We start from the raw sequence: 288,358 nt of genomic DNA, 5'->3' as shown, positions 1-288,358 counted from the left end.
GGATCCAGGGAGCAAGCTTTTAGGAACCTGGCCTTTGTCCAAGGGCCTGAGGACCTGATAGTCATTCATCTGAACTTGGCCCAGGCTGGTTTTAAGGGACAATTGTCACGAGGAAACCTTACTGAAGGCTGGAATATTTCATGTCCTCAGTAAGGATAATCTCGTGAAAGACTGACATAGGAGAAAAACGAGACAGCTAAACTGAATGTGTTTGGGTTTTGTTTCCCTGTTGAGACACATACCTCACACTATAATGCTATTTTAATATAACTCTGACGTGTGTTTATACGAAATGAGAAAAACACTGAAAACTGTAGCGGCACCATGGTGTCTGTATCACCTGACCCAGAGTATTAAATACTAATAGATAAGAAAGGGCAGGAATTGTAACGTCTGTTCCCTAGAGGAGCATCTGGACTTGGGTAGGCACTGGATAATTATCTGTTGATTACTGATTTTTTTTTCCCTTGGTCCTAATAATTCCATTTTTAGTTAAGGAAGAGAACCCACATGTCATAAATAATGCAGTTTTCACATTCTTTTCATGTAAAGAGAATAAATGACCAGACCCCTTTTGAACTACAAAATGCAAATTCGTTTTGTGTTTTGTTTAGAATTCCTCAGCCTCTTCCAGCCATCACTCCGGAGATGCAGGATCCCCCATCTTTAATGATCTGCTGACCGAAGCCAGGGGCGTAGATGCTAGTGGGCAACTTCCCAGCACGCTGGTTGTTAATAGTAACAGCAGATACACTGCTTCCTGGCTGGGAAATCAATAGTTCTTTGTTGATTAGTAACTGATTTCTCCACTGATCAGAACGCACAGATCAGTGCACTGCCCCACCTCCCCTTCCTTCCATGGAGCCAAACTACAGCAGGGGTCCCTGCCATCCTACTCAGGTTTCATCCGGAGGATGACCGAGACCCTCCACAAGGATCAGGAGGGTCGGACCACACCCGGAATCCCGCTTCCAAATTTTAGAGCCAGGTATGTGTGCACTGCCCCCCACTTCCTGTCCACTAGATGGCGCCGCAGACCCGTGTTTGTAACAGTTCACTGGGCTGAAAGAGTGAAAAATACGGTCAGGTGAAACGATGTGGAAGGCTTAAAATTTATGAAAGTCAATCCTTTCAACATTCTGGCCTTGCATGTGTCTTGGCAGGCCCTTAAATAAAAGGTCCGTCCAAATGAATGGAAGTATACAACATGCCCATTTATTTATTACACCGGCAGCCTGGGCTTCCCGTGTCTTCAGAACGTACCTCCTGGCACCTCTGTGTATAAAATAAAGCAGCTGTTTACGCAGTGCATAACAGTAAATGCGCTCCCTAAAGAGTATAATTTATGACACCGAATATGGAAGAGAAAGTCTGTGATCCCCTGAGATGCTGCTCAGTAAAACCAACGGGTTGTCAGACCTCACACTCATTAGCTGCACTTAGTATCCTAACACCCAGGAGAAAATTGGTAGGAACTTAGTCAGAGGTGAGCCTCTGTGTTTCCAGTCACCACCTTCCCCTTAGGACTGAAGATCAAATTCATGTTAGAATCCCGGTTATTCAAGGAAATCTTGGCATTTCTTTGGACTAGGAAAGAACTTCCCCTCTGGTTATTGGTACCCACATTTTGCTGGGGAACTAGGGAAGGTTAGCTGGTAAATGCGGCTTATTTGGAGAGCAATCTGAGTCCTCTTCTGTAAAAAGGCAAACTGTGTCGCTCTTTCGCATGCTTTCCCTTTGCAGCCCTGAGGCCCCCTCTCTGCAGTAACGTAATCAAGCAGACTTGGCTGGGACGCAGCTACCAGCTTCCTGTCCACTGGACAGAATGGGGTTAACCTCGTTTGCAATTGACCACCCCCTTCTCACCGATTTTGAACTGTTTGGTGAACTCGCTTTGGGAAGGAGTATCAACAACTCAGCATTAGCGGGCTGGCGTGTCACCCTGACAGATGGGAACAGCGGCAGGGCCATCGATTCCAGGGCAGGAGAGAAATCCCCTCTGCACCCCGTCTGCGACCGTGGAATCGGTGGGAAGAGACGGTTCCAGCACAGTCAGGAAAGCCTGTCCCAATCCAGATGGCCGCCAAACATGCACACGTGCCGGGATGTGAGCAGCCCAACGTGCACATTGACGCACCTGAGGGGAGATCTGAGGGCCGGCCAGGGGCGCCCCCAAAAGCCCTGAGCCTGGACCACCCTCTGCCTCTGATCAGCTTCTCGTTGGCACCTGAGCAGTGACCAAGGGGGTAAAGGGGCGTGTGAGAGAGAGAGGAGAGATGGGAAAATTGTAGCGCTAAGTGGGAGACCCTGTCTGTTGTGGGCTTGTCATCCTCTCCCCGGTTTGTCCCTGCTTGGGGAGGCGAGGGACCAGCAGTGCCATCGGCCTGGCACGCCTCACCAGTGGCTGAAGGCCTCGGTCCAAAGATGGGCAGCGCAAATGTTGGGTGGCCAATATGGTTGAAATGAACCTGTCCCCGTGTTTGCTTTATGTTTCAGCCGTCTTTGAATTCACACAAATGAACAACTCCATAAAGGCTTTGATCATACCACCTAAGGTTTCTCTTCTTCGTCCTCCAAAATAGTGTCTTTGAAAGTGATTAGAAACAGGTAAGAGTGTGAATATATTTCTGTAAAGAAAAAAAAAAAAGCTGTTGTTTGACCAAAGCATTGTCCGTTTCTGGGCACCTGGAAACACTTTGGTTGGCTTCTCTAGGTGTCTTTGCTGGGTCCCGCTGAGTCCCCACCCCCACCCCCCCGCTCCGGTGCCTGGACTCCAGAAGCACATCTGTTTCCGTTCCTGCTGGTCTGTCCCGCAGCACCCTGTCAGTGGGCAGCATTGACAGGATGGTCCCACCTTGATTCCACACGTCTCTCAGGGCCCCCTCTCCAGTCTACCCCTCCCCCCGGCTCTCCCTGCTGATTTGGGAACCCCCTGCCCCCCTGCCCCCCGCAGCGTAACTCCACTACCTGATGTCCTTTGTCTCAGTGAATGGTCCCTGGAGACTTTACAGGTGGCGCTCATGAAATTGCTAAAGATGTTAAAAACAAGTGCATCCATGTCTTGGAAGTGAGAACAAGAGGGAATAATGAGCGTTTAGCCGTTTCATTTCCTCTCAGCTAGAAACATTGCCTAGCCTCCCAAATGACATGACCAATCTTACTGATGATTTGCTCTGACAATAGACTTACTAAACAGTCTTCTGCTCAATCCTAATAACCCGTGTTTGCATCAAGTTTTTAAATTTGCAAAAACTCCTTGGTGTTAATCATTTAATTGTCGCAAAACCCTTTGATAACACATTGCTTCTTAAAATCACGAACACTGGGGTTCAGTGGAATTAGTGATTGAGCTAGAGTTTTGTGGCTGACCAATGGCAGGGCCAGGTCATTTGAGTCTAAATCCCGTATTCTTTTTCCTGCCTCTGTCTTAATAATGGAATTCACTGGCTCACTATTGCCAAGTTAATTAACTGACTGTGTTGGAATAACATTGGAAATAAATTACAAAAATGTTGCAAAAATATTGTTTAACTCGCAAATCTATGGAGGCTCAACGGTGATAAAGTGGGATCGTAACAGAGTGGAAATAGCGTGAGATTTAGGGTCTGACAAGCCTGCTCCAGTTCTCACTACTACGTGCAAAGTGTTCAGCAACCCTGGGCCTGTTTCTTCATATGTAAAATGGAGATGATAATTCCTATTGAATACACTTATGAGGATCAGAACTTTTAACAAATACCAAAGAACGCCTGTTAGATTTATTGGCATCTAATAAATGTCAGCTTTTATCAACTATTACGATTCATTTTGATTACCTTCAACATCATTATCATTGAACAAGAGAGGGATTTAATGCATTTCCAGGATAATCTTGTGCTTGGGATGATGATTTTAGTAACTGTACAGAACAGTAGAAAATTGGCCTTTCATCTTGATGGGTGGTAAAGATTGGCTGATAGGCTCTTACTAAAGATGTAATGTTTTTCCATTCTCTGGATACTGAAGACTATTTTATTGTCTGTAAAAATAAGTTTGGCCATAGAAACGATTATTTCCAGAACTATGGAAATTCTGGAAGACACTGGGCAATGTGTTTTGTTAACCAGCTGCCAGGATACACCGAACTCTGCGTCTGCTTTTCCCCTTGTCCCTGTCATTGTCAGTTACTTTGTATTATATCAGGATTTGGAAAACAGTTAATCAGGTTGGATTGCTAGGCAGCCTTGAGTCTGCCTTTGGTTTAATCACAAACACATGCTGCTGCATTCATCAGTTTTCCCTTTATGTAAGCTTCTTCATTATCGTGACACTTTACCATTGTCCGTGGCAAATGTGTTTGCTGATTTCCACGTCAGAGAAAAGAAATGCGATATAAACAGAAGAATCCATGGGAAAGGGCAGCCGAAACAAAGGTGTGGAGTGCATTTAAAGATGTAACTTAGCAGAAAATCCAACTAGTCCAAATCCACGAAGTCTGTGTAAGAAGATGTGAGCTGTCAAGAGACGGTAACAGCAATGCTTGCATTCCAGCAGAGTAGAAGTATGATGAAAACATAAGGAAGCATTTCAAAAACGGGCTGAAAGCATTGATCGAAAAGCACCGCAACCATTGCATGGAGAAAAATAGATATCGTGCACTTAAGATATGTTAAGAGGGTAGATCTCATGTTGTGTTCCTACCGCAAAAAAGGGGGAGACAAAAAAATTGGGGGAGGTGATGCCTATTTTTATTACCTTAATTATCACCTGTGTGATGGTAATATGAGGTATACATATGTCCAAACTCACGAAATTATACACATGAATTATGTACAGCTTTTATATACCAATTACACCTCAATTAAGCTGGAGGAGAGGAGGACATTTATTGAGAACACAAAAGAAGAGGATTGCATGGAGGCCCTGAAAGTAAGAAGACCACGGCAATATTCTTTTTTTAAGACCATGGCCTCACTTTTTAAATTAAGGGCTATTTTATTTTTTTGTAAGTGACTTTAATGACAGCATCTTTGAGAGCATCTGTGTATGAACCAGGGAGACTCACCCTCGCTGACAGTTGCTGGACCACGGCCACCGCGGCTGGAAAAGGGAGAATGTGAAGGCTGCAATCCCATTGTTGGTGTGGCGTCTGCCCCTGGTGTTCCTGATGCTTTTCTGGGGCTCACTTTCTGTTTACAATGGGGAGTTTAGACTCTGAAAGTCCTTCCCAATCCGCCCTTCACAAATGTCTGCAGTGTCGGAGCACTGTCTATGAACTCATTGGTTATCTCTCAGGACGCCCATTCATGCTTCTGAAGTAGGTCAGGGAGGTACAGTTTTCTCCATGCAGCCCATGGAAGAATCATCGCCAGAAGCCACCGCCCATCAGTTTGTGCTGGTGAACCCTGGCCCCCAGGGCCTGCTCACCATAGGGGAGAGAGGAGGTGCTCCCGAAGTTCAAACAGGTTTGCAAGACCCTTTGGAAAAAATTGTGAGACACACACACCTGTCTCGTTAAGGTCAAACGGTACACATAAAGGAGTGTGGGCTCACACATGTCTGTGTGTGTGCATGTGATGTTACCAAAACACGTTGACCCCACCTTGATCTGTCACCACAGTCACAAGAAGTGACTTCCAGGGCTCTTGGAAGTATCCAAAATTCAAACCCATCTTTAAAGGTAAAATGTGACGTTCAAAGGGAAATGTATGCAGTAGGTGCTACGTGTCCATATATGGTTAATTTAAATAAATAGGAGACAGTTACAGATTCTCTGCTGCTCTCACTGCCGTATTTTGAGACGTCCCATTTTTAGATGGAAGAGAAGTAGAGAGCTAGCGTTTGTGGCCACTGGTGCATGTTCACTGGGTCCTCGGAACTAGAGAGGTAGGCCTCATCACCACCGCTAATAACCAAGGAACCTGGGCTTCCCTGGTGGTGCAGTGGTTGAGAGTCCGCCTACCGATGCAGGAGACACGGGTTCGTGTCCCGGTCCGGGAAGATCCCACGTGCCGCGGAGCGGCTGGGCCCGTGAGCCATGGCCGCTGAGCCTGCGCGTCCGGAGCCTGTGCTCCGCAACGGGAGGGGCCACAACAGTGAGAGGCCCGCGTACCGTAAAAAATAAAAATAAAATAACCAAGGAACCTGAAGCCTAGGCTGATACGGCGGCTTCGTGGTGAGTGGTGGAGCCAGAATAACTACCACTCCTTTGCCCTTGAAAACCAGTGTTCTTTGGACCACGCTGCCACAGTTCTGAAGGTGACAAACTTCATTTTGGAGGTATAAGGGTATTTTTAGTCATATATATTTATATATACACATATCTATTCTTTTTCAGCTTCTTTTCCTATATAGTTTATCACAAAATATTGAGTATAGATCCCTGTGCTACACAGCAGGTCCTTGTTGTTAATCTATTTTATATATAGTAGTGTGTATATGTTAATCCCAAACTCCTAATGTATCCCTCCCCCCGCTTTCCCCTTTGGTAACCATAAGTTTGTTTTCTATGTCTGTGGGTTTATTTCTGTTATATATATAAGTTCATTTGTAGCATTATTTTTTAGATTCTACATATAAGTGATATATGATATTTGTCTTTCTCTATCTGGCTTACTTCACTTAGTATGGTAATCCCTAGGTCCATCCACATTGCTAAAAGTGGCATTATTTCATTCTGTTTTATGACTGAGTAATATTCCATGGGGTGTGTGTGTGTGTGTGTGTGTGTGTATGTGTGTGTGTATAAATATATGTAATAAATATTGTAAATAGTGCTGCAATGAACACTGGGGTGCATGTATCTTTTCGAATTATGATTTCCTCCAGATATAGGCCTGTGAGTGGGATTTTTGGGTCATATGGTAGTTCTACTTTTAGTTTTTTAAGGACCCTCCATACTGTTCTCCATAGTGGCTGTATCAATTTACATTTCCACCAACAGTGCAAGAGGGTTCCCTTTTCTCCACACCCTCTCCAGCATTTATTGTTTGTAGATTTTTTGATGATGGTCATTCTGACCGGTGTGAGGTGATACCTCATTGTGGTTTCAATTTTCATTTCTCTAATGATTAGCAACAACGTTGAGCATCTTCTCACGTGCCTTTTGGCCATCTGTATGTCTTCTTTGGATGGAGGTATAGGTTCTGATACTATATACTTTTGAAATGAATTAAATTCCTTTATAATCATACCTTATATTTCAGAGATGTCATTTTGTGGGGACTTTGGTGCATATAGAGCTCAGTGTCATTTCTTTTCACAGCCATACTTTCTTGGTTTCCATTTATCTTATGTGGCTTATACAGTGTTATTTATATCCTTTCATCTGAATTAGCTAACAGGAAAACCCAAAGCAATTCTTAGTGATCTAAGTGATGTCTGTCATAAAAAATGCAAGTTGTCAAAAACCATGCCCTAATCTGAGCAGATCCCACTAACTTCACTACTTCTCTACCTTCCGAGTTGCCACAATACATTCATCCCATTAGGTTTTCCCCAGTGGGTGAAGAAAAAAGGAGAATTTTTTTTTTTTTTTTTTGCCATTATCAACGTTTCATTACGTAAAAGGAAAATGTCAAACAGATTGGGTAGGGTAGTCTCTTTTATAAAAGAAAGTAGGGCACACAGTTTATCAGGCAGAACAGAGAACTTTAACAAAGGTGGAGGATTTGCAGAACAAAGAATGCATTCTGATTAAACACAGGCTCTTCACCAGCTCACCTCAAGTCTGTCATTAACCCCCATGAAAGCCTTTCAAATGACACACCTAGAAATGAGTGAAAAGAAACATTCTCGAAAGATGACATTCATTTTTTAAATCAAGGCAAATGTTTAGATTAATTAATTTAAATATTAAATTGTGCCTGGCATAAATCAGCATTTTTGTTTGTTTGTTTGTTTGTTTTTCCAGTGTTTACTTACTTGATTTAATGTCTATGCACGACGTGGACATTGTAACACCTTTTGGAGGGAAGCTGTGAAAAAAAAATGTGGCATGGTTGGAAATGATTTGCTGCAAACACAGACATACTCAGAGGTAGTTAGCTATAGAATTTACAGAATGTTAAGGCATACTTTCATGCATATTTTCTTCTTCATTAAACATTCTTTTCAGAGACCTGACCTTGGGTGTAGTAAACCTATATTTTCCATAATGGCAGGAAACAATAGTACCCCTAGAGTAAGTGTACCATTTATCTTGGAAAATACATAAATCCCGTGTATTTATTATCATTAGGAATGTTATGTTTGGATAACGAACATTTTAGGGAAACGAAGGTTATAGCTGAGGTGATAAGACTTAAGGAGACACACAGCACATACAGGCAAACTCACTTTAGAAAGAAGTCTGCCCACCTATCCAGAGAAAACTCTAATTCGAAAAGATACGTGCACCCCAATGTTCATAGTAGTACTATTTACAACAGCCAAAACCTGGAAGCAACCTAAATGTCCATCGACAGATGAATGGATAAAGAAGATGTGGTACACACACACACACACACACACACACACACACACACACACACACAGTGGAATATTGCTCAGCCATAAAAAAGAATGAAATAATGCTACTTGCAGCAACATGGATGGACCTAGAGATTATCATACTAAATGAAGTAAGTCAGACAGAGAAAGACAAATCTCATGTGATACCACTTATATGTGGAATCTAAAATATGATACAAATGAACTTATTTACAAAACAGAAATAGACCAACAGACACAGAAAACAAACTTATGATTACCAAAGGGGAAATGGTGGGATAAATTAGGAGCTTGGGATTAACATATTCATGCTACAATATATAAAATAGATAAACAACAAGGACCTACTATATAGCACAGGGAACTATACTCAATATCTTGTAATAACCTATATGGAAAAGAATATGAAAAAGAATATATATGTATAACTGAATCACCTTGCTGTACACCTGAAACTAACACAACATTATGAATCAACTCTACTTCAATAAAAAATTTTTTAAAAAGAGAAAGAAAGCAATTATGACCAGATCATCAACCTCAATTAAGAGGAAATAAGTTTATGTTTTAAATATGAATGATGTAGTAAAAAGTTATGAGACATTCAAAAATAAATAAGAAATAAAGAGGTCTGCCCAACACATATGCACGTCTCTGCTTTGGGAAACTTTGCTTGACGTTATAGACTTTGGTCTCCACGTATAGCGTTTGGTTCTCAGGAATGACCTTCCATGCTGTATTATATTCTTCTTAGCTTTCTGCCTACTAGGATGTTTTGCCGTCTTAAAGAACGCCTGTGGCTGGGGAGAGTCCACGTCCTGTCTCCCGGCCCATCGTCCCAATATTCCTCTGCCTCCAGAATGCCAGGCCAGGTAGCAGGCAACCAGACACACCCCGATAACCCAAAGCTACCTAAAGTATTCAACCTAGCCAGTCCTAAACTGTTTTCCCTGCCCCGCCTTGCCTTTCCCGAGGAAACCCCAATAAATGGCTCCCAGGCCTAAATGCCCACCCCCCATCATCCATCTCCTGACCACCCCGGTGTATCTGCCACGCGGCTGCACATGTGAGCCTCCTGCCTCTAGGACCTGAGCATATAATCACCTTGGTTTTCCTGAGCTCTCTTCCGTCTCCTCCTGTGGCTGCACCGACTGACCATCTCATTAAAAATTACAAGACAACTGCTGGTAGAGGATGTACGTAAATTTCCCTAAGTGACCGTATTTATATAATTGGAGATGCCAATGGTTGCCACCCCTCAGGATGCTGACCCCCCAGGTCTCCCTCATGTGCCCACACCCATGAGATCTCACACTCACACAACAGACACATCACCTGCCTTTTTCTCTCTCTCTCCCTCATTCCTTCTAATTCCCTGCCTTCTGAACCCTAGGAAGTACTGAAGACGACTAGAGGAACCAAACATTCAAGCTTGCTAAATCGAGTCTCATGTAATGTAGCGCAAAGTGTGTCCCAAGGCAGCTTCCACTCCACCCTACAGAATGTCCTCCCAACTCAGTCCCTTCCCTCTTTCTTTGCAGTGTGTAGGGATGTGGGGAATCATTCAGAGGGTCAGGTACCTAACCACCAGACAGAGATGACTTCTTACCTGCATCCAGTGATTGAGTTGAAATGTCCTTCTTTATTGGAGACTAACTCTCCTCGTCAGGATCTAATTATCCTGTATATTGGCAAACAAGTGTCCTTTTTTTTAATCCTCTTTTGGACAACTTTAATGTATTGTTTCTACTAAAAATACATGATTTGCTTAATTTAAAAATTCCCAAGCAGTATTCTACTGAGTTTTCACAGACAAATTGAGTATGGGAGAGCCATCCCAAGGTTTTCATTCCACTTTAGGAAGGCGTGATCTCATCCCCAGTGGTACTGCCAACAGCCCCAAAGGTGTGAACAATAAGATCTCAGTCAAAATAATTAATTAATCAGGCAAAGTGACCTCAACAAGAAGTCTTTAATTAAATATCTGTGTTTCTTTGTGAGGGTGTGGTGAGGGGGGCTTGGTTTGCTATCAGTCACTGTGAGGAAAAAGAAATGAATGGCTGACAACCAAACTGAGAGATGAAATTTAAGGGTTTTTTTAGGTCACCTTACAACGTGTCCTGGGGTCACACAAATTCAGCCTCATCTCTTAAAATGTAAACATCTCCGATTATGGTCCAATTCAAATGGGTGTTCACAGTGACACCCCTGGCCTTGTGAGAGCCTTAGTCACCTAAGAAAAAATCAATTATGTTCAGTACTTTCCGCTGACTAGGGTCAAAGAGCAGCACGGTAACTTCAAGAAGCTTCTTAGCAATAGTTGAACCATAACCATCTTCTGATTCATTCTGACTTGACCATGGGGTGCACTTGACCAGAATTACCTCTTTATCAAATAAGGATCAAAGTCTTATCATGGGTTGATTCCCTCTTGAAAATATTTTCATACGGTTCTCAAATGTCAATTCTATTACATGCGTGCTTTCTGAAGGTTGTTTATGTGTAGCCTACCTTGTAGCAGAAAAGACCCGATTGCTTATAAAATTCGAGTAATACAACCAAGTAAAATGCATTCAAAATAGGTGTAAAAACACAAGGCATAGATATAATAAAAGCAGGAAAGTTAAACTGGGACCAGGAGTGAGGTAGACACAAAAATTTGGGCTATAAAGCCCTTCACATTTGTGAGTATAAATTATAATTTTGTCTTTAAGCCTTTAGCAGCCAAGCTTTTGCTCTAGAATTCTTCAATTTCACAGAAAACCAAATAGAGCTATTGTGTTCAAGGTAGTAAGCACCCATTAACCTTAGTTAAAAACCAGCCTCTGAGATTCCAACAGGAAAATTAAACAGGCCAACAACTTTCTAACAAACTTTGTAGATCATAAAATGCCAGAAGCATACTGTGAGGGGCTGGGGGCGAGGAGTGGGAGTGGGGCAGTTTTACAGAAGCGACTCGTGTCTCCAGAATTCAGGCTGTTTCCGTCCATAAAGACACGAGTCTTAGCAAATCAGACAGCAAAGGAGAGAGGCACCAGCACCTGACTTTGCTCACTAGGCACCCATCACCCTTCCCCTGTCACTGCGAAATACTCTCATTGAGAAGATTGTATCTTGTCTGTTTTTCATGCAATCTAAAAAGAGCCTCAAGGGTAAAAACCTAACCAGTGGAAACTTAACTAGTGCAAAGTAAAAAATAATAATAAGGCCCATGTATGGCAATCAGCTTCATTAGTTTTTCCTTAGAATACCATGACTATTGAGATAGGAATAGTCATTCCAAAATTAATGATTCCCATTCATATTACTTGGAATATCATAAATGTTGAGGTTCCCTCCCTGATAAGAAGAGTCAGGCTCTGGAGGCCAGGGCGGCGCCCTGGTGTGGCTACCAGAAGGCGCTTCCTAGGAGAGAGACAGGTGGATCCTGGCAGACAGTCTGAAGCCCCGTTCTGACCCTAAACGGGGCAAGGCAGGGAGGCAGTGGCAAAGCCTGGAGTCAACCAAGCCAGAGACAGAGGGGAGGGGAGGGGAGGGTGAAGTCCTGGCAGGTGGGAGAGTGCTGTCCACACAGCAGTCTCTCCGCTCCTCAAGGCCACTGCTATTGACCAAACGGGAGCACTTAGGAGGAGCAAACCAGTGTGAGTGTCCAGAGGCTCCACGTGCCATCTCTCACCCCCACCACACACACACCCACGTCCATCCAGACAGAGTGGGCTCACAGATGATAATGTTTCCAAACCAAACGTGGGTCCACTTGCCCACAATCACAGTAGAGCCAATCTGCTGACACCGGGTCGTGGTGAAGGAAAGTGCAGTGTTTACTGCAGATGCCAAGCAAGGAGTCCAGGTAGCTCGTGCTCAAAACGGCCTGAACTCCCCAATGGCTTTCAGGAAGGGGTTTTAAAAACAGGGTGAGGGGGGCTTCCCTGGTGGCGCAGTGGTTGAGAGTACGCCTGCCGCTGCAGGGGACACGGGTTCATACCCCGGTCTGGGAAGATCCCACATACCATGGAGCGGCTGGGCCCGTAAGCCATGGCCGCTGAGCCTGCATATCCGCAGCCTGTGCTCCACAACGGGAGAGGCCACAACAGTGAGAGGCCCATGTACCGCAAAAAAATAAAATAAAAATAAAAAAATGAAAAACAGAGTGAGGGAGGGGGGTGTGGGGTGTGTGATCAGCTCATGGACACTCTTCTGATTGGCTGGTGGGGAAGTCATTGGGAGTTGGCATAATCAACCTTCTGGTTCCAACCAGTCTGGGGTCTACGTGCTTGTGGGCAGCATGCAGTTAACTTCTCCCCCTGGTTGGGGCGTCAGCATCTTCAAAACATCTCAAGGACAAGGCTCAGAATATTATCTACAGTGCTGGAGGAGAAACTAAAAGTCCTTGAATTTGTTTAGTGGTTAAACTAGTATTATTTTGTCTTACTTGACTGTTTTCCCTCCTTTCTGCATTTTCTCACTTCTCTGATTAAATTTACCCTTTGGAACTCAGGAAAGACCTAGGAGACTAAAGTTTTCTACAGACAAGAGGCAGGCGGAGGACATGGGGGTGGGTCTGTCCCAGGAAGGCCCCACAGGATCCTGCTCAGTTACCATAATAGCTATCATCTCATGAAGGTTTGGTGTTACACATTTTTCCGTCAACTTCACAGCGCACAAACCTCGGTTTATAATGCAGTCAACATTTTCGACCACCTTCCAGGTGCAGAGCCGTGGCCCCAGTCCTCTGGGGTCAGGGGTGACAAAAATGCACAAACATGGTACTTCCTCTCCCTGCCCAGAACTCACTGAAGGCCCGGAGCTGGGAGGAGGCTGTGGGGAAATGACAAACACATAGAAAGTGCTGGGCAGGACAGGCTGGCGCACACTGTCACCAAAGGGCAGCCAGGAGGAGAGGTCGCCACACAGAGGAAGCAGAAAAGACCCTTCAGTTGTCCATATGGGATCCAGGCATTGAACTTGGGTTAGGACTCCAACAGGTGGGCATTTCAAGGCAGCAGAAGCAACCTCAACAAGGCAGGAAGGTGAATGAAAAGTACGTGGAGAGAACAGGGACTTAATGTGTCCTGGTGGTCATTACACAGTCATGTGGTTGCTGGTTTGTTTTTCTGTGGTTTTTTTGTGGGGTTTTTTGCGGTACACGGGCCTCTCACTGTTGTGGCCTCTCTCGTTGTGGAGCACAGGCTCAGGACGCGCAGGCTCCGCGGCCATGGCCCACGGGCCCAGCCACTCCACGGCATGTGGGATCTTCCCGGACCAGGGCACGAACCCGTGTCCCCTGCATTGGCAGGCAGGCTCTCAACTACTGCCCTACCAGGGAAGCCCGTGATTGCTGTTTTAATTTTATTTGTAAAAGACTTATTCAATTGTCTTGCAACTTACCCCAAAAGGTCAATAACACCTTATGTAATTAATTCTAATTCTTATGCTAAGGCCAGGAAAGACTCAGTGTTTCACATATAAATTTTCATGGTTCTTGAGAACACTAACTTGCTTATTTTGCAGCATTCTGCTTCTGTAAGTTTCTAGATACACTGAGGAATGTCCACGAGAAACAATCACAAAGATGTCAAATTAATCCCTCTTACAGAAAAATCACAGCTTCCCAATTTAGGTGTGGCCAAATTGGCAACTGCCGTCCCTGTTATGGTCAATTTTGCATTTAATAGTTACAGTGGCTACCTCTCATGAAATAATCAATTTACATACAGAGGAGTGAACTGGTTTTGCAGCCCAGAAGTAGTGCCGTAAGCAAATGAAGCAGAATGAAACTTGATTAAAACAAAACTGATATGGTAGGTGACATAGTTAATAAAACTCATGGCTCTTCGTAGATAAGGAATTCCTAATAGAGGTGCATCAAATGAAATGTTAATTGTGCCACCAGAGAATTATACAATATCTCATCTTCAGTGGAAAAGATAGGAAGACTACATAATTGCCTCATTGAAAAATTAACTCATCTTATCTTCTTACAAAAAGTAATGCCAAGAAACTTAATAAATTCTGAGCCTACCTTTTCAGAAAAAAAGTGTATTTTATTTTTAAGTGGTGCGATACACAGTATTTTAAGTAGATGAAATAAGTATCGCAGAACCATTTGAGATTCTTATTTCCAAACAGCAGAACAATTAGGAAACGAATTCACTTATTTAGCATACTTTTCCAGTGCGATGAATCAAAACCATTCCACCGTAGGGATCAAAAAAATTGACTTGCAAAGTTAAATTACTCTCCTGGGCTTCCCTTCTAGGTCAACGTAAGTTAAGGTTAAAGCTTAGATAGCAGAGAGTGGTTGTTGGGATTTGATTCCTGAATTTCATGCTCTTATTTTCCAATTAATTTGGTACTTAGAAATATTTTTCCTGGAGGTCCATTTTAGTTCATTTATATCTTAGTTTTCCCCCAAAATTATGCGCAGTGATTTAGAAAGATACATAAAATGTTGCAAGATAAAAGTTGAGGAGGGTGAAGCAAAAGTACAATAAGGAGAGGAAAGCCGTGTGAAAAAAATTCATATTTTATGGTAAGACAAGAAATATTTAAACATCAAAAATCCTTCTCTGCCCTTTGGGCTCCTCTCTCCCCACACTGTGCATCGTGTATCTCCATTAAGCATCGGCAGGAATACCTGCTCAGCCATAAAGAACAGCATCAGAAAGACAACTCCTTAAAAGATAACATTCCTTCTTGTTTTTTTGTTTTTTGCGGCACGCGGGCCTCTCACTGTTGTGGCCTCTCCCGTTGCGGAGCACAGGCTCCGGACGCGCAGGCTCAGCAGCCATGGCTCACGGGCCCAGCCGCTCCGCGGCATGTGGGATCTTCCCGGACCGGGGCACGAACCTGTGTCCCTTGCATCGGCAGGCGGACTCTCAACCACTGCGCCACCGGGGAAGCCCAACATTCCTTCTTGATCTTGTAAGGGACCACAGTGATGCTTAAATCCGGATTGTGTAAACTGTCAATAATATGTCATTTAATTTACAGCCCTCTGTCTCAAAAAACTTGTATAACTGCCTTGACTTCTAACGGGTGGAACAGTTCTCAGAGCTTTCTGAGAGGCTATTCCCAGGTTATAATCCTGAATTTGGCTCAAATAAAATTTTCCGTTTCTTTCTTAGATCGACTGATAAGTTTGTCATCAACAGCAGTGTGAAGCCAAAGTGAGGGAGTGTGTATGATGCAGGCATGAGATTCTGGCCACAGATTTGCCTCTAGGGTTTCTAAGTAGTTACTGTAGAGAGTGGACCACGTGTCAGAGTCCTGTGGCCAATCATGCTTTCCAGAAACGTACTCAGCAGCGTTTCCCATCCCCTCTGCTTCTCTGGAACCTTGTTCCCAGTCAAGAGGTGAGCTCTATCCCCCTCCCCTTGAGCCTGGGGAATGACTCTGTAGCTGCCCCAGCACATGGAAGACAGCAGAAGTGATGCCACATGGCGTCCGTGACTAGACCGTTAAAGATGATACAGCCCCTCCCAGCTCTCTCTCGCTTTCTCTCTCCGGGGATGCTCTCACACTTGGGACCCAGCCACCACGTGTCAGGAATCCCAGGCCACAGGGAGAAGCCACATACAAGGGTTCCAGCCATCATCAGAAGGATGAGCTCACAGACGATTCCAACCCCCAGCTGAGACCCCAGACACGGTGAGCAGAGACAAGACACCCTACTGTTTGCCCTGGTGGGATTCCTGGCCCACAGACTTCCTGAGCATAATAAATGATCACTTTACACCACTCAGTTTGAGGGTCATTTATGATGTGGCCATAGCCACTGCCATGGTCCTTTAGTGGAAAACAACTCTGGAGAAGCTCAACCATTCCCAGCTCTGAGACCAGAGTCAAATTTCCGTTCTGGGTCTTCACTGAGAGAGCATCGGGAGGTGAGGAACGAGGTTCTCAGTGATATTCGGATGGCAAACATGGGCATGGTTTCCTGGGTCTCACCTCATAATAATTCTCTGATTATTAGGCTGATTGCATCAGAGTAAAGGACGGTGCTACAAAAGCAACTACAGGAAGGCAGCATCAATGCGGTTCACACCTATAGCGCTCTTGTGGCTTGACCTGCTGTAGAGATAGGTCACGATGGGGAAAGTGTGCACTCAGACGTGACTCAAAGACGCTAGTAGCAGAGGGGCGCAGGGCTTAGCACAGAGGGTTGGAGAAGCTGGAGGCCAGGGGGGTCGGATACAAGTGGAATAGCAAGGAACCTTTATGTCCTACTCTTCGTTGCTGTTTGAAAATTTTACCCTAGTCATGTCCTTACTTTTAAAAAATTTTAAGTTAATGAGGCTTTGAGTCTCATATGAGAAATTCATAGTCTTCTAAATTTGTCTCTCTTTTTTTTTTTTTTTTACTTCTTTTAACAAGCCTCACTAATATATTTTGCCCTTGTCATGTTCTCTCCCAAATACAGATATTTGGGGATGTATATCTTCTTATTTTTATGCGTTTGTCCTACCCACAGGCAACTCACCAGTGTAGTTGACCCGTATTGCTTCTATAGTGCTACATTAATTACCACTATCCCTTAGTTTCTGAATTTTGAGAGCTGGCATCTGTGTGATGACCAAGGCATAATCAGGGGATTGTGGATTCAGACTGAATTCCCTGGTGTTCTAATTAGTCAGAATCTCAATCTGTGATGCAGCTTCCCAAACCAGCACTTCCAGTGACATGACGTTGAGTTCAATTTTAAATGGCACATAGAGTGTTTATTTGTTTTAACTAGCTGGCAGTGGCTAGTTGCAGAGATCTAAAGATTAATAACAGGGTCTCTCCCTGCAAGACTCTGTCCTCGTGTATATTTTATAATGTGTGCACTCATGTGACTGAGATAGAAGCGTGTCTGGATGAGATCCACCCCACCCAGGCAGTGCCTCAGAGGTGGCCAGCTTCCTTTATGGGATGTGTGAACTCCACATCCATCTGGCCATCCACCATAAACATCCTTTCTCTCAGGAGAACTGTTGATTCATGGAAAGCTTGAAGTTATATCCCTTGAGAAGTTACCTGAAATGCAGTATCTCTATGTCGTGGTTAAGTTCAGAGACGGAACTGGGGTGGGTTTGACATCTTTGGGAGATTGGGACGGGCTGGGATGGGTTGCCGACCGTGTGACCTGCCGCTCCAAACGCTGCCACGCTGAGTGTCACACCATGACCCGGACTGGTCTTGGTAACTATGTCAGTAAAGGATTTAACCTTGTCCAGGGAGATGTTTGGCCTTTGCCCTTGGACCCTGGAGGTAATCTCTAAACCCTTGGAATATCCTGCCTGATGAAATTGTATTTGTTTACCCGGGGGCTTTGAGTCACATCCACGATGTGATGCAAGGGGCGAGGGGCTTTCAGTCAGTGGTATCAGCTTGACCTCCCAAGGGGCTGGAGGTTGAAGTCAGCCTTGTGGGTGACCACCCAGGTTTACACAATTGAGCCCCTGTAACGATTCTGGACACAAAGGCTTGGGTGAGCTTCCCTGGTTGGCAATTCTCCTGTGTGTGTCCTGCATCAATGCCAGGAAAGTGATGCTGTCCACCAGGAGAGGATAATGGGAAGCCCTGAATTTGGAACTTTCCAGACACTGCCGCATGGGCTTCTCCTCTGGCTGATTTTAACCTGTGTCCTTTAGATCTAATAGACCAGGACCGTAAGTCTAACAGCTTTTTGGTGAGTTCTGTGAGTCATTCTTGTGAAGTATTGGCTCTAAGGGTGGCCTTGAACGCCCCCAACATTTGCAACTGGTGTGGCAAGAGCAGGGAATCCTATATGTCTCCTGAACTGTATCACTGGCCCTGGGCAAACAATAAGAATTATCAAGGATCGCAGGGAAAATAAAGTAGGAGTGCACGTGTGAGCTGAAGAGTAGTTCCTCAGCCAGAGCTGCTGGGAATCCTGAGGCTGGGTGCGAGGGTTAAACAACCAGGCCAAACAGAAGGCATCAGACACAGCCCATCATGGGGAGGGTGTTGGGATAGGACCCACATATCTACTGGGAGAAAAATGCCCAAGTTGGAGACTTGGTCTAATCTGAAAGGGTCTTCAGGTGCTGTACCCTTCAGTAGGAAGCCGCAGGGCTGGAAAAACCCAGACTCACATGTCTCCCAGAATCCTAATACCTTCCCTAGACGTGCCAAGGTCCAGGGGTTAGACATGCCTTTCCTTAATACCCTAGTCTTCTGAGAAGGTTTGGGGAGGCCCAGTCTAGATACTAATTAGTTAAGAAAACCACCCAGCTTAGGCGGAACTGAGTTAGTTATTCAGATTTAACACTTGCTCAAGCCAATTTCTCATGAGGGAACCCATACCAAGACCATCTATTATGGCTCTGCTGTTGAAGGAAGTGACCAGCGTGGAATCAGTCCACCATGAGAATGAGGCCCAGAGGCAAGAACACTGTTGTAACCCCTGAGCTGGCCCCCCACCATATCTGCCCAGGTCCGGAATCAGTTGGTCATCGAGGTCAGAGCAGAGTCTGTGCGTGGAAGTGTGACCTCTCCTCTGCCCATGTGACCTTGCGTTCTGGCTCACGACATCATGGACACAATTTGTCCAAACCTCAATGACTTTAGGTACCAGAGACCAGGGGTTCTAAGATACACAATCGAGATGACTTTTAGGAACCACCACAGTCCCCTAAGGACAAAACCCGTGCATCTAGGGATTTACACCTGCGGGTCTCCTGAGGCTCCTTGCAGGCATTTGGGGAAGCTGCTGAGTGTGGTTGGAAGTGCACAGAGCAAGGCCTCCTGCATCTGTGGTCCCTGGACCAGCAGCCTCAGCATCACTCAGGAACTAGTTAGACATGCACACTCCCAGGCTCCCCCCAGACCTGCTGAATCAGGGACTCTGGAGGTGGAGGCAAGCCACCTGCATTTTAGCAAGCCCTCCAGCTGGCTGGTTCTGATGCACACTCAAATCCGAGCACCATTGCCAGGGAGAGAATGGGAGGGTCACTGCCAGAGCTGGGGGAGAGGGATGGTGTGCGGCTTCACCTCTGTTGCCCCGTCTGTATTGAGCCCACTGACCATTGAAGTCTACTTCAAAAGTGAAGGAAAGTGTAACAGAGTAGGAGGAAGGGAAAATTTTAAATAAGACAATAAAAAGAGGGGGTAAATTTAACAGAGAATAAACAAGGAATCAAGGGCAAAGAGAAGGAAGGAAAGCAGAAAAGGAGCAAACATTTTAAAAAGGAAGTAAAAGAAAGATGCAGGGAATTCCCTGGCGGTCCAGTGGTTAGGACTCATCACTTTCACTGCCAAGGACCCTTGTTTGATCCCTGGTCAGGAAACTAGGATCCCACAAGCCCCGCAGCATGGCCCCCCAATAAAAGAAAGAAAAAAAAGACGATGCAGGAAGCATGACCTGGAGAGATACAGTCAAGTTAAACGAAGCACCAGAGCTAGAGCTTCAGATCACGTTCAGGATTCAGGCAGGGCTGTACCCAGCCGCTCCGCCACTCCCCAGTTAAATGACCGCTCAAGGCCTCAGTTTCCTTATCTGTAAAATGGGTAGTGTTGCTGTGAGGATTTGGTGGCATAAGACATGTTTAAAGTGCTTAGCACGGTGACTGATACGTAATAACTACCTAATCAATACTGGTTCTTTTTGTTAGAAATCAAAAGCTATCACTAAAACAATGGCACCCCTAAACCGTGGTAAACTCTGCGGTATAGAAAGGTATATTTGTAAGGAAACAAGTAAAAAGCAGCAGGGAGAGAGGAAAGGGAAAGACAAGGAGAAAAGAGAGGAAACAACTAGTCCCAGTTGAGACACACGCCTGAGACCCTCACGAAGTGCTGGGTGGGGCTGGCATCTTGGCCTCCACCTCCTGCTGCCAGGCTGGGTCCAGGCTCTTTTCTGAGCGCCTCAGGGGAGCCGGTCACACCCTTCAACTGCATGTTGCCTCCTGGCTTGTTCTGGAAGGGGAACCTCGTCTACACCTGCTCCGGCCTGGGCCACAGCTTTTGGTCCAGCCCACCCTGGGTGAGCGGTTCTGATCTGATTGGTCTGAGACCCAAACCTCGCAGGACCCTGCACCACAGAGGCACCCTTAGGCTCTGCGCTCCCCTCCCTCCTGATTCACTGCCTGTCCCCAGAGGGAACCCAGGTGGCCGGGCAGCCAGGCTGGGCAGGGAAGCCCTCTCCTTACTCTCTCTTGGGTGTGCGGCTGTGGGGGAAGGGACCAGGTTTTCCTTGGAATACAGCCGGCTTGTCTCCTTTCTCCCTGCCTGCCCGTCAGCTGTGCCTATGCTGAAGGTCCCCAGGTTTACATGCATGGGGTGAGGGTCCCTTTTCAAAACTCCCAACCCGGCTGTATATTAGAGCTCAGCTCTGGAGTATCAGTGGTTGCCCAAGTATCAGTACTCGAGTGTTTTCATTCTGCTGTTCTTGTGTGTATTGTTCCCTTGGGAATCACTAAGGTAGGTGGGAGTCAAGCTGCTTGGGGTCGTTTGTCTATTTCTTTGGCTGCACTGCACAGCATGTGGGATCTTAATTCCCCGACCAGGGATGGAACCCATGGCCCCTGCAGTGGAAGCGCAGAGCCCTGACCACTGGACTGCCAGGGAAGTCCCGGGGTCCCTTGTCTTAACACAGACAGAACTTCACCCTTAAGCCTAACAACAGAGACTGGCCCCTTTTAAGGGGGAGGCGGGAGGGGGAGCCCTGTCAAGGAAGGTCCCGTCCCCTTCAGTAAACAGGTCTCTACCTTTGTGAAGCTGCAACAGCCCAGGAACTTTGGTCATTCGTGTGAGCGCTTAGACTTGAGGCTTTAATTGTTAATACTTACAGGGTGCAACTACGTAGTGGCTGAGTTCGTTATTTCAGTGTTTCCAAATATTCGTTCATTCGACAGACGTGTATGGGCCACCTACAAAAACACATGGTAGGCATACTGACTGCCATCACAGTGCTGGGCTGTGAGGACAAGAAACCTGTCCCAGAGGGGCCTTTTCAAAGCTATTTGGGGCGGGTATAGCGTGGTGCACAGAGTCCTTGGGCAGGGGTGGTGGAGAGGGGAGGTTAACGCGAGAAGAACATAAGAATTGAATTCCAGATTTTAGGAAGTATCTGGAAGTTCCGACCCACGGGCCAGAGCTGAGGACCTGATTTCCTTTCATCCAGCTCCAGGCAGGCTGGCGGCAGTCCTGTTTTGTGCCTGCACTGAGGGTACAGAAGGAAGCAGTACCGTACAACCTGGACACCTGGCTCTGTGTGGACCCCAGGGGTCCGTGTGGGTCCAGACTGTGACTCCATCCTCTCCCCCAGGTCTGTCCCTGTGCCCTTTCCACCTCCCCTTGTCTCTAGCCCAGCACCCGATAGCAACACGATGCAAGCCATCGATGTTTGTTTGTCTGTTGGTTCGTTTTTTATTGCAGTAGAGTTGATTTACAATGTTGTGTTAGGTGTACCGCAAAGCGATTCACTTGTGTGTATATATATATATATATATATATATATATATATGCTTTTTCAGATTCTTTTCCCATATAGGTTGTTACAAAATATTGAGTAGAGTTCCCTGTGCTATACAGTAGGCCCTTGATACTTACCTATTTTATATATAGTAGTATGTATCTATTGATCCCAGATTCCCAATGTATCCCCTCACCCCCTTTCCCCTTTGTAACTCTAAGTTTGTTTTCCATGTCTGTTGGTCTACGTCTGTTTTGTAAATAAGTTCATTTGTATCATTTTTTTAGATTCCACATCTAAGAGATATCACATGATATTTGTCTTTCTCTGTCTGACTTACTTCACTTAGCATGATCATCTCTAGGATTGGATGTATTTTAAATTTTCTAGTAGATTAAAAATTTTTAATTAAAATTTTTTAATTAAAAATTTCAGTAGATTAAAAAAGTAGAAAGGAAAAAGTAAAATTAATTTTAATAATACATTTTATTTATCCCAGTCCATCCAAAATATTATCACTTCAACTCATCATGAAGATTATAATTAATGAGATACTTTACATTCTGTTTTTTGCACTAAGACTTCGAATCCCTGTGTGCATTTTCCACTGACAGCAGGTCTCAGTTCAAAGGAGCCACATTTCAGGTGCTCGACGGCCATATGTGCTGGCCTGTGGCCACCTGCTGGACTGCACAACCTCGGCCCCGGCTGTCTCCAATTTTCTCCTTTCTTCCACCCCCAACTGTCTTGCTGCCATTTCTGCTTCTCTTGTATAACTTACAAGCATCTGTCCATAGTGTTAAACTTTCACAGAGACATCGTTCTTATTGCTTGTGTCAGAAACATGGGATTGCTCATTGCCATCACCATTTATACAGTGTGTTTTCAGACGTGTGCAAGTTTCACCTTCACAAGAGCCCCCAGAGCAGGCAGAGCTGGCTGGGCTTGCTTGTTCCGGTCTTGGTCCGTTTGAGCTGCTTAACAAAGTTTTGTAAACTGGGTGGCTTACCAGCCACAGACACTTGTTTCTTCCAGTCGTGGAGGCTAGACATCTAAGATCAAGTGCAGCATGGTCAGGATGTGGGGAGAGCCGTCTTCGGGGTCGCAAACACTTGGCTTCTCATTGTGTCCTCACGTGTTGAAGCGAACTCTTAACTCTTCATCCCCTGGTAAGGGCGTTAATCCCATCATAAGGGCTCTACCCCTACCACCTCATCCAAATCTAATCACCTCCCCAAAGCCTCTCCTCCGAATATCATCATGTTAGGGATTCGCTTCAACATACGACTTTGGAGGGGGACACAAACATTCAGTCCAATAGCATCCCTCCTGGTCAGTTTCTCTAAAAGTAGCAATAATAACACTAACTAACACACAGCACTTACCGGGCACAAGCACTGTTTGAAGAACTCCACTATATCAGCAAACAACATGTTAAATGAATTTTTTTTATAGGTACCTCTTCTTTTATTTATTTATTTATTTTTGGCTGTGTTGGCTTTTCATTTCTGTGCGAGGGCTTTCTCTAGTTGTGGCAAGCGGGGGCCACTCTTCATCGCAGTGAGTGGGCCTTTCACTATCGCGGCCTCTCTCGTTGCGGAGCACAGGCTCCAGACGCGCAGGCTCCGTAGTTTTGGCTCACGGGCCCAGTTGCTCCACGGCATGTGGGATCCTCCCACACCAGGGCTCGAACCCGTGTCCCCTGCATTAGCAGGCAGACTCTCAACCACTGTGCCACCAGGGAAGCCCTGTTAAATGAATTTTTAAATTTATATTACTGGAGACTTTTTCCCTGACAGTCAAATGTCCTTGTTAAAAAGGAGAAAAAGAACTCCTTTTTAAAATCCAAGCTTGTATGCCACATTACATGAGTTACAGACAGTGTGTAAACACCCCTTCTCCTGTTGGCAGCAACAGAGAGAAAAGAGAGTATCAGTAAATCCTTAGGCCCCAAAGAGATTACCTTCTCTAAATATTGACCAGCATTTTTATAGTGTTGTACCAATAGCAACAGAATCCCACACATAGTTGATGCTAATCCTCATGAAAACCTCCAGGTACTTCTTCTTGCTGTGAGTGACAAAATGGGAGAGGCCAAAACTGGGACCCTGATCCGTCGGACCTCAAACCCAGGTCTCTTTCTCCCACCAAGGTGGGCTTTTGTGTAACAATGACCACTTGATTACTCATCTTTTTAAATGTGTGTAATCAGTCCTACCTAACTGTTGCTGACACTGCATATTCAGAGGCCAAAAGTGCACCCTCCATTATGACTATCATCCTCACTATAATAGCAGCAGCCACGCTCACTAAACCGTTACTATGTTACTGTTCTAAGGGTTTGACACCTACCAGCTCAATCACCAAGACTTTAAATCCTCAAATAACTTACATCTACAGATTTCCTATTATCCATTCAACTCTTATACATCTGTGGAGAACAGCTATAGAGGAAAGAGTGTTGGCTGTGGAATAAAAAAAAAAAAAGAAATGGATTCAAATTCAGTCTCTTACACTTACTGGCTGGATGACCTTTGAAAAGTTTCTCACTCTCTGTACTGACTTTGCAGGGTTGTTGTGTTGAAGTATGTTTAGTGCATTGAACAGAACCTGGTTTGTGACGGTCCCTACAGAGCATCCCTTAGTTTTAGAAGCAGTAGCGGGAGGCACGTGTTGGTGTCATATTCATCAGACAGGTAACATAGTGGTTGGGTATCCAGGATATGGACTTGCGTCTTCCTGTTCCGAGGCAGCTTTTTATCCCAGGTGCCAGGTGCCACCCTCTTGACAAGGTTGGCCTGGGTCTCCGGTAACTTCTAAGCACTGTAGCCACGAAAGCTGGCAGATAGCGTCCTCACACTCAGGTCTCTGTGCTTTATTACTGATATTACTGCCATACTGCCATTACTAAATAATCAAGTGCTACAGAGTGACAGCACCTTGACTGTGACAGCCCTGACACCCAGCTGCTCGGAGATTATATTAGAACATGGACTTCATCTGGAACTTGAGGGCTTTTGTTTTTGCTTAGTTGAAGGGAGATCCTAAGCAATTATACCCTAGTTTGTAAATAATGATTGCACTGGCTTAATTGCATTCTATTTGAATAGAATTCCAAATACTTTTCTTGAAAAATCATGGACTCAACGTTGCAGCCCTGACGCTATTTCTGCTTCAGAATCAAGAGCTCTTAATGAGCTTCTTTTCTGACTAAATCTGGGTGGGTAAATTCTTAGACTGAGGCTATAAACTCCTGACAGGCAGAGGAATGAGGGCACCAGCTCCCTGTTCATTTTGTTTAAAGGTTTCATATTTCACTTAGAACCCTGAATACATGTGCAAACCAAATCATTCTTAATTTGGCACTTAAGAAACAGAAACTAATAAATGTAGGCATTTCAGTTGTCCAACTGCAGGCTCATAAATTAATTCTTGTGAAAATAGAACAAACTAATTCAAGCCAATGAGCCACCATATTTAGAAGAAATTACACTTAAAACACTGACAGTGTTCTATTATTTTAATTCTTATATTTTGGAGGCGGTATGCTCATATAATATGTTTTTAACCTACAAGAACAAGACTTACTTTGAGACAGACAGGAGATACTTTCTTATTTAAGAAGATACTGCAAATCCTCTTTCACCTTGTGCAATGTACTAAATGTTTGTGTCCCCCTGAAATTCATATGACGAAATCTAACCTCACAATGTGATGGTATTAAGAGGTGGGGTCTTTGAGAGGTAATTAGGTCATAAGAGTAGAGATCTCAAGAATGAGATTAGTTTAAACCTTAAAAGATCTCATCACAAGAAAAATGTTGTAACTCTGTATGGTGATAAATGTCAACTAAACTTATTGTCGTGATCGTTTCACAATATATACAAATATTGAATCATTATGTTGTATATATGAAGCTAATTTAATGTATATGTCAATTATACCTCAACTAAAAATAAGGGATTAGTACCCTTATAAAAGGGACCCCAGAGAGCTCTCCCACTCTCTTTCTGCCCTGTAAGGATACAATGAGAAATCAGAGGTCAGCAACTCAGAAGAGGGCTCTCACCAAACACCAAATCTTCTGGCACCTTGATCTTGGACTTCCCCGCCTCCATAACTGTGACAAATAAATGTCTGTTGTTTAAGCCACCCAGTCCCTGCTACTTTGGTGTAGTAGCCTGAAGGGTGGCAGGATATGTCACCCCAAAATATACCACTTTGGCATAAGGATTATTTTGAGTTAAAGGCACTTGAAAGAGAGCAGGTACAAGAAGGACCCTCTGTTCCTCCCCCTTTCTTCCTGAAAGCAGGAGATAAAGCTCCCATGTGAAAGCTGTATTCCCTATACCAGGAGGCAGGAGACATTCTTATCACCAGAGATGAAGAGCTGAGGTCAGGGAAATTCTGTACAAACAGACCTTATTAAAATAACTCGTATCTTCCTTTAGCCTCCCTATATATTTTAGTTGCTTTTCCACAATGCCTCTCTGTTCAACCTAGTATAAAAGCACAGGTTTTGCCACTTCTTTGAGATCATCATTTCCTTATGAGGGCTGCCATGTCACATACAACTTATATATTAAGTAAGCTGGTCTGTTTTTCTCCTGTTAATCAGTCTTATGTCTATTTAATTCTCAGAGTCAGCCAGAGACCTTAGGTTTTTCCTTCCTCACAGTTTCTGGACAATAAGGATGTGACCTTAAGAGGCTGGCATGCCCACTCCTGCTCTCTCCAGAGCCGGTGCAGGGGATCCTGGGAGAACTGACAAAGGCCAGCAGAAGGTAAAAATTCTTAACAAAATCAGCTCTCCTGAATCTCTAGCACTGGTCAAGAGGAAGGTAAAATTTTCTTCTTGTTCCTTCCTTTCCAAGTTCAAGTTGGCAGGAGAAAAACATTTGTAAAAAAAATTGGTTCTCCCTATCAATCTACCAATGGTGTTTTTCACAGAACTAGAACAAAAAATTTCACAATTTGTATGGAAATACAAAAGAACCCAAATAGCCAAAGCAATCTTGAAAAAGAAAAACGGAGCTGGAGGAATCAGGCTCCCAGACTTCAGACTATACTACAAAGCTACAGTAATCAAGACAGTATGGTACTGGCACAAAAACAGAAATTTAGATCAATGGAACAGGATCAAAAGCCCAAAGACAAACCCACGCAGATATGGTCGGTCACCTTATCTTTGATAAAGGAGGCAAGAATATACACTGCAGAAAAGACAGCCTCTTCAATAAATGGTGCTGAGAAAACTGGACAGCTGCATGTAAAACAATGAAATTAGAACACTCCCTAACACCATACACAAAAATAAACTCAAAATGGATTAAAGACCTAAATGTAAGGCCAGACACTATCAAACTCTTAGAGGCAAACATAGGCAGAACAGTCTATGACATAAATCACAGCAAGATCCTTTTTGACCCACCTCCTAGAGAAATGGAAATAAAAACAAAAATAAATAAATGGGACCTAATGAAACTTCAAAGTTTTTGCACAGCAAAGGAAACCATAAACAAGACGAAAAGACAACCCTCAGAATGGGAGAAAGTATCTGCAAATGAAGCAACTGACAAAGGATTAATCTCCAAAACATACAAGCAGCTTGTGCAGCTCAATATCAAAAAAACAAACAACCTAATCCAAAAATGGGCAGAAGACCTAAATAGACATTTCTCCAAAGAAGAGATACAGATTGCCAACAAACACATGAAAGGATGCACAATATCATTAATCATTAGAGAAATGCAAATCAAAACTACAATGAGGTATCACCTCACACCAGTCAGAATGTCCATCATCCAAAAATCTAGAAACAATAAATGCTGGAGAGGGTGTGGAGAAAAGGGAACCCTCTTGCACTGTTGGTGGGAATGTAAATTGATACAGCCACTATGGAGAACAGTATGGAGGTTCCTTAAAAAACTAAACATAGAACTACCATATGACCCAGCAATCCCACTCCTGGGCATATACCCTGAGAAAACCATAATTCGAAAAGAGTCATGTATCACAATGTTCATTGCAGCTCTATTTACAATAACCAGGACATGGAAGCAACCTAAGTGTCCATCGACAGATGAATGGATAAAGAAGATATGGCACATATACACAATGGAATATTACTCAACCATAAAAAGAAACGAAACTGAGTTATTTGCAGTGAGGTGGATGGATCTAGAGTCTGTCATAGAGAGTGAAGTAAGTCAGAAAAAGAAAAACAAATACCGTATGTTAACATATGTATATGGAATCTAAAAAAAGAATAAAGGTTCTGAAGAACTTAGGGGCAGGACAGCAATAAAGAAACAGATGTAGAGAATGGACTTGCAGACACGGGGAGAGGGAATGATAAGCTGGGATGAAGTGAGAGAGTGGCATGGACTTATATACACTACCAAATGTAAAACAGACAGCTGGTGGGAAGCAGCCGCATAGCACAGGGAGATCAGCTCGGTGCTTTGTGACAACCTAGTGGGGTGGGATAGGGAGTGTGGGAGGAAGGCTCAAGAGGGAGGGGATATGGAGATATATGTATATGTATAGCTAATTCACTTTGTTGTACAGCAGAAAACTAACACAACATTGTCAAGAAATTATACTCCTATAAATATGTTAAAAATAATAATAATTGGTTCTTTGTGTTGCAACTGTTGTGAGTTTGTTTTGGGTGCCCACCGATGATTGATCCTTTCCCTCCCAGGGATAGCCATGCTTTCCTCTGTGTCTCGTTTTGTGTACCGAGAGCTTGGCTGACTTTCCACCTGCGGGGGCGTGGGCGGAGGGGGGTGGGGGGAAGGACCCGTGTCTGCAGGAAGCCAGTCATCAGATTGGAGGCCCCCAGAATGGGGCGGGGCAGAATGTGGCTGCACCCCATTGGCGGCTATCATCCTACCAACAGTTAAGAGTTTTCCGGGAGCCTTGCTTCAGTCTGTCTTTCCGCTGCCAGTGGGAGTAGCTCTGGATCTTGGGAGGCCTACAACTTTTGCATCCACTTTGGGGACGGCTCTTGGGACCACAGTTAAGACATTAAAAGGCTTATTGGTTTTAAGCCATAAAAGGCTTATTGGCTTAGAGTCTTTCAAGATTTGGACTTTTATATCTAAAATGATTTTTTAGAGATCTGACATTCTAAACAAGTGTCCTATTGTTACCAATGGGAAGACCTAACTGAAAAGGAAAAAACGATAAGGCAAAGCTGAGGATCAACTCTTACAGAAATCAGTAAATTTTATGTTTCTCTGTTTATACCTAACTCATAGCTAAGGTTTAAAATGAAAACTACACGATCTGTGTTTGTTGAAATTGAGTTATTTGTCGTGAGGTGGATGGATCTAGAGTCTGTCATACAGAGTAAAGTAAGTCAGATAGAGAAAAACAAATACCGTATGCTAACATGTACATATGGAATCTAAAAAAAAAAAAGGTTCTGAAGAACCTAGGGGCAAGACAGGAATAAAGACGCAGACATAGAGAATGGACTTGAGGACAGGGGGAGGGGGAAGGGTAAGCTGGGATGAAGTGAGAGAGTGGCATGGACTTATATATACTACCAAATGTAAAACAGATAGCTAGTGGGAAGCAGCCTCATAGCACAGGGAGATCAGCTCAGTGCTTTGTGACCACCTAGAGGGGTGGGATAGGGAGGGCGGGACGGAGACGCAAGGGGGAGGAGATATGGGGATATGTGTACACATATAGCTGATTCGCTTTGTTATACAGCATAAACTAACACGCCATTGTAGAGCAATTATACTCCAATAAAGATGTTAACAAAAGAAATCAAGATCTGTGTTTGTGTCTCTGTGTATGCATGTTGTGTATATGTGATCTTTTTCTTACCTCCGGATGATATTGCCAAGAAAAGTAACTTAAGATGATGGATAGCTTTGTTTAATGTCTCATGAAATTCTGATGATCAATTCAAACATACTTGTTAAAAACAAGTGAAATAAATGGATGTAAGTGGGATAAAATTTATAAGCAAACTTTCTCAATAATGATTATGTTTTATAAAATATGTCTGCTTAAAAGTAGTTTCCTAACCTTTTTTGGTTTCTTGAAACCTTAAAGTTATACTAACTTAAGTTAAATAATGGATATTCATTGAATATCTAGGTCCTTTCCAAATAACATAAAATACTGAACTGCTAATTGCTAAACATGTTTATCTATTTTTGACATATTAAGTTTTACAGAGACAAAGGATATTTGAGTTTGCTAATACACATGTTCCTTTTTGTCACGTGGAAAAATTGCAGTATGAAAAAGAATGTACTTATAAATCAGGAATTGGTATATTCATAAAATGTGTTAATTTGCTACAGAATGCTTGTATATGACAGGCAATCAATATATGTAAATGAAACTACTAGAAACCCGAAAAGTGAAGGGAAACAATTCCATATGCAAAGTTTGAAAGGAAAGTAGGATGTATATTTAATTTAAAAAAAGAAAAAAATATATATGAGATACGAAGTATACGCTTTTATTATGGGAAAAGGAGACAAATTTTATCCTAAAATAAAATGTCTGGTTGTTCTAGTCATGAGCAATGAGAAATGGAAAAGAGAAGGACAAAACCTAAATGGATATAGGAAGTTGCAGAAGGTTTGTGGGGAAAAAACTTTTTTCTGTTGCAAGGTCAAAGATGACTAAGATGAAATGGATTTATTTATAAGAGCTTTCTAAATGAGCTCAATAATATACTGGTGAAAAGCTAGTATCAATTTTCTCTCAGTTAAAATGACAAAGTTTCAGCTCCACTTGGTCGGGGATCAAGATGGTGGGGCAGGAAGACCTGAACTCACCTCATCCCATGGGCACAACAAAACTGCAAGTACATACAGAGCAACTGTCTGTGAGAGTGACCTGCACGCTAGCAGAAAGGATACAAGATGGGTAAGAGGAGTGGAGATGTGGTTTGTTGGGTCAGCAACCCACAGAGGGAGATAAAATCACAAGCATAGAGGTCCGCCCTGAGAGCGAGGGGTCTGAGCCCCACATCAGGCCCCCCAGCCTGGGACTCCTGACGTGGAGAATGAGCCGCAGAAAGCCAAGCTTTGAAAACAGGTAGGCTTATCTTGGGGGAGCAGGACGGCTGTAGGAAACAGAGACTTTGCTTTTAAAGGACACTTGCAAAATCTCACTCACTCCAAATCCCAGCACAGAGGCAGTAGTTTGACAGAAGCCTGGGTCACACCCACTTGCTGATCTTGGAGAACCCCCTGGAGAGGCAGGAGGCAAGTGGAACTCCCCCAGGGGAGTGAGATTCTGCCAGCAGCCACTGTGGGATCTCATTCTATCGCGATAACACCAGCGCTGGCTAGAGCCATTTTATTTATTTATTTATTTATTTGCATTTTTAATTGAAGTATAGTTGATTTACAATATCGTGTTACTTTCAGGTATATATAGCACAGTGATTCAGCTATATATATATATATATATATATATATATATACACACATATATATGTTGAAACTAATGTGTTAGTTTCAGGTGTACAGTACCGTTATATATATATATATATATATATATATATATATATATAAAATACACAGAAAGAATATATTCTTTATACATATATATATCTACAGGTAGAATATATTCTTTATACATATATATATATATATATATATGTTGAAACTAATGTGTTAGTTTCAGGTGTACAGCACCGTGATTTGGTTTTCTCTCCCTCTGTCTCTCTCTCTGTCTCTCTCTCTGTCTCTCTCTCTCTGTATATATATATATATATATATATATATATATACACAGATAGAATATATTCTTTATACATATATGTGTATATATATATAAAGAATCTGAAAAGGAATATATATATACATATATATACTCCTTTTCAGATTCTTTATATACATATATATAAAGATTATTACAAAATATTGAGTAGAGTTCCCTGTGCTATACAGTAGGTCCTTGTTGCTTACATATTTTATATATAGTAGTGTGTATATATTAATCCCAACCTCCTAATTTATCCCTCCCACTTCTTTCCCCTTTGGTAACCATAAGTTTGTTTTCTTTTTTTTTTTTAACATCTTTATTAGAGTATAATTGCTTTACAATGGTGTGTCAGTTTCTGCTTTATAGCAAAGTGAATCAGTTATACATATACATATGTCCCCATATCTCTTCCCTCTTGCATCTCCCTCCCTCCCACCCTCCCTATCCCACCCCTCTAGGTGGTCACAAAGCACCGAGCTGATCTCCCTGTGCTATGCGGCTGCTTCCCACTAGCTATCTATTTTATGTTTGGTAGTGTATATAAGTCCATGTCACTCTCTCACTTTGTCCCAGCTTACCCTTCCCCCTCCCCATATCCTCAAGTCCATTCTCTAGTAAATCTGCATCTTTATTCCCGTCTTGCTCCTAGGTACTTCTGACCATTTTCTTTTCCTTTCTTTTTTTTTTTTTTTTTTAGATTTCATATATATGTGTTAGCATACAGTATTTGTTTTTCTCTTTCTGACTTACTTCATTCTTTATGACAGTCTCTAGGTCCATCCACCTCACTACAAATAACTCAGTTTCATTCCACTTTATGGCTGAGTAATATTCCATTGTATATATGTGCCACATCTTCTTTATCCATTCATTCAATGATGGACACTTAGGTTGCTTCCATGTCCTGGCTATTGTAAATAGAGTTGCAATGAACATTTTGGTACATGACTCTTTTTGAATTATGGTTTTCTCAGGGTGTATGCCCACTAGTGGGATTGCTGGGTCATATGGTAGTTCTATGTTTAGTTTTTTAAGGAACCTCCATACTGTTCTCCATAGTGGCTGTATCAATTTACATTCCCACCAACAGTACAAGAGGGTTCCCTTTTCTCCACACCCTCTCCAGCATTTATTCTTTGTAGATTTTTTGATGATGATCATTCTGACTGGTGTGAGGTGATATCTCATTGTAGTTTTGATTTGCATTTCTCTAATGATTAATGATGTTGAGCATTCTTTCATGTGTTTGTTGGCAATCTGTATATCTTCTTTGGAGAAATGTCTATTTAGGTCTTCCACCCTTTTTTTGGTTTTTTGATATTGAGCTGCATGAGTTGCTTGTATGTTTTGGAGATTAATCCTTTGTCAGTTGCTTCATTTGCAGATACTTTCTCCCATTCTGAGGGTTGTCTTTTCGTCTTGTTTATGGTTTCCTTTGCTGTGCAAAAGCTTTGAAGTTTCATTAGGTCCCATTTATTTCTTATTTTTTTTATTTCCATTTCTCTAGGAGGTGGGTCAAAAAGGATCTTGCTGTCATAGAGTGCTCTGACTATGTTTTCCTCTAAAACTTTTATAGTGTCTGCCCTTACATTTAGGTCTTTAATCTATTTTGAGTTTATTTTTGTGTATGGTGTTAGGGAGTGTTATAATTTCATTCTTTTACATGCAGCTGTCCAGTTTTCCCAGCATCACTTATTGAAGAGGCTGTCTTTTCTCCACTGATTATTCTTGCCTCCTTTGTCAAAGATAAGGTGACCATATGTGAGTGGGTTTATCTCTGGGCTTTCGATCCTGTTCCATTGATCTATATTTCTGTTTTTGTGCCAGTAGCTTTGTAGTATAGTCTGAAGTCTGGGAGCCTGATTCCTCCAGCTCCATTTTTCTTTTTCAAGATTGCTTTGGCTATTCGGGGTCTTTTGTGTTTCCATACAAATTGTGAAATTTTTTGTTCTACTTTTGTGAAAAATGCCATTGGTAGTTTAATAGGGATTGCATTGAATCTGTAGATTGCTTTGGGTAGTAGAGTCATTTTCACAATGTTTATTCTTCCAATCCAAGAACATGGTATATATCTCCATCTATTTGTATCACCTTTAATTTCTTTCATCAGTGTCTTATAATTTTCTGCATACAAGCCTTTTGTCTCCTTATGTAGGTTTATTCCTAGATATTTTATTCATTTTGTTGCAATGGTAAATGAGAGTGTTTTCTTAATTTCACTTTCAGATTTTTCATCATTAGTGTATAGGAATGCAAGAGATTTCTGTGCATTAATTTTGTATCCTGCTGCTTTACCAAATTCATTGATTAGCTCTAGTAGTTTTCTGGTAGCATCCTTAGATTCTCTATGTATAGTATCATGTCATCTGCAAACAGTGACAGCTTTACTTCTTTTCCGATTTGGATTCCTTTTATTTCTTTTTCTTTTCTGACTGCTGTGGCTAAAACTTCCAAAACTATGTTGAATAATAGTGGTGAGAGTGAGTAACCTTATCTTGTTCCTGATCTTAGTGGAAATGGTTTCAGTTTTTCACCATTGAGGATGATGTTGGCTGTGGGTTTGTCATATATGGCCTTTATATGTTGAGGTAAGTTCCCTCTATGCCTACTTTCTGCAGGGTTTTTATCATAAATGGGTGTTGAATTTTGTCAAAAGCTTTCTCTGCATCTATTGAGATGATCATATGGTTTTTCTCCTTCAATTTGTTAATATGGTGTATCATGTTGATTGATTTGCCTATATTGAAGAATCCTTGCATTCCTGGGATAAACCCCACTTGATCATGGTGTATGATCCTTTTAATGTGCTGTTGGATTCTGTTTGCTACTGTTTTGTTGAGGATTTTTGCATCTATGTTCATCAGTGATATTGGCCTATAGTTTTCTTTCTTTGTGACATCTTTGTCTGGTTTTGGTATCAGAGTGATGGTGGCCTCATAGAATGAGTTTGGGAGTGTTCCTCCCTCTGCTATATTTTGGAAGAGTTTGAGAAGGGTAGGTGTTAGCTCTTCTCTAAATGTTTGATAGAATTCACCTGTGAAGCCATCTGGTCCTGGGCTTTTGTTTGTTGGAAGATTTTTAATCACAGTTTCAATTTCAGTGCTTGTGATTGGTCTGTTCATATTTTCTATTTCTTCCTGGTTCAGTCTCGGAAGGTTGTGCATTTCTAAGAATTTGTCCATTTCTTCCAGGTTATCCATTTTATTGGCATAGAGTTGCTTGTAGTAATCTCTCATGATCTTTTGTATTTCTGCAGTGTCAGTTGTTACTTCTCCTTTTTCATTTCTAATTCTGTGGATTTGAGTCTTCTCCCTTTTTTTCTTGAGGAGTCTGGCTAATGGTTTATCAATTTTGTTTATCTTCTCAAAGAACCAGCTTTTAGTTTTATTAATCTTTGCTATTATTTCCTTCATTTCTTTTTCATTTATTTCTGATCTGATCTTTATGATTTCTTTCCTTCTGCAATCTGTCCAACAGATTGGCCTGTTCCTATTTTCTATTTCTTTCTGATTCAATCTTGGGAGCTAGTACCTTTCTAAGAATTTGTCCATTTCTTCTAGCTTGTTCATTTTATTGGCATATAGTTGCTTGTAGTAGTCTCTTATGGTCCTTTGTATTTCTGTAGTATCAGTTATAACTTCTCATTTTTCATTTCTAAAGGTTTATCAATTTTGTTTAACTTTTCAAAGAATCAGCTTTTAGTTTCATTGATCTTTTCTGTTATTTTCTTAGTCTCTATATCATTTATTTCTGCTCTGATCATTATGATTTCCTTCCTTCTACTAACTTTGGGCTTTGTTTGTCCTTCTTTCTCTAGTTCTTTTAGGTGTAGTGTTAGTTTGTTTACTTGAGATTTTTTTGTGTTTCCTGAGGTAGTTTGTATCACTGTAAACTTCCCTTAGAACTGCTTTCTCACATCCCATAGGTTTTGGATCGTTGTATTTTCATTTTAATTTGTCTCTAGGTATTTTTTACTTCCTCTTTGATTTCTTCAGTGAACGATTGGTTGTTTAGTAGCATATTGTTTAGGCTCCACTTGTCTATGTTTTTTGCAGTTTTTTTCTTATAGTTAATTTCTAGTCTCACAGCATTGTGATCGTAAAAGATAGTTGATATGATTTCAATTTTCTTAAATTTACTGAGGCTTGCTTTGTGGCCCAGCATGTGATCTGTCCTGGAGAATGTTCCATGTGCACTTCCAAAGAATGTGTATTCTGCTGCTCTTGAATGGAACACTCTATAAATGTCAATTAAGTCCATCTGGTCGAATGTGTCATATAAGGCCTGTATTTCCTTATTGATTTATAAGGCCTGTATTTCCTTATTGATTTTCTGTCTGGATGATCTGCCCAGTGAGGTAAGTGGTGTGTTAAAGTGTCCCACTCTTATTGTGTTACTGTCAATTTCTCCTTTTATGTCTGTTAACATTTGCCTTTTCTATTGAGGTGCTCCTGTGTTGGATGCATATATATTTACAATTGTTATATCTTCTTCTTGGTTTGCTCCCTTGATCATTATGTAGTGGTTTTGTCTCTTCTAACAGTCTTTATTTTAAAGTCTATTTTGTCTGATATGGGTATTGCTACTCCAGCTTTCTTTCGATTTCCATTTGCATGGAATACCTTTTTCCATCCCCTCACTTTCAGTCTGTGTGTGTCTCTAGATCTGAAGTGAGCCTCTTGTAGACAGCATGTATACTTGTCTTGTTTTTGTATCCATTCAGCCAGTCTGTGTCTTTTGGGTAGAACATTTAGTCCATTTACTTTTAAGGTAATTATCAATAGGTGTGCTCTTAATGCCATTTTATTCATTGTTTTGGATTTGTTTTTGCAGGTCTTCCCACGCCCCCTCTTCTTCTTTTGTTCTCTCCTCTTGTGATTTGATGACTGTCTTTAATATTATGTTTTGATTCCTTTTTCTTTTTTGTCTGTATATCTGTTATAGATTTTTTGTTTGCAGTTACCATGAGGCTTTTGTGTCACAATCTGTATATATAGTTGATTGTTTTAAGTTGCTGATCTCCTCATTTCAAATGCATTTTTAAAACCCTGCATTTGTACTCTCCTCCCTCATTATTACTGTTTTGATATCATATTTTACATATCATTGTTTTATGTATCCCTTAACTGCTTATTGTGGATACAGTTGCTTTTACAACTTTTGTCTTTTAACCTCCCTACTATCTTTGTGTGTGGATGATTTCTTACCTTTACTGTATGTTTGTCTTTACCAGTGAGCTTTTACATTTTTCCATTTTCTTGTCTCTAGTTTTGGCCTTTTCTTTTTCCTAGAGAAGTTCCTTTAACATTTGTTGTAAAGCTGGTTTGGTGGTGCTGGACTGTTTGAACTTTTGCTTGTCTGGAAATCTTTTGATTTCTCCATCAAATCTGAGGAGAGAGCCTTGCTAGGTAGAGCATTCTTGGCTGTAATTTTTTCCCTTTCATCACTTTAAATATATCATGCCTCTCCCTTCTGTCCTGCAGCATTTCTGCTAAAAAGTCAGCTGATATCCTTATGGGAGCTTCCTTGTGTGTTATTTGTTGCTTTTCCCTTGCTGCTTTTAATAGTCTATCTTTAATTTTTGTCATTTTGATTACAATGTGTCTTGTTGTGTTCCTCTGCAGGTTAATCCTGTGTGGAACTATCTGTGCTTCCTGGACTTGGGTGACTGTTTCCATTCCCAGGTTAGTGAAGTTTTCAGCTATTATCCCTTCAAATATTTTCCCAGGCCCTTTCTCTCTCTCTTCTCCTTCTGGGACCCCTATAACATGAATATTAGCGTGCTTGATGGTGTCCCATTTCTTTTCATTCTCTTTCCTGTTCAGCAGCAGTGATTTCCACTACTCTGTCTTCCAGCTCACTGATCCATTGGGTTTATATATATATATATATATATATATATATATATATATACATATATATACACATATATATGTGTGTGTATATATATATGTATATATATACATATATATATATACACATAGGAGTATAATTGCTTTACAATGTTGTGTTAGTCTCTGCTGTACAACAAAGTGAATCAGCAGTATGTATACATATATCCCCATATCTCCTCCCTCTTGCGTCTCCCTCCCACCCTCCCTATCCCACCCCTCTAGGTGGTCACAAAGCTTCGAGCTGATCTCCCTGTGCTATGTAGCAGCTTCCCAGTAGCCAACCATTTTACATTTGGTAGTGTATATATGTCCATGCCACTCTCTCACTGCATCCCAGCTTCCCCTTCCCCCACTGTGTCCTCAAGTCCGTTCTCTACATCTGAGTCTTTATTCCTGCACTGCCACTAGGTTCATCAGTACCGTTTTTTTTAGATTGCATATATGTGCATTAACATACAGTATTTGTTTTTCTCTTTCTGACTTCACTCTGTATGACAGACTCTAGGTCCATCCACCTCATTACAAATAACTCAATTTCATTCCTTTTTATGGCTGAGTAATATTCCATTGTATATATGTGCCACATCTTCTTTATCCATTCATCTGTCAGTGGACAGTTAGGTTGCTTCCATATCCTGGCTATTGTAAATAGAGCTGCAATGAATATTGTGGTACATTTCTCTTTTTGAATTATGGTTTTCTCAGGGTAGTGGGATTGCTGGGTCCTATGGTAGTTCTATTTTTAGTTTTCTAAGGAACCTGGTGCATTCTGACTCATTAAATTTACTGTTGATTCCTTCTGTATAGTTTTCATTTTAGTTATTGTATTCTTTATCTCTGTTTGGTTGTTCTTTATATTTTCTAATTCTTTGTTTAAAACTTCTAAGTTCTTGCTCTGTGCAACCATTCTCTCCCAAGTTTTTTGATCATTTTTATGATCATTACTCTGAAATCTTTCTTGGGTAGGTTGCCTATCTTCACTTCATTTAGTTCTTTTTCTGGGGTTTTATCTTGTTCCTCATCTAGAACATATTCCTTAGCCACCTAATTTTGTCTAAATAACTATTTGTATGTTTATGTATGTGGGAGATTAGATTACGTTTGTCAACCTTGGAGAAGTTGCCCTCTGTAGGAGACATCCTACTCATCCCAGCAGTGCACTCCCCTCTCATCACCTGAGCTATATGCTCTAGGGGTTCCTCCTAAGAGGGCTGAATGGGTTCTTCTGTGTGGTGGGCTGACTATGTGGGTGACCTAGCAGGCTAGGTTGGCCCCTAGCCCAGTTGGTTGCCAGGCCCTGTCTTGTACAGATGCTGCTGCTTCGTGGGTCCTGGTCACGAGCCTGCTGGCTGCAGAACCCTCGGAGCCCCTGGGCTAGTGCGGGTTCACTGGTGGGCAGAGACAGGGTCCCAAAGACTCTGGAGCTGTTGCCCACCCACTGGTGGGTGAAGCCAGGTACTGGGGTTAGTGCTGGACTCCTGGCAGGCACAGCTAGCTCCTGGAGTCTGACTGCAGGGCTCACAGATCCCAGAACTCATTTCAGATCTTTGGGTGGAGGTGTGGGGGTTCCTAACACAGTTGAGTATGGGGTGTTGGGTGTCCCAAAGCATGCTTTGACCTGCTATGGGGCAAGGCCAGAGCCCAGCTGGTCCCAGTGTAGGGTCTGGCCTGCTGTGGGAAGGCTGGCTCTGCAGACTGTGGAACTGTAATTTTCTTGTGTCGGTGTCTGCCCGCTTTGGGGTGAAGCTGGTCTAGAGATTTGTGCAGGCTTCCTGTGGGAGAGGCTGGTGTCTGCCCACTGCTGGGTAGAGCTGGGTCCTGGCCCTCTGGGAAGCAGGGCCAAGTCTAGGGGCTGTGGGTTCAGGAAGTATTTAGGCATCTGAAGAGTGGGGCTGTGTCCCTGCCCAGATAGTTGTTTGGCCTGAGGCATCCCAGCACTGGAGCTTACAGGCTGTTAGGTGGGGTTAAGCCTTGGCAATAATGAGCCAAGATGACGGCTGCCAGCAGTAGTGTTCGTGCAGTAGAATGTTCCCCAGTATGGCTCCCACCACGGTCTGTGTCCCCAGGGTGAGCTACAGCCACCCCCTGCCTCTCCAGGAGATTCTCCAAGACTAGCAGGTAGATCTGGCCCAGGCTCCTGTTGAATTACTGCTTTTGCCCTGGGTCTTGGTGCGTGTGAGATGTTGTGTGTGGCACTTAAGAGTGAAGTCTAGGGGCTTCCCTGGTGGCGCAGTGGTTGAGAGTCTGCCTGCCGATGCAGGGGACGCGGGTTCGTGCCCCGGTACGGGAGGATCCCACATGCCGCGGAGTGGCTGGGCCCGTGAGCCATGGCTGCTGAGCCTGCGTGTCCGGAGCCTGTGCTCTGCAACGGGAGAGGCCACAGCAGTGAGAGGCCCGCATACAGGAAAAAAAAAAAAAAAGAGTGAAGTCTATTTCCCCCAGGCCGGTGGGGCTTCCAAAACTAAGTTCTGCTGGCGGCTCCTCTTCCCGGCTCTGGACCCCTGGGCTGGGGAGCCCGACGGGAGGCTCACTCCTGTGGGAGAAGCTCTGCAATATAATTATTCTCCAGTTTGTGGGTCACCCACCTGGGGGTATGGGACTTGATTATATTGTGAGTCCGCCCCCTCCTACCTGCCTCGTGTTTCCTTCTTTCTGTATTTAGTTGTAGAAGATCTTTTCTGGTAGGTTCCATCCAGTCTCTTTCACTGATGGTTGTTCTACAGACAGTTGTGATTTTGCTGTGCTCCTGAGAGGAGGTGAGCTCAGGGTCTTTCTACTCCGCCGTCTCTGCCACTCTCCTGAGACTCCTTCTTAAAAGTTACAGCAAAACAGACGTTAAAAGGGCCTATATGATAAATCACTATTCTTGTTGTACTTATGTAAATAATCAAGCCAATTTTCTTGAGAGTAGACTTGTTTTACAAACAAATTCATCTTCCTTCAATTATCATTGGTAAAAATGGGGGTGATTGTCTGGGGAAAATTCTGCATCAGTGAAAGCTGTGACACACCCGCGTGGCTTTTGAACCGTGCCATGTTCACTGACTGGGCTTCTTCTCCTCTTCGTAATCTCGTTCCTGCCATTTTGTGCATTTCGTCAATAATTAATATTTCCAATTTTTCTCCCACCCTCTTGACCTAACGTCATTAAAAACTAAAGCTGTCCTTTTCCTGTATCCCAGCAAGCTGAAGTTGGACGACTTGATACAAAAAAGAGGAAACCAAGGAAATCACAACAGATCATGTATAGACAACCTTCATGCTGGCTGTAGGCCCCTCAGAAATTTCACCATGATACGTATCACCTGATGCCATCACCAGAGATAGTCAAATTACCAAAATATAAATAAATATAGATATAGATATAGATATATAGATATAGATATTAGATTGCCACTACCTATCCTCAGTCTACCATCTAAAGATGCTTCAAGCCCAACCTCTAAAAATCTCGACTGACTGCCCTCTGGACTCAAAAATTCAGTTTATAGTTTGTTCTAATCATTAACCTTTTTCTTTTATTTCCATAGACATGCCCCTTATTAAATAACTGTTACTCGTACTATATTAAGGCCTAATTTAGATATCCCCACCTCACAATTTCCACCTACACCATTGCCTCCCGAAATAGGACATAACTGTTTAACTGACTAACCTAGTCTCTGGACCAAGAGACTGATTCCATGAGATATGGGATCCTCTACCCACCCAGCTTCTGGGTCCAGCAGTCCCATCTTGGTAAACAAACAGTAGTACATAATCACTTATGTAGTTTAACCTTTAATTATGGAAAATTTGAAACATGTATAAATAGGTCCAATAATATTGGAACATGTATATTGGAACATGTATAAATAGGTCCAATAATATTGGATCCGCCATGTGTAATATCCTGGCTTCAACAATTATCAACTCATGGCCAATCCTGTTTCATTGTATTTTGCATGTATAAATGACTTTACAGTATTTAACATATTTTCACCTGCATTATTTCTTTTGATTCTCATGACAACTGTGAAAGGTAGATTATGTAGTTTTACGGAAAAATCCTATTTCTAACAAATTACCATTTTAACGTAAATGCCAATACCTAAGATAGTGAGGGGAAAAGATATAAAGGATGCTAATATGCCTTATGCATGTTTTATTGTTCTTTTGTGCATCCTAATTCATTAATAAAGAGAAAAGGAGGAACGCTGGCATGTTTTATCTTCTGCTATTATTCAAACTAAATGAAATTATTTTTCAATAAAATTATTAGGATAAACTGCCAATTTCTAATTTTTGAGAAAACCACTTTTGCTGAATAAACTTGATCCCAACCCATCCTACAAAAATAGTTTTACTGACAAACTACTTCTAATGTCACATTTTGTACATAACAGCTGCAAATGTCTACAATTTTAAGGAAGCATTAAAATTTAGAACAATTCTAGGCCAAAGTTGATATTTGAAAAGGATCCAGATGGATGAAAATAAATTAACCAAATGAGCCATTTAATCTGTGGGTTGGATGTCATTTTTCTGACAGTGATCAATGAAATTGTCATGTATCCCTGGAATTTGGGACTATTTGAATTATTAATTTTGACGTCATTCTTTCACATAATTGTATCTGATATTAGAAAATATTTATGTTCACACACAGGTGGGTATTGATGATCAATACCGTCCCCATTACATTATTATTCCCACATGAGTTAGTTGATTCCTCTTACAACCTGATTTGCATTCCCATAATATTATACAAATATTTACAAATACCTAATTGTGTATAGCTTTTTTTCTTGATCTCCTTCTCACTTGACTAAGAATGTCAAGGAAGTTCCAAAATGCTCAGGTGAAGGTTGATTTAGTCACACTAGCAGAACCCAGGCTCAAATGTCACATGGGATCCGTTCTATACAGAGCACTAATCGGGCTGCAGTCTTGTTGCTGCCGAAGTAACAGTTGCATATTACTCACCAAGGCAAAATGCAAACGGTTAGTGATTATGTTGTTTGTTAACTCCCCAGATGAGGTTTTTTTTTTAACCTCTTTATTTGAGAACAGCAGCTGAATGCTGAAACACAGTAGCCGATGCCAGCAATCCAAGGCTTCACTACTACAGAAGCAGCAATGCTCACTTTGTTACACAAATAATTAGAGAGATTAGATGAAAATAAACACCAAGAGGATATACAGAAGCTCTGAAGTTAGGTAATCATTTTAATCACTCTAGTGACTTTCAACAACCTTCATTATCAGCTGCAGATCACGTTTAAATTGTTTCGTGTAAGAAGATTGTAAACAGATATGGAAATGTACTACAGCTACCCGTGATTATGCTTCAGAAAAGTGACACTTTCTTCATGCTTCCATGTAAAGAAGCTGTTTCCATTCTAGCACCTGATAATTCTCTCAAGATTTTTAAAGCATGATACATTTTTGCACTTGAAAGTGTTTTACCCTGGTTTGGGGCTTCAGATGGACATTCTTAATAATTTTTATAGCTTTATATCTTTGCTCAGATTTGATCATGAAATATATGGGTCCACATTTCTGAGTCACTGAATGTAGAACAATGTGGCATATTCAGTTGTTTGAAATAAATGTCACTTGGAATCATGTCACCCTTATTGTGTGACAAGGGGTACCTTATATTTGGGGAAAGTTGATTTCCTCTTTCTTCCGGTCCCTACCCCACCTCCGGAAGACTCCACCACACACCCCAACACCTTCTCCACAGGTGCGGGTCCTATTTCGAGGCACTGTCAGGAGGATCACACAGATCCCCTGGGGTGAGACGTTCCTTTGAGGAAGTGTTAACCTGTGTTTAAATACCATCAGCTCCTCTGCAAAACACTTTACCTAACGTATCCTATTTAATCCTTACAAGATTTCGATGGAGTATGTTTTATCAAGTTCATTTTCCAGATGAGGAAACAGGCTTTGAAAAGCTCATTGACTTTCTAAAGTTGCCCAAGCAGCCCAGCTGGGGATCAAACCCCGTTCCACCTGACTCCAAGAAACATGATGCTCCCAGCAGATGACTGGATGAGATGAACCTGGGTGCAAATGCTGACTAAGGGTAATAGAAAAGATGCACGGACCTCCCGGATGTGCGTGTGCTGGTGAAGTGTTGTGTTGTATGACGCCTGTGAATCCTGGGCAGCAGTCAAAATCCCAAAATAAATTCCAAAATTTGATTGATTTTGCTAAGTGTCTCACCCCTGAACAGTCCTGGTTGCTGGAAAAGAGGCAATTAGGGTATATGTTTTATGGTACACAGGGAATAACCAAGAGGTTCCTACTAACGAAGGTTAGTGACGCTTTTAAGAACAATTCTGTACCCACTCCGACTTCACTACAGGTAACACACAAGACATTTCTCTTCAACTACATTAAAAAAAATTCCAGCAGACCGAAAGAGACTTCAGTAACCTTTGCAGGGTGGGCAGGTGTGTGTGCTCTTTCCAGTATTTGAGAAAAGCCTCCACTGAATCCCCTCCCCCACCCTCGTCCGTCCGCCTCCCCCAGGATGCTGACCTTGAAAGCCCGGGGCCTGACCGGGACGCGTTTTCCCGAGGTTGTGCTATTTTCACAGGCCCGTTAAGCTATCCGCGAACATGGGAAGGGGTCCGATGGACTCATTGTGTCCTATGTCTTGGAGGCAGTGATCCGCCGATGTGAAGTATGAGCTGTAGGTGATACTGGGAAGTGGGAGAGAAGGTTAGCCCTTGCGAGGATGGCGGGCGGGGTTAGATCTATAAATTTCACTCTCAGGCTTCAGACTCTGGGCGGGAAGTTGGGGAAATTCACGGACGCGCCAGGGCCTGAGGACGGGTGGGAGCAACCACAGCATCCCGGGCTGGGCAGAACCAGATTCCGGGTCCTGAGAAAACCAGGAGCGGCAGAACCGCCGGACAGAGGGGCCTCCGCCCCAGGGCGCTCCCCGCGCGCACACTCGGAGCGCGATCGCAGGGATTTACTTGTGAACGAGCCTGAGGAAGACAGACAGCCAGGGGAAGACAGGCTCAGAAATTATTTATCATAGTCTGGGGGGACAGGCTTTCCTGCTGCTCTGCGTGCGAGCACCTCCCCGGGACGTGACTACGAAGCAAGGTCCTTCTTCTTTCATCCCCGTCCATCACAGACAGCCAGGGACTTAGCCAGTGGGTACGCTAGATAGAAAAAATCCAGACCAAGCGCCTACGTTTACTCGTGCCTTCCAGGCACTGTCATGGTTCCCACACGTCGCCGTGCGCTCCGTTTGGTTTCGAGCGCACCATGCTTACATCTAGGGGGGGCCGGCCCGCCCGGCGGGGCTGTGTCGGGAGAGGCTTCTGCAGGCCGCGCAGAGAAGAAGCCACTGGCTAGACTCGGGGCATCCGCGTCCCGTTTCCTCTGGGCCAACGCCACCAGCCTCGGAGCTTCCTCATCCAGAAAACGAGGTGATTCCACTCCCCAGGCCTTCTCGAAAGGATCGTTGGGCGGGTCGAAAGGAATAATTCTGACGGCAGCCAACTGTGAGGAAATCGGACTCCAAATTAAGAAAGGAAAATAAGTTCCACGTCCTCGGCTGGAGTTTTAGGAATTTCCCCGCAATGATCTAACTGCAGTCAGGCAGCAAACGTTCGGATTGATTCTTTCTTCCGGGCTATCTCACAAGCCAAACACCCGTGTAGGGACCCCTCCGTCTCCCGGGGCTTCTGTTGAGCTCTGCCTTTGGGTGAAAGCGCTTTTTGTCGGCGCTGTGCCGTCCACCCCCAGCACACGAACCCCGCGGCCAGGCGCCAGAGAAGGCATCCTTCGCCCTCTCCCGTCTCCCCTCTCCTCTCACTCTCCACCCGAGGTCTCCCGAGTTTTCCGCACGTGCCTGGGTTTTCCTGGCTGGTCTCCAAAGACCCTGTAGCGTTTCAGACAGCTAAGAGCGCGTGGAGACGGGCGAGCGAGCATCCAGCCCCTGCCCGAGGCCGTGGCGCCTGGGGGGGGGGGGACCATCCTCTCGCTCCCCGCCGGCGGTGCAGCAGCAGCCTCCGGAGCCGGCTGGCCGGGCCCCCTCCCCGCCTCCCCCTCGCGGCCCCTCTCCGCCAGTAGCAGCGCTGCTGTCTCCCCACAGGAGCACTGGGAGGACGCTGGAGTCCGCAGCGCCCCCGCCCCTCGCTTTTTCTTTCTTTCCTGGCTTTGGGATCTTGCTGCCGGAGCCGGGAGCGGTTCTCCGAAGAGCAGAGCGGAGCGAGGCATCGGAGTGCAGGCTTCCGCTGCGGCGCGCGAGCAGAGCTGGGCGCACAGCATCCCCGGCGTCGCCCTCGGTCCTCGCCGCCGGGGCTGGGATGTGACGAAGGAGAGCCCTCGGCGCCTGCCCCCCGCCCTCGAAGGTGCCCCCGGCAGCGCATCGGGGGCCCGCGGCTGGAGTCCCTTTTCCCGCAGCGCCGCGGGACGGCTCCCAGGTCCCACTCTTCGGAAAGAGCGCGGTGGGATCGCCGCCTTCCCGGCGCTCGGCGTAACTCCGGGGCCGGCAGCGCGCGGCTGGACCGCGTCCCGCTTCCCGCCGACTCCCCGGAGTAGGGGCATCGCCGCCCGCCCTGCAGCCCGAGCTCCTCGGCACCTGCGCGGATCCCCCAGGCCCGGCTCCACACCCCCGCAGCGCCCCGCTACCCACCCCGTGGAGAGCGCGCGGACCGCGGCTTCCTGAGCGCGGGCGCCGCCGCCGTCCAAACTGCGCGCTGGGGTCCCCCGGCTCGCCCCGGTCCGGGGCGTCCGAGAGGCCGGGGGAGAGCGCACCATGAAGTCAGTGCTCTTCAGCCGCTTCTTCATCCTCCTGCCCTGGATGCTGATCGTCATCATCATGCTCGACGTGGACATGCGTAGGCCCGCGCCCCCGCTCACCCCGCGCCCCTACTTCTCGCCCTACGCCGGGGGCCGCGGTGGCCCCCGCCTCCCGCTCCGCCGGGGCGGCCCGGGGCGCGGCCGGGAGCAGCGCAACGAGTCGCGGCCGCCGCCGCCGCTGCCGCCCGAGCCGCCGCTGCCCACCATCTATGCCATCACGCCCACCTACAGCCGCCCGGTGCAGAAGGCCGAGCTGACACGCCTGGCTAACACGTTCCGCCAGGTGGCGCAGCTGCACTGGATCCTGGTGGAGGACGCGGCTGCGCGCAGCGAGCTGGTGAGCCGCTTCCTGGCGCGCGCTGGGCTGCCCAGCACGCACCTGCACGTGCCCACGCCGCGGCGCTACAAGCGGCCCGGGCTGCCGCGCGCCACCGAGCAGCGCAACGCCGGCTTGGCCTGGTTGCGCCAGAGGCACGGGCACCAGCGCGCGCAGCCCGGCGTGCTCTTCTTCGCCGACGACGACAACACCTACAGTCTCGAGCTCTTCCAGGAGGTAGCGGCCGGCGCGCCCCGCCGGGGGGGTGGGGCAGGCGGGCGGGAGGGGCCCCCGCGTGCCGGTCCTGACGCCGCTGCGCTGGGCAGTGCTCACCTACCCGGGCGCGCACTCGGGACTCGGGGCGCAGAGCTCCGCAGCTCCCCGCTGGCCCCGGGGGTGGAGGGGGTGGGAGGATCACTGTGACTCGGGGAGGGAGTCTGGCGGGGGCTTTGCTGCTCCCCCGCCCCGACACACACACACCGGCCCCACGATTGGGCCGAGGCGGTGGCGCAGGTGTGAGGCGCGGGGATGATTTCTAGGAGCTGGGCTCTGTCCGACCTGAGGATGGAGCTCCGTGGGGCCGGGCTGCGGGAGAGACCGGGGAGGGACCCAGCGCACTGGGGGCGGGCTCGGTGGTCTCCGAGGCCCTTCTGCGCACACAGGTGTGATTCTGAGTCTAGAACCATATCGGGAGGACGGTGGAGAAGGAAACTAAAAATCAGCCCAGAGACACATTTCTCTCGTACAGTCCGCTGGCACGGAAATGGTTACTAGAGAAAACCCTGACTTATAAGGGGTCCTCCTTCCATCTCTTCCCGCACCCCGCAAAGGCCCTTTCAGACTCTAAAGATGACCCCCTTTAAGAGGAAGCCCTCTGGTAACTGAGTCGAGACTGCCCTGCCCTGTGGTTCTGTCTTTCTGCAGTCCGAGGTATTAGCTGGACTGCCCGTTTCCTTTTCCTTACCCTTCTCTAGGACCCTCTTTGGACACTCTGGCACCGGACCATTGCATCCTGGTGCCCGCCATGAGGTCCTCGGCGCAGCCCGGCCTGCTGCAGCTGCGATGGCACAGTTTCCCTTGGCGGCTACAGGTGCACAAAGCCATCAGGCACCCGGTTAGAACAGGTGTTAGTTCTTGAGGCTGGTATATTGCCGCCTGAGTGTGTGCGCATGCGCGGGCGGTCTGCAAATGAGGCTGGATTGCGTAGTTTTTCACTTTTCTTGTTCCTCTTCCACAAATATAGCGGGAAAAAAATCTTGGGCTTTTTGATATATCGTGGGACTGTTGCCTTCCTCTCCCCCAAATTCCTGACATCCTGCCTCCGAGACGCCATCATCCCTCCTCTTCCGCCAAGTAAACTGGACAATCTGTACGTCTAGAAATCACAAACGTCCCATGCTTTCATCCAGATATCTCAGTTTGGCTTTCATAACCTCAGGACGGAGCTATTCTGTACCTCTCCAGCTTAATTTTTCTGCCTGTGCCGCTTTAAAAATCCATTTCTTAAGGGCAATTGCTACCTTCATTTCTTTTTTTTTTCTTTTCTTTTTTTTTTTTTTTTTTTGCGGTACGCGGGCCTTTCACTGTTGTGGCCTCTCCCGTTGCGGAGCACAGGCTCCGGACGCGCAGCCCCAGCGGCCATGGCTCACGGGCCCAGCCGCTCCGCGGCATGTGGGATCTTCCCGGACCGGGGCACGAACCCGTGTCCCCTGCATCGACAGGCGGACTCCCAACCACTGCGCCGCCAGGGAAGCCCGCTGCCTTCATTTCTATTCATCCTCTCCTGCTTCATGAATAAAAGGACCAGTCATTGCTCCCATCTTTTCTTTTCATGCTTTCGCGATGAAGGGCTTTCTTCACATGTTCCGTCCCCCCCGAAGAAATCAATAAGCTTGTCATCTATAGTATGGTCTTCATTATAACCAAGATTAGAGATATCATCTGATGTTTTAAGTTGGGTTCTTACTGTGATCCTGTTTGCGTACTCTTGCCCCCAAAAGACGTGGTTTGTATTCTGAAGCAAAGACCCTTACATTTCAGTACACCATCATTTTAAACCCCAAAGTCTTTTTAAAAAATAATATTTATTTATTGCTTATCATATTCTAGTGGGATCTTAGGTTTAGTTTTTTTTTTAAACATCTTTATTGGAGTATAATTGCTTTACGGAGTGTGTTAGTTTCTGCTTTATAACAAAGTGAATCAGCTATACATATACATTATATCCCCATATCTCTTCCCTCCTGCGTCTCCCTCCCTCCCACCTTCATTATCCCCACCCACTCACCCCCCACCCCCTCTAGGTGGTCACAAAGCACCTAGCAGATCTCCCTGTGCTATGTGGCTGCTTCCCACTAGCTATCGTAAACCCCAAAGTCTTTTTTCCTTCTTCTACAACTTGGAAGTTGCCCTACCTGTGAAAATGTGTGGTCTTATGTAAGCAAAATACTGAGCATTATTATTAATTAACCTTTTAAGGGGACGGGCTATGAAGAGCCGTGAGTTTCAGTTTCTTCCAGCTTCTAGCCAGTTGGTGTGAGGTATTGGATTGAACTGGCACAGAGTTAGCACAGACGGGCAGAGAAACGGCTCAGAACACAGTCTTCCTTTGATGTTTCCCAAACTGAAAGGAAGGCTTGGTGATGGTGGATATGAAGCAGCAGAAGAATGCAGTAGGGTTTTTTTTATTGGTCCATGGGGGAGAAAAGAGAGAGAGAAGATAAAAGAAAGAGGCGAGGGTAAGGAGAAAAAAATAGCTTTGGCTGAGAGCAAACTATATAGGAAAGAAATGCAAAACTTTCAAGACCCTAACGTTTTGTACAGTTGGAAGTAATGAAATATTCAAAATCAACTTAAGAGCATGTGCAACTGTTAATTAAGGAGCGGTGCCACATATACGAAATAAACAAGAGAAGGGATTTTTTAAAAAGCATAACATGCATGATACACTTAGAATTTAAGTTCTGTAGCTCCTGGAGGTTCCTCCCAGACAGGCATTTTGGGACTAATCCCCTTCTCACCCACCATCCCTCCCCCAGCACAGTGTTTTTGGACAAAGCAGGCATCTCTGTGTTCACCAGGCATCTATGTTGAGACATGCAGTCTTCTTTTACAGCACATTCTTTTCACGGCAAGCAGGATTGCACTCTCTAAAAAGTCAGATTAGTGGAGTTTATGCATCCTTAGTCTTGTGCATTAATGAGCTGGCCTACTCTCCACCAGTTCTGGGAATAATGATTCCATGCGGATTGCAGTCTAGACAGTGCTCTCTTGGAGAAAAGGTAGGACCAGTTAAAACATCTAAAAACTACAGCTCCTTGGGTGGGAGGGCAGGTGCTGATCAGGGATGCTGTAGGGCCAGGCGTATATCTAAGCCCTTTCTGTGGTGCACACACAAATTCATTTTTAAGTAATTCACAGTACCTTAGGAAAGAGTGTCCTGAGTTAACCTTCATCTTTTATTCATGGTGCCCCTCATTTCCACGGTTCATGTTAACACAGATAAGATAAAAGGAGGAAAATGAACCAGGTACAAATGAGCTCACTAAGCATTGGCTGCAAATGAAGGCAAGTAAAAGCTGAAAGGTCTCCAAATTAAATGAAAGGTGCAATAGGCTCCCTGTGTCCAATTATTCCTCCCTGGTAACTGGAATGGAGCCTTCTTCTCCCATCCAGCTAGCTAATTCTCAGGCTCCCCTTTCAACTGAGCTGTGCCACCAGGAAAGAAATATTTGCATCGAACAATCCTATGCTTAATAGCCAAATCATTTGCAAATGAAGCTGTGTGAATTGTAGCCGCAGAAGCTGGGCTGTCCACTGGAGAAGGAGGTGCCTGGAGTTTTCCACGTTGCCAGTAACTCAGCATGGCCTCTTCCTGTGGCCTTGATGGGGTTTGGCACCGTGGCTCCCGGGTAACCCTGCTGCCCGCCGCCTGCGCACCCCATCCACATAGCTCTCCGGAAGCGCTGATTCGCAAAGGATGTACACGGCTTTCGTAAAAATGGCAGCCACAGACCAACGGGACTGTAGCTGGTCACGTTTTCAATAACGCTGTTGATCAGGTTTGTGTCCTTTGCTAGAAAACCTTCCAAGCTCTCTCGAGTTCAAAGCAGCCGCCTTTCAGGTGAAGTTACTTTCACCTTGGGAAACCCGTTGAGTTGAGAGGTTAAAAAAGGGCACTTTCCAAGCAAGAAAATGAAACTTTTAAAACTTTAAATTGAGCGAGGTGAGGCTGAAAGACAAGCTGACTCTGAAAACACCTTAGGGGCTCAGGAAAGGGCTCAGTTAATGAGACCAGCTTTGGAAGACGTTTCTGGCAAGCAGTGAACTAGAGAGGCCCTTTGTTGGATGCTGTGTTGGGTGCAGTGAAGCGGTTTGTGTGCCGGGAGTGGTGAGGGCGAGTTTGTCCTGCTCTTTTCTGATCATTTATACATATGTTCCTCCCTTTACATGCAGCTCACTGGAGCCCCTAATCCAAAGGATGTTCAGATTTACAGTGTTCGGCACTTTCCCCCTAAATAGTAGATTCTGGATGTATTTCCTGAAAGGAGACGGGAGATCTCCCTTTCCTTTTTCCCCTGACGCAGTTACTTGGTGTGGGATGTTTATCTTTTCAAAGTGAAGAAACCTCAAAGATTCTCTTAGGGGGTAGCATCCAACGACGATTTTACCTGAAATGCTCCCCTTGTGTTTTCTTTCTTCCCACCTAAAAGCATGTTAATAGCCACACCATAAGTCTGATCAAATGTGAGAATTGTGTAAACTGGATTTATAAAACTACGGGCAGCTTTCTTAGGCTATCAGTGTTAAATCTGTACGTTTTCTTTACTCCCGCTGGGTGGACAGTACTTGAGCTGTGGTTCCTTTTGGACAGGGTTCTCCTTGGACACCAGCAGTTTTCATTTGGATTTTGATATTTTAATGGGCCAGAAATAACTCTGGGTTTAAAAGGCCTTCTCTCTTCTGCCTCTTCCTATTGTCTTTTTCCCATTCTTCGTCCTCCAACCTACTTTTCACCGATTATTCTGTCTCATGAATAGACATGAAGGCATGTCCGGGCTGTTGTCGGCTACAATGAATGTGTGTCTTTTAAGCATTTAGACTTTGTCTGAAGCTTCTTGGAAACTAGTGGGCGACTCCATTTTCTTCCATCTACCCCACTTGCCTCTGGATTGCAGGCTTGTAAATTTTCTCGTGTGAACAGTAGTGGAATAGTAATTGCTTTCAAGGCATGCTACAGAAGCAGAATAGAAGAACCGAAGTCGACGGCCTTATTTATTAACTATTCCAGGTGCTACTCAAGTAGTGGGGGTTTTTTGGTACAGAATTCAATAATCTTCAGAGATATCTATTCAGACCTCTTGGACTCTGATGAAATATTTGCTTGGTCTGCATAAATTAAGATAACATTATTTATCTTTGATTTGCAGTGCTGTTGAAGCATGCCATTTAGGTTTTGTGTAGTTATCAAATTCTCCCCTGAAACACAAATAAAATCGTCATACCAATCCCTAGGTAGGTAGGTAGGTAGGCCGCTAAGTAGGCAGGTTTAGATTTCCAGTTCATAGAAATAAACTAAGATAATCCATTGTTCGTACCAGGTCATTTTTGGGGACAACTTTAAATAAATGTGTAAGATACCCTTTACCATGGATACAAGCAAAATGAGCACTTACTGTGGGCCACAAACCATATTTAGGGTTTTACGTGTATTAGCTCATTTGATCCTCACATCAGCCCCTGAGGTAGGCTCTAGTATGACCCCCATTCTCCACCGTCCTAATGCTAATGTTTAGGCATGAACACAGTTCTCTGGTGAGTGCAGGGACTTTTAAAAATACAGCCTGGATCTAATATAGTCGTTACCCGGATCGCTAAAATCAGCGTCCCCCGTTTCCAGAAGAGCTGAAGTAGCAGGAGGTGGCTTACAAGGTCATGGAGCTGTTCCGGGACAGGATGGGGGGCCCAGTGCCCCGGTTCTGGAGCCTGCCCTCTGACGCCCTGCAACCCATCCCACTAACGTGTATAGTCAGGTGGGCGCGTGTCATTGTGACTCCGATCGGCCGGAGTCCTCTGATACCATTCTAGCTTCTGCCGTACTTGAACTCGGGTCTGTCTTCTTTTCTAAGCATTTATATTAATTAACTTGTTTTGTATTGAGATCTAGTTGATTTACAATGTTGTGTTCATCTCAGGTGTACAGCAAAGTGATGCAGTGTTAGATACGGGTCTGTCTTCTGGGCTGTTGTCAACTTCTCATGTTGTCTCTTGACCTTTTCTTCCTGATGTAATTGGATCTTATGAAAATTTTACCCTCCTCCCTGTCTCACCAAGAGACCGTTTGATTTTTAGATTATGTTTTCAAGTCAGGTGAAAACTGCCAAGTTAGTGCGTACCCTGTAGTCTTATATGTTCTTGAACTGTATATTCCTGGGAACAGGTAAGAATTAATTTCTGCAAGAAGATGAAACATTAATTTTTTTTCCTCAGTTGATATGTGTACATCAGCAACGGTATCTGCTGGGCGTGTACCCTGTCAGGGCAGACAGATGGAAGGGAAGAATAATTTTCAGGATAGAATGATGATGGGGGGTGACGCTGGATTGTTCCAGGTGGGCTCAGTGGTTTACCATCAGGACAGAGGAGCGGGGCTGGGGACCTCAGCCAGTCTGAGCTGCAGCTGGTGTGGGTGACACACCCCTACCAGTTGCTTCCTCCCATGGGCGCTGGGGCAGCCCCCCCCCCCACCCCCGGAGCACAAGATGAGCTTGTAGGAACCTTTGAGGTGGTCATTATACTGACCACTGCTGGCCCGCACTCACAGATTCACCAGACGACTCCCTTGTGGGTAGGAGGTTTGTTAATGGTCTGATTCTTCTGGTACTAGAAATTTCCCTGGATTAAAAACAAAATTAGTAAATCCTGAGCTGAGTCTTTTTGCATCCTAGGAAAACCTTGAGGATGGCTGTTCTTTACCAAAAGTCAGATTATTTGGTCTTTTTCCCCAAATAACTAAAAACTCAGTTGTTTTTGCCCCCCCCATCTCCTCCATCAGTGGAAAGAGAACTTTAGACAGTATGTGAGTTACGTGCAGGATCTAAGACCGTCGTTCCTGCCGCCCAAATGGTAGGCATTTGTCGATTGTCTCTTCATCTCTCTAATGAAAGCTGCATGTGCTAAATGCTGAATGTTCGCCATTAACTGGGTTTTCCCTGATCTAAGTGTATTCTAACAGTAATAGGGTATCACTGTGCCAGATTCCTTGTGCCTACTTGGGCTTAATTAAACATGACCATGTTCAGAAGATATTTGAATGTAATGAATTCTTATCCTCCTCCACTTAACAGATGTTAATTGAGCACCTACTATGTGCCGGGCGCTGTGTTAGTTACTGCAGGGCGGAACAGCGCTGTGAACGCAGAGCGTCCCCACTCTCTCAGATTGAGCATCTGGACCACATCTGCACACTAAGATCAGTGCCTGTTGAGAGAAACGCAGGTGCCTGGGTGGGTAAAGCAGAGGCTCCGATGGAGCTGTGAGTTGTAGGAGGGAGTGACATGTGAGCTGACACCTAAAGGAGGAGGGCTGGGTGGGGCATGGGGCAGGGAGGAAAGAGCTCTCCAGCAGAGAAAGCCATGCTCGCCAACAGTCTGTGAATTTGGAAAGTGTGGACACAGCAGTGTGAGGGACATGCCTTTACTTTTTTACATCTGCTTTTCAGATCCCTCATCAGGCAAAGCTTTGACCTTTACGTTCTTAATTAGAACTTGGATTAGGTGGGTAGTAAATTAATAGAAAAAATGTAGATATATATATATTTGTCCATCTAGTTGTACCAAGGAATTGTTAATGTAGACAGTTGTGATTCATTGTGGCAGCTAACGTCACTTTATGGAACGGAGTGCAGCGTGTGTGTTGCAGTTCACCGTCTCTCCCGCTAGAATATAAACTCCATGAGGGTAGGAATTTTCTTCTGTTCACTGCTGTGTCTCTAGTGTCTGGCATTTAGTAAATGCTCACTCAAAACTGAGTGGATTGTAGGAAGCTTTGGAGCTGAGGGACTCTGTTCCCTCCCGAAGGAGGCTGTTCCTGGAAAGGGGCCCCCGCACAGGGACTGTCAGTCAGATCACAGCCTTGAAGTCTGTGTGTGGGGCTGGGGTTACACTGAGCCCTTTAAGTAGTAACTGGAAGAAAAATTGGCCCCTGCTCTGACTCTGAGAGCTTTCAGTGCTAAGGAGAGGGGGAGAGAGACCCGTGAACATTAGTGTGTAGCCAGGCGTCCCTGTGGATGCCTTGAGGGCGAGGGGAGGAGCCCGCGGGGGGTGTGCCCGCTTCCCACGTGTGAGGCTGGAGGCTGGTGGGGGGCTCGAGCGGGAGCTTGGGGGTTAAACAGCCCCACGTTCAAGTCCAGCTTCACTGCCCAGAGGTCGTGGGACATAGGCGAGGGTTGCCTGCCCTACTACGATGGCCCCCAGTACTGAACAGAGGTGCCTTATAAACATTTTTTTAACATCTTTATTGGAGTATAATTGCTTTACAGTGGTGTGTTAGTTTCTGCTTTATAACAAAGTGAATCAGTCATACATATACATATGTTCCCATATCTCTTCCCTCTTGCATCTCCCTCCCTCCCACCCTCCCTATCCCACCCCTCTAGGTGGTCACAAAGCACCGAGCTGATCTCCCTGTGCTACGTGGCTGCTTCCCACTAGCTATCTACCTTACGTTTGGTAGTGTATATATGTCCATGCCTCTCTCTCACTTTGTCACAGCTCACCCTTCCCCCTCCCCATATCCTTGAGTCCATTCTCTAGTAGGTCTGTGTCTTTATTCCCATCTTACCCCTAGGTTCTTCATGACCTTTTCTTTTTTTTCTTAGATTCCATATATATGTGTTAGCATACGGTATTTGTCTTTCTCCTTCTGACTTACTTCACTCTGAATGACAGACTCTAGGTCCAACCACCTCACTACAAATAACTCAACTTCGTTTCTTTTTATGGCTGAGTAATATTCCATTGTATATATGTGCCACATCTTCTTTATCCATTTATCCAATGATGGGCACTTAGGGTGCTTCCATAAACATTCTTTTCCCCTGCTTCCCTGTGGTGGCTGCCCGGGTGACGGGTCTCCCACAGAGCTGTGCTGTCCCACTTGGGTAACTGCCTCTGAGTCCTCTGCTCCTGAAATCTGGACGGAGTTTCTGGAGGCCTGGAGGGGAGGAGGGTCTGAAGTGCTTGATTTTCCCAAGTTAGTCTGTATCTGGGGGAACTGGGAAATTGGGGATCTGAATTACACCGCTGGGTTAGGACGGTGATTAGCGACACAGGAGTTAAAGAGGGCTTGTCGATAAAGGGTCCTGGAGGAGGTGAGATGGGAGAGAGTAGAAAGCAGCTTAAGGAGGTTTTAGGCTGGGAGGATGTAGAAGGATGTCCTCCTGCGGGTCAGGAGGTGTGGGGCCGGCTGGGGAGTGTGTGCAAGGTCGCAGGTTGGCGTGCCTGGGTCTCAGAGCAGGGCATACACGCAACTTCCTGCAGCTCCTGGGCGTGCGTGTTAGTTACGGTTGGGGCCCCAGCCTCTGGCGTGGACCTAGGGTGTTTTACATGACAGGTTCTTTCTGCCATGAATGGACGAATCAAAGAGGCAACATGTTACAAAGGAGGGCGCAGCTTAATAGGAATGAAATGAATCCACTTTTCAGGCACATGATTAGAAGCAATAGCTTGATTTTTTAAGGGTCGTCTGCTGGGTGGGAAGGTTAGCTGTATCGGGCTCCCCAGCACCTATTGACAGAGGAAGCAGGGAGGATCGACTGGACAGGCTTTCCCTGTGCCCAGGCCCCTCCAGCCTTGGCTGGAACACTGAGGGGCATCCGCCGCCTGGCACTTATGGGGAGGTTCACCCCGAGCTGCTTTCTGGTTTTTCAAATGTTGCTTAAATTTTCATCAATAAAAACATTTTATAGCCCATTTCCTGCCATCCTGGGGAAGACGTAGCCGTTGGAGTGGGGGGTGCGTGCGTGCGTGTGGCCCCATCTGTCCGTCCGCAGGTCCCTGGGCACCTTCTGGGCTGTATGGTTGCAGATGGCTCTCTCCTTTCCCTGTTCTTTCTTCACAGAGTCTGCGCCATGCAGGTTAGTCTCTGACCAGAAGTGTGGCCACACCCAGGGGTCTTTGATATTTTCTGTTCATATAACTCCTAAAAGAATTCGGTAAAATTACATGCCCTCTAGGATATTTTCAAATTGATGTCTACATTTTAAAAATCATTTAAAATAGCTGCAAAGCACGTGATTTCCAGGGTATTATAGTGAATCACTCTGTTGATACATACTTTGTATCATTGTTGAGTGTTACTTATTACTAGAAGGAGGTGGGGTTTAGCAGAAGTTTGGTTGCCATTGGGTCACCCTTGTTTGGATGAAGAAGTAAATAAGGTGGAAAGCATTTTCTTCTAGCAGAGTTCTTCACGTTTTGGAACCCTCAAGTTCTAAGCCGAAAGTCATGTGTTGATCTCTTAGCAAAAATGATTTTAATAATCTATGGATGACATTCATTCAATTTTGTTGAAAAAAATCATGTCGAAACCTTCTGTCTTCTAAAAGGACTTATTACCCATTCATTAGAGAGGTTAGTTTTCTTAGTAAGACAGCAGTATTTCTAACTGCCTTTGTCTGGTCCTGGAGCACATTTAATATGATCCAGGATGGATATGAAGCTGGAGCAGGCCAACTGGGACAAGGATGGATGAAAGGCAGGACCTGCCCCTCCATCCGAGGAGCAGATTTAGGGGAGCATATGCAGGGTGGCCCAGGGGTTGAGAACGTGTCCCCTTAAAGGTATCTGTGCTCACATGAGGGGATACATGTGTCACGTGGGTCAGAAGGGCAGCTTCCCCACCCACCTGGACATCTGCTGTGCGGGGGGTCTGGCCCCAGGAGCTGGGGAGAGGCTGCAGAAGACACGATGCCCCAGCGCCCCCTGCTGCCGAGCCTGCACAGCCCCAGCAGTCAGCCGAAGGGTCCACGTGTGGACACGTTATCATCTAGATAAACTCGACGTTGCAAGACTAAAATGCGTGTCCTTCTTAAAGGTCAAGTGACAGTTTGGGGATATTTTTGTAACTTTGAAAAGTTCCTCCACTGCATCTGTTCACGCTGGCGAAAGTGCTCGAGGCGTCCTTGGGAAGTCTCTCTGCCAGGGGAGCTGCAGCCTCGCTTTGCAGAGAAGCTCGGGCTCCCACTTTGCAGAGAGCTGGGGCGTGGGGCTCGTGCTAATTGCCTTTGATCCCTGCCGGGCATACTCAAAAGACAGGTTTTATGCTCTTTACCTGTTCTGGTCTTGCCTTTCCCCTCTGTTTAGGGATTTTAAAAAGATTTAAAAACAGAAACATAATAAGAACCTGCTGTATGACACAGGGAACTCTACTCAACACTCTGACATGGCCTGTATGGAAACAGAATCTAAGAAAGAGTGGATATATGTACATGTATAACTGGTTCACTTTGCTGTACGCCTGAAACTAGCACAACACTGTACATCAACAATACTCCAAGAAAAAGTCATCTTAAATAATTTTTTTAAAACCCCCAAAGCGTTAATATAAAGTCGCGTTGACAATGCTTGTGGTGTCTGTGGGTGATGATTTGTGGCTTTACGGCACTCCAGAGTTTCCTCTGAAAACCAGTTGATGGTCCTGTAGATTAAAATATAGGCATTCATTTGGTTGCTCTTGGAAATCCGGTGACATTTAAAAGCAAACGCCTATTCTCTGTTTCTTGTTATGTCTCTCTTCCCTCCTTGGCAAGGGCCGTGGGGCAGAAACAAAAGTTGAGTATGCGTTTTAGAATTTTTATTATGGTAAAATATGTGTAACGTGAAGTTTACCATTTTAACTGTTTTTAAGTGTGCAGATCCGTGGCGTTTGAGTACATCCCCTCTGTTGTGCAGTCATCACCTCTGTCCATCTCCAGAACTTTTTCGTCATCCAAATTGAAACTCTGTACCCTTTAAACAATAACTCCCCGATGGCCCTCCCTTCCAGCCCCTCATAACCTATAATCTACTTTCTGTCTCTATGAATTGGGCTATCCCAGGTACCTCCTATGAGGTAGAATCATGCAATATCTGTCCCTTGGGGTCTGGCTTATTTTACTTTATGTAATGTCTTCACAGTTGATCCACAACGTAGCACGTATCAAAATTCCATTCCTTTTTAAGGTTGAAAACTATTCCGTCGTATGTACGGACGATATTTTGTTTATCCATTCAACGACCAACGGATGCCGGGTTGTTTCCACCTTTCGGTTGTTGCGAATGCATCTTTGAACGTTGGTATACAAATATGTGTTTGAGTGTCTGCTTTCAATGCTTTTATGTGTACATATTCAGAAGTGGAAAATATGGTAATTCTGCGTCTAAATTTTTGAGGAACTGCCATACTGTTTTTCCAACTGTTGTTTATTTTTTATAATAGACAACCTAAGGGATGTGAGGTGATATCTCATGGTTTTGATTTATATTTCCCTAGTTGTTAGTGATGCTGACCATTTTTTTCTAGCGCTTGTACTATTTGTATATCTTTTCTGGAGAAATGTCTGTTCATGTCCTTTGCCGATTTTGGAATTAGGTTTGTTTGTTTTTGTTGAGTTTTAGGAGTTTATATATTCTGGATATTAGTCCTGTATCAGATATGTGATTTGCAAATATGTTCTCCCATTCTGAGAGGTGCTTTTTTATTCTGTTGATAGTGTCCTAAAGTTTTAAATTTTGATGGAGTTCAGCTTATCTATTTTTTTCTTTTGTTGCCTGTGCTTTTGGTATCATGACCAAAAAAATTGTTGCCAAATTCAATGTCATGAAGCCTTCCCCCTGTGTTTTCTTCTAATAGTTGCAAAATTTTAGCTCTTTTGATTAGGTAATTAATGTTGATTCATTTGGAGTTAATTTTTGTACAAAATTTACATGGTATCTTTTGCATGTGGATATCTAGTTTTTCCCAGCCCCATTTGTTGAAAGGACTGTCCTTTCCCCATTGAATGGTATTGGCACCCTTGCTAAAAGTCATTTGACCGTATATATGTGACCGTTTATTTCTAAGCCCTTTATTCTACTCCACTAGTCGATATGTCTGTCTTTATGCCAGTTCCATACTGTTTCGGTTACTGTTGATTTCAAGTAAGTTTTAAAATCAGGAAGTATGGGTCCTTCAGCTTTCTTTTTCAAGATTTTTTGGACTATTTGGGGTCCCTTACGATTCCATTTGATTGTAGGATGGATTTTTCATTTTCTGCAAAAACCACCGGAGTTTTGAGGGATTGCATTAAATGTGCACATTGCTTTGGGTAGTATTGGTATCTTGACAATATTAAGTCTGTGAGTCCATGAACATGAGACATCATTCCAGTTATTTATGCCTTCTCTAATTTCTTGCAGCACTGTTTTATAGTTTTCAGTGTACAAATATTTTGCTTCCTTGGTTAGGATTCTTCTTTTTTTTTTTTTTAACATCTTTATTGGAGTATCATTGCTTTACCATGGTGTGTTAGTTTCTGCTTTATAACAAAGTGAATCAGTTATACATATACGTATGTTCCCATATCTCTTCCCTCTTGCATCTCCCTCCCTCCCACCCTCCCTATCCCACCCCTCTAGATGGTCACAAACCACCTAGCTGATCTCCCTGTGCTATGCAGCTGCTTCCCACTAGCTATCTGTTTTACGATTGGTAGTGTATATATGTCCATGCCACTCTCTCGCTTTGTCACAGCTTACCCTTCCCCCTCCCCATATCCTCAAGTCTGTTCTCTAGTAGGTTTGTATCTTTATTCCTGTCTTACTCCTAGGCTCTTCATGACATTTTCTTTTCTTAAATTCCATATATATGTGTTAGCATACGGTATTTGTCTTTCTCTTTCTGACTTACTTCACTCTGTATGACAGACTCTAGGTCCATCCACCTCATTACAGATACCTCAATTTCGTTTCTTTTTATGGCTGAGTAATATTCCATTGTATATATGTGCCACATTTTCTTTATCCATTCATCTGATGATGGTCACTTAGGTTGTTCCCATCTCCGGGCTATTGTAAATAGAGCTGCAGTGAACATTTTGGTACATTACTCTTTTTGAATTATGGTTTTCTCAGGGTGTATGCCCACTAGTGGGATTGCTGGGTCATATGGTAGTTCTATTTGTAGTTTTTTAAGGAACCTCCATACTGTTCTCCATAGTGGCTGTACCAATTCACATTCCCACCAGCAGTGCAAGAGTGTTCCCTTTTCTCCACACCCTCTCCAGCATTTATTGTTTGTAGATTTTTAGACAATGGCCATTCTGACTGGTATGAGGTGATACCTTGTAGTTTTGATTTGCATTTCTCTAATGATTAATGATGTTGAGCATTCTTTCACGTGTTTGCTGGCAGTCTGTATATCTTCTTTGGAGAAATGTCTATTTAGGTCTTCTGCCCATTTTTGGGTTGGGTTGTTTGTTTTTTTGTTATTGAGCTGCATGAGTTGCTTATAAATTTTGGAGATTAATCCTTTGTCAGTTGCTTCATTTGCAAATATTTTCTCCCATTCTGAGGGTTGTCTTTTGGTCTTGTTTATAGTTTCCTTTACTGTGCAAAAGCTTTGAAGTTTCATTAGGTCCCATTTGTTTCTTTTTATTTTAGTTTCCGTTTCTCTAGGAGGTGGGTCAAAAAGGATCTTGCTGTGATTTATGTCATAGACTGTTCTGCCTATGTTTTCCTCTAAGAGTTTGATAGTGTCTGGCCTTACATTTAGGTCTTTAATCCATTTTGAGTTTATTTTTGTGTATGGTGTTAGGGAGTGTTCTAATCTCATACTTTTACATGTACCTGTCCAGTTTTCCCAGTACCACATATTGAAGTACTGTCCTTTCTCCACTGTACATTCCTGCCTCCTTTATCAAAGATAAGGTGACCATATGTGTGTGGGTTTATCTCTGGGCTTTCTATCCTGTTCCATTGATTTCTCTTTCTGTTTTTGTGCCAGTACCATACTGTCTTGATTACTGTAGCTTTGTAGTATAGTCTGAAGTCAGGGAGCCTGATTCCTCCAACTCTGTTTTTCGTTCTCAAGATTCCTTTGGCTATTCGGGGTCTTTTGTGTTTCCATACAAATTGTGAAATTTTTTGTTCTAGTTCTGTGAAAAATGCCAGTGGTAGTTTAATAGGGATTGCATTGAATCTGTAGATTGCTTTGGGTAGTAGAGTCATTTTCACAATGTTGATTCTTCCAATCCAAGAACATGGTATATCTCTCCATCTTTTTTTTTTTTTTGCGGTACACGGGCCTCTCACTGTTGTGGCCTCTCCCATTGCAGAGCACAGGCTCCGGACGAGCAGTCTCAGTGGCCATGGCTCACGGGCCCAGCCGCTCCGTGGCATGTGGGCTCCTCCCAGACCGGGGCACGAACCCACATCCCCTGCATCGGCAGGCGGACTCTCAACCACTGCGCCACCAGGGAAGCCCTCTCTCCATCTATTTGTATCATCTTTAATTTCTTTCATCAGTGTCTTATAATTTTCTGCATACAGGTCCTTTGTCTTCTTAGGTAGGTTTATTCCTAGATACTTTATTCTTTTTGTTTCCATGGTAAATGGGAGTGTTTTCTTGATTTCACTTTCAGATTTTTCATCATTAGTGTATAGAAATGCCAGAGATTTCTGTGCATTAATTTTGTATCTCTTACTTTATCAAATTCATTGATTAGCTCTAGTAGATTTCTGGTAGCATCTTTAGGATTCTCTATTTATAGTATTATGTCATCTGCAAACAGTGACAGCTTTACTTCTTCTTTTCCGATTTGGATTCCTTTTATTTCCTTTTCTTCTCTGATTGCTGTGGCTAAAACTTCCAAAACTATGTTGAATAAGAGTGGTGAGAGTGGGCAACCTTGTCTTGTTCCTGATCTTAGTGGAAATGGTTTCAGTTTTTCACCATTAAGGACGATGTTGGCTGTGGGTTTGTCATATATGGCCTTTATTATGTTGAGGAAAGTTCCCTTTATGCCTACTTTCTGCAGGGTTTTTATCATAAATGGGTATTAAATTTTGTCGAAAGCTTTCTCTGCATCTATTGAGATGATCATATGGTTTTTCTCCTTCAATTTGTTAATATGGTGTATCACGTTGATTGATTTGCATATATTGAAGAATCCTTGCATTCCTGGAATAAACCCCAGTTGATCATGGTGTATGATCCTTTTAATGTACTGTTGGATTCTGTTTGCTAGTATTTTGTTGAGGATTTTTGCATCTATGTTCATCAGTGATATTGGCCTGTAGTTTTCTTTCTTTGTAACATCCTTGTCTGGTTTTGGTGTCAGGGTGATAGTGGCCTCGGAGAATGAGTTTGCGAGTGTTCCTCCCTCTGCTATATTTTGGAAGAGTTTGAGAAGGGTAGGTGTTAGCTCTTCTCTAAATGTTTGATAGAATTCACCTGTGAAGCCATCTGGTCCTGGGCTTTTGTTTGTTGGAAGATTTTTAATCACAGTTTCAATTTCAGTGCTTGTGATTGGTCTGTTCATATTTTCTATTTCTTCGTGATTTAGTCTTGCCAGGTTGTGCATTTCTAAGAATGTGTCCATTTCTTCCAGGTTGTCCATTTTATTGACATAGAGTTGCTTGTAGTAATCTCTCATGATCTTTTGTATTTCTGCAGTGTCAGTTGTTACTTCTCCTTTTTCATTTCTAATTCTATTGATTTCAGTCTTCTCCCTTTTTTTCTTGAGGAATCTGGCTAATGGTTTATCAATTTTGTTTATCTTCTCAAAGAACCAGCTTTTAGTTTTATTGATCTTTGCTATCATTTCCTTCATTTCTTTTTCATTTATTTCTGATCTGATTTTTATGATTTCTTTCCTTCTGCTAACTTTGGGATTTTTTTAGTTCTTCTTTCTCTAATTGCTTTAGGTGCAAGGTTAGGTTGTTTATTCAAGATGTTTCCTGTTTCTTAAGGTAGGATTGTATTGCTATAAAATTCCCTCTTAGAACTGCTTTTGCTGCATCCCATAGGTTTTGGGTCGTCATGTCTACATTGTCATTTGTGTCTAGTTATTTTTTAATTTCCTCTTTGATTTCTTCAGTGATCACTTCGTTATTAAGTAGTGTATTGTTTAGCCTCCGTGTGTTTGTATTTTTTACAGATCTTTTCCTGTAATTGATATCTAGTCTCATAGCATTGTGGTCAGAAAAGATACTTGATACAATTACAATTTTCTTAAATTTACGAAGGCTTGATTTGTGACCCAAGATATGATCTATCCTGGAGAATGTTGCATGAGCACTTGAGAAAAATGTGTATTCTGTTGTTTTTGGATGGAATGTCCTATAAATATCAATTAAGTCCATCTTGTTTGATGTATCCTTTAAAGCTTGTGTTTCCTTATTTATTTTCATTTTGGATGATCTGTCCATTGGTGAAAGTGGGGTGTTAAACTCCCCTACTATGAATGTGTTACTGTCGATTTCCCCTTTTATGGCTGTTAGTATTTGCCTTATGTATCGAGGTGCTCCTATGTCGGGTGCATAAATATTTACAATTGTTATATCTTCTTCTTGGATCGATCCCTTGATCATTATGTAGTGTCCTTCTTTGTCTCTTCTAATAGTCTTTATTTTAAAGTCTATTTTGTTTGATATGAGAATTGCTACTCCAGATTTCTTTTGGCTTCCATTTGCATGGAATATCTTTTTCCATCCTCTTACTTTCACTCTGTATGTGTCTCTAGGTCTGAAGTGGGTCTCTTATAGACAGCATGTATAAGGGTCTTGTTTTTGTATCCATTCAGCCAATCTGTGTCTTTTGGTGGGAGCATTTAGTCCATTTACATTTAAGGTAATTATCGATATGTATGTTCCTATTCCCATTTTCTTAATTGTTTTGGGTTCGTTATTGTAGGTCTTTTCCTTCTCTTGTGTTTCTTGCCTAGAGAAGTTCCTTTAGCATTTGTTGTAAAGCTGGTTTGGTGGTGCTGAACTCTCTCAGCTTTTGCTTGTCTGTAAATGTTTTAATTTCTCCATCAAATCTGAACGAGATCCTTGCTGGGTAGAGTAATCTTGGTTGCAGGTTTTTCTCCTTCATCACTTTAAATATGTCCTGCCAGTCCCTTCTGGTTTAAAGAGTTTCTGCTGAAAGATCAGCTGTTAACCTTATGGGGATTCCCTTGTGTGTTATTTGTTGTTTTCCTCTTGCTGCTTTTAATATGTTTTCTTTGTATTTAATTTTTGACAGTTTGATTAATATGTGTCTTGGTGTATTTGTCCTTGGATTTACCCTATATAGGACTCTCTGTGCTTCCTGGACTTGATTAACTATTTCCTTTCCCATATTAGGGAAGTTTTCAACTATAATCTCTTCAAATATTTTCTCAGTCCCTTTCTTTTTCTCTTCTTCTTCCGGAACCCCTATAATTCGAATGTTGGTGTGTTTAATGTTGTCCCAGAGGTCTCTGAGACTGTCCTCAGTTCTTTTCATTCTTTTTTCTTTATTCTGCTCTGCAGTAGTTATTTCCACTATTTTATCTCCCAGGTCACTTATCCGTTCTTCTGCCTCAGTTATTCTGCTATTGATCCCATCTAGAGTATTTTTAATTTCATTTGTTGTGTTGTTCATTGTTGCTTGTTTCATCTTTAGTTCTTCTAGGTCCTTGTTAAATGTTTCTTGCATTTTGTCTATTCTATTTCCAAGATTTTGGATCATCTTTACTGTCATTATTCTGAATTCTTTTTCAAGTAGACTGCCTATTTCCTCTTCATTTGTTAGGTCTGGTGGGTTTTTATCTTGCTCCTTCATCTGCTGTGTGTTTTTATGTCTTCTCATTTTGCTTATCTTACTGTGTTTGGGGTCTCCTTTTTGCAGGCTGCAGGTTTGTAGTTCCTGTTGTTTTTGGTGTCTGTCCCCAGTGGCTAAAGTTGGTTCAGTGCATTGTGTAGGCTTCCTGGTGGAGGGGACTAGTGCCTGTGTTCTGGTGGGTGGGGCTGGATTTTGTCTTTCTGGTGGGCAGGTCCACATCTGGTGGTGTGTTTTGGGGTGTCTATGGCCTTATTATGATTTTAGGCAGCCTCTCTGCTAATGGGTGGGGTTGTGTTCCTGTCTTGCTAGTTGTTTGGCATAGGATGTCCAGCACTGTAGCTTGGTGGTCGTTGAGTGAAGCTCGGTGCTGGCGTTGAGGTGGAGATCTCTGGGAGATTTTCGCCGTTTGATATTACATGGAGCTGGGAGGTCTCTTGTGGACCGGTGTCCTGGAGTTGGCTCTCCCACCTCAGAGGCACAACACTGACTCCTGGCTGCAGCACCAAGAGCCTTTTATCCACACAGCTCAGAATAAAAGGGAGCAAAAGTAGAAAGAAAGAGAGAAAGAACGAAAGAAAGGAGTGAGGGAGGGAGGGAGGGAGGAAGGAAGGAAAGAGGGAAGGAAAGAAAGAAGATAAAATAAAGTAAGATAAAATAAAATAGTTATTAAAATAAAAAATAATTTTTAAGAAAAAAAATTTTTTAAAGAAAAAAAACAGACGGATAGAACCCTAGGACAAATGGTGGAAGCAAAGCTATACAGACAAAATCTCACACAGAAGCATATACATACACACTCACAGAAAGAGGAAAAGGGGAAAAAAATCATAGATCTTGCTCTCAAAGTCCCCCTCCTCAATTTGGGATGATTCGTAGTCTATTCAGGTATTCCACAGATGCAGGTACATCAAGTTGATTGTGGAGCTTTAATCCGCTGCTCCTGAGGCTGCTGGGAGAGATTTCCCTTTCTCTTCTTTGTTCGCACAACTCCCGGGGTTCAGCTTTGGATTTGGCCCCGCCTCTGCGTGTAGGTCGTCGGAGGGCGTCTGTTCTTCGCTCAGACAGGACGGGGTCAAAGGCGCCGCTGATGCGGGGACTCTGGCTCACTCAGGCCAGGGGGGAGGGAGGGGCACGGAGAGCGGGGCGGGCCTGCGGCGGCAGAGGATGGCGGGACGTTGCACCAGCCTGAGGCGCACCGTGCGTTCTCCCGGGGGAGTTGTCCCTGGATCCCGGGACCCTGGCAGTGGCGGGCTGCACAGGCTCCCCGCAAGGGGGTTGTGGACAGTGACCTGTGCTCGCACACAGGCTTCTTGGTGGCGGCAGCAACAGCCTTAGCGTCTCATGCCCGTCTCTGGGGTTCGCGCTGTTAGCCGCGGCTCGCACCCGTCTCTGGAGCTCCTTTAAGCAGCGCTCTTAATCCCCTCTCCTCGCGCACCAGGAAACAGAGGGAAGAAAAAGTCTCTTGCCTCTTCGGCAGGTCCAGACTTTCACGCAGACTCCGTCCTGGCTAGCCGTGGCGCACTAACCCCCTGCAGGCTGTGTTCACGCCGCCAACCCCAGTCCTCTCCCTGTGCTCCGACCGAAGCCCGAGCCTCAGCTCCCAGCCCCGCCCGCCCCGGCGGGTGAGCAGACAAGCCTCTCGGGCTGGTGAGTGCCGGTCGGCACCGATCCTCTGTGCGGGAATCTCTCCGCTTTGCCCTCCACACCCCTGTTGCTGTGCTCTCCTCCGCGGCTCCGAATCTCCCCCCTTCCGCCACCCGCAGTCTCAGCCTGTGAAGGGACTCCTAGTGTGTGGAAACCTTTCCTCCTTCACGGCTCCCTCCCACTGGTGCAGGTGCTGTCCCTATCCTTTTGTCTCTGTTTATTCTTTTTTCTTTTGCCCTACCCAGGTACGTGGGGGGTTTCTTGCCTTTCGGGAGGTCTGAGGCTTTCTGCCAGCGTTCAGTAGGTGTTCTGTAGGAGTTGTTCCACGTGTAGATGTATTTCTGGTGTATCTGTGGGGAGGAAGGTGATCTCCGCGTCTTACTCTTCCGCCATCTTCCCCTCGTCTCAGGATTATTCTTAATTATTTTGTTCTTTTTGATGTTACCTTTTAGGGGTTTTAATAAGTTAGTTTTGGTCTCTGTCCTATATCTGAAAAATATTATCATATGCTACTAATAGAACTAGAAAATCCAGGACTGAGGGAAACTTAAGGTGCACAGAGCCACATAAGTAGATCTTAAAATTATGGTACAGCATAGAAAAAATGGTTAAAAAAATCTATTCCACAATGCTATTTTTTAATGTATATTTAAAATACAGCACACAAAGTATTACTCATTTCATGAGGACACACAAAAATAAAATAATTCCAGATTTTCTGAGTTGTGTTCCGTGGAACAGTGGTATCTGGTGAGACATTTCTAGGCATGATTTTAAACGACGTGATTCTTGTTCATATTCATATTCAGGGGTGACCTGAAACATGCATCAGAGATTAAACTTGTAAATCCTGAAACACAGAAGGAAGGGCACCCTTTAGTCCAGGCCTGGATTTGTGGAATTTACTTGGTTCAGTTTTTCCTAGAAAATAGGTGTCTTTTGTTTTTTAAACATGTAGGAAAAGGGTTTCCCTGGTGACAGGTCCCAGTGTCTAAGCCAAGGTTGGTGAATCTCTGCCCCTGAGCAACATGTGATGATGGTGATGATGACAGTGACAGCAGACACCAGTACAGCACTTATCTATGTACCACAGTCATAAGAGCTTTACACTTTTAACTCATTTACTCTTACAAACAGCCCTATGAGATGTTGCTAAAATGTAATCATACCCACTTCTATATATGGAAACAGACACAAAGAGCCCTACTCACGTGTCTGCTACCACACAGCTAATTAGTGGTGAAACTGAGATTTGAATGCTGAGGGCAGGGGGTCACAGCTCGAGCTTTTCACTTTGCTTTTTCTCTGTTGCCTGTCTCTAATTCACTTATTTTTTGTTTGTTTCGTTTTGCCCTTTTATTTCCTCCCTTCCTTTATTTTTATTTTTTGGGTTTTTGTTTGTTTGTTTGTTTTTGCGATACGCGGGCCTGTCACTGCTGTCGCCTCTCCCGTTGCGGAGCACAGGCTCTGGACGCGCAGGCTCAGCAGCCATGGCTCACGGGCCCAGCCGCTCCGCGGCATGTGGGATCCTCCTGGACCGGGGCATGAACCTGTGTCCCCTGCATCGGCAGGCGGACTCTCAACCACTGCGCCACCAGGGAAGCCCACTTCCTTTATTTTTGATTTAATTTTTCTTCTTTTAAAAAATTTATTGAAATGAAAAGTTAGATCTTTAATTTTTCTATCTTCTTTTCTAATATATGCATAAAGCTGTACAGTCCACTCTAAACACTGCATCCCACAAATTTTGACTCTGTGCTTTCGTATTGTTCATTTCAAATAGTTTCTAGTTTCTACTGATTTATTTTTCATACCTTTCTATAATTTTATTAAGTCATTCAAAGTATGTTACTTAATTTCTGAATACTTAGTTTTTTATTGTCTTTATGTCTTAGTTTTTTTATAGTTCAATGCTTTGTGGTCTGAAAACGTAGTCTAGTTTCACTCAATTGAGATTTGCTTTATATTCCAGCATATGGCTGTCTGGGGGGCCTGTTCCATGTGTGCCTCAGAAGAATGTGTATTCTGCTGTTGTTGAGCATAGCGTTTTATAGATGTCAGTTCGTTGAATGCTGCTTAAATTCTCTGTATCCCTACTGATACTTAGGGAGCTTTCTCTGTCAAACACAAAGTGAACTGTGTTCAAATTTCTCACTATGATAGTGAAGTTTTCTTTCTCCTTTTCAACTTATTTTCTTCTGCATGTATTTTGAAGCTACGTTGTTTGGTGCACATGCCTTTAGATTTGTTATTTTTTTCTTGATGAATGGATGCTTTCACCATTATGAAATGACCCTCATTATCTCTGGTAATCTCTTTGTCTTGAAAGCTGCTTTATCTGATACTAATATAACCACGGTAGCTTTCATATGCATGCTGTCTGCATGGTATTCCTTTGTCCATCCTTTAATTTCATCCTATCTCTGTTCTTTTAAAGTGTGTCTGTTGTAAATAGCATAATGTTGGTTCTTTATCCATTTTGCTTTTCTGTTACTCTTCTCCCAAGTTAAAGACCTAACACACGTGCTACAAGTAATGAAGCCCGCGCTCCACAACAAGAGAAGCCCGTGCTCTGCAACGAGAGAAGCCACCGCGATGAGAAGCCCGTGCACCACAACGAAGAGTAGCCCCTGCTCGCCGCAACTAGAGGAAGCCCGCTCGCAGCAACAAAGACCCTACGCAGCCAAAAATAAATAAATAAAATAAATAAATTTATTTTAAAAAGACCTAGCGTGGGGCTTCCCTGGTGGCACAGTGGTTGAGAGTCCGCCTGCCGATGCAGGGGACACGGGTTCATGCCCCAGTCCTGGAAGATCCCACATGCCGCGGAGCAGCTGGGCCCATGAGCCATGGGCCTGCTGAGCCTGCGCGTCCGGAGCCTGTGCTCCACAATGAGAGAGGCCACAACAGTGAGAGGCCCGCGTACCGAAAAAAAAAAAAAAAAAGACCTAGCAGTCCGTAAACGAAGCCTTATTTAAATAACCCCTGCTGTGACTCTTGTGTGAGTAAGGAGCCTCTGTATTTTGTTGTAAGTTGGACTTTCTAAATTAGGTTTCCTTTCAAGACTCACCTATATCTTTACTTTTGACCAAAGTAAAGATTGGTCATGCTAACCAACGGTCTTTGTAAAATGACCTTTTACTGAGGCTACAAAGAGTGTAACTTACCGTTCTAGGGAATGTCCTATAGAATTCTTCCTTTTCTGTATTTTCTGGGAGTGCTTAATAACTTCTATAACCTTAGAGGCTTCGCTCCCTGTGCCTCTTTTATTCATTTATCACATGTTCTGAATATGTTTTCTACCAGGAGAACCTGAAAATTTTTTTCTCTTCCTTGGTTTTCAGGTGCAGGTAGAGTTGATCTTACTTCCCAATTCTAAGCTGCTCTCAGCATCATCCTGCTCACGTTTCCTCCCTTGTTCTATTGTTTGTTTCCTCTTATCCTTATTTCAGGCATCTCTTCTAATCCACATGCTGCGGATTGCTTCATTTGTATGTGTCCTGTTGAAAACTAGAGTGTTGTGTGTGCCGTATTTCAGATGTATATAAGTGGCATTATGGACTATATTTTTTCTATTTTTCCCTGCTGTACCATGTTTTAAAAGATGTATTTTTATTGCAGTATGCATCTCTAATCCTCGGCTTCTGTGACGCTTTTTTTTTTATTGGAATTCTCATAAATGCTCTGTTTACTTGGGAAATTAGAGTTTGTCATGAGGTACTCTGCTGTATTGATCATCACAGCACTCTAGTGCTGTATTAACTGGTGAAAAACTCCAGACCTGCTGCTAAGAGACTAATTTAGTCAAAGACTCTACCAAGTGAAAAGTTCCCACTTTCTTGTGAATTCGGTGAACATTGCAGAGATGACCTGTACCTCCAGCCCTGGGACTAGCTCCCTGGGGCAGATGCCCCTGACACCTTGGCCTCCTCCAGTCCCGTTCACATCTCTGTTGGAAGCCTTAGGTTTGCCTTCATAAAGGCATACCATACTTTTCTCTGGTTCCACAGTTAAAGCTTTTATAACGCTGGACCAAAATAACAGCCCCAGATAGCTACATCTAGGGAGCTATTGTCAGGGAATGTCACTTTGGGCACGAGTGTGAAGAATCCTATATATTTCTTGAGACTTCTGGTCCAAGAACATGGGGAGTGTAAGAAACAGGAAACTTTTGGCTACAAGTTACAAACCCCAACTGAAACGACAAAAAGTTGGCTTAAACAATGAGCGCGTACATAGTCTCCTTTTATTAGCAGAATAATTAATCACGGGCCACCGCAGCAGCAAACCCGGACCTCTGAGAAGCTTGATACAGTAGAAGCTTATCGATGGTCCCGCAAAGTTCGCTGGGGGTTGGCGACTCTCCTGGGTCAAGTTGGTGATGCAGACACCCCAGTGCTTCCATCTTGTCACTGCACCGTCTGTAATACGGTGATCACCTGGTAAGAGAGGAGGGCTGGTGGATTGCACCAGTTGTTTGTAAGGACCAGAGTCAGTCACATGGCTCCATCCTAACTGCAAGGGATGCGAAGACATGGAGTCTTCCTGGGAGGCCAGGAGGAGGATCTGTAGTGAACGAGGAGCCACATTCCCATATCAGGAAGCCCAGATGGAGAGCAGGGTTCAGGGCTGGCTGACCTAGTCCCATCTGTCTGCGTGTTGCCACCCTCAGAATGTCAGCTTTGTGTTTCCACTCTTTTCCTCCCAGTTACAAAATGGCTGCTGCAGTTCCAGCCATCATATCCAGACATGGCTACGTGCTGAGTTCCTTAGGAGTGGGGAAACCTTTCCCAGAAGCAGCCCAGCGCATTTCCTCTGACGACCAGAGCTGCCAACATTCAACGTCATCACTGACAAGTCAGGATTTACCCCTGACCTTGAGAGAGGGCCACCCTCTCCTCGGTCATGTTTTGGGGAGGGGGTGGAGAAGGCTGGTCACCACTGAGCTAAACTGAAGCTCATCCAGTAAGGAAGAGGCGGGAGGCAGTGTTGAGCAGGCAGCCAGCAGTGTCCGCGGCAGGCAGTCTCTGCCTTCTTTCACATCATTTCCTACCCTTAGTGAGGGTTGTGATTTTCTGCACTTGGTTCTCGCACTGTGCTCAGTGAGTTTATGCCTAGCGTTTCCTACTTGTTCTTGCTACAACAATGCTATTTTCCACGGTATTTGCTGGTGTATAGGGAAGCTATCAGTTATCAGTCACCTCTGTTCAATTTTCTTGTATCTCTGTAAGTTTCCTTATATCCTTTTTGGAGTAACATTAGATGTTAATTAAATACTGGGAAGGAAACCCAGAGGTGTAAGGATCTTAAATGCGGCAGGGGACAGTGCTGAAGAGTAAGAAGCAGGGAATATTTTATTATACTCCACTTGTACGAAAAGACAGTTGTTTTTGTTGCCGCTGCTGCTGTTTTTTCCGGGTTCCCTCCTGTATCTGGCGGCGTGGAGATCCACAGAACTTTTGCTCTGCTGTGAAAATAGTCTCCTGGGTTCCCATACTCTTTATATGTCATGCCTTATTTAGTCTCCAAAGACAGTTTACATCTCATTGCCTGAGGGAAAAGTGGGATTGTCTTTTTCAGAACTTGCTCTAAGACACTGCTGTGTGTGACAGGGAGGTGTGATCTCTTTAATGTCCCAGAATATTATACCTGACGCTGAAGCTGAATGATGAATAAACAACATCTTTTAAGAATATCTGAGTGCTTTAGGGACCTCCTTTCCCCACTGTTCTCTCTGGGAAGAATGGGAGATGGGTATAGTTAGTTTTCATACGGAGAAATTCAGAAACAGAAATGGGAGAATTTTAATTTCCTCACCTACTCATAGGACTGAGCAAACCAGAGCAGAGGCCTTTAGGGTCAGTACTCGTTTAGGGAAATGTATTGAACGCGGTCAAGGCCACAGCCCTAGGGAACTCTGCCACCTCCCATGCGGTGATTGATGGGAAGGGGTTGGGAAATCCAGTAGATGCCCCCAGTATCCCCGCCCTACACATACAGGCACAGACACACACAGCACTGTAATTCTGAGACCGTAGTCATTTCTTTAAAGCTTTTAAGTCAGAAGTATTCATTTATAACTTTTGTCGAAGTGTGGATTAGCTTCTTTGTATCTGAGTCTGTCTGTTATGTGGAAGGTTGGTGGAGTAAGAGACCAGCCACCAGATGTGGGTTGGAGCTCCAGATGCCCGAACTGAGTGCTGTACAAGCTCCTTTACGGGCTGGACGCACGGCCGCAGAGGGGAGTGAGGCGCTGTCTGCCATTAAATACTCAGGACTCTTGAAACGTGGTGGGCAATGTGTGAGCCGAAGAAGCGGATTTTAAAGGGGGAAACTACTGAGAGTATTGAACTAATGGTAGCATGCTGATTTGTGGAAGTTTTCTGCAAACCTAACTAGACATTTGATTTTTTTCCCCTTTTTTCAGTTACTATTGCCTTTTAAAAAAATGTTTATACAATTTTTAAAGGTTACACTCCATCTACAGTTATTCTAAAATATTGGCCATGTTCCCCGTGTTGTATCCTTGTAGCCCATCTTACACCCAAGAGTTTGTACCTCCTCCCCCGCCCCTGTTTTCTCTCCCCTCCTTCCCTCTCCCCACTGGTAACCACTAGTTTGGTCTCTATACCTGTGAGTCTGCTTCTTTTTTGTTATACTCACTAGTTGGTTGTATTTCTTAGATTCCACGTATAAGTGATATCATGCAGTATTTGTCTTTCTCCATCTGACTTATTTCACTTAGTGCTGCAATGCCCTCCAGGTCCATCCGTGTTCCTGCAAATGGCAAAATTTCATTCTTTTTTTTCTGGCTGAGTAGTATTCCGTTGTGTATATGTACCTCATCTTTATCCATTCGTGTGCTGATGGCCACTGAGGATGCCGCCACATCTTATACGTTTGATTTGATGTAAAGTTTTCCTTTTTGGTATCCAAATAAGTATTATCAGGGTTGCTGGCAATGAATTACGTTTATATTTTCAATAAACATCAAATCTTACTAAAGTGTATAGATCTATACAAGGAATAGTGGAATAGATGAAGCTTATTTCGATTTTTTTAGAAAGAACATATCTCAACCTTGTTGGCAGGAGAGGGGATGGGCGCATGTGGGTGGGGGGACGGCCAAAGTGGAGGCCTTTTCTCACGTCCTGTCCGGCCTTGTCACGATAGCATTATACCCTCAGGCGGGAATTCTTTTCTGCAACAGTGCCTACTCTCCTAGAAGCCTTGAGGAAAGTAGACATTTAAATAGTCCTGGATTGGGCTGCGATAAGTCCACACAGACAAAAAAAATTGCATTTGACTGTTTGGTCTCCCTCACGGTCATCCGTTTGCTCATAAATATATTCAGGCCATACCTTTTCAGCAAGGACACCACAGAGACGCCGTTGTCATCCTCCTGCATCCAGTGACGCTGTAGGTCACCTCATGGATGGTGATGCCAGGCTTGGCCACTTGGTCGAGGGAGCGACCACCAAATCTCTCCACGGTAAAGGCACATTTTTCTTCTGTAATTGATGAGTAACCCATAGATTGATCTTCTGAGCCAGTGTGAGTATCTTCTTTCCCAACAACTTTTACCCAACAGTTCAAGCATCCGGGGATGATTCTTACTTGAATTAGTTATTGCCGTACTTTGGGGGCACCCAGTGGTGCTTTTCTCTTTGTGTCCTTCCTTCTGCACTTGTTAGCTGGCATTCTTCTTAAAGGACAGTTTCTCACACAGCCCACCCCCAACCTATAACCATAGATTTTAGGGTCCTTTTTACCCCTCAGGTTTTTTTTATCTGGCCGCACTGCGTGGCTTGCAGGATCTGAGCTCCCCGGCCAGGAATCGAACCTGTGCCCAGCAGGGAAAGCGCCGCGTCTTCACCACTGGACCTCCAGGGAATTCCCCTCCCCCTCAATGTGTTTTAATCTATCAATGTCATTCTTTCTGACGCTCAAATTGTTTACAGCTTGGCCAGCCATCTGGCCGACCGGCTTCTGTCTTTATTGTCTGCCTTTGAGCACTTCTTTGCTTCTTTGGTGCAAAACATTTTCAGCTCATCCTTTCCCCACGCCGGACCTGGAATCGGCCACTTCTCCAAGGAGCCCTGCTTCCCTTTAGTGGAGGGTGGTGTTTACAGACCAAGATTTCGGTGTTCGCTGTGTTTATTGCAACTGGGCTGTTAATATTTCTGAGCCCTGTAGTCATGAGTTTGTATTAAGACCTCCTAGCTACTTTGTTTTTATTTTAAATCAGCTCCACTGTGGTGTAATTTACCGAGAATAGAATGTATTCATTTTAACTGTAGAGTTTGGCGCATGTTAGCCCCTCGCACGCCTGTGTGCATCCCCCGACTTAGCTGTTTGCTGGCAGTTGTCACCACGTGTGGCTCTAATCTGCGTTCCGCTGGAGATGACTCTGCCCGTTCTGGAGTTTTGTAGAAGAGAAAGAATGCAACATGCAGCCTTCTCTCGGATTCCTTTCACTCAACATTGTGTTTTTGAGATCCATTCACGTTGTTATGTATATCAATAGTTCATTGCCTTTTATTGCCGACTAGTAATCCATTGTTTGGATATATCGCAGTTTATTTCTCTCTTTACAAGCTGATGTGCATTTGGGCTTTTTCCAGCTCGTGGCTGTGATGAATTAAACTGTCATGAACATTTAGGTATAGGTTTTTGTGTGGCCTGTGCTTTCGTCTCTCTTGGGTGAATACTTAGAAATGGAATGACTGAGTCATGTGATCAGTATATTTGTTAAGTGTATAAGAAACTGCCCAGTTGTTTTCCAAAGTGGTTGTACCCTTTTATACTTCCACCGGGAATGTGATTCCACATCTGCATTCACACTTGGTGTCGGCAGTCTTTTAATTGTTGCCATTGTAGTGGGTGTGCGATGGTATGTTATTGCGGCTTTGATTTCTGTAATGACTGAGGATAGAGAACACCTTTTCATGTGCTAAATGATCTTTCATTTTTCTTTCATTAAATGTCTGTTCAAATCTTCGGCCAGTTTTTAAATTGTCCGTAGAGGTTATGCCTTAGGCTTTTTTATTGAGCTGTAAGAGTCCTGTGTGTTCTCAATACAAGCCTTCGGTCACGTATTGGGATATTTTCTCCCACTTGGTGACTTAAAAGTTTAAAACTTTTTAAACAGTATCTTTTGGAGAGTAGAAAATTTTAACTTTGATTAAGTTCAATTTGTGAATTGTTTAGGGTTCATATTTTCAGGACATGTCTAAGGAATCTTTGCCTACCCTGAGACCACAAAGAGTTTCTTTTTATTTTAAATGTATTTGACTGAAGTATAGTTGATTTACAATGTTGTGTTAATTACTGCTGTACAACAAAATGACTCAGTTATACATATATATATACTTTCTATTTTATATTCTTTTCCATTTTATGGTTTATCACAGGACATTGAATATAGTTCCCTGTGCTGTACAGTAGGACCTTGTTGTTTATCCAGTCTGTATATTATAGTTTGCATCTGATAATCCCAAACACCCGGTCCATCCTTCCCCGACCCCTCCACAAAGAGTTTCTTTTATATTTTCTTCTACAAGTTCTATAACTTAAGCTTTTGTGTTTATGTCCATGATTCCATTTTGAGTTAACTTCTATGACTATTGTGAGATACAGGGAAGGAGGTTATTTCCCTTCCCCCGCCCCCCCCTCCCCCCGACCATAGATGTCCTTTTGTTCCAGCACAATGTGTTAAAGACTATCCTTTCCCCCACTGAGTTTTCTTGGCATCTTAGTAAAAAAAAAAAAAAAATCAGCCAGGCATCGGTGGGAAGAATTGTTTTTGAACTGTCGAATCTCTTCTGTTTACCGAAGTGTCTGTCTTTACGTTGACACCACAGTGTCTTGATTACTGTAGCTGTACGATAGGCAGAGCCCGGCCAGCTCCTCCCAGACGTTCTGTACCAGGATTCACAGTCATGTGCCTTCAAACAAGTGACATAATTGAGTGAAGCTGGCCAGGTGTGAGCAGTATTGCTTTTCTTGTATTAAAACTTAAAGGACTAAAACTTCAGCCTGATTTATTTTCATTTACTAAGGTTTTTAATTACGTCCCTTTCCCGTATATTTCTCATGGTTGTTATTATTTCTAACGGCATCTTCTGTACACATGCTTTGCATATTAAGTATACAGGAACAGGGCTTCCCTGGTGGCGCAGTGGTTGAGAGTCTGCTTGCCGATGCAGGGGACACAGGTTCGTGCCCTGGTCCGGGAAGATCCCACATGCCGCGGAGCGGCTGGGCCCGTGAGCCATGGCCGCTGAGCCTGCGCGTCCGGAGCCTGTGCTCCGCAACGGGAGAGGCCACAACAGTGAGAGGCCCGTGTACCGCAAAAAAAAAAAAAAAAAGTATATATACAGGAACAGTCCTTGTTCCCATCCATATAACAGTGCTCTAGACCTGTGTACTTGAATGCCAGGCCCATTCGGTCTGTTTTCCAGTTGCCCACTTTGGAGAGAGGACCATCCCCCATGACAGCACAGACTGGTAGACTCGGCTTTGGGGCTGCGATAGGGATGGGGGGGCGCTGGCGCTGCCGGAAGGGACACAGCGCTTGCCGCCATTGTCCCCATAAAGGAATCCAGCCCAGTGTACCACATCTTCAAAGAGGCCGGACATCTTTGGGTTTTAACACATCTCTGTTTAAAATGCAAAAACTTTTGCAGGCCAAACCAACCTTTCCTCTAGGGCCACGTATGGCCAAATGCTCCAGCTGTGACTTTTGGTCTGCACAGTAAATAAGGGCAGAGAAAGTGAGTGAAAACTTGACCCCAGGCTAGAGATTAAGTCTGCATCATACCCGACAGGGCTGAACAGAGAAGGAATAGTCACCTTAGGTGCTTTGAAAAGGGATTTTTTTAAATAATAAACTTTTGTTGTTGTTGTTTTGCATTGGGTCTTTGTTGCTGCACGTGGGCTCTCTCTAGTTGTGGAGAGCAGGGGCTACTCTTCCTTGGGGTGCGTGGGCTTCTCACTGGGGTGGCTTCTCTTTTTGCAGAGCACAGGCTCTAGGTGTGCGGGCTTCAGTAGTTGCAGCACACAGGCTCAGTAGTTGTGGCGTGTGGGCCCTAGAGCGCCTGGGCTTCAGTAGTTGTGGCATGCAGGCTCAGTAGTTGTGGCACACGGGCTTAGTTGCTCCACGGCACGTGGGATCTTCCCAGACCAGGGCTCGAACCTGTGTCCCCTGCATTGGCAGGCAGTTTCTTAACCACTGCACCACCACGGAAGCCCCTCTATTTTTAATACAGTTTTAAATTTACAGAAGAACTGAGAAAATACTAGTGAGTTCCCGTACACCTCACACCCAGTTTCCACTGTTAACATTATACATTGATATTTATATGTTACATGCGTTATAATGAATGAATCAGTATTAGCTAAAGTCAGCTCTTTATTCACGTGTCCTTAGTGTTGACTACCTGGTGTCCTTTTTCTGTTCCGGGATCCTATTCTGGGCACCACGTTACGTTCAGTCGTCATGTCTCTATAGGTTCCTCTCTGACTGTGACAGTTTCTCCGATTTTCCTTATTTTTGATGACCGTGGCAATCTGGAAGAGTCCTGGTCACGTATATCGTAGCATGCCGCACTGTTGGAGTTTTTCTGAGGTTTTGCTCATGACTAGAATGTGGTTATGGGTTTGGGGGAAGAAAAGTGCCATTTTCATAGTATCAGGTCCAGGGTACATACTGTCAGCCTTAGTTTACAGCTCACGTTGTTCCAGCTCTGGCCGCTGGCAGCTCTTTCAGTTGGCTGTGTTCTTCTCGCAGACCCTCGTCAGTGTGGGTTTGTGTGAGGTCTTTGTTTATTTCACAAACCCCTCCTTGCTTTCTGGCACTACAGGATGATTGAAGCTCATACTGTTCATTTTCCATTTCTGTCCTAGCATCGGCCATTTCTCTAAGGAGCCCTGGTTCCTTTTATGAGAAAGAACCTAAAGCAACCATACCTCAATAAAAATTAATTTTAAAAAAAGGAAAGAACGAAAGGAAGGAAGGAAGGAAAGGGAAGGGAAGGGAAGGAGGGAAGGGAAGGAGGGAAGGGAAGAAGGGAAGGGAAGGAGGGAAGGGAAGGAGGGAAGGGAAGGAGGGAAGGGGGAAGGGAAGGAGGGAAGGGGAGAAGGGAAGGGAAGAAGGGAAGGGAAGAAAGGAAGGGAAGGAGGGAAGGGAAGGAGGGAAGGGAAGAAGGGAAGGGAAGAAAGGAAGGGAAGGAGGGAAGGGAAGGAGGGAAGGGAAGAAGGGAAGGGGGAAGGGAAGGAGGGAAGGGGAGAAGGGAAGGGAAGGGGAGGGGAGGGGAGGAGGGAAGGGGAGGGGAGGAGGGAAGGGGAGGGGAGGGGAGGGGAGGGAAGAACCACACAGGTTAGAAAAGACCACAGAGGGAGAGTACCATTTTCAGCACAGCACATCAAGGGTGCGTACTGTCAACATGACTTAAAACCGTGGGTCGTAACTTTGAGGCTCCTCCGCTGTAAAGTTTCTTCCATACTGTTGTCTCTAGAATGAAATGACTATGCAGCCCATACCCAAGGAGTGGGGAGTTAGCTCTACCTCCTTGGGTGGAAGGAGGGTTACCTACATTCATTATTTGGAATTCTTCTTGCATGGGAAGTTTGTGTATTCCCCATTGGCTTATTTCTTCAAGCATTTGTGTATATACTTCAATCGTATTGGTGTTCGGTGTTTATTTTCTGCTTTAGTTTGTCATCTAATTTTGCTGCTTAAACTGTTCCAGCTTTGGCCATTTGGTAGGCTCCCGTGGGCCTGTTTGTGTGCCCCCGTCAGTGTGTGTCTTTTGGTGTGTGTTTTTGAGTGCTTCCTTACTTTCTGGCTCTAAAGCTACCCCGGGATCATCTTCTATATTTTCTGCCCCAGCCCTGGAGTCAACTGCTTCTCTGAGTACCTCTGGTTCTCTTTATTAGAGCCCAGTGTTAGGAACCGAGATCTGGGGCCAGGTGGGCTCATTGCTGCTGGAGTGTCACCGCTTCGAGGCCCCCTCAGCTGACAGAGCAAGGGAATAGGTGTGTGTACTGACCAACGTGTGTATGCACACATACCGATGTGTCTAACCGTCTCTATATCAAGCTAAACATGAGTTCATACTGATGTCTCCGACACTCATCCGTAACCACATGGGTCGTGCTAGCCTTCTCTGTTGCCTATCTGTAAGTTCTCACTCCAGTGGTGAGAAACCTGGCTCCCAGAAGCCACTGTCCAGAGTGGATCTGTTCTCATTAGATCGCTCCTGTCCAGGGCCTGGAGCACTTGAGTTGCTTTCTTCCTGCAAAGTCTTTGTTCTTCCTCTCCGCAGTGGTCAGCGCTCCCCATGCTTTAGACTTAGCTCAGGGAAGCCTCAGCAGGTCCCAGATCAGGTCAGAGTCTCTGCAACACGCCTCAGGGTACCATCTGCTTCCCTTACAGCCCTTACCAGCATCGAATTTAAGTAGCTCATCTTGGAGTTGGTTGTGTTACTGCTTTTTCTTTTCCGGAACGTTGGCTTCGTAGGCAAGGACCTTGTGTGAGTTGCTCAGGGGCTAGCACTGGACACACGTTAGGTATGTGACCAGTATTTAGTGAAAAGATACAAGAGGTATGGAAGAAATGTGAGGCGTGGTCTTCTGGGTCTTCTACCCGATGACACAGGAGAAGGGTTGAGAATATAACATTAGGGACGTTTCTGCTTCTCGAATTCTTAGCTCCTTTAAGTAATTAGCTTCTGCCCCTCAGAAGTTCATGCTCTGGAAATGGTTGTGTATGGAAATCAAAAAAAAAAAAAAAATCCAGGGCAATGTACAGTTACGTGAAGGACACTGTGTTGAGTGAATAGCCCTGAGCCAAGTAACAATTAGTTGAGGGAAATGGATGCTGAATCAGACGCAAGAGACAAAGCAGGCATGATGTTAATTTGCAGCCTTGTTTCACGGAAAATGTACGGGTGTGTTGGATCATATAAACGTAGCTAGCTTCTGTGTTGGAAAATACCAGATGTTTATGCACAATAATATTGGAAAAGACCCTGGGCTCAGGTCCTCACTCTGTGCTCTTTCCTTTCTGTCTTTAGCCCACTGGATCCTGCCCCATTTAGGGTGACTTTTGTTGTTTTGGGTTTGGGGTGTTTTTCTGCCACTGAAATTATTAGTTTGAAAAGGAGGATACCAAACGTAAACTTCTTTCTTGTAATGCTGCTTCTTGAAGTTGCCTGTGGCATTTTATGTTTCATAAGATCAAGGATTTTGTTCATTTCCCTTTGGAAAAAATAAAACAAGATTTCACCTACTGGCAGGTCTTAAAGGAAGCTAAAGGGCATTTGTTTAACTTTTTCTGTTTTACTCTAAGGGCATTCTGATGATCACATACGTGTGATCTTCCGAAGCGTCCCAGTCCTGGAACGCTGGCCGCTAGCCATCTCCCAGAGAGGGGCCAAAGCCATGCAGCTTAAAGCTGCAGGAAAAAACGTTGGCTAAAGAAACAGGAGCGGGTTGTTGGTAAGAGTCACCAGACCCAGGAGTGCACGGCAGTTCCCTGCCGCCCTGCTTTCCTGGAGAAGGTGCAGAAGAACCGGCACCACCTGCCCTGGGGGAGTTCAAAAGGCACGTGGCCCGGAGGAGCATGCAAATGTCCCACATGCATCTCGTGGTCCTTTTAGCCATTGGATCTGCCCGTGATTTGGGCTTGCGAGTCCGATCCACTTCACTGGGGGTCATGGCGGGAGGAGTAAGTGACAGAGTATGACTCTAGCGTGGAATAAATAGGAAGAGAATGCCTTTGGGGGCCGGAACTGGTCATAATATTGTCCTATCAATACGTGAACTGCTTCCTCTTCATCTTAACATCCAGTGCTTTACTCCTCAGTTTCAGACTGGAGCTCACACCGGGCACCGGAAGACGTGCCTGTGACGTAACTGCTATTTTGTGCTAAGCAAGTAACAGAGCTTCTAAATATGGAGACTATTTTAGTTATAGGAAAGTGCTTTTACTTTTAATAGGAACAGTCATTGTTACATTTCCCCCTCTCAGAAAAGGAGGAGGCTGCTTAGGAATCCTTAAAGAGCATAGGTGGAGAGAAAAGGGCACACAACAAAGGATGGATCCCAGGGGTGCTGAGCAGAAGTCCTGTAAATAGCTGTGCTATTTTCCTTTGAAATGCCGGCGCACCCTGTGCAGTGTAGTGGTCGTGTGCTGAGGGGCTGTGTGTCTAACCCTGGAATGAAGGATTCCACACTGAATCTCGGAGCCGTGCGTACACGTCAAGGGCATCTGGATCTTTCTGAAGTTGTAAACGACAGTCGTCCCTAGGTATCCACGGAATTGGTTCCAGGACCCGCTGTGGGTACCAAAATCCAAGTCCCATCGGATTTTGGTACCTGCCCGAGTCCCATCCCGGGCCCTCTGTATCCGCAGGTTCGGCATCTGCAGATCCAACAACCGCGGATAGTGTAAAGGATGTGGAACCCGCGGATGTGACGGGCTGCCTGTATTTAAATGACAGACTTTAAAAAATGTCGCATGCTTGGAAACGTAGTCCTGCCACATCACCTGCATTCAAATAGCCCTCGCATTTCCTTTAGCACCCGACCCTCTGAAAAAATAAAACATGGACAAATGTTCGCTCTGAGCTGCTCTCAGAAATTTGGAGCATGCTAAATAAAACCTACATGTTCTAGCATGAAACTGGCACAGAAGTGCGAAGGGTTCCTTCTTTGATTCGTCTCATTACCCGGAACCCTAGGCCATTCTGTAGTCTGTGGGGAAAATCCTACGTGTCTTTCACAGCCCTACTTAAGTGAAAAGCCAGGCGCCCAACACGTCTGGCCGTGTTCGCTTGTCCCGGTAGGAGCGCTCCCACAGTTCCGTGTGTTCTCCTCTGTAAGGGAATTTCTCTTTTCCTGTTTCCCCTTTCCTTCTGTTCTTTTCCTGTCTGTCCTCCTCTTGCCTGTGAGGTGCCCCTTCACAACACAGCATCCTGATTGCTTGCTACATACGGCTCAGGTCTCAGGTACCACATGGTGCTTACACACTTATCAAGAATGTTTTGGCACCTGCTGTATGCAGGCGCAACCTATGCATTCTCAAGAGGATACCCAGGTCTGGGACGAGGTCCGCTTACCGGCTTTTCAGATTTGAAAATTTAGTGCTCCAGGAAAAAGCAGTTTAGGAGCTAAAAAATCATAGGCATTTTAAGGAAATATCAAAAAAAGGACACAGCACTATTTTCAGTACCTTGTTAGATACAAGGCCGTTCTGTCACTGTAAGAAAAACATGTACTAGATTTAACTTGATTTCTCAGTATGTTTGGCATATTTGAGATATCAAATTAAAAAAATGGAAATTTTTCATTTTCTGCAGTGTGTGAGGGAACAGGGGTGGAGTGAGTTGAGGAGAGGGCCGTATTTTGGGGAAATTTTTAATAAAATTTCTGGCTTTTTTCCCACCTATGGCAAAGATCTAGGACACAAAAGCATTAAATGTTAATACTGATTCAAAATTAAATCTCCAAAACCTTGCTGAGAGAAATGAAAGGTCTAAATAACTGGAGAGAGAGAGACCATGTTCATGGATTCGAAGACTCCGTATTGCTACGTTGTCGGTTCTCAGTGAATTGATATATAGATTTGACGCAGTCCTGATCAAAATTTGTCAGAATTTACAGACTGACTCTGAAACTCGTATGGAAATAGTCAGAACAACTCTGCTGAAGAAGAACAGAGATGGGGAACCCACACCACCTGGTCACGGCGGTTGTCATAAAACCACAGTACATCAAGACAGTGTGGTAGTAGCATTAGATCGCCAAGTGGACCAATGGGTCAGGGAGAACGTCCAGAAGGAAACTCACACGTAGGTGGCCACTGACTTTTGACAAGAGTACAAAGGCTGTTCTGTAGTTCTGCGACAATTAGATACAGTTGGAACAATTGGATATGCACACGCAAAAAAAGAAAAAGGAGAAGAATTTCAGTCCCTCACATCACATACACAAAATTAACTCAAAATAGATCATAATTAAATATAAGACCTAAATCCATGATAACTTGTAGAAAGGAGGAGAAAACTGCGGGTTAGGCAACACTATCTCAGCTATGACACCAACAGCATTCTTCATGAAGGACAAATGCATGCACTGGACTTCGTCAACATTAAAACTGTCTGTCCTTCCAAAGATGAGCCATCTCTCCCAAGAGGGAGGAGATAGAGATATACATAGAGCTGATTCACTTCGTTGTACAGCAGAAATCAACACAACATTGTAAAGTAACTATACCCCAATTAAGAAAAGAAAGAAAAGAAGAGATGAGCCACAGACAAGGAGAAATTATTTATGTCACATATCTAAGGAAAGGACTTGTATGCAGACTATATAAATACCTCTCAAAACACAATAGGAAAGAAATAAGCCATTTTAAAAGTAGGCAAAAGATTGGAACAAATACTTCACCAAAGAAGCAATGCCATATGGCTTATAAGCACATGAAAAGATACTCAACATAATCAGTCATTAGAAAAATGCAAATTAAAACCACAGTGACATACTACTAATACCTATTAGAATGACTAAAATGGAACACCAAACACACCAAGTCTCGTTGAGGATGTGGAATGATTGGAACTGCTGGCGGGATTGTAAAACGGCGCAACCACTTTGGAAAGTAATTTGGCATTTTCTTAAAAAGTTAAGTGTACACGTACCGTGTGATCTAGGCGTTCCACTCTTAGGTATTTATCCAAATATAATGAAGTCTGCAGAGACTCATACACTGATGTTCATAAGAGCTTCATCTGTAATATCCAGGGGCTTGAAAAAACCCAGAAGTCCATCAACAGGTAAATTTAAAAAAACAAAACAAAACTGTGGCACACCCATACATCCACACGGTAGAATACTGTGCAACAATGGGAAGGATTGAGCTGTTGATACACGTCGTAGCCTGGCTGAATCTCCATATCCTTATTCTAAGTGAAAAGCCCAATTTAAAAAAAAAAAACCAGTATATACCATATGCTTCCATTCATATAAAATTCTGTGGAGATCAGCGGTTGCCTGGGGTTAGGGGATGTGGAGAGCGTAAAGAGGGATGGCTTTAAAAAACAGCACGAGGGGGCTTCCCTGGTGGCGCAGTGGTTGAGAGTCCGCCTGCCGATGCAGGGGACACGGGTTCGTGCCCCGGTCCGGGAAGATCCCACATGCTGCAGAGCGGCTGGGCCCGTGAGCCATGGCCGCTGAGCCTGCGCGTCCGGAGCCTGTGCTCCACAACGGGAGAGGCCACAACAGTGAGAGGCCCGCGTACCACAAAAGAAAAACAGTACAAGGAAACTTGGGGGTGATGGATATGTTTATTATCTTCATTTTGGCCATGTGTTCATGGCCATTTACATAGGTCAAAGTGTATCAAATTTTACTCTTCAAAACATGCATTTTATCCTTTCAGGGGTCCCTAAGCCTGCCCACATGCTTGGGGATTTACTGGGACCCCTAGCACCCAGCATGTATTGTGCTTGTGGATAAGACGTGTCACCTGGACGCAGTAGGATCCGTAGGCACATCAGTGAGGGAAAGACGTGAGGAAGGTCTGGAGGAATCCGTGTGCCACTTCCTGTGTCCTCTGCCCCCCATGAGGGACCGCAGAGCACACCTTCCCTCCAGCAGCAAAGCTGTAACTATGGAGGTACAGTGGTTATGCCCACTGAAACCCATTTCAGGTTCAGGGTTTTGACTGGGGGCTGGTCACATAGGCACCTCTGCCCACCAGTATCTCAGATGCCCAAAAAGAAAACGTGTTCAGTGGCGCAGGCGGGCAAAACAACCTTATCAGCGTAGGAATGCTTCAAAAGCCAGATTCCCAGGTGCCAGCCAAGGGCCAGCTTATAAGCAGGCTTTTCTGAAAGTCATAGTCTCAGGACTGTTAATTCTTTCCTATAGTCAGTTATACCTCAGTAGCACTCTTTTGTTTTTTCAGTAGCACTTTATTTAAAAAAAATTAAGTTAGTATGAACTAGCACAAGGCAATGGTGATTAATTTACTGAAAAAGTGATAGACTATAAAAAAGTCACTTCAGGTTTGTGGAAGACCAATAGAGTGGGATCTTCGCTACCTGGATTGCTTCATGCTCTAGAATCTGCTCTTTGGAGTGAAGTGGGATATTAATAAATAAGTAAAGTTGGGATATTTGCTAAACGGGAGCTTCGAGTTATATTTTCATTAATACAGTAGCATAACTTTTAATTTGAATTGTACTTGAAAATCTTTGCCAAGAATATAATTTTTCTTCCTTTCATTAAATAATTCCTTGATTGATAATCTTTATTTTAATCACTGGTTAACGGACCATGACCCAGTTCTATAGCAAATAAAAAGTCAAGCATTGGTGTTGAAATTATAACGATCCCAACAACGGGTCCGCCTGGTGCAGCGGTGTGGCACACCCAGCTGGGAGAGTAGGCACTGCTGAAATCCAGCCTGTGCTCTGATGGCCAAGCCAGGGGCCCCGGCATGGGTGTGTCCACCTGAGAAAGGGGCAGCTCTTTCTAGTTTGCAGAAAGGCGCCACATGGGCTGACTTGGCCCCAGCACGTGTTCCAGAAGGAGGTGGTGGTGACAGTGATGGTTTTCCCCCAAAGTGCTACCTGCTAGAGGCCAGCTTTGTTATCAACATGTCTTTGTTTGTTTTTGCTTTTTTATTTTCTAATTTGTATTGGAGTATAGTTGCTTTACAGTGTTGTGTATCAACATGTCTTTCCCCTTAAAGAAATCCAGGAGATAACTTCCAGTTGAGGGCTGTCTTTAAGAGCGTGTACCTGGAGAGGACCAGAGATTCCAGCAGCCCGTGTGGGCCTTTCCTCTCTAATTTGGCCTGATCGCCTTTGAAAGGCAGGCGAATTTAGGGGACAATTTTCTTTCTGTCTGGAGGGTGCCTGGTGTCTGTTCTGTATCTGGATCCCGTTATGAATGTCCCCAGACAAGATCGCTCTGTGTCTGTAACAGTAAAACAGAAATCAGAGACAGGCAACCCCTGTGGCTCCTCTGAGAGGAATTGCTGCTGTTGCTGAGTAATAAGGTTGCCTAAGGGGCAGTCGGGAACTTGCACTTGCGGGGGGACCAAGCGTAGTTGAAGATCCAGCTTTGAGACAAATAGACCAGTATTTGATGGTCACAGCTTCCGATGAGCGATGTTCAGACATGGACCCACTTTATTTCTCAGCCCTGAGCCCCTGGCTGAGTCCGTGACAGCACAGGGCAGTGGCACCAGGCAGCCACACGGCAGGGAACCGGGGAACAGTCTGCCCGCAGGAGGGTTCTGGTTCCGCTCGGAAACCTTCACCGTTCGGAAATCTCCACTCGCCCCGTTTCTTCTGTGGCTCACAGGTTCCTTCCCCCAAGGAAGCTTCAACTGCATCTCTTTCCCCTTTTGTAGATGCGAACGACGCGCAAGGTCTCCGTGTGGCCAGTGGGCCTGGTTGGCGGGCGGCGCTATGAACGTCCGTTGGTGGAAAACGGGAAGGTCGTCGGCTGGTACACCGGCTGGAGAGCAGACAGGCCCTTTGCCATCGATATGGCAGGTGAGCGCGTAGATCGCGGGGTTTGTTCCCGCCGGGTTGTTCCCGCCCCCCCCCACCCCACCCCCGTGTGTAACTGTACCGAAGGCAGGACGCTTTGAAAGACCGCTTTGCTTAAACCCTACGTTGTGTTATGTTCAGCAGATGAATGTTGAAACCTTCAGAGCAGGCTGGTTGGGTGATTCAAGGGGTGATTGATTCGGGGAGTGATTAGGAAACACTCATGCCATTCCATTTGTCACCTGTCCACGCAGCCATCCCTTCATCCAGGTGCTGGGCTGGGCGGCGGGGAGATGGGCAGTGAGAGACAGACCTGGCCCCGGCCTCACAGGGGTCTACAGCCTGTACCTGTCCATGCCTCACTCTGCAAGTCCGACTGGTTGTAATATATCCCATGCGTACTGATAAATTTAACAGTGATATGGTATAGGCAAGCTAACCATTTTGATGCTTGTTGATTGAGACATTGAGTCCTTATTGATACATTTGAGAGTGAAAATATAAAACTGGATTACTGGTTTTTCAAACAGGTACTAATGTTGAGTATAACTGTCTTTCAAAGTTTTTACTCTCTGACCAACCAACTAAATTGAATAAAACCTACTGTAGACCACAAATTCTAAAATGCTGCTTTATCATAAAGTGACTCATTCTCTTGGGGTTATATAACATGATGCCTGTGATAACTGTGGAACGATGCAGTTTGAAACATGAGGCTTTGGAGGCAAAAGAGAAAAAAAATCGCTAAAATCACTGATGTCTGTAACCTAGAATATGAAGGCAGAGAAGCTTCAAAATTGATCTCATCCATCTCAGCACCGAAACAGAGCTCTGTCTGTCTGTCTGTCAGCCTGTGCTTGGCCGATCTTTTTGTGTGCTATTTCCCAGCTGTAGTCAGAATCACTGCTCAGAATTGTGATGGGATGGAGGCTGTGTTCTGACTGGCTTCATGAATTTTATTCTGAAAATACTATAAATTTGAGGGAGCGAGGTTATGACGAGCGCTAGGAATAAAAGCTGCTGTGGAAAAGCGCTGGGGATGGCCGGCCTGCTGCCCTGCTTCGTGGGAGAAGACAAACTAGGGTATTTTAACTCAACGTTTAACAGCGTTTCCTGAGGGCCAGCTTTGTGGGATTGTGTGTCATGGTCTCTGACCCAAGGGTGGTCCAGACCTCTGACCCTTCCCTGACCCCTCCCCCTCCCAGGCCCCCTCCCTGCGTCCCGACCCCTCTGTCCCTCTTCCAACCCAAGCCTTATTCCTCGGTCCCCAGTTCTTGCAGCCGCAGAGCTGAGCTGGCATCTCAACCAAAGGATCTTCCTGAAGGCAGACAGACAGGCAGGTCAGCTGTATTTGGAAGGTGACGAGGGTTATCAAAAGGGGTGTCGCCTCAATCAAGTCTGAAACGATAAGGCCGACCATAACGTGTCTTGAAAATCAAGTTTTCTGCTGCTCAGAAGTGTTAAATTTGAGCAGAAATCTTGAGGAACATTAGGCAAAATCTTGTGCTTCTCTGGGACTTAGTTTCCTCATGTAGAATGAGGCAGTAGCGTGAATGACCACTGAGGTCCTTGCTAACGAGTTCTCCCTTTCCCTGGCTTCCTATCTTGGGAAGCTCAAAGAAGAGTCCAGGTCCCTGGATTCTAAGTGAGGGTGTGGCTGCTGACGCAGCCAGCTGGCAGATGTTTGGTCCTTCTGGTCCCCAGGAGTTCAGGTCTTCCACATGGGCTCTCTGCCCATCACCCTTCAAGCTAACTTCAAGGTGAGGGTGACATAGATACGTCTTCCTGGATTTTGCTGTAAGAACTTTATGTAGATGATCAAGTATCCAGTAAACCCATCGAGTATTTTGCATTGTTCCCCCCAGAATTTGGATCCAAATAGATATATCTAAAATTCAAGAAGGGCACATGGGTTTTGTGAATTAGGCCTGACTGGTGACAAGATATTTCACACTCTGTCACTGCCAGAATCTCTGGGAAACTTCTCCATGACGTGACTGGTGTTTGGATTTTTAAAAGCACTTTAATAGATTTTCAAAGCATAATATAAGACCTATTGTAAAATATGAATGATTTGCTTGTTTTTATTAATTATCCTTATTTTAAAATCGGAATAAAATTTCTGTCTCAAAGAAAACAACTTTTGAAACACTAAATTAGTTTCTTCACATGCGAATTTGCTTTGCAAATTAGTTTTCAGTGAATTATTGATATTTTTGGAAACCTTTAAGTGAGAGGGATTTGGTTGATGAGATAAAGCTCTGACTTTGAGCCGTTTGTTCTCATTCTAAAACTTGCAATTTTATAGCTTTGTTTAGATTCCATATGATTCATTTACTCTTAGTGGGAAGAGAGAACAGGGCTTTTGGATGTTCATGTACAAATGGTACTTCCCACCTCATTTTCAAGAGACACACACAGACACAATCTCTAGAGAGTAGAAAGCTGGAAGCCCGCTTCCCTGCTGTACCCAGGAAAGCCTGAGGATCACTGCTTTAAAAGTCGTTCTGATGGATGAGTGAGGGGACTGCGTTGGAGCCTGCGTCTCGCTTGGACTGCCACAAACTGATTAAAAACCATGAAACTGACAGCCTCATGGGGACCTAGCTCTGCCCTCCAGTGGGCAAGCACCAGCCTGGAGGCCCACACGGAATGTGCAGCCAACCATGTGAGAATGCTTCCCCGCCCTCCAGCAGGCCTGCATCCCTGCGAAAGGAACGGCCTCACAGCCAGCCAGGCCAGGGCCCAGGCCCGCTACCATCGCAGCCACAGTAGCCATCCCGGCCACAGCAGAAGGATGCATGCAGCCACAGAGGGGGCACCCCTAAAGCATGTAGCTCTGGAGATGAGAGGGGAAGGGGCTGCTGGGCTTCATAGGACATCTTCTGCATGAGGCCACGTCCCCAAGATTGGGAAATGTAACTGACCCACCTCACACATAGAGCAAACAAAATTGGGCAAAATGAGGAGACAGAGGAATATGTTCCAAATGAAGGAACAAGATAACCTCAGAAAAAGAACTAAACAAAGTGGAGATAAGCAATTTACCTGATAAAAAGTTCAAGGTGATAATTATAAACATGCTCACCAGACTTAGGAGAAGAATGAATGAACATGGTGAGAATTTCAACAATGAGCTAGAAAATATAAATAAGAATGAAACAGAATTTAAGAATACATAACTGAGATAAAAAATACACTAGGAGGAATCCAACAGTAGATTAGATGATATAGAGGAACAGGTCAGTGATCTGGAAGACAGAGTAGTGGAAATCAACCAAGCTGAATAGAGAAAAGGAAAAAGAATTTTAAAAATTAGGATAGGGCTTCCCTGGTGGTGCAGTGGTTGAGAGTCCGCCTGCCGATGCAGGGGACACGGGTTCGTGCCCCGGTCCGGGAGGATCCCACATACCGCGGAGCGGCTGGGCCCGTGAGCCATGGCCGCTGAGCCTGCGCGTCCAGAGCCTGTGCTCCGCAACGGGAGAGGCCACAACAGTGAGAGGCCCGCGTACCGCAAAAAACAAACAAACAAACAAACAAACAAAATTAGGATAGTTTAAGAGATCTCTGGAACAACATCAAGTGTACTAACATTTTCATTATAGGGGTCCCAGAAGGAGAAGAGAGAGAGAAAGGGGCAGATAACTTATTTGGACAAAAAGATAGCTGAAAACTTTCCTAACCTGGGGGAAGGAAACAGATATCCAAGTCCAGGAATCACAGAGAGTCCCAAAAGAGGTGAACCCAATGAGGTCCACACCAAGACACTTTATAATTAAAATGGCAATTATTAAAGAGAGAATCTTAAAAGCAGCAAAAGCAACTAGTTACATGCAAGGGAATAAGACAATCAGCTGTCTTTTTAGAAGAAACTTTGATGGCCAATAGGGAGTAGCAGTACATATGCAAAGTGATGAAAGGAAAAAACCTCCAACCAGGAATACTCTACCTGGCAAGGTTATCATTCAGATTTGAAAAGATGGAGTTTTAAAGGTAGGCAAAAGCTAAAGGAGTTCAGCACTACTAACTAGATTTACAAGATATGTTAAAGGGACTTCTTTAAACAGAAAAGAAAAGACCACAGCTAGAAATATGAAAATTATGGAAGGAAAAATCTCCCTGGTAAAAGCAAACATGGTAAATGTAGTAGGTCAGCCACTTATAAAGCTAGTAGGAAGGTTAAAAGACGAAAGTATAGAATCATCTGTATCCACCAAAGTAGTTAAGAAATACACAAACAAAATATGTGAAATAATTACACTAAATGTAAATGGACTACATGCTCCAATCAAAGGACAGAGAGGAGCCAAATGGGTAAAAAACAAGACCCATATATATGCTACCTACAAGAAATTCACTTCAGATCTAGAGACACATGAAGACTGAATGTGAGGGGACGGAAAAGGTATTTCATGTAAATGGAAATGAAAAGCAGGGATAGCAATGCTTACATCAGATGGAAGACTTTAAAACAAAGAAGTAACAAGAGACAAAGAAGAATATTATAGATATAGGGATATAGATAAAGGGATCAATCCAACAAGAATATTATAGATATAGGGATATAGATAAAGGGATCAATCCAACAAGAATTGATGAATCCAACAACAATTGTAAATATATATGCACCCATTATAAGTACCTAAATACATGAAGCAGATATTAATAAACATGAAGGGAGAAAAATGAAAGTAATGTTAGTAGAAACTTTAATGCCCTATTTACATCCGTGGGCAGATCATCTAGACAGAAAATCAATAATGAAAAATGGCTTTAAATGACACATTAAAGCAGATAGAATTAATAGATATATGGAGAACATTTCATTCAAGAACAGCAAAATACACATTTTTTTCAAGTGCACATGGAACATTCTCCAGGATAGATAACATGATAGCTACAAAACAAGTCTCAATAAATGTAATAAAATTGAAATCATATCAAGCGTCTTTTCTGACCACACACTATGAGACTAGAAATCAAGTACAGGAAAAAAATGCAAGAAACACAAACATGTGGAAACTAACCAACATGCTACTAAGCAACCAATGGGTCTTGAAGAAATCACAGAGGAAATCAAAAAATACCTGGAGACAAATGAAAATGGAAACATAAAGTACCAAAATCTATGGGACATAACAAAAGCAGTTCTAAGAGGGAAGATTATAGGGATACAGGCCACCTCAGGAAACAAGAAAAATCCCACATAAACAATCTAACATTTCACCTAAAGGAACTAGAAAAAGAACAAACAAAACCAAAAGTTAGTTGAAGAAATCATAAAGATCAGGGTAGAAATAAATGAAAAAGAGACTAGGAAAAAAATATAGAGAAGATCAATGAAACTAAGAATGGTATTTTGAAAAGATAAAAAAATTGATAAAGCTTTAGCCAGACTCATCAAGAAAAAAAGAGGCGGCCCAAATAAATAAAATCATAACTGAAAAAGGAGACCTTACAATGAGCACCACAGAAATACAAAGGGTTATAAAACATTACTACAAAAAATTATATGCCAATAAAATGGACAACCTAGAAGAAACGGATAAATTCCTAAAAATGTACAATCTCTCAAGACTGAATCAGGAAGAAATAGAAAATATAGTGGACAAATTCCTACTAATAAACTTGAATCAGTAAGTTAAAAACTCCCAACAAGCAAAAGTCCATGACCAAACAGCTTCATAGGTGAATTCTACCAAAAATTTAAAGAGGAGTTAATACCTATTCTTCTCACACTATTCCAAAATTATGAAGAGGAAGGAATGCTTCCAAACTTATTCTGTGAGACCAGCATCATTCTGATACCAGACAAAGACACCACCGACACAAGAAAGAGAGGAAGGAAGGAAGGAAAGAAGGGAGGGAGGGAGGGAGAGAGAGAGGAAGGAAGGGGAAAGAAATTTACAGGCCGATATTACTGGTGGACATAGATGCAGAAATATCAACAAAATATCAGCAAACTGAATTCAACAATATATTAAAATGATCACACTCCATGATCAAATGGGATTTTTCCCAGTGATGCAAGGATGGTTCAATAGCCACAAATCAATCAATGTGATACACCACATTAACAAACTGAAGAATAAAAATCACATCATCTCAATAGATGCAGAAAAAGCTTTTGACAAAATTCAACATTCACTTATGATAAAAACTCTCAACAAAGTTGGTAATGAGGAAGTGTACCTCAATATAATAAAGGCCACATACAACAAAAGCACAGCAATAATACTCAATGGTGAAAAGCTTAAAGCATTTCCTCTAAGATCAGGAGTAAGACAAGAATGGCCATACTCATCAACATAGTATTGGAAGTCCTAGCCACAGCAGTTAGACAAGAAAAAGAAATAAAGGGAATCCAAACTGGAAAGGGAGAAGTAAAACTGTCACTGTTTGCAGATGACATGATACTATATATAGAAAATCCTAAAGATGCCATCAAAAATGAAATCTTGCCTTTGTGACAACATGTATGGATATAGAGGTTATAAGTCTGAGTGAAATAAGTTAGAGATAGTCATACCATATGACCTCACTTATATGTGGAATCTAAACAAAACAGAACGAAATGAAAACATCCTAATAGATACAAGGAACATACAGGTAGTTGCCAGAAGGGAGGAGGTGGGAGGTGGGCAAAACAGGTGAAGGGGATTAAGAGGTTCTCTAGTTATAGAATGAATAAGCCATGGGGATATAATATACAGCATAAGGACTATTGTCAGTAATATTGTAATTACTTGGAGGACAGATGATTATTAGGTTTATCGTGGTGATCATTTCACAAGTTATGCAGATATCAAATCGTTTTGTAGTATGCCTGAAACTAACATAATACTATCCATCAACTATAGTTCAATAAAAAAAGAAAATATTTCTTAAACAAAAAGATAAATAAAATCATACATATTCCTTTAAAAAAAAGAAAAGAAATGTGAACTTAAAGAGCCCACGCATAGCATTTCCACAGCTGTCTTGCTCTGAGGGGTTGAACATACATTCAGCAGAAGCCCCTCGGGGTCTGTCCTGTTTGTACTTCTGTGAAGCCACAGCCTAGCCTCCACCAGAAGCTGATTTGCATATCAGGCATCGGAACTGGAATGTTTCATGTCGTTTGTGGAGCTTGACTCCGTGTCTGTCTTTCTTTTGCCACACTGAACACCACAGATGTGAATTTTGCTCTGAGATGAGAAAACCTGGTCCTGAAGTTTTCTTGTACGCACAGTGGTAGTGGCAGAAGTCATGATTATCCCTCTTGCGTGGGGACATAATTTTTAAAATTCTAATGATTCCTACTGAAGCAAGAACTAAGATACTCACCCACAGGATAGAAAGACCGCCTCGGAGGCAGCCCTGGCCCTGGCTGTGGCGTGCAGTTGGCTTCAGCAGTTGGTCAGTGGCCACCCCACTCTGGGACTGTCTACACTGGCCTGTGCCTCAGACTTTAATTCCAGCACCCCAGGCATCTGGCCACTGGCTAGTTCTCAGTGCCTGAAAGCAAGGCAGTGCGCACAAATTTTTTTTTTTTTTTTTTTTGCGGTACGCGGGCCTCTCACTGTTGTGGCCTCTCCCGTCACGGAGCACAGGCTCCGGACGCGCAGGCTCAGCGGCCATGGCTCACGTGCCCAGCCGCTCCGCGGCATGTGGGATCTTCCCAGACCAGGGCACGAACCCGTGTCCCCTGCTTCGGCAGGCAGACTCTCAACCACTGCGCCACCAGGGAAGCCCCACACAAAGTTTTTAGTTTTAGTTTTTAGGGAGCTGCTTTCAAGTGAAAGAGTCACTTTGGCTGCTTCCAGTGAGGTGTCAATAAGGACCATTGCTCAAAAGAACCAAGCTTAATCTTCTGCCTCACGTGGAGGTGTAGATTTGATACAATTCGGAACTTAAGGCTGAGATATTTATTTTGAGTTTTCAGCATTTGCATGCACCGTATTCTTAGCTCTGGGGGCGTGGCAGGCAGGGCACTGTGCTCCCTACGTGAAGGACATACCATTTCCAGTTGAGTCCCCAGCACACTGCAGGGACTTGATTCTGGTAAAAATCCAGCCGGGTGTGCTACAGTTCAGCTCTGGCCCTAACCACCCAGAGGTAGCCCAGACCCCACAAGTTAGAGGGTGTGGTCCCCTTCCTTCAGACACCAGCTCCGCTTCGGGTGTCCCCGGGCCATCTGCACTTCTGATGAACGGGCTATAAATTTGATGTTTTCCTCTCAGGTTTGATCATTTAATAGAGGGACTCACAGAACTCAGGATAGCCTTCAACTTGTTATTTTAAAAGATACAAATTAGCATCAGCTGGTGAAGCAACACACAGGGTGAGGTCTGGGAGAGAAGGAAGAGCTTCTGTGCCTTTTCCTCGTGGAATCAGGATGCGTCACCCTCCCAGCACATTCGTGTGTTCAGAACCCAGGAAGCTCCACCAGATTCTCGTGTTCAGAGTTTTTATGGGGGTTTCGTCCCGTAGGCGTGATTGAGCCACGTGCTTGGATTCAGTCCCTCCCCAGAGATTGGGATGGTGCAGGCCTCCAACCCTTTAACCACGCAGCTGGTCCTTCGGGTACCCAGCCCCATCCTGAAGCCATGGAGGGTCCACCTCGAGCCACCTCATTAGCATAGCAGAATCACCCCTGTCACTCAGGAAGTTTTAAGGGTTTTACAAGCTCCTTGCCAAGAACCTGGCACGAAAACCACACACAGTTTTTTATTACCAGGCTCAGTAAAGGATCACTTTGATGTCATAAAGAAGAGTGCCCCCATCTCCACATTACTAGCACTCTCACCCTCAAAAGCAAAGGGTGAGTTAAGGGGTGTCCTGGGGTCACTTTGTCATGGCTGATGAGACATGACTATACAGCGATAAAACTATTTCTCACGTGCAGCTTACAGAACGGAGCAAGGGTCTTGGTGTCCTGTGGTTGGCGTGTTGCAGCCCTGGGGATGGAGTGGCTCCCACGAGGGGTGGGGGGGAGGGGGGGAGGGATGCGCTCCCACGGGGAGGCCGGGGGTGGCCTCAGAGTGCGTCCTGGGAGCAGCCCCGGAGTGGGGCCGCAGGGGGAGGAGCCCCGGAAGGGGGCGGGGCCCAACAGGAAGGATTGGGGGGAGGGGTGACCACAGTCCCTGGAGAAGAGGTGGAGAGTCGTGAATTCGGCTGTCAGGCGTCTCGTGTCTCGGATGTGGACAAGCTGGTGAGAGGGGAGAGTGCCGGACGGCTGGGAGACTGTTCCCTGGAAGGGGGGACATGGGAGGACAAAGGCCCGACAGCAAGGGGAGTGAAAGTTCAGCAGGGTCGTCCGAGCAACGTCAGGTTTCCAACAGAGCAGAGAGGGTGGGCAGTTTGATCCGTGAGAGGCCGGAGGGGTGCCATTTTTGAGGCAAAAGAGGTACGTGTTGAAGGTCCCAAAGGAGAGGAAACAAGGAGGACTCGGGACTTTAGATGGACGCGTTCACCTGGGCAGATCCTCCCCTTCCTCCACCTGAGGGGCCAAGTTGGATGAGGAAACAAGACCCAGGAAGGTGAAGGACTGTGCGCTGGGGGCCGGACGTCTGCAGGGTCCACGGAGCAGAGGTGACAAGACACTGAGTTCCCCGGAGGCTGCTGGGCAGAGGGCCATCAGGGGTGCAGGGCCCGCTCCACCCAGCGCGCGCCCAGCAGAGGGAACGGGGCGACAGTGCATGACCGGCTCCCCACGAGGCACAAGATGAGGTGCAGGTGGATGCTTTGGGTTTACATCTAAGGGGCGCCTTCCACGCGGGCCAGGGCGGGGCAGCGGGGTGGGAGTGGAGGACCGCGAGCCCATGGCTCTAAAGAGAGGGAGCTGGGGTCGGGCTGTGAGGCCCGACTGGGGGGGGGGCGGTGGAGACCTCTGCCCTCATCTCTGTGGCCTTGGGGAGTCTGGAATGTTCTGAGTAGGGCCTGGACCGTGGCAGAGGGGGGCCTGGAGGTCGCTGGGATCCAGGGGCAGGATGCTGAGGCCGAGGTGAGGGAGCGGAAGGCCAAGGCAGCTCTTATGGGACAGCTGTCGGGGACTTAGAAATTGTAACGAGCCATTTCAGATTCTGCTCACAAGTCAGCAGAAATTTAGGTCTTTTTAACACTTGAGTGGTATGGGGACAGCAGATATAGTCCCTTTAAGTTGGGGTCGATTTAATTGGTGTGATCTGTTGTGTTACCTTTGAGTTGTAACTTAGGAGCAGAAGATATGGTCATCTTGGGTAATTAGAATATTCTGTTGACCAGAAGAGTAGTTGTTTTGAAATAGAAAACTGCATATTAGGGGGGAAAAAGGTCACATCCCTGGACTAAAGTTTGTGGGTGTGCTGTCCTGCAGGCCTGCAGATGCAGGGGAGACCCAGCCCTGCCTGGGCTTCCTGGGGCCACACTGCTCCCCACTGCCCCCCACCTCCCAGGTCCCTCTTTCAGCGGAGGCTTTGCCGGCACCCAGATGAAGATGGCCCCCTAGCCAGTCATTCACTCCTGGAAACTTCTGCTCTTCTGCCCCACAGTGCTTTCCGCACCGGGGGTACCTCTGTAACTGTGCCTCTTGACCACAGCCTCTGCAGGGGCAGAAGCCTCCGTGTCCCGGCCTCTGCTCCGTCCTCAGTTTGGGGTCCTGTGTGCCCTGCCCCAGCCTGCAGTGGGCGAGGAACTGCCCTGCACCAGGGTCTCTGCCCCACCGCCAGCTTAGCAGGCAGACCCTTTATTTTAAAAAGTGATTATAAGTGATGACTGTTCCCCTGATGAGGGCCGAGGAATGACAGGAGGGCCACTGAAGCTCTCTCGGGGGGCTTGGTGGAGGGAATCGTCGTGCAGGGCCTTCTTTCTCTTGGCACTTGTTGACAAGGACATTAGCCCGGGTTAATTTACTTGGTATAGATGATGCAATAATAAACGTTGGCCCAGCCCAGATCAGGTGATGATCAAAGCCAAATGAGCTTAGCCAAAACTGACAAAGTTCGACCTTGCTCTGTGAATATAAGCACGAAATATATAAGCAAGAAAATGGGGAGAGTGACCTTCTTGCCACTTGGGAGCCATTTGTAATTTGTGTGCGGTTTTTAGCGCGTCACTCAATGTTCTCAGTAGGGTGACTTGGTGGGTCCACGTGGTACCTTTCAGTGCAGGATCTGGAGACCGAGGCGGGACTCTGCCCCTAGGTCAGTGCAGTGTGGCTCTCCCTGCAGCGCCTGGTCCTGACAGCAGGCAGAACCACAGGAATGGTGGCGGAGGTTACGGCAGCCGGAAGCCTGGCGCCCTTTTCTTATCCATCCCCAGAGCGAGATGCGTATCCTGGAGACTTGCAGGCACTCGCTGACTGCGGCGGCTTGTTCAGCGCTGTCCACAGGCAGCATGACCGTGCCGGGTAGAGGTGGGCGTGCGGGGTAAGGGGCATCTGTGTGCCCGTAATCAGGGTCCTTTCCTGGGGTAGCTGCGAACGGGGCAGCCGTACTGGGGCTGGACGAGGGTGAGGGGTTGCAGGGGGGAGGGATGCCAGCGCCCCATCTCACTTCAAACAGAGCACATTGTAACTTCCTTCAAAATCTCAGCGGAATAAGACCTAGTTCCTGTAGGACTTTTGAAAACCACAAGGTTTCCCTGATGGCAGCGTAGTCGGCGGACTCGGTAATTACTGTTTACTGACGCTTCACCCGGCGGCAGGCGTCCTCAGGCGCTCTCGGTGCTTTGCTTATCGAACCCTCACTCCACGCGGCTCGCGTCATTATCCTTGTTTAAATATAAGGAAATGGAGGCCCAGACAGGCCGAGTAACTTTTCCGAGGCCGCTCAGTGATTAAACGGTAGAACCGGGGTTCAGACTCAGGTCCGGAGATGGCCCTGCCACCCGGCTTTGAATCCCATCCCACCCACTTACAGCCAAGGGACTAGACCCTCGATCTGAGCAGCTGTCCTCTGCCTCCTCAGGTCAGAGTCCGTGGGGTTCTTCACAGAATGAGACAGCACACACGGAGCACAGGCTACAACACTGTAGACACCCGCCGACCGGGATGTCTGGTGGCCAGGAAGCAGGATGCGCTTAGCGCCGTGGGTGTGGGACCGCTCCGCTCATGGTGGGGTCGCATCTGTGCGGGCGGGGCGCTGACTCTGACTCCGGAGCCCCCCTTGGGCACAGCAGGCTGTACTTCTTGGTTTCCTCACCTGTGGATTAGGGATCAGACCGGCTGCCCTGAGGGCTGTGGTGAGGCAGAAAGGAGAAGAGATACCTGCGAAGTTCCTGCTGTTCCGTGAAGGTTTGAATCTGCACTCGCGCGTCTGTTTCAGATCCGCCTGGAAGGTTAATACTGAAGACCATGCGGACTCCTTGCTCAGGGCTCTTCGTGAGCTTTTCTCCCCTGGCTGGTGGACCTGCCTTCGTTTTCATTCCGCGAATTGGCTCAGCGTGCAGGACGGCATGTGGAGATAAACACTGGCCCTAACTTTAGAGAAAATATCCCCCAGAGAGAGAAAAACAAGCCTAGAAAGATCATTTAAGAATTTAGGGGCTTCCCTGGTGGCGCTGTGGTTGAGAGTTCGCCTGCCGATGCAGGGGACACGGGTTCGTGCCCCAGTCCGGGAGGATCCCACATGCCATGGAGCGGCTGGGCCCGTGAGCCATGGCCGCTGAGCCTGCGCATCTGGAGCCTGTGCTCCGCAACGGGAGAGGCCACAACGGTGAGAGGCCCGCGTACCGCAAAAAAAAAAAAAAAAAAAAGAATTTAGAAACAGATATGTACTCATTTTTGTAATTCCCCAGCTGAAAAACTAAACAAACAAAAAGCAGTTGAGCTTTCAAAAGAAAATGCCATTTGTAGCATATATGATAGATTTGCAAGGTGTTGGGTGTGGCCTCTGTGTCCCCCCCCCCCCCCCCCCCCCCCCCCCCCCCCCGCTGCGAAGAGGGAGCGTTGTTCTCTGCGATGGCTCCAGGGGAAGGTTTACAAGATGATTCTCACGTTTTCTAATCAGGTCACAGCAGGGGCGCGGGAATGTCCTTTCTACCACTGTGACCTTCCTGAGAGCATCCGTAGATGTGATTTTCACATGGAATCTGTTAAAGAGGCAGTCTGTTGGTGGAAATGATGAGAATTAAGGACTGTTGCTCTGCCCTGCTAACCTGGGGCTGCTTCTGAGACTGGCTTCAGAGGGTAAAGTCAGCTAGGTTCTCCCTCCACCCCAGACCCTCTGCCCTCAGCCCACCTTATCTCAAATCCACCGAGCTTCGCCCTAAGCTGGTACCACCCCGCAGCCCGGAATACAGATCGTCTCTGTCTTCTCACGTTTGCCTGGCTAGCTTCTTGTCACCCCTCAAGACCCGTTCATGGCGCCAGCATCACTTTCTCTGGGAAGTTCTTCCTGATTTTCCCTCCAGTGTAGAGGTGCATCCCGCGTGCTCCCCCAGCCCTGCACTTAGGCGCTCCTCCTCAAGGTGGCGCTCGCGTGGGACTCCTGCTGCACCGCCCCCTCCGCCAGAGGAGGGGGCACGGGTCTCCCCCTGCCTCTCCAGACCTGGCACCGTCCCTGACGTTGTAGCTGGAATAATGTCTGCTGAATTCATGTTTACTCGTCTTCCTTTTCTAGTTTAAGGATTATCAAAATTCCAAGTTTTACAAGCTTCTTGTTCCTCTGAGACCACATTGCCCTTATCTCTTGTGATTTTTTTTTTAAGGGGAGGATAATTAGCTATATTCCAGACAGCTCCCTAAACAGGGTCTCCTTCAGTGGTTCTCAGCCTGGCTACACCTCAGAATGACCCAGGGAGCTTTGAAAAAATACCGAAACCTGGGCTCCATTGCTGATCCATTAAACCATCACCACTGGATGTAGGCCTGGTGTTGGGGAGTGTGTATATTTATTTTAAGTCTTGAGGGGATTATAAAGTGCAGCCAGAGACCAGAACGGCTGGTGTAGGTGGTCAGAAGCTGCATGTTCCCTCCTCTGGTTCATTCTAGTCCATTCTGTAGGCTGGATCCCTTCCATGCTAATCTCGGATGGCCTCCGCCTGCAGCAGCTTGAAGCAGGGTTTCGGTTCCCGGCCAGAGATTGAGGTCAGGCCGCGGCAGTGAGAGCACCAAATCCCAGCCACTAGACCAGTGGCCAGGGACAAGGCCCTGGCCCTACGGCTTTGCAGAAGAGAATTCCCACAAAGATGGAAACTAGTGAAACAGGTAAAGTGTTTATTAGGAGGAAAAAGAATACAGTACGTGTGGGTAGACACACGGGCGGACTCAGAGAGAGAGTCACACCCTCATGGCAGTTTGAATCACTTTTGTGGGGCATTTCTTCTGGGTTTCCTTTGGCCAATCATCTTGCTTTGCCTGGTTCTGAATCTGTATTTGGTTTCTCTCAGGGTCCTCCCATGTGTGCATGAGTATCTTTTAGCCAAGACGGATTCTAGCGAAGAGGCCTATGGGTAGGTTGACATCATTTACTGTGGGGTGGCACCGCCTCCCTTTTGACCTTCGAGGAGCCTTTCTGCACGTGTGTAGCTGGGCAGATCTCCTGACTTCAAGAATGAGGAATGTGTGGTCTTTTATCTCTTACCTGGGCAGGGCCCAGCCTCTCCTATTACTCTCCTGTTATCTTCATCGTGGAGTATCGGTCCACAGGGGACAAACTCCAGCTTCTCAGCCTGGGGCCCATCTATCTCCTGCCTCAGTGCCACCCCTTGAGTCGGTCTGGGGGTTTGAGCTAGGATAGCACCATGCTATGAAAGGTTTGAGAATGCTTAATAAAATGATTTCCATAGAAGACATTTCCGTTGGTCAAGCAAGTTTAGACGTGAGCACAGAGAGTAGTTTTTAAAATCATAACAACTGAGAAGCATCACTAACAATATAAAGACTGCCTGTATTTACTGGGAATGCAAGTTTAATCTATTTTTTTTTTTTTTTTTTTTTTGCCATACGCGGGCCTCTCACTGTTGTGGCCTCTCCCGTTGCGGAGCACAGGCTCTGGACGCGCAGGCCCAGCGGCCATGGCTCACAGGCCCAGCGGCTCTGCGGCATGTGGGATCTTCCTGGACCGGGGCACGAACCCGTGTCCCCTGCATCGGCAGGCGGACTCTCAACCACTGCGCCACCAGGGAAGCCCCTAATCTATTTTTTAATTGTGGTAAAATATACATAAAACTTACCATTTTAACCACGTTTAAGTATACAGAGGCATCAAGTACATGCACACTGTTGTGACGTGTTCACCACTGTCTATCTCTAGAACTTCTTCTCACAAACCAAAACTCTGTACCCATTTGTCGACTGAAAAAAAAAGCACACCCTAAAAGTTGAGAGTTATATTTTATTTGAGGACATGACTGAGGACCATAGCCCAGGAATTGGCCTCTCAGATGGCTCTGAGGGACTGTCCCAAAGAGGTAAGGGAGGAGCCAGGAGATATAGGCATTTTTGCTGGAAAACAAAAAAGTAGTCGAACATCAAAAGATTACTGCTAATCACAAAAAACACAATGCAAGTTAATGGATTTTGTGCTTTTCTATGTATGGGAAGATGCAAGAGTCTGGGCTCCCTGAAATTATTCCCTTTAATATTTATGCATCTTAACTATCTAGGGCCAGTATCCTGTCTTTCTCCACCCTGAATTTCGTCAGGGTATGTGTCAGGGCAACCGTAGTGGCTGATGGCTTCATGGCTGCAACATTTGTTGTTTACTGATTTGGCAGGTGACGTTTTTTTTTTTTTTGTCCACACACTAAACAGTAACTTCCCACTCACTCCTCCAAGTCCCTGGTAAGCACTGTTCTACCTTCTTATCACTGTGAATTGGACAATTCTATGTTCCTCATATAAGTGGACTTATACAATGTTTGTCCTTTGTTGAGCCGATAGAACTACCTTCCCCTCTACAGAGCCTTCGATGTTAGTATGCCTCAGTTCTTTGCCACCAACCTACTAGGAAATCATTCGTGCATATTTTTAGTATTCAGTTAATTAAACCCCCTGAATTTATCTTTTATTCTGTGGATCAAGTTTTCCATCCTTGTTCAGCATCCTGATTGTTTCCTCGGAAGATTTAGTTTTCTATGATGGTTTATTGTTTCCAGAGTAGAGATTTAAATGAATTGCTTATAGATTAAATAAAGAACACTTCTTAGAAATAAAGAATTTTTCCCCCCACAAAAACAATGGCTGCTAAAAGGCTTTTGAGAAGCCTTTGGATGGTAATAAAGACAAAACAAAACAAAACAACAGTTTACCCTGAAGCAATCATACAGCTTCAGGCAGTATTCTGGAGCAGATTAACAGACCTATTTAACGGCCAGGCCATGCTTTTTCATTCCTATTCTGTGCTAGAGGAAAATCACCCTAAAGTATAATTGGAAGTAAGTGTGGAAAGCTGTAGTTCTGTCTGCCCCTTAGGAAGCAGGAGATTAGGAAGGAATCATTATCATGGTCATTAAAGAGCACAGCCTGACATGTAAGCATTCACTCTTAGAACCATGAAAATCTGTAGCTGAACATTTGCATGAAACAGTGGCAATTTAGAAATGATAGTAAATAGATAAAGGACACATTCCTATTAGACAGCCCTTTTTTTTTGCTTTCTGTATCTGATTTAAGTCTAGTGAAAATGATTCTTGAAGCACTACTGTTAACATATTTGTTTTTTTCAGTTGAATTGTTAGCAGATGCTAAGACTGGAAGGAATAAGATTATGAAAAAATGTACTTAAGTATCATTTTCCATTTTTTAATAGAGATATGATTGACATATGACATTATATTATTGTCAGGTGTACAACATAATGATTTGTATTTATATATATTACAAAATGACCACCAGAATGAGTCTAGTTAACTTCCATCACCACACATAGCTACAAATTTATTTTCTTCTTGTGATGAGAACTTTTAAGATTAAGGTGGTACTCTCTTAGCAACTTTCAAATATATAATAGAGTATTATTAACTATAGTCATCATGCTGTACATTACCTCATCAGGGCTTATTTTGTAACTGGAAGTTTATACTTTTTTTTTTTTTTGGTACGTGGGCCTCTCACTGTCGTGGCCTCTCCCGTTGCGGAGCACAGGCTCCGGACGCGCAGGCTTAGTGGCCATGGATCATGGGCCCAGCTGCATGTGGGATCTTCCTGGACCGGGGCACGAACCCGTGTCCCCTGCATCGGCAGGCGGACTCTCAACCACTGCGCCACCAGGGAAGCCTGGAAGTTTATACCTTTTGACCACCTTTACCCATTTAGCCACCCTCCATCCCCAACTTCTGAACCACAAATGTGTTCTCTGTTTCTATGCGTTTGATTTTGGGTTTTTTGTTTCTTGGGTTTTTTTTAGAATTCACATATATAAGAATCCTGAGATTATATAGTATTTGTCTTTCCCAGACTTGTTACACTAAGCGTAATGCCCTCAATGTCCATCCATGTTGTCGCAAAGAGCAAGTTTCCTTCTTTGTAGGGGTTGAATGATATTCCATTATGTGTATATACATACACCACATCTTACATCTTAACTGTTGTAAATAGTGCTGCTGTGAACATTGGGCTGCATGAATCTTTGTGAATTAATGTTTGCATTTTATCGTGATAAACACCCAGAAGCGGAATTGCTAGATCATATGTTAGTTCTATTTTTAAATTTTTGAGGAACCTTCATACCATTTTCCATACTGGCTGCACCAATGTACATTCCCAGCAGCAGTGCACAAGGGTTCCCTTTTCTCCACATTCTCATCAATACTTGTTATTTCTTGTCTTTTTGATAATAGACATTGTAACAGGTGTGAGGTGGTATCTCATTGTGGTTTCAATTTGCATTTCCCTGATGATTAGTGATATTGAACACCTATTCATGTACCTGTTGGCCATCTGTATGTATTCTTGGGAAAAATATCTATTCAGATCCTCTGCTCGTTTTAAAAATCAGATTGCTTTTTGCTTTCAGTTCTTTATATATTTTGGATATTAACCCTTTATAGGATATATGATTTGCCTTTTCATTTTGCTGATGGTTTCTTTTGCTGTGCAGAAGTTTATTAGTTTGATGTAGTCCCACTTGTTTATTTTTTCTTTTGTTGCCTTTGCTTTTGGTGTCAGATCTAAAATATCATTGCCAAGACTGATGTCAAGGAGCTTACCACCTATGTTTATGATCACTAGGAGTTTTATGGTTTCAGGCCTTATGTTCGAATCTTTAATCAATTTTGAGTTAATTTTTGTGTATGATGTAAGAGAATGTCCAGTTTCATTCTTTTGCCTGTGGCTGTCCATTTTGCTGGCACAATTTATTGAAGAGACTGTCCTCTTCTCATTGTATATTCTTGGCTCCTTTGTCGTAAATTAATTGACCATATATGTGTGGATTTATTTCGGCGCTCTCTGATCTTTTTCATTGATCTGTGTGTCTGTTTTTATGCCAATACCATACTGTTTTGATTACTATATCTTTGTAATATAGTTTGAAATCAGGGAGTGTAATGCCTCCTGCTTTGTTCTTCTTTCTCAAGATTGTTTTGGCTGTTTAGGGTCATGTGGTTTTATACAAATTTTAGGATTGTTGTTCTGTTCCTGAGAAAAATGACTTCGTAATTTTGATAGGGATTGTATTGACTCTATGGATTGCTTTGGGTAGAATGGAAATTTTAACAACGTTAACTCTTCTAATTCATAAGCATGAAATATCTTTCCATTTGTGTTGTTTTCAGTTTCTTTCATCAATGTCTTATAGTTTTCAGGGTATATTTTACCTTCTTGGTTAAGTTTCTTTTTTTTTTTTTAATTGATGTATAGCCGACTTACAATGTTGTGTTAGTTTCGGGTGTACAGCAAAGTGATTATTATACATACATATATATCTATTATATATTTTTAGATTCTTTTCCTTTATAGGCTATTAAAAAATATTGAGTATAGTTCCCTGTGCTATACAGTAGGTCCTTGTTGGTTGTCTATTTTATATATAGTAGTGTGTATATGTTAATCCCAAACTCCTAATTTATCCCTCCCCACCCCCCACTTTCTTTGTTAAGTTTCTTCCTCGGTATTTTATTCTCTTTGATGCAATTGTAAATGGGATTGTTTTCTTAATTTCTACTTCTGATAGTTTGTCATTAGTATATAGAAATGCAACAGATTTCTGTGGATTGATTTTGTATCCTGCAATTTATTGAATTTTTTTATTCTAACAATTTTTTGGTGGTGTCTTTAGGGTTTTCTATCTGTAATACCATGTCATCTGCAAATAGTGACAGTTTTACTTCTTCCTTTACAATTTGCATGCCTTTTATTTCTTTTTCTTGCCTGATTGCTCTGGCTAGGACTTCCAATGCTATATTGAATAAAAGTGGCAGCCTTGTCTTGTTCCTGATCTTAGAGGAAAACTTTCAACTTTTCACCATTGAGTATGATATTAGTTGTGGGCTTGTCATATATAGCCTTTATTATGTTGATGTACATTCTGTCTATATATACTTTGTTGAGACTTTTTATCATAAATGGATGTTGAATTTTGTTAAAAAGCCTTTTCGGCATCTACTGTGATGATCACATGATTTTTGTCTTTCATTTTGTTAATTTGGTGGATGACACTGATTGATTTTCAGATACTGAACCATCCTTGCATCCTCAGAATAAATCCCACTAGATCATGGTGTATAATTCATTTAATGTATTGTTGAATTCAATTTGCTAATATTTTGTTGAGGATTTTTGCATCTATGTTCATCAGGGATATTGGCCTATAATTTTCATTTCTTATGGTATCCTTGTCTGGTTATGGTATCAGGGTAATATTGGCCTCAGAAAATAAGTTTGGAAGTGGTCCCTCTTCTATTGTTTTTGGAAGAGCTTGAGAAGGATTGGTATTAATTCTTTGGAAATGTTTTCTAGAAGTCACCAGTGAAACTCTCTGGTCCTGGACTTTTGTTTGTTGGGAGGTGTTTGATTACTGATTCAATCTTCTACTAGAAATTGGTCTGTTCATGTTTTCTATTTCTTCACGATTCAGTTGTAGTAGATTGTATGTTTTTAGGAATTTATCCATTTCTTCTAGGTTGTCCAATTTGTTGGTGTATATATTCACAGTAGTCTCTTATGATCCTTTGTCTTTCTGTGTTATCAGTTGTAATATCTCCTCTTTCATTTCTGATTTTATTTGAGTCCTTTCTCTTTTTTTCCTTGGTGAGTCTAGCTATAAAGGTTTGTCAATTATGTTTATCTTTTCAAAAAGCCAGGTCTTCGTTTCATTTTTTTTAAGTCTCTGCTTCATTGATTTTTGCTTTGATCTTTGTTATTTCCTTCCATCTACTAATTTTTGGCTTTATCTGTACTTTTTCTATTCTCTTGAAGTATAAAGTTAGATTGTTTGAGATCTTTTTAATTTCTTGGTGTAGGTAATTATATCTATGAACTTCCCTCTTAGGACTTCTTCTGCTATATCTCATAAATTTTGGTATGTTGTATTTCCATTTTCATTTGTCTCAAGGTATTTTTTGATTCCTCAGCAGTTGTTCATTTTTAACCTTCATGCCCTATGTAACTGTAGCTTCTTCTTCCATGCTTATCCACATCAAAGGATTATAATGGGACTGGGGGTTTGTAAAAAGAAAGGCAGTGCCCTCATTGGTATTGGCAGAGTAAGGATCTTTGAAGAGCCTGTTCTATATAAAAGCAATGAGAATACTGCAAGAATTGTCAAAATCAACTTTTTCAGGACCATGGAAACTAACCCAAGGTGTACATCAATCTGGAGAGTGTTTATTCAAGAAAAATGGCTATTACCTTTGTAAAACAGTGAGTATTGCATTGTTTCAACTTTCCCTATTCCCACCCATTCTTCCCAGTTCCATGGTAGCCTTGACAATGAAGAGCCCCACAGTCATGGCGACAATCAACAGCTACCGACCCTAGCATTCACTGGGAGGAAAGAAAAAGGTTGGAACTCATTCATAGCTCTGCTCTAAGAAAATTACCATTATTTGACATAACAGTTCTCTAGAAAATTCCTTTCACAAAGCTTGTCTTTTTCTGACCTCACTCAGAGCTCACCCAGGGCAAACAGCCTTTTCTCTGGGGACATTTTTTCAAAGTCAAAAAACAAACACAAAAATCCCAAAAAACAAAACCAAAAAACCAAAATAAACAAAAAACAGAAATAAAAAAAATATTGTTTACCATCACAGCTCCATGAGGCAGTGATTATAGTTGTGGCAAACATTAAGCTGAGCAAAATATTTAAAAGAAAAAGTTGGGGGGATATTTTATTCCATAAGCGGCTTTGAAAAGCTCTGACATATTATTGGAATTCTAGAAGGCCATGTGTATGCTTAGGTCTGTGTGCATGTCCAGAGCTGTGCATGTGCTTAAGAAAAATGTTTCAAGGCCCTGAGTTCTCTCCAGCTGATCAAGCCTCTGTGCAAGTAGGAAGTGGTGAAGGTTAAGGCAGAGTTGTAAACTGCCTGGCTGAGTGTTGAACACAGGCCCAACAGGCACACAGAGCCCCTTGGCCAAGACTGAGAGCCTCTTTGGTTCCAGGAATTTAAAGAAACATATGTCCAATATTTAACTGACCTGTAAGCTGACTGAGCAGAGATTTCAGTGGCTACACACAGCAAATAACACAGACTTTACAGAGTTAGTTCAAGAAAGTCACAAACAGTAACAGTAACAACAAGCAACAACAACATAGAGCAACACCTGTAGTAGAGGGGTGAGAATATCTGATGTCCAGAGTTGCCACATTCTATTATGTAAAATGTTCAATTTTCAACAAGAAGTTACAAGACATGCCAAGAAACAAGCATGGCCAATACACAAGTAATAGAAAGTGTCTCTGAGAAAGTCCAGACATTGGACTTACTAGACGAAGACTTTAAAGCAGCTGTTTTAGATATATCCAATCAACCAAAGGAAACCATGTCTAAATAACTAAAGGAAAATATGAGAATGCTGTCTCATCAAATAGGGGGTATAATGAAGTAAAAATTAAATTAATTAAATTTAAAAAATTAAAAAGAACACCAAGTAGAAATGCCAGAGTTGAAAAGTTCAATAACAGAGATGAAAAATTCCCTAGGAGGGTCAGAGAAGATTTGAGCAGACCAAAGAATCAGTGTATTCTAAAGATAGGTCAGTTGGGATGATTGAAGAAGAGAAAAGAATGAAGAAAAATGAACACAGCCTCAGAGACCTATGGGTCAAGGGTACAAATATATGCATGCTACAAGTCTGAGAGAAAGAGAAGGAAAGGACTAGAAAGAACATGTGAAGAAAAAATGGTCTTCCCAAATTTGTATGAAAAGCATTAATGTACACATCCAAGAACCTTAATGGACTCTAAGTAAGATAAACTCAAAGAGTACATCATACATCATAATCAAACTATCGAAAGACAATGCTGAAGAGAATCCTGACAGCAGCAAAAGTGAAGTGACCTATCATGTGTAAAGGATCTTCAATAAAGATTAACAGCTGATTTCTCATGGGAACCATGGAAGCCAGAAGGCAGTGGTTTGACATATTCAAAATACTGGAGGGAGAATTCTATATCTAGCAAAATTATCCCTCAAAATTGAAGGAGAAATTAAGATATTCCCAACATACAAATGCCATGAAAATTCACCGCTAGCAAAGATGACCTACAAGAAATACTAAAGGGAGTCTTTTAGGCCAAAATGAAAGGACATTAGACAGTAACTCTAATCCACATGAACAAATAAAAGAACCAGTAAAAGTTACTCTATCTATAAATTCAAAAGACAGTATAATTTTTACCTGTAACTTTTTTTTCTTTCTCTGATTTAAAAGGAAACTGCATAAAATGATAATTAGAAATCTGGGTTGAGAGACACACAATGTTTATGGATGTAATTTGTATGACAACAGCACAAAGGAGGAGGGGTAGATATGGTAGATAGCAAAATTGTATACTAGGAAATACCTATTTAATGCAGCAGAAGATGGTAATGGAGAAATAGAGGAATGAAAATATATTAGACACATAGAAAACAAATCGTAAACTGGAAGATGTAAATCTTAATTTATCAGTAATTACATTACACGTGAATGGATTAACCAATCCAATCAAAAAGCAGATGGACAGATGTGTAGAAAAATATGATCCAGCTATATCCTATATACAAGGCAAACATTTTAGATTAAAAGACACAAGTAGGTTGAAAGCAAAGGAATGGAAGAAGACATTTAAACAGAAACCAAAAAGAAAAAAAAAAAAAACAGTTGGAGTGGCTATATGAATACCAGAAAAGATAGACTTTAAGACAAAAGTTGTTACCAAACACTAAAAAGGTTGTTTTATAATGATAAAAGTGTCAATAGGGACTTCCCTGGTGGTTCAGTGGTTAAGAATCTGCCTGCCAATGCAGGGGACACGGGTTTGACCCCTGGTCCAGGAAGATCCCACATCCCGCAGAGCAACTAAGCCTGTGCACCACAACTACTGAGCCTACACTCTAGAGCCTGAGACCCACAACTACTGAGCCCATGTGCCACAACTACTAAAGCCCCCATACGTAGAGCCCTTGCTCCACAATAAGAGAAGCCACCGCAATGAGAAGCCTGTGCGCCGCAACGAGGAGTAGCCCCCACTTGCCGCAACTAGACAAAGCCCACATGCAGCAACAAAGATCCAACACAGCCTTTAAAAAAAAAAAAAAGGGTCAATCTATCAAGAAGATAAAACAATTATAAATGTGCACACATTTTAAAACAGAGACCCAAAATACATAAAGCTAAAACAACAGAACTGAAGGGAGAAATAGACATTCAAAGATAATAGTTGTAAACATCAACATTCCACTTTCAGTAATAGAACAACTAGATAGAAGGTCAACTGGGATAGAAGACTTGAAAAGCACTATAAACTTACTAGACCTAAGACATCTATAGAACACTTCACCCAACAACAGCAGATTACACATTCTTTTCAAATGCACAATTGAACATTCTCTAGGAGAGACCATAAAATAAGTATTATGTTAAGCCATAAAACAAGTCTTAATAAATTTAAAATAATTGAAAGTGTTCAAAGTATGTTCTTGGGCCACACTGGAGTGAAGTCAGAAATCAATACCAGAAAGGAGTCTGTGGAATTCCCAAGTATGTGGAAATTAAACAGCATACTCCTAAATACCAAGAAATCACAAGGGAAATTGGAAAATACTTTGAGATGAATGAAAATGTAAACAAACATACTAAAACCTATGGAGTGCTTACAGGAAAATTTATAGCTCCAAATGCCTCTATTAAAAAGAAGAAAGATCTCGAACAAATTACCTAATCATTTACCATAAGAAACTAGAGACAGAAGAGCAAACTAAACCCCAAATAAGCAGCAGGAAGGAAATAAAATTAGAGAAAAAATAACTGATATAGAGAATAGAAGAACAAGTGAGCATATCAACGAAACCAAAAGTTTGTTCCTTAAAAGCATCAACAAAATTAACAAATCTTTAGTTAGACTGCCCAAGAAATAGAAGAGAAGCCTCATATTAATACAAGATTCAGGGATGAAAACAGGAACAGACTTTTGTTTTTTATTATGAGAAAACCATGAAAAATTGTATGCAAACAAATTAGATAACCTTGAAGACATGGACAAGTTCATCAAAAGGCTATTAAAGCTGACTCAAAATGAAATAGAAAATCTGAATAAGCCTATAAGAAATACACTGAATTGGTAATCAAAACTTCACACAGAGAAAAGCCCAGTTCTAGATGGCTTCACTGGTAAATTCTACCAAACATTTAAAGAGGATTTAAGAAAATTCCTTTACAAACACTTCCAAAAAGATAGAAGGGCAGGAACACATTTGAAGTCATTCTATGAGGCCAGTGTTACCCTGATTCAAAAACCAGGCAGCACAAAGGAAAAAACCTATAGACTAATATCCCTTATGAATATGGATGCAAAATTCCTAAACAAAGTACTAGTAAAGTTAATCCAGCAACATATAAAAAAGAATTGTACACCATGACCAGATGGAATTTATCCCTGGAGTGTAAGGTTAGTTCACATACAAAAGTCAATAAATTTAATATGTCAGTAGAATAAAGCACAAAAGCCACATAAATCAATAGATGCAGAAAAATCATCTGACAAAATTCAACATTCTTTCATTATCAAAACACTAGAAGAGGGCTTCCCTGGTGGCGCAGTGGTTGAGAGTCCGCCTGCCGATGCAGGGGACATGGGTTCGTGCCCCAGTCCGGGAAGATCCCACATGCCACGGAGCGGCTGGGCCCGTGAGCCATGGCCACTGAGCCTGCGCGTCCGGAGCCTGTGCTCCGCAACGGGAGAGGCCACAACAGTGAGAGGTCCGCGTACCGCAAAAACAAACAAACAAAAAAACACTAAAAGATCAATACTGGGGAATGGAAAGGAACTTTCTCAACTTGATAAACAGCATCTACGAGAAACCCACAGCTAACATCATACTTAAGAGTTGAAAACTTAAAGTTTTTTCCCCTCAAATGAAGAATAGGACAAGGATGACCCCTCTTGACACTTGTATATTCTCCATTTTACTATAAATTACAGGGAAATTAAGTGAAAAAAATGAATACAAGGCATCTGAGTTAGAAAGGAAGATCATTTACACAGTAAAATGGTCTCTTACATGGTAAATCCTCAGAAATACACACATGTGCATGCATACACACACACACAACCAATAGTGCTATAAATGAATTTATCAAGTTTGCAGGATGCAAGATCAATATATGTACATCAGTTTTATTTCTGTACATCAGCAATGAACAATCTGAAAATGAAATTTAAAAACAATTTCATTCACAACAGTGTCATAAATAATAAAATAGTAATAAATTTAATAGAGAAAGTATTAGACTTGTACACTGGAAACTGTAGAACATTACTGAGAGAAATTAATGAAGAACAAAATAAGCGGAGAGACACATTACGTTCATGGATTAGAAGACTTAACGTTATGGGGAAGATTTATTAATATTACCAAAATGGCAATGTTCCCCAAATGTTCCCCAATCTACAGATTCAATGCAATTCCTATCAAAATTCTGGCTGCCCTATTTGCAGCCAAATTTACATGGTGATCTTAAAATTCATATGGGAAAGCAAGGGATTCAATGGCCAAAATGATCTTGAAAAAGAACAAAGTTGGAAGACTTACACTTCCTGATTTGAAAACTTACTATAAAGCTGAAGTAACAGACAGTGTGGTACTGCATAAAGATAAGCATATGAATCAATGGAATAGAATTGCTTGTCCAGAAAGAAACCCTTCATTTATGGTCAAGGGTTTTTGCCATGGGTGCCAAGACCATTCAGTAGAGAAAGAATAGTCTTTACCAAAAATGGTGCCCAGAGTTATACCGAAAGCCACTTAATTCATATCCTTTAAAAAAGGCATTTTTCAATAGATGAATTATATCTCAATAAAGGAGGGTGGGGAAGATTCTCACACACACACATGCCCACATGGCACTCCAAAAGGCAGTGTATGCTTTGCTGGGAAGAGAGATGACAGGAGAGTCGACCACAGAAAAAATTAGAGAAGAGAGGAGAGGAGGTGTTGGACACATACCTTTCTCCAACAAGTTCCCCAAGACTATTGTGTGTATACATTTTAATTGGGAACTTGGAATCTTTTCTTCTTCTTGTTTAAAGTGGAGAGAGAGAGAGACTTTTGAAAGTACTTGATACTTACTGGCAACAGCAGAAGTGTGTCAGCCGCCCAGTGTTCTAGTACAACTAGTCAGAGTGACTGTTCGAGTAAAAAAGCCATTAGTATCTTTCTTGTGACCAGACAATAAAGGAATTGTTGCCAAAAACTACCTTTTGGGAAACGGAAATAGTTTTTATCTGTAAGAACCTTGCTGAAATTAGATTATGTGTAGTTAGAAAAGAGAGCATGTGCTAGTGAGACAAGTATATGCAGGGGAGACTAAGTTGATACACAGTAGAAGGAAATGATAAGCACTACTGATGCTGTTAACGTGGCTGAATGGGGAAGAAGAGGTTTACTGGACTTTGCTTTTTCCTTTCCAATTTGTTTGCCTTTTCTTTCTTTCTTTACTTTTTATGCCTTATTGCAAAGGCTAGGACCTCCAGTACATTGTTGAATAAAGGTTGAGAGCAGACATCCTGCTTCATTCAATCTTCAGTGGTTTAATTAACACCCAATATTTCACCATTAAGTATACTGTTGGCAGTAGGTTTTTTGTAGATGCACTTTATCAAGTTGAGGAAGTTCACTTCTATTCTTAGTTTGCTGAGAGGCTTTTCTTTTTTTTTATTTTTAATTAATTAATTAATTTATTTATTTATTTTTGGCTGTGTTGGGTCTTCAGTTCTGCCCACGGGCTTTCTCTAGTTGCGGCGAGTGGGGGCTACTCTTTGTTGTGGTGCGCAGGCTTCTCATTGCGGTGGCTTCTCTTGTGGAGCACGGGCTCTAGGCGCCTGGGCTTCAGTAGTTGTGGCGCACAGGCTCAGTAGTTGTGGCTCATGGGCTCTAGAGCGCAGGCTCAGTAGTTGTGGCGCGTGGGCTTAGTTGCTCTGCGGCATGTGGGATCTTCCAGGACCAGGGATCAAACCCGTGTCCCCTGCATTGGCAGGCGGATTCTTTACCACTGCACCACCAGAGAAGACCTGAGAGGCTTTCCTAAAATCATGTTAAGATGTTAGATTTTGTCAAGTGCATTTTCTTCACCTATTGAGATAATCAGGTGTGGGGTTTTTTCTTTCTTTTTTAAAAGCCTCTTAATTTGGTGAATTACATTGATTGATTCTGAAAGGTTAAGCCAACACTGCAGTCACGAAATGAGCCTCACTTGGTCATGATTTGTTGTCTTTTTAATTTTTGGATTCAATTTGTTAGAACTTTAAGAATTTTTCTGTTTGTGTTCATGCGGGTTGCTGGTCTGTAGTTTTCTTGTAATGTTTCTGTTTGCTTTTGGCATCAGGGCACTACTGGCCTCAGAGAATTTGAAAGGTATTCCTACCTTTTCTGTACTCTGGAAAAGTTAGATTCTTTCTTACTTAAACATTTGTTAGAAATCACCAATGAAGCTCTCTAGGCCTGGAAGGTCTTTTTTTACCTTTGTTTTTTGTTTGTTTTGGTGGGAAGATTTTAACTATAAACTTAATTTCTTTCATTGATCCAGGGCTATTCAGATTATCTAATTTTCATGAGCGAGCTTGATGGCCTGTATCTTTTAAGGAATTTGTCCATTTTTCTCTAAGGTATGAAATTTATTTCCATCAAGTTGTTCATAATATGCTTTTATTATCATTTTAATGTTTGTAGAATCTGTATTGATACTCCTCTTTCATTCCTGGTAATCTGTGTTTTCTCTTTTCCTGATAAGTAAAAGTAGATATCGATCAATTTTATTCACTTCCCCCCCCCCCGCCCCCGCACAAAGGACACAGTTCTGATTTCACTGATTTCTCTATTGTTTTCTACTTCTATTTCAGATTGTATTTATCAGTACCTTTTTTCTATTCACTTTCGGCTTGTATTTACTCTTCTTTTTCTAGTGTACAAAGGTGAGTGATTAGTTCATTGAGCTGAGACCTTTCTTCTTACCTAATAGAAGTGTTTAGTGCTTGATGTCAGCATCATGGCAGCATGAGATGCTCCCTTTGTCTCTCCCTTCAATCTACAAGGTTTCCTCTGACCAACGTGCCAGGATGCCAGCGATCTCCACACATCTGTACATCTAAAGGTGGGTGGCCTGGAGCAGATGGCCAAGGCAGAGCCTGTGATCCTGACCCTGGGGGCGTGGCAGGTGAGCCTGCAGCCCCAGAGAACCCGGTAGCAGCAGGGGAGGCTGTGCATACGAATCCAGATTCCTGGTGCAGCAGGGCCCTTGGCCACAGGAAACCAGGCAGCAGTGGCAGCAGGACCTGTGACCCTGACCCCCGCCATGGAGGCACGTGTGACTCCCCCACCTGCAGCAGGAGCAGCCCAACAACCCCTTATGTGGCAGAGGCACCCACAGCCCCAGCTGCCCCACCACCCGCTAGCTCCCCTCACGGCTGTAGAGCCCCTGACCCCAGCAACTCTGGACAAAGTGCAGGCACCCACCATCCCAGGGCCCCAAGCTGTGATGCCAGTGACAGCAGTGATACTGGCAACAGCAAGGCGCCAGCAACCCCAGAGACAGAGGCAGCAACAGCAAGGGCACCAGGTGACACCTCTGGCAGGGGCTGTGGAGGGGGTAAAGTGCTGACTCTCAAATATAGCCAGAGGCAGCCTAAGTAAGAGAAACCAGAAACTTGTGCTGTAGCGCCACCTACAGTAAAACAAAAGAAAAGCCTCTAATTTCTATCCTGTTGAATTGTTAGAATCAAGTTTTTTAAAGCTTTACCTAAATAAGAAAGGTGTTTGCTACTTTAAATGCACCAGCAAAGGAACAACTCGTCAAGTACCGTAAAAAAACCGTGGTAACTCAGCATCACAAAAAGAAAACGACAAATCTCCGGAAACCAAATTTAAAGTCACGGAATACTGCCATCTAACTGATAGAGAATTCAAAACAGCTGTCATGAGCTGTCATGTCAGTGAGTGGCAAGAAAACTCAGAAAGGCAGTTTACTGAGCTCAGGAATAAAATGAACGAACAGAAGGAATAATTTACCAAAGAGATTGAAACTTAAAAAAGAACAAAACAAAAATTCTGGAGCTGAAGAACCCAATAAAGGAGATGAAGAGAACACATTAGAAGGCAATGGAAACAGAGCAGATCGGATGGAAGAGAGAATTAACAAGCTCGCAGACAGAAAAATAGAAATGATAACAGGTGGAAGAGGACAGACAACTAAATCTAAAAAGAAGAAGAAATTCTACCAAAATTTTGAAGAATATTTAATACCTATGCTTCTCAAATTCTTCCCAAAAAACTTGAAGAGGAAGGAATGCTTCATAACTTAATAATAATGAAGCCAACATTACCCTGATACCAAACCAGACAAGGAAACACACAAAAAAGAAAATTACAGGCCTGTATCTCTGATGAACATAGATGCAAAAATCCTCAACAAAATATTAGCAAACTGAATACAATACATTAAAAGGATCATACATCATGATCAAGTGGGATTTATTCCAGGGATGCAAGGATGGTTCAACATCTGCAAATCAATCAACATGATACACCACATTAACAAAATGAAAAATAAAATATGATCACCTCAATAGATGCAGAAAAAGCATTTGACAAAATTCAACACCCATTCATGGAAAAAACTCAATAAAATGGGTACAGAAGGAACATATATCAACATAATAAAGGCTATACATTACAAACCCACAGCTAACATCACATTCAACCGTGAAAAACTGAAAGCTATCACTCTAAGATCAAGACAAGATAAGGATGCCCACTCTCACCACTCTTATTAGTATTGGAAGTCCTGGCCAGAGCAGTCAAGAGAAATATACAAAAGGCATGCAAATTGGAAAGGAAGAAGTAAAACGGTCACTATTTACAGATGACATATTATACATAAAAACCCTAAGGTCTCCACCAAAAAACAGTAATAAATGAATACAGTAAAGCTGCAGGGTACAAAATTAGTGTACAGAAATCTGTTGTGTTTCCATACACTAACAGTGAATTATCAGGAAGAGAAATTAAGAAATGCCATTTATAATTTTAACAAAAAGAATAAAATACCTAGGAATAAATTTAACCAAGGAGGTGAAAGACCTGTATACTGAAAACTATAAGACATTGATGAAAGAAATCGAAGAAGATGCAAAGAAGTGGAGTTAATCCATGCTCATGGATTGGAAAAATTAACATTGTTAAAATGTCCGTATCACCTAGTGCAGTCTATTCAATGCAATCCCTATCAAAATCCCAATGACATTTTTCACAGAAATAGAACTAAAAATTCTAAAATTTATATGGATATACAAAAGACCCCGAATAGCCAAAAAAAAAAAAAATAGTGATTAAAAAAAAGAATGGAGCTGGAGGTATCACACTCCCTGATTTCAAATTATTATACTACAAAGCTATAGTAATCCAAACAACATAGTATTGGCAGAAAAACAGACACACAGATAAATGGCACAGAAATGAGACCCCAGAAATAACCCCACATGTATAAGGACAGTTAATATATGACAAAGGAGCAAAGAACATGCAATGGAGAAAGGATAGTCTCTTCAATAAATGGTGTTGGGAAAACTAGACAGTCACATGCAAAAGAATGAAACTAGGCCATTATCTTACATCATACACAAAATTAACCCAAAATGGATTAAAGACTTGAATGTAAGATCTGAAACTACAAAACTTTTAAGTGAAACCATAGGCAGTATATTTTTTCATCAACCTCAGCAATATCTTACTGGATGTGTGTCCTCAGGCAAGGGAAACAAAAGCACAAATAAACAATAGGGACTACATCAAACTAGAAAGCTTCTGCACAGTGAAGGAAACTATCAACAAAACCAAAAGACTACCCACCAAATGGGAGATGCTATTTGTAAATCATACATCTGATAAGGCACTAATATCCAAAATATATAAAGAACTCATACAACTCAAGAACAAAAAACCAAACATCCTGAATACTTTTCCAGAGTAGACATACAGATGGCCAACAGGCACATGAAAAGATGTTCAACGTCACTAATTATTAGGGAAATGCAAATCAAATCCACAATGAGATATCACCTCACGTCCATTAGAATGGCTACCATCAAAAGGGCAAGAAAAACAAGTGATGGAGAGGATGTGGAGAAAGGGGAACCCTCCTCCACTGTTGGTGGGAATGTAAATTGGTGCAGCCACTATGGAAAATGGTATGGAGATTCCTAAAAAAATTTTAAGAATAATTAATTTTCTAGCTATTCTACTTCTGAACATTTATCCAAGGAATATGAAAACCCTAATTTGAAAAGGTACGTGCACCCTTATGTTCATTGCAGCATTACTTACAATAGGCAAGATACAGGAGTAGCCTAAGTGCCCCTCAGTGGAGGAATGGATAAAGAAGATGTGGTGTGTATATACAGTGGACTCAGACGTAAGAAAAACAAACAAAAAAAGACGAAATCCTGCCATTTGTGAAAACATGGGATGGACCTTGAGGGCTATTACGCTAAGTGAAATAAGTCAGAGAAAGACAAATATGGTATGACTTCATTCATGTGTGGGATCTAAAAACAAACAAATGAACCAAACCAAACCAAACCAACACACAGATATATAGAACAGAGTAGTGGTTACCAGAGGGGAAAGTAGGTAGAGGGAAGGCCAAATGGGTAGAGAGGGTCAGCTTTTGGTGATGAGCACACTGTAATGTTGTACACATGAAATTTATATCATTTTTTTAGTGATTCAGTTATATATTTATATATTCTTCTTTACATTCTCTTCCATTATAGGTTATTACAAGCTACCGAGTATAGTTCCCTGTGCTGTACAGCAGTTCCTTGTTTATCTATTTTATATCTACTGCATGTGTGTATATCTTAATCCCAAACTCCTAATTTATCCCTCCTCACCCACCCCCCTCCCCTTCGGTAACCGTAAGTTTGTTTTCTATGTCTGTGAGTCTATTTCTGTTTTGTAAGTAAGTTCATTTGTATCACTTTTTAGATTCCACATACAAGTGGTATCATATGGTTATTTGTCCTTGTCTGACTTACTTCACTCAATATGATAATCTCCAAGTCCATCCATGTTGCTGCAAATGGCATTATTTCATTCTTTTTTATGGCTGGGTAGTATCCCATTGTGTATGTATACCACATCTTCTTATCCATTCATCTGTTGATGGGCACTTGGGTTGCGTCCATGTCTGGGCTATTGTAAATGGTGCTGCTGTGAACATTGAGAGGCGTGTATCTTTTCAAATTATAGTTTTTTCCAGATATATGCCCAGGAGTGGGATTGCTGAGTTTTCATTATGGGATTGTAATTTCCTGCTTCTTTGCACATCTGGTCATTTTTGTATCTCAGGCATTAAAAATTTTATGTTGCTAGGTTCTAGGGAAAAAAATGTGTCTAGTTCCTTATATTTCATTGTATATGTATATATGAAATGTGTAACATACATTTATTCTACATATATACACACACATATACATGTGGGTGTGTATATAATTATATGTTTGCATGTTATATATGTATTTGTTTATTTACTTTTAGCTTTTTTCTGGGCTATAATTAAGTTACTTAGAAACATTTTGATCCTTTCCTGGCTTACTTTTAAGTGTTGGGCAAACCAGCTAAGCCTTCATTTTCGGGCTAGTTTGGCCTCACAGTGGACCAGTGGCCGTGCAAGCACTCTTCCGAGCATCCCAGCTGTCGCCCGTTGTGCCCTGGCCATGGGGCACGTGGCCTGTCCCAGCCCTGAGTGGCCTCTAGGGATTGATCCATTCACCTGTTTCCTTCCAGTGGCTCCTTTCTTGAACTCAGGGAGTCTCACCAGCATCTACTGACCAGACTCAGTGGGACTTGAGGCAAGCCCTCTGCAGACAGTCGCATCCTCTGCTCTCAGGGTGACGCCCCCTGAATTCCAGCTGTCTTAGCCTCCCCGAGTTCTCCATTCTGTTTCCTCAGCTCAAGGAGATGGCAGAGCTGTGTGTGTTCCCCTCCCAGGGGTGTAGCCTTCAGGCGGGAAGCTGGGGCAACTGTAGGGCTCACATTTGTCTCTTCTTTTCAGAGATCTCTGTCCTGTGTGCCTTTTCCCCAGTGCTAGAAACTAGTTTTTCAAATGTTTTGTCTGGTTTTTAGCTATTTAAGACAGTAGGAAAAACCCCGTCCTTGTTGCTTCGGCCATCTTGTCCATAAGTAAGTGGAAATGGCCTGATGGACTTGGAGCTGCATCTGTTCATTGGTAAACATACACTGAGCAGGGCGGTCCTTCTGACTGGGAGGGACTGGGTCCCCACCACCCACCCTGTCCACTTGAAGAAGCCAGGAAATCCTGCTTTCACTGTGAATAACCAGTGTTCATTTGCACTTCTTTACACAACTGACCAGGACAGAGACTCCTACTTCCACGATTGTTATAAAGCTCCTAGTATCCCAAAGGCTTCTGAGAACACCTTTAAAACTAAATTAACTTCACTGACAAAAGGGAAGGGTACATACGATACTTGAGGCGTAAGTGCTTGGAAATGAAGAAAACTCAAGGTACCTATCTTGGGTTGGAAGCAATGGTTTAGGAGCGAAAAACTCCTTGTCTGACTTTCAGAGGGAGGATTCTAACTCCCAGGTTCACAGCAGGTCAGACGGTTCCCCAGAAGGCAGCCCAGGGCTTGGCCTAGTTCTCGAGTGGTTCCCGGTGCTGCTATGACCTGCTTCCCTTGAAGAGCTCACTGAGCAGGGCCTGGTGAAGACAGTGGAGGGGGCGGAGGGGGAGGTGTCTGAATGCCGCCCCCCTTTTGTAGTAAATAGAAAACCACTTTGCCGCGGTGGTGAGCCAGCTGCCCTCCAATTCTCTCCCCGGGCTGCCAGCCTGCACCCCATTCTGCAGTGGGACCAGGAAAGGGCCTTGCAGCAGAGCAGGGAGTAGTTTCACAGCTGGCCGTCAGCTCTGCCTGTCTATATGGTAGACTTTGCCATATGACTGCTTTAGGAGCTCGCAGGATATTCCTGAGCTGCAGAAAGCAAGAAGACGCTCTTAATCTGAATCCTTCAGTGGTCACGACGATGAATGTGTTAGCCTGAGGGAAAATGGGGAAAGTCAGATCCAAGTGGCTTCATATAATTTTCACAATGACTTCTGCGCAACTCGGATCCTGTTTTTTTTTTTTATGAGAATGGGGAAATAAAATCAGTACCTTGAGGCCATGTGAGAAATATACCAGGAGCTTCAGTATGGCTAAAAAGGGCAGACTCTGAGCTAGGAAAAAAAAAGGATGAAGCTTACTTAAAGCACATGAAAACAACCCCAGAAATCTTTTCATCCTAAGATCTGAGTTGACCTAGTGACTAGTAGAAGTCACTTTTTTGTGTTAATTTGAACCTTTGACTTCCTGTTGGGGCCCGGGGCTGTTGAAGCCACATCCGAGGAAGGCTTCAGACTTGTTAGCCAAGTGGGGTGAAGCGCAGGTGGCCTGGAACTTTCCTGAGCCTCTTGCCGTCAACACTGTTCTCCAGCCATAGGCGGTGGCTAATCCACCTCCCCTCATGATAGTATTTACAATGGTATCGGCATTTATCTATCTTAGGGTCCTCTGAACAGAGTTTTGCAGTTAGTGAAGGCTTTCTGTTCACTAATTTCACATCAGACGTGAGGGGAGGGGGTGTCACGCCACCCTTGCGGGTGAGGAAACGGGGGAGTTTCAGAATCGAGAGAGGCTGAGTGACTTGGCCGGTTCTCAGCTGCAAGGACCCATGAGAAAACGGAGGTGCTAACTCCGAATTCTGCCGGGACGTGCTGCCCCGCCAGGATTGGTGGAGATCCCGGGCCAGGCCTCGGGACAACGCTCGCAGCACCTGTCTCCGTGTTCGGGCTCGCTCAGCACCTGCGGTACCCACCTGTGTCTGTAGGCAGCTTCGCGGTGCGTTCTCCCACGGGGGCGGCGGGGTCGGGAGCGCGGGTCTGCAGTCCCGCATCTGGAGAGGTTAAGAGGATGCTGGCTGTGCTCTGCTCACAGCTCCCCCGCGACTGACTGGAATCATTTGATACTAACTTTGCTAACTATGCGTTTGCATAAAGCGGCATAAATCAGCTCAGTTAATGTAGGGAAGGGCAAAAAGCTGCTAAGAAAACGTTCCTGGAGACTGATCCTCCTAACTCTGGAAGGGCGCCTGGCTTTACAGTGTCAGCTTAGTCGTGAAGAGCAGAGGTCGGGGTGCAGACTTTCACAACAATTAGGACGGCTGTGACAGCTGCTTCCAGAGACGGCTTGTGGAGCGCTTAATGGCTAAGCCTGTAACACAGTTTGTTAAACTACAGACTAAAGAGTAATGATTTTTCGTAACACCAAACCATTTAAGGAAATTGACACTCATCTGTTTCCTTGAAAAATGAACTACAAAAACCAAATTTGCCAAATGGCCTGATATCATCTCCTGTACTGATTTCCAGCCCCCCACGCCCCGCTCTTCAGATTGAATCAAATTGGAAATTTATACCAAATGACTATAGAGTATTCATTTCCCAGCTAACTGACCGGACTTGTATTCGTCCGTCTTCTAACCTCAGGGTCCATCAGAGCAGTGCTGGCTTTGGTAGGAACACATGGAGATGTCAGAGGACAGGCAGGAAAGCGGGGCGGCCTCCTCCCCGGGGACAGGCAGGGCGAGACTGTGTGCATTTCAGGTGTACTGAGTTCTAGTTACTCCCAGAGGCCAAACGTGCGGGGGCTGTGACGGCCTCTGCGCCGTGCACCCTTTGTCATCAACAGGCTACGTAGTGTCCAGAAGCCACCCCTCCACACACAGCCTCGATCAGGGCGGCAGACGTGCTCTATTGTAAAGGCGGGCTGTCCTTCTGAGACTGTGATGATGCAGGTAACACTCCTGCTCAACTCTGTGAACCAAGACTTGGCCCACGGTAGATACTGAAAAAAACGGGTTTTGATGTGACCAAGATTATATAGAAAAAAACAGAAGTACACCAGTATTTTACTTTAAAGACTTTTTTTTTTTTAACTTTCACAAAGGATTTGCTGTAAGCCTTCAAGTCATCTTGTCCAACCCCAAAGCTGTATTTAAGCGTCGTGGGTCCCAGCCTGGGATGCAGGAATCTGACTTTCTAAAGCAGATCACGACCGTCGAAGAACTGGAACCGAAAGCAAGTAACTGCACCAAGGTATTCATTGCACTCGTGCCTCTTGACTTTGCTGTGTGTCCCTTGAGAGCGTGGCTACCCATCAGGTCTCCTCCCCGCAGGTCCTCGTGTGGCACACTCGGACAGAGAAGGTGAACCTAGCCAACGAGCCCAAGTACCACCTGGACACGGTGACGATCGAGGTGTGACTGACAGAGCCGCAGCTGGTGCTCTGGCAGGCGTGCGGGGTAGGGCTGCGGGCACCCGGGGGCCGTTTCCTCTGCTCTCCTCCCGACGGGCACCTGCTTACAGGGTGGTTGTGTCCGGAAGCTGAGCACGGGTAGAGACAGCCGCTCTTGTCTCCGTTTGTTCTGCATGCTCCCTTACAAGCAACCCGGAGGGTCTCTGTACAGCACAGCTAATGGCACGCAGGCTAGTACCATTCCCAGAATCTTCTTACATACTTTTTTTTCCCATTTGGCCTTATAATTAATTGGTAGAACTGAACAAAACAAACAGATGACAAGTGTTCTGTCAACAGCACATTCCCAATTTGTGACTCTGCAACGTGAAGTAACTTTTGTAAGACTGGTGGCAGTATACATCATAGGAAATAAAACCCACAAAAAAGGTCTATGGATTCATCTGTTTAATACAGGGATATGACATCTGTCAGTACTAGGCACCATAAAATGTAAACACAATTACTGTCATAAACCTGGATACGCCTTCGAGGGTTGAAGTGGCTTGTTTAGTTACCCTGTTTGCATCTAGTGCAGAGAAAGGTCTCGTGTTTGTTAGCGCTACGTGTACATAGGAAGAGATCCCAATTACAAGGGAGGCAGGTAAAATCTGACTTCTTCAAACATTCGTTAAACAACTAACTTCGTAGTAACATCCAGGTTTATCTTCCTTTCTCTAACCACGTTCCCGGTTAAGCACATCATAGCAACAGCACAGTGACGTGAATGATGACATAAAAGAATCTGGATACACTAGAAAACAGTGCTCAGTGATACATTGACATTCTATTTATATGATTAAACATTTGATCATACAGTACCTTCCTACGGGATTACTGGCTAATCTGGGGGTGGGGTCATACTGTTAGAGGTATTACTAACAAACATGATAGCTACTTCCCTTATATGCAAACATGAGAGCTACAATTTCCTCGAGAGGGAAACTGATCATGCACGTTGACCGAGCAGCTTCCCAGATACGGTGTCTGTCTATGAAATCCTGGGAAATGTGAGCAAAAGCTGCCCTCGACATGAAATGGCTTCTCAGCCTGCTTTTCACCACAGCAAATTTAATCCATCAGTACAGACCAACACGGTCAATCAATCAGATAATGCTTAATATGAACAAATGGGGAGAAAAGAAAAAAATATTATGTACACGAATGAACAGGGGAACCCGGCTGCATCTCCGCAGGAATGTCAGGGGGGAGCGCGGTGGGCCGTGCTGCAGGGTCACTTCCACAGCTGCGTGCTGAGCGTCTGACCTGACGAGGCCCCCGACCACCCCGCTGCCCCCGCCGTGGTGCTGGGGGGCTGGCTGAAGCCTGCCGCGGGGCTTGCGCCGCCCAGGCTCAGGCCAGCCATCTGCTGGTTCACCTGTGAACACACAAAAGGCATCCTTCACTTTGCAGGCCTGGTTTCTTCAGCCACTGCTAGACATTTCTAATGGCCAGCCTATTTTAGTAGAAGTGGGCCTTTACTCGAAGTTGATTTACTCAGAGAGACACGGACACTTAATAGCAACTCGAAGTATTTTTCATCCATGTGAACAGCTGTCCGAGCCCTGGAGTAAAAGCAGCCGACCACACGATGCTTTCTCCACAGAAAGCAAATAGCTACCGTGTTCCCTTCTTGGTTGCTATTTCCTTCTGCTTTTCAACCCTGTCTATAAAGTGGTCTCAAGTCATTTTATATTTATTCATTTTCTGGACTCAATTTCTTGTCCCCCAAAGATTAACCACAACTGGAAAAAGTACCAAAGCAATCGCTGAATTCATATCTGGATGTGCCATGAGTCTGCTATTCGAACTTTCAACTATACTAGCAATACTTTCAACCATATACTTTCTAGGATATGCCTTCAACTATAGCTTAACTACTAAGGACTAAGGAAATGTCTGAAAGTAAACTACTCCAAAATTATGAACTGTATATGATGGCAATTGTTCTGTCTTTATTCAAGTCTTAAATAGCTCTGTATACTTTATAAATATTTAAAAAGGTCATAAAACATATTTTTCTTTTGCTATAGCCAACCATATAAACGCCTATTGTATGACAAAAGGTGTAAGATTACATGTACTTTCCTTCCAGACTGGAGTCCTAAAGGTGTAAGATTACATGTACTTTTCTTCCAGACTGGAGTCGTGTGTACATAAGCCTCCTAACCCTCCCCTGTGGTGCTCTCACTTCTAAGACTGATGGTAAGTGAAGGAAAGGCAAGATTTACTACTAAGTAGAGTGGATTCAAAACCTATGCTCAGGGCTTCCCTGGTGGCGCAGTGGTTGAGAGTCCGCCTGCCGATGCAGGGGACGTGGGTTCGTGCCCCGGTCCAGGAAGATCCCACATGCCACGGAGCGGCTGGGCCCGTGAGCCATGGCCGCTGACCCTGTGCGTCCGGAGCCTGTGCTCCGCAACGGGAGAGGCCCCAACAGTGAGAGGCCCTCGTACCGCAAAAAAGAAAAAAAAAAAAGATTAAAAAAAAAAAAATCTATGCTCAGGGTTGGATTGTATTAATAAAGTTCAACCGTCTGCAGTTCTTAGTTCTTCAAAAACCCTAATACTAACCACATCACTGATGAGGGAGGCACAGTGTCTGGAGGGGCAGGTCGCTTCTTCCTAGGTACTGAAGGATGTTTAGTACCTGTCATGGCCAGCAGACCCCACCAAGAGAGAGCTGGAGAAGAGCACCCCCTTCGGCGGGCCCGGAAGTAAGGTGGGGTAAGTCCTTACTGGTTCAGCAGGCACCCTAACCTGGGCTGGGTCTGCTTCAGCATTCCGGCTGCACAAAAGCTATTACTGACATTTGACACTTAACGATTTTTGAGATTCCCAGAGTGCACAGACCAATGTCATATAGATATTCCTTTAAATAGTGACAGTAAAAAATAACTTGGAACATTCATGGGATATATAGTGATTTTGCTAATAATGTCGGTTAGAAATTGCTATATACTATTCCCTGAATGCTGACGAGAACAGAAGTCAAGGGCATCAAAATACCAGAGGAACATCAAATAAGGAAGTGTACAAGGAAGAAGAGTGGGACCACGAACCTAGGTCTGAGGCCTCTGTCTGTGAAGCCAGAGGAAAGTCAGAATGGATTTGAAAGAGGTAATACTAAAATGTCATCTCCTGGCTCTAAACTAACTTAGGCAGAAATAGGATTTTGTAATATGAGGGGATGTAAGACACAAATATGGACTGGTTCATATCTTACGGGAATTCTTGAACTAGTGTATATTTTTTTTAAACATAAATGTGACTATAAGTAAGAAGAAAATACAACTTTAGAAATGTATTTGAACAAAAAGATTTTTTATAAATCCACGCACAGCCTAGATCTCTCAAAAACAGTGCTCTGAGAATATGAGGCTGGGTTGTTTTCTAATTTGTGAAAGTTACCAAGAGCCCCCAAAATTATTAGTGAAAATAGGTTGGTCTAGGTGGTCTATACAAACAACCCACCAGGGGGCTGGGTTTAAAGCTTGGTGCTAATTTCAAAAGATGCCCAAGATAATTTCTAGCTGTTACAAACAAATGAGGGACATTCACCATTACAGCTGTGTTATAATCAGAAATGAAAAAATGCTTAACATTCTCTACAGAATATTCTAAATATAGGAACAATGACAGCTCATTTGTCTATTTGATTAAACAGTTTTTACCTTTTATAACATTATCCCTACTCAATTCTTTCTGCCAGATTGTTAGATTTAAAAACAAATAAAACCATTTAGAAAACAAGATCTGGTTTCTCTGATTTTGGAGAAATTGGAGAGAAAGGACCCTACCTGGGAGAGGTTCCATGGGGGCTGCTGAGCTGGCGGCAGGCCAAACTTACTCTGGGCTGCACCCGCGTGTCCCACCATCCCTCCTGGGGGGCCGACCACACTCTGCGGAAGTGGCATCACCCCAGTCTGTGCGTTTCCCATGAAGCCGTTGGGCAGGGGCACGCCCACCATCACGCCCGCGCTCGGCCCCATCACGCTTCCCGCAAGGCCAGGAGCTGCAGGCACAGGCCCGCCCATGGACGGGAAGCCTTGAAATGCGGCCGGTGCTTGTGAGGGAAACGGTATATTTGTGGGTCCCATAAACACACCTGCAGCAGAAGAACCGAGCAGAGAAAACAAATGAAGAGAACAGGGTTACCGCATAGCGCTGCACTCGCCTCTGTCAGCACAGAAACAGGAGCCCGTCTTGCTGAACTACCCACGGCAAAGGCTTTACTTCTGGTCTGGCTCCTGTTGCTCAGAGCAGCTCACACCTGCACCCTCAGGGCTGGTTACTTCCAGGAAGCAGACAAATCAGTTAGGAGCCTGAGCAAATTTAACTAGGGTAAATAAATCCTGTGCAACAGCTACATAAAACATCCATTGTGAAGACCAAACTATATAGCATGAGACTGTGTTTCTGCTGATTTGCACCACTGGTCTCTCACTACCAAGTAAACAAGTCAGAGTGGACTGTCGCTGGCTTTAATGGAAGCAGCTGAGACGTCATATAATTTCAGCTCTTATGTGAAATGCAGCCCATTATTTTAGAGGAAATGACAGATTAAAACTGTGTAAACATAAATCTTTACCGTGCTAGTATTTCTTTTTGATATATTAAAAAAAAAACCTCAAAGCTTTTTTTGATCTCATGTGATATTTCAGACTTACTGTTTACGTGCAGAAAGAATACCATACTGTACAGAGTTATAAACTTCAGGCAAATCAAATTTAAATAATTCTTCAAAGATAATCCCTGTCCTATAAGGCTTGTGAAACATTAAGTGACGTGCGACCAGCTTGTTAATCCTAAATGAATAAAGTTTTGTGCATTCTAATCCTAATGCTTCTTTCATTTCAGTTTTGTAGTTGTGTAAACCGCAACAACAAAAGCACTCACTACACAGAAAAAACAAGGAAGAAATGTAATTGACATTACATAAGCACAAAGAATACACTTCTAGTGATGTCACTGCAATTCACAGAAAGCAGATTTCAAATGCATTACCAGGAGCACTCTGCTGCTGGGTGGTCCCCGTGCCATACAGAGACAAGATGGAGTCTTTGGAGAGCTGTTTCTTGGCCACCTCTTCTGACTTAGTAGTTTGCTCAGTGAATAGATCCAGATCCCCAGATGTCACTGCAGACAGAGCGGCAACTGCTGGTACAGAGGACGTCCCCTGAGACAGATACCAAAACAAGCTGTCGAATTCTGCATAATAAAACACAGCTCATCCATTCCTTGAAATCCAAATGAAGTTATGAAATTAGAAACTAAACAACTGTAGAAGGTAACATGGTGACACTAAAGGGAATCGCTGACAAAGCCCATGCAAAACCTACATGCAGGATAGAGGAACATTTCCTATTTTGAATCTGTTAATGTAAAAGGAGTAGATAGAACCTCTCTGATGCTGAGTTCTGCCCACCACATCCTGACCACAGTGGCTTCAACAACAGGCATGTGGTGCCGCTTAAGGACCAGCATTCCTGGGAGATGTTCGCACATCTCCTGATTGTTCGCACAATCACTGCTGCCAAGAACTGGCATCCCTTGGAGTGAAGAACATTTCTACAACTACAGCAGACTGCAGGAGGGTCCTGCAATGGCTGATTTTGTCTTCTTTGGGGGGGGAAAAAAGTTTTGATTTTCAAAAGCAACATCATGTTATTTTTATGAACCGAATCTAATCCGTTTTTACCGCAACATTAGAATGCTTCCAGTCTACCCAGATATGAGGTCCAGCAAAACTGCGACCACTGCACTCTCCCCTACACCTTGCATTCCGCTTGTAGACAGGGGTAAGAACACGAATACAAATGAGCATGTGGATATTGTAATACAAAACAAAAAATTTCACTTCATCTCCTGTATCTTGCACACAGATAGTATTACACAGTCACAACTGACACCTCACTTTAATGATCTCTGCGGTCACTAAATATTCAATCACATTTGCGTATAGGGAATTGACTTAGATATGAAGAGTTTCAGAGAAGTCTATGAAGACTAGTAAAAACTGGATAAGAGTCTTCTCAAACTATAGAATGAGGTGAGCAGCAAGTAGAGTTAAATCATAGTGTGCATGATCTGGCTTGAATTTTTAAAAAATCAAACATTTAATGCCTTGGCTAAAAAACCTTTCAATAAATTAGCCTCCAAGCATTATGCTCACAAACGAACTTAAGCAGAACAATATTTTGAATCTATTATGACATCAAGCAAGAATTTTAAGACAGGAAAAAAAGCCACATAATTTTGCAAAAGATCTGAAATGTGTAAGAAACCGGACATGATGGAATTCAAATACAACAGTAGGCTTGAATCAAATATATCTGACGTAGCAATGAAGCAGAAGGCAGAGGCCGAGAGCGTGGGCCCTGCAGCGAGCCTGCAGGCTCGCCCCAGTGCCCTCGGACCTGCCACTCCGCCTTCCCTCTGGGCCCAGGGAGGAGCTGCCTTACCGCCATGCCCCACGGCCACAGGGAGTGCTTGGCAGACGCCAGCATTGGCTGTTAGTGTTGCTAGGTGACAAAGCAGCCACACCTCACTAAATGATCCTCCAGCACGTTTAGTTTCTGTTCAGTCTAAAAACCTGCTCAAAACCCTGGGGTCTGTTCCCTGAGGAGGACACAGACGTGTGAGAAAACCTGAAGTGCTTGGGAAAGCTACTATTATTCCACCTCAGGCTAGAGCAGCCCCGTGCTCCAGACGCGTGTGTTTCTTCCAATGAACGCCTGCCTCCACAGGGACACAGTCTAAGCACAGCCACGCCAGGCAGCATGGCTAGCAGGTGCTCGAACGGCCATTTACGGGGCGGGTGATGGGGGCGCCCCACGTGCCGGCAGGACCACTCCAAGGTAAAAGGAGAGCCACTGCTGCCGGTACGCGCGCACTTTCCGGAGGCCGCAGGATCCCCAGGCAAAGGCTCTCTGGCCGTCTGGGATCCGGGGCCAAACCGACAACAGGCCACAGCACCTGTGTGAGTCTAGATGCTGTGGGGATGTGGATATTATGGACAGAACAGGAAAGGGAGGGCTTCTACGTGTCACCCTGGGGGACACTGGAACGACACCCCTCAACCCCCAGTACACGCGTCCTCGCGGGTCAGCTGAGCGTTCCCAGCCCCTCAGGGAAGACTGCACAGCCAGACAGGAAAGCAGACGGTCACATCAATCCAGCTCACATTCATGTGAGGGGAAATCTCCAACCAGAATTTGCACCACACTCAGAAAATCAGGACTGAAAGAAGCAGGGTTCAGAGTAATTCCTAGTGAGGTCCAATTCAATTTCACAGCATAAAAAGCCACCAAATCAGTAAACTATGTACAATGTGTGTGTGTAAAATGTGTGCTTTAACCCACCTTCTCTCTCCCTCCCCCAATTTTCAAAGACATTATTTTGACAAAATGTCTGGATTAGAGTCTTTACATGTAGTTTGGAGGGAAGATAATTCTGTTCACCAAATTATTTTAGAGGGCTCCATAAAACTGACACCATTTTGGTCCAAAAACATTCAGAAAAAGAATGAGGTGTGATTTTGAAGACCTGCCCTGTCTCCTCTCAGGTACAGAGGCCCAGCACGAAGGCCAGGGCGGCCCTGGGGGCACGAGGAGGAGCTGCACGCACACTGAGGGGGGCTGAGGTCCGCACTGTCCGGCTCGCTGCTCTCCCTGCACAGAACCCACGGGGCCTCGGCTGGCCTGGGGTCTAACGCGCAAGCAGCTGCAGAGCGGTTCCCGCCCCGCAGTGGAGTCTAAGGAAGGCGGGCCGGCCGAACGGCCCGCTAGAACGCCAGACCAAAAGAAGCTGCTTTGCATGCTCGGACTGTCAAGTATCCCAAATACTTCTTTCCACACCCAAAATGTTAGCGTGAGACTTCTTCTTTTACTACCACACGCATACCCACGGCTGCACACATTCACAAGGTAATTAATGTTAACTGAAACGATAATAGCAATACTTAGTTCCTCTTTTTACGTGTTGGGGGAAGGAGGAGAAGAGGCAAAGCCATAAAATAAAGCTATTTTCTCTGAAAATAAACAGCGATGCTGCAGATGAAGCTCCACTTAAACTAATGATTCCTCAGAAATCTATCTGCTCAATTCCAGCGTTAATTATACAACGACTATCATAATGACAATAAATATATATAATAAAAATATATGTAATTCGTCTTCCTAATAAGACATTGGTTCTTTCTTATTAAAACTTTCCATCCAAACAATTCCCATTTGGCTCAGGTTTTCTAGAGACAGAGAAATATTTTACCTCAAAAATTATACTTTACTACAAAAAACTAGTTGCTTATTTGTAAATTTAAAACAGAATCTTGGGCTTCCCTGGTAGCGCAGTGGTTGGGAGTCCGCCTGCCGATGCAAGGGACACGGGTTCGTGCGCCGGTCCGGGAGGGTCCCACGTGCCACGGAGCGGCTGGGCCTGTGAGCCATGGCCGCTGAGCCTGCGCGTCCGGAGTGTGTTCTCCACCGTGGGAGAGGCCACAACGGTGAGAGGCCCCCGTCCGCAAAAAAACCCCACAAACAAACAAACAAAAAAAAACCCAAAACAGAATCCTAAGTTGTGGGCTTAAGAGTAACCTATGTCCCTGAAAGTTATATATTAATATCTCACCTTAAAGACAAATACTGCACGGTATCACTTATATGTGAAATCTTAAAAAAAGGCAAACCCATAGAAACAGAGCAGAATGGTGTTTGCCAAGGGCTGGGAGGCAGGTACACATTTTCAGTTATAAGATGTAAGATCTGAGGATCTAATGCATAACATAGTAGCTATAGTTGATTATACTGTATTGTATAAATGCAATTCAATGAGAGTAGATTTTAAGCGTTCTCACACACAAAAAAGGTAAATTTGTGAGATAATATATGTTAATTAACTTGGTGGTAGGAATCTTCACAACGAATATATATATCAACACATTACGTTATACATTTTAAACATATAATTTTATTTTTCAATTATACCTCAATAAAGCTGAAAAAATATTTGAAATATTTAACAACAAAAAAAAGATGTGACCGACAAGGGATTAATCTCCAAAATATACAAACAGCTCATGCAGCTCAATATCAAAAAAACCAAACAACCCAATCCAAAAATGGGCAGAAGACCTAAATAGACATTTCTCCAAAGACATACAGATGGCTAAAAAGCACATGAAAAGATGCTCAACATCTCTAATTATTAGAGAAATGCAAATCAAAACTACAATGAGGTACCACCTCACACTGGTCAAAATGGCCATCATCATAAAAATCTACAAACAATAAATGCTGGAAAGGGTGTGGAGAAAAGGGAACCCTCTTGCACTGCTGGTGGGAATGTAAATTGGTGCAGCCACTATGGAGAACAGTATGGAGGTTCCCTAAAAAACTAAAAATAGAACTACCATACGACCCAGCAATCCCACTACTGGGCATATACCCAGAGAAAACCGTAATTCAAAAAGACACATGTACCCCAATGTTCACAGCAGCAGTGTTTACAATAGCCAGGACATGGAAGCAACCTAAACGTCCATCAACAGAGGTATGAATAAAGAAGATGTGGTACGTATATACAATGGAATATTACTCAGCCATAAAAAGAATGAAACAATGCCATTTGCAGCAACATGGATGGACCTAGGGATTATCATACTGAGTGAAGTCAGAGAAAGACAAATATGATATGATATCACTTGTATGTGGAATCTAAAATACGACACAGGGACTTCCCTGGCATTCCAGTGGTTAAGACTCCTCGCTTCCACTGCAGGGGGCGGGGGGCACGGGTTTGATCCCTGTAAGGTCCCACACATGCTGCGTGGTGTGGCAATCAATCAATCAATCAATCAATAAATAAAATACGACACAAATGAACTTACTTACAAAACAGAAATAGACTCACAGACATAGAAAACAAAGTTATGGTTACCAAAGGGGAAAGGGGGGGAGGGATAAATCAGTTTGGGATTAACATATACACACTACTATATATAAAACAGTTAACCAACAAGGACCTACTATATAGCACAGGAAACTGTACTCAATATTTTGTAATAACCTATAGGGGAAATGAATCTGAAAAAGAACATATATGTATAACAGAATCACTTTGCTGTACACCTGAACCTAACACAGCACTGTAAATCAACAAGACTTCAATTAAAAAAAAAAAGAATAAAGGCAAAAAAGAAATTCCATGTAAAGTTAAGAAGGCAAGTCAAAATTTCTTTACCACTGATACTTTTTAAAAATCTTTATTGTTAATATTACGTTCTAAATAATTTTTTAAAAAATCATTAAAATAAAAAAAGGCAGATTTTAAGGCTAAGAAATAACGTGTCTTCATAAAAAAGCATATGGGTACTGAGTTTGCTAGAATTTCTTGTTCTCAGTTTCCCTGCACCCGGAAGGAAACACTGTCCTGGGCTGGCCCGACAGAGCACAAGAAAAGAACTACGGGCTTCTAGTCCATGTTCACACGCCAAACAGTTCAAAACCCTCTGAAGTAAGTAACCTTGTGGATCGCAGGCAAGGCTGAAACAGTCCGAGTTTTCCCACTTACTCATTTTAAACACTGTTTGCCTAGAGCAAGAGTTAGCAAACTTTAGACAGTGACTCTTAGGCTTTGTGGGTCATAGAATATCTGCAGCAACTACTCAACTTGCTTTTGCAGTGTGAAAGCAGCCACAGACAGCATGTAAGTAAACGGAGTGGCCGTCTCCAATCACACTTTATTTGCAAAAACAAGCTGCAGGCTTAGTTAGCCAACTCCTGGCCTGAAGATCTAGAGGCTTTCAAGTAAGAAACAATTCAAAATTGAAACTTTCCAAAAAGAAAATACACAGTGTAAAACCATACTCTTAACACATACCTGAGCTGGTGGCAGGACAGTTGCAGGTAAGGGATTAGAAATCATCGGTCCAAAGATGTCCAGATCATCGTTCAAGGCCTGTCCCGTGGCTGTGTTCCCATTAGTCACTGGCACCTCGGCAGGGCCGTCTGAAAAGAACGTAGATTCTTGTCTTAAAAGATTCTAGAATCTCTTAAATTACTTGAAACATGGCTTTATTCTAAAAATATATGGTTAAAAGTTCAAAAAGTTAACAACAAAATGTATGCCCTCCTTCTACCCCAGGCTCTCTCCTCTCTCCCAAAGAAACCATTTCCAGTTTTGTTTGTTCTCAAAGAAATATTCTTTACCCACCAGTTTCTAAGTATATATGCAAACCCCTTTTTAACAAATGGTATTATACTATTGACATTATTCTGTGTCCTGATGCTTCCTTACATGTAAGGTACTGTTCTGAGTACTTTACATATATTAACTCATTTAATCCCATAACCTTATGAAACTGGCACTACTTTTTTTTTTTTTTTTTTGCAGTACACGGGCCTCTCCCGTTGCGGACACGCAGGCTCAGCGGCCATGGCTCATGGACCCAGCCGCTCCGCGGCATGTGGGATCTTCCTGGACCGGGGCACAAACTCGTGTCCCCTGCATCGGCAGGCGGACTCTCAGCCACTGCGCCACCAAGGAAGCCCTGGCACTACTTTTGTGGTCACTGGCTAAGCTGGGATACGATACCATGTTCCTACGAAGGCTACCTCTCCATAAATATGCATGTGTGTGTGCGCACACACGTGTGTGTGTGTGTGTGTGTGTGTGTGTGTGTGTGTGTGTGTGAGTGTTTCCAATATTACTTCATATCACATTTACCTACCTTGGAAATAAATTTTAATGGTTTAAAATGTCTGGAATGTTAAATTTTAAAGTTACATAAGGAAAAAAACTGGACAGAAAGAAAACAAACATACACTATACACTGATTCCGTAGGAAGTATCCACAAAACACTGAAACAGACCCTTTCTGTACTCAAGCGCGGCCACCCTCAGTGTTGGGTGCACTGAGCCGCCGGGCAGCACCGACACCCCTGACGTCAGTCCAGAACTCACAAGTGTCGGGTGGGGGGCGGTGCAGAGAGCTTGCAAGCACGGGGTTTCAGGGAGCAGGACAGCTCACACAGCTCAGTGTTCCGTGGTCACGACCCAAGGAGCAGTTCAGAACATCACAATTCCAATCTCCGAGGACTTACATCCTAATCGACCTCCCACTTTACAGCTTACAACCTCACTTGATCCCTCTGCTGAACCACACACTCCTCGAAGGCAAATGAGGCATCTTCTAAGACGCCTTCGACAAGGAGGGGGATGGACGTCTTGCACAGAGTAGATCCTTGGATACTGAACAGATTTAACGCAAGATCTACCTCCTACTAGGTATTTCTAACACAACCCACAGAAACTCACAGATTTCTTCTTTTTTTGAGGTGTAACTATAGAAATTAGTATCTTTTATTTCCCTGTTTAAGCTTCAGTGAAACAAATTATCATTAATTGCAATGAATAAATGGTCACAGTAAAATATTCTTTACTACTTAATTTATAAAAGTGTGTGTGAAACCCATGAAAGGTTAGTTTGGAAGAAACCAACTGCAAATATTTTTCAATAATTTTCCATGATATCACATTATCAGAGCCATAAAAAATATATACTCAGCACATATGTTTATGCGTTACACATGTTATATCTCTATAAGCACTACGGACAATTTAAAGGTGAAGCAATAAAACAATGTGTAGATTATTACTAATTTATAATATACAGAATTTTAAGCTAACACACAACCATGACATAAAAGAATTCAAATATGACTCATACATGAAAGTAATTTTTTCCGTTTCTAACTCATTCAAAGTGGCAACATTCATTCTGAAGTTAGACTTCTTTCAGGTGCTATTTTATGTTTTCCAGCCCATTCCACATTCCATTTACCTGATGTGTAGTACCTCAGGTAATATGAACCAGAAATAAAATATTTTAGAAGGACAGGGTATTCTAGATTAAAAACACAACTAAAGGAACATCTCTGTGCTATCCACAACTCAGTAAAGAAACTCAAATAACACTGCCATGTGAGTCAGTGGTGCTTGAACCCCTAAGCTACAGAGCTGAGGACAGGGGAGCAACCTCATCAAACAGACACGTTCATTCTATCACATGAACATGGAAGCACTTTATTAGCAGAAAATATGACTGTATTTCATGCAACTTAAACTCGCAAACAGAAGCACATGTCCTCCAAAATAAACCACAACCAAGAGGAACAAAAGTAAAAATGAGCATAAGTAACTATTTCCAGTTTTTCAGTTAAAACTTTTTGCTGTTTCAAGTAATAGCAAACACTAACAATTAGGATAAATTTATATTAAAAAAAACTTTAAACATGAGAAAATGCTATCATTAACTTATTATTATTACCACTATTATTATTTTTGGTGAATTGGGGAAAAAGGTATCAATCTATTTTTTGCCCCAGGACATGTCAATTGGCTTGTACAACATCAGTGAGCTCAGGATGCGCTGTGTGAGAACCAAGAGGCTCAGCGACTACAGGCAAATAATGTTTGCATTACTTTAGAAACTGAACATGTTTCAGAAATTTTAAGTCTGTTCAAAGTAGTACAGTCTTTTAAGTCTGTTCGAAGTCCTCCAGTCTTCTCCCCACACAGTCCCCTAATATGACGGATTGAAACTCCCATCAATTCTCCTTGTTACTAAAAAAGCTAAGCATTCACAGAATTGTCGAAGAACAAATCCTTAACTTACATGAAAACATCTCGCCCTTGCAAAATCAGTACACAAATTCCCAACGAGTTTTCCCACTGGATTTCAGTGTCTGCTAAGTTGACTTACTACATTTGGCTTGCTAAAACACATTCTCTACCAAGGACTGTTTCAATTTGTTTCAAAACTTGTGTTTTTTATTTTCAGAATTTAAAAAGGACAGGGGAAGGCTAGTAATCATTACCATCACTATAAACATCACCTGCTTCCTGGACTTTCTAAAAGAACGTTTCCATGTTATCATTTCTGTCTCCATGGAGGATGAGAAGGCATCTCCTTCCATCACCCCCAGTTACAGAAACCGGGGCACAGAGAGATTCAAGACTCAATGTCGCTTCCCTAGTGAAGCAGCAAAACTTGTACTAGAACGAAGTCTTCTGAGCCCTGGACCAGTGTGTGCTCCTTTCTTTAAGCCACATTACACAAAAGTCATGTAGTTACAGCTGTAGATAAAGAAATCACTTAAAAGTCTGAACATTAAAAACCAACCCTTACATAGTTAATAATTATTAGTACAAAGTTAGAGAAGCAGCGGCATCAACAGTTCAGAACCCACTCCGCGCCAGCCTGTCTCCACACACACACACACCACCGCCCCCATCCTCCGGCCAGGCCCGGCATCCTCAGGGTACAGTGAGGGGCCCGGCATCCTCAGGGTACAGTGAGGGGCCCGGCCGGTGCAGCCATGGAGGGGCACCTGGGCCGCACGGGCAGCCCCGTCACAACCACTGCAGCTCAACGCGGCCTCTCCATCAAGGGTTCACCAGCGGCACAGTCCTCGCTGATCAAACAGAAGCTCAGAGGCCACAAAAGCCATAGAATACTAAGATGTTAAAAGCAGTTTTTCAGATAAACATTTAAAAATTTAGAAAGAGTAAGTCTTATTCAAATTAAATGGTTTAAACAGTGTAAATGTTTACATTAGCACTGTAATGTAAGAAAAATAATTAAATCCACATGGGCTACATTTTGAGTGTACAGACACATGGGCACATGTGCACACACACCCAGACCAGTGGAAACCTCCCCCTCCAGGGGTTGGGGAGCCCAGGGCCAGGCCACGCAGCGCCTCCAGGACGGGAGTGGCCATCTGTGCAGATAGCGCATCAGGACCTGCACGCACAGCACCTCCCCGTGCGCACAGGCTCCTTGCTCGGCTGCAGGGGTGGGGGGGGAGCAGGCCCCTTCATCAACATGCAGAAACAGTAGCCGGTGGACAGCAAACAGAATGGGAGCGCCAGAGTACAAGAACAGCCTGAGGCAAATGGCAGAAACTTAGCTGGAACACCACCAGAAAGAAGGATAATGAAGCACAAAGGACCCCTCGAAGAGGAAATGAGCAAACAAGAAATGAGAACAGTGCAGTGAAACAGGGAAGGAATTTCCATTTTAAAGGCAAGGCATCAAGCCTACAATTAGCTGCCTGCCGGCAACTATTTTCTTTCTAGTTACCTTAAGATTTCAGACTAATGTTTGATCTGAAAAGGAGTTGGTAGACGACTGTTTTATACTGCACACATACCAGAAATTCACAAGAAAAGCTTAAACGTTTTGAGCCAAAGAAAGAAAGTTGTTAAAAATCAGTGCTACATCTCACACGAACAGAAGGCCTGCCCAGCGTGCAGTTACTGGCCTACTTCACATCATCACACTGGTAGATGCTTAGAAAGAAGGCAGCATTTCAAATATCACAACGTCATGAAGGCCATTTCTATCATCTAGAAACCTTCCATGTAGCTGTCGATTCTATTAATCGTGGCTATACCAGAACTCCCCTGACAGCAAAAATCCAAATGAGTAAAGGTAAACAAAGTACTTAAAACAATATTTAGTGTCTTCTTCTTGGCCCATTCCAAATGCTTTTGAATGACACCATGTATAAACTAAAAGGAAATAAGAATAGAACAGTTTGGATTTTTAATAACCCACTATTAATACTAACATTTTTAAGTTCTGTTGCCAGGTACTCTGATCAAGCTCTATATAAAGTGTCTCAGTTTAATGCCCCCATCACCTCCAGAGATTCTGACACAATAAGACGAGGATTTCAACAGAAATATGGTGGTACAGCTGGAAAACTCAACTGCTATATCCTTTTGAGCAGCCTTTCCTGGTTCCCCCAAACAGAAGCAGTGCCCCTACCGCGTCCAAGGTTAAAACAGTTCCCGGGGCAGCTGCCCCACCTCCCGAGAAGAGGGCACAGAGGGTGGGGCTGGCCTCACCGCCCAGTCGGGGGCGCCGTCCTGGGCCCCAGCTCCCCGCTGAGCGCACGAGGCCCCGCCCCCGGCCCTGTGACCCCCGCGGCCCCGCCCCCGGGCCCCCCCAGCCTGCGCCCCACCCCCCCGCTGGCCAGGCAGCCTCCCAACTCGTCCCCCCAAATCCAGGGGCTGCAAAGCAGCAGCCTTCCCAGGTGCCTTAATATAAGTAATGTCATTTTTGGTTTTTGTCGGCGTGTGAACACACTGAGTGTGACGGGCACTCCCCACATGCTCACACTTGCACCACACTGACTGCCTAGGCCCTGTCCCCCCATCCTCTGTCAGAAAGAGGGTGCAGCTGTCTCCTCAATCAGCGTTGGCACAGAGCAAAAGCTCCACAAATACTGGTGAATTGAAATGCTTTCCAAACACAGATCACCAGAGGGTTTCTCGGGGACAGCAGAGCCGTGGGGAAAAACGACAGTCAGGGGGCGGGTGATCCTGCTTCTGTTGGGAGAAGAAGGGAAATAATGACACTCATTCTGAAAAGAACCAGTGGTCTGGTTACAAACCCCTCTTGGTCTCTGCCCTCTGCACTCCCCCACATCTGGCCCTCGCTGAGCCTTCCTCCCGGGAAGCCTCCTCCTCTGAGTCCACGTTCTCCTGGAAGACCCTGCAGCCACTGCTGCCGGTACCCCTGCCGTCCCCCTTCCTGGTCTCACGGCCTCAGCGCCACACGACCCGCCACCTCGGTACCGCGACTGCATCCCAGCTGGAATCCCTACTCCAGGCCACCATGGCAGTGAGGCTGCAGTTCTCTCTCAATCAGAACCCTGTCCTCCAGCATCACTCTGTCCACAGCTGGGAGCATCGCTGCAGCCACAGCCACAGCCACAGCCACACACACACACACACACACACACACACCCCACACACACACATCACACACCATACACACATACCACACACACCACACACACATACCACACCACACACATACCACACACACACCACACCACACACACCATACACACATACCACACACACCACACACACATACCACACCACACACATAACACACACACACACCACACACATACCACACACACACACGACGGCCCACGCCTGGGTCGGCCTCCTCCCTACTCCCCTCTCCACAGCTCTGCTCCAAGCGCCATCACAGCCCTGACCCGTCGGTCATGCGAAGCTGTCTGCTCAACAAGAAGCAGACGGGCTTTAAATCACAAGATACTCTACAAAGGGGAGGCGCGAGGAGCTCGTGTATCTGGGGGCTCGCTCGCCCTTCCCGGAGCCCACTCACGCTAAAGATGACCCCCAGGACACATGAGAGTTTGCCTGACGTCAGTTTGCACAGCATGAAAAATTCATCTGCTCCTCCTCTGACTAGCAGCAGCAAGAAAAGTAACCTCTGAGTGGAGGAAAATAAAATGCAAATTGTGAATCTTGGCACTGTGCCAGGTTTCACGCTGAATTTTCACAAATATCTCTCTTCCACAATCTCACTCTTCCCTGAGCAACAGTCCTCTGTCTTCTCATCTCCAGACTGCACGTGGATGCATCCCCACTTGTACTACTAGACACAAACGGAGATGTGCTCTCCCGTATTTACCAGAGTCCCGTGAACTTGGCTGGTGCTCAGTAAATATTAATGAATTCATCCTTTACTTGAATGTCAGAGGCATTAGCTGGTCATAATCTATTTGCAGAAATGATAAAAAATCTCAAAGAGCAGCATGAGATTTTGTGTATTACTAATCTAGTGTAAGGCAGAGAGGAACATGGTAAGTAGTGGAAGTTATGTTTTTCATTATTGTTCTTGACTGACCGTGAACACTCAGCCTTGAGCACACCCTGGCTGCAATGAAAGGTGCCGAGTCTAATTCTTCACCTGTAACTAGTGAGGCGTCATCCTGAGAAGGAGCGAATCTGAAGTGGAAACAGCACCGATCAAAGAAAGAAGCCTGCTTCCATGAGATGCAGTGATGCTCTCCTTAACGGCAAAACTCCTTCTTCTTAAAACTTTGTATGTTTTCATGTTACTCAAAGAGCCCTTTTCATTTTCTACTCAAGAAACCATTTAAAGCCTTTTCCTTAATAAAAATGTTACTTGGAATTCCTTTATATTAAAACACACACTTGCCTTATGAAATGAAATAAACTCCCACGTGTGTTACCTTGTAAACTCAAGTCACAGACATTCATTTGAAGCGTATTAAAATTTTCAAGCTTCAAACTGTTTTCAAAAGCTTAAAAAAAGATGGCTGAGAGTCAAGTGGAATTATTTATTTTTAATTTTTAGTTAACTTTTCTTACTGCTAAGTAGATGGCCTTTAGGCTTATCTACTGAAATGACTGAGTGGCCTTAACATTTGCTGTGAACCTCCTGCTCTGTTTACCCCTTCCTTTCCAAGCCCCTCCTGCCACAGGTCCCCGCAAGCTGGGGGACTTTGGGGCAGGGGGTGCCCTGTGGACGGGTACGACAGCGCTGAGAGGGGTCTGCAGTGCCGCCACCTCTCAGGGGACACACACACGGACCGAGAGTGTCTGAAACTGCTGAGAAGCGGTTTCAGAAGTAAACGTCGTAGAACTGATTGCTCTTTAAAAACTATATAAATATACAGCTTTCATATGTATATAAGATATATATCTCAAACACTTCTGTACCACTTTACAGCCTCAAGAGACAAGAACTCTGCAAGTATGAAGCCAGACTGTATAGGACAGGTCAGCTCTCTCTGCAGCCACCGCTCTCCCCGGCACCTCCCGCAGGAGCCCCGGGCACCCCCGCCCCCGACAAGTCCCCACAGAGACACGTGCTCCCCACTCTGTGCACAGTACTGTGCTGCCTATGTCACACTATCCATCGTTTACGCTCTGGCCAACAACCACGGACAGGCTCTTGCGTTCACTTCCTGGTGAAGACGCCAGAGCCCAGGGTACCGCCTCTAACTCCAGGGCTCCCCCGTGCCACGATGCTGCCAGCTGTCCCCTGGACAAATGGGCCTAATGTCTGTCTTATGTGACACAGTGTCAGCTGGCAGTCTCGGAATTTAATTTCCTATCAGAGCTCAACACAGTGTTAACAGTTAAGAACACGGGTCAGACTCTGTAATCTACCTATGGTGTGACTTTGGGCAACTTACTTAACCTCTCTGCACCTCAGTTTCTTCATTTGTAAAATGAAAACAACGGTAGTTCACCGATTTCAGGGCTGTTGCAAAGATCCAACGAATAAATGTCTGTAAACACTCAAAACAGTGGCTGGCACTCGGCAGGCACTATCTCAGTGTTTCTTAAAGTAACAAGATGACAATTTAATTACTACTTGAGTCAAACATCTTGCTGCGGTTCATCTACGAGCCGAGACTGGACTGTGAAGTCAGGGAGAACCGGGTTTGAACCCAGTTCTGTCGTCCAGAAGCCGCGCCTTGGAAGCCAACTTCTGTCAGCTTCAGTGTCCTTGTCTATTTAAAAAAAAAAAAAAGTGGGGGGAAGAAGGAAAAGGGGCAAAGATGTGTGTGTGTACAGTATGCTCCCCGCTGAAGGGCCGTCGCAGGCTGACACGCACCTGGGCCAGGGGCTGCGCAGAGGCTTCCTGCCTGCAGAGCCGTCTCCACCGCAGAGGCCTCGCCCGCCCTGGAGAGAGGCCACGGGATGCAATTCTGGCCCGGCGGGTCCCTGAGAACTCTACTGGGGGACCTTCTGGGAGAAGTTTTCCCTCCTGAGAAAAGCAACTGCTGCACCGAAGTTTGGACGTGGTCCTGAGGCCGGGGGGCTGGGGCCTGAGCTTAGGGCCAGGGCTCCGAGGGGGACGGGACAGTGGGCAGGAAAGAGGAGCCCGGCTCCCGACCTCACCGCCCCCCGCGCCGCCCCCCAAACTGCTCGCCCGCTACGATTGTCAGACGCCACCCATCTCAGCCACGCTCAGACGCTCAGCCACCTGCAGTCACGAGGCGCCTCATCCACAGCCGTGTTCGCTCCTTCAACACCTGAGCGTCGCCTGCCTGCTTCCTGTGGCCGGCACGGTCCCCGGAGGCCCGTGAAGATGCCCTCCTGCTCTCGGCCCAGGTCTGGCTGGGCTGCGCCCTTGTCCCCGGGTTGCCGTGCTGGTTCTCCCACTGGCCCGCCTGTCGCCCTCGGCTGCCTCCCAGCCCGGACTCGGGGCCACGCGGGGAGCTGCCAGCAGCCGGGTCTCCCCCAGCGACGCGGGCCCCCACCTGCCTGCTCTCCCTCCACAGGTGTGATCACACAGAACTACCACCAATTCCCGAGACCTCCTTTTTGAAAGGGTAATAACAGTCTATAATCGTTTGCGGACCATACTCTTGGCAGCAGAAAAAATAAACATTTTTATTGGGTTTTAAGCCATAGCTGAAAAGCGTAACAGACTACAAAATTACTTCGGGCACTCACGCTAGACAGAGCGGCCCTTTTCCTCCCTCCCTGGAAAACAGGGGTGGCACACAACTACCCCAAGCCCCGGATCCGCCGAGTGTACAGCTCCGGGCCGCAGGCGGGTCCAGGGCTGGGCCGCGGCTGGCATTCTCTCAGTCCGCCCAGTCACTAGCTTGCTTCACTTGACAGCGTATGGCCTTTGAGAAACAGAAATCTCCCTGCAGGAGTTTTCTGCTTTAAAGGTAACTAGAGTGTTTTCTGTGGGTGTTTCATCCTTTAGTTTGTTTTCTGTCCAGAAAATCTTATAAAAACAAAAAAATTTAAGGAAAAAAAGTAATATATTCACCTCTCATTATATAAAACTGGAATACATATTACTAGATAATTAAGCTGGTTATTTACTAAAAACCACGTTTAACTAGCATTGTCAACCCACCTGAACTTGGCTACTGTGATAAGCTAATGCTTTTATTTCCTGAAACAGAGGCATGAAGCGAAGACTTTAAAACTTGCCCAAAGCTGTACTGTATGTTCCTTTGAGCTTTTCAATTAAGAAAAAACTGAGGAAGCCTCTATCTAAATACATCTCTATAGTTCAGTATGATTTTCATCACCAAGCTCACAGTCGATTCTCTGTGAGCTCTTTCGAGGTCCCCGAGTCACACACACACACACCCCGCCCCGTGCCCAATGGGCCTGCGGTCAAAGCCTCCTGAGCAGGGAGCAGGCGGCAGCGGTGCGCACACAGAACAGACACCCGCGGAGGGCTCCCCGCCTCTGGGGAGACTGAGCTGAAGCCTGCAGTTTACGATGCTGCTCAAGCCTTCCACTGAGAGCCGGTGCTCACCCCTGAAGACTCTAATCTCAGATGGGATCTTCTAGAAAAAGAAAGAAAGAAAAAAGCCTGGGGGATTATCCTAACCAACTGCTGAGCAGTCTGTCAGTTTTCATCATGTGAGGACAGACAGGAGCATACAGTGTAGGGGCGTGGCGAGCACAGGCCCTGGAAGCCAGTTTCAATTCTCTTCTCACACAGCGGGGGACACATTCTAGGCAAGCGGGTCTGTGTCTGGAGCATCCAGGGCTTGTTCATTCTGGGCCTCAGTCGAGAGGGGCCCTAAGATCTTGGTTATTTCCAAGATCAAAGGGCAGGTAATAACCAAGTCGATGACCCCACTTCTGATACCAGACAGTAAAGCACTGAATAAATAGTATTTCTACAAGCTTCCAACGTGAGTTAACACCCAAAGGCGAAGTCACCCTTGCAGGTACGATCGAGCACATCCTCAAGTCCAGCAGAGCTCAGCCTCAGTCACCACCCACACACTCGTGTACGCTTCGTGCCCATCACAGGGCACAGCTGAGTAAGGCCTGCAAAGCTAAAAACCTTTGGCCCTTTTCAGAAAAGAATTTGCTGACCCTTGCTGCTAGAAAGTATACAGACAGCATTTTATATTTGACCTTGGGATGGGGAGTAGATCTGGAAAAGTGAGCCGAAGAAAACAGGTTAAAAAAAAGACTTGCCAAAAGGCCGTTTAAAGGGAAGTTCGAATTTCTAAAACATGATCTTGACTCTCACACTATAGGAGTCCACTGAACGTGATCCTGAGCGCACAGTAACCCTGGGATCCTGGCCCGCCATGGCTGTGTAACTGAACTAACCCTGTGGGAATTTTCTCTGTATTTTCTGCAAATGTTTTCAGTTTACGCCTGTTCTGGTCTCATTCACATGGGGATATGCCATCTTTTCTGCACGACCATAAATCAGACTGCCAGGCACCTGCCCCTCCTCCCCACTGTGTCTCACTTTACAGGGGAAAACCAGAGCGCCACGCTCACCTTGGGCAGCAGAAAAACAGTCTGCTGCTCAAGGGCGACAGCAACTATCGATCCGGTTTGGGAGTGCTGTTCTCTGAAAGTCTGGAAGTGCCTTTCAGGTTACTGAGAAGCAGCAGGAGGGAAGCGCTGCAATGTGCTCTGGGTAGGGCTCTCGGTCTCCTGCTGCTAACACTCCCTCAGCAAGACCCCCAATCCCTCTTTCTGACCCTAGCGCCCACCCTGCCACCTCTGGAGCTGTTCCAGCTCATGATCCAGAATCGCCCATCGCCCACAAAGCCCTCTCTATGCCCTTAATCTGCCGCTCCTTCCTGCCCTAAGCGGACCTCGGTTCTCCCCTAAGGACATGGGTTCCTGACGCTCTCCCCCGTCTAAAAAGACAGCAGCCTTCCCGATCACAGGCCCGTGAGTGAGAGAAGCGGAACCGCTGCCAGCGCGGCTGACTCTCCCAGACACTGACACCAGAAGAGGGGTGCTGCCGTCCCCAAACCCTAAAACCCAGGGACTCTGAGACTGGGTGGTGGAAGGCAGGGACACGCGGACAGGAGCTCGACAAACGGAGATACCGTGTGACAGTGAACGGCTGGAAGGCAGAGACGCCCGCGCTGACCCAAGCACTGAGAGCGAGAGGAACAAGCGTTTGCCGAGGTCAGGGGTCGAGCTCCAGGCTCGCAACTACGCAGCAGCACCGCGCCAAGGGCTGGGCACCTGAGACCAGTTCCGCCACCTGTCCCCCGGGCCCCAGCCCGTGCGGCTCCTGGGGACCACCTAGCAGGCCCGCCTGTCCCACAGGGTCACTCCCCAAGGGAAACACCCTACAACTTCCACCCAGCAGCAAACCCCACTGGCGCTCTCTCTCAAAGCAGGCCCAGAACTGGCTACTTCTCGCAGCTCCCGTGGCCACCACCCACTTCCACCTGTCTCACCAGCCTGCAGCCTCGCCTTGCTACGCTATTCTCAACAGGGTAGCCGTAAGGGCTCCTAAAAAACCCAAGTCGGATGAGGTACTTCTTTGCTTGAATCCTCCAATGCATTTCCAGGACACTCAGAGTAGCAGCCTTAGTCAGGTCCCAGGGTCACTCGCCAGCAGCCACGCCAGGGCCCTCCTTCTGGCCCTGCCCGCTCCCGGCGGGGATGCCCAGGGCCACTGCACCCGCCCTGGCCTCACCGCGCACGGCCAGGGAGCCCCAGCCTCCTCAGGTCTTCCCTCCAACGGTATCTCAGGGGGCCCCCAACACCCACCCCCTGAACCCTGCTTAAAATCACACCACTGCTTTCGTTCTCTTTTAGCTACAGCACTTAGCAAACATGACCATGACGTATCTTACTTAACTATCTCTTCACTGTTTCCCCAGACAGGGGTCAGGTACTTTCATCTGTCTTCCCTCACAGCTCTCTCCCCAGTGCCTACGACAGCGCCCAGACACACGGCAGACACTTCAGGAGGAGGTGCGAGGTCAGTGAGCGAGTCTGTAGGGTAAGGGCCAGGCCTGGCTCAGCTCTTATGTTTCTAAGTTATGGACCGATAACCAGGCACTCACGGCCGGGAAGGAAATGCTGCCGCCGAGACAAAGGCGCGTGGAGTCCTAGTAGGATCTTTCCGTACTGTGGCAGTAAGTCTTTTTTCTCATTTATAGCAAAGGAAATAAAATACAGAAATTATGAGAACTAGTATTCAACACAATTATATTTAGAGCCCCTGGACTAAGCCCTATTTTTATATTTCTGATATACCACTTATTTTCACCACCATAGAAGATGTTTATCTGTAGGGGGTATATCTGCATGATACACCAGTTTCCTAAGTAAGACAAAAACATTCAGTTGTAATTCTTAAGACAGAAAACAATTTTCTCAATAGAACAAAGATCAATTTTTAGAAAAGCAGTGTATGAAGGTCGACTCTACCTTCCAACTATCTTTCACTGTTTTCCTGTTATTAATCTTTCCCTAAACTAAAAGAAATTTCTAAATTAATTACTGCTGAAGGCTCAGATATTACTAAAAATAACCATTTATCAAGCTATTTTAAAAGGAAGAGGAGAAAAATGTAAAAAGAGCTGACAGTATTTGTAGATAAGGACAGTACAAGCACTCCTTGAATGGAAGTCTGTTTACTCACCAGGCAGACAACATCTATCTGTCGGCCATAAGAATAAATATGACATTAAAATGAGCACAGACATTCTTATTGTCATCAGACACATAAAATGAATCTAGCCACTAGATCTAGGTATAAAGCATGTTGCTTCAGCTAACCGAAATTAAAGTGTCCTTTAAAATAGCACATGTTATAATAAGGCTACACCGTAATTATTTTGCTAAGGGACCTCCCCTCCAACAAAACTAAATGAAGAGAAGGCGGGGTGGGGTGGGGGGAGAAAACATTTCAAATGCTGAGACGTCACAGTCCACCAAGCCTTTGAAGAGTACTTTGTTATCCTCTCTCCCCAAGGAACTCATTACTTGTATTTCCATGAAGGCACTGCTGACAGACACCAACTCCCTTATTAAAGATTTCCCTTTTGGTGGGAACTCAAAAATCTAATCATACCATTTTCAAATTCAATTAACAGGTATCTTTTGGCACACTGATGATAAAGCTATTATATTCGTTTCAAGTAAATGTTTCAATTGTTTTGTAACTCTAATTAATGATGACTTGTATTTTTTTACTACTTACCGAGTCCTAACAGATCAACAGTGGGCTCTGCAGCTTTTTTAGGGCTGGTACTTTTTTTAGGCTCCAATTGCTGATCTTCTTTCTTCTGCAGCTTTAAAGTAAATAATCAGATTTATTATTTTTTTTCAAATAAACTGAACAAGACTTTTAAGCCCCAATTGGGCATAGTTTTGATAAAGTTAGTGTAATGTAGCCTATGAAGAAGCATAGTGTGATAAAGCTCACAGCATTCATTACCATAAACTTAAACACAATCATTGAACTTGAACTGATAAACCGGACACGAGGACCCCAAAACAGTGAATGTAGAAATTTAATCTCAATGCTTGTTCCTAAGCATTTAACTCCTTCACGTGAACATTCCACACTATTACAGTATTATAATAGTGTATTATACTTGCTCGCTGCTGCTGCCGGGCAGGCCCCGGGTCCTCGCGAGCAGAGCAGAGGCCACCGGCACTAATGGAACCTGATCTGATGTGCAGGCAGACCTCGTTTTACCGCTCTTCCCTTTACTGTGCTTCACAGATATCACGCTGCTTACAAACTGAAACTCTGTGGCGACCTGCGTGGAGCATTCTTCCAACAGCATTTGCTCACTTTGTGTTTCTGTGTCACATTTTGGCAATTCTCACAATATTTCAAACTTTTCGTATTTGCTACGGTGCTCTGTGATCAGTGATCTTTGATGTTACTCAGTAATTGTTATGGGGGAGCCACGAACCACACCCATATAAGACTGCAAACTTAATCAATAAACATTGTGTGTGTTCTGACTGCTCTACCCACCAGTGGTTCTCCATCGTCCTCCCTCTCCTTGGACCTCCCTAGTCCCTGAAACACAATACAGAAATTAGGCCAATGAGTAACCCTACAGGGGTCTCCAAGTGTTCAAGAAAAGGAACAGTCGCATATCTCTCACTTTAAATCAAAAGCTAGAAATGATTAAGCTTAGCGAGGAAGCCACGTTAAAAGCCCAGACTGGCCACAAGTAGGCTTTCTGCACCAAACAGCCAAGTTGTGAATGCGGAACAAAAGTTCTTGAAGGAAGTTAAAATCGAATAGTCTTAGTCTGATGTGGAGAAAGTTTCAATGGTCTGGAGAGAAGATCAAACCAGCCACAACATTCCCTTAAGCCAAAGCCTAATCCAGAGCAAGGCTCTAACTCCCTTTAACTCCCTAAAGGCTGAGAGAAATGAGGAAGCTGCAGAAGCAAAGTCTGAAGCCAGCAGAGGCTGGTCCATGAGGCTGAAGGAAAGGAGCCGTCTCCATAACAACGAAGTGCAAGGGGAAGCAGCACGTGCTGATGCAGAAGCTGCAGCAAGTTATCCAGAAGATCTGGCTGAGATAATTCATGAGGGTGAACAGATTTTCAAGGTAGACGAAACAGCCTTCTATTGGAAGAAGATGCCATCTAGGACTTTCATAGCTGGAGAGGAGAAGTCACTGCCAGGCTGTGAAGCTTCAAAGGGCAGGCTGACTCTCCCATTAGGAGCTAATGCAGCTGGCGACTTTAGGTGGAAGCCGATGCTCATCTACCGTTCCAAAAATCCTAGGGCCCTTAAGAATTATCCTCAATCTGTGCTGCCTGTGCTCTCTAAATGGAACAGAAAGCCTGCATGACAGCACATCTGTTTACAACATGGTTTACTGAATGTTTTAAGCCATGTACTGCTCAGAAAACAAGGTTCCTTTCAAAATGTGACTGCTCGTTGACAATGCACCTGGTCACCCCAGAGCTTGGGTGGAGACGGACAACGAGATTCATGTTGTTTTCACGCCTGGTAATATAACGTCTATTCTGCCGCCCGCGGATCAAGGAGTCACTTTGACTTTCAAGTTTTATTCTTTAAGAAATACATTTTTTAAGGAGACAGCTGCCACAGACAGTGATTCCTCTGATGGATCTGAGCAAAGTCATTTGAAAACCGGGAAAGGATTCATCATTCTAGATGCCATTAAGAACATTCGTGATTCATGGGAAGAGGTCCAAACATCAACATTAACAGGAGTTTGGAAGAAGTTGATTCCAACCCTCATGGATGACTTGGAGGGGGGTTTAAGACTTCATGGAGGAAGGAACTGCAGATGTGGTGAAAACAGCATGAGAACTAAAATTAGAAGTGGAGCCTGAAGATGCATGGTGTTGGACAAAAGGTTCACTCAGTTTTTTCTGTAAGATGTCTCTAGTAGCACTTAGTTGTCTTTAACTTCATTCGAAACAATTTTGTTAGCTTGTATGTGACAGCTGTCATATCAGCGTGCTTTTAAAACAAAGACATCAAAGATGTCAAATTCTAAATTATGCTTTATTATTTCAAGAGAGGTAAAAATGTAAATGAAACACAATAAAAGATTTGTGCAGTGTATGGAGAAGGTGCTGTGACTGATCCAACGTGTCAAAACTGGTTTGCGAAGTTTCGTGCTGGAGATTTCTCGCTAGACGATGCTCCATGGTCGGGTAGACCAGTTGAAGTTGATAGCGATCAAATTGAGACATTAATTGAGAACAATCAACGTTATACCACGCAGGAGATAGCTGACATACTCAAAATATCCAAATCAAGCACTGAAAATCATCTGCACCAGCTTGGTAATGTTCATCACTTTGACGTTTGGGTTCCATGTAAGTTAAGTGAAAAAAACCTTCATGACTGTATTTCCGCATGCCATTCCCTACTGAAACGTAATGAAAATGTTCCGATTTTAAAACAAACTGTGACCGGAGATGAAAAGTGGACACTGCACGACGATGTGGAACGGAAGAGATCGTGGGGCAAGGGAAATGAACCACCACCAACCACATCAAAGGTCAGTCTTCATCCAAAGACGGTGATGCTGTGTATATGGTGGGATTGGAAAGGAGTCCTCTATTACGAGCTCCTTCCGGAAAACCAAACGATTAATTCCAACAAGTACTGCTCCCAATTAGACCAGCTGAAAGCAGCACTCGACAAAAAGCACCCAGATTTAGTCAACAGAAAATGCACCGTTTTCTATCAGGATAATACAAGACCACATATTTCTTTGATGACCAGGCAAAAACTGTTACAGCTTGGCTGGGAAGTTCTGATTCCACCGCGGTAGTCACCAGACATTGCACCTTTGGATTTCCAGTTATTTCGGTCTTTACAAAATTCTCTTAATGGAAAAAATTTCAATTCCCTGGAAGACTGTAAAAGGCATCTGGAACAGTCCTTTGCTCAAAAAGATAAAAAGTTTTGGGAAGATGGAATTAGGAAGTTGCCTGAAAAATGACAGAAGGTAGTGGGAAAAAGAGGTGACTATACTGTTCAATAAAGTCTTGGTGAAAATGAAAAATGTGCCCTTTATTTTTACTTAAAAACCGAAGGCACTTTTTGGCCAACCCAATAACTAAACTGCTGCAGTCTCAGGATAAAACTCTCACAGATGAGGAGTTGCTTCTTACGGACAAGCAAAGAAAAGTGTTTCTTGGGAAGGAATCTACTCCTGGTGAGGATGCTGTGAAGATTGCTGGATGACAACAAAGGATTTAGAATATGACATGAACTTAGTTGATAAAGCAGCACAAGGGTCTGAGAGGAACAACTCCAATTTTGAAAAAATTCTACCGTGGGTAAAATGCTATCGAACAGCATCATATGCAACAGAGAAACCGTTCCTGAAAGGAAGCGTCAATCCACATGGCAAACATCATCACTGCCTCACTTTAAAAAACTGCTGCAGCCGCCCCACCTTCGGCAGCCAGCACCCTGATCTGCCAGCAGCCACCAGCACAGAGGCAGGACCCTCCACCTGCAAAAAGACTACGGCCTGCTGAAGGCCCAGATGATGGTTAGCTTTCTTTCGGCAATACAGTATTTTTAAATTAAGGTATGGCTGAGTAATATTCCACTGAATATGTAGCCCACCTCTCTTATGCCAAGAAAATAAAACATTCATTCATTTGCTCATTTATTTCTCAAACCACTCCCACAAGATCATTTCCTCAACTACCTAAAGAACTCATAGCTCAGCTGTTACATGAGTTCATTTTTTGTTAGCTGTACAAATGCATAAATTTCTAAGAACATATATATATATCTCCCCTTACTTGTTTCTGGTCACTTACTGTCTCCTGCTCAGAGTCAGCTTTTTAACTAATTAGCCTACCAATCATTATAGATATCAATTCTTTTTTTTTTTTGGGCAGTATGCGGGCCTCTCACTGTTGTGGCCTCTCCCATTGCGGAGCACAGGCTCCGGACATGCAGGCTCAGCGGCCATGGCTCACGGGCCCAGCCACACTGCGGCATGTGGGATCTTCCCGGACCGGGGCACGAACCCCTGTCCCCTGCATCAGCAGGTGGACTCTCAACCACTGTGCCACTAGGGAAGCCCTAGATATCAATTCTCTAGTAACCTTCTCAAATACACAATTATCAGCCTGTAACTATATAATTCTCAGAAGTTTAACATAATTCATTTTGCATTCTCTTACCTCCAACAGAGGTAAGACTTATCTTGCTTTTTAGCAAAATAATTTCAAAGAAAGCACAGTTTGTAGTAACAAAGTAAGCAATCTTTTCAACTGAATACTTAAACTGCTAGACCTTCCTTCCTTCCTTTTTTTTTTTTAAACTGGACAACCTATGTTACTCTAAACACTTAAATCTGCAAGAGAAATGGGGGATTAAATGGCCACGAGAGAGCGCACAAACTTAAAACCCTCCCGGGGCAGGCCTTCCCTGGTCACACTCCTTGCAGTACTCTGTATATTATATATGCAAGTGTCACATGTTTAGTTGGCACTTAAAAATCTAATCCCTGACTTAACTTAAAATCAGAAAGCCTTAAAGTTGAAAATAAACTTAGATCATATGGGCAAACTCATTCATTCTGCATTATTAACTGAGGTCAGATATTATATGCCAAATGGGGACAGAGTAACTAAAATTTATTTTCTGTCCCTCAATTCAGATTGATTTCTTTGGTATAATATTTTACTGAATCTTCTTCCATGCAAAGAAGCACAGAACAAACCTGAGACGGATTCCTTCCTACTCACTTTCTACAGTCTAAGAATCCAGAACCTCTTCAGGCTAAAATGATTTCTTTTTAAAAATTCAAATTCTGGTTATGAGTTATCCTCCCACTCAATTAGAGAACTACCTTTGAAAACGTTACTGAGTATGAACTTACCCGCCCCCCAACGTTTGGAAAGGGGAGAAAACGCCAAATCAAGTAACACTGAGGCCCGCTCATAAGCTGGGCTCCCACCCTCAGCGCCGCTGCAAACAATCTGGAAAGTATCTTTCCTTCCAGACATCACACACCTACACGCATCCCAAGAGTTTCTCTTCTGCCTTGGATTTCGACTGCATCATAGTTTTAAACGGGTGTATGCCAACCATTTCCACAGGAAACTGCATAACAGAGAGCAGGTGTGTAGGTGAGCAGGGTAAAGAGAAACATGGAGGCGAGAATAAGGAAACATCCGACACAGAGTTCATCAAACCACAGATGCGGCCTGCCAGTGGGTTCTTGAAGCCCCTTTTAGGTATAACAAGAAGATTTTTTTTTTGGTATTAAAAAATGAAATAGAACATAAAACAGAGCACACTGCACAAAGTAAAGGTAAGCACTCATGAACTGTTTTGCACATTTGTGCACATATGTGAGCACATGGAAGCTGGACCATAATGTAAAACAAATTTCTTACCAGAGTCATGGGCTGAGAAACACTGTTCTAGAGATGGTCTGCTCCTTTGCTGCTACAGTGGGTCAGCTCACTTGAGTGAGCAACGTCTATGCCCTAAACCTTACCGACCACTCCAAATAGAGCTGCTCTACATGGATTTCAATAATTCAGACACGAGTGACCCTTACAGCTGGCATCTCATAGGCTGTCCCACAAATCAAAATGGCAAAATAGTTGATCACTTTAAAAACTGTTTTGTAACCCTTCAACCTCAAATCCTGCTGAGGCAGCATCGTGAACACATCGGTGTGTGGCGGAGATCATTTTAGAGATCGTTCTGTAACTGCACAGTAATCCAAGTACTGCCTTATATGCATTGGTGAGAACCACAAAGACTGAATTCAGATGACACTCTTCTTTGCCCGTCAATGTGAACATAAGAAAGTAACCTCATTGTTTGTATTTTAAAACATATTAAAAAATTGAAGGACATGTACCACGGCACTAAACTACATAGGTAAGGCATCTTCCTGAAATTCTAGTCAGAATAATGCTTATAATAATACCTTTTAGAGTTAAATATCCATAAAAAGATTTTAATTTTCTATTCAATTTCTTTGAGTGACTTTCCAATAACTGAAATTTAATTCTCAGCCATATTTATAATTATTTTCATAGATCTTTGTGTAACATGACAGGAATAGCCTTCCTAGCCTTAGTTGAGTAATAATATCTAAAAATATAGAGCCAGGAAATTCAAAAAAATCTGTGTTTATATATTACCATTATGGAGGTTCAAAAAAACTCTAAAATAAAATCCTCTAAATCCGCCTGTGACAGTCTTTAAACAGCCTGGATTTATCAAGAAAAGAGATGTGCCCTGAGTTCATCCTGGAAACCCTGTCTAATGACTACTCTGAAGTCTACTTAGTTTCTACAGCTAAACATAGTTGTCACTCCCTATCTTTATGTATGTAAGAATATACACATATGGAACCAGGTTAATGTCAGAGAAGAACTACAAGTAGATTCCCACAATGTATTCCAGTTAAACACATTGTGTAATAAACAAACAGGTGTGTAACAGGTTATGCCTTCCTGAGCAAGCTCTTTTGAAATGAACACACCTGATTTCTACCAGACTTGCTTGTAACACAAGCAGTCCTATTTATCACATATTTTCAGGATATAAAAACAGTAAACCTCAAGCAAAAATATTAATACACAAACTATTAATTTGACCTTCTGCTCTATAGTGTACCAATTCCATTGTACTTTGCAAAGAATAAAGATAAAATTGAGATATTTGAAATACAGCTATCATATAAAGCCAAATTTTAGAAGACTTAAGAATGAAAATGCTATTGTCTTGTTAGGTTTTGGGGCAGACACAGAACACGGTGTCAGAACAGTAAGTCAAGACCTTGAGAGGCACATTTTCCCTCATGTAACTGTCACCCTTTTGATATTCAAGCAGTATGTACAGAATCATTCCACTTCAAATTCTCCTGCTACTGAAAACATCACATATGGAATTTGCCTTTTAATAAGTGAAGAATGCAGCCAGCTGTCAATGGGTAAAATTAGGCAATTTATAATTTATTAAACAAACTTTCCTAACAAGCAAGAACCCAGGTCTGCTTAGATAAAGCAATTTTATAAAGATGTAATTTCCTTAGATTCATACCGAGCAAATGTCTCATTCAAATTATTAAAACCTGTATTAGCAGAAACTTCACTGGCCAATCCTTTCGTAACTCATAAAACTACATCACAGAATGTAACTGAATCAAAAACACTTAGTTTCCAACTCCTACATTAACCAGCATTTCCTAAGCCTTTAAACAACAGAAATAACAGCTGAGCCTCTAGAATGTGATTCACTATTCTTCAGTTGACCAATTAACGTAAATAATAGTGTTAATATGTAAGACAACTTTTTAAAGTCTAGACGTAATTATTAGAATTTTTCTTTAAAAACTGACTACATCATAAATTATGCCTTAACTAGTTTGTCTATAATCAGTTTCCTTTAACATTCATAGACTCATACAACTAGATGAGACAAAACATATTGTTTAATTCTCTCATTTTAAAGTTAAGGATATTAAAGTGATACAAAGGCAGGGAGGTCTGCAGGGAAGACAGGAAGGAGTCTAAAAGGTAGGAGCTGGTAAAGGCACCCTGGGAAGAAAACCGAGTGTGGAAAAGACGGCGGACCCACCTGCCTAATCTGGAGGTCTAGTGTCAGGAATAAAAGGTAAAGCTGAAAAAGTAAGCTGAGCCACGTTACACAAGGACCCAAACGGCCCACCAGAGCTAGGAATTGGACGAATTTTCAAGGCAGGTCGCAAAAACAAAGCTACTCCTCACGGGGCAGTGCGCAGGAACAGCCCTGAGAAAGGAGATGACCACTGCCACTGCGGGGCAGGGTGTGCGGCCACGACACGAGCAGAGCAACGCCCAGGAAAATGAACACGAACCCACCGCCCCATCACAGCCTGAAACCTGAAACATTCTCTAACAGCTACTCAACAACACACAGTTCCCAGAATACTACCTCGTCCGGGTGCCTTCTGAAATACTAATGGTGGGATTTCACCTTTACTACAGATTTTAGTAAAACTTTATGAATGACGAGTTACTCAAAGGTGTTGGGTTGTACATCATCATATATTCTACTCTAAAGTAGAAACAGAAGTCAGACTGTGTCATCCATGTTGTTCACCCATTGAAGCCGTTCAATGGCATATCAATAACTAATACAAATCACTGTCTTACGTTCCTAATATTTTTAAAAATTCCTTTACTGTAGATTTAAGAGGTTTGGGGAAAGAGCTGAGCTAAATACAGGTGTTCAAGTTGCTATCTTTTTTTTTGGCAGCACCACACAGCACGCGGGATCTTAGCTCCCCGCCCAGTGATCGAACCCGCGGCCCCTGCAGTGGAAGCATGGACGGCCAGGGAAGTCCCACATTCCTACTATATTTTGATAGTTATAATTACCATGTTTGTATGCGTGTGCTTTCACAACCAAATTATATACAACCTGAGAATTAATCTTGCACGCAACTCTTGGTTATTCCCCAAATCTTCCTGTTTTACTTATTTAGAATCTTGTTAAAGTTTCCCTTTTTCTTTTTAACCATTCTTTATAATATACATATGGATCTTTTCTCCATTAAACCTCTCATTACACTGGTTTTGAATTTAATATTCTTTCTTAAGTCGTATTTTTAGAGTTCGATTTCGAACTGTAATCTACATTTGATTTCCCCAGCCACATGGACATCTTTCAGTAAATGGCTCTCATGGTCTAGGGACACTACAACCCCAAACAGTATGTCCCTGGGCTGGAGAAGCAGCAAAGATTTATATAAATTTGAGAACACAAAGGAGCCTCAGATGACATTTACTCAACTCATTACATGGCGCGTGAAGCACCACTGGGACATGTCACATACAGGGCCACTCTGGGTAAGAAAATCCCCCGGCGTTATGGAATCACTGGACATGATGACACAGCACACTGTATATTCAGACAATCTGAAGATGAGAAAGTTTCCTCCTCAGGCAGCCTGTAACATCTACCCGCTTACCTAGTCTCTGGACACCGCCATGCAGCAGAGAAATGAGGAGTGAACAGATGGGGCACCAACTCCCAGCAGCCACAGCAGACCACGCGCTCACACCAGGCCCTCCGCCATCTAAAAGTCCCTGACGTTTTCTTCTGTGCTATCATATTCAGGGCAGTTGAGGTGCCGGTACCTTTACTTCAGAATCTTACTGTTACCCAATTTGTCAGTATTTTGTATCTAAGAGTTTCCGAGGGACTAAATTCTATCGTGCAATGGCTTAACTAACCTTTGTTGCCTGGTCATCTGAAAATGCAAACAATATGACAATGATACGCTGAGTGAATAAAAACGCAGAAGAGAGCGAAGTCCAGGATTGAGCCCTGCGGAACGCAGCAAGCTCCCTCGACACTGACTTCACTTCTGCTCCCTGCACTTCTCCGGGCACAGCTGTCCATCCGGCGTTCAGTCCACCCACAGCCTGCTCACCAGGCCCAGCTGCCTACCTCTGGACCAGAAGGAGATCTGGGAACCTAAGCTTAGTCTGACAGGAACTGTTCTTAGGGAACCCATGCAGGGACTAATGAATGTTGCTAACACTTTGAAAAAAAGACTAAGTCATTAGAAAGAAAATTCCATTTGAGTTCTGCATAGAATTCATGCCAAGACAATGATACAAGCATTCATGACCCACTTACATTTTCCTTCTGAAGATCTGGACATTTGCCTCTCTCTAAACTCCTGGGTCCTGACTTAGGGACAGCTTCTCAAAGAGTGGCCTACATGCTTCACACATCGGGCCTGCAAAGTTTCTCACCGCTCAGCACAAACATCGAGTGCCTACATGGGCAAGCTCCCTTAAAAGAATACTGTGCAGAATTTTTGTGAGGGTTAAAATAATATACAGAGTCCTTCTCACAGCGGCTGGCACATAACCGGTGCTTCCAAACCGGCAGCTGCTGGTGGTTGTGAGGGTGCCTTTCATAAATACGCGCCAGAAGTGTAAGCACTAGAGACACAAGGATGAGTTAGGACGTGGTTGCTAAGCTTAAGAGGCGTATATTCTGGTCAAGCAAACGGACACAAACATAATTCCAGTTCCCTGTGGAGCGGAGCAGTAATGGAGTAAAAGCTCAGAGGAGCAGCAGGCCGGGGCTCCGCACGCGTCTGAGAGGTGTCCTCTGAGACGCATGGCCCTAGGGTGGCAGGGCGGCCGGACGCCCCAGTCTGCTCGGGACAACCCCACTCAGTGCTTGTGATTCCAACTTCCGGTTTCACTCTTAGGAGGACCCAGTTGCGAATACCCACCCCAATTTCTTACCCTTGTCTACACAGTAGTCTGGAGGTTTGCAGAGAAGGAAAAAGAAGGCAGTTTTTTTATAATTCACCACTTACTTGTTAGCAAAAGTATGAAAGAAAGAAAACAATTAAATGGGGCACCGCTGAGAGGGGGCCACTGCCTGCCCGTCACACACGCACATTCCCAGGACCTGGTGCTAAAGCGTTCGGCCGGCCTGCTTCTGGGTCGGGCTCTCCCTCACTGCGACCTGCTGAATGTCAGCCCTCGACACCAGGGTTTGGAAAGAAAGAAAGGAAGGGAGGGAGGGAGGGAGGGTGGGAGGGAGAGAGGGAGGGAGGGAGAGAGGGAGGGAGGGACGGAGAGAGGGAGGGAGAGAGGGAGGGAGGGAGGGAGGGCGGGAGGGAGGGAGGAAAGGAAAAACAGCCCAATTTTAAACCCAGTCTGTATGGGAAGCTTCAACAGGTCACTTGACACCTCTGATAAGGGTCACTTCACAGGCATAGGCTGCACAGCCCCCAGAGCCCACAGAGGTTTAATACTCTGCAATTACATCTGGAAATTCTTCATTTTATCTTTGAACTTGACCTTGTAAATGCAAAGGGCCAAGGGAAGGTAAGCTGACGCTCCAGAGAAGCTGCGTGTGTCCCCTCGGTTGGTGCCTCGCTGCCCGCTTCATCCAGTGGACCAGGGCCCACGATGCTCCGTGAGCACAGACCCCGGTGCGGGACGAGGGCAAGAGGTACACTGCGAGGTGGGGCTGACGCCCTAGCGGGCCACGCCTTCTCTTCCCAACACACAAGGCAGCAGGGGCATGATCCTAAGGCCCAGGAAAGACCCAGAACACCTTCCTCGCCTCGTACTCAGCAGACCACTTACAGGGAAGACATGACAGCACGGGACTAAAAATAACTGTGTGCATGTGCAGCTGGGGCAGTTACGACCAGTAAGATACAAAGAGGCCACAAAGCAACCGCCATTTCTGAGGAGCTGGGAGCAAGAGCAGGTCCTGCGCGTGAGCCCTGCACACAGCGCCACCAGGGGTGGGCAGACCGCCTGAGCCCCCGCTCCTGCCCGACCCACTGACCCGCCCCTACCCTCGCCCCATTTAAGGGACCCGCTCGCCACCCCTCAGGGCACAAGCCAGGGCACCTGCTTCCTGGTTCTGCTCCCTGGGCTCCCAGTAAAGCCTTGCCTGAATCGCTCGTCTGGCTTCTTATCAATTTCTATTGATTAAAGAGTCCAAGGACCCACAATCCCTGGCCTAGGGAACCAGTGCCCACCGTTCCCGCCTAAGAGCAAAATTCATGGGCATGTACACGCTAAGAAACACAAATTGTGTAATTTAGATGATTCCACATCTATGTGCTCTTGTGTTTGCAATGAAGACTTTCACTGTAGAATATAAAAATGAGTAATAAAATTCATGTTAATGATGTTAATTTTTCTACCATTAAAAGCAAATCAACTTTGAGAGACAAGTGGAGAGACTGCAGAAGAACAAAAAGGCTTTATAGGGACTCCCTGGCGGTCCAGTGGTTAAGACTTCACCTTCCAATGCAGGGAATGCAGGTTCGATCCCTGGTCAGGGAGCTAAGATCCTACATGCCTCGTGGCCAAAAAACCAAAACATAAAACAGAGCAATATTGCAACAAATTCAATAAAGACTTTAAAAATGGTCCACATCAAAAAAAAAAAAAAAAGAGCTTTATATTTTAGTACCTTTAATGGTACTTTTTTCTTGTTTTTGAACAAGGGGCCTCTAATTTTCAGTTTGCAGTGGCCCTGCAAATTATGTAGCTGGCCTTGTCCCTGGGCCTCAATTTTTGGTTAGTAAAAAAGGAATAATTGTCATATTGACCTTATGACTACTAAAACAATAACTAAGATAAATATACCCAGGCTAGTTTTTGGTCTAGCATGTGAGCAGCTGGAAAGTCATCACTCCATCCTAACAACAAGTAAAAAACTGAAAAATCAAATCTTCTTAGATCCATTAGAGAAGTAATGTCACAGGCAAACCACAGCCGCTCCCCAAGCCTTGCCCCAAACTGGAGAAGACAGGAGAATACAGAGAATTATAACTCACTAGAGCAGAAACCAACACCAGGGTAGTGCTGGGGCCCAGGACAGGCTACCCGAAAATATGCCTCAGTGACATATTGATTATTCTAAATCAAAGCTGCCTGAGGAAAAAAAAAAGATATTAATTGGGAAAAAAAATGATAGTTTCTTAAAAGATATTAAGAAAAAGCCCGAAACACTCTGACCCTCCTCTGTCCGCCTTAAGCGGGAAATAAATCTCCCACGTGGAGGCATCCTCCCTACACCAGGAGGAAAGAAAGGACTGCTTTCACCATTTAGGCAATTCACGGCTAAGACAGCTGCATAAACAAACTTTGTTACTTGGGGAAGGGAAATAGCCAACTTCAGCACACCGCCCCCGCCCACCCAGGCCATCCTGTCCCACCCATGGTGGGGACGGGCAGAGGCACTTGTAGAGCTCACAGCCCAGGGACACAGTCTCAGCAAAAGACAAGACCTAGTCACAGGACTCCCGAACACTGCCCCGCCCTCACACCCCACTGCCACGTTACTACAGGCTTATTTACTGGAGTTCCTTTGCCAGTACATTATGTTCAGCCTCAACAGAAAATTTCAAGGTGTACCAAAAGGCAGAAAACACAGTTTGAAGAGACAATGAGCATCAGAACCAGATTCCGATATAGCAGGGATGTGGGAATTATCAGACTGAATTGAAAAGAACTATGTTTAATATGCTAAGGGCTCTAATGGAAAAAGTAGACGGAATGCAAGAACAGACGGGTAACGTAAATAGACAAATGGAAATTTCAAGAAAGAATAAAACAATGGTACACATCAAAAACATGCAACAGAAATGAAGAATGCCTGTGATGGGCTCATCAGCAGACTGAACGTGGCTGAAGAACGGAAGAACATTAGAGGATGAATAAGTGAGGGTAATAAGGTAAGTATTACAACAGTGCTTTGTAAACTGTAAAAATAAAAAAATATAAACATTTGAGTTTTTTTTTTTCTTTGCGGTACGCGGGCCTCTCACTGTTGTGGCCTCTCCCGTTGCGGAGCACAGGCTCCAGACTCGCAGGCTCAGCGGCCATGGCTTACGGGCCCAGCCGCTCCGCGGCATGTGGGATCTTCCCGGACCGGGGCACGAACCCGTGTCCCCTGCATCGGCAGGCGGACTCTCAACCACTGCGCCACCAGGGAAGCCCAACATTTGAGATTTTAATGTTACTATTATAACCTGACTCTTCCTACTCTTTTTCTTTACTAATATCTCGGAAGCTGGTAGTTTTACGTTTCATCGCACCGTAAGGTACTAGGAGAGAACACAGTGTTACCAAACACACTTGAGTGGTACCACGTGAACGTCAGCCTGCTTTATCAGATACCTTACACTATTTCAAGATTTCCTTCATAGCCAGGTTGGGAACTCTCTAGAAATTACAGCAATTTATGACTAAATCACAAGAAACCTAGAGGTTTTCATCCTTTCATTGTCTGCCTTAAGATGATGCATTAAGTCTACAGCGGAAACTGAAATTGAGCGTCAGAAACCACTCACTCAATTCTCAAACACAGAGGGTGTCTGTCTATTTAAAGTTCTTGGTTTTGATAAAGTAAAATATCTGTTAATAAAGTGAAAACATTGTTAGCAAAGAACAGAACTGATACTTTATAGTTACTTTATTTCAGAATGTTATTTATATATTATTAGGAGATAACATTATTTGATACTTCGTATGTCTAACTCATGTTACAAGTATTCTAGTAATTGGGTAAGAAATCCATCCAAAGATATAATTTAATGTTAGCACAACCAACACAACCCCAATTAACAACTGCCATTTATGCAGTAAACCCATGTTCTAATTTTTTTACTTTTATTAGTTAATGGCAGAATCTAAGAATCACCTTGATGTGTAAGGGTTTGGAGACTGCTCATTCAGACAAGGCACAGTGAGCTAAAATGCTGTCTTGCCACTACAGTCACTAAAAGCACTCTCGCCTCTCTACTACAAACACCACTCCGATTGCCTCTCCCCTTCTGCTGCAACCCCCCGCCCATTACCGTCCAATCTAAGCTGGCCTATTTTCCTTCTCTCCTGATATCCTCTATCCTTGGCGCTTGCCTGTGGCTGCTTCAGAATATATGATGCTGTCTTTCAACACTTCACTTCCAGCTTTATATCTTCTTAAACCAGGGCAAAGGTAGGTAACCACAAGCTCCTGTCTCATGGTCTGCCGGAGAAATGTGGGCCCTCAGCTTAGGGAGGCTACGCGGGGAAGGATGTGAGAAAAAACTTTCATGGCTACCAAACAGAGTGTACAAGTTATCAGGTGTTTTACCAACAACCAATGAACAGACTACTGTGTATGAAAAACTACTGCTCCAGTTCCAAAGTCAGAGACAAAAACAAAAGCTGCAAAGTATTTCCTGCAGGTCTAGGTAATGGATAGAGAAGGCTGCCTGCATCGCTGGATGTGCACACTCACTGTGAGTTCCAGGTGCACTGTTCCCGATTAAAGACAGCCGCTCCCAACAGCTTACACCTGGCAGAGCTTCTGGTCGGGAGCCGTGGGGCTTCACCCCGGCACCACTTACAGATGGTCTCATCGCACTCAGCTCGCAGCTGCTTATGCCCTTACCAGCTCTAACACAAACAAATATCTCGTCTCTACAGAACTCCTGTGTGGGTGTGGGCACCGCTGGGCCTTCCCAAGGGCTAGTGCATACATTTCCATACAGCCTACCAGCTACTGCACCAGAATCTCCAGAGCAGCAAAACACCTTTTTAAACGACAACGCCCATATATTAGCTATTCTAAGATGTATCATTAAAAGACATAAATTAGCTTAGCTATCAGCACCATATTAACCAATCCTCTTAGAACTGCAAAGACTTATTGATAATTCATTTGCTAGGAACTTTTTGCGATAACAGCTACAGATACTACTTTTTAAAAATACCTTCTACAGTTTGGCTAAGTACTTTCCAGTATTATAAAGGTGGTTTTATCTTTTTTCCCTATTTAAAAAAAAACTTCCCTACGGTGGGTTATTAGAAGTATCAGTTGGAGAGAAAAGTACCCTGAACACTAAGCTGTTTATATACCCCCTGCAGGCTCAGTGGTTGTGTTACGTGTTTAACCACATGTGTCGCCTCTGTTCGTTCAACACTCACCCTGTCTAGTAAAGTGACCTGACAGTGAGCCGTCTGCATTACAGGCAAAGTCAACAGCCAGGAACTAAACTCTTCTCTGGTCTGAAGTTGCAATGACCCTTCCCTCAGTTCTCTCTACTCCCCTAAACTGTGTCAGCTTCACGTGCAACCTTCCCACCAGCACATCATAAAGAGGATCATTTCTGCCACCATCACTTTCCACAAAGAACGCTGACTCCACTGAGAGTCATTTTCGATAATTAAGCCAACACATACATGCTTGGCAGTGTCCAAGGCACTGACATTCTACAGTTTGCATTTTGAGGATGGGGGGAGGAGGTGCAGAGGGGAGAAACAGACAATAAAACCAACGACCTCAAATAAAACAGCAGACGGTGTTAAGTGCCATAGGGTAAGGTAAAAAAGGGCATCATAATCAAGAATGACTCAGGACTACTTTGAATTAGGCGTTCAGGGTAGCCCTCTGACTAAGGTGTTGTTTAAAGTAAAATCTGAATGACAGGAAGGCAGTGCCCATGTAAAGATCAGAAAAGCAACTAAATACACTTGACTAGACTGTAAGCTCTAAAGGGCAGGGATTTTTGTCTGATTTGTTCACTGTCGCCCCCAAGACCGCACCCCCGTGTCCATCACAGTGCAGGCACCCCTTATGCATCTGCTGAATGATTTGGGTGCATCTCTGGAATTGGGCAGGTGAGTGGCCCATCCAAAAATATTTATCAACTGTGATTTCTAATTACCATTTTAAACTTAAATTTTAATCATAAACACTGAGGTCTTTCTGACTCTAAAGTCCATATTCTTTTCAGGTACCATACTGCCATTATTTAGCAGAGATGGAATGCTGAATCACTCCAGGAACACTCGCATTAGAAGCTGTGGGCCTCAGATAGAAACAGCTCGCTACTCCCTGATGGGTATTAACAGTTGTTTAAGTTAATCTACAGCAGACGTTCACAGGAAGACAGTAACTCCCTATCAGTGGCCTCCTTTTTAGAAAGACCTGCTCGACCACTGTGGGACCCTGGGTAAATCTCACTCTCTGAATCTTACGTTTCTCCTAGTGTGATGACTGCATGACGACTATGTCGGGTTTCTGTGAGAATTAATTAGCACACATAAGATGCTGCACAACGCAAAGCACTTAGTAGACGCTCAGTTAATCCCTTGACTACCCTCCTTTCTTTCTCCGCTTTTGGTTGTAACAGTAACACACTGAGGGGCAGTAGTTAAGAGCAAATACTCTGAAGGCAGGACGTTCAGACTCAAATCTCAGCCTGGCTACTCAATAGCTGTGTGACCGTGAATAAATTACCAAAGCTGCCTCTCTCAGGTGCTCAGCAGTAAAGGAGGATAAGAATGGTGTCAAGCTCATGGAGCTGCTCTGAGGACTGTGAACTAACACACACTGAGGGCTCAGAACAAGGCTGGCAGAGTTAAGCCCTCAGGAAGCACGGACTCTTGATTGCCTGCAATGACCCATCAAACCTAACTGCTGACCCTTCCACCTTGGCTGCAACATTCTTAAGCACAGGCTTTAACTTAGTAAGTCTACCCTTCATCAGAGCACTTATTGAGGAAATATTTCTCTTATTTCCTATTTAAGGACACTTTTCATTTACTGTGAGGGACTGCAACGAATACATACTTACTGACCAGAGTTTTCCTTTCTTTCATTAAACAGGAAATGAACGCTTTGCACATAAATTGGATTTCTTCCCTTTTTATTGCCTCACTTGCAATAAAGCTTTAAATGATTGCAAAATCATTTGAGAAATTCCATGAAGCAAAGAAGATTGTTTCCAATCTACTCTAAGCCTGTAAAAGAACCTGAAATATGATTTTCTGCCACCATCTATACACTCTTTATCATCCCAGTTACTTTAATAATGAGTAAGTATTAAAAAGCTACTACAACTTCGGCGGGTTCCTTTTTCCTTTAGGCTCAAGGGCATTTAACAAAATAAGGTTGCTGTCATCTTGCTATTGCTCCTGCCCCTCTGAAAGAAAGACAGACGGTTAGGAAGCCGGGAAGGACACAAGAGGACTGAGGGAAGTAGGTCTAAACAGACTCCACCTCAGCACCCTACCCCCACCACCAAGACCAACCCCTGGATGCCAAGTCCTAAAAGGAATCCCTATTATAAAATTCCTCTATTGTTTTGTTTGCAAATACATTTGCACGTGGCAAAAGGGATAACATGAAAACCACAGCAATGGGCTTTCATTGTAAGCAAGATTTGCAGGTACCCTCCCCATTTTTAATGTACTAGCATATTTAAAAATAGGATTTAGCGACGGGGATAGTGAAAACAAGTGAGAAATGGGACGCAGGGAAGCACCGGCTGCCGGGCTCTTGAGGAGCCAGGTCACAGTGCAGCCGGGTCACCGCTGGCCGTCCAGTTGAGGGAGACACATCTTTTCAACTAAGAGCACAGTAAACTCAAACCCACAATCTGTTCTTGATTGGCTACCACTATTAGCAACTTTTTTCTATAAAATGACAGGTGCAGGGAGTAAACAACTTAAATCTGAGAAACTATGTTATATCTGGAGTGACACTGAGCATCCTCAGGGCCTGTACTGTAATAAAACATCCTTTTCCATTCAAAGGCACCAGGGCTCCCTAGTAAAATGGACACAGGTCCGGGGCAGGCAACGTAGACGTTGAGCTTAAAACAATTACCATACCAAGTATCAAGGACACTGTCATACGACTACAGTTGTATCACAGATACAGGAGCCAATATGAAGAGGTTTTCCATCAAAGGATAATAACTGCAATGGATGGTTGCAAACATACTATACCTGTTTAAATCCATGAATATACAGTGAGACCCCCCCAAACCCTAACTGGACCCAACAAGAGGATGCTAACGAATCAACTTATTATTTTGAAAACTGGTCGATTAGGGAAAGAATCAAGCTGCCTCTCCTATATGAACTACCATGTAACCCAAACTAGTAGAAATATTTCAACTACTAAAAAAGAAATAACAGAATTAGGAAATCACCATTTTGCAGGGCCTGATGACTTGCTAGAAACCGTACTGACAGAAAGAGAAAAACAAATACCATATGCTAACAATGCTAACACATATATATGGAATCTAAGAAACAAAAGTGGCTCTGAAGCACCCAGGGGCGGGGCAGGAACGCAGACGCAGACGCAGACGCAGAGAATGGACTTGAGGGCACGGGGAGGGGGAAGGGGACGCTGGGGCGAAGGGAGAGCGTGGCATGGACTTACATACACTGCCAAACGTAAAACAGACAGCTAGTGGGAAGCAGCTGCATAGCACAGGGAGATCAGCTCCCGGCTCTGTGACCACCTACAGGGGTGGGATAGGGAGGGTGGGAGGGAGGGAGACGCAAGAGGGAGGAGATATGGGGATACATGTATATGTATAACTGATTCACTTTGTTACACAGCAGAAACTAACACACTACTGTAAAGCAATTATACTCCAATAAAGATGTTAAAAAAAAAAAACAGGTACTGAGGTGAATGGGCTAATAGACAGAATAAGAAACACCAGACGTTATGTGCCTCTTGACGGAGAAATAATAACACCACAGTCTACGTAAAATGAAACAATAAATCAAATGGAAATCCGAAGGACAAAGGGACAACAGGGAGGCCGATCAACAAAACTCAGACTGTGGGAAGGAGAAGACCCCCTCCCTCAACAAGTGAGTTACAGGAAAACAGAGGTGAGGGAGGGACTGCTAGGCTAAGAGGCTTAAATGACAAGCCAACCCGATCTGTAGCTTGCCGCAAACTAACAAACTGGGGGAAAACTCATGACTCATGTAAGATAACCGGAAATATGAATCCTTTATAGGGTATTTGATGAGGAATAATGAATCGCTGTATTTTTTGTTTTAGTATACATGGATAATGGCCTTTTATTCTTTTTAAGAGACCCTGTCTTTTAGAGATATATAATGAAATATTTATGGATGAAATGACAATTTCTGGGACTTATTTCAAAATAGTAAGGGTAGAAATGAGGTACCACTTCACACTGGTCAGAATAGCCATCATTACAAAGTCTACAAACAATAAATGCTAGAGAGGGTGTGGAGAAAAGGGAACCCTCCTACACTGTTGGTGGGAAAGTAATCTGGTGCAGCCACTATGGAGAACAGTATGGAGGTTCCTCAAGAAACTAAAAATAGAGTTACAATATGATCCAGCAATCCCACTCCTGGGCATATATCCAGACAAAACTATAATTCAAAAAGATACATGCACCCCTATGTTCATAGTAGCACTATTCACAATAGCCAAGACATGGAAGCAACCTAAACGTCCATTGACAGATGAATGGATAAAGGAGATGTGGTACATATATACAATGGAATATTACTCAGCCATTAAAAAAATGAAATAATGCCATTATAGCAACAAGGATGGACTTAGGGATTATCAAATTAAGTGAAGTAAGTCAGACAGAGAAAGACGAATATTATGTGATATCACTTACAGGTGGAATCTAAAACATGACACAAATAGAACAGACTCACAGACTAGAGAACAGACCTGTGGTTGCCAAGGGGAGGGGGGTGGGGGAGGGGTGGAGTGGGAGTTTGGGGTGAGCAGATGCAAACTATTACACACAGGATGGCTAAACAACAAGGTCCTACTGTACAGCACAGGGAACTACATTCAATACCCCGAGATAAACTATAATGGAAAAGAATATGAAAAAGAATGTGTGTGTGTATATATATATATATGTGCAACTGAGTCACTTTGCTGTACAGCGGAAACTAACACAACAATGTGAATCAACTCTACTTCAATAAAAAAAAAAAAATTCCCCAAAATAATAAGGGTAGAAAGAGTAAAGGTATAGCTGACACAAGATTAGGTAGGTATGATTTGATAACTGTTGAAGCTGAGTAACAGGTGTGTATACATTTGACATTTTCCAAGTGAAGTTTCATAAGATGAAACTTTAAATATCTGGAATAAATTTACACTTACAGATAACGTACACTTTGAGAAACAAATCCCAAAGATTTATGATCTTGTAATAAAGGCAATTTTATGCTTAAATGCCTATATAATTTATGCCTAAATTATAAAAATTTACCCCGGCAATTTGTTTTTTCAGATTTATAATGTAATTACAAACACTTTTGCTTCAAAGACAATTCTCAACATCCCTGGGTCTTCCAAAATGGGTTTCAAGGGAACACTTTACTCCCTTATGGATCTTATTGGCTTCTACTTGGTTTTCAGGGAACTCAAAGTAGCCAGGCAGTGAAAAATAAATATTCAATTCATTTTGTGACCTCTCTTTACAAATCAACAAAGAGATGGAGTCAAAGAGGTTTTAAACTTCGTGAACAGCTAATCAACTATACTCCAATATAAATTAAAAATTAAAAAAAAACACTTTGTGAACAACTTTGAGAAATTAGAAATACAACCGTTACAAAGGGAATAATAAAAAAGAACAAAGAAGAAACAACGAACGCTCTCAGTAAGTCAAGCACCTAGACTGTTTGTCATTTAAAAGGTCATGAGCCACTGCAGTCACTGACCTTCAACCCCCTGAAAGGAGTTCAAGGTGGAGATCAGGAGTGAGGCCCTCTGTGCTCTGGGAAAAACGGCAGAACAGACCTTCATATAGTTAGATATTTTCTGGAGAAGATTGTATGAGCCCGATTCCTGCATCTGCTGGTATCTAGAAAAGCACTAACATCATCACTGGTGACGTCTGCTCCTCAGGACCAACAGCCAGCCTCTGCCTCAGTGTGTGCTTGACTGCACGTGCCCCCTTCACTGACATCATATAGAATACCGCCCTTCCCCCCAGCTCCTGCGAGCGGTTCCTCAGAGCTACCCGAGAGGCTGTCTCCAGGGCTATAGTCCGCATTTTGCCCCAAATAATTCACAGCTCTCAGGTTGTGCGTTTTCTTCAGTCGACAATAACACCGTTAAGGACTAACATTGCTATTGTGGAGCTTGTCCTTAACATACAAACTCAGGCTGTTTCTCCAAGGCAAGATGCACTAACAGGCCCCCAAGCAAGCCATGGACCACCTGGCCAGAGAATCATAAACCAGACACCCTGACCCTCAAAACTGTGATTAAGCAAAATCACAAGATGACGGTCAATCCCAGCCTCTTTGTTCTTCCGCTTTAAAAACACCCCCAACTCAAAGCCCAAGCGGGAGCGGCCCTGAGGCTGGTCTCCCACGCCCTTGCTTGGCGCCTGCGTGGACCCTTACTTTGTTGTGAGTGTGGCTTTCTGCACCTCAGGCCCCTGCTGATGGCTCTAGGGATCAGAAGATGAGCAGAAACCAAGTAGATTTTTCCCCAGATGTTTTCAAATCAGTGATGAAGAAAGGAGTGCTTCCCCTTCTATCAGTTCCACACATTTAAAGTTTACAACGCCACAGAAACAAGAACCTACGGTGTAGTAAGAAAAACAGGGACCCTGGACTAGTCTCCTCCACTCAGCAGTCACAGAAGTTTGGCTTCGGCAGGATGGGCGGTTGAGAAGCAGAGTAAACGCTACCTACCGCCTCTTCCCGCTGCCTTTCACCTCCATTAGAATCTGTGTGTTAACACACAACATGCGGGGCCACCGGATCTGCTGAGTCACAATAACTTGGGGTGGAAGGAGTCTCACAGTGTTGGAACTACTGCTTCGGAGGTCCTGTCACTAACACCCAGTTATTGGCTGGGGGGAGAGATGGAATTGGGAGGATCTGTTATACTCAATGCAATGTCTGTAAATCACCAATGTATCTGAAAGAGACATCTGCTAAAATTCCTTGAAAAATAAGTAAATGCATATTCATCATTAAAATCAAATGACTAGATCATTAAAGTCTTTACCAATGCTGTAAGTTTAAAGTCTACCTTTCAGGAGATAAAAGTAGAGCTGGCATCATAATGTCTTTTTAGGCATTTGGCTAACGTAAAGGTGGTGGTGGGAATTACCAAACAGCACACCAATATATTGTATTGGTAAAGAACCTTACATGCACGTGAAACGATTCTGTACACATTCTAATATGAAGGCAGAAGTTCTGGTTTTGTTTATTACTGTATCCCTGGTACTGTGTATACAGTGATTGCTTAATAAATATTTGTTGAATGACTCTGAGACAACAACCCGTTAGAGTCTGACAAGGCTATTCATTAAAAAACCGAGTAAAATGCATTACAGCTAAACAGTCTGTCAATCGTTCTTCCTCAGGAAGCAGATGGCGACAACCTCCAGCCAGCAGTCTACGTCAGGCCCTCGCTGGACTGCCTGGACTACAGGTTACGGCCTCTCCTCCCATCAATACATCTCCTGCAACCAGGCACCATCCTACTAAACCATCGTTCAAATCAATGTACTTCCCTACTCAAAACCAGCGATCTAGCGTTTATCAGGAAACTTACGGTTCTCTCAGTATCATCTCTGCTGTCTTATCCCCCAGCACTGTGCTCCACTCTAACGAAACTGAACTAGGCATTACTGCCAAACTACGCTTCCCAACGTCAGCCACCTGCTCACGCCATCCCTCTGCCTACTGTGCTGTGCTCCTTCCTGACAGTCTTTCAAAGCTCACGCCAAGTGTAAGCACCTCCATGAAGACTTTCTTAATAACCCCGCGTGTTCTCTTTCACTTCTCTGAGCCTCCACCCTCTGTACCTCCCCAGCTGCCCTGTAACAACCTTTGCTAAAGTGATTTTTCCTGTCATCCCCTTTCAATCACTTGGTCTTTCCGAATTTTAAGATTCTTCAGGGTAAGCTCTGTCTTCATTTTTAAGTTGCTTCCAACACTTTAGCTGCCTTGTACACTGCAGGCACCCTAACAGTAGCTACAATCAATCCAAATATTTCCTCCCAGAAATCTTTCACCATACCTCTCCCCTGGATACAGAACGTCAGTAGCATTTAATCTACTGAAAGGCAACCAAGCTGTCAGATCAACTCCCTCTTATGGTTACTTGTATCAGCCTTGCACTCACACCACACAGAATCCCACAGGAGCCGGCACAGCAGCGCCCACTGGTCCTAGAGCACACTTCACACAGTCGAGAGAGGAGGGCTGAGTCTGGGTGGGGGTGAAGAGGTCAGTCGGGGACTCAGGGAACTGCATTCAGGTGAACCGTGGCCACAGATGTAAGATACAGGCACACGGGAGCTGTGCAGCCCGTGAAGCTCAAAGGAAAAGCATCCAGTGACGAAAGGCCTGGAGAGCCCTGGGCACAGAGGCTGCACCGTGGTCTCGCTAAGGCTCTTCATTCACTGCTTCCAGTGTCCGCACCAGACTCTAGGGATGTTCTCACCAGCTGGTCAGTGGTGAAACTTGTTCTCATAATCCACACATAAAAACAGTGCCTCAAGACTGCCTACCATGTCCACCAGAAAAGAGAGTGTCTGTCTATCTCTCCAGAGGCGCAGCTAAGAAGGTGAAACGCAGTGGTAATAACCCGGCCAGGCTGACTGCAGGAGGCCATGAGCCCAAACAAGAGAGGCCTGGGAGAGCCAGTGAGTGGCCCTCATCGGAAGGCAGCAAGGCAGAGAGAATCATAACCCCGGGGCCAGGGCTTCCTGTGCTCCGCACAGGTGGGTACTTTTTTTTTTTTTTAATAAATAAATGTATTCATTTATTTATTCATTTTTGGCTGCACTCAGTCTTTGTTGCTGCACGCGGGCTTTCTCTAGTTGCGGAGAGCTGGGGCTACTCCTTGTTGCGGTACGCAGGCTTCTCATTGTGGCGTCTTCCCTTGTTGCAGAGCACAGGCTATAGGTGCGCAGGTTCAGTAGTTGTGGCACACAGGCTCAGTAGTTGCGGCTCGTGGGCTCTAGAGCACAGGCTCAGCAGTTGTGGTGCATGGGCTCAGTAGTTGTGGTTCGCGGGCTCTAGAGCACAGGCTCAGTAGTTGTGGCACACAGGCTTAGCTGCTCTATGGCATGTGGGATCTTCCTGGATCAGGTCTCGAACCTGTGTCCCCTGCACTGGCAGGCGGATTCTCAACCACTGCGCCCCCAGGGAAGTCTCAGGTGGGTACTTTTTAAAAACAGAGCGGGGATGCCTCCACGTGAATGAAGAAGCACCCCATCCTCTCATCACTGTGCATTTTTTACTTTCTGGTCAGATATTATTGCTTTTAAGTCAAATGCCACCTGTCAAATTAAGGGACAAAGAACATAAAGAAAATATCTTCAAGTTCAATAGGAAACAGGTTTTGAAACTTTTCTTGAAGTTTTTGTATGTTTAGAAAAAAAAATTTAATTTTTTTAAAAAAACAAGTAATTACTAGGGAAAGCATGTGTTAATATAGCCAGAGCCCTGTAAGTTTAGGACAAGTATAAGTCCTTCCCCAACAGTTTTTTTTTGGCAGGGGCAGGAGGGGAAATAGGAAAATAAAAGGTAAAAAATGATACATCAGGTTTTTCTGTTTAGAGTTTTACGTAATGAAGAAAACATAACATTAAGCTTTAATCCTTCTGAGCAGTGTGTCACAGTGTGTAAATGGCTAGTGGCGAGAAGCAGCTCAGAGCACGAGATGCACTCATCTCATTAAATAGGTTACGCACAAATCTGTATAACGTAACCCTAGTTTATTTTCAGTTCATTATCGTTCTCACTGGTAAGGATGGCATAATAAACAGGAAGGTAAACTGCCCTTATCCACATCTGTTACATGGCAGGTGGTCACTGCTCGGGTGGACAGACAGACCCTTCCCTGGATCCTCTGGATGCCTGGACTCCTTCCCCACACCAACACAGGGAGCACACACAGCACCACACAGGGCCAATCAGTTATGCCTTGTTGTCAAAGTTTAAACATCATATTTTAAAAAAATTTTTGAAACACCATGGTTACAAAAGAAAAGGTTGTAACTCAGATAAACAGAATATTCCTCTGAAAGGTAGCCAAAATAAATGCCGTAATTCGTGAGTCTGAATATGTATTCAAAAGAAAAACACGATAACATAATTTTTTTTTTTGCGATACGCGGGCCTCTCACTGTTGTGGCCTCTCCCGTTGCGGAGCACAGGCTCCGGACGCACAGGCTCAGCGGCCATGGCTCACGGGCCCAGCCGCTCCGCGGCATGTGGGATCTTCCCGGACCGGGGCACGAACCCGTGTCCCCTGCATCGGCAGGCGGACTCTCAACCACCGCGCCACCAGGGAAGCCCAACATGAAATTTTTATACCATAAAATTCATTAAAATTGGATTATAAAGGAAAAGCTGTATATATTTACAAAGTACCTTTAAAGTTTTATTTACTAACTTTTAAATTGTGGTAACAGCCATTTCTAAGCACAGAGTTCAGGGGCATTAAACATTCACACTGCTGGGCAACCACCAAAGCCATCCATCTCCACAACTCTTTCCATCTTGCACAACTGACACTCTGTACCCATGAAACAATTACTTTCCTTCCCCCCATCCCACCCGTACCCTGGCAACCGCCATTCTACCTTCTATCTCGATGAATCTGACTATTCTGGGTACCTGCATGAGGTACCTAGAAGTAGAATCACACAGTATTTGTCCTTTCGTCTTTATTTCACTTAGTATAATGTCCTCAAGGATCATCCATGTTGTCACCTGTGTCAAAATTTCCTTCCTTTATAGGCTGAATAATATTCCATTGTACATACACACCACATTTTGTTTATCCATTTATCCACTAATGGACATTTAAGCTGTTTCTACATTTTGGCTATTATGAATAATGCTGCTATGAACACGGACATACAAATATCTGTTTGAGTCCTTGGTTTCAATTCTTTTGGGTATATACCCAGAAGTAGAACTGCTGGATCAAATGATAACTCCATGTTTAGTTTTTTGAAGGATTACCAAACTGCTTTTCACAATGGCCACACTAGTTTACATTCCCACCAACAGGGCACAGGGTTCCAATTTCTGCACACCCTCACCGACACTTGTTATTTTCTGGGTTTTCTGACAGCAGTCATCCTAATGGGTGTAAGATATAAAGTACCCTTTTAAAATCCTATAAAAGTTTTCACTTCTACTTATATATAAGAATGCCATAAAGTAAGCTAGAAATTTAGAAGATACAAAATCTTATTAATGTAGTCCATACACTAAAATTCATGGTAATGCAAATATTGGATAAGAAAACACTCATTATATAATATTAAGTGAGGGATGAGGGAAGAAAAATATTTTAAAAAATAGTCTACATAGAAAAAAAACTGAAAGTAAAATCTAAAAGGTTAAAGGTGATGAGACTCTGGATAGTAAGATGACAGGCTTTCGTTGACAGTTTTTTCTTGTATTTTCCATGGTTTGTATAATAAGGGGAAAATGGCTATAAAAAGAAATATGGCTGATATCATTACCACAATGATAAAGATTTAGGAGGAGCTAGACTTTGAAGGGCTCAGGTACTTTATTCTATAAGCAATTAGGGTCAGTTATCTGTTAATCTTTCCCAGTGTTCGGGCCCCCACCAAGTCCTGATGAAGCTGGAATTCTTTCTTTTCTGCACCCAGTTTTTCCGGCAAGGCAATGCTCTGAAATAAATGCAGTAATCCAGACAAATAACTGCAAGTACCACAAAAGTAATCTTCCAGAAGGGGAATAGCAACAAAGTTTATGGCTACAGGGCTAAATGCTATCTATGGCCCAAGACCATGTATCTAATCCGATTTTTATCCTAACACGCTGTTCTGTTTTTACCTCCAAAATGCAGATGATTCTCTCCTTTTCTTTTAATTTAAAAAAAATTTTATACAATTTTCAAGGTTACTTTCCATTTACAATAATTATTACAAAATATTGGCTATATTCCCCAAGTTGCACAATACACCCTTGAGCCTACCTTACCACCAATAGTTTCTGCGTCCACTTCCCACCCCTGTATTGCCCCGCCCACTAGTTTGTTCTCTATATCCAAAATGCAGATGATTCTAATAAGATGGGAATTGGATGAAACGATGTGTGATTTTAAAGGATAAACTTGACTCTGAGTAACTTCTAATTAAGAAAACGCCCATTTCAGTTTCAAACGCGCTTATATTTTACCTCCCACTTAATGGCATTGTTATAAACTTTTTTTCATACGTATAACTATATTATTTCCTTTCAGCATCTGAGTAAATCTGCTGAGAAAAAGATTTGTGTCGATATCCGAAAGAGCCTTGATCTCAACAACAGGCAGGCTTTCGTTCTTCCACTGAGATCAGTTTCATGGACCTGGAATGTGAATCAGCGATTCTGAAGCCAGGAGCAATTTTGCCCTCAGGGGACACGCAGCAACGTCTGAAGACATTTTTGATTGCCAAGACTGGCAGGATGACGCTAAACATCCTGCGAGACACAGACATGCCCCTGCCACGCTATTCCTAGTATTTAAAGTAATGCTCGGCACGTGGTGGGTACAAAAATGCCCGTTGAATTAACAGTTTTACATATGAGGAAACTGAGGTTCAGAGCGGTCAAGTATTTAGTAAACAGCAGAGAATGGAATTAAAGTCTTCTTACCAAGTCCAGGCTCTGCCATCTTTATCGTCCAGTAGCTCGTTAGTATTTTTCAAAAGACTTTTTAAAAGTCCAGATCCTTTGACTCAGCGATTCCAGTTTTAAAAGCCCATCCTAATCAGTGATCACAGAGCTGTACACTGATTATTTGTACAGATTTTAAGAAGAATCTCTCTTTATTCAGAGGAAGATAAATTATGATACACCCATTCAGTGGAATGTTATTAAAGATAGAAAAGCATATGCATATTTATCAACAAGAAAGGATATTCAAGATATACTGTTATATGACAGAGGAGCAGAGTAGGTTACAAAATAATATGTGTAGGATGATCCCGTGTGGATACATATACTTCCACGGGAAACAATCTAGAAGGATGAACATCAAAACGTTAGCGAGGGCTTCCCTGGTGGCACAGTGGTTGAGAGTCCGCCTGCCAATGCAGGGGACACAGGTTCGAGCACTGGTCCCGGAGGATCCCACATGCCGTGGAACGACTGGACCCGTGCACCCCAACTGCTGAGCCTGTGCTCTGGAGCCCACGAGCCACAACTACTGAAGCCCGTGCGCCTACAGCCTGTGTTCCGCAACGGAGGGGCCATGCAGTGAGAAGCCCGTGCACCGCAAGGAGGAGTGGCCCCTGCTCACTGCAACTGGGGAAAGCCCGTGCGCAGCAACGAAGACCCAATGCAGCCAAAGATAAATAAATAAATTTATTTTTAAAAAAAAAGTTAGTGATAATTTTTCTAAGTCGTTAGATCTACGGTGATTTTTTTTCTTTCCTTATGCATGTTTTTTAACTTCTTAAAAGAGACATGGTTTGGGCGTTACGGGTTGTAGAAGCGAGATGCTACTAAAAAATCCACGAGGTCTCTATGTACTCAGTCTCCTGGTTAAAGAATGAAAAACTATAAATTTACTAGACAGGACATATGATTTCTTTTTACTTAGGAGCAGCACTGTGATCTTTTCTTTCTCAGAGAGAAAGGATTTACTTAAAAAAAGAAACCTAACAGCTAAAGAAAGAAAGCCGTCAACAGGAGCTAGCAAGCTATGCCCTAATAAAACGTGGACCACAGAGAAGCAGGACCAAAATGCTTGCTAAGCCTAAAGCACAGTAACGTTAACTATATTACTTTTAATCTACAAAGAGTATTACCAAACTAATCTCCAGTGTCAGGTTTTTAGCTAGAAATGAAATGATTTGTGGAAAATACAAAGAATCTGCCAAACCCACTTACAAAAATGCTCTGTAAGACATCTGACCTGCCTACTCACCTAGACCATGTGTTTCCATGATTTCTACAAAAGCATTAATTACTGGAAATATCTTATTGTCAAATGCATACACGCATCACATGAAATGTTTATTTAGCCTAAATTACACCGAGAGCTTGGTGGCTGTTAAACAACATAACCTACCAATTCAGCTTCTGGCAATGAGCCACTTAATTTCACTTTAATGGTTTACTAAGAACAATTTATTTGATTTACAACTGGTTGCTTACTTTTACATGGCTATATTGAAATTTCAAATTCAAGAGATTTGCAATTGTACCTTTTGCTTATACTGGAAGGTAGACCATTTATATTTATCAAGTAAAAATGTACTTTTTAAAGTTTTATTAACATAAAGGTTTGTTCAGAAAAGCAACTCTGCTGGTTGTTTTTGGTTTTTTCCCAACTAGTTAAAAACAATCACTATTTATCTATATCATCTTCTTAAAGATTTGAATACTTGTCATATATTGAGATCACTTTTCGATGACAGTGAGTATGATCCAAAGTGGGGGAGGTCTCCTTCCCACAGCACCACTGCTCCGCCACTTTCCCTCATGGAATTTTATATTTTACACTGATACACGTCATGAATTGACTTGCTCTCATAAACTTCAAGAAGCTAGTGGCAAGTATCTACACAAAAAACACTTTAAAAATATTACATTAAAAAAAATTACAACACATAGTTAGGGAACCACATGCCATTCACAGAAATCTCTTTAAAGAATTCCACCAAGGCACATGTAAGAGACTGGTAAGAATACACACATGTGCACACAAGCATAGAAAGTTATACCACAAAAGGTTTAAGACAGTCATCCTTAGGTAGAGGGATTATGAAAAGTTACATATTTTTTTAATGTTTGGCCTGTTTGTATATTTTATTTTTTCCTACACAGAATATGTAATACTTAATAAATAAATAATAAAAGTTTCAATATTAGAAGAATTTTAACTCATAAAAATATTCCAAGACAGGTGCATAATTATGTCCTAATCTCTCATTATAATTATCTCAGAGAGATTTTAAGAAAGTCTATGAAAATATAAAATCATTACTTTGATAGAATAATCTAAATTATCCCGTTAATGCACCCATTACATATAAAACCAATGATGCAGTAACACCTGTACAGGTAGACACCTACACAGAAATACCTACTACCTTAAAGTAAGCCAGTTTTTCTGAATACACACACACACACATACATGTTCTACGTAAATACAGAAGTAGCTTGCCTTAGGAAGAACTGAATACTCTTTTCCTAAATTATACTTTGTGTTTTAATAGGAAAACTAGCTGATTAAAATATAATAGCAACTAAGGTGAGTGAAAAACCAGTTTGAAACAATAAAGAGAATTCGTTGAATAAAAACCAACTCTGTGGAGTTGTAAAAGCCACCTTTAAGGATACAGTCAGATGATTTTAGTTATCTGTCCCTATATTCAGTAGGTGTAATAAGTAACTCTAAATTTAAAACTATTTATTACCATAAGGATCTCTAGAGATCATCTAAGCAAAGCTTGTCATTTAATATATGAGGAAAAAGCAGATCTGGGCAGTTAACTGACTTTGCCAAGAAGACAGTGAACACAGACCAAGGCTTGAACCTGGCTATCCTCCTGACCCTCCTTCTTCCACTGCGACCAGTGGGGGACAGTCCTCAGCAAACTTGACCGCCTGTTTTTGCAAATAAAATTTCATTGGAACACACTCATTTACTGCTTTTGTGCTACAAAGAAAGAGCTGAGTAGTTGTGAAAGACACCCAACGGCCTAAAATATTTACTCTGGTTCTTTACAGAAAAATGTTTGCTGACCCCTACATTAAAGGTTTCTTAGCTATAATTCTGAAGTTTCAGAACTTAAAACATAATAATATTGTAACAAACCGTATTGTAATAAATAGCAATAAAACCAGAACCACTACTGCAGTTATTACCTTAAATTACCTTAAAAGGGTTTAACTTCCCATCCCCAAAACTATTTGTCCATTTTCCATGTTTTGATATACACATCTTTAAGAAAAGAAAAACTGTAAAACTCAGAACCTCCCAAAGGAGAAATTAAGATCTGCTCATATAAACTGAAAGAGAACTCATGTACATTCCTTTAGTAGAGTACTTCTCATCTACATAAACATATTTATAGATCACTGGCTACTTGGGAGATAGCCTAGTAGATAAATCTAAACTAAGTGAATTAGAAATGTCAAACGTGTGACAGAATATTTTAGAAAAAGTCAAATTTATACACAATTTTCCAGCAGAATATCTAAAGCACAGCAGAGAGACATCTATTTAAGTGTCAAAAGCATCTGCCCTATTAATCACTTGATTCATTAAATTTTTAGGTTTTACCTTTCTCCTCTCAGAAAATAAAGTAAGCCTGGTTCCAGCTAACCCCACTGGCAACAGATGCTCACACAACACAAAACGTAAACCTTAGGGAGACCTAGGTACAAAATATAATTTAAGCAAAGTGGTAGACTGCTCAGGGAAAACAAGTGTATTTACAGAATGAAGAAGTCCCTACCGGACGCTTAACAAATCAGTAAAAATTATGAATTCACTAGTTAGGACAGTATGGGATGACGTTGTATATAAACACACTGCTCTTTTTTAGAGAGCTCTGGACTGTTCATTATAAAATGATGTAGAATGTACAAAAGGACTAAAAATTGCATCAAGAAAGGAAACTGAAGACATACATGTCAAATCAAAACACACATACACACAACGCGGGACTTAAATCAGAAGAAGACATGGGTTCAAACCCCTGAGTTGTCACCAACTGTTAGCACTGAGCAAGTCACTTTTCAGTGACTCAGAGTCCTTCTAGGGTTTAGTTAACTTTTTTATAAAATAAGAGAGGTAAGGTTCCTCCCAACCCCCCAATTAACATACTTGTAATCATTTATTCACTCACTGCTGTGTGTCAAGAACCATACTAATGGCTTTAATTGCAAGTGGACTCAGAACAAGTGTCCTGGGAAAAAATAACACCTATCAAGCATCATTCTTTTAAACACATAAAGAGACACGAGATGGAGTTTAGCCTTTAAAAAAGAAATAAAATCTATTTTTCCAAACCAGACTCCATAAATTCTCTAACTAAACAATAACTGTAGTTTTTGTAAGGAATGAAGATAACACATACAGCTTTCCCTCTGACGTCAGGAATAAGACAAGGATGCCCTCGATCACTGATTCACAAACCAGAAATAAAAAGAGCAATGAAATTAACCACAGAGATAAGATATTTGCAAACCCGTAACTGGAAAAGGACTAGTTTCCTGTATATATGCGTGTAAGTGTGTGTGTAGATTGTTACAAATCAGTAAGGGAAAGGTAAGCCATCCAATTTAACAACAGGCAAGAGATCTGAGTCAGAACTCCAAAAGGGGGATTCCAAATGGGCAATAAACGTATGACACGGGCACTGGGCCTCATCAGTAATATAAGAAATGGACATGTAAAATACAATGAGATATCCTTATATACCCATCAGACTGCAAATAATAATACCTCTGACAATACCAAATGCTGTAAAGAATGTAGTGTGACCAGAATACATTTGGTATACACATTGGAAAATAGTTTGACGTTATGTAGTAAAGTTCAAGATACAGATACTTTGTGACCCAACAAGTCCACTCCTAAGTACATCCTAAAGAAATACATACTTAGGTGCATGTACAAAAGTGTTCAAAGCAGCACTATTTATAACAGCTAAAGCCTGGATATAATCCAAGTGTTTATCAACGATGGGATGCATAAAGTAAGGAACATATAAATAATGGAATACTACACAACAATTAACTGAGTAAACTGTATCTATACAGAACATGATTAACCCTTACAAAAACAATGTTGACTGAAAAAAGCAAAACACAAAAGAATATTTGTGGCATCATTTCATTTGTATGTTCAAAAAACAGAGAAAAACAGTATTTTCTAAGTAATATTTCTATTATTTAGAAACACAGAGAAGGTAAATCTATTTCTAAAATACAAGGAAATGATTATCTCTGGGAGAAGAGAAGTGATTTAATTGGGAAGAGCTGGGGAGGGCAGCTTCTGGGCAGCAGCCATGTTCTGTTTCCTGACAAGGTGGTGAATACATGGCTGTCACTTCACATGTAAGTGTACATGCACAAGTGTGCATGCAAGCTGTACACCAGCCCAGCTCCTGGCAGATACCAGACAGCCAATAAAGCCAACTCTTACCTACTTACGAGAATGATATTCTGACTACTATTGCTAAGATTTTCACTGCTATTACTGCTAATTTCTCCTCTAGATTATACATGCCCCCTGAAAACATCAGGTCAGGGAGAACACAAAGAAAAACGCCTAATGTGAATGAAGTAAAGCTTGCTTGTTCTATTGTTCTTTCAGTCTCCCCACTGTTAACGCTTGTAAATTTATCTTCCTCCTTACATAACCTACAATATCCTGACCACGAAATTCTGACAGGAACTAAAGCTTTTCCCTCTGGGTGGTTATTCCTTCCGCAAGGTTCCCACCATTGGCAACAGGAGTCCTGACCTCTGCAGGGCGAGCAAGAATAACAGATGAAGTGTGAACTGGGTTTATTTAAAGCCTAAGTACCGGACTTCCGTGGTGGCGCAGTGGATAAAGAATCCGCCTGCCAATGCAGGGAACATGAGTTCAATCCCTGGTCTAGGAAGATCCCACATGCAGCGGAGCAACTGAGTCCGTGTGCTGCAACTAAGGAGCCCACCTGCCACAACTAAGACCCGGTGCAACCAAATAAATTTATTTAAAACAAAACAAAACAAAACACACAAAACCTAAGTACCAAAGGGAAATGGTAACGGAAAAGTGCTGGATTCCTCGCTGTTCACACGCCCTGAACTGCTCTTCTCAAGCTCCCAATCCAGAGACTGTTCCCAGGTAACCCTGGCGGCCCCTCTCCACAGCAGGCAACAGAAAGCAAGTGTTTACATGCAAGACCATGAAACACACATGGTCACTACATCAAATGCTCACTATATTTGGATGGTAAATATTTTTTAAGAGAAAAAATAAATATATGATGTTTTAAAAGGGGTTAAATTTTACATCTTGCCAAGTACAACAATAAGGCATTATATAAACTCTGATACTTCCAACTTTTGGAAATAAAAGATAAAACCTACTAGTGATTTTTAAGTTCCTTTGTAATCCAATAGGAAATTGTAAGAGATTTCACTTACAGCTTCTTACTGATGCATGCTGAAGAGAAAGTTTCCAGAGCAGAATTAAAGCTATTTAAGTAATCAGGCTATAATTACCAACTTAATCACTCCTTTTAAAAAGTTTTATAATACTTAACATCTAAATTTAATTTGGTGAAAGGTAAGAATCTAATTCAGTAAACAATCGTTAAAACAATTAGTGATAGTCAAAAAAACTAACTTTAACTGAAAAGTACTTCAAAAAATATCTCAAAGAATTCCACTTAGCAAGTCTTCAGTATTTAACAAATTATTCAGAAATAAATTGCAGTTTATTGTTCTGCATGACCTTGGGATCAAAACATTAACAGGAATTATGAGATGGAAAACATCAACAAATCAATGTACATGTATTTATCCTAAACATCTGATACACACAAGAAACTGTCAGAAATACAAAGAAACCTAAGACTTATTAGTCCCCACCTGATTGATACCTAATCTCAGGAAACAGAACATAAACATGGATGCATCTGTGTTAGACAAAGAAATTTATCTAACAATACAATTAAACAATAATATGAGGCAGGAAGTAATAAAGTCAAATGTAGGACAATGTCACCAGAACTTTGAGGAAGGGAGAAAGCCTATGAGGTTGGGGTGTTAGAGGGGCTGGATGGACGAGGAGAACGAGTAAGCCTAGATAAGAGGTGTGGAGAGCAAAGGACATCCTTGGCCAGGCAGCTCAGTGCCCAGAGGGATGGCGAGTGTGCTCAGGGGGCAAGACGCAAGTCTGCCCGGTATGAAGGACGAGGGGCGACTGCTAGGAGGGGGGTCAAGGGGCAGATGGTGGACGTGTTTGGTTGCTACATAAAGGACTAAGGAGCCTTGGGATACTCAGCACATCGTAAATGCAGAGGGCATGTTTATAACTCTCTGAAGGTAGAGACTGTTCTAATCAACATGATGGGAAAAGAACCAGTAAATACTGGCTCGCACACTTTAAATGGATGCACTTTGTAGTATGTAACTGATGCCTCCATAAAGTTGATTATTAAAATTTCAACAGCTAAAATCAAGGATGCTCCCTTTACTGACAAGTCCCTTACTGTGCTTCCATTCTTGTACGAGGAAATGCGTTCAAGCCAAGCCACCATGATTATTTAACCAAGCGCTTGACAGAAATCTAATGGTCTCTCTACCTCTAGTAGGCCTGATCACTTCTATCCTGCTTATCACTGCAAAATAATTTCCAGTAGAACCCTTCTGAATTAAATGCTGCCCACAGCCTTTCCTTCAAAAAAGAATCAATCTGGACCTTAAGGTCCCCTACAATTTGAGCTCAATCTACCATTCTGGTCTTATTTTTCACTACTTTCCATACACAGACATAGATCTTTCTTCAAACTCCACTACTCATTTATTTTTCTAAAACATACTTTGTCTATTTCCAGTTTCCATGTCCTCAACGTTCTCTCCACAGGATACACTCCTACCTCACACTTTAATCCTTCCTACCTACACTTCAAAACCCAGCTCAAGTGCTACCTTCAGCATGGAGTCTTTTCTGAAGGTCCCTGCAGGTATGTCTCCGCATCCTCTCAACTTTCGCTGAAGTCTGATCGTGCACGAAGCTAAAACCACCACTTCTTTATGTCAGGAATAATACTTGCCCTTGAGGAACTCACATGAATCTATACCCACACATATGTAGCCGATTACAAATCATACAGGACAAGCCAGACGGACATGCTTAGCACACAGTATTCATGCCACAAATACTTGTTGAAAGAATGATTATTTGCATATCATGAATATCCCAAAAGTCATTCATATACAACTATACAAATAAGGTCGTAATCTTTGTAGATTAAAAAAAAGAAGAAGAAATTTTACCTTTTCAGTTGTAAGAGGTTTTGCAGGCTTTTCTGGCTCCTTTTCTCTCTTTTTCTCTTCCTTTTTTTTTTCTTTTTCTTTCTAAAACATAGCCGAAAGTTTTGATAAGTTTACTTTTTAAAATATGTTAGCTCTTAACACATTTTTATTTTATTAGTTTGAGTCATCATTTGAAAAGGGTACAAATAAATATTCAATGATGACAACATCCAGTGATACTGAGATGTAAAAGTAAGCACAGCAAATTCATACTCTCATTGAGTATGTTGATAACACAATAAAGAATAACTTTTCTAAAAAAGAAATACAGAAGTGAGACAATTTAGAACTTCTTTGATATTTCAGAGTTTGTTTTAAAGAAATGAGACCTCTATTCAATAAATTCTCACTGCATCTTTACATAAGGTCAGGCTTTCTAACAGCAACCATAAAGCTGAAATTTGAATACAAAGAAAAAGCAAACTAACTGATGGAACAGAATTCTTTATCACACAGATGAAGACCAATTACAACATGTAAACATGAGGAGAAAAGGGTAAAAACACTTTAATTTTTTAAAATAACACAAAACATTTTCAGTCTGTTACCACAGCGTTGTGATTTTTAAAAGTGCAAATACAATAATTTTCTCATGAAAAGAATGTTGGAGATAGTGCTTGGGGACCAGAGCCAGCTAACTAGTTGGCATATTTAATCCAACCCAGTCTAGATAAACTATAATGGTATTATAATGTTCACAATTTCCAAGAAGGTTGAAATAGGATATAATAATAAAAACTTAAGGTCCATAAAGATGCCAAAAAAAGGAAAATGAAGTAAAGATTAAACAAAGAGCATTCATAAGGCATGTAGAGGGAAAAGATGCCTAGAAACCTAGAACTGGGTGATACTGCAGCTGAGTGCTGACCTAGTTTCCTGGCAGCAAACATGAAAGATAAACTGGTGAACCTAGAAAAGGCAGAATAATAAACACATGAAACTTAGTCAAAATGCCTAGAGGTCGCATTTGCACCTGTGCCTTTAAAAGGGCGTCTGACACCACCTCTCTCAAGAGTAGAATTTTTGCTATTTGTAAATCAAGAAAGCCAATACCGGCAATTCCTAGGCCATAATGTAAGAGATATTATTAAAGGTCCTATGGGCCAGGCACTGTGATAAGCACCTTATTGTCTAACTTAATTTTTACAGTGATGTCTGGGGAAAAAGTCATTATTGTCATTTTACAAATGGAGAAACAAAATCTCAGGAAAGTAACACACAGAGCTAATCGTAGTAGGGCCAAGGGGCTGTGGGGCCCAGACTGTCAAGCGTCGGTGCTCCCTGCCGCCCAGCGGAGGGCTGCCGTCTATGCAGTTTTTCTTCCCCATGGGGACAGCTAACGCTTACTGGGCCCTTCCCATGTGCCAGACACCATATGACTCATTTAAATCCTCACAACAACCGTATGAGGTAAGCAGTATCACTGCCACTGTGTAAGTGAAGAATAAACAAGATGTGCAAAAATCCTTCATATATTGCAAAATGCTTTCCAGATATTAGTCAAGTTTAGGGAAGACGGCAATGTGGCGGATCATTCTCACTACTATGCTAGGGATGAACGGTTCTGTAACTGCTCAGAGCTCTCAGTCATTTCTCAAGGAAGTCACCGTCATGAGATGGGGGAGAAGCCAGTCTTTCTAATCGCTATGATTGGTGGGCACATCTGAAATCACCAACAATAAAATAAATTAGTTAGCTATGTTTAACAGAGGGAGATGCTCTTGAACACTGGAATTTCAGCTGTCAAAATATGGCTGTAATCTACTGATGCCAGCAGCGGTTTTAGAACACAGGCTTTGAAGTAACATTAAAAACATGGGCTCTAGGGCTTCCCTGGTGGCGCAGTGGTTGAGAGTCCGCCTGCCGATGCAAGGGACACAGGTTCGTGCCCCGGTCCGGGAAGATCCCACATGCCGCGGAGCGGCTGGGCCCGTGAGCCATGGCCGCTGAGCCTGCGCGTCCGGAGCCTGTGCTCCGCAACGGGAGAGGCCACAGTGGTGAGAGGCCCGTGTACCGCAAAAAAAAAAAAAAAAAAAAAAAAGCTGCTGAAAGACCAAAGAGTACTGTGAGAAGCTAAGTTGCTTTAAACTATTTTCTCATCAAGAATAAAACACAGTGGTGTTTGGTACTGTAAAACAGTAGTTCCTGAAACTTGGTTACTATATATCCAAATGATATAGTGAAACAGGAGACCTCCTGCAAAAGAAAACTGGAATGAATGTTCACGTCCTACAAGACGGAGAGAAGTACATCTTGGGTTCATTATAATCAAACTACACTTGAGTGATTTAATTAAAGATACGGTCTCTAAAATTTTTTATGCACTCTTATCTTAAAAAGTTGGGAGCATATATACTCTACCACATGTACGTATGTATTTATAAAGCACATATAGCACTATATTATACATTACAAAACATACATAAAAATAGAAATTTTAAAAGGGTAAGAAAAAGAAAGCACGAAAAGACATTCTAGTGGACTCTCCTGTGGGGCTCCCCAGTGTCTAAATGCTATCAGGCACGATGATTAGTGCTCAGCTGGATCAGACCCCTGCTTTCTAGGACCTGGCGGCAGGCACCACACAGCACAGACACGGAAACTGAGGGCTTCCACCCTCTGGACCAGGTGTCGCTGCCATCCTTCCACCTCCTCGTGGCCAGCTCCACCCTCCTGTGGTGCTTCTTCCCTGGGCCTGCCTGCTGACCTCTGACCCCTACAACACTCTGACCTCTAAAGCCTGTTCATCTCCAACCATGCCCTTCTTGCTCCAAACTGTCCCCCACTGTCCCGGGGACCTCCCCTTGCTCTGCTAACTCTTCAGTGCACCCAGCTTTCCACTCTCATGGCTCTCCCCGGGCTGCCGCCCCCTCCCCCCTTCTCCGACCCGGATCTCTCCTCTGGCCTATGGACCTGTGCATCCAAGCCCTGACCAGATACCCAGACGTCCCGCCGTCACCTCACACGCAACACACCCAGCGTTTAGTCCCGCCCTCCCTGCTCTCTCCTCATACCCGCTCAGCCCGGATCCCTTCTCACCGGGCAGCGCTGTCATCTACTGAGGTGCTCGGGCCCGAAGCCAGGAGCCATCCAGGCTCCCAAAGCGCCTCCCCAGCCCATTGATCACAAACCCCACAGGCTCGACCTTCTCGAGACCTCTGACAGCTGCGCTCGCCCTTTCACTCCCTCTGTCTCCACTTTAGCACCCCGCCCACCATTTATTCATGGACCAGCGCAACAGGTCCTCAAGCCTTTCCGCACCCATCCGCACGAAGTTGGCTCTCCGGAGACAGTGAAGCAGAGTGCTATGACCTGAAAATCCGATCTGGATACTCCTTCTGCCCCTGAAACTCATCAGAGTGCCAGGGCCTTCAGGACGAAGGCCAAACACGCCAGCAGGCTCACAGGAAGCCGCCTCTCCGCTTCTCTCCCCGGCCCACGCGTGTCCCAGCCATGCCCTTCTCCCCGCAAATCCCCAGTCATCCCGCCCTGCCCACGGGCTTTTCTCCACAAGATGCCTTCTCTGCTTGCACTGTGCCCTAGTCCTCACAGCTGATGTTTATGAAGAGTGTCAGACGCATGAGAAGGACGCCTGCTGCGCTCAGAGCAGCACCGTGAGCGCACGGCAACCGCAGCACACGTTCTGCCGCGCTAGAAACCTCTGTAAAGTTCTCCGTTTTCCTCTGTTAGATGGAAGCTACTCCAGGGCAGGGAGACACACCTTGTTTACCTTTGTATCCCCCGTGTCAAGCACACCATTTATCAAGGAGGAGACACAGAAACACTGTGAGATAAAAGGATGTCTCAAACTAATTCCCTAAGGTCAGGATGAGAACAACAAAAAGATACACAGTCAAAAAAATTAAAAACCTTCAAATATTGGAAGGCATGACTTTACAAATCCATAATAGTAGTACCGTGCACCCTAACCACCCCTATCCCACACACACTCCAACAATCATCACTGATGATTCTACACTCCTACGTTTCATCTATGTGATGGATACTATTGTTTAAAAAAAGAAACTTGACATTAACTTTCTTCAAGTGCTTATAATAACAGAAAGAAAACATTTTTAACCAAAAACCTTCCAAATAAATCAAAGAATTCAAGAGCAACTACAGAAAAGCTCCTTTAAGCATAAGGTGGTAATGGAAACAACAAAAAACTAATTACTTATTAAATGCTGAGATATATCTACGGTAACAATAAATTAGTCATTCTGAAATTAAATGCAGATTAAAACCCTGTGATCCTACCTGTGGCATAGAAAAGTATTCTTGTTGTATTTAACATTTTTAACACTAGCGACCGTTCAAGACATAAACAACTATTACAGCATCCCAAACGATGGCACATTTACCACCGAGCGCTATGGAATGAGGCTATAGCTAGAACACTACTACCATACCTCCAATTTGTTCTTCTCAACAGCAGCTTGTAGAGAAGGAGAGGATACCAAAGGCTGAAGAGGAGCATCAGAGGAGGAAATCTGTGGAATGCAGATGGAAAGTCAGGAGAAAAAAACAAAAAGAAGACAATCAGAATTATAGGCACAGGAAAGAAACACACACTCGTGTATTTCAGAGATACAGAAGCACTCAGAGGTATGTTAAATGAAAATAATGCATCAAGAGAAAAGTCTTGCTTTCTAAATGCTTCCATGTGGAATTTCTATAAGTAAAAGTACTTACTACAGAAGAGTGTACGATTTAAAATGGATTTCACTATGACATAAATATAAAATGCACTCAGACAAGATCATCCCCCCGCAAAGTACGTGAAGAACAACTAAGCGTCACTGGCGGTTCCCTTTCCATCAGCGCTACTGCCAAGGTGCTCATGCTCTGAAGCGAAGACACACCGTTCCAAGTGGCCGGAGAGCACGAGCGAGTTCTCGTTCTTACCGTAACTGCTTCAAGAATGGAAAATAACACAGAGCTGAAACAGTAAAAGTCAACTCAAGTTTTAATCAACTGTTTAAGAAAACAGAAAGAAGGATGGGAGAAAAAAGAGTGGATTAATGGAGCATAACAGCTGAGCAGCAGACAAGACTTATCGTGAAGCCACTCCTACACTCCCTTAAGCTCCGTGCACACACACACCATCACCAGGGCTGCCCTGGCTGAATTACCCCAAAGCACTATGAGACAGTTACATATGCAGCAAAGGCAATTTATACATGGAGACAATTTCGTCTAAAAGCCTTTTCACACATCTGCCTACCCAATTCCTACATGCGTGGTTCATCACTTTAAAGTAAGCGTTATCTTCCTGCCCTCTTCACTGCCAAAATATAACTGAAATACGTTTACAAAATACGTAGTAGATCTTTGGAGCCATAAAACTGACATCTCTATATTGCCCTACCATACCAACAGTGCCTACGAGGAATCTTTAAAAATAAAAGGTGCGATTATAGAAAGGTCATTATGATGTCAAAATAACAGTGTGAGATGACAAGTCCTCATTCGAATCTGCTTGTTACTGAGTTAGTTACAGCTGCAATTCTTGACTCACAACCCAAGCCCATAATCTTTAGGGGCGTTTTCCCCTGGCACACTGTTAGCTCTGCTAAAAGTATGCAAACTAGCCATTCAGTAACTACTGACTGAAATTACACGTAGAAGAAAATATTAAAAAAGACAAATTGTGCCTTAAAGCGCAGCTTCAAAGCTGGTTTATCCCACTGGACATTTACTTGCTAGAGCTATGTAGAAAACAAGAGATTAGAAAAAGCACATAAAATCACTTAAGATAATAACCTGTATCATAAAGACCATTTTTGCCCAAATTCATGTAAAAGCTGAACATAAAAATGTAAGAGAGGAATAGGGACACTTAATATGTCGAGTGTTACTAAGTCAACATAATTCCCTGTAAAAGTGCTTGTTCTCCTTTCCAGAGGATGATAAACTGATTTGGCCACTTTTAAAATTCAGAAGGAGCAACATAAGACTATTCAATAAATATCAGTCATTTAACAAAGCATTTTAATGCAAAAATAAAAAAGCATTAATACTAAGTTCCAGCTAGGAAAAAACAGAGATGCTTGTTCAGTAGGGTACACATCTGAAAAGTCAGTGGACAAATCCACAGGTGAATGTGAACAGACTGGTGTACCCATAAATCAAACTACTATCAGCCAATAAAAAAGGGATGGTCTAATAGTACACATGAAATCAGGGGTGAATTTCAGAAACATGCTGAAAGAACCCAGACATCAAAGAGTAAACAGGGTATGATACCATTCATATGAAGCTCCAGCAGAGACAGGTACAATCTACCGTGATAAAGAGCAGATCAGTGGCTACCTGGGCCAGGGGTGGGAGGCCAGGGGCACAAAGCGACCTTCTGGAGTGAAGGAAAGGGTCTACGTGCCAATCGACTGTGGTCGTGCTTACATAGAGTATTTATTTTCCGAAACTCATTGAACTATAACTTAAACTGTCTGCCTTGTATTGTATGTAAATTCTACCTCAGTAACATTGATTTTTTAAAAAGTCGATGAGCGGGGTAAGCCCCATCATGCGAGCAAGGAATGAAGAACTAGAGTCTACACGTCTTGCTTCAGCTGGAAGCAAGAGACACGACAGAACAGACAGATGGGGGAGAAGCAAAAGGCAGGTGCGGGGAGGAAAGAAAAAAACGCAGAGGCAAGAAAAACCAGGCGCTCATGTGTTCCTTCCAAATCTCTACAAGTGCTGCCCACCACCCCTGCACTGACCACCAGCAGGGACCCGCCGGCCTCCAGCGCCTGGATGAGCACTCCTCACGGGTCGCCTTGCCCAGGTCTTGCTCTTCTACAAACTGTGACGATAGCAGGTGCAAAGGTGATCAGCACCTAGCCCTACTTAGGAGGCTTGAACAGTTCACACACATTATACAAGGCCAGAGTCTAAACCCCTTAACCAGACCACAGGTCCTCTGCCTGTCCCTGCCTTCCCTGACCTGCGACCGGGCATCTAGCCACACGCGACTCCTCTGGTGCCAGCGCTCCAGTCTCTGCCCCAGCCTCCAGGGGTCTCGGCTCCTGCTGCTTCCTCTGCTGGAAGCACCCATGCTCCCAGCGGGTCCCACCCGTCCTGACATGGCCTCCTCCAGGAAGTGTCCCTTCATCCTCCAGTCTCCTACAACGCTTCCCTCTGGCAGACATGATCATGTGATGTCCAGTACAGAGGCGATTCGTTATCGGTATTCTTCGTTCATCTGAAGTTCTCTGAGACAGACGTTGTTTCTCTTCTGTTCACCATCTCCAGCATGTGACATTCAACAGGTCTCAATAAATTTTTTTTAATTGACGAAAAGGAAACAGGAGGATGAGAGCATCTCAGAGGCACAAGCAAGAGGAGGCCCCACATCAGCAGTTCTCACTGTCCTCTGAAAGGGCACTGGCTTGCTCACGCACTTCTCTGAAATCTTATGCAAGTTATCTGTTGGGGTGGCCAAAAGATTCGTTCAGTTTTTTCTCCAAGATGGCTCTAGTAGCACTTAGTTGTCTTTAACTTCATTCAAAACAATTTTGTTAGATTGTACTGTGACAGCTGTCACATCAGTGTGCATTTAAAAAAACATCAAAATTGGTGAACTTTTGCGTAACCATTTTAATACTGAAGATGGAAGAAAAAAAGCATCCTTTCGGCACATTATGCTTTATTATTTCAAGAAAGGTGAAAACGCAACTGAAACACAAAAAAAGATTTGTGCAGTGTATGGAGAAGGTGCTGTGACTGACTGAACATGTCAAAAAAATGGTTTGTGAAATTTCATGCTGGAGATTTCTCGCTGGACGATGCTCCACGGTTGGGTGGACCAGTTGAAGTTGACAGCAATCAAATCGAGACATTAATTGAGAACAACCAACATTACACCAAGCGGGAGACAGCCGACATACTCAAAATATCCAAATCAAGCGTCGAAAATCATCTGCACCAGCTTGGTTATGTTCATCGCTTTGATGCTTGGGTTCCACGTGTTAATGGAAGAAAACCTTCTTGACCATATTTCTGTGTGCCATTCCCTAATGAAACGTAATGAAAATGTTCCGTTTTTGAAACAAATTGTGATGGGCGATAAAAAGTGGATACTGTACAATAATGTGGAACGGAAGAGAGCGTGGGGCAAGGGAAATGAACCACCAACAACCACATCAAAGGCTGGTCTTCATCCAAAGAAGGTGATGTTGTGTATATGGTGGGATTGGAAGGGAGTCCTCTATTATGAGCTCCTTCCGGAAAATCAAAAGGTTAATTCCAACAGCTCCGAATGAGACCAACTGAAAGCAGCACTCAATGAAAAGCGTCCAGAATTAGTCAACAGAAAACGCATAATCTTCCACCAGGATAACACAAGACCACGTCTCTTTGATGACCAGGCAAAAACTGTTACAGCTTGGCTAGGAAGTTCTGATTCATCCACTGTATTCACCAGACATTGAACCTTCGGATTTCCATTTATTTCAGTCTTTACAAAATCCTCTTAATGGAAAAAATCAATTCCCTGGAAGACTGTAAAAGGCATCTGGAACAGTTCTTTGCTCAAAAAGATAAAAAGTTTTGGGAAGATGGAATTATGAAGTTGCCTGAAAAATGGCAGAAGGTAGTGGAAAAGAAGGGTGAATACGTTGTTCAATAAAGTTCTTGGTGAAAATGAAAAATGTGTCTTTTACTTTTACTTAAAAACTGAAGGCACTTTTGGCCAACCCAATACACTCATTGTCAAATTCAGAATTTATTTTGTAACTAGATGATAATTCCATTTCACTGGATTCCAGTACTTTTATAGAGAGAGGGGACAAGACTTTGACCTTGAAAATGGCGCTGGCAAAGGCAATCGTCATGCTTTACTGTCCCTCTATTCCCCACCCTTCTCTCCCCCACCCCCAGCCATGAGAGAACACGAAGTGGGAACTCAGTAAAGATCTCCTTCGGGAATAGGAGCTAACGTCCTCCCTTCAATTATTCTTAAGACCAGAGGTTCTTCTCTAGGCCACCACCGAAGAAACTCCCAGAGTAATCCAAGTGTACAAACGCACCTACTGCAGAAGGAAAACTGACCTGGTAAAACAGGTTTCCAACTACCACGTTCCAGGATAAGGTGAAAAAGTATCAAGTATTCTAAAAATACCAGTACAATTAGTTGAAGGTGGTAAGGCAAAATGCTCATCTATCTTTTCAAGAAAAGATCACATTATTTTCTTGATGATTTTTTCTTCTTACTCTCTCACCCTTTTTGACAGAATAATGTTATATAATAAAAATCTGGTGCCTCAAAATGCTGAAAAATACCTTATGGATTAACTGTAAGCAATACATCACTTCAAACCCATTTTGGAAATTCTTGAATATATTTTCCAAGTGAAGATTTGATCACGGCAGTTCTCAAATGGGCTGTCTCATGACCTTTCAATACACTGTGAAGCTTTACTTTTTCAGGAGTTGAGAAATCATTTAAAAAATATAGTTTCCAAAGCAAATTACCTTCCATGGTATGTGTTAGGTACAAAAGCTGAAAATACATTTACTGAACTAAAGTCATACAAAAGAAACCATCGATTAAACGCATCAGTAGGAGAGTTAAAAGACTTTTGACAAGCTTAACTCAGTAACCATAGCCACCAGATATGTAGAAGAAGCCTGAATTTTAATACGCTAACTTTAAAATCATTGGATAAGTCACTAAGAAATGCAGAATTCTGGAGAAATTTCAAATAGAAGTCCTGTAAATGCCACATCAGTCGCCTGGCAGCCCACAATTTAAAAAGGGCTGACTGAAATGTGGCAGTATTAATCCGACAGAACTCAAGTCAGTGGTGCCAATGAGATACAGCCTCTGGGCAGCGTGTGAGCCCCGCGGTTTCTAGCCCCACCCGCCCCTGCGCTTGGGCCCCTTTGCTCCTGCCCCCCTCCCTCCCCGCCAGGCGCTCCTCCCAGGAGCTCCTATGTGTTAAGCGCTCCTGTGCCAGGCACACAACAGAAATGCAGTGGGCCCTACCTTATTTAACTCCCATAAGAATACTGTCAAAAGTGGATGCCGTGATCATCCCTATTCCACAGAAGAGGAAACTAAAACTGTAACAAGAAGAAGTAACAACAACAACAAAAGCCCAACTTGAAACTGCTATTTCAGGGTAATCTTAAATCACCACCTGATCATTCATCATCTAAGTTTCTCATCCCTATCAGGAAGGACATCTTAAAATTTATTGCAATTCACACTGTCTTAAAATTATTGCTCATTTATATTAATGAATTATATAATCACCAGTTAACTGTAAACAGAGCTTAATGAAATTACTAGTGCTAGCTCTTTTATTATAATACAGTACAGAAACATTGTTTCCACAATTTCTAAGTTGAAATAACGGATTTAATTTTACTTTTATTGTGCTAAATACTAGTCTTTATACATATATAGATACACACATAGAAAACAAAATAAGTGAAAGTTTTCCTGTTTTTAAACTTTTATATAATACTCAATTATATGGCAACTGATTGGAATAGTAATTTCATGTGAAATTCAGACTGGAGAATTAAAACCTTTGTGTGATGCAAACTCAAGCATGTACTCTAACTGCATTCAAGAGGCTACTTGTGAGGGATGAGAAGTGGCAAAGGAGGCAAGAAATGTGTAAGATAAACTGAAACAAGAACAAGTGAGTGCTCATTTTAAAGCTACCAACTCCCAGCAACTATTAGCTGTTTTTCCAAGACAAAACTGAGCCAGTCAGGGGTAAGGATTAAATAGTTAGAGTTACCTATACATTTTCCTGGTGCAACAGATTTTCTTTTTGATGATTATAATAGCAAATGAATCACGTGAGGATGGAAGTATGTGGAGGGGGAAGCGAGGGGGTGGTGGGGAGGGAAAGAAGAGGCGGGGGAGAGGGGAGAAGAGGAAGAGCGAGGGGGGAGAGGGGAACAGAGAAAAGTTGCTGCTGGAAAAGGGCAAACAACATGGCAGAGCTCAACCTCATCTGCTCGATACCTGCTAGATCTCCTAAGAACTCACCTGATCAGTGTTGCCAGCTATGCTGCACCACTACTTACGGGGAGTGAGGGGCGGACAGACAGGACAATTTCTGTACTCAGTTTTTCAAATGTCCCCTATCACTCATTCATTAAGGAATACCAAGGAGGGCAGACTCATTCTGCGTCCCCGTGGCGGGAGAATTCTAAGGTGGCCACCAAAATTCCCACCCCTGGTTTACACACCCTGTATTTTAAAATGATTTCTTAGAATTCCATATAAAAATATATTACTTATGCTTTAAAGTTTGTCCTTTTCCCCCCACAATGCTGTAAGTAAACTTAATTTCATGGATGTGATAAGCATCACTCTCAATATTGTCAATTTTTACTGATTTTTCAAGAGATTTCCTCTCCTACACCCACTGTAAATGCAGCCTAAACGCTATAAAGGGTACCTTTGCTCCAAAATATACATTAATCATACTTTAAACATTGTTTTAGAAGATTTTTTTTAATGGTCAGAGACCATGTATTACAATATCCTTACTTTGTTAGTATTTGGTTGAATTTTTTAGTATACTGCTTCTCCATACGGACTGAAAAGGAAAACCAGCTTATATGCAAAGTGAGAGGAAATTATTGTCTCTAAATTGCGTGACAGATGAATTAGCCACACAATTAACTGGCTTATAGCTTTATTATTAATCTAGGAATCAAAGACTTAAAAAATGACTACAGCCCTAAAGATAATTAGCCTTAAACAGCATTTAACTGGGATAGGAAAATTTAATCAGAAAGAAAAACTTAAAAAGGATCAGTGATATAACATATTTGGATCACTACAGTAAGGTCTCAACTATTATTTGATAATACTTGATAATAACCAATGAAAATGCCATGTTTTAATAAACTTATATCTGGACAGATCCACCAAAGCCCTTAAAAGAAGACAGATTTTCCTTTTTTGTTCATTTCCCGAATCTAGTAAAAACAATTATCTCTCCTCCATTTTTCAATTAGTGACTTTATCTTTTTGCAAATTTCAAAAAAAATTAATTAAATGCCATTTAAGCAGTTATCAGACTCTTACATAGAATATGCTCCTTTCTGAATCAAGGGTCCTGCTTTGTGAAAGCTCATTAACATTATATGACAAAAACTTCCAATATTCAAATTTTTTAAGTATGTAACTAGCACATTTTCACAATAAATAAACAGAGCTGTATCGTATGTTAAAGTTCCAAATCTACTCAACAAGCATCAATTGGCAATAGAGATGAAGATTTTACTTACATTTGTAATAGCTATAGCATTTTTATCGTAGTATTTCTTCTTTTCATATTTATCTCTGATGAAAAATTCCACTGCTCTGAAAACAGATAACTTAAGGAAAAGCATGAGTTCAGTGACATGTACACTCCCCTTTATTCATTCGTCTCCACAAAGCCTGGACTTTAAATTCAATTTTCCTACTCTCCGGGCTGTATTTTACTCACACACTATTTCTGCAACTAAATTCTGCAACCTACTTTTCTTTCTGCCAAAGAGTCTATCTCTTTCAGGAAATTTTCCCCACTCAAGCCGATTCTAAAAAGAAAAGTAACCACATTTCTCAATTCCATCACGCTCCACAGCCCTCTACCCTGACTCAGCTCTAAATTCACTTCATGTTCATTTTGGATTCTCAGTGTAAGTAAAGAAACTAACGCCCATGCAGCAACCACAGCGCACCAGACACTGTGTGCTGTCCATAGTTTTTTTCTGTTTTTTTTTTTTTTTTTTGGCTGTGTTGGGTCTTCGTTGCTGCATGCGGGCTTTCTCTAGTTGCAGCAAGTGGGGGTTTCTCTTCATTGTGGAGAACGGGCTCTAGATGCGTGGGCTTCAGTAGCTGTGGCACACGGGCTTAACTGCTCCACAGCATGTGGGATCTTCCCGGACCAGGGCTCAAACCCGTGTCCCCTGCATTGGCAGGTGGATTCTTAACCACTGTGCCCAGGGAAGTCCCTGTCCATAGTTTTTTCCTTTAATCCTTCCTCAACACAGTAATGTGCATATTATAATTTCCACATCATAGATGAAGAATCAGCAACTTGGAAAGACTAAACAATTGTGATTTCAATACTTATGTCCCTTCCACCATACATGGCTGCCTCTGATTGTATCAGAGAAGATTCTCTGTATATTAGAAAAACGGTGGCTATTTTTTTTCCTGCAAAGGTTCTAGATACGGAGAAGTCAAGAAGCTAAAACCAAGGTGAGAACTATTCAATTTTCTGAAGTTGGGGGGACCAGCCCTACCTGTTGATAGATGAGTCATTTCTAGTGGGATCCAATAGCCCTGAGTTATCTTACAGAGATGACTTCTCTTAGCAGTCCAACAACCATGTCTTTACCATATCCTACTAAAATGGAACTTCTTCCATCAGGGATTTGTAACTTTTTAATTTTTTAGTACCATGAACCTCTTTGATAGTCCAGTAAAGCCTGTGGAGATAGTGCTTTTAAATGCATAAAATAGTATAAATTGGGCACTGACTTAATAAAAACAAATAAAAGCCTTAAAAAAAGGGACTTCCCTGGTGGCGCAGTGGTTAAGAATCCGCCTGCCAATGCAGGGGGACACGGGTTCAAGCCCTGCTCCGGGAAGATCCCACATGCCACGGAGCAACTATGCCCGTGTGCCACAACTACTGAGCCTGTGCTCTAGAGCCCCTGAGCCACAACTACTGAGCCCACGTGCCACAAATACTGAAGCCAGCACGCCTAGAGCCCATGCTCCGCAACAAGAGAAGCCACCGCAATGAGAAGCCCACACACCACAACGAAGAGTAGCCCCCGCTCGCCACAACTAGAGAAAGGTCACGTATAGCAACGAAGACCCAACGCAGCCAAAATATAAATTAATTTTTTAAAAAGAATGCACTTAAAAAAAAACCTTAAAAAAATGCATAAAATAAAATACATAGAATTACAAAGGAAATGAATTACACTGAAATACAATCTCTCTGTGGATCCCCAGGTTAAGACATCCTGTTCAAAGAGAAGTTACCTGAAGCAGTAAAACAATGTATTTTCAGTCAAAACCTCCTATTAGAAATTAATAAAAGCTCTTTAAATTGACAGTTGAGGCCATAGGTAATAGAAAGAGTTGACAGACAACTATACAGTGGGTATTAAAAGAAAGCACTCCAAGGGGGCCAGGGAGGGCAAGTAAGACAGAAAATCTAAACGTTCAATTTATTAAGTAAGCTGAATAATTGAAAGCCATTTTTAAAGATGGATTTTTATAAACTGAGTATGTGAAAGGTACTTTATCTCCTTTTGTCCTCGTAAACTATGAGGTAGGTGCCATTTTACAACTAAAACCAGGCACAGAAAGTTTAAGAAGTTCTCTGGGATTCTACAGTACAAGGAAGGGAGAGTTGTGATGATTCGAAACCAGAATGTCTGACTTCCACTTTTTTCAGAATGTTACTGGTCATCACAAGTTCATTTGTGAATCAGTCATTTATTTCTGCTAATGATAACAAATGCTTTCAAATCTAGAGAAGAAGGTCAAATGTGGAGAGTGCCTTTTATTTTCAAGGTAGCCTTGGAGACCCTTTCAAGTGAAAGGCCCCAGAGCTGTCAGAGGTTGATTATTTATTTAGATATGTGAACATTTTGGCAGCCAGTACCAAAAAATTACCAAAACACCCCAAGATTTTCATAAAATGCAAGAATGTTATTTATTCCAACTATTTCACATGTAAATAAGCTAAATGTTAAGTTCGCACATGACTGTAAATCCATGTTCAATATTACATTATTCTAGTTTTCTAACAGGAAAAAACGAAACAATCAAAAAGAGAGGCCCTTTGGATGAGGTGTGTGAACGTGGTGTACTGAGCAACTTTCACTGCAGAGACAACTATTTACCACCACAAAAGGGAAGAGAAAATAGAATTTACTTAGACTGATGTCATTTCCACTCTAGATGATAGGAAATATGTTTACTGTTTTTAAAAACTGTATACTATTTTAAAAACAGTAATTATATTTCTAGATATAAATATTACATATAATATGCATATAGTTATTTCTTAACTAAGAAAATTTTGGAAATCTAAATTCTTTATTTTTTTTAATTTATTTATTTATATATTTTTGGCTGTGTTGGGTCTTCATTTCGGTACAAGGGTTTCCTCTAGTTGTGGCAAGTGAGGGCCACTCTTCATCACGGTGTGCAGGCCTCTCACTATCGCGGCCTCTCTTGTTGCGGAGCACAGGCTCCAGATGCGCAGGCTCAGTAGTTGTGGCTCACGGGCCTAGTTGCTCCGCAGCATGTGGGATCTTCCCGGACCAGGGCTCAAACCCGTGTCCCCTGCATTGGCAGGTGGATTCTCAACCACTGTGCCAGCAGGGAAGCCCCTAAATTCTTAAAGTATAATTTTTATGTTTAAATATCTGGGAGGTGAACAACACTGATATTTTTCCTCCTTAAAGATAGAAACAACAGTCTATTTTGGATATTGTTTAAAGTGTACTACATATTTTTTTAATATTTATTCATTTATTTTGGCTGCACTGGGTCTTAGTTGCAGCATGCAGGATCTTAGTTGTGGCATGTGGACTCTTAGTTGCGGCATGCACGTGGGATCCAGTTCCCGGACCAGAGATCAAACCCGGGTCCCCTGCATTGGGAGCACGGAGTCTTAGCCACTGGACCACCAGGGAAGTCCCTCAAGTGTAGTACATATTAAAGCCTGGAAAGATTTTAATACTCTCATTTATGAAATGTTTATGACAAAGGAAAGATTGTTGTTTATGACCAAAATTTAGTTTTAGGAAACTAATCATTAAGATTAAAAATAAAGTATATAAAATAATTTAACCACTGTAAAACTAAAATATTGAAAACTATGATGGTTTTATAAATATCGATTTGAAAAAGGCAAACATTTTAAGTATACAATCTTTTGTAGTGAAAAACAATACTAACATCTGATGAAATGATATGTTGTGTGAATTTTCAGAAATGACAGATATCCGTGAAATCTTAATTTATACTTAGTGTATTTTAAATAAATAATTCAAATATAGCTGAGTCTGGTTACTGTTTATGATATTAAAAAAGAAACCCTATCAGAAATTATCTAAGCAGTAAGTAATTTTAAAAACTTAATGTGAGATGAAAGCTGATCTGTTTTTCAAGGACATAAAAAAATTAAAGCATCAAGATAGGACGATGTACTAGGATATTCCTCATTATTAACATAAAACATTGCTTTTTAAAAAACAAAGCACACCACAAAGTGAACTTTTAAAACTCAGTGGAGTCACCTGAGAAGAACTGTGATTCAGGGCACATGCCACATCCTTGGATGCTCTCAGGCCCTACATGGCCTCTTAGGCCAAGAATGTATCACATGGTCCTCATGTATTTTTGTAAAACTTCCCAAAAGCAAGCCAATTCTTCACTGTTAATTCACCTAAAGAAACGCTGATTTATTCCCGGGGTCAGCAAACTTTTTCTTAAAGGGCCATATAGTAAATATTTTAGGTTCTGTGGGTCAGTTGGTCTATGCTGCAACTACTCACTTCTGCATTTGTAGCTCCAAAGTAGCCACAGAAAACTGATAAATGGATGGGTATGGATATGTTCTAATAAAACTTTATTTACAAAAACAGGAGTTGGCTCATGGGCCTGTAGTCGCTGATGCTTGAATTCTATTCCAACTCTAGTGGGCCAAGAACAGCCCAGTTGGATTTATAGAGGATCTCTGTGTCTGCAAACTGCCACTGTAGACAATGTAAGGGATTTTCAAGGGAAATTTGACAATAATTTTGCATTATATGCTGACTATAGCACTAATTCTCAAGGAAGATGGTCTCCAATGCATACCCTCATTTCTGGTACCAGTAGTGAAAATGACAATAATACTCCATATCTTACCAAGTTGTTGACGGTTTTGTGGATAATATAGATAAAGCCCTCAGCATAGTACCTAACAAACAGTAAGCATAAATGAAGTTAGCTTTTATTTTTGTATAACTTGGTGTCAGTTTCCTCACCTTTAAAATGGCGATAACACCAAGACTCACCTCGCAGGATTAAACACGCTAGTGTGTGGAAAGACCTAAGAGCAGTGGGGGACAGAGTGACTACTGTTTAACCCTCAGCTCTTATTATCAATCACCATGCTCTGACAGGCAGCTCTTTTAAACACAGGGCCCACAGCAGAGGGGGAAACAGAAAACTGCTGAGCCAAGGCTAAGATGGCGTGCCTATCATCAACTTTAAACAGATGAGCAAGTGAGAAGCAGCAACAAAAGAACCAATAAATTTGAAGATCAGGGAATACTTATCTTCATTTTCCAGCATCCAGCTGCCATTTGAGACAAAAGGGCTTATTACTGACAGAGATCAATAATACAACTCCTCCCCCACAAAAAGAAATAGAACAGTAATATTTTCAGCAAATCAAGGTAAGGAATATACCAATGACAGCGCAAGTTTAGGTGGCTGATTTGGGACTTAGTACACAAACAACGAAATACCCCAGAATACCCGCCACGCCTTTGGTCACAAAACACTCAGCACGGCACCCTTCACTGTCCCAATCCTCAAAACTAACAGACAGCAAGCACTACAGAAGTCCAGAAAAATGTTCACATCACTATGTGTTTTATCTTTTCACATGTATTTATTTGTATTTTAAGATTTTTCCTTTCTTTAAAGATGTCACTTAAAATACAAATTAATATCTATTCCCAAGAACAAAATGTTCCAGTTCCAGACACACAACACGGATAGCAGTAAAATTTTCAAAAGCTCCACGGAGAATCACCGCTGATGAGCTCTGGTGCACACCAGAACTCATGGAACTGAGGTAATTAAAGTTATCAGATAAGACGAAAGATCCGAATGAAAATCTTTAATGTAAAGCTTTATCGCCTGTCGTGCACTCGTACATGCCGCGTAGAATTAACCACAGGCCACATGAGAAATTACAGTTTCACAGCAGCTTCTGCCTAACTTTTGTAAATTGCAAAGCTTTTAAAAAGTAACAAATCTTGTTAAGAATGCAGTGAGGTCCCATATTATGTGAGTTTTACTTGCCTCTAAGGATGAGACAACTATATTTAAATCAGTAAAAGTGCAGAGATGTTAGGCTTCTCAAAGAGCACTGAGCTTTAGAATGATTGATGAAATAAAGAAAAAAAGGGGACTGGTTTTACTAGTCTCCCTAATAATAGCTCCAAATCACAGTGTTTCATAATTAAAAGAAGGGATAAAAGTGACGTAGCTGTAATAACTAAGGTAAAAAACATTTTTAACACCTTTGTTGGAGTATAATTGCTTTACAATGTTGTGTTAAGTTTCTGTTGTATAACAAAGTGAATCAGCTATACGTATACATATATCCCCATATCTCCTCCCTCTTGCGTCTCCCTCCCACCCTCCCTATCCCACCCCTCTACGTGGTCACAAAGCACTGAGCTGATCTCCCTGTGTTATGCGGCTGCTTCCCACTAGCTATCTGTTTTACATTTGGTAGTATATGTAAGTCCATGCCACTCTCTCACTTCGTCCCAGCTTACCATTCCCCCTCCCTGTGTCCTCAAGTCCATTCTCCACGTCTGCATCTTTACTCCTGTCCTGCCCCTAGGTTCTTCAGAACCATTTGTTTTTTTGGTAAAAAACATTTTTGAAGACTACAGTATTACATTAGATATAGAAGCTGGTCTCATGGTCCAAGAGATGTCATCTTATACTCTTATCATTAGTAGTCATCTATCTCAAATGTCTTTAGACAAAATCCCTCTTTAGTTTCTGACAATCTTAGATTATCTTTCTGTAAACAGCAAGAGGTCAACACATCATATGAACATGACCATAATTTGCAAATGCTTTACAAGTAACATTTAGTTTGAAAAATCAAACACACATGCTTGAACTAACAGTAGCAAAGACACACATTATCTAAGAGCCTGACCTGAATCATACCAGGTACTCAAAAACTGACATTTTCACCTAGACCTTATGGTCTTAGCTGCAAAGAGTCCCAAACTATAAGCCTATCTATTTTTAAAAGCCACCCACCAGGACTCAAATGTGACAACACTGATTTTAGTCAGACTATCATCATTAAGTATAATAATATCCAAGTGTCCTTACACACGAGGGAAAGTCTGGAGGCTTTGGGAAGTTTCTTAACAGCTCTTTGAGAACCCTACCCCCTTGCCTGCCAAGGATAAAAATATTATGCTCTATCTGAGCTGCTCTGAAAATTTAGAAAGCTAATGTACATAAAGTGCCAAACTCAGGGCTTGGCACACAGTGAACCCTCGCTGAGCAGGAAAGCTACTGCAGTTGTTTCCAATGCCACACCCTCACTTTGTCAAAGGTCAAGGACTTACTGATGCCAGACACCAATCAATTCACTACAAAAATCTCATCTCTCCTGAAATGTTTAGATAAGGACCACACATTTAAGGACATAGCAAAAAACACCAGAAAAAAGAACTCACCATCTCACTAATCCTTTACTTCTATTAGGTTCACCATAAAACGGATAGTAATTACTTAACAGAATTCCTACGAATGTGTACCAAATGGTACACAGAAGAGGGCAGTGTAAGGGGACACAGAGGTCCTGTCCTCCCCTGAATACCTTCAGGGCTTTGTCAAAGCAACACGGCATCATGGGGATGAACTAAATAACTTGGAAGCCACATTCATCCACCAGATACCACATAAAGGACACTACCCCAAATCTCAAGAACCTCAAGTAATTTACCCTCTTAACGTTCAAGAGAAGTCCAAAAACCCAATTCAAACCAAACCAACCCCCAACACACACAACACACACAACACACAAACTTCCAGACAAGGGAGATGCTTCAATTTGAGGGATTTTATACATTAACTCAGGCTTGGGGGTGAGAAGCAGAGAAAGGAATAACCTAATACAACCTGCAAGCAGTGGTAACAACCACCTGGAACACAGTTTATTTGCTCTGTGGTATCTCCTTCCACCATGCTCTCTTCCTCAGGATTCTGCCCTATGCCCTCACTTTCCAGAGGAGAAGGAAAACAGCATTCCCAAGAGTCTCAATAAAACCGCAAAAAAGAATACAGGACCAGGGACTTCTCTGGTGGTGCAGTGGTTAAGAATTTGCCTGCCAATGCAGGGGACACTGGTTCGAGCCCGAGTCCTGGAAGATCCCACATGCCACAGAGCAACTCAGCCCGTGCGCCACAACTACTGAGCCTGTGCTCTAGAGCCCGCAAGCCCCAACTACTGAGCCCGCGTGCCACAACTACTGAAGCCCGCACGCCTAGAGCCCGTGCTCCGCAACGAGAAGCCCCCGCAACGAGAAAAGTGCCCACGCACTGAAGCGGAAAGTAGCCCCCTCTCTCCGCAATGAGAAAGCCCGCATGCAGCAATGAAGACCCGAGGCCAAAAATAAATAAATAAATATATTTATTTAAAAAAGAATACAGGACCACTGCCCTAGGTAAACACAACTTTAGCAAGCATTTTTCTATCAGCTACGTGCTAAGTGACTCTCCTTGTCTACACTGCATTTCCTGCTTTCTTTTAGGGTCCAGACTCCTGTTTCCAGCTTCTAGATGGGCATCTCCATGCATGTGTCCCACAGACACCTTATCCTGCCCAAAGTGATGGCTCACTGTCTTCAATTTGTAACCCTTACACCTTCATCTGGTACTGAATTCCTTCCCCGATGAAGAAGTTTACCTCACTCACAGAACCTTAGCCAAGCTAGGAAACTTGGGGTCCTTGCAGTGTCTTCCCTGGAAACAAAGGCAATCTTTTTCTTTTTAAAAATTTTTTTTTGCGCTACGCGGGCCTCTCACTGTTGTGGCCTCTCCCGTTGCGGAGCACAGGCTCTGGACGCGCAGGCTCAGCGGCCATGGCTCACGGGCCCAGCCACTCCGTGGCATGTGGGATCTTCCCAGACTGGGGCACGAACCCGCATCCCCTGCATCGGCAGGCGGACTCTCAACCACTGCACCACCAGGGAAGCCCAGGCAATCTTAACCTAATCCAACTGCCCCTGCCTTCCCAGTTCCCTTCCAGTCTCCCCAATTCCCTCCTGCCTGTTCTCAAGTCTCCCACGTAATTCATCTCTTCATCACTGCTCCCCTCAGGGCTGTACTAGTATTCTACATGCCCTCTGTGACTCCACAACCTCCTCCAACTCATCTTCCTTGTGGGAGAAGCTAATATTTCTAATGTTTCTCCTGCCTCAAAATTCTTCATGGCTTTTCAAATCCTTCAATCCTTTGGGCCAATGAAATGAGGTACTGCTCTATATGCTACCTATATGCTGCTCTACATGGTACTGAAAACCCTTCACAATCTGGAAAAATGAGCTTCTTCTGCCACTGGCCCACGAAACTTAAATCTTGTCATATCAAAACTTTAAAATGTCAAGTGTCCTCACACCTTCATACTTCTGCTCACACAATTTTTTATGCCTGAAATGTACCACCCACTCCTACCCCAGGATCTTGCTATAATAAAAATAGCCTGGGATATCAGACTGCTAAATGTGTGGGAAGGAGGTGGAGGAAGCAGAAACAGAACAGGACAAATACTAACTTCTTGAGTATAACCCAAAAGGTTTCTATACAAATATGAAAAAATATATATATAATGGCCTGTATCTCTGAGAAAAGATCAATTTTTTTCATTGTTTGGTCACACAAACTGTTTTAGTATACACATGGGTAGTACCTGTTCTTTTTTTGTTTTTTTAAGCTAATTTTTAAATATTAATATTAAACATATTAAATATTAATTAAATAATTAAATTAATTAATAAATTAATAAAAAAATTAATTAAATATTAAATATTAAACATAATTTTTTTTAAATATTTATTTACTTGACTGCGTCAGGTCTTAGTTGAGGCATGTGGGATCTTTCGTTGTGGTGCATGGGCTCTGCTCTTCCTTGCAGCATGGGGGTTTCTATCAAGTTGTGGCACACGGGCTCAGTAGTTGTGGTGTGCGGGCTCTCTAGTTGTGGCGTGAGAGCTGCATAGTGCGTGGGCTCTCTAGTTGTGGCACACGGGCTCGGTAGTTGTGGCGCAAGGCTCTCTAGTTGTGGCGCACAGGCTCTCTAGTTGTGGAGCGTGGGCTCGGTAGTTGTGGCGCAAGCCTCTCTAGTTGTGGTGCGCGGGCTTGGTAGTTGCGGCACGCGGGCCTAGTTGCCCCCCCACCCCGGCATGTGGTATCCTGGTTCTCCGACCAGGGATCGAACCCGTGTGCCCTGCATTGGAAGGCAGATTCTTAACCACTGGATCACCAGGAGAGTCCAGTACACAACTGATCTTTAAGAAACTACATTATATTGCCAAAATCACAAAAATCACCATTGGATAAAATCACATATACCTACAGTCAATTAGATAATCTTATTCTGATGAGCTTTCTCTCAAACTTCAATATGAGTTCGAGGAACCCTATAAAATCAAACAATTTCTCTTTAACATGTGAAAAAAAAATCCTCACTAAAATGCCTGTGAGAAAATATTCCCCTCATTCATTAGGTCAGATGTGAAAGCAGAGAGAGCCATGCAGCCTGTGACCCACGGAAGGTCAGCAGTGACAATGACCCCACATCCCTGCCACCATCCACGTCCACCAAGTATGGGATTTGTCTGTCAACTGCTTCACATAAACATAATTACCACATAAAGGTGATCAAAGGAAATTCCTCCAGGGACTTCCTCCAGGGTCGGGGAACTAAGATCCCACATGCTATGGGGCAACTAAGCCCATGCGCCACAACTAGAGAGCCCATGCACTGCAACTACTGAGCCTGTGCACTCTAGAGCTCACATGCCAAAACTAGAGAGAAGCCCAAGTGCCGCAACGAAGACCCGATGCAGCCAAGACCTGATGCAGCCAAATAAATAAATAAATATTCAAAGGAAACTTCTCTGGAAATGATTTTTCAAAAAGTACTCAAGATGCTCACAAATCAAACCTCTAATAATAGTCTGAAGTAATAAACAACCTATATGCTCCAATCAAGAGTTGGAGATCAATCAAGAGGAATCAGTTTGGGGCTTCCCTGGTGGCACAGTGGTTGAGAGTCCGCCTGCCGATGCAGGGGACGCGGGTTCGTGCCCTGGTCCGGGAAGATCCCACATGCCGTGGAGCGGCTGGGCCCGTGAGCCATGGCCGCTGAGCCTGCACGTCCGGAGCCTGTGCTCCGCAACAGGAGAGGCCACAACAGTGAGAGGCCCACATACCGCAAAAAAAAAAAAAAAAAAAAAAAAGAGGAATCAGTTATAATATTTTATACTTAATAATAATTACATAAAAATACTATATAGATCATGTATTACCAGATTCCTATTAAAAACTTACCATATACAAAGCATAGCTCAGGGCAAATCAATTTCTATTTTTCATGACCAACAGTATGATAAAGGTCATATCTTCCTAAATATTCAATACAAAGTTAAAATATGAACTATAAAAATGAGCTGATTCTTTTAAACCCCACAATAAAGAAATGTTAAAGGATACTGATCTGTCTGTGGTCTTCGAAAGTTCTCTGGAAGATTGGCTTCATATAGTAGTCTTGCTTTAGTATTTCCCATATCTTGCATGCACTATAATAAAAAAATCACATATTTTCATTACTCATATAAACATTAAAAAGTAATTCCTATACACACATACATACAAACACCAGACATTTATCATTTCCAATACATATTCTTTAGAAAAATAATTTAAATCACAACTATGAAATTAATTACTCAAGTTCAAAACAGAAGCATAGTTTTAATCCTTCACACGTCTTCAACATACGTGGATCTGCAGTTTTTGAATGTCTTTTTCCGTGACTACAATACCACCTTCATTTACACTCACTACTTCCTAAAAGTGGATTCCCTGGCAGTTCGTGGTATTACTATTGTTTTAAATGTACCACTTGAACAACACTGCCATTTCTAAGGCCAATAAGTCAAGATCAAATTTTCTTTGTTTTAGGCTTCAAAATACTCTGAGGTTTTCATGATTTACAACCAAGGCCACAATGGAGAGCAGTGAGGCAGAAATAGGGCCGCCCGAGAACACAACAGAAGTGGATTCACTTCTTTGGGGTTATTAATCTCTTTAAGATTCTGCCAAAAGCTATGGATCCTCCTCTCGCTACCAAAAAACTGTGCCTAATGGCCAAATTTTACATACAAGTTCAGGAGTTCACAGGACTCTCCCTAAAATCTATCAACCCCAAGAGTAAGAAACATTGCTAAGGAGGCATAAGATAATTAAACTGGTTGAAATGATTATTAACTTAAGTTTCTGGATCACCTATGAGTAAGGACTAACCAAAGAGTACTTCCAGGATGTTCTATTACATTAGAAACTGAACTAACATTTACAAACAAAACATTACTCTATCACTATTTTACATCATTTTCAGGGAGCTTAAGTTCCCTAAAATGTTTTAACTGGTTGAAAGATCTGCTTTTAAAATTCCTTTTTCCCCTGATTTCCTAAACACACACCCCCCACCCCGTGTCCCTAAGAAGACAATCCAGGCTTAACAGATCACTAGATGTCATCCTTGGCTTGTAGCCCTCAAGGGGATACAGAACCACCTTCCTTCAGATAAAAAAATACAGTGACTTTTCTCCCAGCTGAGAGTTCTAAGTCATGCAAGCTACTAATGTAAACCCGTTTCTGGATACCTACACCACCCAACCTCAACATAAGAATTCTTTCAGGGTAAACGAGATTTCTAAGTCATTCCTCTAGAGATGATGAGAAAGTGAAGTAATAAAGGGCTGGGAAACATTAAGGGATAGTAAGCTGAAAAACAAGAAAATGTTTTGCTATTTAGCTCTGGAGAGAAGAGAGTAGGCCAAGGGCTCCCCCGTGTCATGAGGCACAGTAGCATGGAGTCAGTCAGTGTGAGGAGGGCTAGGGAACAATCCTCTGAGTGGGGAGAAGAGCGGAGAGAGCGGAGAGACTTTCAGGACTGCTAACCCTTCCTGTTTTCCATCGCAAGCATTCAATGACGCCGCCTCTTTGTGCGGGGGCACATGGGAATTCAGTAGTAGAGACGACCAACTCACGTCATCATAAAGGCATCAAATATTTGGAAAGAACGAGACCAAGAGAAAGTGTGCATAATATATGCAATGAAGCAAAAAGTAACTTAGATACAGCTCACAGAAACTACAAAAATAAGAAAACCTGAAGTTTCTAACACACAAACAAGAGTACATAAAAATTTTAACAGAAAATTTAGTAAGACTAAAAACAGTATCTGCTATACCTGCCATATCTCATTGATCCAAAGTTACATTTTTCTTCATATTATAACATTCATGAAGTAGAAATGCATCTTACAACTGATCGTGTCTTGTAAGTGATCATTTTTTTCTAATTAGTCCATAAAATGTAGTTGTTTCTTACAATCAGTGATATTATCTTATTTCAATAAATATGACTCTATACATTTTATATAAATATTCTCTTTAATATAGGTCATTAATATTTTATTTTGGCAAAATAAAAAATTAAGAACAAGGCATACATGTACATTGTACCAAATTATTTAATTTTGTTCTACGGATGCTATCCATCACAGTTAGACAGGAGGAAAAAAAGGTATAAAATCTGAAAGGGAGAAGTGATGTGAAATTATGAGCCATTTCTACAGCAGACCACTGCCAAAAAGTGACCTGACGCAGGTGCTCGTGTGTGTGTGCGTGTCTCTGTTAGCTGGGACTGGGGGAAACAAGGATTCAATAACATCACGGATGTAGAGAGATCATTTTGTAAGGAGAAGGAAGACACTAGTAAGCTCAAATAATTTCTAAGTTTCTAAAAAGTAGAACAGAGTAGGGTGGAAGGAAAGTCTGCAATGAAAGGATTACTGGAGATGAAACTGGTTCAGCCACTGGAGATGGTTAGAGTGAAGAGAAAAAAACAACAGGAGCTGGCATTCCTGGAAGGTGATAGGAGTGTGGTACAAACTACCTGTCCTCAGAGTGTCAAGACACTACAGGCAAGGGCCCTACAGAACACGTGAAAATTTTTTCTATTGGACTTAAGAGCAAATTCTGGTAATTGGCAGAAGAAAATAATGAAACAGCCTAACAGCTACAATAACAAGCATTAGCCTCAATATCTTATTAATATATATAAATAATATAGTATTATAAATTAGATGTATTATATATAATATATAAATTGCATATATATTATAATACATAAATTGCTTATATATATGCCATTTCAAAGTTTTTAAAATCCTGATTTAGGTATTATTACCCTAATTTGACAGGAAAGGAAACTGAAGCTGCAAGATGTTAAGTAACAGGCCCAGGAGTCTCCATTAGAATTAAACTCGACAGAACCAACATCGGCCACTGGCAGTCTAGACACCTCAGGCTGCAGCCAATGGAACTAGGGACCATGTCACGCAGGGCTCATGAACACCAGGCTCTTTGCTTTAGCGGCTCAGTTTTCATTTTACAGATGAGGAAACAAGCACAAAGAGGTTCCCTGCTGGGTAATTCAAGGAATCAGTTACAGAGTTTTAAAAATATTTTAAAAGAGATATTTATTTACATAGTAAACTATACTTCATCTCAAAACTGATTTTTTAAAAACAAGGCAAGCATCCAGTGAGCAGAAATGTATTGATATTCTTGACAAACCATTGTAAGAATAGATGAAATACAAAGTCAACATTCATTTTTACTTTAAGAAAAAATATATTAATATATTGAAGAATAAGTGAAATGTGTACTCCGCAGTTATGATAAATGCCATTTAGGCAGGACATATTTAAAAATTGTTATTTACTATGCCTATTAAATTCAATCTGTCCTCCTTTTATACTTTATATGGTCCTAGAAAGATGAATTTTATATTGTATATAAATGAACGATCTTCATCCAAAACCACCACCATTATAACCGCAAAGCAAGGCTTCACCTGGAAATGGTATAATAGGACACACTTAAGAATCCCAAAGCCCACTATTAAAAGCACTTGTCCTCATAATCTGAGTGCTTTCAGTTTCTCCCCCACAATCCAGTACACAGAACAACAGTTGCCCAAAGCCTCACACATCACTTGAGATTCAATTTTTAAAAATACTGTTTGAATCAAAATGCTGAAAAGCCTCTATGGGCTAAACACATTGTCATCACAATCTAATGAAGATGAAGCATTTCTATTTCTGAAACTTTCTAAGTAGACAACATATCACCCAGTCTCAGTTTTTGCACTAAAAAACAATAAAACTGGGCTTCCCTGGTAGTGCAGCGGTTGAGAGTCCGCCTACCAATGCAGGGGACACGGGCTCGTGACCCGGTCTGGGAAGATCCCACATGCCGCGGAGCGGCTGGGCCCGTGAGCCATGGCTGCTGAGCCTGCGCGTCCGGAGCCTATGCTCCGCAACGGGAGAGGCCACAACAGTGAGAGGCCCGCATACCACAAAAAAAAAACAAAGAAAGAAAACAATAAATCTTATATTCTAAAAGAGTTCTAAACTTTTTAACGTTTTACAGAGACTAAAGAGAACTGAGGTTGTCAATTTAAAGTTTTAATTGGCATTTAGTTATTGGATTGTGTAATTTAATAAACATACCCAAAAACTAAAAAAAAAAAAAAAAAAGTGGGAATAGATTTTTAAAAGGCATAATCAATAAGCAAACAAATGTAATAGGAAATTTTATTTTTATGTAACACTACTGTGTATGTTTAAAAAAAAAAGGCATTGTTTTATGTCAATGGGGCATCTCCAGTGGAAAAACATGGTAATTAAGCAGCACACAAAAACAGTTTTACTGCAAAAAGGGCCATGAAATGAATGCAAAGATAAAAGGCAACAGGAACATACAGAAACAAAGTGTGCCCAAGTTTGTCACTGTCAATATCAGGAAATAATAAAAGACAAGATAAGTAACAGGCCACCAGAAGTTCCAACTCAATGATTCATTCTCCTGAGAATAAAATCTGTCACATTTTTTCTTTTCTTTAACCTTCCAAACTCCTGGGGTGTGGAATGTAACTACGTGAAGCCACTACTCCAGGGCAGGCTGCTCCTATTTGCCCTAGCCCGCACACCCAGCGCAGTCCAGCCCAGGGCCTGGGTCTGTGTTTAGGAGCCAGGCGCCTGGGCCTCCCCTCTCCTTCACCTTGTGCGCCCTCCCCTTTGCTCAGCACCTACCCCAAGTGTCCCTGGAGCGTCTCCTGTACTTTCTCTCTCTCAGCAACAACCATTTATGAGCAAACTGAAACCCACATTAATGGACTGTTTCAGGAAGCTATCTGCATAGTTTTCATAAATTTTTATGTGTATACTGACTTGCCCTTTGGGGTTTACTGGCTATTTTTAAAAATGGAATAAGTGGAAAAAAAGAATAACAGCTACAAAACAAAGGACTGAGATTACTAATTGCTTTGTTGCAAATGACTAGGTTACAATGTGGCAATTAGATCTTCTAAATTCCCAATGGCAAAAATGCAAAACATCAAAATAATCAATAGAATCTTACACATTAGCATGTCATGGAAATACGCTACAGGTCTATGCTAAATCTGGAGGAAAAAAAGGTAAAAAACTATGTAAATTAAAACACTTCTACCCATTTTCTGAGAAATAGACAGGGGTGGGAGAGAGAAGACTCTTACTCCCAGGTCAAAAGATTGTTGTGTAAGAATATGAAAATAGCTAAAAATGTGTATCACCTGTATGTCTGTATATATGCATAAAACATCTCAGGAAGAATATACAAGAAACTGAAAAACAGGCTTGTTCCTACAGAGGGACACTGGATGACTGAGGGACAAAAATGGGAGGGAGACCATCCATTTTACACCTTCTGTACCCTTTGATGTTTGTACCGTGTCCATATGTTTCCCACTCCCCAACACAATAAAAGAGTTAGAGGGGGGCTTCATTAATCCTACACTGTTCCTAAATAAAATACATCCAGAGGGAGCTTAGCCAGGGATCCAAGCAGCATGTGACTCAGAGCAAGGAGACCTCCTCTCACTAGGGCCCTCCACCTCCACTAAGAGAACAGGGTCTCCTGACAATCCGAGACGTTATGATCGAATAAAATTAATACATTTAACAAATCCCATCCAAGAATATCTCACAGTCAGAATACATTCAAAATATAAATATGGCATTTACATGCCAGGTGTTTTCCCAGTATCATTACCTTCATTACTGTTGCTGAAGATGACATCATTAAACTTTCAACTATTAGTTTTTGCTTCTTAAGATTTCCATGTATGTGGTTTTGTGCGGGAGAGGGAGCACCACTTGCTCTATTTTCTATTCATTAAAATTTGTAGAACACAAAGACTAACATTTCAAACTGCCTTAGCTGAACGTGCGTGCATGCGTGCGTGCGTGCGTGTGTGTGTGTATGTATATATTTTAAAACCTCATAATTAAACAGAGAAATTGTAGTCCCTGGCAATTCTTCACGTCAGTGACTCACCTCTACTACCACTTGAAATTTCCCAGAATAGTTCTCTATCTTCCTCTCAAAAGCCACCAGGATTTCTTGCATAGGAGCAAGCTTTTCAGGACTGGTTTCAAGATCTTTTGGGTTCCAGCTGCTGGAAAAGAAGGGCCACTGTTTTTGGTCTCAGGAGCTCTTTGGAAATATTTAATACAGAGTCCATTCCTTCAGTTTTCATGAAATTGCGTTTTAGGGGAGTTGATCTCTTTCTGTTTTAATTGTTTTTAAGAACAAAGTAAGTAAACCACACGTATTTAAACATTAAAATTGTTAAATGATGATGTGGAATCAGAGGTACCAGTTTTCCTATTTTTCACAGTTTCTAGATATTCTCAGATCTTGATTCATAAGTTGCAGCATTGGCTAAGTTGCTACAAATTCAGAGAATGAATTTTTTTTAAGCAATAAAATTAAACATTGTTATGACAAAACTGGAAAAGTTTCACATTACAGTCTTCTGTCATCTCTACTTACTATGAAATCATACGATTTGAAGTCCAGGGATAAACCACTACTTTCGTCCTAGGTGCTTAAGGCCCAGCTCAGGAGTCATCTGGACTCTTGCCCCTTCTGTCAGAAGTCTTTGTGATTCTAACTTTAATATTTTTGTAGATTTATCCCGTTAATCAACCTCATTGCCACTACTTCAGCTGAAGATCTAGTCACCCACTGCCTAGGCCACTGCAGGAACAAGCCCCTTGGATTTATGTTCTTAAAAGGAACATAACGTTAGGTGTCGCTCTTCAACTGAGAACACGTTAAGAGCTCGTAGGCTGTCCCTCTCCCCATCCCCCATCCCTCACAGGATCAAGGCCAAACCAGCCCCTGCCTACAACTTCCACCTTCACCCCCTATGCACATACAACAACTGCACCCGATAACTACCTTACTTTCTCAAATATGACACGTTTTCTATCTTTCTGCCTAGAAGGCCCTCTGCACACTGCTGCATGCTTTTAGAAATTAATACATAAAGGTCACTGTCAAAAGGTAATGAGACATTTAAAAGATATGTTTAGAACTTATGATATCACTAGACACTGAGGGTATTTTTTTTTTTTAAGGGAAAAAAAGGAGCCACTACTAAGTAACTTGCTGAAGATGGCCCGTCATTTAGCCAACAAAGCCTAACCCCAAGCCCAGGTCTACAGAGTCCCAGGCCAGCGCCCTGACCACACCTGCTATTCTCGATCATCTTACATTCACACAAAGCAGGAAGAGAAGCAACCTCGCCTCTAAAATACTGTGTGCAATGAAATTAACAATAATTGTTCCCACATGATCCACTCACACAGGTATTCTACATTCACTGCCACTCAACAACTTCCTACCCAGTAGAGCACTGCCTATGGGATAGAAGCCCTTATCTTCAAGTAGCTTGTGATTTCTTTGGTTACACTCAGTCCCACCTAGATAGTACGGAATTAATAGGGTTAATGAGTGACTTGAGCCAAGAACTATAGCCAGTCACTAGGAAAAGGGAACTCTAAAAAGCATTACTGATATTTTTAAAAGTTTAACCTCAAAAACAATAAAATCAAGAGAAAAATCACAATCGTGCACATTCAGATTCAAAATAAATGTGACCTTTCCCCCAGTGGATTGTTTAAAATGCAAACATCCTATTAAACTTCACAGATTAAATTTTGCTATAGACAGTATCACATTTCTTTCTTCACCTCACTCTGCACATCAGGTAATAGATAAACCCAGCACTGTGCTGCCACCTTACTCTGCTTCTTTGAGGACACATTTAACGATCCTGGCAAGGAGGTGGCATAAGTTGAATCTCAGTCATATGGTTTGCAAGGCAGAAACTGAGACACAGATGTAGAGAACAAACGTACGGACACTAAGCAGGGAAAGCGGCAGGGTGGTGGTGTGCTGAACTGGGCGACTGTGATTGACATGTATACACTGATGTGTATACAACTGATGACTCATAAGAATCTGCTGTATAAATAAATAAATAAATAAAATTAAAAAATACAATGAGAATATGGGCCATTGCAGAAAATCTGTAAAATGGATACACAATTAAAAAAAAAAAGTTAAATGTGTACATGAGGCCACAATTTGAGAAATTTCATCAGTTTGATGGAATTATAATGAGTCCTCCCACAAAATAAGAAAAAAGTTGTTTGACCAGGGGTCTCCTGAATAAGTGTATACCAAGAATTGTGAACTGAAAGTTTATTATGTGTCTGTTTATATAAAGCCCTATGGAAATTTATCTAAGGGTCAAAACCTTGAGAGGTTAAACAATGTTCTAACATATACAGGTCAAATGTGGTTAAATCATGGAGAGCTTCAAATTAGCTTTTTTAATGACAATTTTATTCTATTAAATATTATTTGTCATGGGAATGACAAATAATATTTATTATTTGTCATTATTATTATTACACTTCTGTAACAGCAGTGACAGTTTTATTTTTTTTTTTGTGATTAACTGTTTTTTTTTTAACATCTTTATTGGAGTATAATTGCTTTACAATGGTATGTTAGTTTCAGCTTCACAACAAAATGAATCAGTTATATATATATACATATATTCCCATATCTCTTCCCACTTGCGTCTCCCTCCCTCCCACCCTCCCTATCCCACCCCTCCAGGCGGTCACAAAGCACCGAGCTGATCTCCCTGTGCTATGCGGCTGCTTCCCACTAGCTATCTACCTTACGTTTGGTAGTGTATATATGTCCATGCCTCTTTATCGCTTTGTCACCGTTTACACTTCCCCCTCCCCATAGCCTCAAGTCCATTCTCTAGTAAGTCTGTGTCTTTATTCCTGTTTCACCCCTAGGTTTTTCATGACATTTTTTTTTTTTTAAATTCCATATATATGTGTTAGCATACGGTATTTGTCTCTCTCTTTCTGACTTACTTCACTCGACAGTTTTATTATTACACTTCTGTAACAGCAGTGACAGTTTCTGAAGCTCTTACAAAAAAAAAGAAAAAGAAGTACTAGATTAAAAACACCAAAACCCATGCACAATATTCACACTGAAATTTGGTGATGGAGGATCCCCACAAATCCCGAGATGCCATCAGGTAAGGACGAGGCATAATGACCACTAGACCTGCCTGCAGCTAATGAGGTGTCAGATGGATCTGAGAACAGAACACTAAGACAGTGGAGAAATACAAACTGGAAACTGCTGTGAACCAACGTGAAGAAAGCAGATGAAGCTGAAAGGGATTTTACCCACCCGAAGAGCAAGGAAGTGCAAGAAGCTGGGAATGGGGAGGCGCTCCCATGAGGAACCATCAGATCTCCCTTCCAGGACAGGGCCCTACACTGAGTAATTCAAAACGGAGCAGGACAGAAATAATGGAGATAAAGGACGAGAAGGTCCAGATAAAAGTGGGAGAAGGGAACAGAGCGATCATCTCAGAAGACAAGTGGTTTTACTTTTTAAACATCATGTGAAAACAACAGAGGAGAGAGGTCTGTGAGGTTAGAAAAGCTATCTTGAATATGAGTTCCTTTTAAAGGTAATGAAAAACCCATGTCATATAAAGATGATCAACGGAAAACAAATCAAGGTCAAGTCTCATTAAAGTTATCAGAAAAGAAGAATAAGACGTGGAACAATGTCTCTGACAGTGAAGCCACACGAGAACAAATACACCCAGGAAACAGATCAAAACGGTAGCCTACTAATTCTAAGCTAAAGCTAAAAGACATAAATACAAAATACGAAAGAATATGTAAAATGAGTTTAAGGACGTGGTGTTATGAAAGAACAACTAAATCAGAAATTAGAAACATGCAGAATTAAAACGAGAACTCAGGAAAAGAATTAGAAATAAAAGAAAAAAATATTTCAGAAATGAATATGAAATCAAATAGATGACCAGAACAAATAAACACAGCAAACAACGGTCTAAGAAAACTGGAGAAGCAAAAGAAGAAAAAAATTTTAATAAAAAAAAAAAGTAATGAAAAGGATCGAAGAGAAAGTGACAAGTAATAGAGTCAGGCAATGAAGACCCAACAGCCAGGTAAGAGTCACTGAAAAAGGAAATTCAAACAAGGAAACACGATACTAAAAAACTAGTTTTTAAAAAGTCACTGAAACAAAAAATTTGAAACTACATATTGGAAGAGCATACCACATACAGGCATTTCCTGTCTAAAAGAAACCTCTTATATTTCAAGACTGAGACAGGTCAAACATAAAAGCACGAAAGAAGACAGATCATGCAAACATCAAGCAAAAGAGGGCTGCAGTGGCTCCAGACGACCGCATAACAGCCGCGACACATCTACACCACCGCTGGGAAACAGAAAGATAATGAGCCAGTTAGTGTTTTACATGTGCTAGTAGCCTCATTTAAAAACACAGGTAAGATTACTGTTAATAATATGTTTTATTTAATGCATCCTTCTCCTCTGCAGAACTCCCAGGAAAACATAATACCTTATCTCACCTGCACCTGAAGACTTAAGACGGTGCCATAATGCCATTTTTTGCAAGGAACTGACAATTTAATTACTCACCAAGAGCTAACACCAGGCCCGGAGAAAGGATCAATGTGATACATCCTTGGATCCTGCTCCAAGTAAAACAAACCTGCACAACCGCATGATTCGAGGAAAATTTCAGTTCTGATCGCCTAACAACACTCTAGTTCCCAGTTTCCATTTTTTTAAAGACGGCAGAGGGAGCTCACAGGAGGCTGAACTTAACATCAACTACAAGTCGTTCCATTTCACAAAATTAATACGCTTCTAGAGAATAAAGTTTATCGTAACTCCATCCAAAACGTACTATGCCAGAAAGTGAAAGAGGAGAAAACTTCAGTGTATTCAGGCACTTTCATCCCCAACTCTTAAATCTTTTACACCCAAATTTTACCACTGAGGATGCACACAACATGACCACAACATAAAAAGTACCTGTCATTTTAGTTGCTTTTCTACCTACAGAGTAAAGTAACTATCAAGTCCCTTTTGCCTATCCTCCCTGATTTGGCCTGATCAGGAATTCAAGCTGAGGTGACAGAATACAGCAAAGCTTACTGAGGAAGATTAGCCAGAAATCCATGATGTTAGTAGCTTCCTTAGGAAAAACCCTTTTCTAAGAAAAATCAAAAGTTTAAATTAAGACAAGCAGGTCAATGCTATGACACATCTATTGCCAAATTAAACTAAAGGCTACACCAAGTTACCTTACAGTAGGTTTTTCCGGGAATGACAAGGTTATCATAGAAATCTATACCTATTTATTTAGCTAGTGATTTTCTCTTTATGAAAGAAAATATGAAGGGCAAAAAAGTTCGTCCAAAACATTTTTAGAACCCGTCTTTCAGACTTAACCCAATAATCTTGTCACATTCTTTTGAATTACCGAAGAGTTCAGAACATTTTTATCCTCTGGGGTGGAATTTGACTTTTGGAAAAAGTTGAATCACATCTCTAACTGTGATTCACCGTCTTTATTCTAACACAGATAATGAAAATGTATTTTGAACTGCTGTGGTAACCAAAGAGGACCGGGCATACAATCAAAGAATCTCAAGCATGGAAGAGACTTCAGTCGTCCAAACTTCTCCCCACCTGCCACCCAATGCCTGAAGCCCAGCTACACACCTCCAGGTGCTCGTCCAGCCTTGGCACAAACCACCCGGTGATGGTAAACTGACTACTCTCCAAGGCAATCAATTTCAGTTTGGGGCGGCTTGAAATGCTGAAAAGCACTGCCTTCTAGTACCTGCATATGTTACCTTGGAACTTCCACACACTAGCTTAAGTTAGACTCCCTATGGCTGCCGTATTTTTGGAATTTTACAAGTATATTAGAACATGCGGAGAAAAGGGGGGAAAATGGAAAGCAACAGAAACAACGAAAAAATTAAGAACTGATGGAATACAAAGGCACAGAAAAGAAAGCCAGTCTGGATAACCAGATGATTATTTAAATGTTCGATGTACCAAGCTACAGGTAAATAGACATCTACCAATCTTAACATTTACAAACATACACATTAATTACTATGACTGTGGGCAAGATTTTCCATAATGAAACACTGAAACAATTTCATAAATCCTTTTTTCCTGTTTCCATATGAAACAGCTAGAGGTTCTGTTTATATTGTTAAAGAGCAGCTGTTAATTCTGATATTCTGTTCTTTATTCTACTCAAATGCATCATGTTATCTAGCAAAAAAAAAAAAAAAAATCCATGCCGGGTAACATCTATTCCTTTCTCTTAACTTCTATCATTGCATTAGCAGTCAGCTTTCTATGTTTTATGCAAAACATTTTTCACACAGCAACAAGGTTTTTAATTACTTCACAAGAGTTCTTCAATATACAAATATGAGTAGATAATGTAAAACCATGTTGAAATTCCAGTGCCTTGGAATCAACCTAACGGGCTAACTCCAGCCTTACCAAACACACTTGGGAAAATTACCAATTACTTCATGCCAAGGATATCCAAGGTTTCTTAAGGCATGATGAATCCATGAATACCAAAGTGTCGAACAGACAATCTAAAAGAAGAACTGAAACTCTATAGAAGTCACTACTGGAAAGAGAGGGAAAAATCATCTACACTGAAAAATACCGGCTGAACCCATGAGAGTAACTGAGTTTTCCACATGGAGAAAGACAGAAGAGCAAAAAGGCTAAAGACAAAACTGTATCAAGTCTCCAGCAGGAGGGAAAAGCAGAAAAAGAAACAGGAAAAAAAAATACAGCGCCTAAATAATAAAACAAAACAAAAGATGAGGATAGTAACTTTAAAGAAAAAGCTTCAAGGAGGCAGCGATGAGTGTCAGGGAAGCAGGGAGTCCAAGGCGGAGGTGGGCGGAGAGCTGGGCGTGGCCACAGGAGTGACTGTGCTCTTTGTGAGCGCAAACTCATCAGAGTGACGGGAATAAAAATGAGCTAGCAGAGGCAAAAGTCAGGTAAAGAAATGAAATAGCAGGTAAAGACCTTACTCAAGAAATTCAGCTGCTAAAGGAAGGTAAGAGCTAGTACCTGGTAAACGCTAACTGGTGAACAAGCAAACCAGCGAGTAAAGGAGCACAACAGAGTTGAGGGTTGTTTGTGGGGGTCAGAGGGTACAAGGCGAAACTTTTATGAAAGGCGGGAGTGAGGCAGCATGTTTCAAAGAGGAGGAAAGAGTTTAAACATGTCTCCAGGGGCTTCCCTGGTGGCGCAGTGGTTGAGAGTCCGCCTGCCGATGCAGGGGACACGGGTTCGTGCCCCGGTCCGGGAAGATCCCACATGCCGCAGAGCGGCTGGGCCCGTGAGCCATGGCCGCTGATCCTGCGGGTCCGGAGCCTGTGCTCCGCGACGGGAGAGGCCACAACAGTGAGAGGCCCACGTACTGCAAAAAAAAAAAAAAAAAGATGTCCCCAAATGAACATAATTTTTTTAATTAGTTGGAAAAGCAGGAAGGAAGGCTGAGAATGAAAATAAAGGCAGGGAAACCAGCACCCACCACCTTCCTCCACCCTGCCCCTAGAACAAGAGAACAAATAGCTGGAAGTCAGATCGGAAACATTCAGAGGATGGGTGGACAGAAAATGAGAGGAGAGCTTCTGTTCTTCTGTTGTAACAGTAAACGATGATGTGAGGTGAGCTGGGTTCAAAGACCCCTCCCTCTAGTCCAAAGTGTAGTCCAGAGCTAAAGCACAAATGGTAAAGCTATAAAGACACGGAAGGGAAAATGCCTACAAAATGTTGAAGGCAAGTCCACTATGCCTAGGGAGACTGGATATATTTTATACATGAATACATTTTAGTTGTGTTATCTTGGTGTTTCCAAACAAATACCAAGTACCATATCAATAAATGACACTAGTAAGTAGTAAAACAAAGAGCATGTGAAAGACAATTACTAAAAGATTTATAGATACATAAAATATTAAAAGTGGTCCAAAAGTTATCAATTTAAACACCAAATATACGTAGTATACTTTCCACTATGGACAAAGTCTCACTAAGGTGTTTTATTGGACAACACAATTTACACGACTATCTACAAAGTGAGCTAAGAAACTTTACTCTTCATTGTTTTTAATCCCCATTTCTTTTTTTTAATTTACCTTTTTTATTGAAGTACAGCTGATTTACACTGTTGTGTCACTCAGCACAGCAAAGTGAGTGACTCAGTTATACATATATATATATGTAATTTTTTTCATGTTCTTTTCCACTATGGTCTCTTGCAGGATATTGAATATAGTTCCCTGTGCTATGCAGTATGACCTTGTTGTTTACTGTATTCTTTATTTTAACTCATTCAATACAGACACTGGAAAATGAATAATAAAGAATTTTTAAATAATGGGGAAAAATGGTAATCAAGACGTGGAGTTGATGAACCAGTACAAAATTTAAAAGAAAAGCTATAGTATTTATAAAAGTATTGAAACATTGATCCTTTCCAAAAATTTGAGAAGTACCCAACAATAAACCCAAGATCAAAGACATTTAATCTATGAACCACTATTAAAAAACCTGTTTTATTAAAATTTAAGGTGAATAACTCTATTTCCATTCTACCAAAATACAAATAAGTTTTGGTAGATAAATTATTTTCTTTTAAAAGTAAGCATACAGCAATACTAACACAGCTATAACATGACAGATGCCCTAAACACTGACTGCCGCACAAACATATAAATAACTGACATAAATATGATGTATGTATATATAATATCAGTTGATAAGAAGTCCTGAGGCAAAACTTAGTATGTTAACAAAAACCACTTTTATTCAACAGGGTGACGGGGCTCAGAGATTAGATGTTTCCACATTTACTTATAAAATACAGAAAATAAATAAATAAAACCAAAACGGAGTATCATCTCTGAAAATGAGAGACACGATCCCCATGACATGTCCAGGTGGTGGGGAAGACCCAGAGCAGAACTGACGACACACAGTGAAAGCATTTCTCTTACTCTGTGAGCAAGTATCGCCCAAGCAGTTTCTATGCTAAATAAATTCTTACACCGTAAAGATATGGAACACTAAATCACACTGCGATCTTCACTTTCCCCAATCTGAACCTAGACTCAGAGTTAATAAGAACAGACTCCAAAAGACAAAAGTTCCAATGCACAGCAACCTAAGGGAACAGAAATCAGTGCAGCGGCTGCCCCTGGGGGGGTCCTGACTAGATATGGACACAAGGAACCTCTCCCTAGTGATGGACGCGCTCAGAGTATCTGTACCGGGATTCTGCTGACGCACACAGTCAGCTCTGCCCATGCGCGGCCCCGTGTCCAGGAACTCCATTTCAGGTAAAGGACTTGAGCGTCCACGGATTTCAGTGTCCGTGGGGGTCCTGGCACCAACCTCCCGAGGATACAGGTGGACGACTATAAAGACATCTGCCAAGGTACGTAAAACTCACTTTTATCTGGATTCTCTCTGTAATTATACCTCTTTTTTTTTCTTACGTAAATAAATAAATAATGCCAAGGGTGGATAGAATTGGATTGTAAGGAACACACCTACCACCACAGGAAATAGGATCTGCTTAAAGCTGAATAAGGAGTGACCTCGACAGACAATGGATGCCACTACCTCACCACTCATCTCTGAATGCCTTACCATCCAATACCACTAAACGTGAATTACTTCTCACAAATATTCTCAAAAAGTAATTCTTCTATACTCAGTAATACCACACAATGGGTCCATTTGTTTGTTTACTCAGTAGTACGTTTAGCAACCAGTTCATCACAGCGGATTCACTAGGGAAGCTTAAGATCAGAAAGATACTCAGAGCAGCAACAGCGAGGGTCTGCACAGTGAACAGATGGCCTAATCCTACTGGTAACTGACAAGTCGGCGTTACTGAGTGTTCAAGACGTGCCCGTCTAAAAAGAGCACAACACTGTAAATCAACTATACCTCAATAAAAAGCGTGCCAGGCACCGTTGTAAATGCTTTACCTGCGCTAACTTAGCTGGTCCTCACGGCCCCTGCAGGGGGACAGTTGCCACCCCACCTCGCAGACAAGGGCGCTCAGGCACCTGCGCTCGGGCGTCCTGTCAGCACCGCCCAGGCCTACCTGGCCATCTGGCTCCAGAGACAACTTTCTCAATCACTTTGCTCTGCGGCCTCTCTAGAACCAGCGGCCTTAAAACAACCCCTGTGCTCTGCAGTGTGGAGCCTGGGGTCTTGGCCAACCACTTCTTCCTCTTCACCGCACAGCAGTCCAGGGCCAGTTTCCGAAGAACAACTCTGGCTTTGCCTGCAAGCGCCGACAAGGCCCCCACAAGATCTGTCCGTGTGGTTAGGCTTCCCTGCTCTTCTTTAAAGTGAAACTTCATTGTCTCCTCAATTTGATTTTGCAGGAGTGCACCTACCTTTACCCTCCTCACCTGCAGGAGCAGCCCCACGGCTTACGGAGCCCACAGAGCATCCTCTGTGAGAAGTACTCATCAAAAATCTTGCATTCGAAAACAGTAATTCTTATCTGAAGAAGCTGACAGTTGGAACCATGCAAATGTGTTCAAATACCATTTCAAAGACTGTATGTTACTTAATAATTGCTTTCAAAATCCTTACACATTTAATAATATAGGATCTTACTTTGTACCTATAACCAATCCCACAGAAAACCAGTGAACTACAGCCCTCTGTTTGGGAAGTTATGCTCTAAACTATTAAAAAAGAACAGCTGCCTACTTCAAATAACCTGCTACTCAACTCCTTTCAGCAGCCTAATCGAGAAAAATAATATTTCTGGAGAATTTAATTGTCCAGGGATTTCACGTTTTCTCCTTAGTCTGAAATGAACCATTAAAAAGGCAATACACTGGGTCTTGAATGTTTTGTACCGCTATAATCCATTACAAACACCAAGCTACATTTTCAAGCTACATGTTTTCTTAAAAACAACTTAAACAATGTCATGAAATCTGTCACCACAGTTACTACAGAGATGTTACTAAGAACACTGCTTCATATAAAATGTTCAAAAAGCTCTGCTTCCTTGATTAACAAGTAAAATTTCTCCTCAAGGATCTCGAAAACACACAAGGTTTCATATTTCCTTTTATGCTCTAGCCAGCAAAATGTTCAAAAACTAGTCTAAGACTAAACTAAGTAAATTATGCTTGACTTTATGGCCTGAAAAATCTCTGTTCTATTTTTTTTCCTTTGAGTATTTTTGAGGTTTAATTTTTTTTAATATTTAAATGTTTGCTACATCTGGAACTTACTTTGGCATAAATATGTCTTCAATATAGAAATTTCACTTCCTTTAACCAAGTCTATGTATCGTTTTTTAATGACCACACCGTCCCAGCATTCTATTCTATTCTTTCCACCCCCACCCCACCCCACCCAACCCATGCCAATTTTTGTGTTACTTTTGTTCTTTTATGATTGTGAGGTTTGTGTGTGTATCACTGAAGTTCAACTACATATATCTGTATATTTAGGCTTCATGCTGACTAAAAGTAATTTGAAAAGGTCGTGAGAAAAAGTTGTGTAATTTCACTGTGAACTATAAAATAAAACCAGTAGAAATAATCATTTTTACATTAGCAATTAACCTTAAGAACTAGCAAGTATGATTCTGAGGATTCAATACTGTCACACTGGAAAAAGGGCAAGCCCTTAAAATTACAAATTTCTCTCTAAAAAGCTAAACCGCTCGAAACAAGCCCAAATCAGTCACGAGAACATTTGCTAACTGGGCTGTCTTCCAACCCCTCGGCCCTATCTGCCTATGGAGAACACCCACCCCTGCACAGAAGGGAAGGCCTTCCAGTTAGCGCTCAGGAAGAGGTGGTCTGTTCTTTGTCTTTACCCAGGCGCCCTCTACTGACAGCAAAGCAAAACAGACTATGGAATTATACCTGCAAATTTCATCAGCACAAGGAAAATAAATTTATTTTTTAAATACTTCAAAATCAACATTTTAGGTAAAAATAGATTAAAAACTGACTTTACTATAGAACCAAGAAAAAATACACATCTGTGAACTGACAATTCAGATAACACTCGAATTTTGTATGTGGCATATCCATATTTCAATATACTACTTTTCAATGTTAATCCTTAGGTGCAAGAAGGATTAAAGATTATAAATCCATTTTAAATATTTTCAATAATTTCTCGGTAGGGGAATGTTTACCTGGATCTGTTCCGGTGTCCATTGGTCTAGGTTGACTGACTTGACCCTGGATATATGAACCCCAAGATTCCTATGGATGCCAGCACATCTGATGCAAATAAACACACCAATATTCCAGGAAGCCCATCGAGGACCTAATTACAGAGAAGAAACAGAGAAAGGCTAGTATTAAAAAATAAAATAGGGCTTCCCTGGTGGCGCAGTGGTTGGAAGTCCGGCTGCCGATGCAGGGGACGCGGGTTCGTGCCCCAGTCCGGGAAGATCCCACATGCCACGGAGCGGCTGGGCCCGTGAGCCACGGCCTCTGAGCCTGCGTGTCCGGAGCCTGTGCTCCGCAACGGGAGAGGCCACAACAGTGAGAGGCCTGCGTACTGCAAAAAATAAATTAATTAATTAATTAAATTAAATAAAATATAACAGCATATAAGCAGCATTCTGGTTCTTTATACAATCGTAATTAATGGAGGGTTACAGAATTCACACGTTCAAATTTTCAAATGGCACAGCAGCAGCTTGCTAAGAAGATGTGTGTCTTGGCTGTGCTGAAAGGTTATAAACCAACCTTCAAGAACCTTAATGAGTTTACTAATTTTCTTTTCCTAACAGCTTCCCCCCAAATCTGTCTAAGAATTTAAAACTACTTTATGTGAACAGTTTACTCACTCACCATATTTGAACCAGGAGTAGTAATATCCCACAGTAAAAAGTCCTTTATTAAATGTGTAGGGTATTGCTTAAAAGATTACCAACAAGTAAAAATCAAAGAGGTTTTAAAAAATGAAACAGAAATTAGTAGGAAACAGACAACCAACCTAAACAGAAAAATGGACAAAAAGATACAAATGAGTAATTCAGAAGAAATGTACAGCCAATAAACACATAAAAACCCTCACTGGTAATTAGGAGGAAATGCCCTTGAAAACTACAACAACTTCCATTTTGCAATCAACACACTGGGGGGGGGGGGGATTTTTTAATCCATTAATACTAATTGTAGGATGAGAAACAGCAAGGACTGCCTCAAGAAGCCTTGTATCAACATGAATAAATCTCAGATAGAACCCTGAGATTAAGAAAACTTATAGATGAACTAAGGTGTGTTATAAAATGTTAGCTCTTTGGATCATGGTCAAAAAACTCTGAAAAACACCGTAGGGAAACTCACCTAAGTATACAAGAATACAAGCCTCAGCTGTACTATTCTTCATATCTTTGAATGTATTATTTCTTGATAATTTTAAATGCTCTTATGATTATCTTCACATATTGCTTGTACAATTAAAGTAAAATGGAAAATAAAAGTACTATCTGGAAATTATATCAAATATTCAGAAGCTTATATATAACAGATTTCTATAAATCACTTGATTATGAAAAAAAATACAGTAAGAGGTATCAATAAAAACCAAGCTTTTTGGGGGCTTCCCTGGTGGCGCAGTGGTTCAGAATCTGCCTGCCAATGCAGGGGACACGTGTTCGAGCCCTGGTCTGGGAAGATCCCACATGCCACGAAGCAACTGGGCCTGTGAGCCACAATTACTGAGCCTGCGCGTCTGAAGCCTGTGCTCTGCAACAGAGGCCGCGATATCGAGAGGCCTGCGCACCGCGATGAAGAGCGGCCCCCGCTTGCTACAACTAGAGACAGCCCATGCACAGAAACGAAGACCCAACACAGCCATAGATAAATAAATACATTCAAAAACAAAAAAAAAAAACAAGCTTCTTTAAAAATTCAGGTTTCTGTTTAAGTACATACTTTTTATCTAAAGGTGAGAGTGAATCTACAAAATACCACTGAGTCCAATAATTTCAACCCAGTAAAACTAAACACATTCCCCCAAAATTCCTTAGGAGGGAGGTTACGCATATACAATTTATGCCACAATATCCTGCTTTTAAATTTGAGAAGTGACACCTATAAGCTGACAAACATCTGGGACACGCTCTATTTAAATATGTTTGACTGTCGAGAGTGTCAAAATGAGTTAGTGGTCAACAGACCAGCACGGCCCATGTACTCGGCCACCTCTGAGCTGCATAACTTACCCTGGACTAGTAACAAACTGAGCTACCAGGTTCCCATCTGTTTGATGGAGTTAGAATGGCTGCCCTCAGTACTTAGGTGAGACACGTATGGAAAACATTTTTGAAGTTTTAAAGCACTACTTAAGTGCAAGTTACTGTCATGTTAAGAAATTTCGATAATCAAAATACAATACCTTTCTTTCTCTAGAGAAGTTCCTACATTGGTCTGTAAAACAACTGTATCTCAACTTTCCCTCTCAGGCAGTGGGTCCAGAGCATGAGGAGAAAACAAAGATTTTCAACACACTCCAAGTGGGGCTTCATTGTTACTAAAATAGAATGATTCCCCTCAGAATAATCTGCTACAACCTCAGCCAAATACAAATGGAGACGTTTCTATACAGCACGATTTTGCTGATGTGAAGGCTATGGCTGAATAAACTCGCATAATGGAACATGACTGTCCATGCAGGTAAAAAGCTGTAGCACCCAATACAGTGGTGCATTTTTATAACAACGAAAGAAAGGGACTTTAATGTAAAAAACCTGGCACAAGAATAACGCTAGCAAAAATTTTTAAATGGCTATATTACTATTGAGCAAAAGCTAGATATCATGAAACGTTAGATGATGTTTAGGTCTTACGAATTTAAGGCTATGAAAACCATTTTATTGATTCCTGCAAGGGAAAAAAAAAAACTTGTTATCACTTATGGGAAACTTTAGCCCCAATCACTTTTTAGCAATTGAAATAATAATGTAATTTTGTCAATGTATCTTTCTTTGGAACATAACTATCATAACTGAACAATATAGTCAAGAACCCCTAAAAATAGACTTTTAAAAGCCTAACCGAAATTACAAATGGGTTATCCACTCTATAAAATTAGCCTTGTGAGCTTAACTAAAAAGCTGGCTTGATAAAATAGTAGTTGCTTAACATGGTAGTCATGCAGTTACAGGTATGAAATCCTCATTTTCTTTCACCAAACTACTCAATGAGTACTTACCAATTCTGTGCCAAGTAAATGCTTTAAAAGACCATGGACACATGATAAAAAGCTAAGTTCCCAGACTCGGGAGGCCACACCAATATAAACAGGTATAACCATTTAAAAAACAATTTGGTGAAATGTAATCAAGTTCTAGATGAATAAACCCTTCCACCAGACGATCTGTTCTCTCTCTCTCTCTCTCTCTCACATACACACACACACGTGCTGACACACATACATATATGTTTATCAATTTATAGTCATGATATGACACACCTATGTACACATATGCATTCACACATACACAACACACCCTACAGCAGTATTTTAAACAGCAGGTCATAATTCATTAATTTAATCTCAACAAGTATTCACTTTTAAAAGGAAAAAAGATATGAGTGCATCACACAAAGGGTAAATATAACTGTTAAATTTTTTTAAAAAAATCAGTTGACATACATATATATATATATATACAGAAATCAGGTCACGTTATAAAGTGTTGTTTCTCTGGATCACAGTCAAATAAGACTGAAAACACTACAAACAAACTCATACATATATTCGGGACCTCCCTGGTGGCACAGCAGTTAAGAATCCGCCTGCCAATGCAGGGAACACGGGTTTCAGCCCTGGTCCGGGAAGATCCCACATGCCACGGAGCAACTAAGTCCATGCGCCACAACTCTAGAGCCCGCGAGCCACACTACTGAGCCTGCGAGCCACAACTACTGAGTCTGTGCACAACTACTGAGCCCACGCGCCACAACTACTGAAGCCCTCATGCTCTGAGGCCCGCGTGCTGGTACTGAGCCCGCGTGCTACAACTATTGAAACTCACGCACCTAGAGCCTGTGCTCTGCAACAAGGGTAGCCACCACAATGAGAAGCCCACGCACCACACTGAAGAGTAGCCCCCGCTCGCCACAACTACAGAAAGCCCGTGCGCAGCAACAAAGACCCAACACAGCCAAAAATAAATAGTTATAAAAAAAAACTCATATATATATACTCAAGAAGCCATGTAACCAGAATATTTTTAGCAGCATGATTTCTAAAAAGATTGACAATACCTTAAAAACGTTCAACACTATGATTATCTCCATACATGGAATATTACACAACAGTAAAAATGAATAGGCTGCACACATCAACATGGTTGAACGTTACGTTTGTAATCAATTTTAGCACAATGTAAGATATACGTAAGGGGCAAGGAGGACCCGAGCTACGGAGACAAGTCTGCTGGAAGGCGTGCAGGTCTCACAGAGAGCTTGAAATGAAGTTTAAAGGCTGTCTAGGAGGCCCCTGGCACAGAATATACCAAAACACATCTTGGCAAAGGCTAAACAAGGTGAGGATGGTAGGGGAGTCTGGGAGAGCTGAAGGGCAGGGCATTAGAGTAACAGGAAACTTTCAGGAGCTGACAGCGGAGGCAGCACAGCGGAACACCTCACACAGCAACAAAGGGACAGGCCCAGACCCCGTGGCAAGGCCCGCTGTCCTCTTGCAAGTTCACCACAGCACTCCCACTCACACATGCCCTTTCCTGCCTTCCTGCCTCTGCACGTGTTGCCCCTCCGCTCTGAATGTTCTCTCCAGGCCGCGGCAGGCCGGGCTCACTTGGCCACACATTGCCTCCTCCAGGTGACTTCGGTGACCCTGCAGCTCCAGCTGCCTCCCCCAGCTACCTCTCCCAGCTACTCTCCATCGTTCACAAGACTTACAACAACTCCTCTGAAGTTCACCTAAAAATCTAAGGTGAACAAAAAGACAAATACAGAAAAACACCAATAGATAAACAGCTGGAGGGTTTAACTATTTTAGCAGCTAAGTCTCCCACTAAGAAAAAGAAAAGAACTGCACGGTCAGTTCTAGATCGGTGTCTCCCAGCACATGCACATCCCTGGGAATGTGATGAAAATGCGGATTCTAATCTGGTAGCCCTGGACGGTGCCTGAGACTCTGCAATCCTGACAAGCAACCCAAGATGCCCATGCTGCCATCACAGACCACATTTAGAATAGCAAGATTCCAGATTACTTTTTGTATAAAACGTCTCATAGATAAAATAGTCCATTTTCTGCTGACAGCATCTATCTTCATTTGCCTGTGTGGTTTCTGTCCTTTTCCTCTTCCCATTTTATGTTGTTTGTTACCTCAAATTATCCCTTTTTGTGTTATGATTTTGTTACCAAACTGAAGTAGCTATAGTTATTTTCACTGCTTTCTTTTCCTTTAGCCTTTATGCTGTAATTAAATGTTTAACAACCTATTCTGATACAGTCACAATTTTCTGATTCTATTTACCACCTTACTCAAAGTTTGTGTACTTTTGCCTTTTCATTTCAGGTAGAACATGTCTTGTAAGGCAGGTCTGGTGGTGATGAACTCCCTCAGCTTCTATTTGTCTGGCAGAGCCTTTATTTCCCCTTCATATCTGAAGGGGAACTTTACTTGGCAGAGTATTCTCAGCTGACAGTTCTTCTCTTTCGGTGTTCTCAAAATATCTCTCCCCTCTCTTGGCCTGTAGAGTTTCTGCTGAGAAATCTGCTGGTAGCCTAATGGGGGTTCCTTTACAGGTGACCATCCTTTTTTCCTGGCTGCTTTAAAATTCTTTGTCATTGACTTTTGATAGTTTTAATATAATGTGTCTTGGAAAAGGTCTTTTTGCATTGAGACAATTAGGGTTCTGTTAGCTTTCCGAGCTTGTATATCCAGTTCCCTCCCCAGTTTTGGGACGTTCTCGGCTATTATTTCTTTAAAAAAAATATATTTATTTATTTATTTGGCTGCGCCAGTTGCAGCACATGGGATTTTCGTTGCAGCATGCAGGATCTTTTAGTTGCGGCATACGAACTCTTAGTTGCAGCACGTGGGCTCTTAGTTGTGGCGTGTGGGATCTAGTTCCCTGACCAGGGATCGAACCTGGGTCCCCTGCACTGAGAGCGCGGAGTCTTAGCCACCAGACCACCAGGGAAGCCCCACAGCTATTATTTCTTTAAATAAGCTCTCTGCTCCCCTCACCCGCTCCTCTCCCTCTGGGACACCCATCACCCTAACATTGCCCTTCCTGAATGACTTGGACAGTACTCTCAGAATTTCTTCATTTTGTTTAGATCTTATTTCTCTGTCCTCTTCCAGCTGTATCATTTCTATCTCTCTGTCTTCGAGTTTGCTAATTCTCTCTTCCATCTGCTCTGCTCTGTTTCCAGTGCCTTCTAATGTGTTCTTCATCTCCTTTATTGAGCTCTTCAGCTCCAGAATTTCTGTTTGGTTCTTTTTTTAGCGTTTCACTCTCTGCGGTAAAGTAATCCTTCTGTTCATTAATTTTATTCCTGAGCTCACTGAACTGCCTTTCTGACTTTTCTTATAGCTTGTTGAGTTTCTTCATGACAGCTATTCTGAATTCTCTATCAGTCAGACTGCAATATTCCACGACTTTAAGTTTGGTTTCTGGAGATCCGTCGTTTTCTTTTTGTGATGCCGTGTTACCATGGTTTTTCATGTCACCTGATGAGGTGTTCCTCTGCCAGTGCATCTGAAGTAGTGAACACCTCTCTTCTTTAAGTAAAGCTTTTCTCCAACTTGATTCTAATGATTCAACTGGTTGGTAATTAGAGGCCTTTCTTTTGTTTTCCAGAAGGTGGCGCTAGGGCCCCAGTGTTTGGTTTCTCTTACCTGCACTGCCTCTGATCACATAGGAGGCTCTGCACTTTCCACCCTCCACCACGCCCGTCAGAGGTGTCCCTGGTGCCCTCCGTGACGCTGCTCATGACTCCAGGGTCGCTGGTGCCCTCATGCTCCCGGTGCTGCTGTACTGGGCTGCCACCTACGGCACTGGGATGGCAGCATCCCCACCTTGTCCAGAGTCTCCTGGCTTGCAAGCTCTGCTGCCTCAGGGGAGGGTTTAGGGGGCAGCCAGGGCCATGGGGTTGTCAGGTATGCACAGGCCGCCAAGTCAGGGGCGCCACCATGACTGGAGGACCAGGGCCGCAATCCCCCTCCACTGCTGCCCGGCTCCCTGTGACCATGGGCGCTGCTGCAGCCGAGTGGCCAGGCGTGTGCACGGCCTTCTCTGCTTCTACTGGGTTCTCTGGGGCTGCAGGCTCAGCCGCCACGGCTACGGGTCCGGGCTCGCAAGCACTGCCTCGGCTGTTCCCCAGTTCAGCCTCCTCTGTGTGTTCTAGTCCACTCGCCTTTACATGGACAGATGTGTGGAACCCCCCGCATCTGGGGTGCTAGGCGGTGGACCTATGTTGAGTTATAGGCGTTTTACTGGTTGTAGACGGAGCGGGGAAGACAAAGGGGGTGTCTCATGCTGCCACGATGCGGACCTCACCCTCCGACTCTAGATTATGCTTGACAAAGTCTTAATCTCAAGCACTCTGCATACTTCCTGATCTGCTTTCATTATTCTTATTGAGTGTGTGACTTAAGCTGTGAAAATTTATTTTAACAAACTAAGAATCAAATCTGCTGAGGAAAAGAAGTCAAAAGTTTATTGAGAATTCAAATATTGGGTAATATTAAATTATCCATATCACCATCTCACTAAACACAACACAAATAAGCTAGCACCAACTCAACTCATATGAGTCAGCTGATAATCTCAACCACACGAAAGCAAAGCTCCAGTAACAGAACAGAAGGTACTATCTGGCCTCACTGATGTTATGGCACCTTGATTCATATTCATCATCAGTGAATCCTCAAGGACCACTCACAATCCAAACACACCCTGTTCGAAGACTGATAAACGTGGCAACAGTAAGAATGGAAATGAACGAAAGTGAGAATCACCAGGAAGAACTGACAAGACTTAGTGACACAGGGACAGGCAGAGGGCACAGACCCAGATGCCTGCAAGTTCTGCTTTAAAGCATAAAGGGATCTAAAGCATACAGGTCCTTGCAGAGTCACAAAGCTTTGCAGGAAATCTGTTGAATGCTTTAAATAACAGTGACGCATCGAGATGAAAATGTCCAGCAAGCAATCAGGAACAGAAGACTAAAGCTCAAACTGGAGGTGTAAAGCACTGCCTTCAAGAGGACACCTGCAGTCTCAAGAACAAAAAGAGCAAAAAAAGAAGAACGCTAAGTCTTATGGAGAAAATGAAGAGCAGTGCAAAACCAGAGAAGGCCCGAGTTAAAATTTAAAAAAAAGATGGTCAAAGTGTCAAAAATTTCAGAGAAGTCCAGAAGAATGGGGCTAGGACAGAACGTGTGGGTCTTCGTTTCTGTACGAGGGCTTTCTCTAGTTGTGGCAAGTGGGGGCCACTCTTCATCGCGGTGTGCGGGCCTCTCACTATGGGGGCCTCTCTTGTTGCGGAGCACAGGCTCCAGACGCGCAGGCTCAGCAGTTGTGGCTCACGGGCCTAGTTGCTCCGCAGCATGTGGGATCCTCCCAGACCAGGGCTCGAACCCGTGTCCTCTGCATTGGCAGGCAGATTCTCAACCACTGTGCCACCAGGGAAGCCCGGACAGAATGTGTGGATGTGTTAACTGAGAAGGCATACGTGACCTCATGGAGAGTAGGCAGGGAAAGAGGGACTGAATTCATTCATTCTGAATTCCATTACCAGGTGGAGGGGGGCAGGAATTTACCTAATCTGAATCCCATTACCCAATTAAACTCTTTCTCCATTTCAGTGTCCAACTCCAAACCTCTACCACATCTATAATCTTGATCCTTCATAAATCAACTTTATTTTGCACTACTCCAAATTACACACTCGGGGAGCCAACTGGTTAGTCAGAAATCAGAAGACTCATTGCTTTCCCTAGAATACAACTCAGTTATCCAGTCTTAAAACTTTCCTGCACACCATTTCCCTTGCCTAGGATGTTCTGCTTGTGACCACACAAATCCTACCTCATCTTCAAGGCCTAACCAGAGTCCCATATTCTCCCAAAAGCCTTTCCGTATGACTCCATACCTCCATTCCGCCTTCCTATAAATGTCTATAGCCCATGACAGCTTCTCTCACACAATGCACAGCAAGTACCTGCTGTTTCTTCACTTGTACTTAGTCATGTCTACTAGAGTAAATGGTAAAGTTCTCACCAGGAAGGCTCTCCATGGCCTGCATCACCTAGCGTAAGGTCCAGATAAAGCAGCAGGCAGCGCGGTAAAAACTCTGCCAAGTCTGATGACTTGGTCAAATACACAAGTTCTTTAATACCTGAAGCAATCCATCCGTTTATTTAAAAATGGAAGCACAGGCAAAACCTATGAGGCACAAACTGTTCTTTTTAATATCCTTTTGCCATTCTTCCTTTTAATTAAAAAAAAAGCCCCCAAGTTTTAACTACAGACATGGCTGCCCAGACAGAGACTCCATTTCTCAGCTCCCCCTGCAGCAAAGTGTGGTCCCATGACCAAGTTCTGGCCAGTGGAATGTGAGCTGAAATGATGTGTGCTGACATTATCCATACTGGGCCTGTTCCCCTTGCCTCTTCCCCTTCCCCATGTGCTGAGAAGATGGGAAGAAGTGAACAACCTGCTACCTTGGATCCAGATATGCAAGCCTCATGGTGAAGAGGACAGAACTACTAGCTCATCTCCAGACTAATGTGAAGAAACAAACTTCTATCCTGTTGAAGCCACAGTATTTGGGGGTCTTTTTGTTACAACAGCTAAGCCTGTAATCTACCTAATTCAATGTGCAGTATATTTGCATGTTGGCAGCAGTCATAAGAACGTACCAGAGATTTATTCCTTACTTCAGAGCCAAAATTGTAAGAAGAGGTGTTTACGAATAATAAAGCACATTTTCATCAAACCTTAGTTTTCTAGACTCAATTTAAATCACCAAATATGTACTAAGTGTCTAGTTTCACCAAAGTATTAAATGAAGGAAACAAAACACAGTTCCTGCCTTCAGGGAGCTTGCACTCTAATAAGTCATTCAGTGGTTACAGTGTAAGTGCAAAGGATGCGGAAACACAAGAGAGGAAAAGATGAATGTAGGGCGGGGATATTAGTACAGCCTTTGCAGAGACAGTGGCAATTCAGGTGGTCACTAAAACGTAAGTCCAGTTACAGCAGGTAAGGTCTGGACAAGGTATAAGGACAAGGTACATTCTACGTAAAATGCACAGTGGCCCTTCCACCTTGAAGAGCTTCAGCTGTGCTGTAATGCTGCAGCCAAAAAATACAATACCACAGCACCTGATTTCTGCTAAGTTTCTTTATTTAAATACTGATTTAATTTTTTTTTAGGTTGTGATATATATATGCACCTAAAATTTGTATAGTACAAGTGACTACTAGCTTTCAGATAGAGATTAAAGACAGTTTTAAAGCACAGAAAGTAGAAAGACTGAGGTTTCCTGAATGAGAAACCATTATATATCTAAATAATGTAAAAACATTCTATATATCTTAAAAAAAAGAACAGGCATTTTACTGAGAATTCATTATACTTTCCTTATAGATCTCATACCATTTGAGAAATAAGATGAAATCGTATGCTCTTCTGAGAAGAAACTTCTCAAGTTTCTGATTACCATGACAGACCAGCAAACAGAAAAGCTTCTTTGAATTTTTTATGAGGAACAAAGAACATATCACTAACTGCTAACGTAACTTCCTGTCAAGACTTAATCCTTCCATAAAGCCTTCTCCAATTCCCCTAAAACTTTTTACATAACATTTATCACAGTGATTTACAGTTAACTGTTTTAGCTGTCTTTTCTGTGACACAGTGATCTCTTTGAGCACAGAGACTTCATTTTATTGATCTTTGCATGCTCTGTACCCAGCACAACGTCTGGTATAAAACCGTAGGCAGTCTCTAGCTTACAAATGATACCTAAGACCTTGTACCACCGGAGTTACTGCTGCCAAAACATGCAGGAAAGTATTTTTAGAGGAAACTAACATCTTACTGAACATGCAAGACATTATTCATTGTATTTCTAGGAACCCTGCCTGATATAATCCTAATAAACCTATGAGGTAGATAATATTACCACACCATTTTTAGGACTGAGAAGTTTTGGGCCAAAACAAAGGAAAAATGCTAGAAAGCGGGACAGAGAGCTAAGAGTATGCCATGGGCAGATGCCAAACTGCACTTGTGAATCCGCTGCATCTCCTACGATGATAATTCCATCCTTCCAAACAAAATTCCCTTCCACTGGATGACTGGTTTGAAATGCCAAGTCACTTATTGTTGAAGCTAGTAATACAGATTTAAAGATGCAAATTATCTCTTTATCTCTGTAGAAGTATCAATTCTTCCCACATTATTATAAGTTCATTTAATTCTTTCCTCATAATACCCAAGATTAGAGGCAGTAAGAACTGTATTTGGTCTGGTTTTATTTGTTGGAGAAGGAAATTGCCAAGGATAGAGAATTTTGACCAAGGGGAACAGAGGGGAGGAGGGCAAAATCACCTGGGACGGGAAAGGTAATCCACACGGCAGCACCCTATGAGTGGTGGCTGGGTTTCTAGGGAAAGGGAGACACACCAAGCAGTAAAGGGGTCCTGAAGAGGAGCCACCTACACCAAAACGCGGCCAGGGCCAAGGCTGAGCCGAGGACGACGGCCTTTTTGTTTTGCTGCCACGAGGCGCTTCATTCCTCACCCAGGAGCACTGACTGCCTTTCAGGGCTCACAGTCGGCTAAGTTTCAGGCCAGGTCTGCTTAAGGACGACCAAGAGAGCCAGCAACAGCCCATAAGACATGTTTTCCACATGTAAACAGCTAAACCACTAACCTGCAAAAGAACCAGTGTGGAGGTAGGGGTGGGGGGCGCGAGCCTGCGGGTAAGCATGAGGGATCTTTCTGGAATGACAGGAATGTGCTAATGTGCTAGCGGTGCCAGTTACAAAACTCTGCTAATACATGAAAAATCACTGAAGTATACACTTAAAAGAAGTGAATTTTAAAGCATGTAAATTATCATCTCAGTAAGGCTGCTTAAAAAAAAAAACAACTTTATACGTGTCTTTAAATGTGGGAATGAAATATCATACATTCCTTTTACTACTTTTTCTTTAATTTACCAAAAAAGGAAGAATGGCAGCCAGTAGGGGAACCAGTAGGCTGAAGTTGAGAAGACGTTACAGGGTGATCTCAGGACGTAAGGTCTGGCAGATACACAGAAGCGTCGGCCAGGAAGACACGGACACAGATCATGTTAAAACGGTTTCATAATTAAACCCATAAGTTTAAACAGTAGTTCCATTAACACTATTTCAACAGCAGTTATTTTAAAGTGCCAAACAGCTTCTTCCAGCAAACATACTCAACAGAATGTGTAGTTCACTTTTTAAAAAAATTATTTCTATACAATTTTTAAAGGTTGCACTCCATTTACAGTTATTACAAAATATTGGCTATAATCCCCATGTTGTACACTACATCCTTGTAGCCCATCTTACACCCAATAGTTTGTACCTCCCCCTCCCCCTATCTTGCCCCTCCCCCCTTTCCCTCTCCCCACTGGTAAACACCAATTTGTTCTCTATATCTGTGAGTCTTCATTCTTTTTTGTTTTATTCACTACTTTGTTGTATTTCTTAGATTCCACATATAAGTATTTGTCTTTGTCTGACTTACTTCACTAAGCGTAATACCCTCCAAGTCCATCCATGTTGCTGCAAATGGCACTATTTCATTCTTTTCTATGGCTGAGTAATATTCCATTGTATATATGTACCACACCTTCTTTATCCATTCATCTGTCAATGGACACCCAGGTTGCTTCCACATCTTGGCAAAGGTAAATAATGCTGCTATGAACACTGGGGTGCATGTATCCTTTCGAATTAGTGTTTTTGGTTTTTTTAGATACATACCCAAGGGTGGGATTGCTGGGTCATATGGCAGTTCTATTTTTAGTTTTTTGAGACGCCTCCATACTGTTTTCCACTATGGCTGCACCAACTTACTGGGCTGGCCGAAAGGTTCGTTCAGTTTTTTCCATAAGATGGCTCTAGTAGCACTTAGTTGTCTTTAACGTCATTCGAAACAATTCTGTTAGATTGTATGAGACAGCTGTCATATCAGCGTGCATTTAAAAAGACTTATCAAAATTGGTGAATTATTGTGGAACCATTTTAATATTGAAGATGGAAGAAAAAAAGCAACCAGCATATTATGCTTTATTATTTCAAGAAAGGTAAAAACGCAACCAAAACACACAAAAAAATTTGTGCAGTGTATGGAGAAGGTGCTATGATGACTGAACGTGTCAAAAGTGGCCTGCGGGGGCTTCCCTGGTGGCGCAGTGGTTGAGAGTCCACCTGCCGACGCAGGGGACACGGGTTCGTGCCCCGGTCCAGGAGGATCCCACATGCCACGGAGCAGCTAGGCCTGTGAGCCATGGCCGCTGAGCCTGCGCATCCGGAGCCTGTGCTCCGTAGCGGGAGAGGCCACGACAGTGAGAGGCCCGCGTACCGCAAAAAAAAAAAAAAATGTGGCCTGCAAAGTTTTATGCTGGAGATTTCTCGCTGGACGATGCTTCACGGTCGGGTAGACCAGTTGAAGTTGACAGCAATCAAATGGAGACATTAACTGAGAACAAGGAACGTTATACCACGCGGGAGATAGCTGACATACTCAAAATATCCAAATCAAGCACTGAAAATCATTTGCACCAGCTTGGGTATATTAATCGCTTTGATGTTTGGGTTCCACGTAAGTTAAGCGTAAAAAACCTTCATGACCATATTTCTGTGTCCAATTCTCTACTTAAACGTAATGAAAACGTTCCATTTTTAAAACAAACTGTGACAGGTGATGAAAAGTGGATACTGTACAACAATGTGGAACGGAAGAGATCATGGGGCAAGGGAAATGAACCACCACCAACCACATCAAAGGCCAGTCTTCATCCAAAGAAGGTGATGTTGTGTATATGGTGGAACTGGAAGGGAGTCCCCTATTATGAACTCCTTTCAGAAAACCAAATGATTAATTCCAACAAGTACTGATCCCAATTAGACCAACTGAAAGCAGCACTCGACAAAAAGCATCCAGAATTACTCAACAGAAAACGCATAATCTTCCATCAGGATAATGCAAGACTCCAAGTTTCTTTGATGACCAGGCAAAAACTGTTACAGCTTGGCTGGGAAGTTCTGATTCATCTGCCATAGTCACCGGACATTGCACCTTTGGACTTCCATTTATTTCAGTCTTTACAAAATTCTCTTAATGGAAAATTTTCAATTCCCTAGAAGACTGTAAAAGGCACCTGGAACAGTTCTTTGCTCAAAAATTTAAAAAGTTTTGGGAAGATGGAATTACGAAGTTGTCTGAAAACTGACAGAAGGTAGTGGAAAATGGGTGAATATGTTGTTCAATACAATTCTTGGTGAAAATGAGAAATGTGTCTTTTATTTTTACTTAAAAACCGAAGGCACTTTTTGGCCAACCCAATACATTCCCGCCAACAGTGCACAAGGGTTCCCTTTTCTCCACATCCTCACCAACATTTGTGATTTGTGTTCGTTTTGATGATGGCCATTCTGACAGGTGTGAGGTGATACTTCACTGTGGTTTTGATTTGCACTTCTCTGCTGATTAGCGATGTTGAGCATCTTTTCATGTGTCTGCTGGCCATCTGCATTTCTTTTTTTTATTATTAATCTACTTATTTAATTTTGGCTGTTTTGGGTCTTCGTTACTGCGCGCAGGCTTTCTCTAGTTGCAGCGAGCAGGGGCTACTCTTCATTGCAGTGCACGGGCTTCTCATTGCGGTGGCTTCTCTTGTGGAGCACAGGCTCTAGGCATGCAGGCTTCAGTAGTTGTGGCACATGGGCTCTAGGGTGCGCGGGCTTCAGCAGTTGTGGCTCGCGGGCTCTAGAGCGCAGGCTCAGCGTAGCGCAAGGGCTTAGTTTCTCTACGGCATGTGGGATCTTCCCGGACCAAGGATCGAACCCATGTCCCCTTTGTTGGCAGGCAGATTCTTAACCACTGCACCAGGGAAGTCCCATCTGCATTTCCTCTTTAGAAGAATGTCTGTTCAGTTCTTCTGCCCATTTTCTAATTGGGTTGTTTGTTTTTCTAATGTGGAATTGTACGAATTGTTTACATATGTTGGATATTAACCCCTTATCAGTCATATCATTTGCAAATATCTTCTCCCTTTCAATAGATTGTCTTTTCTTTTTGTAGATGGTTTCCTTTGCTATGCAAAAGCTTTTAACTCTAATTAGGTCCCAATTGTTTATTTTTGCTTTTATTCCCTTTACTTTTTTAGGAGACAGATCTAAAACATATACTGCCATGATCTATGTCAAAGAGTGTTCTGCCTATGTTTTCCTTTTTAGTTTATTTTTTAAAACACTAAATATTTTAACATACAATATTTTACTAGGAAGGAAATAAAATGTTCTTTAAAATATCCTTTTTTGGGCTTCCCTGGTGGCGCAGTGGTTGAGAGTCCGCCTGCCGATGCAGGGGACACGGGTTTGTACCCCGGTCCGGGAAGATCCCACATGCCGCGGAGCGGCTGGGCCCATGAGCCATGGCCGCTGAGCCTGTGCGTCTGGAGCCTGTGCTCCGCAACGGGAGAGGCCACAACGGTGAGAGGCCCGCGTAGCGCAAAAAAAAAAAAATTAAATTAAAAACTAACTAAATAAAATATCCTTTTTTAAAAAATCTGAAAGTAACATTTTGGTATGACCTACTTGTCTACGGTTGATCTACCTCATATTCACATTTTTCTGTAAAGTGGCATCAGTAATGCAACAACATGACAAGTAGGGATAACATCTGACAGTTTGTGCACAACTTTTCAAGATTCAAAAAGAGTCACTACAATGCTGATTACAAGACAGGTTCCACGTGCTATTTTAATCAATCATTTTCTGGAGGCTAGAATATGAAGCATTAATACAGGCCAAGTGAGTGTGAACACTCAAAAATGAGCTCACAGCAACTTTCTACCTTAGGTAGTTAATTTCTTCTCCTAAAATTTGTCTGAAACAGGACTGACATTAAATAGTTTAAAAGGGGGGGGGGGGGATTTTTGTTTTATTTTTTTCAGAAAAAAGAAATGACCTGGGCTTCCCTGGTGGAGCAATGGTTAAGAATCCGCCTACCAATGCAGGGGACACGGGTTCGAGCCCTGGTCCGGGAAGATCCCACATGCTGCTGAATAACTAAGCCCGTGTGCCGCAACTACTGAGCCTGCACTCTAGAGCCTGCGAGTCACAACTACTGAGCCCAAGTGCCACAACTACTGAAGCCCACACTCCTATAGCCCGTGCTCCGTGACAAGAGAAGCCAGCGCAATGAGAAGCCCGCGCACTGCAACAAAGAACAGCCCCCACTCGACACAACTAGAGAAAGCCCGTGCGCAGCAACGAAGACCCAACACAGCCAAAAATAAAATAACTTATAAATAAATAAATAGTTTAACATGGTCTGCCTGGTCCACGTGAAACCGTGAGGAAAGGCAAGTTCAAAACGTGCTATCAGTAAACATGATCTTCACTAAAAACAAGGAATTAGCTCACTAGTTTTAACTTAAAATAAAAATCCACTTGGGAAAAATACTTTTTTTTAGTACTACAAGACTTAATTTTTTTGTTTCTGCTGCCAGAATACATGTTGGTAGTTATAAGGAAGAGGGTGCAGGCATGAAAGAACAAAGTAAAGAAGCCAAAAGTGAGTTACTATTTTATAAAGTCAGGGAGTATACACAGCATAGTTGTGAAGAACAGATTTTTCAGACTGCAGGTAACAGCCCATTATGTGTTATATCTATTCTGGGTTAAACATAACAATACAGAACAGAACAGAGTGTGCGACATTACAGTAAGAGTCACTATCCATGAAACAGTTCTTTCAGTCATACGTACGTATGTACTGACTCACCATGTGAAATGTTTTTTTCTCAATGTGTCTCCAAGACAAAAGTTTGAGCCACTGCTGACTCCACCATTTTATTGTGTGAGTTTGGACCCCTCCCTAAGCTTTGGTTTCCCTATCTGTGAAATGGTGCTGAAAATAGAAAGCTGACAATAATGGTTGTGGAAAACATCAAATGAGATAATCTTCATGAAACACAGTATCTGACACAAAGTAAGCTCTTGAAAAGTATTAATTTTTCATTAATATATAACCCAATTAAGCATGCTAGGTATTACCCCTCTGAAGATTGGCTTGTTAAGATTTTTCATTTTAATTTTTAAGTAAGATCACTTGGATCATATAAAGATAAAAACCAAAGCAATAAACCCCAACAGTAAATGTTTTCTTAAAGAAATCAAAATAAGATCCACCAACTTTGCCGTCAAAATCTTGATCTATCACCAGGCCAAGATCTGAACAGAATGGTAAGGTTTGGCGCCTCTGTTTCCCTTTGGGTGTTTCTAATTACACCATTATCCAAAACTTTTTAATTTTTTTCTCTCCCTAACCAAGCGTCACCACTCGTCCCCATTCAGGCCTTCATTCCTTGGTAAACATGCCAAACTGCCACACTTCACACAATCGTAGTGGACCTTAGGTTCATGAAGTAGTTACTCAATGAAGGCAGCATAACAGCTCTTCTACAGAGAAAGACCCGCGTCTGAACAGCCAAGACACTTAAACGGCTATGAACTACAGACAAATTATGTGACCCCTCTAAACGTCAGTTTCCAAAACTATCAAACAGGGCGACTTCATCTACACCTTTTAGGGTCCCTTGAAATTACAGCACCTAGCACAGAGGGAACTATACATGTCAAGTCTAGTCCCCTTTACTGACAAGGCCATCCTGTCACTCCTTAAACATTTCAAGTAATAGAGTGTTACCATCTTGCAGCCTACATGAACCACACTCAATTACATCTATCAGAAAATTCTCTCTTATACTAATATGAAAATGCCACGAGTTCAAAGGAGGAACAGATCAGGATGAGCTGAAGCAGCAGGACGCAGTTTCATTCAAAGGCAGCTTCTGGAATGCAGTGGGACCTGAAGTGGGCCAGGGGAGACGGATGAGGGTCAGATGAGCAGAGAAAACTTAGAAGGTTAATCGTTCATTCACTCATTCATTGACTCGCCGTCATCAAAAATGTGCTGAATGCTTATTATGTGCCAAGAACTTTCTAGATGGTGGGGATCCAGAAGGGAAATAGAACACATGAAAGTCCCTGCCCTCATGAGCTACGTATTCCAGTGGAGCAAGAGAGAGACACAAACAAGCTGTAAAATGTTTAGGATCTCAGATTGTGATAAGGGCTATGGAGAAAAGAAAATTAAGTGGGTACGGAGAATAGCAAGTGCTTAGAAAAAAAGCTGGGATGCAATTTTAAATACAACGGTCAGGGAACACAACACTGATGAAGTGGCATTTGAGCAGAGCCCCAAAGCAAGGAAACAGGCAGATATCTGGGGAAAGGGTTCCAGACGGAGAGAATAACAAGCACATAGACCCTGAGGTAATTCCAGTAGGATTAAAAACCACACACACACACACACACACGTAGAGTGAAGGCACATAGCACCTCTGGTCAATAGCTTCTAACAAAACATGAAGGATAAGAGCATAAGTGAAAATACAGGCGGAAGACACTGCAAAGAGTCTGGACTCCCAAATTTGATTTTATGCTATTAGCAACAAGGACTCACTGAACAGTTATGAACAGGCCAGTGAAATGAATGAAACCACAGCTTAAGAAAAAGCGTAATGAATGCTCGATTATTCAGAGTTTACAATTATCTGTTAACTACACAGTAACAAAAAGTAACTTGCTTTTTCTTCACCTTCTTCAGATGCTGGCTCAATTAACACCAACTTTCAACATTAAGTGAAAAAATGAATTTAAATAATTAGCGTCTTTATATTTTTGACATATACATTTTATATATTAAAACTATGGCTTTAAAAAAAGCCTTGATATGGGGAAAGCAGAAACTGTGGCTAACATGATATTCTGAATTAGCTACAAAGTTCAACTACTTTTTTGTCTTTCACGTTCACGAATAATGGAGATGGCTGATTAAGCCCACTTCATGTCTTCGGCATCAGTAATAAATCAATGAAACACTGATAAATCACGACTTCAACAAACATCACTGTGGAACATACCAGTCTTGTTTGCATTTTTAGCGTGAGGACTCAGTGCAAAGACTAAGCCAAATTCTGTACCTGTTTGAGAACAGCAAGCTATAATTACATAAACAGATGTTTTCAATAGTACAAAAAAGAATGCGATGATCTCTGAAACATGAAATATGTAATAATATGCTGCAGACCATAATCAAATGTTTTGACTTGAAAAAACTCTGTGACATCAGTCAGCAAAGTAACATCAAATTTATATCTGAAGAGCTTATCATAAGAGACTTCCTCTACAAACAAAGTCAGCCTGTAGAGGACGGGGAGGACGGACTTGGTGGCTGGCCCCTGCTGCATCCAGCAAGTCGGCAGAGGCAGGCCTGGAACTGAAATGGGGCGGCAGGGCAGCAGCAGCATCAGTAGTCCTGCCACGTCCTCCTGTGTTGTGCCAGTGGCTCTAAGCATTACATGAAAACAAATGTTCTGAGAAAATTCAATGTAACTATTCTCTCCAGGGAGCCTAGGGAAAGTTAAGGTTTCAGTAAAAAGAAACAGAAGTTTTAAAATTAATTTTCTTTTTGTGCCCCTTTTCTACTAAAATATTATACTGAGTTCCAGGTTTCTAGCCAACATGAAGGAACAGACACTGAGTTTACCCTATTGACTTAAAAAACCTTAAAAACCAAACAAACTATGTAAGACAATATTCCTGAAGAGACTGGGAACGAAGAGACGGAAGAGGAAGCACTTCCTGCCTGGGGGAAGTCCTCGCCATGCACCGGGAAGATAAATCGAGGAGCAGCCCGGTGGTCTCCCTACAATGGAGCCAGGACCACAGAGATCAAATGGCTAGATTCCCTAAGGCAGAGTACAGGAGAGGAGGGAGGCACACAGAGAACGCCTGTTCTGTGAAAGATCACCTTCAGGTACACAACCAAGTACTACTAATCTGCAAGTATGAGGAACCCACAGAAGACAGGGAAAGTACCATCCAAAGCTCAAAACAGTCAAGGATCGTGTCTGTGCCCATCAGCCAGACCAGAGAACCTCATCACTCATGGAGCATCAGATGGGGAATTCAGAAGAATCTTGCCTATTAGCAGGGAAAACTAACTCTAGAGTAAATGCTGCTCTAGCTTCACCTAACAAAGCTTACAAGCAAGATCTGAAAGGGTCAGACTATTTCCAAATAACTGCATCAAAAGAAAAAAAACCCTCAAGCATATTTATAGAAACACAAAAAAATCCAGAACCAACAAGCAAAATTCACAATATCTAGCACCCAATAAAACATTACCAGGCATGCTAGAAGCGGGAAAATACTATCTATAGAGAGGAGAAAAGTCAATCAATTGAAACTGGTCCCAAAATAACATAAATGATAAGATTAGGAGACAAAGACATTATTATCACCTGTGACTTCCATATGTCCAAGAAGTTACAGGAAAGACTGAACAAGGGCTTCCCTGGTGGCGCGGTGGTTGAGAATCTGCCTGCTAACGCAGGGGACACGGGTTCAAGCCCTGGTCTGGGAGGATCCCACATGCCGCAGAGCAACTAGGCCCGTGAGCCACAACTACTGAACCTGCGCGTCTGGAGCCTGTGCTCCGCAACAAGAGAGGCCCCCATAGTGAGAGGCCCACGCACCGCGATGAAGAGTGGCCCCCGCCTGCCGCAACTAGAGAAAGCCCTCGCACAGAAACGAAGACGCAACACAGCAAAAATAAATAAAAAAAGGAAGAAAGAAAAGACTGAACAAGTAGAGGCATGGAATGGGATGGGGGGGAATGTATATATATGTATATATATGTGTGTGTGTGTATATATATATGTGTGTATATGTATGTATTTGTGACTACTACAGATGCAAACTACAATGCCTGAGATAAAAAACACACTGGGGAGAATTAAGAGGAGATTAGACAACACATAAAAATATATTAAAGGGGACTTCCCTGGTGGTGCAGTGGTTAAGAATCCGCCTGCCAATGCAGGGGACACAGGTTCGAGCCCTGGTCCAGGAAGATCCCACATGCCGCAGAGCAACTAAGCCTGTGAGCCACGACTACTGAGCCCGCGCACCTAGAGCCCGTGCTCTGCAGCAAGAGAAGCCACCGCAATGAGAAGCCCCTGCACCACAACAAAGCAACTACACTACTGGGCACTCACCAAATAAACGGAAACTTACACAAATGTACAGCATTATTTCTAACAGTCAAAAACTAGAAACAGCCCAGAGTTCCTTCAACGAGTGAATGATTATACAAACTGTAGGACATACATACCATAAGATTCCACTCCTTTTTTAAAAATTTTATTTATTTGTTTATTTTTGGCTGCGTTGGGTCTTCGTTGCTGTGCTCAGGCTTTCTCTAGTTGCAGCAAGCGGGGGCTACTCTTCGTTGCGGTGTGTGGGCTTCTCATTGCGGTGGCTTCTCTTGTTGCAGAGCACGGGTTCTAGGCACGCGGGCTCAGGAGTTGTGGCTTGTGGACTCTAGAGCGCAGGCTCGGTAATTGTGGCACACGGGCTTAGTTACTCCGTGGCATGTGGGATCTTCCCGGACCAGGGCTCAAACCTGTGTCCCCTGCATTGGCAGGTGGACTCTTAACCACTGAGCCACCAAGGAAGTCCCAATTCTACTCCTTAATAAAACAGAAAACTATTAATACATGTAACAACCTGGGTGAATCTCCCAAGAATTACACTGAGCAAATAAAGCCAATCCCAAAGTATCAGACATTCCCATTCATATAACATTTTTTAAATGACAAAATTTTACAAGTGGAACCAAATGTAAAATAGACAGCTAGTGGGAAGCAGCCACATAACACAGGGAGATCAGCTCAGTGCTTTGTGACCACCTAGAGGGGTGGGATAGGGAGGGTGGGAGGGAGGGAGACGCAAGAGGGAGGAGATATGGTGATATATGTATATGTATAGCTGATTCACTTTGTTATAAAGCAGAAACTAACACACCATTGTAAAGCAATTATACTCCAAAAAAGATGTTTAAAAAAAAGGTACCTTCCTTTGTCAAAAAAAAATTAAAGCCATTTTTATAATCATTAAAGATTCATAACAGTTGAAATTAAAAAAAGAAAATTTTACAAATGGAAAACAGATTCCTGGTTGCCAGAAGCAGGGATGGGAGGGGGCACGGGGGATGGGAGGAAGGCGTGTGTGGCTATAAAAGAGCAACAGGAGAGCTCCTGGTGGTGCTGGAACTGTACAGAAAACATGCCCTCACGCACACACGAATGCAAGTAAAACTGCAGAAATCACTGTAAAATTGGAAATTGTATCAATGTCAATATCCTAGTTGTGATACTGTAGTTTTGCAAAATGTTGCCATTAGAGAAATCTGGGTAAAATGTATTCTTTTTAAACAATCAACATATATTAAGTATGATTCACAATGTCACAAAGTCTTAGTTTTTCTACATATGCTCTGATTTATATCTTTCATTCCATCCCAAACACACACCAAAAGGAGAAAGCAGCTATCACCTCAATTAAATGGCACAGAGAAAGATGGCCAATATTTTTAACTTTAACTTTAATCTTCAAAACAGAGAAAGAAAACACTAGAAATGCTCAATGCTCTACATTGAGAAAACTGTACCGTAATCATTTGGCAATAAAAGCAGTAAATTACAGGGCTTCCCTGGTGGCGCAGTGGTTGAGAGTCCGCCTGCGGATGCAGGGGACGCGGGTTCGTGCCCCAGTCCGGGAAGATCCCACATGCCCCGGAGGGCTGGTCCCATGAGCCATGGCCACTGAGCCTGCGCGTCCGGAGCCTGTGCTCCGCAACGGGAGAGGCCACAACAGTGAGAGGCCCGCGTACCGCAAAAAAAAAAAAAAAAATTGCAGTAAATTACATGGTACAAAAAAATCTTAATAAACTAAAATCCTACTAAACATATTCCCTCAGTTAAAACTGTTTTCATATGAAAAGGGTACATGCCAAAGAAAGAAATTCGTTGTAAATGTAAAAACAATGATTACTTCATGACAATGATAATCCTTGTTATTTAAAACTCAGAACAGCACTGTCAACTGAACTTTCTGAGATATGAAAACATTCTTTAATCTGCACTGTCCACACAGTAGCTATTAGCCATCTGTGTGGCTTTCAGGCCTTGATATGTGGCTAGTGGGAGTAAGGAAGTGAATATTTAAGTTCGCTTAAACAGCATATGGCTAGTGGCCAACCACACTGGACAGAGCAGATCTAGAACTTACAGAAAAGTTCAGAAAAGAATACGAACACACACAATATAAAAATGATCATCAGTGTGGTAGAGACAGTCATATTTCTCACCCACAGCACTATCGGCCTCTGGGGAAGAACAATTCATCGTGCAGGATTTCCCTAAGAAGAATACAGTCCTTTCAAACAATAAAGGTTTTTTTCCCGCAAATTTGTTTTTTTGGCCACTCTCGATATTACAGGGTATTATTTCATTCAAACGAATGACTGAAGCTACAGAGTTAAGAGCAATAGTACATTTTGACCAGCAGACGGCAGAGAGACGTCACAAACACCACACTTTATATGCCAATTTCAAATGTCTGAGAAGTCCAAATGTATTGAATCCAAAGACACTACTATATTCACTTACACAAAAGGGACTGTACCTACTGAAGTAAAAGAGGAAATGTGCTAAAAGAAACGTATATTTTTCAAAAATAAACTAGCAGGTCTCCCCAGAAAAGTTTTGTCAATTTTATCAGTTTATTTAAGAGTTAACTGTAATTCCTTAAACAAAACAAAATAACCCTGGCAAATAAAATGTCAACCAAGCCTTAATTTCAAGGTCATTTACTTACATATTAACACTTTTCCATGGGTTGCAAAATAAATTCTAAACAATTTTCCTCACAGTGTAAAAGCTGTCAGAATCCGTAGGAAAATAAAGCATTCCATTCAAAAATAAACTAAACGCGGAAAACAAAACAAACAATGGCATCTGGCAAAGGTGCTAAGAAGCGGCCCAGGTGTGCATGAGGACCACCAGAGAGACGCCGGCACGCTGAGACCCACCCTGTCACTGCCGACTCCAGGGCGGCTGGGCTTCGCTCCATCACACTCCCGCAGAGAGCCGGAGAGGCTTCCCGTCCACCGGCCCAGGGCCCCTCGCAGCCCCGCCCTCCCCTCCGCACCACCCGAGGCCCATCCCTCTCCCAAGGCTTCTCCCAGCAGCCCGAGCAGCCCCCAGCTCCCGGCGACTCCACCTCCCTCCCGCCTCCTCCCTGCGGCCCCGCCCCCGACCCCGCCCCCGCTTCTGCGATGCAAGGCCCTCGGCCGGGAACACCGGGGCAGGCCTCCGGGGCCAATGACCCCCGAGCCCCTCCCTAGCCTTCTGCCTGGCGCCTGGAACGGGAAAGGCCGGTGCACTCGGTGGACGCCCGAGCCGCTCCCAGCCCCTCCTCCCCAGAGTGACGGCCGCTCTCCTCCTCCAAGCCTGCTCCCCCCTTCTTTCCCCAGCTCCCCCTGCAAGGCTGGCCCTACTCGCTGTGCTTTCGGCCTGCCTGTCCTCTTAGAGCGAAGGCTCCTGCGGGGCAAGGCGGGGCAAGGCAGGGCAAGGAGGGCTTCTGTCCTACGCCTCTAGCTCCTGTCTGCTCTAAGGGACCAGCAGATAAAGGGGGGGAAAAAAAAGAGAGAGAGAGAGAGAGGTAGCTGCCTTCTTTTCCTGAGCCTTCCATAAAGTACTCTAGAGTGGGAGCAATCTCAGGATTTGCTCAATTTCATTGTTTACCAGAGAAAACATAATTCACAAATGCTTCCTTCAAAGTAGTAAAATAACTATGAGTGCTAAAAAACCAAAACCAAAACAAAGACCTGACTAAATTATCAAACCCTTACTTTGTGCCAGGGCACCACTTCACAGCTCAGTTAACCCTCACAATCCTGTGACACAGGGATCACCGTTTTACATGTAGTGACACTGAGGCTTAAAAGTTTAAATACCACACTCCCACCACAAGGAAGGAAGGAGGAAGGGGAGGGGAAGAGGCGAGGAAGGGAGAGAGGGAGGGAGGGAGGAAAAGGGAAGGGGAGAGGAGGGGAGAAAAAAGAAAAGGAGCTCCAGAGGCAACAATGGGAGAGCTGATTTCAACACAGAGCTTCCGCCTTCAAAGCCCAAGCTTTGAGCTACTGAACTAGGATGCCTCTCAAGGGTAACAGCAGAGCAAAAGTTACGAAATATATAACTACATCATTTTTTATTATATTTACCTCCTTAAACTTGGGAAGAAAGATGTAAATAAATTCAAAACATCTATAAAGACTCTATAAAACTAAGAAGATTCTTTAGAGAACTAACAAAGTCTACAAATACAGCATTCCTGTGCCATTTTCCAAATGTTGATTTACTTTGGCAAAGAAGTTAAACTGTGGTAATCATTTAAGAGTCCGCTGGTCATCAGGGTGATATAAGATAAAAGGAGAAAATAAAATGAAGCTTAATTTTAAGAATCAATAATCTTTGTTTTACCTGACTGTCCTAAAGTTTAAGCCTTGTCAAACCTATTTCTCACTTTGTTCAGGTGATTATCATTCAGAAATTCAGCTTAGAAGTTCAGAGTTTGAGAAAGCATATTACAGTTTTCCTTTATTTTGTTTACTTTAATAAATATTCTAGTACTTTTTCTTTGCAAAATTTCTCTCTCAAGCAGAAAGGTATTCAGTATTTACAACTATCTCTTTTTTAAACTATTCTTGACACTATTTCATGAGATGACATGTGCTTTCAGTGAACAGAGCAGACACCAACAAACAGCATTCCAAGTTTTAAAGCATGTTTGTATCACAGCTATTGCCAAATCTATGTTTAAATAAACGGGTAAGTAAATACTTAATATGTAATCATTCCTCATTCAATTTTTTTCTTAATATTCTGCCATTACACAGATACAGTTTGGTTAAGCACAAAAACCCAGAATTTACCTCCCTTCTCATTTTGTATAATGGCTGAATTTAAGGAGAATTTAAAAATTGAAAAGCTGAGCGATACCTTCTGTGAAGGTCAAGGGTAGTAACACATTCCAGTTGTCTGGAAGACCATCTGCTGCTTTGGCCTCGCAAAGCAGAAAATGTGGTTCACTGCCACATCCTCTCACTGTCACAGCTTGGAGCAAGGCATTTAACCTATTAATTAGTTAATTAATCTCTAATAGATCAGACCAGGTACCTGACAGGTCTCTTCTATCTCTAAACTTTTTACAATTTCATAGTTACAAAAAGAGTAGACTTTTCAGCGACTGAAAATCCGTGCAAAGTGCTCGACTGTCACTTATTCACAGGCTGAGAGCATCTAGGGCAGGGGTCCCCAACCCCTGGGCCGCAGGCCATACCGGTCCGCAGCCTGTTAAGGAACCGGGCCGCAGAGCAGGAGGTGAGCAGCAGGCAGGCAAATGAAGCTTCACCTGCCGCTCCCCGGCGCTTCCCCCCCCCCCCCCCGCCGGCGCTCCCCCCGGCGCTCCCCACCGTCGCTCGCAGTACGGCCTGAACCATCCCTCCCCTCTGCCCCCAGCCACCGGCAGTGGAAAAGTTGTCTTCCACGAAACCGGTCCCTGGTACCGAAAAGGTTGGGGACCGCTGATCTAGGGGTAAATGGTGTGGCTGGCACCAAACTCAGAGGAATGAATGTTCCTGGAATGACCCAACAACTGGTCATGAGAAAAATGTGAAAATGACATCCATCCCCACCTCCAAATGAAGGAGCAAATCATAAAAGACTAGAAATGACCAATAGCGTATTAAAAATGTTCGATTTAAGAGTGTCAAAAAATGCAATATAAAAGTGTGACACCGCCTGCATCAACCCCATTTACTGAAACTTCTCAAGAACACGAATGCCCAGGGACAGGCTGGGGGCCCGCTGGCGGGCAGGCTTCCCCTGCAGCGCTCCCAGGGGCGCCTTCCACAGCCGAGATCTCTCTGGCAGCAGGGCTGTCTGCAGCCACAGGAGTTAGAAAGTAAGTACCAGTCCCTGAGGGAACAGATCAGTTTAAACTACTTTTGAATGATCGATACTCTTAAGACACTTACTATTAGCAAGTATTCTGTGCGGAGGACACCCTCAAACCTCCTTCAGCACCCCCCGCCGTCACTCTCGGCGAGACTTCACCTAGCTGACCCCTCACCCTGCAGACCCCCTCACTCTCGCTCCTCCCCAACCCTTCCACATCCGTCCCGACCTTCTTCTCCCGTCCAGAGCTAACCACGTCCCGTCGGCAACTAGTCTTGTGTTCACGTGTTAACTATATACGCCACGCTTCCTTCTTGGAGAGCTTGCCCGCTCTTGGCCTTGGAGAAGGAACACCACCTGCTGTTCCTGCAGCCCCCCTTATGACCCAAAGAAAGAGACAACCGCCTGCAGGAAGCCAAAGGGCAGGTCAGACAGACTCAGGAGCTGCTGAGGCACAGGCAAACAAACGAGCAAGGCAGGCAAGTGGTGAGGAAAGCAGAAGCAGGCAAGGGGAGCCACGCCCCAGGGGCCCAGAGGTGCAGAGCCACAAAACTGGCTGCCTGGGGACCTTCTAGCTTCCCAGGTCAGGCTGTGGATGTTCTTCTGCTCACTGAAACCAGCTAAGACAGGGCCATGGGGACAATATTGATCTGTTCACACAACCGCCCAACCCCTCCCGATTTCTGGGGTGCCAGAGGACGGAAAGCTCAAAAAGCTCTACTTCTCAGATTCCTTTGTAGTTAGACTTCCAAACGAGAATTAGTTTCTACCAACTGGATGCAGTCATGCAGTACTTGAAAGCAAAAGTGAGGTAGAGACTATCTTCCTGCCTTTCTGGCTGTCTTTCTGCCTTTCAAGAAAACCAGAAGGTAGAATGTCTAGTCTCCAGCTGAGTCTTGGGGGAGAAGCAGCGGTTCTGACGGATGACGGGAACACCCCACATTCCACTAACGGCTTGTAGGGGTACCAGGGCAGCTGCAGCTTTCTAGTCCCAGGGTCACAGCTAACTTGGGGCTTTCTCACACTGAGCAGTCCAGGGACAGCCTTTGGGCTGGCGGCTCCCTGGCAGGTCAGCCCTTCTGTGATCTGGGACTGGCTCTTCCACCCCTCCTAGGCCTTTCACAAGCACCTAATTTCCTATAGTAAAGCATTTCTGCCAACACACCCGGAGTGTTCTGTTTTCAGAGCTGAAGCCCTACTAAAACAACCTCAACTTGTTTACATACGAAAAGAATATATGATTCTAGTATTCAAAACCAGTGGCTTGGGCTTCCCTGGTGGCGCAGTGGTTCAGAGTCCGCCTGCCGACGCAGGGGACACGGGTTCGTGCCCCGGTCCGGGAAGATCCCACATGCCGCGGAGTGGCTGGGCCCGTGAGCCATGGCGGCTGAGCCTGCGCGTCCGGAGCCTGTGCTCCACAACGGGAGAGGCCACAACAGTGAGAGGCCCGCATACCGCAAAAAAAAAAAAAAAAAACAGTGGCTTTTATAAATCTGACTACACAAAGTTTTACATCAGCTAAAAAAGAAAAAGTTAGAAAAAGAAAAATATTGAGTGAGGTCTTATTTTCCAGAAAGAGAATCACCAAAGTCACAGAGACCCTCATCAAACACTTAATATACTGCATGAAATACTTCCAAGAACCACTGAGATAAATCAGCTTTTCAGATACTGCTTGTATCGTGGTTATTCAGTTTTCATAAATAACGTCTTAAACTGGCAGCACACGTCGTTCTCGTGCCGAACATGCTTCTCCCCCTCATCGGACATTTATTCATTCAACAAATATTTACCAAGCACGACAAAAATCCCTGACTTCCTACACCCTAGAAAGGGAGACAAATATTAAACAAAATTAAGTACACAATGAGTGAGGACCTAACCTAACCTAGAAGCGGAGGCCAGGCCATATGCACATCTGGAAGCACACTCCAGGCAGAGAGAACATCAAGTGTGAAGGCGCTGCGACAGAAGCCTGGTTAGTAAGTTCAGGGGCAGGGAGGGCGGTGTGGACTGCTCTAAGGGCTTTGGCTTTTCACTCTGACAGACAAAAATAATGGAGGGTTTCCGGTACAGCAATGACATGATCTGACTACCTAACCTGACTTTTTAAAGATCATTCTGGCAGCTGGGTTAGAACCGGCCACAGAGGCAAGAATAAAGCTGGGAGACCAATTGGGAGACTACTGCAGTTCACATGGGGAAAATTCCAAAGTTTGGGGGCTGAGCAAAAGGGCACAGTAAGATGGGGAAGACTGTCCAAGGAGCAGGCCTGGAGGAGGAAGATGAAGAATTAAATTAAGCCATGTTAATTTCGAGCCGCTGGATGAACAACGCACGCAGTTGGATATATGAGTTTGGAGTTCTCGGATGACATCAAGTTTTTAGTCTGAAGATATGTATCAGGAAGTCATCCACTCACAGTCAATAATTAAAAGCAAGAGACTGTATGAGACTGGCAAGGAAGAGAATACAAACGGAAGCAAAGAGATTCAAGAACTGAGTCCTGTGGGGGGGGCAAGCCTCCCTCTTCTGATCAAACAAACAACAACGCTCAATGCTGATTTACTTAGGTTAACTCTAGTTCCTTTTCTATCCCCTACGATGGAAAGTCTTAAATACAGACAGCTCTGGGGTCAGGATTCATTAGCGCCTTATACAACGTCAATTTGTATGGCAATGAGCAGCCATGCCTTACGCACAAGAGTGCTCAGAAAATACATGTGAAATGAATACTTTTTTTAATACATCTCTATTGGAGTATAATTGCGTCACAATACTGTGTTAGTTTCTGTTGTGCAACAAAGAGAACCAGCCATATGCATATATATATCCCCATATCCCCTCCCTCTTGCGTCTCCCTCCCACCCTCCCTATCCCACCCCTCTAGGTGGTCACAAAGCACTGAGTTGATCTCCCTGTGCTATGCGGCTGCTTCCCAATACTTCTTTAAGTAACCCCTGGATAAAATATAAGTTAGGGATCAGCATTAGAGGTTCTGGTGTATTTTCATGGTTTGTTGCCATTCATTGTGTTCTTAAAAAACAGGATAAGGAAGAAGAGAAATTAGTACCACACTCATCACTACATTTTCAAACACTTTCTTAACAGCTAGTCAGTACGCAAACAGCTCCATGATAATCCTTTTTCTGATCCAGCATCCTTAAATGAGTAGGGCCTACCATAAAGAGCCAACAGCTAATTTATTTACTCCCTAATCACTGTCTTTGTAATAACAGTTTATTTGAAGGGTTTTTTTTAACTTCTTTTGTTCTCTTGGTATGTTTACACAGACTCCCAGCATGTTCAGAATAGCTGATAGGATGTTGAAAAACAGTCATTCGGTATGAGATTACATAAATGTCCAGACACATACTGTCAGTCAAGACTAGATGACTAATGTAGTCTTCTAACTGAAGAGAAAAAAAAATTGCACAGCAAAGTGAACTGAACATTTTTTAAGTCCAGAAGGGTCCTCCTTATTTGCTGATGGCTTGTTTGAGTTTATTCCTTAGGCACAAAAACTAGAAATTTTTCCTAACTTTTATTATCAAAATTTTTCAAATACAGAAATACATAAAGAATAGTATAGTGAACACCCACATGCCCACTGCCCAGATTCAATAATTGTTAATATTTTGCCATCTTCATCTTTTGTGTGTGTTGAAGCTTCTTAAAGTAATTTCAGGCAAAAGACATCACCCCCCTAAATACTTCAGTATGAAGCTTTAAAAAATATGTTTTTTCCCCATAACCACAATTACCACACCTACCAAATTAACAGTAAGTTCTCAATGTCCTCTAATACTCAGTACATATTCTACTTCCCAAAAATATGCCTCCAAAAAATTTTTTTTGTAAAGGACTTTTTCAAAAAGTATAGTGCCTTTTAACTTTGAAGAGCCCCACTCCCAGCTTTTTCCTTACCACTGACTTGGTAAAGAGATGTTAAACCCAGGCTTAACATAAATAATAATTACAACCTCTACTTTAAGTATTTTCAGGGGACACATACATATATGAAATGTCTTCTGATCAGTATAATGCTCCTTACTTTGTGTGAATTCTAAAAGTAACTTGAAAATAAATATTCAAGGTGTACCATAAAGATTAAAGCTCAGCTGAGTGGTACTGGTCTAAAGATCTGTTACTCAGCTGTGGCGGATCAGTAAGTATTGTTTGGGACTGATACTCTCCCTCTATAAAAACTTTTAGACTAAAGGAATTTAGTATAGATCTGATGTGAATAAATAAGCTTATTCAATCTGAACATATAGTAACTTTAGCCGTTACATACTAAGTAATATATACATGTGTTTTATACATTCGTTTAAACATATGAAAATATTTTTCCAGGTTTTTCCAATTACATTTATATCTCACGAGGTGTGGGCTGCAGACTATCACCATACTTCGAATACCTGATAACAGTTTCACTATGAAATTTAAGAACCTCAACGATTTTTTTGCCTTCTAGTATGCCTTGTAGCTTTTACCTGACGGCCGGACATGCCCTCCCGGGTAAAAGAAACTGCTGTAAATAGGCCTCAGCAATGTGGTGGTGAGGGGCTGGCGAGTGGAGCGTGCTATAGCCCTGTGACTAGGTTTCAGTTTGCCAGTGAGTCTCTGCCTCTGTACTGGGAACGTCACAAACCTTCTCCGTTTCTTCCCCCACCCCCACCCCCGCCCCCGCCCCGCCCCCTTCCTTCGGGTGGACAGGACGGCTAGATTAGGCAGGAGTTGGGATTTCCCTTCTATCACTCGAAAGGCTAGAGCTGCCTGGAGTTAGGTACTTCCTTCCCGGGGTCAGTTAAGCTCTATTTAAATAGTTTCTCCCGAGGGCCTACCTTGCTAAAAAGAACAGAATGCTGTGGTGCATTTCAAAATGGTTCCTTCTCCCCTCCTCCTGCCAGAAGCACTAGGAGCTTTTCTCCGGCATGCACTGCGCTGAGCCCCTTGAGGTTGAGCTCACAGACATATTTGGCCCTCCTGAGTACCCCCAGGGGGAGCCTCCAGCAATTCATCTATTGCAGTTTGCGTTTTCCCAGCTCAGTACTGGTTCCCAGAGTTGTGATGGAAGTTGTGATTCTCTGTATTCACCTGTCTCTGCAATCTGGGGGACAGCAGCTTGCCCTACGACCTCATTTTTCTGATAGACCTAAGAAGAGCTGTTGATTGTTCAGCCTGCTCAGCTTTTCCTTGTTGTTAGGACGGAGCGACACCTGAACCTCCTTCCAGTCTCGAAGCCACATCCAAATCCGGAAGTCCCCTCCACTATTTTTTGAAAACTAGAAAAACATTTTAGGTAAAAATCACTCACTGTTTCCTGTTGTTTACAGGCATACTTTAACAAATAAGTTAAAAACAATCAGAAGTGTAACTGCCTAAATGTGGGACAAGAGATAAAAGCCCAATAAAGAAGGCAACCACCTGATAGCCTTGTCTTATCTACGGAAGTGAAACCGCTGTCTCCACTAAAAAATTCCAAATAACTAATTTTCAGTCAATAATGAGAGGGAAAACTGCTTCTGTACAATAGTTGAGCACAATTTCCACAGGGAAAAATTATTTATTTGAATGTGACAATACGGGGGAAGTAATAGCAGCAACAGACTTGTGACCTTTACATAAAAAATAATAATTTAATGGAAACAGAAGAGGAAACCACGTTACAAAGAAGAGAAAGTATCTGTATCAAATATTTCAATAGAATTTATCTTTTTCTTTTACTTCCTATAATAACCACATCAAAAAGTTAACCCTTCTGAAATAATCAATTACATCTATAAACATGTTAAATACAATTCAGAAAATTTTCACAACAATAAAACTTAGCCAAAATCAGGAGGAAGAAGCAATTTTCTTACATCTGAAACCTTGGACAATTCTCTTAAAAAGTAATTGGGAGGAAAAAGAAAGCAAAAAGTATTTTTTGCTTTATTTTTAAAATTCAGCTATAAAGGGCACTTTAAAACTGTGCGTCTACGACAATCTCTTCAGCATTTATATCAATATGTTAACGAGATTGCCATGTCTTTAAATGTGTGTTGCAAAATGTCTCCCTCTGGCACCCAAGCTTTCATTCCCACATCTGAATTACTCTGAAATCCTTCCAGGTGGGAACAGAGAGCATCAGTACAGTTTTCTTACTGAATTATGAAATAAAATACGATGAAATGAGATACAATAAAACAAAATATGAAATAAAACAAATACAGATTGTCAACTTTCCTACCACTAGATTACAATCCCCCCCCAACACTCCTTCCCCTGGAAACCAGGAGCCCTTTAAGCCTCGCCTCAGGGGGCTCCAAGGAAGCTTAGCCCACCTTCCTTCCTCCTGCAGGTCCCTAGGAAGGATCCAGCAGGTGGGCACAAGAAGTCGGCAGGAAGCAGACATGGAGATGCCGTGCTCCAGCAGGGCATCTGAAGTGGTTAAAGCAGTTTCTTAAAGTCCCTCATGGTCTACTCCAGCACACCAAGACAAACATCTCACATGAGAAGCAGCACAATGGCCTGGAGGGTCTCGTCGGAGTTCAGTCAGAATCCTGGCACCAAAGCAACTCTGACCAAGTTAAAGTCTCAGGGTTCCCATCTCTAATGTGGGAATTCTTATGCCCTTGGGATTGCTGTGGAATCTCACAAAGTACTTATATGAAAGCAGGAAAAGACTCTGTTCATGGGAGAGAGAACTGACATGGCTAAGTGCTCTGGTCAAGCAGAGTAACAGCACAATTTTGCACCTCGAGAGAAGGTACCGTGTTTGATTCCTCTTTAAGTACCTAGTAAAATGGATGTGGTTGAAGTGTTCAGTGAAGTTGTACACAGGACTGCACCTGCTTTCTCTTTATCTTCAAAACTCACTCTGGCAGACAACAGATCTCTTAATCTCTTAAGAATTCAGAGATTTCAGGAACCTGACTTTAATTACACACATTTCAGTTTATCTCCAATCACACTCCTTTCTCTGCTGTTCAAAAGGCAAGGTTGTTTGTGGATTCACATCCAACATTTACTGACTACTTATATATATCAGACTCTGTATAAATGCTTCATATGCATTATATCATGCAAAAACCATCATGGATAATCCTATCAACTTATCAACATGTTTATTAAGATTATACAAGCTTAATATGAAAATGGTATACAGGAAACATCACCATCAAGGAGAAACAATTGAGGAATATCCACCTATGCCCCACTCACCATTAGGAACGTGATATTTAACTTTAAGTAGAACAGTTTAAAATGCAGAAATTTTCCCTCTTCTTTCCTTTAATGAAAGTCTAACTCTTCTAACATACTGAGATTTTAGTTTTCATAAGAATAACTATCCAGGGTTACAGACATAAAATCATACGCTCTGTTCTTTGAGGGGGTGTAAAGCACAGTTAAAGCTGATTTTGGAGTCTAACCACCTATGTAAGACGTGACTTCTTCACACTCTTAAGACTGGCAGGTACAGCTCCCTATTATCAAGGTCATGCCCCATGGTCTGCCATCAAATGTAATGCACAATTCTGTTCGGAGATATCTATTCAAATTTATGTCTTACTATCATGAGCCCCGATACTGGAGTGGAGTACGCTATCTCCACTGAGCCAAAAAATAGAATTTTACTCAACAGCAGCAAAGAATTATTAAGAAAAGCCATAAACTTAAGGAAAACCCCTCTGTGATTACAAACTCTAGATGCTGAAAGGGCATATTAATAGAGCAATAACTTATCTTTGCAGAGTACAACAGAAAGCCATTAAAATCAGGGAATCTATGACAGGGGAATTCCTTATATGTACAACCACATAACAAGTAAATTTTAATTTTTTCAACAAATTTCAAGAAACTGCAGCAGACACACAACTAATAAAGACACAATCCAACTTAACTACCTTCTGGAGAAGGAAAAGATACGTAGGCATAGACCTGCCTTCAAGTGCTTTACTAAGCTGGGAGGGAACCTAAGCAACTGAAGACTTCCAAGGGTCCCAGGTTGCTTATTATGATTTGAATTTCCTTCAAATAATGATTTCCAAGTCTTAGGAAGCGGGCCACTGGTCTCACAACAGATAAATTCCAACATCACAGAATGAAAACACCGTAGAGCTCCTCAGAGTTCACAGTACTAAGTGGCATTCTTTTGGTGAATATTATGGCGATCTTATCTATACACTGTATTTGCATTACATCCCTACAGATCATCATAGTGCCTAATAGAAAATCCTGCACCCTAGGGGCACCAAAAAACTGACATTCTAAAGGCGCCATAAGGAACTTCAGAGCCTTGTATGAATAACACGACTTCCCAAGAAAAAAAAGGTTAAACCAATAATTTCCAAACTATTTTTAAGTACTCATTAGTATTCTGATAGACTTGAAAATGGGGGGGAGGGGGAGGGGGAGGGGAGGGGAGGGGGAGGGGGAGGGACACCAATCAAGGATCCTTTACCCTTTAAGCCAGGATCAAGAAGACTACTACTGGGCTTCCCTGGTGGCGCAGTGGTTGAGAGTCCGCGGTCCGGGAAGATCCCACATGCCGTGAGCCAAGGCCACGGAGCCTGTGCTCCGCAATGGGAGAAGCCACAACAGTGAGAGGCCCACGTACAGCAAAAAAAAGAAAGAGTACTACTTTTGCAAAATCTTTACTCAGACCATGGAAGAGGAAAATTACTTCAAGAGTGTATATGTTGTACAGACTTTTAAAGTAATTTAGAATCTGCTATATAATCTACAGCAATTGTTATACCGCCAAATGAATAAAACAACATACTGGTACAGCATTTTACTTTTGAAAAGTAAAATGAGCTACCCTCCCTCACCCCCAATCCCTGGCAAGCCCTGATCTATTTTCTATAAGTTTTACCTTTCTAGAAGTCCATATAATTGGAATCATATATCATGGAGTCTTTTGTGTATGGATTCCTCACTAAGCATAGCGTTTTTAAGATCAATCCACATTACTGACTGTATCACTAGTTTGTTTCTTTATATTGCAAAGTATTATTTCATTGTATGGAGGTACCATAGTATGTTTATGCATTTATCAACTGATGGACATTTGGATTGTTTCCAGTGTTTGGCTATTATGAATTAAAGCTGCTATTAACATTCTAGTACAAATTTTTTCTTATTCTAAATAAGAGTCCTTATCAGATATAATATTTTCTGCAGTTCATGATTTTCTCTTTCATTTTAAAAATGTCCTTTTTTTTTAAGGGAATTCCTTTATTTTTATTATTTATTTATTTATTTATTTATTTTGGGCTGTGTTGGGTCTTCGTTTCTGTGCGAGGGCTTTCTCCAGTTGCAGCAAGCAGGGGCCACTCTTCATCGTGGTACGCAGGCCTCTCACTATCGCAGCCTCTCTTGTTGCGGAGCACAGGCTCCAGATGCGCAGGCTCAGCAGTTGTGGCTCACGGGCCTAGTCGCTCGGCGGCATGTGGGATCCTCCCAGACCAGGGCTCGAACCCGTGTCCCCTGCATTGGCAGGCAGATTCTCAACCACTGCGCCACCAGGGAAGCCCCTAACAGTGTCTTTGAAAAGCAAAAGTTTTTAATTTTTATGAAGTTCATTTTCTCAATTCTATCTTTATGGATTGTGCTTTTGTATCCTATCCAAGAGATCTTTGCTTAACCCAAGATCTCAGCAACTTTTATTACTCCTTTCAAGTTAATTTTCAAGCACAGTATGAGTTAAAGGTCGAGGAGTATTCTGTCGTTGTATAAAAGATTATCCTCTCCCTACTGAATTTACCTTGGCAATTCTGTTAAAAATCAGCTGACCTTATATGTGACTCTATTTCTTGACTATTGTGTTCCATTGATCTATGTCTCTCCTTAGACCAATACCACTGTCTTGATTACAGTAGTTTTATATATATATTTTTTAATTTTATTTATTTATTTTTGGCTGTGTTGGGTCTTTGTTGCTGCGTGCGGGCTTTCCCTAGTTGCGGCGAGCGGGGGCAACTCTTCGTTGAGGTGTGCCGGCTTCTCACTGCAGTGGCTTCTCTTGTTGCGGAGCACGGGCTCTAGGTGCGCAGGCTTCAGTAGTTGTGGCGTGTGAGTTCAGTAGTTGTGGCTCACGGGCTCTAGAGCGCAGGCTCAGTAGTTGTGGCGCATGTGCTTAGTTGCTCCGTGGCATGTGGGATCTTCCCAGACCAGGGCTCGAACCCGTGGCCCCTGCATTGGCAGGCAGATTCTTACCAACTGTGCCACCACGGAAGCCCAGTAGCTTTATATTAATTGTTGAAGACAGGTTGTGTAAGAAACCCAATGTTCTTTCACTTTTTCAAAATTGTTCAGATTTGGGGGTCTCCTTTGCATTTCATTATAAATTTTAGAATCAACTTATCAATTTCTACCAAAAAGGCCGTCTAAGATTTTTACTGGGATCATACTGAATCTACAGATTAATGTGGAGAGAACTAAAATCTTAAAAAGATTGTGTCTTCTAATCCATAAACATGGTACATCTCTCCATTTCTTTAGGTATTCTTTAATTTCTCTCAGCAATCTGTGGTAGTTTTCAGCATACAAGTCTTGCATATATTTTGTTAAATTTATCACTAAGTTTTCATATTTTTTTACAATTGCAAATGGTAAGTTTTATTTCAACTTACCAACTGTTTGTTGCTGGTATATAGAAATAGTTAATTTTTCTATAATCACCTTGATTCCTGCAACGTTGAAAACTCAAGTACTGGTTCTAATACCTTTTTTATAAATTTCTAAGGATTTTCTACATAAATGGTCATGTTGCAAAGAGTTCGTTAAATGACTCTTGTGTGCATATGAGAGTTTAAGAATAATTTCTGTGAGAATGGCTAATTTAAACTGTACTCACTTCACCACCCTATGCCCTCTTAAGTACATCCAGAGCAGTACCTATTACAAAAATCTAGGTTCAATATACAAGTTTATCACAAATTCACTTGTGGTAAGCAGAATAATGGCCCCAAAGATGTCCAATACCTGGATCTGTAAATATGTCACCTTCCACGGCAAAAGAAACTTTGCAGGAATAATTAAGGACACTGGTGTTCTCCTAAATTATCTAGGTAAAGTCATGCGATAGTGTTCTCCTGAATTATCTAGGTAAAGTCAATGTAATCACAGCAATGACAGAAGCAGAGAGGCAGAGAGAAAGGATCTGAAGATGACACGCTGAAGATGGAGGAAAGGCGTGAGGAGGCAAACATCTCAGGTGGCCTCTAGAAGCTGGAAAAGATAGGAAAACAGATTCTCCCCTACAAACTCCAGAAGAAACAGCTTTAATTTTAGCTCAGTAAGACTCATTCTGGACTCTAACCTCCAGAACTATAAGATGATAAATTTGTGTTGCTTTAAGTCACTAAGTTTGTGATAATTTCTAATATCAGCAACAGGAAATTAATATACCAGGAATGATCATTTCACTTCAATAAACACACTTCTGCTAGTTTTTTGGCACCGTGCACCATCACCACCCTACACTAAAAGCAACTTTCAAGAGTAGAAATGCATGAACTAAAAAAAAATCTAGACCGTATTACTCAGCCAAAAAAAGAATGAAATATTGCCACTTGCAGCAACGTGGATGGACCTAGAGATTACACTTAGTGAAGTGAGTCAGACAAGGACAAATATATAACATCACTTATATGGGGAATCTGAAAAATAAAAAACACAAATTGGGAATTTCCTGGTGGTCCAGTGGTTAGGACTCGCGCTTTCAGTGCCGAGGACACAGTTTCAATCCCTGGTTGGGGAACTAAGATCCAACAAGCTGTGCGGTGCGGCCAAAAAATAAAATAATAACTAAAAAATAAAAAGTAGCACAAATGAATCTATATCACAAACAGACTCAGAAACACAGAAAACAAGCATATGGTCACTGAAGAGTGGGGGAGGGACAAGTTAGAATTATGGGATTAACAGATACAAACCACTTTATATAAAATGGATAAAAAACAAGGATTTACTGTATAGCACAAGAATTAAATTCAACACCTTGTAATAACCTATAATGGAAAATAATCTGAAAAAATATACATATGTATAACTGAATCACTCTGCTGTACACCTGAAACTGACACAATACTGTAAACCAACTATACTTCAATTTTTTAAGAAAAAGTCCAGACTAAACCACAATTTTTTAATAGATTTTCTTATATTGGAAGATAAAGCTATCCTAAATACGATCTGCTACACAATTTAAAAAATTCCTTTTATTTTCTTTTTAAATTTGAGTTCAAGATGATCATTGGTCCTTGAAATGCACTCTTTACAAAAGATCAACGGCAGACATCTGACAGTCTGTCATCAATCACTCTTAGAAGCAATCACTTGGATCTCTTATAAAACGAAGACCAAAAGCTGTTGGGGAGAGGAGGATGTCGAAGAGAATAGAAGATTACTAGAAAGCTTATAATTCTCTCCCCTCTGGACCCTCAGAGTCCTCACGTTTACCACTCAAAATACATGTGAACAAGAAATAGCACATATTTCCAACAGCACCTCATCTAAAGCTCTGTTTTAAGTAAAATATTTTCAAAAAAATCATTTCTATATGATACTATAGCTAAATGCCATTCAGAGTTAACAAAACTCCACCTAACACCTTAGGCAAAAAATACTGACATTGATAAATGTACACAAGTAATTGAAAATGTAATACACCTATAGGTTTTTTCTTTAAAATGATGAATGAAAGCATGTCTTGGCTTTAGTAAATGACTGGAAGAGGGGGTATTTCTTTGATTTTACTCTACTCCAAGAAAGCATTAAAATGAAAACGTTCCACACAACAGGACCTCTCAACCAGTGAGGAATATTCCTGTTAGTTACATGATATGCCTTGAAATAATTAAAACTAATAACCAAGTAAATTTGCTCAGCAAGACCTAAGTCATCGGTGAAAAGTTTTTAAACAGTATAAAGGTTTGCTCATGATCCAAAGTTCAATAAGACCCCAAACTATTTCATGCCCTCAATAATAATTATACACCCTCAATAATATAATTTTTTTAAATTAACAATAATAGTAAATACTGACATAGAAGTGACCACAGGTAGGGAATTCAGGAAATAACACAGACCATGAGGGAGATGAAATAAATCTTTGCAGTAAGGCTTAACAAGGACAGGTTCACCAAGCAAGTTAGAGGCAAAGCTTGTTAAGACTCACACCTGGCTTTACTAAACATTGTCCACATTTGCATACATTTGGCAATAATCTCTCTGAGAAATACCTTAAGTCAGCTTGAAGGTGGTAATCTCTTCCCCAAAATAACCTCTTCTATCAAGAATTTCAACTGCAAAAGCATATGTTTTCTTTCAAGCAGGGAACATGCAGTTAACAACATACACTCTGGAGCTAGATCTCCTGGGTTCAAAATCTTGACTCTACAGTCCAGATTCCCACCTCTATCTCATCCCAGTAAAGTCGGAATTTCCCCTGACGCTCACACCTGCTCCTCTGGGCTGCACCCCCAGGCTGGGCTCTAGACCAAACTGAGATAAGCTGAGACGCTGACATGGTCTCTTAACATACTGGAGGAAAATACACACTATCAACTATGTTGGGAGGTTCCCAAGACCACCCTCAGGTTTGGTAATTCACTAAGAGGACTCACAAGACTCTACGTACAGTTGTATTCATGGCTGTGATTTATTACAGCAGAAGGCCACCAAGCGTGCTGGCAAAAGGAAAAGGTACAAGGAGCGAAGTCGCGGAGAAATCGGGCACAGACGTGCAGGTGTCCCCTTCCAGTGGAGCTGCACTGAATATGCTTCTCAGCAATGAGTTCTCACAACAGGTGTGAAGTGTCACCAACCAGGGAAGCTCACTAGAGACTCCATGCCGAGGGATTTTGCCCAGGGGCTTGCCTACCACACATGCCATTTCCAGACTCCCAAAAGGAAGGCAGGTGTTCAGCATAAACCACACTATTTGTATGAAGAGTTTAGCCACAGTGACTGGCTTATCACTTAGGGTGGTGAGACCCTTCCCAAATCCAACGCCCCCCACCCCCCGGCCCGATGCCAGCCTTGCCATCAGTCCTGCTTCCAACAGACCAACAGATCCTTTAAAATGGACCTCACCTACCTGCTCTTTGATTCATTCCCAGCTCCTAGAAAAGTGCTTGAAATACATGGTAGCCACCAAAAAAATTTTAATGAAAAAATTCCTGGGACTTCCCTGGCAGTCCAGTGATTAGGACTCCACGCTTCCACTGCAGGGGGCACGGGTTTGATCCTTGTTCGGGGAACTAAGACCCCACATGCTACACGGTGCAGCCAAAAAAAAAAAAAAACTTCCTGGCTCTACCACTTCCGAGCTGTATGACCTTGGGAAAGTTACTTAAGTTCTGTGTGCCTCAGTTTCCTCACTTGTAAGACAGAATAATATTACCTACCTCAAAAGATTGTTTTGAGGATTTATTATACATGTTAATTAATACGTGTAAGATATATGATCACACCCGTACCTGGCAAGAAGGAAGCACTATATAATTTATTTGTATATATGTAATATTATTTGTTTTTATTTGAACTTCCAACCTTACAGTTTTACCTTCTCCAAGTCACAGTGAGTTCTCCCCATATTAAATTTTTAATGAACCTATAATCTACAAATAGATTCGTATTTAACTGATCATTGTTTCATATCTATTGAGATCCCTAGCTACTTTGTGTGCCACATGCAAAACCTTTTAGCACGCGTGACAGAACCTGACATGATGCTTAATCTTTGCAGTGACCAGAAAATACTGACTTACCAACAAAATTTAAGTCTGTTAAATCAACTCTGTAAAGTGGTCAGAATGTAAGGCAGGCAACACTTTCGATAATAACTACAAATTAAACAAAATGGCCTCCAAGTTTCTTTGATCTTCTCCTATTGAGAAATGGAGAGAAAAATGAGTTGATCCTATCCAGGGAAAACACTAGCAGTAGCAGCAGGAGGAAAAGGCTTGAGTTTATAATGTGTCAATGTATAATTACAATATCAAATATCTGACTTTGCCTTATAGAAAGCATGGGTTCAAGTCTGTACAGGTCAGTAAGGGCAATATACGTATCTTGTACAGCAAGAATTAAGGAGATGTAAATTTACTTAATTACTGAAATCAAGTAGTGAAAGAACATTTTAATCTTTAAAAAAGACAAAGAAGTAGTATTGGGAGGAGAAAAGCAGGGGACCACATGCAGCCAAAGTTATAAACTGATGAGTCAGAGAGACCCGTGGTTTCCATCGCAGCTCCAACACCAGAACTCTGCACATCATCAAGGAAAACCTCGGGATCCACAAAATTAAACGAACAGACCCGTAAGGCTGAAGTTTAGCATTCTGGGGGAACTTTTAGATTGGCAGGTCTCTTTAGATGAATTATAATCACAGACTTCTGTTTACATGAATTTATCCTACAAGCATCAACATCATCATAAACACCTCAAGGTGAACTTTACTTTTTAATAAGAATTACTTTTTTTTTTTTTTTTTTGCGGTACGCGGGCCTCTCACTGTCGTGGCCTCTCCCGTTGCGGAGCACAGCCTCCGGACGCACAGGCTCAGCGGCCATGGCTCACGGGCCCAGCCGCTCCGCGGCATGTGGGATCTTCCCGGACCGGGGCACGAACCCGTGTCCCCTGCATCGGCAGGCAGACTCTCAACCACTGCGCCACCAGGGAAGCCCGAGAATTGCTTTAAAATAGGTTTATATAAGAACTCTTAAGTATCAAACACTTAATGAAAAATGTTCCCCGTCCTCAGCTACCCACAGTGGACTCTAGGACTGGGCCTCACAATCTCCATTTCACGTTTCTAATTTGTGAAGAGGCTAGAAAGCTAAAAGGCTCCCTTGAAGGCAAGGGACTGGATATCAATGAGGTCGCCAGTGGTCTGCACGTGGAAGGCACAGCGCAGCAGAGGCCATCTTTCTACAGTCAGGGCAACCGACAAAAACATCTAACAGATACTGGCTGCAGCAGCCTCAGTCCTGGTTCTCCGATCAGTTCGGGGGGAGAAGCAGCACGGCAGTGGTGGCAGGGGCAACAGCGTGTGCCCTTGAAACCAGAAGTCCAGTAGTGGCTCCCTGACTTTTGTTCCTCCAGCCCTTTCAACGATGCCATGAGCGGCCTCTTAATAGAAATTATATGACAGCTACGGTGGTTCTGTTTCCTGCCCTATGGTCTGACTTACGGTACATTCACATTAAGAGAGTTCAGGTCCTCTTACACTCTTGCCGGGACCACTGTTACAACCAGGTGACTTGCCAGCCAACTCTCACCACTCCAGCTCTTCCTCTGACCTGCCACCACCAAAGCTGAGCATACTTAAAAACACTTTACCTAAGAAAGGGTTGTACGGAAAACTCTCATGTGGTTTTATATACCTGACTGTGCCCTTTAATTCCTTCTCCACCTGGTAGATGAAGTCCCACCCACGTTCAGAGCCAGATCAAAGGAGACTGCTTCTGGGAGTCTTTCCCAACGGGTTGGTCTTCATGCCCAAATGTGCGCTCACGTCCGCACACCTGCCGCCTGCCCTCAGCTCCGTGCTCATTCACATCCACTCTTTCAAATGATATTTGCTGAGTCGCATGAACTACTATATGTCACCCACTGTGCCAAGGGCTGGGCCTACAAGGCAAAACAAGCCAGACGAGGTCTCTTCCCTCTTAAGCTACAACTCAACCCCTCATTTCCCAATAACTACCCAAATAATGTTTAATTACAATTGTGGTAAGTGTAATAAAGGACTCAGGGTGCGTCTCACATGTATAAGCAGAAGCCTCGCCTAACCTGGGAAGATCAAGGAGAATCCTTTCCCTTAAAGAGACACTTAAGCAGAAACTGGAAGATAGGTAAACTGACCAGGTAAAAACTTGTTAGAGAGCTTCCTAGGCAGAAGAAACATCATGTGCAAAGGCCCTGACACAGCATTCTAGGAGTTGTGAAGACAACCAAGGCACAAAAGTCAGGGTGCAAGGAGAAGAGCAGCCCAAAGTGGCAAGGGCGGCACTCCTCACAACCACTATTCTAACACTGGGCACACTGGTTTGGAATTATTCATGCGCAAAAATGCAGCCCCTACTAAACAAGCTCCTTCAGGTCTTAGGAACATGTTCAGTCCTCTAATCCAATACAGCGCGCAGCAGTGTGTCCTCAAGTCAAGATGTCTGGAGTGAAGAAATGAGTGGGTGATCTGGGCCAAGAGCTTAACCTCTCCACACCAGGCAGTCTCTAGGGTTCAAACACCTTCTGCTTCTGACCCCCCAAAACTTAGACACATTTTCATGCCAACCCGTAAGTGCTCAGAATCAAAGCTAGCATTAACCACAAACGAAACTTTAAACGCTGAAAAGTAAACTTTTAAGTCGGCAAGGGTCTGGCTCCAAATCCTCACGGCTCCGTGAAGCGCCACCAACCGGCAAGCAACAGAACTGCTTTCAAACTCCCACGGAGCCCCAAACGAGGCCAGGGAGAGGAAGGGCAGTACCATCTACCTGTCCTATTCTCCAGTCTCTCAACAGATTTTCTAGGAGTAGGACCAAGAGCAGGAAACTGGCACCTATGCCATCCTTTTCTCCTTCCTTACCTCCCAAATACTATCAAAGCACACACTGGTGACTCAGTAAGAAAATTCCACAACCCAAATGACAGACTTCTGCTGGTTAGTAAAAGGCAACAGAATAGGGCGATCTCTAGCCCTAAACTTTAGCTCTGGTACAAAGAACTGTGGAGGAAGCATTCTTTTTAAGAAAGAAAATTGAATTAACTGGGAAGTGGCTTCAAAGTATATGAAAAGCTTGATATAGTTTATTAGGCAGTGAGGAGAACATCAATTCATATATACAATATGGAACTGCTTTACAATAACTGAGCTGTAAAATAAGACCTTTAGCATGTCTTTTAAAAGTACATATATGGGCTTCCCTGGTGGCACAGTGGTTGAGAGTCCGCCTGCCAATGCAGGGGACGTGGGTTCGGGCCCCGGTCCGGGAAGATCCCACATGCCGCAGAGCAGCTGGGCCCATGAGCCGTGGCCGCTGAGCCTGCGCGTCCAGAGCCTGTGCTCCACAGTGGGAGAGGCCACAACGGTGAGAGGCCCGCGTACCGCAAAAAAAAAAAAAAAAAACAACAATAGTACATATAATCAGAATTCCACTATCTACATGTACTGTGCCACCTGGCATACATAGTAATGGATCCAAAATCATGTAATAAGCCAAGAATTCCACTAAGAGAGCTCCCTAATGGAGCTGGATCACACCAAAGACTCAAAAACTTTACAAAATACATTTACTCATAGCAACTGCCCAATCATGTCATTTTTTTCAATTATGACAACTATGAAATCAAGTCTCATTCAACCAACAAGTAGTTTGAACCGTAATGTTTTCCCCTGAAGGATCAAGATAAAACAGTGAAATAATTTAGATCATTTTAAAACTATTCTAGATTTATCAGCAACAGGAAAAAGTGGTGACCTTTCTAAATCATGACTGTGGTGGTCACGCCTTTCACAGCACATCCTTGAGCACTTGGTACTACTCTCTTCTCTCCCACCTTCTCCACTTCTCAAACACAAACAAACCCACAAACAGAAGACCAAACAAAACTAAATAAAAAAGATATCTATTCAATACATATCTGCTGACCTCAGTGGCAATCCAACTAGTGAGCAAAACTAACGCTCCCTATGCCTCCGGTCAGAAGAAGTAACGTTTTGGTCCTAATTTGAGAAGTACCTGATTCTCCTTCTCCCACCCCAAAAAGAATAAATGGAAATGTCAACATGTGGTAAATAATGGCTTTTTTTAAACCTATAAATTATTTTAGGAAGCATTAGTTAAAATCTGATTTTACAAAATACCTTTTGGCGGAAAGAAACTCGAACAAAAATTATTTTTGAATGATTTCTATACATAAAGGAAAGTAACTGCTGAAACTTATTCAACTTTTAATGAAGAGATGTAATGCTTACTAGCATCTCTATCTAACTATCCCACTTATTACTCAAAATGCATACTATAAAACCTCAGCTCCTTCCTTTTTCGGGCCTTTCGAAGGCCCATTTTCCAGGGTTTTACTAGTGCAGTGGTAAGTGAGCAACTGAGCCTCAGTACCGAACAGTATTCCCCGAAAACCACACACATAATCAATATCAGGTAAACAAATATTAGTGCAATAGTCAGGCGTTTCCAACTCATCACCTGAAAGGTAAATATAAGGTTGGTCCAATCGACCTACTAGGATATTGAAAAGTGCTCATCAAATGGTCCAGTTGCAGTCTGGCCACGGGACCTCCCAGTAGCCCAGGAGCTGTAGTAGAGGAACCTGCCGATGCTGTGTGGCTGTCTCATCAAACATTACCTGCCCACTGAGACGTGACTTGTTTGTACACTATCGAGGAAGAACAGGAAAGCTTCAGGAAAGGTCTAGGCCAAACAGTGCAGAAATCTTCAATGACGTTCCCAAAGGCTGACTGCTGCTCTGGAGAACCCCCGATCTATCACCAAACCAACCAAACCTACATATAAGCAAGATTTTACTGCCAAGCCGTAGGACAGGTTTGTTTTTAAAAAACTCTGAAACATTTTTCCCGTTAGATTACTTATAAGACATTAAATATACATCACATCTCCAAAGCCAAAACATACAGGCTAAAAATAGCGCCTCTATTTCAAAGGCTGAGGCAAAAGCCCTCCAACTGAACAAACTAAAATTAGGTTCTTCTCGTCTCTGCATCTTAAAACTGCACCTTTAACGTTTAAGGAGCATACAAACCAGTGTCCACATATATACTCCCCCCAGCTAGGTGGTCGGAGAGAATCGAATTAAAGGCTTCAGGAACAGAAGCCCAGCGTCCAAGAGACTCACATAATGAAATTCCTCCTGGTTCCGGCTAAAAGCCAGACTAGAACACACTACGGATGAATTCCGACCCTCATCGCCCGCCCAGGCTGCCATACTCGGTGCGCTCCGACCACCGCACCGTCAGCCCTGCCCCGGGCGCCCAGCGCCGCAGCCCGAGCGCAGGACGCGGCCCGCCCGGCGGCCCCACCCGCGGAGGCACCTGCCCGGCCGCCCGCTCCGGCCGTGCCCGGGTCGCCGGGGCGTCGCTGAGGGGCCCCGACCCCGCCCCGAAGGCCACGCCGCGCTACCTTTAGCCTCGCAGTCGGCGCAGTACTTGTTGTCTTCCTCCCTCAGCAGCTTGGACAGGATGAGCTGGTGCTGCTCGTTCAGCTTCTGCGCCTTCTCCCGGCACGAGCGAGTCGCCATCGCGGCGGCGGGGCGGACGCGGGTGCGGACCGCGCAGCTGGACACGCCGGGCGCCGCCGAGGCCGCGAGAACTCGGCCGTGAAGCGGCGGCGGCGGCTGGAACAGGAGGAGGGGCGGCAGCAGCGGCGACAGCGCCGACGTTAACCCGCCTCCTCACCCTGCCGGCTCCGCACCCACAGCCGAGCCGGCGAGGGGGAGGAGTCGGGGCCGAGGCTTCCGGGCGGCGCCGCCGGAAGGAAGGAACGGGCGCCGGCGCTCTGCGCATGCGCCGGGCCTCCCGGGAAACGGGCCAGACGGGTGCTTTCGTTCCGGGCCTGCGCCCACGTTGTTCCGGGAACACGCGGCGCGCTGCCCGCGATGGGCTTCCCCGCTTTGCAGATACGGTTATCGCTGGGGGCCTCGGGTCCGACCCGCTAAAGGAAGACCTTTCCATGTGCTTCCTTGCCTCTGCTCTTGCGGCACGACATTGGAAAGGCAGAAATAATAAGTGATCGGGTGGATTCTTTCATGCATTCAACGTTTCTTCACGGGCACTTTGGAAACAGGCACCGGCCTAGAAGCTAGAGACCCGCATGGAATCAAATAGACAAAACCGCCTCTTACATTGTAGGGGATGTGACGTGTATTGAGGGCCAGCGTTGATTGATGATCATTCTGTGCCAATGTTAGACCTTCGCGGTCTCCTAGGAGTTCCGACTCGCCCAGGAAACAACAAGAGTCGGAAGCCGATGCAAAACGCAAGAGGTTTATTGAAGGCCGGTGCACCGGGGTTCCTTGGTCCTCACGCAGGAGGCCGAAGAAGGAACCCCCCCAGGGCGTGAACATGCATTTTTATAGGTCTCAATTTCCTGTTATGCAAAGTGTGGATTCAATTGTGATTTTTAATGATAGGTTCTTAGCTTCTGTTCGGACCAGAGAGGGAACCTGTCCCAGGCTTCCTGATTGGTTCTTTGACAGATACCTTTTTTACATTTTGTTTATTTCCCTCCTTCTCGGAAGGGGGCCGGACATCCTGGAAATTTACCCATTGTCTAAGAAGCCCCTATTGTCTGGAGAGTTCTTAACCATTAGCTGGAACAATGTCCCTCGAGTCCCACATTTCCCCCTTTTTCTTGTGACTATTGATTCCAATCATGGAATTTCAATCTTCTGTTCGTAAACTTTGGTACTGTTGTCTTAGCATTAGAACTTGTACAGTACTGATACGTTCTCTAATAAATGCTATCAAGCGATTTAGAATGCATGGTCCAAAAGTTAAAATCAACAATAAAACAATAAGAGGTCCCAACAGAGTAGAGATTAAGGTGGTAAACCAGGGGGATTTATCAAACCATGATTGAAACCATCCTTTTTCGTTTTCTCTCTCCCTTTGCCTTTTATCTAAGCGTTCCCTTAGTTTATCCATGGTTTTGGTAACGGTTCCTGAATGATCAATATAAAAGCAACATTCTTCGTTTAGAGCGGCGCATAATCCCCCTTCCTTAAGAAACAGCAAATTTAGGCCTCTTCTATTCTGCAACACCATTTCTGAAAGTGAGGTGAGTGATTCTTTTAGTTGAGTTATGGAACTTTCTAATGCTCGAAGGTCAATATCTACAGCCTGTCTTAAACTTGCATAATATTGGGGTTGTTGTATGAGGGCTGTGGTTCCCGTTCCTATCCCAGCAGTTATTCCTAGTCCTAGGAGGACGGCCAACGTGAGGGTTATAGGTTCTTTCTTCCTTCTTGTTTTTCCCTCGTATTCATCTAAGAAGGACGAATCTGAATGATAGATAAGTCTAGGAACTAATTGCACTAGCACACAAAAATCAGCTGAATTGTTGAGAACCTCTAGAGAGACACAAGGGGTTAGCCCCGTGTTACATGCCCATCATCCATCTTGGGGAGGTACAAGATATCCCGAGCCTGAAGGGAGGCTGAAATCATGACAAAGGTGTCGATGGGACTGGGGAGGTGTTCCTATACAAGTACCATTTCCAGAAACCGAAGACAGAGTTAATTTACTGTTCCCTTCCTGTTTCCATCGACAATGGTCCGGGGAGCTGACATTAGTATAATTAGAACTATATCCTATAGCATCATAATAAGGGGGAGGGGCAGCATAACAGAGCCAACATGATTTTGTAGCTTCCGGGTTTGTAGCATTAAGGACCGTAAAAGCTGCCTGCACCAAAGAAAGCATTCTATCCTGGGGGGTTCCGGGCTTAATCGTTGTCTCTTTCAGCCCAGAGGTCCCGTTATTTTTAGGGGCTGGGGGTAACGGGGGGGGGGCCAAGTACAGGGTTTGGGCCTATCGACACAGGAGCGGGAGTCTCAATTTTTAGCTTAAGGGTCATCAATATTCCCAAATCATATCCATTCTTGTAAAATCTAATGCCCCATGAATGGCCATTTACCCATTCTTTATCTCTTTTTCCAGGATTACTAAAGGAAATTTTGAGGGGGTGGCACCATCCTGAACATTCGGGGGCGACGGGTTGGGGACCCCTATAAGAAGTATGAGTATAGTTGGCTGTTACTGTAATAAAATCCCAAGTTGAGGTGGGTCTCCAATAAGTATCTCCTGTGGTTTCACATCCCCAGTTTTGGCAATAAAAATTTTCAGTTCCCCCACATTTATAATTCAGGGATCGGGGGCGATGGAACCCGGGGCATACATAGAAGGAGAGGGTTTTGAGCCAACTTCTTCGGACCTGGTTTTTACAACCCTCTCCGGAGTAATCAGCTTTAGTTAGAAGTTGGGACGGAGCATTATGCTGATCATAATAACTCTCTAGATCCCAATAGGGAGCTCCTATGGCCAGTTTACAGACATCAGGAAAAAGGTCTGGCCACCAGGTCCAGGGAGGGGCAGTATGGCTAATGGACCAGGTTATATCTCCAGTTTGAGAAATTACCTGCCAAGTTAGACGTTGGGGCAGGTGAGGGCTAAAATCACTTACAGTCAGTAAAGACAGTAAAACCAAAATTATAAGTCTTAGGTTCGTAGAAGCTTGAGTTTGAGCGGGTTGTCGGTTCTTTGGGCCCGCCATCCTGATGATGCCGCCGCTGGTGCAGCTTTCACGTGTGACGCATGGATCCAGGCAGCGATGCCGTCCACTTTTATGGCCGTTGGGGTGGTTAGGAGGACGGTGTATGGTCCTTTCCATCGAGGTTCCAACGTCTGGGTTCGATGCCGACGGACGTATACGGAGTCTCCGACTTGGAAAGAATGAGTTTCTTCCGGTGTTCCCGGTTGGTAGGCCTCGGCGAGTTGGGACCATATCTCCTTTTGGACCAGTTGGAGTCCCAATAGCCTAGTATACAAGTCAGTGTTATTTTGACAGTCTGGTTTTATTTCTTCTCGTAAGGTGAGAAGGGGAGGTGGGGCCCCGTATAGCACCTCAAAAGGAGTAAGATGGTACCGGGAAGGTGTATTCCTAACCCGGAACAGGGCTAAAGGAAGGAGCACCGTCCAATCTGTACCGCCAGTCTCCAAGGACAATTTGGTTAGGGTCTGTTTTAGAGTTCTATTCATTTTTTCTACCTGACCTGAACTCTGGGGTCTATATGCACAATGTAATTTCCAATCAGTCCCCAAATATCTGGCCACATCCTGACTTACCTGGGCGACGAAGGCTGGACCGTTGTCGGACCCTATTACCTTTGGCGCCCCAAATCGAGGAAAAATTTCTTCTAGGATCTTCTTGGCTACCACAGCAGCTGTTTCTTTCTTCGTTGGGAAGGCTTCTATCCATCCTGAAAAAGTATCTATAAAAACTAGGAGGTATTTATTACCGTACCTTCCAGGACGTACTTTGGTAAAGTCCACCTCCCAGTAAGTTCCGGGGCGGTCTCCCCTGAGCCTTTTTCCAGTTTCAAGTTTTCCCTTGTGAGTATTTACCTGTTGACATGGAACACATTCCTGTACAATTTGTTCAGCTAATTTTGTCAATCCAGGGGTTCCGTACCTGGTTTTATGTAACAGGGATATCATTTTTTTAGTCCCCAGATGTGTCCATCTATGAATCTGTTGTAACATGGATTCTGCTTGCTGAGGGGACAAAGTTCCTTTGGTTGTGGTCGGGATGATTTCTTTGTCGCTGTCTGGTTTTTCAGGAACTTTATCTGACAGTCCTAAAATGACTTTTCCCGATGCCATTTCTCGGGCCACCTTGTCAGCCATGTTATTACCCCTAGTTACTGGGGTATTGTCTTTCTGGTGTCCAGGGCAGTGAATGATGCTAACTTTAGTGGGAAGCATAAGTGCAACCAATAGAGCCACAATTTCGTCTTTGTTTTTAATTTCTCTGCCACTTGAGGTTAGCAACCCTCTCTGTTGGTAGATGGCACCGTGGATATGAGCGGTAGCAAATGCATATCTACTGTCCGTGTAGATGTTTACCTTTTTATTCTCTGCCATCTCCAACGCCCTTGTCATGGCAATTAATTCAGCTCGTTGGGCTGAGGTCCCTTGTGGTAGCGCAGCTGCCCAAATGACTTGTTTTCCGTCTACCACGGCTGCCCCAGCCCGACGCTTACCTCCTTCCAGGAAACTGCTCCCATCAGTAAACCAAGTAAAATCAGCATCAGGAAGGGGTAGGTCCATCAGATCTGGTCTACTACCGTGTGCTGCAGCCAACACTTCCTGACAATCATGGATGATGGTGGAGCCTTCTAAATCGGGATCAGGTAGCAAGGTAGCTGGATTGAGTCCTGTGGCTGGAGCAAACTTGATGCGATCTGAGTTTAGCAACAGGGCTTGGTAATGGGTCATCCTGGCATCAGTTAGCCACCTATCCGGTGGTTGACGGATTACATTCTCCAGGGCATGAGGAGCTGTTATCGTTAGATTTTGTCCTAAAGTTAGTTTGTCAGCATCTTTGACCAGAACGGCTACTGCAGCGATTATCTTTAAACAGGTGGGCCATCCTGATGCCACAGGGTCCAATTTTTTTGACAAATAAGCAACTGGGCGATTCCAGGGACCCAATTTCTGAGTCAATACTCCTTTTGCTATGCCCTTATTTTCGGCCACATATAAATGAAAAGGTTTGGTTACATCTGGCAGTCCTAGGGCTGGAGCTGAAAGTAAAGCTCGTTTGATTTGGTCAAAAGCCCGTTGTTTCTTATCGCCCCAAACGAAAGGAGTGCTGTTTTTGGTTAGGGGGTACAATGGGGCTGCCAGCTCGGCAAACCCTGGAATCCATAGTCTACAGAATCCGGCCGTCCCCCAAAATTCTCTAACCTGCCTGGCGTTTTTGGGAGCCGGAATTTGGGTTACCGTATCCTTTCTGCTCTCCGTGAGCCATCTTTGCCCCCCTTTTAACAGGTACCCCAGGTAACCTGTTGTTGGCATATTTGTGCTTTCTTGGCTGAAGCTCTATATCCCAGGGTTCCGAGCTCTGTTAACAGTTTTTCAGTTCCCTTGATACAATCTTCCTGGGTTTCAGCAGCTAATAAGATGTCATCAACATATTGAAGTAGCGTTACCTGTGGATTTGATTCTCTATATAACGCTAAGTCCTGATGAAGAGCTTCATCGAAGATGGTAGGGGAGTTCTTAAATCCCTGAGGTAAACGAGTCCATGTCAGTTGGCCAGATATTCCTGATGCTGGGTCCTTCCATTCGAAGGCAAAGTAGGGCTGGCTGAGGGGAGAAAGTCTTAGACAGAAAAAAGCATCTTTAAGGTCCAAAACAGTATACCATGTATGTTGGGGTGGAAGAGTGCTTAAGAGATTATAAGGATTTGGTACTGTGGGGTGGAGGTCCGCCACTCGTTTATTTACCTCACGCAGGTCTTGCACTGGTCGGTAATCATTAGTTCCCGGTTTCTTAACTGGCAAAAGAGGGGTATTCCACGCGGATTGACATCTTACCAGAATGCCCAATTCCAGCAACCTCTGTATGTGAGGACAGATGCCGTCTTTGGCTTCCTTACTTATGGGGTATTGACGAACCGTTATTGGGGTGGCAGTTGCCTTGAGTTCCACTAGTACTGGGGGCCGATTTTTAGCCATCCCCATACCAGCGGTTTCTGTCCAGGCTTGCGGGAACCGAGTTACCCAATCTGTGACATTAACCCGTAGAGATGAAGGTTTTTCATATAATTTATATTTATCTTCCAATCTCATAGTCAATATTTGGAGTAATCTTCCCTTACTGTCAGTTATGGTGGGACCTTCTGGTTGGAAGTGAATTTGAGCCCCCACTTTGGAGAGCAAGTCTCTTCCCAGCAAAGGATAGGGGCATTCCGGAATAATCAAAAATGAATGGGTTACTCGTCCAATCCCAAGATCTACTGTCCTTCGTGTGGTCCATGAATATTGTTTATTCCCAGTGGCTCCTTGTACCCATGACCTTTTAGCTGAGATAGGACCTTTTGAGTGGAGAAGGACGGAGTGCTGGGCTCCGGTATCTACCAAAAATTGAACAGGTTCCCCCTCCACTTTAAGAGTTACCCGGGGCTTGGGGAGAGGGTTCGAGCCCTGACTTTCCTAGTCTTCTTCTTCCAATGTTAAGATCTTGTTTCTGGTTGGCCTTCCTCCACTCTTTTTCTTAGGGCATTCTCTCGCCCAATGTCCTTTTTCTTTACAGTAGGCACATTGGTCCTTGTCTAATGGCCGCCTTCTGTCTGCCGTTCGCCCTTCCTGCCTATTTCTATCCCCTATATTTCCTCCTCTGACTACAGTGGCCAGTATCTCACTTAAATTCCTCTCTTGTCTCTTATCTCGTCTTCTTTCACGGGCTTCCTGCTCTTTCTGCTTTCTTTCTTCCTTCTCTTTCTGTTTCTCTTTTGTTATATACTTTATCTGCCTCTTTTACTAACTCCTGAAGCGAAAATCCCTGCAAGCCATCTAGCCTCTGTAATTTCTTCCTAATATCAGGGGCCGCTTGATCAATGAAAGCCATTGCTACAGTAGCCCTATGTTCCTCCGAAGTTGGATCATAAGGGGTAAAGCGTCTAAAGGCTTCCATTAAACGTTCCAGGAACACAGTTGGCGATTCCTGGGGCCCCTGAGTTACTTCCCTTACCTTAGCCAAATTAGTGGGCCGTCTGGCCGCTCCATGGAGACCCGCCACCAGAGCCTGGCGATACATTTTCAGGCGCTCCCTACCTTCCGGGGCATTGAAATCCCAGTTTGGCCTGACGAGTGGGAAACCAGCATCAATCTCGTTAGGCAGCTGGGTAGGTTGCCCACTGGCGCCTAATACATTTTTTCTGGCTTCCAAAAGAACCCGTTGTCTCTCCTCAGTCGTTAGGAGAGTCTGAAGCAGCTGCTGACAATCATCCCATGTGGGCTGGTGGGAGAAAACAAGAGATTCTATTAAAGCGGTAAGGGCCTGTGGATTTTCGGAAAAAGTTGGGTTATGCATTTTCCAATTATAAAGATCTGCAGAGGAAAAGGGCCAATATTGGAGAGGTCTATTCCCTTGGCCATCGGGGGGGCCATATTTTCTAAGAGGTAGGGCAGTGGAGTCCGGGGAGATAGCCCTCCGGCTCCTAGTGCCCGCTGAGGGACCCCTTTCTTCTTTCATCATGGATGGTCCCCTTGGTGCCGAGGGCAGTGGAGCTGGGGGTCCTCTAGGTGGTAGGGGATTTGGGGCCGGAGGATAAGGGGGTGGGGAATCCAAAAGAAGCAAATCGGACTGCAGGTCAGGATAAATCGCCTTCGGTGGATCCGGGGCGTCGGGTAGCTTCTCCGTGTTGGGGTTTTTCTTTAGGGCTAATATCTCCGACGCTGCTGATGTGTGCGCGGACGTACCTGTTGAGGAAACAAAGGGCCGGACCCACGGAGGTGGGGAGAGAATTAAATCTTCCCAGACCAAGACATATGGTACTTGGTCTGGATGTCCGTGGGGTCCTATATTGAATATCTTAGACTTCAGCAGCCTAATCTTGTCTAATAAAAAGGATCCTTCAGGGGGCCATCCTATCTGAAATGTTGGCCATTCAGAGGCACACAAAGTCTGCCACTTTCCTTTCTTTACCTCTACCGAAAAATTATGGGCTCTGGCCCGAACTTCGGTCCAATGGCTTAGGGTAAGGGAAAGAGTCGTCATAGTTTGTCCCATTGTCGTCCGTCAGAGAAGAAGAATAGACCACAATACAGAAACAGTTAAAACTCCACGAAACACATATACGTATGGGCCACCGCGAGCTCACTTCAAAACCGAAACTTCTTCAGATGGCAGTTACCACCAAGGGAACTGCCGAAACCGAGTGAAGGGGAGACAGAGTTTGCCTCTCCTTCCAGATGAGCCACCAGGGCGTCCCCTAGGGCTCATGGACGCCGCCTATTAGCACGTCTGCCTGGCCAGAGGTCCGATACAGATTCCATAATAAGCCGATTCTTACGGCTTTCCTCCAATAATGGCCCACAAAGAACAGGGGACAAACAGACAATCAAGCTCGAGCTTACCTGGTACCTCCAACTCCCGATGTTCTCGTGGTCCGGGGCGAGTGGAATCCCGGACGAGCCCCCAAATGTTAGACCTTCGCGGTCTCCTAGGAGTTCCGACTCGCCCAGGAAACAACAAGAGTCGGAAGCCGATGCAAAACGCAAGAGGTTTATTGAAGGCCGGTGCACCGGGGTTCCTTGGTCCTCACGCAGGAGGCCGAGGAACCCCCCCAGGGCGTGAACATGCATTTTTATAGGTCTCAATTTCCTGTTATGCAAAGTGTGGATTCAACTGTGATTTTTAATGATAGGTTCTTAGCTTCTGTTCGGACCAGAGAGGGAACCTGTCCCAGGCTTCCTGATTGGTTCTTTGACAGATACCTTTTTTACATTTTGTTTATTTCCCTCCTTCTCGGAAGGGGGCCGGACATCCTGGAAATTTACCCATTGTCTAAGAAGCCCCTATTGTCTGGAGAGTTCTTAACCATTAGCTGGAACAATGTCCCTCGAGTCCCACACCGCGAACTGTTAAGTCCTCTAATCCTTTTAACAGCCCTCTTGATAGTGTTTTCCTCGTGGTGCAGAGGAGGACCGTGAGGCCCGGAGGAGTGAGGGCACGTGGCCAGGTTACGAGCTGCTGCTTGCAGGAGCTGAGGTTCAGACCCAAAGCAGTAAGGCCTTCCTCCCACAAGGAGGGGAGGGAGCGTGGCCGTGGAACCAAGGGCCCTGGGCCGTGTCGCTTTAAGGAGAAGCTGGATCAACAGTGACCTTTAGTGCAAGAAGAAGAACACTAGGGAAAGAAGACACTCTTGATTGGAGCCCATAGCTGCCCAGTTCAGGCCCGTGGGATATGAACCCTGGGTGAGGGAGGGTGAATGTTTTGGCGTGTTGTGGCTTATTAGCAATTTCTAACATGGGGCTTATGGAATCAGAATAAACATGGGTCTTGCCTGTGGTGGGGCAGACGCTAAGAAAGGCCCTGGGCAGGAATCTGTGCATTATAGGGCCAATTCCTAGCCCAGGCCCTGCAGAAAGGTGACACCACCTCCCCCCACCCCGCCCCAGTGCTCACCTAGCCCCATTTCTGGCACAGAAAAATGTTTGTGGAATTACATTGAATGGTGATGGCAGTGCGGATGCCGAGTAAATGAACAAATTACAGCTTAAACTGCATGGCTCTAACAAATAGTAACTAGGAGGACATCAGGGGGAGTGCCAATAAACAGAAAAACACTCATGTGGGAGGTGGAAGTTAGCAGCCATGTCTTGAAGGCTGGCTTGATTTAGAAGGGGGCCAGGGAGGGAGATTCTGTGCAAGACCAGCAGACGCAGAAACACGAAGACTTCAAGTAGCTTGGAAAACAGATGCGAGGACAGGGTGCTACTTAGGATAAGTGAGAGATGAGGCCGGCTAAGTCAAGTGCAGCAGGATTGAAGGAGGCTTACCACACCAGACAAAGCAATCTGGCCTCACAATAGAAAACCTATAGATTCTTCAACTAGGAGAGTAGCATGGAGGAAAAGGGGGGAGGGTGTTTTGGGAAAGTCAGTCCAGCAGTAACCAGTTAACAAACATTATTTTTTAGTGTCTTTTCCCCCAGAAAATTCCCCCACTGCAAGGATTCAGAAAAGAAGAAAAAAAAGACAGGCTTACCACCAAGAAATGATCTACATGATGGATTGAAGGGGTACAGAAATGTCTAATAGAAATATGATGCATGCCACATATGTACTTTCAAATATTCTAGTAGCCACTTTAAAGATAGAGGAACAGGTGACATTAACTTTAATAGTACATTTTATTTATTCCAGTGTATCCAAAATACTATCATTTCAACATGTGAGTAATTTAAAAAATTATTAGTGAGATATTTTTACATTCTCTTTTTCATATTGTCTTCAAAATCCAGTGTGTATTCTACACTTACAGCTCCTTTCAACTTGGACTAGCTGTACTTCAGGGGTTCAGTGGCCACATGTGGCTGGTGGCTATATGATTGAACAGCCCTGCTCTAGCCGGTGAGCCCAGAGGCATGAAAAATCTAACTTCAGGTTGATTGCCTTTTACAGATGTAGTAAGAAGAACAGAAAAGAAAAGAAGAGACTGGTACCAAAAACAACTTTGCGTTCACATATCAACATTTATTAAACAACTTTTATGCAGTTCTCTGACCATCAGATGCTTACAGTCTATCTAGGGTGAGAGACAAACATGTGAATAGAAGAATGAAGAGGCACATTGTAGTCTGCAGCAAATCTAAAGTGCCCTGGGAGCCAAAGGAGCAGAACAGCAGTGGAGGAATTGGAAGAATTGGGGAAGGCTTCGCCAAGTACGTGATGCTTAAACTTGGTTTTAACAGTTATAGGAAGTTTTCAAGTGAATAGGCGTAGAGAGGAGGAAAGGGGACAGTTCGAAACAAAATATATATGGAAAGTGCACCGTCTGTGCTGGAAGCAGTGGGCCTGGGAGGGACAGGAACCTAGCATGTGAATGCAGGAAACGAATCAAGGTGAAGATGGGCCAGGAGGTTAAGAGCTTTGTAGCCAAACAACATAGTTGGAATTTTTCCCTCTGGGCTTACAGAGCCTCCAGAAGCATTTACACTGAGACCTGACTAGCTTTGTTTTCTGTAAGGACAGTGGCAAGCTAGAGAACGTGGATGGGAGAAAATGTTATCAGGACAACAGATTACAGACCGGGTTGCAAAAACAGTCCAAAGAAGATATGCTGAGCCTATTTTAAGTAGCATAGAGTTTGGGAGAGACAGAATAAAATGTTGCTTCAAAATTAGAAGCATCAAGATTTGGCACCTGTTTGTAGGGGTCGAGAGGAAGCAGGTGAGAAAAACACTGAGGTTTCTAAGTCGGGAGACAGGTACACGGTAGTGCCGTTAAGCCAGCTCAAAATAGAAGGGACGGCACAGATTTGGGGTCGGAGGAGAAAAGTTATTTGCTTGAGGCTGTGTTCAGTTTAAGGTGTCCCTAGGTCTAATGGGACTCCGCATAGCTACTTCTAGAGCTCTGTCTAAAGAGAAGCTGGCGCTGGTCATTGGGTGTCATCTGTACTTAAATGGTAGTAGGAGCCGTAGGGTAGATGAGATTCCTTGGGAGAAAGAGTGTAGACAAAAGAGTCCCGGGACTTCCCTTGTGGCGCAGTGTTTAAGAATCTACCTGCCAGGGCTTCCCTGGTGGCGCAGTGGTTGAGAGTCCGCCTGCCAATGCAGGGGACGTGGGTTCGAGCCCTGGCCCAGGAGGATCCCACATGCCGCGGAGCAACTAAGCACATGTGCCACAACTGCTGAGCCTGCGCTCTGGAGCCCGTGAGCCACAACTACTGAGCCCGTGTGCCACAACTACTGAAGCCCGCACGCCTAGAGCCCGTGCTCCTCAACAGGGGAAGCCACTGCAATGAGAAGCCTGTGCACCACAACGAAGAGTGGCTCCCGCTCGCCGCAACTAGAGAAAGCCCGCGCGCAGCAACGAAGACCCAATGCAGCCAAAAATAAATAAATAAATAAATAAATAAATAAAATTTATAAAAAAAAAAAGAAAAAAGAATCTACCTGCCAATGCAGGGGACACAGGTTCGATCCCTACTCCAGGAAGATCCCACATGCCGCGGAGTAAGTAAGCCTGTGCGCCACAACTACTGAGCCTGCACTCTGGAGCCCGTGAGCCACAACTACTGAGCCCACGTGCCACAACTACTGAAGCCCGCACGCCTAGAGCCCGTGCTCTGCAACAAGAGAAGCCACCGCAATGAGAAGCCTGCGCACTGCAACAAAGAGTAGCCCCCGCTCGCTGCAACTGGAGAAAGCCCGTGTGCAGCAACGAAGACCCAACACAGCCAAAAATAAATTTAAAAATAATAATAATTTTATTTTTTAAAAAAAGAGTCCCAAGGACAAAACGCTGGGGATGGCCAGCTAAATGAGTGGACAGAGAACGGTGAACCGTTGAAGAGAGAGGTGAAGTGCGGCCAGGAGAAGAACCAGAGGCCATGGGAGGAGGAGTTTCTGAGAAGTAAGGGTGCACACGAATGCCAGCTGCTCCGAAAAAGTCACTTATTTCAGTTTCAGGCAACACACACAGCATGGAGTCGCAGGTCTGTACCGTTCACTGTTTTCCTGCATAACTGGCCGTTAGCCAGGAACAAGAGAAGACAAGTGGTCTGCTGAGGCTCCCCAGGGGGCTGTGACTGCCTGGTGTTTCCACAAACTGTTGAGGTAGGGATGGAGATGGTTAGAAGGGAAAAGAAAGGAGAAGAAGATGTAGGTTCATGGGTAGGAAGCAGTGCTAGCATGAACCGTGGAGGGTGCAGGAAGTGAGGTGTCCGAGCTGAATGTGGGGGCAGCCGAGTGACCACAGGCTCCTTGGGGCCAGAGGTGATCAGGCGTCCTTAGGAGATGGACGCTGACAGCCGGAGGAGACAGTGTCTATGACAGCTCTCAGGGAGGAACAGAACTGGTACTGATGGCGTCTAGGACGTCACGGTGTCTGTGGATGCTTGGTGGCTGGGGAGTGAGGTGAAGGTTTGTTTCTGCAGATACTTAGAGGGAGGTCCCTTTCAGCTCTAAAATTCTGTTTCCAGTTGGAGGGAAAAAATGCGGAACAATCTAGAGAGTCTGAACACCATGGAGCCAGTGTTCCACAGTAAAAGAGGGAAAGTGGCAGGGTGGGGAAGTGAATCTGGCTGGAGCACCATGGGCGAGAGGGAGCCGCGTGTGAGGTGCGGGTGGAGGGTCTGCTATGAGCCGTGAGGACGGGATGAGAGTAGTAAGAGCCACTGGGCACTGATAATCCCCACACCAACCGTGGCGGTAAATCCTACCATCTCACTATGCGTACTGGGAAGCATCAGCCAGGATGGGCGAATTCACGCCGAGCAATAAATAACCCCCAAATCCTAATGACTGCAAAC

The 288,358-nt window shown here is 43.3% G+C and overlaps 2 protein-coding genes across 7 annotated transcripts; one reads left to right on the top strand and one right to left on the bottom strand.

Annotated features, from left to right (window-relative positions):
• The first annotated feature begins 46,300 nt into the window (after window positions 1-46,300).
• On the top strand, window positions 46,301-125,362 carry B3GAT2 (beta-1,3-glucuronyltransferase 2). The gene is made up of 4 exons (XM_033867405.2): window positions 46,301-46,897; window positions 87,558-87,702; window positions 124,308-124,456; window positions 124,537-125,362. Exons 1-4 carry the CDS (start codon window positions 46,301-46,303, stop codon window positions 124,621-124,623), a joined length of 978 nt encoding a protein of 325 aa, XP_033723296.1. The 3' UTR covers window positions 124,624-125,362.
• SMAP1 (small ArfGAP 1) lies at window positions 125,049-283,979 on the bottom strand. 6 transcript variants are annotated; one of them, XM_073789340.1, is made up of 12 exons: window positions 271,164-271,288; window positions 227,773-227,906; window positions 215,623-215,743; window positions 209,663-209,748; window positions 198,403-198,478; window positions 190,548-190,628; window positions 186,097-186,177; window positions 149,481-149,571; window positions 135,533-135,660; window positions 129,659-129,830; window positions 128,452-128,759; window positions 125,049-126,033 (listed from the first exon to the last, which is right to left on the bottom strand). In XM_073789340.1, exons 3-12 carry the CDS (start codon window positions 215,692-215,694, stop codon window positions 125,890-125,892), a joined length of 1,239 nt encoding a protein of 412 aa, XP_073645441.1. In that variant the 5' UTR covers window positions 215,695-215,743; window positions 227,773-227,906; window positions 271,164-271,288; the 3' UTR covers window positions 125,049-125,889. The 6 variants fall into 6 exon arrangements, 4 of the variants coding, with proteins under 4 accessions (XP_073645441.1, XP_019784834.1, XP_073645442.1 ...); XM_019929275.3 differs by lacking the exons at window positions 215,623-215,743; window positions 271,164-271,288 and adding an exon at window positions 274,938-275,245; XR_002175183.3 differs by lacking the exons at window positions 128,452-128,759; window positions 215,623-215,743; window positions 271,164-271,288 and adding exons at window positions 128,829-128,945; window positions 274,938-275,246 and having other exon boundaries at window positions 125,899-126,033.
• Window positions 283,980-288,358: the final 4,379 nt, after the last annotated feature.

The sequence above is a fragment of the Tursiops truncatus genome, chromosome 12 (assembly GCF_011762595.2).
Source record: "Tursiops truncatus isolate mTurTru1 chromosome 12, mTurTru1.mat.Y, whole genome shotgun sequence".
In the NCBI taxonomy this organism is placed as follows: domain Eukaryota; kingdom Metazoa; phylum Chordata; class Mammalia; order Artiodactyla; family Delphinidae; genus Tursiops; species Tursiops truncatus.
Note: the sequence above shows the minus strand (reverse complement) of the source record. Positions and strands in the feature narration are given on the sequence as shown.

Coding starts and splice junctions, on each gene's coding strand:
- B3GAT2 (XM_033867405.2), top strand. CDS start 46,301: ATGAAGTCAGTGCTCTTCAGCCGCTTCTTCATCCTCCTGCCCTGGATG. Junction 46,898..87,557: donor GTCTCGAGCTCTTCCAGGAG/GTAGCGGCCGGC, acceptor CCCCTTTTGTAG/ATGCGAACGACGCGCAAGGT. Junction 87,703..124,307: donor CTTTGCCATCGATATGGCAG/GTGAGCGCGTAG, acceptor ACTTTCACAAAG/GATTTGCTGTAAGCCTTCAA.
- SMAP1 (XM_019929275.3), bottom strand. CDS start 275,055: ATGGCGACTCGCTCGTGCCGGGAGAAGGCGCAGAAGCTGAACGAGCAG. Junction 227,907..274,937: donor CGCCGACTGCGAGGCTAAAG/GTAGCGCGGCGT, acceptor CTCTGTAATTAG/GTCCTCGATGGGCTTCCTGG. Junction 129,831..135,532: donor CTGTCCTGCCACCAGCTCAG/GTATGTGTTAAG, acceptor TATCTGTCTCAG/GGGACGTCCTCTGTACCAGC.